General features: G+C 43.5%; 2 protein-coding genes and 1 long non-coding RNA gene across 8 annotated transcripts; 2 read left to right on the top strand and 1 right to left on the bottom strand.

The window, feature by feature from the left end:
- Nucleotides 1-48,760: 48,760 nt before the first annotated feature.
- Nucleotides 48,761-105,523, top strand: LOC142826599 (uncharacterized). Its single transcript, XR_012900829.1, has 3 exons — nucleotides 48,761-48,895; nucleotides 100,049-100,137; nucleotides 105,359-105,523. It is a non-coding gene; the product is annotated as an uncharacterized LOC142826599 (long non-coding RNA).
- Nucleotides 105,524-137,452: 31,929 nt separating this feature from the next.
- Nucleotides 137,453-252,321, top strand: TRIM24 (tripartite motif containing 24). Of its 6 annotated transcripts, none has more exons than XM_075939505.1 (19): nucleotides 137,454-138,062; nucleotides 191,168-191,286; nucleotides 194,574-194,721; nucleotides 198,689-198,821; nucleotides 200,157-200,273; nucleotides 201,065-201,179; nucleotides 201,809-201,955; nucleotides 204,768-204,885; nucleotides 211,960-212,225; nucleotides 221,737-221,904; nucleotides 225,084-225,263; nucleotides 227,062-227,197; nucleotides 228,684-228,756; nucleotides 236,558-236,726; nucleotides 237,576-237,889; nucleotides 239,847-239,979; nucleotides 241,853-241,927; nucleotides 244,544-244,693; nucleotides 251,556-252,321. In XM_075939505.1, the coding sequence occupies exons 1-19, from the start codon at nucleotides 137,699-137,701 to the stop codon at nucleotides 251,763-251,765; spliced, it is 3,135 nt and encodes a 1,044-aa protein (XP_075795620.1). In that variant the 5' UTR covers nucleotides 137,454-137,698; the 3' UTR covers nucleotides 251,766-252,321. The 6 variants fall into 6 exon arrangements, with proteins under 6 accessions (XP_075795636.1, XP_075795620.1, XP_075795628.1 ...); XM_025178951.2 differs by lacking the exon at nucleotides 137,454-138,062 and adding an exon at nucleotides 138,572-138,599; XM_025178950.2 differs by lacking the exon at nucleotides 137,454-138,062 and adding an exon at nucleotides 138,718-138,751.
- A 3,946-nt stretch (nucleotides 252,322-256,267) lies between these two features.
- SVOPL (SVOP like) lies at nucleotides 256,268-287,350 on the bottom strand. The gene is made up of 16 exons (XM_075939555.1): nucleotides 287,093-287,350; nucleotides 282,043-282,180; nucleotides 280,058-280,149; nucleotides 279,398-279,496; nucleotides 278,677-278,748; nucleotides 277,390-277,514; nucleotides 273,919-273,982; nucleotides 271,445-271,570; nucleotides 269,714-269,842; nucleotides 267,240-267,313; nucleotides 264,825-265,027; nucleotides 262,007-262,118; nucleotides 260,404-260,485; nucleotides 259,175-259,264; nucleotides 257,595-257,708; nucleotides 256,268-256,402 (listed from the first exon to the last, which is right to left on the bottom strand). Exons 2-16 carry the CDS (start codon nucleotides 282,116-282,118, stop codon nucleotides 256,391-256,393), a joined length of 1,470 nt encoding a protein of 489 aa, XP_075795670.1. The 5' UTR covers nucleotides 282,119-282,180; nucleotides 287,093-287,350; the 3' UTR covers nucleotides 256,268-256,390.
- Between the last annotated feature and the right edge of the window lie 1,008 nt (nucleotides 287,351-288,358).

Genomic DNA, 288,358 nt, shown 5'->3' with positions numbered 1-288,358 from the left:
TCACATCTCTAAAGTAAGGAAGGAATATGAAGGAATCACTTCTCTCACAACTGTCAATGTAGTGACCCAGAGTTGGAATATTACAGCTGTTTTAAAAAGACACAATGATGTTATGCAACATTTTAAAACAGAAAGGAAGAGATAAAAAGGAATACTATACAAAGTAGAAATAACAGGACATATTCAGAGAGGTAGAATATCATTACCTGAATGGAATTTGGCCAGACTTTGGGTTAACATCCCTTCTCATGTCTCAGGAGAAGTTCTATGGAGTTCTTAGTGGCACATGTAGTCAGGTGTGGACCTAGCTGGACATGTATATTTAGATTCTCGTAGAGAGATTTGATTGCCAAAGTTCAAGTCTTTTGGGATTCAGCTAGATTTTGCTTTGTTAAGTACAGCTTCTTCATTGATAAAAGGAAATATTGAACCTGTCACAAGATAGAGGGGATGGGGCTTCCATGTAAGTAATGTTCTAAAAGAGTTTTCCAACATTAGGTATAGGTTCCTGATGTTGCATTTCCTGCTTGCCAAATTGAGGCCTTGTTTTCACTTACCAGGAGATCTACGCAGTAGAGATTGATCTCCTGGGGGGCCAATTTAGGGGGTCTAGTAAGGAGGCACTAAATCAATCACTGATCATACTCCATAGCAGCTCTAGTCTCCACTAGGCTGCGAGGAATACAGGAAGTTAATGGGAGAGTTAACAGTGGGGATGGTGTGATAAGTCAAACTAAGGTACATTGACTCCAGCTACACTTTACATGTAGTTGGAGTTGCGTTCCTTAGTTCGACTTTGCCCCCTAGTGTGGACCTGTCCTGAGGGCACTGGATTGGATCCTTTCCTTATTCATTCTCTCTAGTTCCTATAATGAGAAACCCAACCAGCAACTGAATATTTCAGATGTGAGAGTAGGAAGGGATGGAAAAATGTTAGCAGCCTTTGCAATCTCTTAAAATAAATAGTAAATCATACAATCTATGACACTACCATTCCCAGTGGAGTGGCAGCCCTATTTATATTCCTGTAGGCTATGCTAAGCATGTTAATGCCGAGAGTCCATAGCTGTGAGATAAACAGAGAATAAATGATAGTACACTGTGAACTGAAAAGTGGTGTACATATACCATATTACCACGTTTTCTGAGTATGAGGGCCAATTTCATTAATGTGGCTGCATAAGTGAACTTCCACGTTATCTAGTGAATTTTCACGACATATAATCGAAGAACTCCGTAGTAATCCTATGAAATGCAATCATTCTGACCTACACAAAGTGCAATAAACATCCCTGTAGCTACTAGAAAAGCTCAGACTCAAATGTTTTCTTAAGTCAAGTTGGTTCCAGGGTATTAGAGAAACAAAAGTGAGGTAATATCTTTTCGTGGACTGACTTCTATTGGTGAGAGAGACAAGCTTTCAACCTATACTGAGCTCTCCTGGGAAAGACACCCAGGGCAAGTCTATATTGCAAAATTAACTCAACTATATAATGTCAATGTATAGCCGCTGCAGTAATTAAATTGTTTTTGCATGGCCACACTATGTTCCTGATGTCACTTGTGTGTGTCCTTACTAGGAGGATTTGCATTGATTTAACTAGCAGTGAAGAGCATTGTGGGATGGTTTCTGAAAGGCAGCAATAAGCAATGTAAGCAATGCAGGGTCTACAATGACACTGCATCCATCCCACTACCTTGAGAGAAGGATGGAGGTGGATTTATGAGGTTGGTGTAATAGGCAAGTTACATCATAGGAGCAACATTTTAGTATAGACATTTACAGCATTTGGTCAATGTAAGCTTAAAACCTAACTCTAGTGTAGACCACAGCTCAGAGTGTGAATATAAGGTGGGACAGATTGTTCAGCATAAACAATTAACACACACAAGGTGAAGTGGTCCATTAACAGCCCTGTAGGGGTGGGCAATCATTTTTGAGCACGAATTTCAGAAGGGGCAGGGTCTTGGTGGAAGTGGGGGCGCAAGACACTTCTCATGTTGGCTTGGGGCTAGGGGAGTGTGTGAAATCTTTGCCCCCTGACTACACCCTGCCAGGGCATATGGCACTTAAAGAAACCATTAGCTGTTTTGAACAGCTGATGGTTCCCTCTGGTGCAGCACGCTCCCTGGATGGGGGAGGAGACTTCGTGCACTCCCCCCCCCCCCCAGGTCTCAAGTGGCCGGGGAGTGGCAGGGCAGCTGTGGGCTGGATCAACTGGTTTGGTGGGCCAGATCTGACCTGTGGATGTTGTCTTGCCCACTCCTGTTATAAGCCATTGTTATAAACATTGTTACAAATCCAATGTTGACAATCAGTCCATGATGTATAGTGTCTTGCAAAGTTACAAATTTTAGCTCCCAGGCTCATCTTTTGAAAGTGTTCTGGAGGGTTTCCTTTCAGGATGCGGCCTGTTAAGTCAAATACAGATTGCTCGTTTTGTGAAAAGTGTTCACCCACAGATCAAATGGTATTTTTATTTTTTATCATTTTGCTATGTGAGTTCATTCAAGATCATAGTGATTGTCTGGTTTCACCCACAGAGTTGTTACTGGAGCATTTAATGCAGCAGATGAGGTGCATTGCATGTTGATAGGCATGTGTTGACTCCATAGATGTTACAGGATGTGTTGTGGGGATGTTGATTATTGTAGAAGTTAAGATATGTCTGCAGGTTTTGTATCTGTGGTTTTGGAAGGGTTTGGTGCCACTTTGAATTGGTGTGTCCTGGTCTGTGGGGAAGCTTGCTTCTTATGATGAGCTTGGAGAGGTTGAGGGGTTGTTTTAAGGTCAGAATTGGGGATTCAGGAAAGATTTGTTTCAGGATAGGGTCCCCATCAATAATGAATTGTAGCTATTTGATAACAAACCACATAGGTTCAATGGAAGGTTCCAACTAGGGATGTGTAGTCAGATGCAGATTTATTTCTTTATTGAAGCAGGTTCTGCCAGGGTATTTGGATGGCCTATTCCATGATGTGATCTATTTCTCTGGTGGAGTATCCTTGATTGGTGATGGTGATTTTAGGTGTATGAAGGTGCATATCCTGGATGTTCTCCTCAAAGTATATGTGAGTACCTTGTTTCTGGTAACAGATTTCTTAGAGTCTTTGGAGTGGGTACTGGAAGGTATAATGATCCATAGGTTTCTTGTCAGTAGCTGTCTGTGGGATTCCATTGTTGTAGCTAATTCATGTGTCCAGGAGGTCGTGCTAGTGTGGGAGTGTTCCAGAGAAAGTTTAATGCCCCAATAACATCTATGTGGGTGAAACTAAGGCAATTGCTACACTCTCCAACGAACATACATGGGAAAATGCTACACGACAAAAACACCATACGCTTGTAGATGATCATGTCACAAAGTGATCACTCTGTATCTGACCTATCAGACTTCATCCCAAAAGGAAACCTACACAATACTTTCAAAAGATGAGCTTGGGAACATACATTAATAATTTTGCTGGATATTAAAAATCATGGTCTTATTTAAGACTGTATTTCAAGCTTAATGCAACAATATGTAACCCACTAACCTCACTTTTTGGCCTATGACTGCAGAGCTACTTCACTTGATAGGTTCCTTAGAATATGTGCTAGCTACTCAGGCTAGACTATCTGTTCCACCTTGGCTGTGTCTACACTGGCGCGTTCTTGCCTGAAAATGGCCGCTCTTGCGCATAAATATGCCACCTGTCTACACTGGCCGCGTGTTCTTGTGCAATTAAACTGACATTGTACTGTAGAAAATCAGGGCTTCTTGCGTGAGAACTCTGACACTCCCTCTCAGGAAGAAGCCTTCTTGCACAAGAGTTTTTCCAGAAGAGGCCAGTAAAGACAGGCAAAATGAATTTCTTGCGCAAGAAGCCCCTATGGTTAAAATGGCCATCAGAGCTTTCTTGCTGAAGAGAGCGTCTACACTACCATGGATGCTCTTGCGCAAAAGCACATGCCGGTGTAGATGCTCTCTTGTGGAAGAGTTTTCGCACAAGAACGCTTCCGCAAAAGAGTTCTTGTGCAAGAAGCTGACAGTGTAGATGTAGCTAGGCTTGTGTTTAGCTTTGACGTGCTGAGTACATTTCTCAGAACTGAGGAAGAGCTCGGTGTAGCTAGAGAACTGAAATTAATCCAATTGAAGACATTATCTCATTCTTTCCATTGTTCTAATCTAGGCAGTGGGTTTGTGACTCTGTTGGACCTAGGATATAAAAGAGACAGGGTAGGTGAGATTATACCTTTTATTGGATCTTCAGGTCTAAAGAAGAGCTCTTGTTAGCTCAAAAGCACCTTTTTTCACCAAGAAAAATTGGTCCAACAAAAGGTATTGCTTCATCCTCCAGATCTTTCCATTGACTCTAATAGATGCAGGGATGAGGCCATGATTGTTTTCCCCTATTTAATGGGCAGGAGCTATCTGTTCCCCTTATTATAAGGAATCTTTTTATCAGTCAATATTTAAATAGGTCTCTTTGGAGATTTACACTAAACACAATACTTCATCGTTTTGGGTTTTGTTTTGTTTTTAGTATTCAAAATACTTCTGTCCTGCTTGAATGCAGCTTGCAATTTCCATCATTTTTTAATGTCTGTACTTAATTCTGCTTTCAGAAACATTCTCTGGTTGGGATACTGTAACCTGGCTTCCTGGCTTTATTTGGCTCTCTCTCAGTACAGGAATGCTGACAGGTGCTAATGGTTGCATTGAAGTGGGTCTTTGATCTCAAGACAGTTGGAGATCAAATGAAAGCCCATGTGTGTGCTCCCTGCTCTTGTTCCAACTTTATAGAAGGGGCAATCGAGCTGCTTTCTATAGAAAACAAGTGCTCTAAAAAAGGAGGGAGATGGCAGGTCAGAGACAGACCCTGTGAGATGCGGGTTTTCTTTTCTGGGGCTAGAATCCTGGCTTTGCAGTCTGTGTACGCTAGCAGCAGAAGCCAGCAGAAATCCTGGGAATTAAGCAGCAGTTACAAGTGAGACCTTGGGGCTTTGTTTACACTGGAAAGTCTTATCAGCATAGCAAGGTCAGTCAGGGGTATGAAAAAACTGCATCCCTGACCCCTGTAGCTATGCAGATATAATCCCAAGTGTAGACACAACAAGGATGAGGGAAGAATACTTTCGTGGAGCTAGGCCAGGTCTACACTGAAAATTGAGATTGACCCAGCTTCCTCCACACCCCTGATCGAGATAGTTAAGATGCCCTAACCTAGTGGAGATAGCACTAGGTCAACACAACAGTTCCTCTGTCAGCCTAGCTCTTGCATCTCAGGGAGGAGGATTACTACATCGATGGGGGAGTACCCCTCCCACTGGCATTAGGATTGCCAATTTCCTAACTGCAGACTCCTGCCTTATCTTGTGCCTCAGTTTCTCCATCCGAAAAAAGGGATAATAATAATACTTGCCTGCCTCACAGGAGTTTGTGTAAATTCATTGGTTTTAGCTAGGTGTTTGGGTGTCATCAGATGGAGTGCTAAGAAGTGTAATTTGGCAATGTGTTTTTTACAGTTTCCAAATCTTTCTAGGTATGTCTACACTACCACCCTAGTTCGAACTAGGGTGGCTAATGTAGGCATTCGAAGTTGCAAATGAAGCCCGGGATTTAAATATCCTGGGCTTCATTTGCATCTTGCCGGGCGCCGCCATTTTTAAATCCCCATTAGTGCAGACTCCGTGCCCGCGGCTACACGCGGCACGGAGTAGGTAGTTCGAATTAGGCTCTCTAATTCGAACTACCGGTACATCTCGTTCCATGAGAAGTAACAGTAGTTAGAATTAGAGAGCCTAATTTGAACTACCTACTCCGTGCCGTGTGTAGCCGCGGGCTCTGGTTCATTTAGGCAATAGACACTGCTCCTGGATTACAGGAGAATTTCAATTTGGGACTTTATGGGATGACTCTTCTACCCATTATGTGATGCTGGAACAATTTGTCAGAAGCAGGTAGAGGTAGTGAGAGCAGGGCCCCACCACGCATCCCCCATCATCACTTTCCAAAGGGCTAGTCAAAGACACAGGTGGGCCAGTCAGCCCTATGCTGTGTGTGTTTGCTGCAAGAAGGACTGGATCATTTGTGGCAGCAGGCACCCTATGCTGGCCTGTCCTCAGGGCCAGAGCCAACTAATTGGGACTTGGCAGAACAATAAATGTCAGGAGGATGGATCCCCCTCCACCTGGGCCAGAGCCCTTCAGAGCTTTCCCACAGTAAGCAGTGGCCTGAGCTGGGACAACTTTTTTTTGGTTAACTTGTTCAAATTCTGTGATTGTCAGGGCAGGGGGAGAGCTTGATTGGGGAGGACAGTGAGCTTGAGTGGTGTGAGCCTGGGGAGAGAGGGCTGTGGAGGGAAGAAGCTGGGGGAGGGACGTGGTGGCAAGAAAGGGAGAAGTTATTGGTAGGATGGGTCTCAATGCTTGTCAGTCACAGCTCTTTTCAGTGGTTGGGAGAGTACATTTGCCTGGTGAGAAAAGGGCTGGGGATTTGGTTCCTTCACCCCTGGGGATACTGGGTCTGCCAATCTGGTACATGAAGCTGGCACCATCATGCTGCCTCAGTAGGACATTTTACCTTCTTGGTTCTGTGAGCTGAATGGGTGCTGTTGTTGTTAAAGCAGCAGCCAGCCTGTATTTTACTAGCAGGTCCCTTGGCAATTCTTATTCATTGTCTGAAGTGCTTATTGCTGTTGAAACAATCAACACAGGAAGCCCTCGACTTGTTTGTGTGAAAAAGTGAAAATGAGGTGGCAACTTTTACAGTCTGGTTCCAGTGGTTTTCTTCCTGTCAGGGGGCAAATGCCAGCTGAGGGCGAGGCCTGACACCCTGTTTGATTGTGTGAAGAAAGGACAGAAATTTCCCAATTGGCTTTAACTCTGGTGCTTGCCATTCTGTGTTCCCCAGGATCAAAGAGAGGGGTTTGGTGCATTTGCAGACTTCCTATATGTCAGCTATGAGGGTATCTAATAAACCCATGACATTTCTTATTCCCAAATTTAGTGCTGTTAATTAGCTACCATCTGCGTGTCTGGCACATGGTACAAAACATGCTCCATTTTGTTGAGAAAGAAATTACAGAAAGGTGGAGGGTTCTTCCAAAAATAATTTGCTTAGGTTCAGGGATTTGACTGGAAGGGGACAAGCACACAGTGATCAGGGACACAGGGAAGAGAGGAAGGAGACAGTAGGAAGGGGGTGGGGTGGGCTGGAAAGGGTGCGGGGCCTAGGCTGAGAAGCTACTGCCTTTCCAAGTGGAAACCTTACACGGGAAGTCTTACACAGGAAGCCAAGACAGCAGTAGTTCTTCAGTTTTAAAAATGTACTAAAGAAAAAGGTGGTTATTTTGAGTTAATATTTTTTATTACATAAGTCAATTTCATCCAAGTTTCTAAAAGGATGTATTAAAGCTGATCATTTAAAAATAATCACAAAAATGCAGAAATTGTTTCCTTTTTGTGGGATTCAAAATTTGCACTGTTTTTCCTTAAAAATTTCACACTTTTTATTTTCCAGAGATTGGTGATGTGTTCATAGTCATTTGGATAAATGTTGGTATAAATAAAATATTCATTAATAAGTCAAGATTTTTTAAAAAAATACCAACTTTTGTGTTGTTTTTTCACTTTAAAAAGACCTTTTTCCATTAAAACTTTCATCAATTCTAACCTTTGAACATTAATTGATTTAGCCTCACAGCATCTCTGTGAGTTAAATTAGTATAAGTAATCTCCATATTACAGATAATAAGATTATGTGATGTACTTAAATCATTGAGGGGAATTCTATGACACAAAAAAACAGATCTTCATTGAAAGAATTATTTTTGAATCAACATTTCTAAGAGAAAGGTTAGTATGGGTGTGGAGGTTTGGAGGAAGTACAAATGGAAACCTACTGTATAATCTGGATGAGTCAAATTAAATCCATCTCCATAGACTTCTGAAAAGCTAATAAAATCTAAGCATATGTGAATCATCTGATAATTTGTGCTCCAATTATTTCCTATTGTAATAAAGTTTGACCTGGGTCAAAAGTTGCTTTATAACCATTTTTCCACAACACCCATTAGGTAATACCTAAGGTATCACCAAATAGCTACCTTTATTTGTTGTGGCATGTAGGTTGGAATTGTGAAATAAAACAAATAAGTACTCCAAAAATAGGCAAGGCCTATGAACTAGGACAAAAAAGTTTTTGGTTTCTCCCTGCTAAAATAGAATTTTGCAAAGTAACTCAAAAAGAGAAATTTTTTTTTGTTTTTAGTACAAAAATGACTTTGGACTTTTCAGACTTTTTTCCTCATGCCATTTGTATTTATCACTTGTTTTGTAAATGTACCATACTTGATGAAACCAGCTGAAGTCAGGGTACCTCCTTATACGGGGTGGCCTGTCCATATAGACAAACTAGGCAGTCGCCTAGGGCACCAAGTTAAATGGGGCGCCAAATGGTGGCGCAATATCGTTGAGGGATTTGGAGGCGGGGCACCGATTGCATGGTTCGCCTAGGGCACCAGTTCCTGGCAGCTAGTCTAGGGCCGCCCCTGTCCTTATAACTAAGTGGTGGGCTGGCAAAAGAAGAATGATGTTTAGCCATTAGAAAACCCACAGCTAGATCCTTAACCCCCTTTTGCACTTAGGGCCTTAGGGTGGTTGGCATAGTTGCATGCCCAGGTTCTATTCTTGTAGGCATTGTAATGGGGCCCATTCTCTTCTCTTTGAGGATATTAACAATAACAGGTATAGAAATCCCTCCATTGTTGTGGAGCTGGATGGATTATTATCATGTTGGTCTTCCACCTCTGGCATGTTGGTGTCAATGGCTGCTGTTAGGTGAGGAGGAAAATGAGTTTAGTCTCATCCTAGCCCCATTTATTCGCAGTTTGCCCCATGTATGAATGGAGTGTCTAGTAGAAACTCACCTGCTGGGAATTTTTTTAGAACTGTGTTGATGTAAAATGGTACAAATCTAACATTTATAAAAATAGGTTCATTAGAAAATATAATGTATTGTTATGCTGGAAGTCGCTCATTGTCGTGTAGTCGTACCCTATGAGAACTTAAAATACACATCTTCCTTGCACATCTTCTCTGCACTGGGCTAAATATCACTCCTAAGATATACTCTTATTAATTCACTTTCTGCATTCTACTCATGACATGAAACCAGGAGCTTCCCAAGTCAGATGTTCTGAAAGGAAAACGTCCACCTTGTAAAGACAGAATAAACTGTCAGGTATTTTAGTTCCAAACCTGTTCATTAAAATAATGACCAGCCACCATCTAAATTCCATGTAAGCTGGAAAACATACACCAGAGGCGGCCTGTCCCTATAGGTGAACTAGGCGGTCACCTAGGGCGCCAAGTTAAATGGGGCACCAAATGGTGGCGCAATATCATTGGGGGGGTTTGGAGGTGGGGGCGCCAATTGCATGGTTCGTCTAGGGCGCCAGCTGCTGGCAGCTAGTCTAGGGCCACCCCTGCATACAGCTGCCTATTAAGCCTTGTGCAGGGACTAAGGGACTCAGGGTTGTAGCAGGGAGAGATGCCTCTACCCAAGCCCTGAAGCTTCTGCAACTGGGGGAAAGGCACCTCTCCCGCCAGCTCCGAGTCAGAGCTGCTGCAGCCAGATAGGACACGCCTCTCCCAACAGGTCACAAGCTGGAGCCTCTGCAGCTGGGGGACAGGTGCCCCTTCCCTGTGCCCCCCCAATCTACTCCAGACCTGCCACAGCTCAGAGACAGGGTCTCCTTCCCTGGCTGTGCCCACTGGAACTGCTGCAATCATGGAGAGGCACTTCTCACCTGGTCACGAGCTGCTATCATGAGAGAGGGCTGGGGGAGTCCTGTCTCCCCACCCCAAAGCCCTCATCCTGCACCTTGACCCTCTGCTCCAGCCCTGAGCCCTCTCCACATCCCTTGCCCCACCCAGAACCATACCTTCATCCGGAGCCCTCAACTTCATGTACCCCAACCCTGTGTCTCATCCCTGAGTCTCTCCCTGCATCCCAACCATTCAGCCCGATTCCACCCCACACTGTCCCCATGTAGAATGGTTTTTGTTACGTATCACCTCCATATTGGTGCACATAACTAAAGTCATTCCACACATGGATATAAAAATTAGAGGGAATGTTGATGACTGAATTATTGCTTGTTAGTGATGTTTTTGTTTTCTTAACTATACGATTTAATGTCAGAACATGTATTATTCAAAATATATCCTGGAGGCCTCTTACGAATAAGATTGCCCACAATATCTGGCCAAATAAATGCCGCCCTGGATTTTTCACCTTGAGGAAACACATTTTCAATTAATTTGCACATTTGAAATGCTGGAAAGTATTAACATGGCTTCTCAGTCATTCCCAGAGTAAAACAGTTTCCAGGAGGCTTCAAATGTCTATGTTAGAATCTTTCCTTTTCTCAGACGCGAGCTGGTTTTCGCATGCCAATTCTTGATAATGTCACTGGACATGCCACTAACAACAAGACACTTGTCAGTACAATCTGTGAATCTCACAGAACAATGGTCCTTTTTCCTTTGAAAGCTGCTTTTATCATGTTCTTGTGCCTCCCCAATTCAGATTTGTACCACCCAAGTCAATAATATATTCATTTGTCCCATTCCATGCTACAGCCTCTTGTCCCCCTCTCTCTACCTCTCCCCCTGGTTTCCACATTAAATGCTCTCCAGTCAGTCATCCATGAGAAATATTAATTTAGGAGGTATCCTTACAGGATTTGCATTTGTCTTTTTTTCCTATTCTCATCATATTTTTCACAAAGCTTTTCAAACAGCTCTCCCCCCGCTCCTGCACACACACACACATTTGTCACTGTACCTCCTCACCATTCACCATCTTCTGTGGCCCATCTTCTTTTTCATGCTCTTCCCTGTGCCAGAGGTACTATCTCCTCTTTGGAATTGTGTCTGTCTATTCATCCCTGGCTTCTTTCCTTTCACGCTCAGCTTCTTAATTTTCATGATAGCAGAAACCAAGGTCAACTGAGATTTAACTTCCCATTGCTCGTGCATTATTTTTTAAAAGAAATTCTTGTCATTTCACTACTTTACACAGATAAAATAAATCATTTTATCAGCTTTCTTATGTCTTTCATTTCAAGTATCCAGCCCTTCTTTAACATTCCGGACAGGAATAAAATACGGCATGTGTTGTTCAACCAAAGTGTTTCCCATGAGAACAGTCCCTCATGGGCTCATAAAGAATATATATAGTTAATAACTTGTACCTCATTCATCATGTCTTATATGATGGCTCAGGGAGGAGATGCGTACCTGATCTCTCCCTCAGTCTCTCTGTGGGCAGTCTTTTCCAATGATAGGCCTCGACTTACATTCTTCCAAGAGTGGGACTACAGGGTTCACCCCATGGATCACCAACACCTGAGCTCATCATTCTGACATAGATACAGATTTGAGCTCTGTATGATAGACTCTTGCAGTCCACCATAAGGGCACCTCTCAGGTTCTGAAGATAGACTCTGCTACCTTCACCAATTTCCAGGTAGAATCCTTTAGCTCTGTCAGTCTTAGACTGGAGCCCTGGAATGGGAGTCCTCCTATTTTCAACTATTAACAAGATAGGTCCAACTGCAACTGCAGTCTTCAAGCCACTCCTCTCTTGGTGCCTGTGGCCAATGGATAGTTAAAAATACTCAAATCAGCATCTCAGCTCAGACATATCTGTTTGCCCAAAGCCGAATAAAGGGTTAAAAGCCACCCAAAGTCTGTACCTCTCAGTTTTGCCTACCACTAATCATCATCTTTCTCAAAGCTTAAGAGCGTTGTAATAACTGGGCCTGTGAATTCACCTAAAAAACGAATGTGACAGCTCATAAGATGTCACAAAAACCCATAATGACAAATGCCAGTGGGAAGATCAAAGGCAAACAAAAAGAAAGGCCCACTTTCTTTTGATATAGCAAAAAATGGGTTGAGATTGTGTTTGGTAAGAAGAGTGTGGGATCAGAAATTAGTGAACCAGAATTGGTATGTCAGAAATTAGGCCTAATTGGTGGACAAAATAATAAGGGTCTAAGGTGTTCTGCCCACCATTCCCTTTGTGGGTCCTTAAAGAAAGAAACTTTGAGGAGAAAAAAATGATTACTGGAGTGAGCTTCACCATCACAGTTGTCACCCCTGTAGTGTTCTGTAACTCTGGGCCTTGGTCATCCTTATCCTGAGAGAAGCCCTGACCAGACTGGGCCAGAGAGAGGGTCCCCAATAACACCAGCATCTTGGTAAACCGCATTTGAATCTCAAATACCACCTGGGATAAAATGACTGTAACAACAGCAGCAAGAACAGCTCCAGCCCATCTCAACTAGCTTCTCCTTTCCCCCAAAGGACAGCCATTGATGTTTTTGATATTTATCTAAGAGACTGTCAAACAAGGAGATTTTCACTTCAAAACTCTCCCCTGGGAAAGGGAACAAGAGATGTTGTAACAACAAAAGCTTTATTTAGGTCTTCACATTTCAAAAAGTGTAAATGGTTTTCCTTTTTATTCTTCAAGAAAAGGTTAAGAAGGATGTTTAATGGTTGGGTTTGCCATGGTACTGCTAAGCAGGCTGAAGTCTCCACATACCAAACCCCAAACTTTGTGTATCATTGTTTACTGTTGGCCAGCAATTGGATTCTGTCAACATCTTTGACTCATTTATCCATCTAAATTAATAAAACCAATGAGCATACCTGACTCAAGCACAGACCCTCTGCCTTCATTCTGTAGCTTGCTGCAGCTCTGTCTCTATCTGGGCACACAAGGATCAGAGGAGTAGCCGTGTTACTCTGTATCTGCAAAAACAAGAAGTCCTGTGGCATCTTAAAGAAAATACTTACTGGCAACAACACACCACATAGCAGAAATGCTAACCCAGGAATCGATCACTCCAACAAACTCTGTTGCCAAATTGGCCCCGATATCTACTCAAGCGACACCATTACAGGATCTAATCACATCAGTCACACTATCAGGGCTCATTGACCTGCACATCTATTCATGTGATATATGCAACCATGTACCAGCAAGGCCCCTCTGCCATATACATTGGCCAAACTGAACAGTCTCTATGCAAAAGAATAAATGGACACAAATCAAACATTAAGAATGGTAACATATGAAAACCAGTAGAACACTTCAGTCTCCCTGGATGCTCACTAACAAAGTGGCCATGGGCAGTGGGCGAAGGTAGGCCTGGGGAGGCAAGCCCCCAGCCTGGATCCAAGCCCCACACCTCTATGGGTGCCAGCCCCCCCATACCATAGGAAGGTGGGGTGGCCTGCAGCCCCAGCCTCCCTGACTCCAAGCACATGGAGGGCAGGCACTTGGAGGCACAACACTTTGCCCCCAGTACACCTACAGTAGACATTCTGGGGGCGGAGTATGGGTGGGAACAGGCTGGCGGTTTGGGAAGGCAATGCCTTCCCCTGCCTATTATACCTGCCGCCCTTGCAAGTGGCCATCCTTCAAGAAAAGAAAAGCCAACCTTCCAAAACAGACTTCAAAGAGAAAACACAGAGCTGCAATTCATTTGCAAACTTCGACACTATTAATCTGGGTTTGAATAGTGACCGGGAATGGCTGGCTCACAACAAAAGCAGATTTCCCTTTCTTGGTATTCATACCTTCTCATCAACTTTTGGGAGTGGGCCACATCCACCCTGACTGAATTGGCTTTGTTAGCACTAGTCTTCCAGGGTATGTCTACACTACCCCGCTAGTTCGAACTAGGAGGGTAATGTATGCATACCGCACTTGCTAATGAAGCCCGGGATTTGAATTTCCCGGGCTTCATTAGCATAAGCGGGGAGCCGCCATTTTTAAATCCCCGCTGCTTCGAACCCCGTGTAGCGCGGCTACACGGGGCTCGAACTAGGTAGTTCGGACTAGGGTGCCTATTCCGAACTACCGGTACACCTCGTTTCACGAGGAGTACCGGTAGTTCGGAATAGGACCCTAGTCCGAACTACCTAGTTCGAGCCCCGTGTAGCCGCGCTACACGGGGTTCGAAGCAGCGGGGATTTAAAAATGGCGGCTCCCCGCTTATGCTAATGAAGCCCGGGAAATTCAAATCCCGGGCTTCATTAGCAAGTGCGGTATGCATACATTACCCCGCTAGTTCGAACTAGCGGGGTAGTGTAGACATACCCCCCCTTAATAAGGTAACACCCTTCTTTTCATGTGCTAGTATATTTATGCTTGCCTCTGTAATTTTCACTCCATACATCTGACGAAGTGGGTTTTTGCCCACAAAAGCTTATGCCCAAACAAATCTGTTTGTCTTTAAGGTGTCACGGGACTCCTCATTGCTTTTTATCTGGACAGAAAGAGACAGACTCTCCTCTTGGAGCTCTCTCCCTCTCTTTCTCTCTCTCTCTCTCTCTCTCTTTCTCATAGCGTTAGTCCCCACACTACGGCGGCTCTCACTCCTCATCCCTTTTCTTTTCTAGGCTGTTTTTTTTTAATAGATTAGTGTTCTCGTGACCTTAGACTTTGTCTTTGCCAAAATAGACCTGTTAACCTGATTGGTGATAGGCAAGTAGGTATTTCCCAATGATTAGCTCACCCATTCTTCACTTAAGGACGCTTGGTATGTTTCCTGAAGATAATTATCTCTGTCATTGCTTTGTTTCCTGCTTATTGCCCTATCCCCACCAGCCACTACTTACATCTTTGATAGAACTCCATGTAGTGAGCCAGAATATTAAGCAGATAAACTGAGGTACAGGTAATTTTCATACAACATAAAACAGAAATCTGCTTTGCTTTCCATATGTTATGCTCACATTTGCACAATAGCACCCCCCTAATATACCTTTGCTTGCAACTGCAAGGGAGAAATTCTACATAAGACTTCATGAAGTTCCAGTCAACCAGCATAAGAATAGTTCAAAACCATGCTCCTTTCTGATCCCATCCCATTCCCTGTTTCAGTGAACATGAGCATCTATTTAACAGATTTTGCCTCTTTTTCTCTGTTACTGAATTCTCTGTGAGAAAATAATATTTTAAAATTAATTGTTCTTCTTCAGCTATAGATTTTTTTCACAAGCACTTTGTACTGAGCATTCAAAATCTGACTTTGGGTTGTACAAACAACTCACAGGATATGCTTTTGTTCTCTGACTGTGACTCTGAGCAAAAGACATAATAATTCCCGGAGCAGATTTTGGATGCAAATAATTGCATTTACATATTAAAAATTCACATTCCACAAATATTTCTCAATATTTGCTAACATTCTCTGCTTCCAAACTGTTGTTGCCAGCAAACTAATTTACTGGAATATTCCAATGAGTATAGGTAAAGAATCATACTATGCAGTCTAGTTAATGTGCTACAAGCCAGATTTTGCTGGAGGAATTGGTAATACTCGTTGAAGCCTGAAATGGAATTAAATTATTCAATCACTTTTTGTCTGCTTCATTTGTTTATTGCTAGTCTGTTGAGACTGTTATATGACAGGTTTGTTTTTTTTAATAATGCTTCTTTTTTATTAACAAAATTAGTTTGGCAGGGCATGAAATGAATGAGAGAGAAATTAAGGCCAAGAGCTTAGAATGAGTGTTTTAAGTCCATATTTAGGCACCTAAATAAGTGATTTGATTTTTAAAAATACTTAGCCACTCATGATAAAAATGGTAGAGTGGTACCTTTTGCTCTGTTACATGATTATAACACCACATTGAAAACAAGGGTACTGTACTGGTATAACTGAGATGATTTTAGCTCAAAGAGAGCAGAAATTAAAATTAAACCCCAATCCATCAAAGAGTTACATTCGTGTGTAACTTGATTCATCTGAGTGATCCACTTCACTAGGACCACTCAAGTGTGTCAATTTACACACCTGTTTATCTGTTGAATGGATTTGGGCCTTTGCTGATAATTAGTGGGTCCTGCAATATTTTAATATCTCTAATGTAGAATGTGTCAATTTTACAAAACTCAGCATTCCTCCATTTTATCACTGAGAAAATGCAGGAGAGATGTGTTTCTTTAATATCTTCATTCCTACTCTAAAGCTTCCATAACTTTTTGAAATGGAGGAATCATTTGAATTTTTTTAAATTTTTTCTGCTAGAGAGATAGTAGCAATCATTAAAAATTAGAATGGAAATATTCATTGGAAAGAATGACTTCTCAGAAGAACTAGATAGGGAATGTAATGATATAATTTCTCCTTAATTACTGGGTTCATTTAACCAAATCATTATTATTGGTGATGTTTTGCTGTAAAATGAGAACTATTTACTAATTCTTTTATCTAGGGATACGTCTACACTACCCCACTAGTTCCAACTAGGGAGGCTAATGAGGGCGACCGAAATTGCAAATGAAGCTCGGGATTTAAATATCCTGTGCTTCATTAGCATGTTCCTGGGCGGTTGCCATTTTGGAAACTGACTAGCTCTGAATAACTGCCTGTGTCTACACGTGGCAGAGAAGCGCGATTCCGAGATAAACCCCTTAGTTCGAATTAACAGTTAAACCTCGTTCCATGTTCATTCCATGAGGTTTAACTGTTAATTCGAACTAAGGGGTTTATCTCAGAATTGCACTTCTCTACTGCATGTAGACACAGGCAGTTATTCCGGGCTAGTCAGTTTCCAAAATGGCGACCGCCCGGGAACATGCTAATGAAGCACGGGATATTTAAATCCCACGCTTCATTTGCAATTTCGGTTGCCCTCATTAGCATCCCTAGTTCAAACTAGGAGGCTAGTGTAGACGTATCCTAGAAGCTCAAGAAAGAGTCTTACTTGTGTCCACATTATTAAGCTCCATTATTAAACTCAGATTGATATGAAAATGCTTCTTTAACGAGCTAAATAAGACTTTTAATGGGATTTAGACCCTAAACTGACTGAAAATCTCTCTCTGGAAATTTAAATGATAAGGACTAAGTTAGAGTTTCCCATAGAGGTCAGTGTCTGATAAAGTTTATCAGATAAACTGAGGTAAATGTTGCATAAATGATGGGAATCAAGACAGAAGACTTGACTGTGGCATCTATGGTAGTAGTGGGCAACCTCATATGTGATTCATCCAGGACAGGTTGTTCACCTTATGTCTACAGCTCTCATTGGCCATGATTCACTGTTCCTGGTCAATGGAAGTTGTGGGAAGTAGTACAGGACCCAGGGACTTGCTAGCTGCTGCTTCCCACAACTCCCATTGGCCAGGAATGGCAAATTGCAGCCAATGGGAGCTGCAGGTGGCCATACCTGTGGACACAAGGTTAACAACCTCTTTGGTGACCTGACAGAGAGTTACCCCAATGTCATTTGATAGTGCGGCATGTCGCTATACATTGTATAACACATAACCCATTTTAATAAGTTCTAGTTATCAAAAATTTACACCCACAATCTATAGTTTGTTTTCCAGAGACTGTAGCAGAAACAGGGAGGACAAGCAGATATACTTGATGTGTGTGTTACCTATTTATTTTGTCATTAGAATTACCAGATGAAGTAAGAAGAAGTCGGAATGACTTTGTGCATCAAAGTACAGTCACAAAACTTTTTCTGTGTAGATTTTCACACCAGTTTCCCCAGTGTCTTATCTTGTTTTGAATATAACATCCCAGAAGTCAGAAAACATAGAGGCATGTTCTCTAGAGGTACTTGTCATAGAGTTGAGTACCAGAGGAGTAGTCATGTTAGTCTGGATTCTGCAAAAGTGACAAGGAGTCCTGTAGCACCTTATAGACTAACAGATGTATTGGAGCATAAGCTTTCATGGGCGAAGACCCACTTCGTGCATGCATCTGACGAAGTGGGTCTTTGCCCACAAAAGCTTATGCTCCAATACATCTGTTAGTCTATAAGGTGCTACAGGACTCCTTGTCACTTGTCATAGAGTGCATGTCAGCTAAGAATCAGCAAGAACAAGTATCTTACCTGGTCTTTTTGGTAACACAGTGAAATCTGGGTTATCCGACCTTCACTCATCCGACCTTCTGGTTTATCTGACATAGCCATTCGACGTGCTCTTTACGCGTCCATGCGTCGCATACCGCCATAGCCGTAGCTTTGTTTCCTACTTTGCACCAGTGATTTATGTTTCTGCTGTGATTGTGTTTCATTTTTCCAATTCCATTTTCCCCTTAGTGCAATACTGTATAATATAATTTTATTGTTTGAGGAACATGGCATGTAGAAAGAGAAAAAAAGTGGTTCTTTCCATTGAACAAAAACTTGCAGCGTTAATGAGAATAGACAAAGGCGAGTCCATGTAAAAAATTGCATCTGAACTAGGAGTGGGGCAAGTTGCAGTTAGTGGCTGGAAGAGGAAAAGAAGTGAGTTAGAAAAGTGGTACTCTGATTGACCCTCAATTGCAGGACTGAAGGACAGAAAAACAATGAAAAAATGTGAATATGAAAAAGTGGGTGAAGCTTTGTTCTTATGGTTCACACGGCAAAGGGATAAGGGCATCCCTATCACAGGCCCAATACTGCAGGAGAAAGCTCTGAGTTTCCAAAAGGAATTTAATGAAGGGGAACCTGATTTCATGGCTAGTGTTGGCTGGCTTGATCACTGGAAAAAATGATACGGGTTAAGGCAGCTCAGTATATGTGGTGAAAAATTATCGGCAAATCAGGAAGGGTTTCTGAAATTTAAAACAAATTTTCACTGTCTCATTGAAAATGAAGGATTATCATGTGAACAGATTTATAACTGCAATGAGACAGGCTTAAACTATAAAATGCTGCCTTCAAAAACTCTAGTTTCCCGGGCTGAAGCTTCACCTCCTGGGTATAAACAGAATAAGAAAAGAGTGATGATTCTAGCCTGTAGTAACGCTACTGGTAACCACAAACTAAGACTCACATTTATTGGTGTTGCATATCTACACCAGCAACGCCATCACAGGACCTACCCAGATCAGCCATACTGTCACTGGTACATTCTCCTGCACATCTACTAACATAATATATGCCATCATGTGCCAACAATGCCCCACTGCTATATACATCGGCCAAACTGGACAGTCCCTACGTAAAAGAATCAATGGACACAAATCTGATATTAGGAATGGCAACATACAAAAACCTGTAGGGGAACACTTCAGTCTTCCTGGACACACAATTGCAGATCTAAAAGTAGCCATCCTGCAGCAAAAAAACTTCAGGACCAGACTTCAAAGAGAAACTGCTGAGCTACAGTTCATCTTCAAGTTTGACACAATCAGCTCTGGATTAAACAAAGACTGTGAATGGCTAGCTAACTACAAAAACAGCTTCTGCTCTCTTGGAATTCACACCTCCAGATCAGCTACTAGAAGTGGGCCTCATCCTCCTTGATTGGATCCACCTCGTCATCGCCAGCCTGATCCTGGCCTGCATATTTATACCTGCCTCTGGAAATTTCCACTACATGCATCTGACGAAGTGGGTCTTTGCCCACGAAAGCTTATGCTCCTACACTTCAGTTAGTCTATAAGGTGCCACAGGACTCCTCACCGCTTTTGCAGATTCAGACTAACACGGCTACCCCTCTGATACTTAACATTTATTGGGAAGTCAAAAAAACCATGAGCTTTCAAAAACATATCGCCTAGTGCTCTACCAGTTTCGTACAAGAATCAGAGGAATGCATGGATGGATTCAGCAATTTTCCAACGCTGGTTTTTCAATGAATTTCTTCCTGAAGTTGAACAATTTTTGAATTCCATAAACCTACCAAGGAAAGCAATCTTTGTCATTGATAATACGCCATCTCATCCTCTTGAGGATGAACTGCTCAGTGGGGACATTAGAGTGATTTTTCTTCCTCCTAATACCACCTCGTTGTGTCAGCCTATGGACCAGGCTGTGCTTGAAGCATTAAAGAGAAAATATCATCATAAGCTTTTAACTACACTTATTGAGGCGACAGACAATGGAAATGGTATGCTAGATAAGCTAAGGACAGTGAACATAAAAGATGTTATTTATTGGATTGCACAATCATGGGAAGAGATTGAACCGATAACTCTGGCAAGATCATGGAGAAAGTTAATTCCGAATGACGAAAACACACAAGAAATGATGCAAGAAAATTGTGATAACCTGCTACCTTTGCTACAACAAATTCCAGGCTGTGAGAAGGTGAATGATGATGATATACAAGAATCGATGGAGAACGACGAGCAACAGGAACTGACTGACCGTGACATAATAGCTCTGGTGAATCGGGATGACAATGACAATGAAGATGATGAAGATGAAGATACAAATGACAATGACAAAACGGAGAGAATTAGTCATAGTGAAGGGGTCAAGGCTCTTGAGGCGGCACTGGCTTACGTTGAACAACAAGGGGAGGCAACTGCTAGTGATGTTATGCTATTGAGACGCTGGCGCGACCTCGCCGCAAGGAAGAGAAACAAAGCTGGGAAACAAACTTAAATCACTAATTTTTTTAAACAATAACCTTAGCGTTTTGCTCTACAGTATTCTATTAGTTGTTCTGTAGAATAATAGTTATTCTGTTATTATGTTCGTTGTTCTATAGAATAATATTCTGTTACAGTATTACAGTATGTTAGTTGTTAGTTACATATTACAGTATGTTAGTTGTTAGTTACAGTAGTTACATATTACAGCATGTTAGCTGTTCTGTACAATGATGAGTAATAAACCAGTTTCTGTTTTATCCCACATTCTCATTAATCCGACCACCCCTTGGTCCCGTTTACGTCGGATAACCGGGACTCTACTGTACTGAGATTAAACACTTCACTTTTCCTCATATTTAAACAGCATAACATAAGCAAAAGGAGTCCTAAGAAATCTACATGAACACAATTTATGGTTATAAAAATACATATATAATATTAATATTGTATGTGATATAAACAAACACAAATCTTGCAGACTTTCTCCTCTTCCTCCATATATGTTTTGCAAGACACAGAGGCATTTTGTACCAAGTTCAGTCACAAATAATTATTTTGTGCCTGATGAACTACTTTTGCAAACCTTAACAAGGAATCCATCATACCCCAGGGCACATTCTCTGCATACACAGAACAGAGGTTACATAAAGACTACAATAGTTTTACTACAGTAAAACTTGGCCATGCCATAGAGCATTATGGGACTTTGATTCAGTTCGGTCAACACTGCAAAGTACAATATATTTTAAAGCAGTGCACAAGACTGCCAGTATCCCATTAGTGCAAAGGAACAACTACTAGGGCAGGGTGGGAAACAATTTTTGGGGGGGACCTCCTACATCACACACACACACCCCAACTATGTCATGTCCAACTGAATGTGACTATAAGATTAATGATTTTTCACTCTGGGTCCCCCACCCCCATCTCTAACTCCACAACCTTTTTTAGAAGATTGCTCCCCTGCATTCGTTAACATTTATCTATACAGTAGAGTAACTTACTGCAGCTCTTATGGTCTATTGTGAGTCACAGTCACAAATCTGTTTTAGGAAGGAAGGACTGTAGGGGGTAGAGGGACTCCTGACATGTGCAAATATGTGTTGTCAGCGCCTCACTTCACATTTCTTCATTTATGCTTTAAAACAAAAAACAAACAAACCTCCAGACCTCCAAGATGTTTCATTTAAATGTCCCCAAGGAAGAGCCGAGAATTTGCCAGCAAAGGAAGAAATGAAAAACAGACTCCAAGACAGAAAATAATTTATTTCCACAAGGCTATGAGCTCCCCTCTGAGCATACAGCAGTCAATAATGACTGCTGCTGCTGACTTGACCTCAGCAAGCTCTCCAGGGACTCAAACGTTGTTTGTAGTGATCCATGTGAGCACGCTACAGATCAGGCGGGAGCTGCAGCAGTTTGTTAAAATGTAAGGCTCTAAATTAGAAACCTGTACTGCCAAATGACAGAGACTGAGGAGCATTTCAAAGGATCTAAAAAAGATTAAAATAAGCTGATAAGAACATTGAAAATCTTATAATGTTTGGACTTAAAAATAATAGATGCTGCAGAGGAACATGAGGATAAAGAGCACTGGCTATTTAAGCCAAAAGGAACCAATCTTGCTTCCTACATAACACAGCCTGTATAATTTTACCCAGTGGTTCCTGCAACAAGACTGACTGAGCCAGGGCACTTCAACTAAAGACTGCAAGTAATGGAAAATCTACCATAACACTAGGTAAATTGCCCAACACTGGTAAACCAGCTCTTCAAATTATCCTCCGAGTTAAAAATGTGTGCCTTATTTCTAATAGGAATTTGTCCATCTGCCTCTTTCAGCCATCAGATCTCACTAAGCCTTCTACTACCAGAGATCCTCTCCTCATGGAGGTACTTTAGAAACCTATATCAAACACTTATCTTAACTTTCTCCTATGAAGTCAAACTCAGGTTATACTTAGAGGCTATGTCTAGACTGGCATGAATTTCTGAAAATGCTTTTAACAGAAAAGTTTTCCGTTAAAAGCATTTTCGGAAAAGCGCGTCTAGATTGGCAGGATGCTTTTCCGCAAAAGCACTTTGTGCGGAAAAGTGTCCGTGGCCAGTCTAGATGTGGTTTTCCGCAAAAAAGCCCCGATCGCTATTTTCGCGATCGGGGCTCTTTTGTGGAAAACAATACTATGCTGTCTACACTGGCCCTTTCGCGCGATAGTCTTTCAGAAAAAGACTTTTGCCCAAACGGGAGCAGCATAGTATTTCCGGGAAAGCACTGATGATTTTACAGTAGGAAGTCAGTGCTTTTGCAGAAATTCACGTGGCCAGTGTAGACAGCTGGCAAGTTTTTCCGGAAAAGCGGCTGATTTTCTGGAAAAACTGACCAGTCTAGACACAGCCAGACTGTTTTAAAAAGACCCACCACACTGAGTCTCAGAGGCTGGGTCAAATCATTCAAACTTGAGGGCTAAAAAAAAGCAGTGTGGAGATGTGGGCTTGGGCTGAAGTCCTGGCTCAGAGACTCTGCCCCCTCTAAAGGTTACAGAGCCTGTGCATCAGCCCAAACCTGAATATCTATGCTGCTATTCTTAGCCCTGTATTGTGAGCATGTAAGCCAGACCATGAGTCAATTGCTCTGGGTTCTGAGACTTGTTGCCATAGGTCTTTTTGGGGGAGAGAGAGGGGTAGACATACCCTGAACTTCTTCAATATCTCACTGTGAAACAGGGTTTCCAAAGGGTGATTGAATTTGTAACCAAACTAATTACTAGGGTAATGGAAGAAAATGCCTTTACATGCTTACAGAAGGTGGCGAGAGCACATAACCAGCTTATCTGAAAACAGGAAGTCAGACCGCATACTATCATAATGGAAATAAATGCCATCAAATGCCAGCAATGCCCCACTGCAATGTATATTGGACACACTGGACAGTCCCTATGGGAAAGAATTAATGGACACAAATCAGATATCCGTAAAGGAAACATATAAAAGCCTGTGGAGGCACACTTCAATCTCCCCGGGCATGCATTAACAGATCTTCAAGTGGCTGTTTTGTTACAAACCAATTACTTGAACCAAATACACAGGGAAGGACTGGAGCTTCAGCTCATTGGCAAGTTCAATTCTCACACCTCTGAATTAAACAAAGATACTGGATGGTTAGGTCATTACCTACCAATGAGGGCAACAATGGTTCTTTGTCTTTGAAGAATCTCATGATGCCATCTAGATGTTTCATCAGTCTTTGTTTTCTAACTCTTTATTGTTTGCTAAGTAATGGTTCTTATCTGCCCCCTTTGGCTATCTAGTCTTTAGGTGCTTATAGACGCGGCTTTCCCTTGATATATTTTTTACCCACTGCCTTTTCTTGTTCCCCCCCATAGACATTTTGTTCATCACCATGTGACTTTATTTGCGCCCAGCGCCCCCACAATCCTGTGTTCTACCACGCGCCCCTAACTTCACAGTCCGAGTCTCCTTCCAAAGTTCCACTCAGTGGGTCAGTGTGTCCCCCGCAGGGACCCAATTGTCACAGCAGTCTACAGCAGTGGGGAGAAGGGGGTCCAGGCCCACCCTCATTCACGGACTCCAGCCCAGGGCCCTAAGGATGCAGACCTGTCCCGGACTGGTTCAGCTGGCGGGGATTCCTGCCGAAATGCACCAGCGCGCAGGCTCTACATATGCCCTGCCCTAAGCTGCTTCTTCTCCCCACCCTTTACGTACATTCAGGGCCTCTCGGACCGCACCTTTCTACCGATCCGTCCCAATTTGCCTGTCTCCTTATTTAAAACTCCTGTGCTCAGGTTGGGTGACTTTTCCTCCTCTACCTCCTCTCCCCCTCCCTTTTAGCTACCACCTGCCCTCTTCCCTCATTGGGTGGAGCCTATGTCACCCTAGATGTCTTTCCCCTCCACTGATTGGCAGCTGAGGGGCACACTGCACCTGCACTCACTCACTCGCCGCCTCCCCTCCAGAGCCAGCATGGCGCTTTACCTCCCTCCCTCCCAGCTGTTTGGCAGCATCTGAGCACACTGCACATGTGCACACCCCTGCTCACTGCCCCCCATACAGGGCCGGCGTGGAGGCTTTTAAAGTGTGGGACTGTGGCATACCGTCACACACACCCCTCCCAATTTTCCCTTCTTCCACTCCCCCCCCCCCCATTGTCTCCCCTATTTATTTTGGTCCTAGACATCCAACACTCTGGTCATATGAAGAAGTGGGCTGTGCCCAGGAAAGCTCATGATACCATCTCCATGTTTAGTTAGTCTATAAAGTGCTACCAGACTACTTGTTGTTTTTTCAGTTTATAATGGAAATAGGGAGTTATCAGAAACGAAGATAACATTTAGCACACGGTAGGAATCAGAAAAAATTCACCCAAGGGGGGAAAAAATTCCTTTCACATCTTCCCAGCAATGAGTTTTGAGATCAGTAAGAGAAGGAGGTGATTCAGAGCAGTGGTAAATATCCTGAAAGAGAAAGAGATTCAAGCTCCTCTTTTATTTCCAATTAAGCTCAGATGTCATCATAATTTCAAAATGATGAAAGATGCTGAACAACCAAAAATATCACTGGTTGCTAGACATGGACATTCTCTGTAATAAAAACAATAACTTTTTGGCTGTAGGGATTCTGCTGTAAGTTGATGTTCAGCTGCAGTTTACTTGAGAGATTTAATTTAGTTTATTGAAGGGGTTTTATAGGTTATTTTAGAAACTGCAGAAAACAAAGGCCAAAAAGTGTTGTTTGTATTAGGAGTAAATATGGCTGAAAATTTTTGAATTAGGTTATATCAAAGTTGAAATTTTCTATGGGAAAAGACACATTTCAGGGGAATTTTCTTTTGAGAAAATTGCAATAAATTGTTGTTATTGTTCTTGTTTTGAGTTGACATTAGTCTCTGCAAGAGGACACCTAAAACCACCACCTTGTGTAGAAAACAGCGTCAATATCGAATGCCATTTCCCTATATTCATATCCATATATGATGGGTTGTTCATGCCACACTGGCAAAGAAGGGGTTACCAGGGCTCTAGGCTGGCTATGTGGGGGCTAGCCAGTAGGAGATAGGCTGCAAAAGCAACCAATCAGGGCTCAGCAGGCCCATATAAAAAGAGTTGCCAGGCCAGATGTGGTCCGTTGCTGCAGGAACCCCAAGGGAAAGTATTGAGTTCCCAGAGGGATGAAGGAAGGTAGCAGCTCAGACAGAGCAGCTGCTAGCAGGAACCAGGGGAAGCTAGAGTGACTTGACTGCTGGAATTGCAGGCATGAGGCCCTGAGAAGAGGTAAAGAAGGCAGTGGGAAAGTGACCTAGGGTATGTCTACACTACAGATTTAATTCGAGTTAACTTAATTCAAAACAGTTAATTCGAATTAAGCTAATTCAAAATAATGCATCTACACACAAAACCTATTATGAAAAGCGTTTTGCTATTTCGAAATAGTGCATCCACACTGAGTGGAACCTGAACCAAAGTTAAGGCTGGCCGGAACCAGTGCTGGCAGGGCATCAGGTTAGGACTTAGTGTGTGGGGCTGCTGCCTGAGGCTAACTGAGCTCCGTGCTTAAAGGGACCCTACCCCCAACTAGGACAGACAGTTCTCAGGGTTTTCCACTTGCTTGTCTACCTCGATGAGGGACAGCAAAGCAGTCCTGTCTTGGAGTGCTCTGAGTGCCCGCACTTGGGACACCACAGCACTCGGCCACATGGAGCCAGAGCTGCCCCTGGGCATGCCGGTGCATCTTGTGGGATCGTTGCCATCAGGTTGGCTGCACTTCCTGCAGGCTGCCATCCAGGGGGTCCATCGGGGGGTTGTCAGGATCCAGGAGGTCCTGCAGGAGAGCGTCCACCCTGAGGAGCCCTCAGAGCCACTCCGGTCCTCCTCACTGGGGGCTCGTGCCCCATTCCTCCCTCACGTCCTTCCATTTACCCCTCCCTAGCCCCACTTCCTGATGTCAAACAAAAGACACGTATGTTCAAAAATAGAAACTGGGTTTGTTGAACAAAACTGGGGGGAGGGGAGGATGAACCTCTGGGGAGCCTGGGAAAAGGAGGTGGGAGAGGGGAAGAGAGAGGGTGGGAGAGGGGAGGAGGAAACCTGGGAGGAGGGAGCTGGAAGGGGGAAGCAAGGGGAAGAAGGGGAGGGGAAGCTCAGGGCTCAGGTTTAGGGGTCTCGCTGGACCAACTTGATTTTCATGCAAACCTGCTCCTGGGTTCACATGTGGCCTTTGGTGGCAAGGCTGGCAGCTATCCTGTGATAGATGGCCGTATTCCTCTGTCTAGTGCGGAGATCATGGACGTTGGGGGAATCCCCCCACCCTAAACCTGAATAAGGTCCATGATCTCCACCCTGGACCAGGAAGGCGCCCGCCTTCTCCTGCCCTTATCAGACTCCTGGGAGCTGGAAGACTGTTCCTGGGGAGCGGTGGAGGGCTGGCTGCCAGTGGCTTGATGGCTCATGATTTGGGGCCACTGGGTCAGGGGCCCCGGTGGCCACTGCTGGCTCTGCGCTGGCAGGCTTGGAGCTGGCACAGGCACTATGACCAGGGTCTACCCCTTTAATGGCTCCAGGGCTGCGGGAGAGAGGAGTAAGTTTTCCTGGTTGTGCCCAGAGTGGACACCAGGGCTCCCTGGGAAGGGCTGGAGGCCCCCTATTTCAAATTAAGTGTCTACACAGCACTTAATTCGAAATAGCTATTTCAAATTTGGCGTTACTCCTCGTAGAATGAGATTTACCAAATTCGAATTAAGCGCTCCACTATTTTGAATTAGTTTAGAAATAGCGGTTGGCATGTATAGACGCTATTAAAGTTAATTCGAAATAACGGCTGTTATTTCGAATTAACTTTGCAGTGTAGACATACCCTTAGAGAATTGAAGCTGCACTGGTGAAAAGTTAGAGAGAGGCAGCAGAAGGCTTCTAGCTACAGGATCCCTGTGCTGTCCCAAGACCTTGGAGTAATGGGTGTGCCCAGGTCTCCCCCCACCCCCACTCACCACTAGGGAAGTAGCTAGCCTCTAGAATGGAGATTATCCCCCCTATGCCGGAGGAAATGAGAAAACACAAACAGTGACACAGCTGTAGGGTCGAGTCATAAAGAGTAGGCTACAGGACATGGACTAAGACAGATCTGCAAATGGTGATCATGATGGAGAAGGCAACATCAGGCAAGGATGCATAGGCTAGCAGAGCCAGTCACAATGATGGCCAGAAGGAGGCGTCACAGTGATGACTCAGCTCTATGACACCATGGAATAGGGACTGAAGATTTATTGCTTCATGCAACAGAAAAACTCCCTCCCCCAACACATAGGCTTCTTGCTAAAGGGTGCTCTATTCTCTGCAAACAACACTCCTCTCAAGTCATACCTAAAAAATTCACTAGACAAAAAACTGCTTACAGGATATTTGTCCATAATAGTCAAGGATCTCTACTGAAAGTTTGCAACTTATTCTTGTTCATAACCATGGCATGCTATGTGTATGGGTAATAGTTAAGAAATAATGTAACTATACTGAAGTTTATGCCTTTATGATCTTAAGATCAAAAAGAGTCAGCAGCAGATTATATAGCTCAGTCATGGCTTACTCATGCCAGAAGGAGTTGCCACCCCACCCTGACTAACTGATAAAGTAATGCAAGGCTCAATTGTCTACCATTGTCCCATCACAGAACAGTCAACAGGAAACCATGAGAGAGAACTGCAAACAATCAAACACTTGGAAGTAAAAAAAGGAACATTAGGGATTGCCCTGTCTATGAATAAAGACAAAAGGTTCTTTCAATATAATGCAAAGAGGAAAGAAACACACTGGATCCATTCCCTGAGGCGACATCTTGTTGGGCAGAGGTGTTTTTCATGAACATTTGGATCTTGGTTCCTATGAAGTCAGCCAACTCTACAGCAGACTGAACGTGGGGACAGATCTACTTTGGTAGTGAGGAAAAGCAACTATTGATATGTGTAGGTCCTAGTTCTTGATCAATATTTTGCTTTTATTGTGTAACCAGCTGTTTCCACCACACTTTATTGGTTTTAATGGAATTGCTAGTCTTTCTTAAATAAACCTTCTTTGGTTTTGCAGTGTTGTACCAGAGCAGTGGTTTAAAACAAAACTGGTCAAGCTTGTGTTTTCGAAATTATCTTTTCCACTTGAATCATATTTTATTTTGAGTGCTTGTTCTTGCAATACTTCTGGCAATGAATTGACATCAATGTTGAATGGATGTCATACTAATTTATGAATGGGGTTGCCAGAAAAGTTGTCTGGAAAATAGCAGATGAATTCTTCAGCAAAGCAGTCCAGATGAAATACAATTTTGTTCTTCACATCCTCTTTACAAACTTCTTGGAAATCTTCATTTTCAAAGAGTGATGAAAATGTTGGAAAAGATGAAAAGCCAGGCATCTGAGCTTGTGTTCGACATTTCCAAAGCTGGATTATTTCCGTAAATGCTTTGATGGCATCATGGTGCGCTATAATGTTTACAATGTTGTTTCCTTGCAGCTTCAAATTGAGGTTGTTCAAAAAATCAAAAAATGTCCACCAGGTATGCCAGTGAACGTTGAAATGTTTGGTCCGTAAATGCATGATATAACTCTTCTTTCTTCTGTTGCTTGAGGAAAATTTCCACTTCGTTTTTCAGTTTGAATAATCTAGAAAGCATGTTATCTTTGGAAAGCCTTTGTACCTCCGTGTGAAACAAAAGAGTTTTATGATCTGCTCCTAAATCCATACAAAGAGCATCAAAAAGTCTCATATTTAAAGCACTGTTATTCACAACATTGACGATTTTGATGGCCAAATTCAATGAGTCATGTAGGTCATCTGGAAGGGTTTTAGCAGCCATTGCTTGTCTGTGTATGACGCAGTGAGTTGTGGTTATGGCTGGATTTTTTTCTTTCACCAGCGTCACAAATCCAGAGCAAGAGCTATGCTTTGCTGGAGCACTATCTGTGCATACACCAACTTCAGCTACGCCAGGAGTGGCCAACCTGTTAGAGACAAAGAGCCAAAATAGTGGTGGATGGAGTGAGAAGAGCCATGTACCGGGGGAGGGAGGGGAGAGGTGAGTTATTGAGCAAAACAAACAAAAAAACCCCTACCCACACTGAGGGAAAATAGGTGCCAGGGTATATCATCACAAAAAAAGCACTGGGAAGGGAAGAGAGGTGCAAGCTCTGGCAGGGAATTTGGGTGCAGGAGGAAGTAGAGAAGATGCTGTGTGCAACTCGGCCTGCACGTGCAGGATATGATACAGTGCACTGGGGACTGTAAACGGAACGGCGCAGGCCATGAGCGGTTCCAGGTTCTGTCCTGGTTCGCAGTTTTTTTCTTTGCGAGTCACATGTGGCTCATGAGCCACAGGTTGGCCACCGCTGAGCTACGCAGTTGACATAGCTGAAGTCTCATATCTTAATTTGACTTTTGCCCTGTTGTGGAGATGTGCCCTTGGTATTTTCCTGAACTTATGAGTTCTGTGGCGCTTCCTGTATTTTCAGAAGTTGTTTGTGCCCTAAGCCATGTGATGCATTCTGTGTTATAAACATCTAAAGATAATAAAAAGTCTATTTTTTAAAATAAAATTGAGCTGCACCAACAGTGAAGAAAACCGCTATGCAAAGAACAACAGGCAAAGTAACACAAACTTTTAACAAAGATTAATGAAATCGAACTTTAAAATTTGAAAGGCAGCAAATATTTTTGTCTGTTTCAGCACACAAATGTAGTCCGTTTTAGCTACACCAGTGTTTCCCAATTTTTTTTGACCATGGAACCCTTTTAAACTCAGAAAAATTCCAAGGAACCCCTACAGCCAGGGAATAAGTTTGTCGCTAAGTTCAGTGGTAAAAGCAGAGTGGCAGCGGGGGACAGAGGAGAGAAATCTTGGGTTGATGGGGAGAAGCGGGACAAGCAGCTGTTACTGCTGCTAAGTCCTGTGGTAAAAGCAGAGCAGCAGCAGGGGACCGGAGGTGTCTGAAAGGGCAGTGGGGAACCAGAGAAGAATCCAGTGTCTGTGCACCGGGCTCCTCTCTGTCTCCTTAAGGGTGGGGGGGGAGTGTTCGGGTTCTCGCAGAACCCTTACTTTCACTTCGCAGAACCCCAGGGTTCCACGGAGCACCATCATTTCGAAAACACAAGCTTGGAGGAATTTTAGATCAAAATATTTCCCAATGTACTCGAAAGTTGGAGAAAAAGTGCTACGTATTAGTCTTCCATTTTCGTCAATGTACCTCTGTGAAAAAAGCTTTTAAGTTTAGTCACATACAAAACAAAACAAAGAAATTGACTGGATGTCAAAAACAATTTGCATTGCACACTTTCATCTTTCAAACCTAGGATTTCACAACTTGTGAAGAAAATGCAGCATCATTCTTCACATTAAATTCAGTTTGGTTCTGCTATTTCTTACATTGTTACATTTTTATTAAATTTGTGCCAAGAAAAACTATTTATGCCTATTTTTAATTTTAAATATTTTTATACCACGTTTTTGTGTTTATTTTTAATTTTAAATTACAAATTGAATTTTTTGTTAAAAGGGGGGTTGGATGATGGTAAAAAAGAGGTAGGGGTGTGAGGGTTTCTCAAAAACTAAAAGGGGGGCATGATGCCGAAAAGTTTGGGAATCACTGATCTAGATCTTCAAGCTTCCCAGTTTGAGTCCATTGGAGTCCCCTTCCCGAGTCAGCATATGCTGTTTTTGTGACCCAGTCTAGGACAATCAGGAAGAGTAATGGAGAAAGAAGGCAGCCTTGGAATACACCAGTTGTGACCTGGAATTTTTCCAACAATTTTCCATCATGGATGACCTGGCAAGGGTATTCTTCATACAGTTTCTTGATGATGGTAATCAGTTTGCCTGGAACTCCGTAATGCTGCATGATGGACTGCCTGTCCACACTATCGAAGGCTTTCATAAAGTCTATGAAGTTGATATAGAGTGATGCTTGCCATTTAATGCATTACTTTACATTGATCAACATTAAATTTAATTTGCCATTTTGTTGCTCAATCACTTAGTTTTGTGAGATCTTTTTGAATCTCTTCACAGTCTGCTTTGGTCTTAACTATCTTGAGCAGTTTGGTATCATCTGCAAATTTTGCCACCTCACTGTTGACCCCTTTCTCCAGATCATTTATAAATAGGTTGAATTGGATTGTTCCCAGCCCAGACCTTTGCGGGACCCCACTAGTTACCTCTCTCCATTCTGAAAACTTACCATTCATTACTACACTTAGTTTCCTGTCTTTTAAGTTTAACCAGTTATCAATCCATGGCTCACATATCTCCTCTATCATCTATTCTAGGATGCATTTGATCAGGCCCTGGTGACTTGAAGATATCTAACTTTTCTAAATATTTTTTCACTTGTTCTTTTCCTATTTTACATTTTGAGCCTATCTCATTTTCACCTGCATTCACTATGTGAGGTGTCCAATTGTCACCAACCTTCTTGGTGAAAATGGAAACAACAAAGTCATTAAGCACCTCTGCCATTTCCACATTTTCAGTGATTGTTTCCCTCCCCCCTTCATTAACTAATGGTCTTACCTTGTCCTTGATCTTCCTCTTGGTCTAATCTAGTTATAGAATGTTTTCTTGTTACCCTTTATGTGTTTATCTAATTTGAGCTTGTTCTGTGCCATGGCCTTTCTAATTTTGCCCTGTCACGGGTTGGGCTCCCCCTCAGGCTTACAGCCCGGTCATCATCAGGGTTGTCTACCCGTGCACCTTCCCCCCACCCATGTTTCCCTTAGGTTAGTCCTGTTATAACACAGAGTTCGTGGCTCGATGGGGAGTCCACAGAGTCTAGTCCTCCCTGAATGCGCGCAATCCTGTGCGAGGAAGGAGGGGGACTTGGGTCCACCCCCCGCTCCGGGTCCTGACCCAGGACCCTAAAGGCAGCAATGTTAGCACTGCCTGATTGGTGGGGATACCCCCGTAACTCACCAACCCTCCGGGACACAAGGTGGAGGCGGTGCCGCCATCTCTAGTCTCCATTCTGGGCCGCTTCTTCCTCCTCGCCAGGCTAGTTCCTCCCTTGGTGCGCAGCATCGTTCCCCACGCCAACGGCGGTCGTACCAGCTGTGCTGGGTTGGTCTGTTGCTGGTTGGAACAACTGCCCCTGCCCCACGCCTGCCCTGCTATCCTCCCCTTTGCTGGCCCTCTCTGGGCGCCTTTTGAAGGGCTGCCTGCCAAGGCCCCGCCCCTCACCCCGGGGCGTGGGCTGATGACATCAGCAGTGGGGAGCCCCTTGCCGGTGACATCTGCGCCCCCAGCTACCCTCGTACAGGCGGGGCACGTGAGTCAGCGGGCCGTCCACACACAGCCGCGTCTCTGGCTCCTGGCACCTTCTGCTGCCGTGGCTGGTCCCGCGGCATCCCCGCCAGCGCCTCCCTTGCCCTCTGCATGCCTGAGAGTGCGGGGTGCCATGTACTCCGCGGCAGTGGAGACCAGCACCCCATCACACGCCCCTACAGACTTTTGTTATTTGTTCGTATTCCTCCTTTGTAATTTAACATAGCTTCCGCTTTTTGTAGGACTCCTTTTGATTTTTAGATCATTCAAGATCCCCTGGTTAAGCCCAGATGGTCTGTTGCCATACTTCCTATCTTTCCCTATGCAGTGAAATAGTTTGCTCTTGCGCCCGTAATAATGTCTCTTTGAATAACAGCCAACTGCCTTCAATTGTTTTTCCTCTTAATCTTGCTTCCTCATGGGACCTTACCTACCTGCTCTCTGAGGCTATTTGTACACAACATAGTCCACGTCTACACACAAGCATTCAACATAATGTCAAAATAATGTTGAGCTGGAGGACTGCTTATTCCAACTCCTGTAACCCTCATTGTACGAGGAGTAAGAGAAGTCAGAGGAAGAGTGCTCTTTCTCAAAATAGACAGCACCAAAAGTCAAAATAAGCTATTTCGACTTAAATTACAAAATTAGCGTAACTCAAGTTTTGTAACTTAAGTTGCGTTTAGCCCTGCTGTGTAGATGTGTTCTGAATTTACTAACGCCTGCCTTCTTGAAATCCATTGTCTTTATTTTCCTCTTTTCTCTCCTACCATTCCTTAGAATCAGGAACTCATCATTTCATGATTCCTTCCACCCAAGCTGCCTTCCACTTTCAAATTCTCAACCAGTTCCTCCCTATTTGTTAAAATCAAATTTGGAACAGCTCCCCCCCCAATAGCTTTCTCCACCTTCTGAAATAAAAACATGGTCCAAATGCATTCCAAGAACTTGTGCCCTGTTGTGTTATTTTCCTAGCAGATGTCTGGATAGTTGAAGCTCCCCAGCACCACCAAGTCCTGTGCTTTGGATAATTTTGTTAGTTGTTAAAAATAAAGCCTCATCATCTCTTCCTCCTGGTTAGGTGGTCTGTGGTAGAGACCCCTACCATGAAATCACCCTTGTTTTTTACCCCTTTTACCCCTCTGTGTCTTATTTCCATCTTAACTTCAGTTCAATGTATACATGTATAATATATACGCAATACCTCCTCCCTTTGTTGCCTGTCTGTCCTTCCTGAGCAAGCTGTACTGTTCTATCCCAGTCATGTGTATTATCCCACCAAGTCTCTGTGATGCTTACTATGTCATAGTTGTGTTTATGTTTATTTATTAGCATTTCAAGTTTTTCCTGCTTACTCCCCCTATTTCTCACATTAGCATACAGGCAGTTAAAATATTGATTTGATTTTGCCCCTAGTTGTGCCTTGTTTCTTCTTTATCCCTGGTATTACAGCCCCGCTGTATAAGATTTTACTGTATAACATAACTGTGACACATTCCAGAGTTAGGAAAAGCAGAAACCTGGACCCCTTAAACTCCATTCATATGAAGAAGTGGGTTGTGCACACAAAAGCTCATGATACCATCTACATTTTTGCTCAGTCTTTAAGGTACAGCAGGATTATTCATTGTTTTTGAAGTTTTTTCCAATTACAGACTAACACGGCTAGGCTACCCATCTGAAACTTTAGGCCCAAATCAGTTTTTCAGACAAATGACACATTGATGCCCTGGTCAGGTATCAGCATGATCAAATGGACTATTAGGGGGTTAAGTGGGCATTCTTTGGCAGGCGCAAAGCTGTGAGTGAGCACTTTACATACTGACAATGGAACAGCTGGGAGTTTTGGGGAAAGCACTGACAGGACCTCAATCCCAGCTGGAGGTAATTCTCAAAGAGGTGAGAAGAGTGTAAGAGTGAGAAACAGAAGATCCCAAATCACCTCTCTCCCCTCAACCCTACTTAGAATATCAAAGACAAAGGAAACATTGAACTGGGGGGCAATAACAGGTGTCCTGGCTGAAGCAAACCAGCCAAACTAAAACTTTTTGTTTTAGGTTTACATATTTTGTTGAAAAATTTAAAAACCAACAAATAGTCTGGTAGCACTTTAAAGACTAACAAAACATGTAGATGGTATCATGAGCTTTTGTGCGCACAGCCCACTCCTGCAGATGACAAGAGTGTTAGAAGACCAGATCCAAGAATAAATAAGGTAGGGGAAGGGAGAAGGAAAAAAAGAGAAAAAAAGGAGAGACAAAAAAGGAGGGGAGGAAGAAAAAAGAGAAAGAGTGACTAAATAAGCTTCAGAGGGGTAACTGAGTTAGTCTGACTAAAAGCCTTTAAGGTGCTACTAAACTATTTGTTGTTTTTTACATTTTTCCTGTTACAGACTAATTCGGCTACCCCTCTGAAACTTTTGTATCTTGTTGAGTTAGGTGTTAGTCTACATCTTCTCTTTTGTTTTCTTTGTAATCCACTCTTATGCCTCATTGCTTGTAACTACTTATAAACTACTTTTATGTAGTGAATAAACACGATTTATTGTTTTATCTAAACCAGCGTGTGTTTTGGATTGAAGTGTTAGGGAACTTCCACTTGAGATAATATTTCCATTATGAAATGACACACTTTCTATGAGCTTGTATTGGCCAGAAGGAGACTGCTGGGCAGTACAAGACACACACTTGTCAGGACACATTTGAGACTGGGAGTCTCCTCCCCTTACCCTGCCTGTAATTCAAGAATGACTGGCCTGAGCATTCCTATAATTTAGCTAGGAGTGATTTTGCATGCTGGAGGCTGTGTGAGAACTGGCTGGGAGTGGTTGTTCTCACAGCAAAGTAGTGTAAAAAGTCCCTCATTTTGGGGAATTGTGGACTCAGAGTTTTTCAGCAATCAAGATCGTAGCCTAGAGAATGTCACACACAGAGCCCTGTGTCTCCTTTTTTTTTTTTTTTTTTTAAGAGAGAGAGAGAGAGAGCTGGTGGACACTGAAAAGTGACATGAAGGTTTGGTGAGATTTTTTTTTAAAGCAAAAATTATAGAAAATGGATGGGATGGAGAAAGTTGCATGAGGGGAACTTGACCTCCTAGTTCCCCAAGCTCTCTGTGTGAATCATTTTTGTCCCATACCTCTTTTGTAAAAATTTCACAGCTGGCATTGTGCCAGATAGCCACACATGGCACACTGAGATATCTATCACTGGTGCACTGTGCTTTGCATCAATACTGCCAAATCTGAGGACTATGCGCCATGCCAATACAAGCAGCCAAGACAAGAAATACAGAATACAAACTCTAGCGGGCATATGCCAATGTAGCTTGTTTCAGCCAAGTTTGTAGTGGAGACGTGGTCTCAGAATAGCTGCTTCTTGGGACAGGGCAAGGGTTCCTTACATGATGTTCCTTTAAAAGGATGCATGCAGTTTGTGCTGATCCCTCTTGAGGGGAAGAGGACTGGGGTACATTTTTTAAATAAATAGCACTAGATGTCAAGAGAGACGAGATGGGCAAAATAATCCCTTCTATTGAACCAACTTCTGTTGGTGAAACAGAAAATCCTCCAAGCTTTCACAGAGCTCTTCTTTGGGGCTTATAAGTATTCTATATTGCCAATTTTGGTTCTTAAATGGAAACCCCTCATCAGTCGAATGCGCAACAATATTGCCATCGCACAGATGTTAATGAAGTGCACAATATGAGCAACTGATACATGTAGTCAACAACAAACTTTCCATAGAAAGGATTAAGCATAGAGGGAGTCAGCAGACTCTATGAAAGGGTCACTGTGACCTTCAGATGATCATTAAGGAGACTGATATGAATGGTGTCTAGCAGAGGATCTGGATCCAGTGGATGTTGGAGGTTCCTTTGTGTTGCAAAGCATTAATGACCAGATGCCTTTGAAACAGTGCGTGCTTACTACTAAGAAAACAAGCTCCTTGTGGTTAAGGGCAAGTGAGTATAAACTAAGGAGTTTTCCAAGAAAGACCAGGGCCCAAGATGAAAGAGTAGCCACAGAGCGGGAAGCTAATAGCCTCACTCAGCCCCTGGGAAGGTGGGGGTGGGCACTGGCTCTCCACTCCCAAAAAAGACAGGGCCTATGGTGCAAGGGGCAGGGCTGCGGAAGCCAGCCCTCAGTGCTGCCTGTACCACTGCACCCCCCTCTCATTCCGCCTAGCCTTCAGAGCTGCCTGGGAGTACCATGGGGTTCTTCAACAGTGATTTAAATGCAGTCAGAGCCATGGCCAATTGTGAAGACCAGGACTTTAACTGAGTTGAGACAGGAACTAGATAAATTCATGGAGGTTAGGTCCATCGATGCCTGTTAGCCAGCATGGTAGGAATGGTGTCCCTAGCCTCTATTTGTCAGGAGCTGGGAATAGGCTTGATGATTTAGCTGATATGTCGATGCCCTCTAGGGCACCTGGTATTGGCCATTGTCAGAAGAAAGGTTAGTGGGCTAGATGGACCTTTGGTCTGACCTAGTTTGGCCGTTCTTATGCTCTCTGTTCAAGGTATGCATATAGTGTGAATAAATTGTGTAGTCTGTGTCATCAATTTATCTTCCCATGGAACCAAAACTGACCCACAACAAAGCCACAAAATCTGCAGCTGCTCAATAAAACAGCAACAATGGAGGGCCTGATTTTCAGAGGAGCAGAGCACCTGCAGCACCTATTCAGTTCAGCTGGAGCTGTGAGTACTGGGTACTTCTGAAAGTGAGGACCACATTGTTTACACATCCATGTCTGTTTGGAATGAGAGATAATGAGACATAATGGTATTCTTTAGCTCCACGTGACAAGTCAAGTAGAGCAATACAGGAAGTAAGGCAAGCAGTGTGGTTACACAGATGGTTATTTCAACCCTGTGAAACTGACCAGATCTTGCTTGGTTAGATTTTCAACAATTTTCAACACTAATAATTGAAAAATATCAGCCTTGCTTAAAGAGTGTGACACGGTGCAGTCACAAAAGTTCCTTTGGGATTGTTCCTTAGTCTGTTGATCATTATATTGATGTCCACCTTCTTGCTCTCTTGGACTCCCCACCACCCTGTCCTGCTGGGTCAGATCCTCTGGTCTTGCCCAGACAAGGCACAGAGTTGGGCTAAACACCCCCTGCAGAGAAGTACAGACACCGAACCACTTCAGCTCTGGAAGGCCACAGTTTTAAGGTCTCAGCACCCAGGAAACCAACCCACAAAAGGGATCCAAACCCCAAATAAATCCATCTTTCTTTGTGTAGAAGTTTTACACAGGGAATGCTTATAAGTTAAGCACCCTTTATCAATGAAAGAGAGATATGCACAGTGGTTGCTTCTCCCCAGATAGCAATTATTTACACTGGACCTGATAGTAAATAAAAGTGTTTTATTAAGTACAAATAGTAGGATTTAAGTGAAAACAGACAGATCAAAGTAAGTTACTAAATTAAGAGGAATAGAAAATGCATAGCTAGTTCTCATTCACTAAGAAACTTCATCCATGCAAATTCTTACCCTAAATTGCTGTTCTTATTTCAGGCATAATCTTCAAGTCAGAGATGTTCTATTACCCTGACTTGGGTTTCAGGTTCTCTTTAAAGTTTTTTTTTTCCTCTAAGGGTGTACCAGGCAGTTTCCAAACTCAGTCAAAGTCAAAGAGCTGATAGTTTCCCATTGTTTAAATAGACTTTCTCATAGGGGGAGAATTTTTTTTTACAGCCCCTCCTTCCCATGGAAAAACACCAGGTTCAAAATGGATTCCAGTACCATGTGACATGGTCACATGCAGGGCCAGCCTGAACCATTCGTGCACCCCGGGCTCCAGGAGTGCGGTGCCACCTCTGAAGGCCCGGCGCATGTGTGGCCTTGCCCCTGCCTCCACCCGGCCCAGCAGCCCTGCCAGCACCCCCTACAACGGGGCACCCTGGGTGGTAGCCCAGTCAGCCCGTAGCTTGGGCCAGCTCTGGTCACATGACTTTCTAGACCAACCACCTTTGTATTTATAGGACAAACAAGGCTATTTACAAGTTGTTGAGTTGATCACCAAGCCATTAGGCTTCTGGGGCACTATTAATGGCTCTCATTAGCACATTTAAAACAATAACAGATTCACACTTCATATTTCTAACTTCACATACAAAGATGATACATGCAACAAAATGAGATATATGGAACCAGCAGATTGTAACATTAAAATAGATAGGTTACATGAAGTATTTTGTTTAAAGTATCTTTGAGTTATGCATAATCATATTCACAAGCCAGTTTTCATAAAGCATGGGAGAGAGAGGCACCACAAAGCATTTTTAAAGTGTCTAACTCGCCAAAAGTCTCCTTTTACTTATTCCTTTCCAGTAATTTCTTTTCTGTTTCTATTCAGTAAAATCTGCTTTTATTTAGGGTAGCTTGAATTGTGTCAGATGTAAGTGAGGTGTTGATTGTAATAGTGCTTGGTCAAACTATTTGAGGACAGATGCGCTGTAATACCTCCCATTAATAATTCCCTCAGTCACTCAATCTCCCTGGCAACTTTTAAATTATGCAAGTGGAAAAAAAGGAATTATAACCTTGTAATCTTCCAAAACAAGGGCTGATTTCAGAAACTTATATTGATAAGGAATGAGGCCTATAATAAATTTTGATACCTTGAAAAGAAATTCAGACACAGTAGCTTCTCCTCCAGTATAACAGAAAACATTCTCTCTAGAGACCATTGTGGTTATGTTGCTTTTTTCCCTCTTTCTCTTCCTTCTTCTGTTAATTGTGAGACATTTGCATGAAAACAAGGACTCTATTAGTTCCTGCTGCTTATATGCCACATGAAGTCAATCATAATCTTCTGTTTGCAGAATCCTTATAATCTCCATAGAAACCAATTATAATGGCATTAATTGTAATGATACAAGTAACAATTATAATAAAGAGACAAGAGAAATACTGGATATGTGACACATTGATACAATTGTTTCTAAATAGAATGTCTTTCATAGTTTTTCTAGAAAGCAGCAGCGGCTCTTCAAAGCAGCTAAGATATTCACCCTCAAAAAGCTATTGCTGCCATTTCAGTCCACTGAATGCTTTATAAAAAGTGGCTAAGCATATATTTGTAAATGCTGTAACTTGTTCAGGGCCTGATTCAAAGCCTGTTCTGGTCAATAGACTCTGGTTGATTTTAGGGGACTTTGGATCAGGCCCTTATTTAGGTGAAATTTAAAGCCCCTCGAAAGCTGCCTGACAAATAGTAATTCACATTTTATAACCTTTCCTAAAATGAGAAATTCAGTTAAAAATAAACAAACCAATTATGTTCAAATAGGGCTGCTATTGTGATGAGGAACAGGAAATTGGAAGTTAAGGATTACATCTGGCCACTAGCTCTATAAACTCAGTGCAGAGCATATTACTTTTACTCTGAATAAACAGGATCTCCTTGTTGGTTTGTTTGGTTTTCATATTGTTTCAATAGAATTCTATGACTTCACTGGTAAGGCTCTCACTGGTAAGGCTCTCAGGCTCCGTCGACGGAGCCATGTAGATTTTTTTGTTTGGCAAAGGGAAATGAAGCCGCGATTTAAATAATCGCGGCTTCATTTAAATTTACATGGCTGCCACGCTGAGCCGACAAACAGCTGATCAGTCTGGACGCTGATCAACAGCTAGTCTGGACGCTTCCCTGTCAACATGAAAGCCTTTTATCGACCTCCCCGGTAAACCTCATCCTACGAGGCATAACGGGGAGGTCAATAAAGGGCTTTCAGGTCGGCACGGGAGTGTCCATACTAGCGCGCTAAGCCGACAAACAGCTGATCAGCTGTTTGTCAGCTCAGCGCGGCAGCCATGTAAATTTAAATGAAGCCGCGATTATTTAAATCGCAGCTTCATTTCCCTTTGCCGATCAGCCTAATCTACATGGCTCCATCGATGGAGCCATGTAGTTTAGACACACCCTCAGAGAAGAATGTATGTTTTGGTTCCATCTTTATCTTAGAAAAGGAACAATTTAACCACTATTCAACATTTGCATAGTGGAAGACCTCTAATACAGTATACTGCAGTTTACTATAGTCCTGTACTACTCTACATTGTACAGAAGTCCAGTCTTCTGTAGTCAGTAGAAGTCTAGTGTAGTGGACTTCCTAATCCACTTTTTGATATTCTTTTCAACTTCTGTCCTCATTGTAAGGTTTCCGTTTATCATCCTTCAAATGCCTAACACAGGACTTGAGGAATACTTATTCCATTAAACACACTTTTGCAATTCCACTCACTGGAGTATCTAGCTATCCAGAGCACCTGGCCATATTGATAGAGAATGGAACAAGAAAGGTCTTACACTCATGTTTTATATTTTCAAGATCAAATATATCTGACAGAAGCCTCCCTGAAAACTCTTGGGCTGTGTCTAGACAGGCAAGTTTTTCCACAAAATCAAATGATTTTGCGGAAAAACTTGCCAGCTGTCTACACTGGCCGCTTGAATTTCCGGAAAAGCACTGACGATCTCCTGTAAAATCATCAGTGCTTTTCCGGAAATACTATGCTGCTCCCATTCAGGCAAAAGTCTTTTTCTGAAAGACTTTTACGCAAAAGGGCCTTTGTAGACAGCATAGTGCTGTTTTCCGCAAAAAAATGCTTTTGCAGAAAAGCACCCTGCCAATCTAGATGTGCTTTTCCGAAAATGCTTTTAACGGAAAACTTTTCCATTAAAAGCATTTCTGGAAAATCATGCCAGCGTAGACGTAGCTTTGGAATGCTATTGTAAGGAAAAGGCCTGGATTCTAACCCCTTTACTTATGTTGACTACTGTTCTCCATATTCAGGAGAAAGGAAGGTTGTGCCTGGAACATCTGGCTTGCTGTTAGAAGGAAAGGGATGTCAGTTACATGAAGAAATGGACCACGTGTGAGGTACAGAGATAGAGGCAGAGCAGTAAAACTAGTATGAGAAGATGGCTCTGTGTAAAGAAAGGGGTTGCGTATTTGCAAATTATCAGCGAGTTGATTAAAACTGTGCACATTTGTTATTCAAAATTATTCTATCGATGTTTATTCAAATATATTCCAGCCCAGGGATCCCTTGCAAATTATTCATCACATCCATTGCACTGGGTATTTACTGTTCAGAACTTGCTATTCACAGTATATGATTGGTCACATATGCTGCATGTTATTGTTACTGTGTTATTGTTATTGTGAGCGGAGGACTCCCATTCTCATTGTACAAACACATCAGGGGAGCATAGTCAGGAAAATATGTATTTGAATGACTATTTGCAAAATTTTACCTCTGTGCAAATATTCTTGTCAACAAGTTTGGCCTGTAAGAATGTTTATGAGAAAATAAATGTAAGTTAAAGAGCTGCAAATACGTTGGAGATAATCTGTAATACATGAATACCTGTGTAACACTGTTTGCATTCATCTAGCTATGATTGCAACAATTTTACTTCCAGGGAGGACACCAGATGTAACTCAAAGTCCTTCTCTCTATTAACTAGAGGAGTCCTAGAGAACAGTGTGAGGAACTCCCTTCAGCCCATGAGAAGGTAAGCAGTTGCCTTTACAGTGTTTCTAGCCCTTGCTTGCCAGAAAATTGAGGTGTTTTAGATTTAGAGGCCAAACAGAACCTTTTGTGATCTTCTAGTTCTTCCTGTATCACATAGGCAAGAGAACCCAATATACAATATATTCTGTAGATAATATATTCAGTGTGTCTGATAGAAGATTTTTTGTGTTGATAAATAAACATAATCTACAGATAAACTATGTGCGTGTTAACAAACGGTTCCATTTTACAGTGGAGGCTGAACATTTTTTGATGGCGCAACCTTTTAGGTGTACTGTTTAGGCTCTCAAACAATTTCCAAGGTGTTAGTTGAGTAAAATTATACAGTGCAGGGCAATTGCCCTCAGGGAGATAATGCAGTCCTGGAGTGGAGAAGATAAAGTACTGTCAAGAGGAAACATTTTAAAAATGCAGCATAACAAAAATTGAGTAGGATTCTTTTGTTTTTTGGGGGGAGAGGATTAAATATACATAGGCTACAACTTTCCTAAATGGATAAACAGAGGCAATTTACATCGTGTAGCAGGAAGTGTCGAGGCCCAGCCAGTCCCACACCTGTTTCCCCTTCTCTGGACCCTGTGGAGGCTGATATGTAGGTGAAGAACCAGTACTTGTGAGGACTTCTAGACTGGGGACCAAGTAGAAACAGTTTGGTGGGGATGGATAAGGAGGATGTGGCAGGGAGAAACATTCTTCCTCTTCCAGCTGCATGGAATTTAGTCAGAAAAAATAATAAAACCTGGGACTATGTCATGCTGTCTGGAGTAGCTCATAACTATCGGTGCATTTACACTGCACCATAGGTAGAAATAAGATATGCAATCTGAGCTATGTGAATTGCATAGTTTACAGGCAGTCCCCGACTTATGCGGATCCGACTTATGTCGGATCCGCACTTACAAACGGGGCTTTTCTTGCCCCGGAGCTCACGGGCGGCGAGTCGCCGCCCGTGTTCTCCGGGGTGAGAAAAGTTTCTTCCGGTCTCCCTGGTCTGCTGGGGGGGGTCCAGCAAAGCCGCTGGACCCCCCCAGCAGACCAGGCACACCCGAGCAAAGCCGCTGCCTGGGCGGCTTTGCTCGTTTGCCCGGGAGCAAAGCCGCCCAGTCAGCGGGACCCCCGCCACCTAGGCGGCTTTGCTCCTGTCCCCCTGGTCTGCTGGGCGGGTCCAGCGGCTTTGCTGGATCCCCCCAGCAGACCAGGGAGACAGGAGCAAAGCCACACGGGCGACGGGTCTCCCTGGTCTGCTGGAGGGGGAGGGGGCGCAGCTAGTGCGCCCCCCCCCCAGCAGACCAGGCTTTTGTTGCGGGACGGCTCGGGTAGAGCAGCTGGGGTGCTGCCGGGCTGGTCCTGTGGGAACCTACCGGGCAGCGCCCCAGCTGTTCTGTCCCAGGCTCCAGATTCAGCAGCTGTTGAAACTGATCAGGCTGATTCCAGGAAGCTGGGGGCAGAGCAACTCTGCCTCCGGCTTCCTGTAGTCAGCCCCTGGTCAGTTTCAGTGGCAGCAGCTGAATCTGGAGCCAGTTCCGACTTACATACAAATTCAACTTAAGAAGAAATCTATAGTCCCTATCTTGTACGTAACCCGGGGACTGCCTGTATTTCAATGTTATTTCGAAATAGCTTATTTTGAAATTTGGTGCTTTCTACACAGAACTTATTTTTGAAATAAAGCACTATTCTGAAACATCCTTTACTCCTTGTGGAATGAGGTTTACAGGGATGTTGGAATAGCGAGCCCATTATATTTCAAAATAAAGGGCGCTCTCAAAAGAGATGGAATAGCTATTTCGGGATACCCCCAGTATCCCGAAATTGCACTGCAGTGTAGATGTCACCTGTGAGGGCCATTCTCAAGGCAGACAATTGGCAAACAAAGGCAGACACCCAAATGAGTGGCGTGTTCTATAATTAGATTTCACCAAGCCAGTACCATATGTGAATGCCTCAATCACTATACCAATCTTACCATAGAGTCACAGACAGTTCCTTTAGACTCTCCAATCTAACTTGCCACCAAGACAAACAGAACTCTGTGATAAAAGGTTGCTTAAACCTGAAATTGCATCACATCAGGTATCTCCCAGTCCCAAGAGACCAATCAGATACCCCAGATCAATGATAGTCTAGATCTCGCAACAAAGACAACTTTGGCAGCTAGTTCTGTAGTAAATTAACTTTAAGCTTATTAGCTAAGAAAAAAGAATGAGTGATTGAGATGTTAAACTGAGTAAAATATATGCACAGATAAATCGTTGTTTATACCTCCAAATGATAACAGTGATGTAATAAACTGTCAGTCTTCCAGAAGAGCCACTACTGAGTATAATTCTGGGGCTCTCCATCTTCCCATTCAATTATTCTGCACTGTTACATGGATTAGAGAGATCAGAGTATAGGGCCTCTGGGATCTGTTTGGTTTTGGAGTGGATCCTGTGCACTATTCCATCAGAAAGGCAACCAGAAAAGAATTCCACAAGGACTATGGAATTGAGCTTTGGGAGCCAAACTCTGATTCTATGCACAGCAGCATATAATCCATCTGTCTTAAAGGCAGAAGTATTTTATTATTTATCTGAACATGGCAAATAGCGTGTTCTCCTCATACTATATGTAAGCTGCTCTTTCAGCCTCCCTCCTATCCACACATTATATTCCATGTAGTGATGTTAAATTCTCGAGAATAAACTTTCTTGTAAAACACTGGTTGTAAAACACTGGTTGGGGTGTTGATATAATAAAATGTATAACAGATTTATTTCTTCAGTTGCTCCAAGCATCACACTGAAGTGCAAGAGAAGAGGGTTCAGCAATTTTTGTTCTTATAAGAGCATCAACACGTTGATATTCAGCTTCCAAAAGTTTGTTAGAAAGTGTGTACCTGGATGGCATCTTGTAAGATGGTCTTAATTTTTGCATGAAAGTAATCCAATCTTCGTTTTCAACCAGTGAAAGAGATGATCCCGATGAGCATATAGCTCGTGCAAAAAATTCATCCAAAACATTGTTTTCAGTTTCATTCATAGAATCAAAGTAGCGACTTATAGAGTGAGACACCTTGCCTGAACTAGATGTGGAAGGTGGTGATGTAAATTCACTAGCACTATCATAGTGTTCTATAGATGTTGTTGTAGTTGATTGTTAAGATGATCTGCTTCTGGACTCTGAGAATTTTGTTGTCTTTTCCTTGATATAAGCAGGAGTCTTCAAACAATTGGAAATATGCTTTCTCATCATTGTCGCATTTCTGATGTATTCAGCCTTGCAGTACTTACATTCATATAACACTTTGTCTTTAACTGTTTTATGAAGGAAATAATCCCACACGTCACTTTTAGGCTTAGTTCTTTTTTTCATACTGATGAAAACACAATTACACCTTTCACAAAAGAGAATAAATGTGTCATTGCCTCTTTATATACTTCTTGGGATGCTTCCAGAAAGTTCCATACCAGTCAGATTTCCTGACTTATGAATGTTCTAGAAAGTTCCATAACATTCTGGAACGTTCTATAATGTTCTCAAACTATCTTGAATGATCAAGAAAGCTCTTTAGCATTCAGGGTGGTCTAAAAGTTGAATACAATATATTATTTCAATCGGAAATGAAAAATTAGAAAATTCGCAAAAATTCTCAGGAAATAATCGTTTGGAGAATAGTCTCAGAATATTCTCGTTCTCGAAGAATATTCTCCAGAGAATATTCTCACCTCACATCACTAATTCCATGGCTTACCCTGTCAAATCTACCCATCTGACAAAAATATTTAATATCAGTAGAGCCCTGCACAGATAGAAACGTCTATTCACAGATGCGGATATCTGCAGATGAACATCATGATCAGCAGGGCTCTACTCCCAAGAGTCACTGCAGCCAATAGAGAGGAGAGTTTTCCCATTGCACCTGGGAGCCAGCGCTCAGTGCCGGCAGCTTCTCCCAGAAGTGCAGCTTCACTACCCTCAGTTCTGCACCAGCCGGGCTGTACAACCCTGACCAAGAAATGCCTCAGCTGGGGGTGGGATGGGGTGTGGTGCAGCCCTATGATGGGAAGAGTTGCTGGCATGAGATGCTGGCTCCTGGGCATGATGAGGTAACACTCCTCTCCACTGGCCACAGTGGCTTTTGGGAGAAGATAGTCACATCCATGGATAGATAGTTCAATCCATGCAGGGCTCTATCAGCCTGGCTTTTTTCTTTTCCTGATTTATCTGGTATGCCATGCTACTACTAGCTACGTCAGAGCATACTGTAAGCTGCAGCTATAGCTCTGTCCATGGCAATAAAATATCCCTCTAACAACGTACAGCATCATACCCTCCATGAAACAGCATGCTGGACAGTGGATGAGAGGCGTTTTAATAAGCCAATGAATTTTCAGTGTTTTTCTAAGTAGAATTTATCCAGCTTCTCTCCTGCTGTGCAAAATGATAATGAGGCAATCAGCTGTGAACAGGTGCAGTGAAATACTTGGAATATAGTGAACCTCCTCAATCAATTGCCACAATTCAGCATCGGAATCTTAATATCATTCTAGGAGTGTCTAAATGTTAAATTCTATTGTGTGATAAGGTAGAAACCTGGTAAATGCAGAACTTTCTAGGACTAAAAGTATTCTTTTACTAGTTCTATTGTACTAGCCAGCATTACCTCAGGGAGTTCTGCTATTCTTAGGAACTGTACGCTTAGGGCATGTCTGCACTACGGAGAAGATCGACCCTCTGGAGGTCAATCTTCTAACATTCGGTTTAGTGGGTCTAGTGTAGACCCTCCAAACTGAATGCCGAGGGCAGTCCCCACCAGCATCCATCCTCTTTTTATGAGGAGTAATGGAAGCCAAGTATTTCACTGCACCTGTTCACAGCTGATTGCCTCATTATCATTTTGCACAGCAGAAGAGAAGCTGGATAAATTCTACTTAGAAAAACACTGAAAATTCATTGGCTTATTAAAACGCCTCTCATCCAATGTGATGCACATGTGTGCACATGCTCCTCCCGAAGTGTAGACACTGCAGCATCTCGGATTAAGGTAAGCCGAATCCAGTTATGCATTTTGCATAGTTGGATGGCGTACCTTATGCTGACTTGCCTGATCTAGTGTAGGCCAGGCCTTAAGTAACAGAGTTATTCTTTATTTACACTGTATTTTTAAAATATTTTGATGCCTTGGAAACATATTCCTTTTTCTATCTATTTAAATTTTTTATGTAATTGGTCTTTTTTAAAATCCACAAACAAACTGTTGAGATATCATGTAAAAGAATCAATCAATCAATACAAATAAAAAAATCTCAGAGTGAATTGGGTCCCCTCTTATAAAGCACACATATGCTTAGGTATGTCACTTTGAAAAGAAAGTTTTAAGATTTAAAATTTTCTGGTAATGTCATTCAAATTCCTCAAGAAAAATATTTCCCCTTCTCTTTTGAAACATTTTATATAACTTTTTGTACATAATTTGAACTGAGACACTTCTAGGGCAATCAAGGTCCCATTGTTCTAAGAAGTGTATGTGCAAGATACATAGTAATAGACAGTGCTTGCCTGGAAGAGGCTACCATCACAGGCCCTAGTCCTGCAAAGATAGACACTCAGGCCTTGTCTACACTAAACAGAAGATCACCACTGCCATGCTTGATATTCTGGAGTTTGATTTAGCAAGTCTAGTTAAGATTTGCTAAATTGAACTCAAGAGTACACCCTTGCCAGTATCCAGCACTCCTGCTTTTGCAAGGAGTCAGGGAAGCAGATGGGAGCACTTGTTCTCATCAGCCTCCTTCTTTGAGGATGCTGCCAAGCTTGGCTTAAGGTAATCCAACTCCAGCTACATATTCTACATAGCTGGAGTTGCATACCTTAAGACGAGCTGCCAGGTCTAGTGTAGACCTGGCCTCAGGTTTAACTTTATGCATTGTGAGCGTTACCGTTCCCTTCAGATTATAAAAATTGTTTTTTATGCACTGAGTAATTCAGATCAATTATATAGTTTAAAGTGAGTGGTACTACTCACAATACCTAAAGTCAAGCATAAACATGCATCTTTGCAGGACTGAGGCCTAAATAGGCAAGAAAATGGATGGATAACAGGTATTATATCCATTGCACAGACTGGGGCTCACCAAAGGTGATAGAGCTAGGAATTAAACCTGGACCTTCTGAGTGCTGGTTCAGTACCTTAACTACAAAATCATCCTTCCCCTGTTTCACCTGCAAGACTTGGTAAAGAGAGCTAATAGGTGATTTGTTCTTGTAGGATTAGGTGAGTATACAAACGGTTAAATTAGGTTAGATAAAGAATATATATGTTTTGCAAACTGTGTAAAAAGGAATAAGGGATTGTGATGGGGCAAACAAGCCCCACACTAAAGGGCTGAGAGTAGCCCAGGCCCAGCTGGCTGAAAGGGCCCCACCCTTACAGCCCTGCTGGGCATGCTCCCAGCCGGGCCAGTATATAAGGCAGGCAGTGGCCCAGCAGAGGAGAGGGCACCTAGAGGTCAGGAGGAGCCAGGCTGCAAATCTAGTATCCCTGCGGCATCTCAGACTCAACTGAAGGCTGGCGTGGGACCCCGGGAGTGAAGCTCACCCCAACCCCATGGAGTAACGGGCACACCTACCCTGCCAACTCCAGCCCCGGTAAGGACCGCCACACAGATGGACAGGCTAGGAAAGGGGGGTGCTAGGGTGGTAGGAAGCGGCCCAGGGCAGAGGTTTCCTGATCCAGCTTAGTGCGTAGGGGCTGGATTCCCCACCAAGCTGGCAGGACCTAGAGTCCCTGCCCACAGGGCCCTGGGCCTGGACCCGGTGGACAGGGAGGGCCCGGGTTCCCCTACCACCTCTTGCTGCACCTGGGGAGTCACCCGGGCCTGGAGAGGCTTTTCCCCAGAACTAGGCCTGGCTACTGTATATGCCCTGAGAGCAGGGCTGAGACTTTTGGGGATTTGGGGTACCGTATATACCCTGAGGGAAGGGCCTGGACCGAGGGAAGGGCCTGGACCAAGACATGGGCCAGTAGAAGGGGGCAGCAACCCCCGTCAGGGACGTCCCCCCTGACAAGGATCTTTCGGAAAAGGCTTTATTTTCCAAAAGATCCCTGTCTTGCCTAGCGCTTTTTGACGGCAAAGCTCCGAGCTGGAAAAAAGTGGCAGCCATGTTTATGCAAATGAAGCGGGGGGGATTTAAATCCCCGCTTCATTTGCAATTGCGATGTGTCTAATTTGCATCCCTTTTACGGAAAAGGGATGCAGTCTAGACACAGCCATAGAGTATAAAAGAGTGAACTCTTAAAGGGTTTGTTGCTTGTACTTGCCTGTCCAGTTGGAGCCAATGCCAGCATGGCTTTGAGCATCACGGGTGTAGATCTGTGGTAAGATCTGATCAGAGCTTATTACTCCATTTTTACTGTATGGCTACATCTACATTGGCAAGATATTGCGCAAATACTTTTAATGCAAGAGTTTTTGCATTAAAGTATTTGCGCAAGAGAGCGTCTACACTGGCATGTGCTTTTGCGCAAGATATGTGCTTTGCGCGAAAGCATCCATGTCAGTGTAGATGCTCTCTTGCACAAGAAAGGTCCGATGGCCATTTTAGCCATCGGGCTTTCTTGCGCAAGAAATTTATGTTGCCTGTCTACACTGGCCTCTTGAGCAAGAACAGTTGTGCAAGAGGGCTTATTCCTGAGCAGGAGCATCATAGTTCTTGCGCAAGAAGCACTGATTTCATACAGTAGAACATCAGTGTTCTTGTGCAAGAACTCCCCGCCAGTGTAGACAGGCAGCATGTTTTTGCGCAAAAGTAGGTGCTTTTGCGCAAAATCATGCCAATGTAGACACAGCCTATGAGTCTGATGATTGATTTAAGACACATTTGGAGTGGCTGTTTAAATACCATTTGGATTTAATAAAGGAATGTACAGCTAATTTGGTGGAGTGGTGGTATCATATCCGTGTTAGTCTGTTTTGACAAATAGCTTATGTCCAGATACATTTGTTAGTTTCTAAGGTGTCTCAGGACAACTCATTGTATTAATAACAATTCCAACAGTTGCAAAGGGTTTAGTAGCCTTTTGGAAGTTACATATTTACTGAGCATACATGGTGCTGTACAGAGAGGAACACCCTACTCCATGCCCAAGGAATTTTAAATGCAAGCCCTCACTCCTGAAAACAGAGCCTCACATGCTTAACTTTTCGTACATGGATAGTTCCTTGTAAATTGAAAGTTTTTTGGCCAAGGTGTAGGCTCTTCCTCTCTCTGGACAGCACTGGGTTCATGGTCTGTGTTCAGTAAATGGTAACTTTCTGGTTTCAAATGATGGATAAGTGCAACAGATCTTAACTGTGGCTCTCCTTGTCTTTGGGGAGCCAGAGGTGAAAGTAAGTGGATGCCTCTGGCAAGAGCTGGCTGAGCTGCGGTAAAAGCCAGCAGGGAGCTATTTAAAGAGCTGGCAGGGAGGCAGGTTGCAATAGGACAGAACCTGTAAGAGATTTTAAGTTACTTCACCGCTGCTGGGAGCACTGGTGCGGCTGCGCTCATTGCCAGGCTCATTGCAAATGGCTGAAGCCCAAGGATGACTAACACATATTTTGATTAGCAGGGCTCGACAAATAACGCAATCTACTTGCCTGTGGCGAGTAGATTACAACCCAGAAGAGCCAGGTTCGGGCGATCTGCACATGCACAGAACGATCTGTGCACGCGCAGATCGCCAGACAGCGCAGCTGGCGAGCGGGGCTTGCCGCGATTTGGCGAGCCCTGTTGATTAATATTTACTTTGTGTAACTGAAAAATGTAAAAAAGTCTCAGAGGGGAAGCCGTGCTAGTCTGTAACTTTAAAAACAATGAGTAGTCTTGTGGCACCTTAGAGACTAACATAGACAGCTAGAGAGGTAGATATATCGCTTTTGTGGGAAAACCCACATCCTCAGATAAGCTAGCTACCGTTTGAAAAATAAAGTCTCACCTCTGCTTCCCAATAGGAATGATTTTATGCTAATATCTGTTTTTACAGTGTACCATCCCATTCTGTCAATGAATCATAGCATGACAATGACTTTGGAAGGTATACATACAATCCAGCTCCCCAGAAATCATCTTTGTTCTCAGAATCTAAATTTAGGAACCAGATATCCTTCTGCTAGACTTGTTCTGTTCTCCACTTTTACCTCTTTCTGGTCGAGAGCTCTGTATTAATTTAGATTTAATCAAGCCATAAAGCCATCAATCAAGCCATCTGTTCCAAAACACTTCACCCTTTTCTTGGTAATCTTGAGCAAGTTTTAATTGCACTGCCTTGTGGTTCGGGTGTGGCATCTTACAGGATAATCTTCCATTCAAAACCTCACTACTGACAGCTTGTGCTGATATTAAAATTATGTTCCATAAACTCTTTTATATCTCAAACTCTACATACCGATTTAATTAATCAGTTCCATTATCACTCTTCATTTTTATTACAGATGTACAAGTATATCTCTTAAATATTTTACTTTTAATAACATACTATCTAATTTTATTGCAATTTCCATGAACCACTTAGCCAACAGGTTTGAATGGCTTCCTTTTCTCAAAGATCCATTGTCTTTTGAAAACAGTTAAGGACAAGGCACTTTTCTTTGCCCCCTGTACAATCTGGCAGTAGTACCAATAAACATTCCCCTCAATCTGCCAAGGCTCAAATGTGGAAATCAATGTGTGACAAAGACCCAAAATGAGGGACAGAAAGCTTATTCATGCAAGTAGCTTAAATGCTGTTACACTACAGGAAGGATTCTAAGTCAGTCTTTCTATAACCTACCTTTCATGATACCTTATTTCTGGTATGCATGGATTTTCAACATTAAAACTAAAGGGACACCTAATTTGTGAGGCATATGGCTAACTTTAGAACTAAAATTGGGGGTGTCCCTCAAAATGGGATATGGCAACAAATAACCCTGAAAAAAAAACCCCAATATAACAGCTGGCATTAAAAATAGAGCAACCATTTTTTATTTCTATACACTGTTTCTAAACGTTTGAAAGCAACTTTTGGTTGTTTGTCATTGGTATGTGTGGCCAGAGGCCTATGAAAATAGCATTCGACAGAGGGAGTGAAGATCCCGTGATCTTTGTATCCTGGGCACATATACCCACTTTCAAAAGTTCAGAATGAGGTTATTTTAATATTTCTTTCTACCAGTATGAAGCAGTTCATAGCTATTTTGGATTAATCTGATGCTTGGGGTAAGTTTGCTGTGATAACTATTATCATGCCTTGACATTGTTTCCTTCAGCGATTCTCTACTGATGCTGCATTCTTTGAATTTTCTTTCCATCATTCAGACTCGCCTCTCTTTTTCCTTCCCATAATCACTCTTTGATCTCTCCTCCAACCTTCTCTTCTTTTGCTCCAGCCTTTCTGGTGGAGTCTTTACAAGTCTAGCTCCCCGGTAACCATGAAGAATGTTTTGTGTTTGGTGTGTGGTAAAGGTCAGACTCTCCACAAGCTCTGGATGAGAATGTCTCTGGCTCTCTGCCACGTCAGCTGCTTCTTCACCACTAGGGCTGCCGGCTAGTGACAGACATGGCTGTGCTGGTGTGGGTTTCTATGGCATATGCGTGGAAGAGGCTGGACAGTGGGTGTGGTTTGTGTGTTCTGCAGTGAGGGAGTCTGTTGGGAGGGTCCTAGGTGGAGGGGGAGGTTTGTGTTTGGGGTGCTGGGCAGTAAGAATTCTGTGTGAGGTGCTGTGTCATTGTGGTGGTGTGGCTGTGAGGAAGAGCAAGGGGCAGGTGGCAGTGGGAAAATCTGTATGTTGGGGAACTAGGGTGTGGGGGTTCTGTGTGGGGTGCTGGGTAGTTATGATGGGAGTGTAGAGGGGTGCTAGATAGTTGTATGAGGGGTGCTGGGCAGGAGTGGTGGTGTGCAGGGTGCTATGCATTTGTTATGGGGAAGGTCTGTAAGGGGCGCCTGGGCATAGGGAGCTGGGGCATGTTGGATGAGAAGGGCTGTGTGGCACACTAGACCCACTCCCGAGGCAATCCAGATAGTGCATCAGTGTTAGCATATTTCACCTAAGGCTGCTACTGGATGTCATGTTGATATAAAGTTGCCCAAATCAAGTCAAAGCCCCATGGTGCTTTGCAGCCAGGCCAAAGGCAAAATGGAGAAAAATGGTCTGTGCACAGTTTTAGTTACATATGCTGAGAAATGCTGCAGGGCAGTTGCCAGATAAGCATGGAAATTTATCAAGGTTTGTGAAGCTGATTCTTGTAAACAGTTACACTGGGAAACCAGCTCTCACAAACAGAACTATTAACCACAAATGAAGGTAGCAATTAAGTGATTTATCAGAAAACAGATGCATTCAGCTCTCAAGAAAAATGTATTGATCAAAACATGGGAATTGGTTGTTGCTATAGCTGTAAGTGTGATTGGAAAAGGTGTTATGCATCCATAATAAGAAAGCAGCTAATAATAAAGTAATATAATATTTATATTCATGCTGAATTGTCTAGCTCTGAAATAGTTCTGCAGTTACATACTGTAACCTTTGCATAATTCTTGTTCTTTATATTTCTGGCGAGTACAATAAAGCTTGCAAAATACACTCAAGACTTCAGGCATTTGCGCTATGTCTGGCTACTATACACAAAGCTGTTTTCTAAATATGTATGGAGCCAGATGAGAGTCTGTAAGCTTTATAGTGTTAGCCAGTATCTATGCGATAGTGCATTAGTGTGCTATGTAATATCACATAAGGATTTTGTTCAATTATGAATTTAATTCATGTTAAGTTCACCTCAGAATGCTTTTTATTTGTGTTTAACTATGTACTCAGGGATGAAATGTGAAGAATAGTAAACTTCAGTGCTAGGAATGTAGACAGTCCAGAAGGACAGGACAAGATGAACAATTTTGTTGGTACGTAACTAACATGCCTTTTGTACCAGTCTGTTGCTGGTGCAGGATGTATCTAAAGTTTGGCTCATTTCTGGTTGCAAACTCCATCCTGTTTATGTGTGCAAGTCTAGAAAAAAGTCTTCAGAAACATGTTGAAGAAAATAAGAACAATGGGCTATATTTGAAATAATGCAAAGAAATGGTGAAATCTTCCTGTGATGTAAGCAACCCTAATTTCTAATATCTATCAGCATAGAGAGAAGCTGAGGTTTTGAGGCAGTTAACTAGATGCACTGCTGAATCCCAGACGGGGTGGTAACATGTTGGTCTTCCTTTCTGTATTAAGCAGTATTAATGTTTGCCCGATGCACTTTAATATAAAAAGTTGACTCAGCTTAGCTATGATATCTCCTGTTGAATTAAATCAAACCTGTGGCGATATGCAACTAAGATTAAAATATACGTCTGAATCCTTACAGCTGCCAGAGAGAGAATCTTGGCCTCTCTAGTCCCCTGGGCCACCTTGTTGAGAGGAAGGGCAGAGCAGGGGCAGGGAGGAGGCAGGGCCTGAGGTGGAAGGGAGTTGATCCTTCCCTTTCCTGGGCTGGGGGAGGGGGTCATGGGGCCAATGGCTGGTCCAGCCCTCCTTCACCAGTCACTTCTGCGCCTGAACATAAGGTCTTATAATGGGAATTGTTGGACAACCTTAATTAAAGCCATTACTACTAATAACCATTAGGACTTGCTGTAGCCAATATACAATTTTTGTAACATATCCACTGCACATGTATTGCTTACTTTTAGGGAACTTAGTGCTTCTGAAAAGTACCCTTGTCACACTACGAGGCTATGTTTACATTGCCTCTCTCTTGCGCAACAACATATGCAAATGAGGCGAAGAACGGCTCTTGCACAAGAGGGGGTTTATGCACAAAAAGGAGATGTGTAGACGGCTCCTTTTTGCGCAAAAGCCTCTTGTGCAAAAATAGAGCCGCATAAATTATGCAAAGGAGTCACAACAATATTCCATGCTTTGCCTCATTTGCATGTTTTTGCAGAAAAAGCTATAGTGTAGACATAGCCCTACAGTCAGGTACCTTTCAGAGGTGGAGTGCTGAGATCTGACTTATTCACCTCTGTGTACAGGCCTGACTGCCAATGATACTTTTTAAAGTCAATAATAGTCCTACTTACAGAAGCTTCATAAATAAATTAGGATGCAGATCTTACCTTTTAGTGCAGGGTTCAGCAGCCTTTCAGGAGTGGCGTACTGGTATTTAACTTATTCACGGATCTCTGTGCCAGGGGAATGTAGGGGGAGGGGATGCCAGAGCAGGCTGGGTACTGTGACCTTATTTTCTGAACCAGTGGCAGCTAGGGAGAATGGTTTATTTTAAATGATGAAACAGATTAAGCATTTTAACTTCCTCATGTTAGTTTATCAAACTTCATTTTAAATAAAGTAAAATATTATGTCCAACACAAAGGTTTCAATGTTTTCTTTCTTTATGGCAGGGGTGGGGAACCTTTTTTAGGTCGGGGGTCACTGACTCACAGAAATCAGTTGGGGACCACACAAGTGAGAAGCAAAAACTCCTCCAAAAACTCCCAATGCTCACCGATGTGGCCCCCAACTGAGACACCTCATTCCTCTGGTGCCCCAGCCTCACAGGGTGAGGGGAAGGAAAGTGAGGGACTGAGGCTCAGGGCTTCCCATAGACCAGATTTATTTTACTGGTGTTTCAGAGTTAGTGGATTTTATGGACCTCCTTAGGCTCTGAGGTAGGGACAAAAATGAGGGGTTCAGTGTATGACAGGGCTGCCAGCAAGTAGGATAGGGATGGGATGCAGGATCTGGCAGGGAGCTGGGGTGCAGAAGCAGGCTGGAGTAGGGTGTCTGGACAGGTGGAGGGAGCAGGAGCAAGTGAGGGTGCAATGTGTGTGGTCAGAAGAGAAAGTGCAGGAGCAATGTGGATGACGGAGCAGGGTGGGGTGTCTGGCCAGGAGAGACGGTACAGGAACAAGGGAGGGTGTCGGAGCAAGTTGGGGGTGCTGGGTCTTGGGAGGGAGGGAAGTGAGGGGATTGTGGTGGGGAGAGGGTTTCTGGGCATGAGGGGGAACTTACTTGGCTTTGTGCCCCCTACAGCAATGGCTGCAGCCACGCTGTCCTGGCCACCCAGAAGGAGGCCCCTCTGTTGGGGCTCATGTGTCTGGGACAGCCCCGGAGGCCCCACTGCTGTGGCCCACATAGTCTAGGGCTGGTCCTTGAAGCTAGAGGTGCCGCTGCTGCTGCTCCCGGTCAGCCCCAGACTGTGTGGCCACGACAGTGGCACCTCTGGTTCTGGCTGAGGTGCTCCTGAGGGCCCTCAGCCCCAGCATTGCCTCCTCCCACTGCAGCCTAACCTGCTGCAGGGAGGAGGGAGCGCTGTACAGCAGCTGCGCGGGGTGGGGCTTAGCTCCCTCCTGCATGCTGCTGAAAATCGGCTTGTGTGCCATAAATTGCCGACCCCTGATCTAAAATCTTTCATGTATCCATAGATCAAAAAGTGGAACATTTTTTCCCACAGTGCTCCATCCATACACTTCATACCTCCAGAAAAGAGAGAAGTTCAGATTCTATGCTAGTTTAATCCATGGCCTCTTGTCTTGGCTGACACACAAGGACTGAGGGAAATATCTTTAACAAAGTTAAAGGTTTCGAGCTATCCTGTCTCTCTCAGCATTTATATGAAGATTATACCCATGTGGCTGTTAGGTTGAAACCTAGTGGAATGATTCAGTGGCTATAACAGTCAAAGGAAAAAAAATCATATTCCTCCTCAAAGTGTTTTTAAATGGCCTGCCGGTCTTATAATGCCAAGTTACAAGAGAAACAAAGCACGCTGGCCATGCATTGCAAGAAAACAAAGCTGGAACTCCCCAATTATGTTACCTTCCTCTGGCCTGTAGGTGGACATGATGAGATTCTGGGTGTGGAGTTATTCCTAAGCATCCTCATTACTCCAAAACAGGCACTTCTCATTGAGTTTCCTACCAGGGAACCCCCACTAGCCTGCAAACTCATCCTGCCTCTCTCTATAATCTTGTTTACTTATGCAAACAGTAGAGGAATATGAACTATGGTTAACCTAATTAGCTAGGGGCAAAACAGTGTCCATGCCTTCTCTCACATATGCATGGTTATTTTAACAGTCCTATTACACAAACAACCATAGAAATGTGTCTACTTTATTTGATAGGCCTTAACAAAGATGTCTATAATCTTTATAAATAAATCTCTATGGGTATGTCTACACTACCCCGCTAGTTCGAACTAGCGGGGTAATGTATGCATACCGCACTTGCTAATGAAGCCCGGGATTTGAATTTCCTGGGCTTCATTAGCATAAGCGGGGAGCCACCATTTTTAAATCCCCGCTGCTTCGAACCCCGTGCAGCGCGGCTACACGGAGCTCGAACTAGGTAGTTCGGACTAGGTTCCTATTCCGAACTACCGTTACTCCTCGTGAAACGAGGTGTACCGGTAGTTCGGAATAGGCACCCTAGTCCGAACTACCTAATTCGAGCCCCGTGTAGCCGCGCTGCATGGGGTTCGAAGCAGCGGGGATTTAAAAATGGCGGCTCCCCGCTTATGCTAATGAAGCCCGGGAAATTCAAATCCCGGGCTTCATTAGCAAGTGCGGTATGCATACATTACCCTCCTAGTTCGAACTAGGAGGGTAGTGTAGACATATCCTATGTGCTTGATTGTTAATGGCTCTGCAAACAGTAATAATCATAATGCATTGTTTTAAATATTTTCAGGCATCAGTGTCTCCTAATAATCATTTCTTACAGTCTAATAAAATGTTTTACAGATTATTTGATTGAATTACTAGAGAGGGTTAAATAAGGGATATGGATTATAGTGGTAAATGAGGCTGTAATTCCATTGCATAGCAGAGCTGTAATTCTTGTGACAACATCATTATATACTTAGCACTCCAAGTATTTTTAATCTTCAAAGCACTTCACAAACATGAATTATGCAGTTCATGCAAGGTCCTTTTCAGGTAAGGAACCAGAAAAAAAAATTCATATGATTTAATTACTGTGTCACTAAAAATCTGAGACTGAATTACAGCCTTCTACACTAGTTTTGGTAAATCTTGGTGTAGCCAAACAGCCCCTCCCCCCATCTTATCCATCTTATTTTGCCTCTCTGAGGTTCCTGAAGCATACAGGGCAGAGAGAGCAATAAAATCAGCATAGTCTATGCTGGCTCATCTGATCCTGGGAAGCTGAAAACATAGATATGAGGAGAGAACGATTAAGGCAATAAGCTGGCCTCGAGGCTGCGAGAAGTACCCGGCTGGCACCCATGTTGATACGAACACACAGTCCCTGGAAGAGGAATTTCCCACTGAGAAAAGAATGCCCAGTACTTCCAATTTAGTTATCTCTCTTACAAGTGTAAATTAAGTTCACAACTCCCTTGTAAGAACTGGTCTCACAAAAGACAGACCAGCACCATATGGCACCACAGATAAGAGAAATACGTGACCCCATGGGTATAAAGGTGGGTACAGCAGCGCACTCACTTTTGAGTGTCATTCTACCCTCTACCTGCTGGTCGGGTTAGGTGTTTGACCTCCCGAGGTTCTATGGGGACGCCCACCTCGTATTTTCGTCTTTCCTAGGAATTGAGGGACCAGCCCTGGCCTGACACGCTGGAGTCGAGAGGCACAGAAGGGGGTAAAAATTGTACCTGGATGTGGTCCTCTGTCTTAAGTGTACACAGACTTAGAGCTCTTTAAAGATTAAGCTGTTACTTGGTACTATTATTTCTGTTTTCCTATCTTTATCTTCTTTGTAACCATTTTTAAGATCTATATTTTGCTAGCAGTTAAGAAATAGAACAATAGCCATTGCAACCATGATTTATAAGCTTCCTCAATAAACCTGTAACTGTTTAAGCTTTAACCTGACTCCTTCAGTTGCTGTAACAGAACCAGGCACAATTAAAAAACTTCAGCCGGTCTTAAGGGACAGATATAGGGAGAGCTTGGGCGTTTGGATTTGTCACTCCCAGGTGGCAGATCCGTTGGGGCACTTCTCAGCCTCCCCCAGGCTGCCCGCTGCAAAGGAATCACAGATTCTAGCAGCTAAAATCTGAAGTGTAATAAGCTCTCCCTGCAAACTTATTGGGGCGCTCCAGGTTGCCCGCTGCAAGGGACTCCGGTCTCAGCAGTTGAAGTCTCGGGTGTATAGCACACACACACCACTCACTGCCCTGACCGTCGGCTGATACTTGGGGGGAGGGTTTGTATATAAATAACATAAATTGAAGTACTTTTTCTTGTATATAATATTCCTCTTACCTTCCCTATAATACTTCACTTTGCATTAGATTTCATCATTTCTTCAGTCACAGTTATAGTGACCAGTTTACAGTCTGACCCTGATGGGATGGAGTAGGCCCTGAAGCCCCCTGCTGGAGTCTTGAAGCCTTGCCACACCCCATACCAGGAAGAGAGCAGTACATAAGTCATCCAAGCTCCCTGGAGCAGCAATGTGAGAGGCAGCCAATCAGGCCCCAACAGGCCAGTGTATAGAAAGCTGTTGGGCCAGAGACAGCCAGTTACTCTTTGGCTCCCAAGGTGTGCAGGCTGGGTCCGAAGGTGTGCAGGCTGACTGAAGGAGTGGCAGTACCATGGACAGCTCACTGCAAAAAATTGGTCTTTTGAGACATTTAAAAGGCAGGTACGTACACTTGTCCAAGGGGTGTTGGACAACCCGTTACAGACAAAGAGCCAAAATAGTGGTGGATACAGCACAAAGAGCTAAGGGAAAGAAGTTGTTGAGCAAAAACAACAACAACAAAAAGTGCTGCCCCCCCTTTCAGAACAGTGTGTGGCCCAAGCAGGCTTCCATCGGCCACAGCGTCACATCTCACTGCACAAAGTGGTGCCCTGCCCAGATAACAAAAAAAGGTCAGAGCAGGGGACCATGAGAAGATCTGCAGGTGCGGGAGATCTGCAATTTTTCCTTTGAAGAGCTGCATGTGGCTTGTGAACCATGGGTTGGCCACCTTGCCATAGTATTTTGTTCGTCAGGTAGTATAGAAGTCCTAATTTGTTTGAATGCTTTGTAAACTGTGCCGCAGTACCTGGCCAATGGGAGCATCAAGGGAAAAGCCTGTAGGTGAGCACAAGGACAGAGAGCTTCCCTGAACTCACAGAGACACAGTTCTTACCTGGGGGGAATGGGGAACAGCAATGTGCAGAGCTGCCGCCACACACACACACACACACACACACACACACACCGCCAGACAGAGCTGAAATGCAGCACGCAGGTGCTTTCATAGCTGCATTCCAGGGCTCCAGGCTAAGGGGGCCTTCCTTATTCTGGGACATTGTGTTGCAGCCCCGAAAGCCCCTTTCATAATCTGGCCATGGCGGGGAGCCTGGAAGCCCTGCAAACTCTAGCTCAAGATGGAGCTCTCAGGAATTCTAAGCTCCCCACTCTGCAGTGGGGAAACACCTAACTCCCCATATGGGGGAGTGGATAGGGGGTGGATTGGTGCCCATAAATCAGGGGTAAAGAACTGTTTTATTAGTGGGTGGGTGGGAGGGAGGGAGAGTGGAAATCTAATTGAAACATTTTTTTCCTAAAACACACAAAAATCGGAATTTCCTTTTCTGTGGGAGTTTTGAACTTTCTAACTCTTGTTCCATATAGACGTGGAGGAAAAACTTTTTTGAAATGTCCAAAGTCCCATACAATGAAAATTCCAAGTTACAGCCAACTCTGTTTTAGTGCAACTGAGAATCATGGCCTAAGTCATTTCATCATGGTGGTACAAACTTGATGGTAGTGGTGCTCAGATTGTGTTCTCTACTCTGCAAATCCCTTCCTAATGCCTCTTACAATGAGATTTTTAAAATCAAGTGTGTAGACCATTGGAGAAATGGGTCCATGAGACAGTCCCAGTCTTATAAAGTGGCATATAACACAGAATGAAAGTCAGAGAAACGCTAGTCAAAGGGCTTGGCTTTACTGGGTTTGCTTCAATTAAACTATATCTGATACTACTAATAATACATTAAAAACTTATTTATCATTATAACTGCACTCACACTGTGAGTTCTATCAGTTTATATTAGCTTCTGATTTGATACAGTTAAATCAATCACACACAATCCCTCCCCACCCTCCACCCCATAAACTAGGTGTGTAATCCAGCCATAAAGATAAAAATTCTTTTTTGCTACTGTCCCTACTCAGGCTAAAGTCACGGTGACTTCAAAGGGGAGTTTGGCCTGAGAGAGGATTATAGGATCAGGTTTCACATCTTTCCAGTTGCTAAACTTGGCAGCTAAATGTGTCAGGATTGACTCCCTCTCTGCTTTCAAGAGCAGGTCAGACACAGAGGCTCCCCTTTCTTGGTGCTTGCAGTTTCCGGGTCACCAACCCGGAGCGGCTGCCCACTGACCCAGAGTGGGAGGAGCCTCTTCTAGAGCCCTGATGGGCAGAGCCCAGCCCCATCCCATCACCTGTCCAGAAGATGGGGTGTGGGGGACTAGAGTTATAAAAGGCCAACTGAGGAGCCCAGTCAGGCCCCGCTGCCAGAGGACCTAGATGACTACCCCACATTCCTGGCTGGGAGGCAGATGTGGACTTAAAAGAGGCCAAGGACTAGCCAGGACCACTGGTCTCACAGACAGACTTTGATCTAGAGCAGTGTTTCTCAACCTTTTTTTATAAAGTACCCCTTTTTTCCAAAAAAAAATAGTTTATAAGTACCCCCAGTACTTACAGTTTTCAGACACACAATTCTTTTCTACCATTGCGAAACATTTTTTAGACAACTTAATCATAGTCGGGCAGGCAATGAAATTTTTGGGTCTAAAAAGTACAAAACTAATAAAGCGCTATAAAACTTAAAACAAAAATTCAGTTTTCTCCAAATTTCAATTGTGTTGACGTTACCCTCTAAACTTCTCTTGAGTACCCCTAAGGGTACTTTTACCACTGGTTGAGAAATACTGATCTAGAGTAACTGCTGATCTTGTTGGAGGTTCCAGCCCCCAGAGGACCTGCCGTGGAGCCAGGTATGCCTGGAGCGGGAGTCTGGAAGTAGCCCAGGGAGAGCCAATCGTAGTCTGGCTGAACCAGAACCCATGACTGAGTCAAATTGTTGTGGGTAGGATTCCCACTGACCCAATGGCAGATGGATCTGCCACTGTTAGGGCCCTGGACTGGGACACAGTGGAGCGGGTGGGCCTGAATCCATGGGTTGCAATCTCTCCTTACCTCCACAAGTATAGGCCAACTGCCTGTGTTTATTGGCTCTCTGCAAGAGCTAGGAATCCTGGCTCTTTGTTTGCTGCCCCACCTGGAACCAGGGCCAGGATGTATAGCTGTTGGCTCGGCCTGATCATAGGCCTCAACCTTGGGGGAGGGCTTGGTGCATTAACTATTGGCTTGGCCTGAACATAGGCCTGAGCCCATGGACTAAAAAACACAGATGTTTGTTACAGGGACTGAGAGATTCACTTTATCAAGCTTTGTTTCCTATTTCTGTTGTTGATTCAGCCACACCAGAATCTTTTCTGGACACTGCTGAAGTGTCTTGGGACTGCCTATTTTACCATTCCAGATTGCAGAGGTGGATGCTTTTAGGTCCAGAATGCCAGTCTGGTCTGCACAGAAATGTAAGGTGGTTATAGCGGGCTATGATGCATCTACCCTACATCAGCATCTTACTGATTTTTGCCACAAATTTTCCCTCATTCCTGATGTCATAGAATATCCCTTTACTTCCCTCCAGAGAACTGCTGCCTGGCATGTTCTTGTGGTCTTCTAGCCACAAATGCACAGAAGCAATTTCCTTTCACCATGTGTGCTTTAATCTTCAGTTTCTAAGCATAACAGAAGAAACTACAGGTATACAGCAACAGACTTCCACACCACTTTTTCTCTGCTGCCCCTACTTTTCTTCTGGTTGCTCCCAAATCTATCCTTCCAATTACTCAGCAGTTTCCTCATTAGTCTGGCAAATCTCACCCAGGAATCACCAACAGAAACTAATTAATGAATTTCAATTAAAACTGCAATCTTCCCAGCGCTGCAGCAGCCTCAGTGACCAGTGTGCTAGATATTGCTGTCTCATACCTGGCTAATGATGCATGCTGACTTCACATGGAGTATGAACTCTAGACACTCAGTTAAATTCTGGGGCAGCTGGCAAAATTATTATGACTGCCTCTGTAGGCATGAGTATCCCTCCATTTGTAGGTGTTCTGGTCAGCCATCATCCATGGAAAAATCTCTTTAGCGTAGATGGATGGCTTTCCCTCAGCTAGCCTGGAAATGAAGTTCTTGCTTACAGTCAAGTACTCTTAGGAGGTTAGTGTCTTTAGCTATGGCTACACCACCATGTTATTTCAAATTAAGTTATTTTGAAATAAAAACTCCGCAAATAACTATTTCAAAATAATATTATTCCTCTTCACAAGCAGGAGTTATTTCGAAATAATGGGCTTGTTATTTCAGAATAATAACAGGCTTGGTAGTGTGGACGCTCACCTTGTTATTTTGAAATAACTCCCCAGTATCGACATGCCCTTTGAGAGCTTGTCCTCCCTGAAATGAAGGCAAAACCCAAGTAACAGGTTCCTTCATAGGAAACTCACCCTCTACTGTGGGGGGAAATGATTGAGATTTACAAATAATTAATTAATTTGATTATGTTAATCTTATCATAAAGTCTCTTGATTTGGGCTGTGGCTTGCTAGAGTTCCAAACAGGCCAGTGAATTAATAAAATAAAACCAAATGATAAAAAGTGTCATTCTGTGACCTTGCTGTGATATAGCCCTTTGGAAAGGATAAAAGTCTCTTCTGCATGGTCAAACAATATGCTCTTTCATTTTCCTAGGCACGTTTCTAGTTTAACTATTTCGGGGGAGACTGCCGTTGAGAAGGAGTGAAAAAGCATACACATCCTTTGCACAACCTACCACTTTTATGCTCCTTTATACTTGATCTTGTAAAGCACACAAGAATGTAGATAATAACCAGAGGACATTGCAATCTCCCTTGTTTTCTAGCTCATTCTTTGCTTGTAAGTCCTTGGGAAATCATGTGGATGCAGGAATGCAGGCAAACAGGGTGTCATTAGAGAAGGTTTCAGAACAAATTGATAAACAGTAATAGGTCACCAGCACCAGATGGCATTCACCCAAGAATTCTGAGGGAACTCAAATGTGAAATTGCAGAACTAATAACTGTGGGATGTAACCTATAATTTAAATCAGCTTCTGCACCAGATAATTGAAGGATAGCTAATGTGCAATTAAAAAAAAAAGGCTCCAGAAAAGATCCTGGCAATTAAAGGCCGATAACCCTAAGTTCAACACCATGCAAATTGGTTGAAACTAAAGTAAAGAACAGAATTATCCAACATTTAGATGAAATAAATTAATTGGGGAAGAGTTAATATGGATTTTTTTAAAATCAAACCTCATCAATCTATTAGAATTCTTTGAGGGGATCAACATGCATGTGGATCAGAGTGATACAGTGGATATAGTGTACTTAGATTTTCAGAAAGCCTTTGACAAAATCCCTCACCAAAGTCTCTTAAGGGGACAATATGATGGGGACTAATTTGGCTACAACTACTCAAGAGAGAGATCTTGGAGCCATTGTGGATAGTTCTCTGAAAACATCCACTCAGTGTGCAGCGGCAGTCAAAAAAGGAAACAAAATGTTAGGAATCATTTAAAAAGGGATAGAGAATAAGATGGAGATGCCCACATCTTGAATACTGCATAGACATGTGGTTGCCTCATCTCAAAAAAGGTATATTGGCATTGGAAAAGATTCAGAAAAGGTCAATAGAAATGATTAGGGGTTTGGAACGGGTCCCATATGAACAGAGAAATTAAAAAGACTTGGACTTTTCAGCTTAGAAAAGAGGAGACTAAGGGGGGATATAATAGAGGTCTATAAAATCATGACTGGTGTGGAAAAAGTGAATAAGGAAAAGTTAGTTACTTATTCCTACAGTATAAGAACTAAAGGTAGTGTAGATGCAGGTATAGTTTTGTCGACAAAACCCTGTAGTCTAGACACACCCTAACTGGTTAAAAGATAGAAAACAAAGGGTAGGAATAAATTATCAGTTTTCAGAATGGAGAGATGTAGCTAATGTTGTCCCCCAGGGCCTGTACTGGGACCAATCCTATTCAACATATTCACAAATGATCTGGAAAAAGGGATAAACAATGAGGTGGAAAAATTACAACTACTTGGAGGAAGAGCTGTGAAAGCCAATCTGAAAAGCATGGGGGAACAGCTGGGAAGACATTGAAAGACTTGTCAGAACTCAGACAAAAGTGAAGGACCTTTGTCACTTCCCTACATGCTAGAGGCATAATGGGAATATCATGATGATAATGACAAAACTAGCTAAGGATATGTCTACACTACAAAGTTAATTCAAACTAACAGACGTTAGTTCGAATTAACTTTGATAGGCGCTACACTAGCAAACTGCTAGTTCGAACTTAATTCGAACGAGCGGAGCGCTTAATTCGAACTAGGTAAACCTCATTCCATGAGGACTAACGCCTCGTTCGAATTAAGTAGTTCGAATTAAGGGCTGTGTAGCCACTTAATTCGAACTAGTGGGAGGCTAGCCCTCCCCAGCTTTCTCTGGTGGCCACTCTGGGCACCACCAGGGAAACTCTTCTGCCCCCCTCCCGGCCCAGGAGCTCTTAAAGGGGCACGGGCTGGCTACGGTGCCCATGCCAGGTGCAAGCCTGCCAGCACCCAGCCAGCAGACCCTGCACCTGGCACGGCTCGAGCCAGCCACCCGCTGCCACCCAGCCCTCCGCCTCTTCCCGGGACCAGGCTAGCAGCTCCCGGGAGCCTGCCCGGGGCCTCAAGAAGCGGACGCCCACCTGGTCTAGTGCGGACATCGTGGACCTCATCCAAGACCTCCGCACTAGACACAGGAAAGTGGCCGTCAAGGGCGGGATAGCTGCCAGCCTGGCCACCCATGAGCAGGTTTGCATGAAAATCAAGGTGGTCCACTGAGATCCTTGGCCCTGAGTCAGAACAAAGGTCCCATACTGGCTCAGAACAAAGGTCCATCTAGCCCAGTAGCCTGTCTGCCGACAGTGGCCAACAGTAGATACCCTGGAGGGGATGGACCGAAGACAATGACCAAGCCATTTGTCTCGTGCCATCCATCTCCAGCCTTCCACAAACAGAGGCCAGGGACACCATTTCTACCCCCTAGATAATAGCACTCCATGGACCCAACCTCCATGACTTTATGTAACTTCTCTTTAAACTCTGTTATAGTTCTAGCCTTCACAGCCTCCTGCAGCAAGGAGTTCCACAGGTTGACTATTTGTTTAGTGAAGAAGAACTTTCTGTTATTAGTTTGAAGCCTGCTACCCATTCATTTCATTTGGTGTCTTCTAGTCCTTCTATTATGGGAACTATTGAAGAACTTTTCTTTATGCACCCTCTCCACCCACTCATGCTTTGATAGACCTCTATCATATCCCCTCTCAGTCTCCTCTTTTCTAAGCTGAAAAGTCCCAGCCTCTTTAGCCTTTCTTCATATGGGACCTGTTCCAAACCCCTCATCATTGTAGTTGCCCTCCCCTCTCCCACCCCCTCTCTTCCCCTCTTCCACCTCCTTTTCCCAGTCTCCCCGAGTTCTGTTCAATAAAGAGAGTTTCTATTTTTGAACACACGTGTCCTTTATTTTGTACATCAGGAAGGGGGGCTAGGGAAGGGTAAGTGGAAGGAGGTGAGGGAGGAATGGGGTACGAGCCCCCGATGGGGAGGACTGGGGTGGCTCTGCGGGCTCCTCGAGGTGGAAGCTCTCCTGCAGCCTCCCGATTTACCCCGCCCCCCCCCCCCCCCGGATGGCAGCCTGCGGCAAGTGCAGCCAGGCTGATGGCCGAGTGCTGTGATGTGCCGAGTGTGGGCACTCAGGGCACTCCAAGCCAGGACTGCTTTGCAAGCGGGGAACCCCTGAGAACTATCTGTCCGGGGCAGGAGTTGGGTCCCTTTAAGCACAGCCCTCGGCTAGCCTGAGACAGCAGCTCCATGCTCTAAGTCCTAATCTGATGCCCTGCCGGCACTGCTTCCGGCCATCCTTAACCTCGGTTCAGGGTCCACTCAGTGTGGATATGCTAGTTCGAATTAGTGCTGTAGTGTAGACATACCCAGAGATAGTTAAAGCCAAAGCAGACCTTGAAGAGTTACAAAGAAATCTCACAAAACTGGGTGATTGGAAAATAAAATGGTAGTGTCAATGAATGCAAAGTAATGCACATTGGAAAAGATAATCTGAGCCATACATATAAAATTATGATGTCTAAATTAGCTGATCCCACTCAAGAGAGAGATCTTGGATCATTGTGGATAGTTTCTTGGAAAGCATCCACTTCATGTGCAGTGGCAGTAAAAAAAGCAAACAGAATGTTGGAATCATTAGGAAAGGGATAGAGAACAACACAGAAAATATCATATTGCCTTTATATAAATCCATCTGTATCTTGAAATACTATATGCAGATGTCATCGCCCCAGCTCAAAAAGATATATTGAAATTGGAAAAAGCACAGGAAAGAGCAATAAAAATGATTAGATGTATGGAAAAGCTTTAATATAAGAAGAGATTAGTAAGACTGGGACTTTTCATCTTGGAAAAGAGCTGAATAAGGGGGGATATGATAGAGATCTATAAAATCATGACAGGTGTGGAGAAAGTAAATAAGGAAAACTTTTTTAGTCCTCAAAACACAAGAATTAGGGGTCATGAAATGAAATTAATAGACAGCAGGGTTAAAATGAACAAAAGGAAGTTTTTCTTTAGACAATGCACAGTCAATCTGTGAAACTCTGCCAGGGGATGTAGTGAAGGCTAAGATTATAACAGGGTGCAAAAAAGCCCCCCAAAAACGAGGTAAGATCATAGAGAACAAATCCATATATGGCTAGTAGCCAGGATAAGCAGGGATGCAAAACAATACTCTAAAGCAGTGGTCCCCAATCTTTTTGTAGACTGGGGCTCTCAATTGTAAGGGGCACTGCGCGGGGGCTGACAGACTGGGCGGGGGCAGGGCCACGCATGCACCAGGTGCTCGGGAAGCAAGAATGCACTGCTCACCCGGGGGTGGAGCTGTGCATGCGTCACGCTCCTGGGGCCTGGGGCGCAAGAATAGCTCGGGCCGGCCCTGGTCACTAGGCGGGCGCACAGAAATGCCCAGGCGGGCACCATGATGCCCACAGGCACCGTGTTGGGGACCACTGCTCTAAAGTGTCCCTAACCTCTGTCAGAAGCTGAGAAGGGGTGGCAGGGGATGGATCACTTGATGATTTCCTGTTTTGTTTATTCTTTCTGAAGCACTTGGCATGGCCACTGTCGGCAGACAGGATACTGGACTAGATGGAGCGTTGGTGTGACCCAGTAAGGACATTCTCATGTTCTTACATCTGCAGATCATTCAGGCTTAATGTCTCTCTTCACTCTCTCCCTTAAGGAGCTTCTTACACAGCTTTTGTGACTTTGCTGTTTCCTGTCCCACACTTCCTCTTCTTGTCTTGTTCTTCCTGGTTCTGTGTGTTTCTTTATTGTAATCGCTTCTGGTCTCTTTTGTCCTGCTCCTGGGAAGTGTCCATTGTTCATACCTTACTGCTTACCTCTGGGGGGCAAGTTATACTGGATTTCCAAGGCTTGAGCTATAACCCTTATAAGGGCTAAGCACAACTATTAACCCTCAATATTTTCTATCAACTCTATCTGCTGTGTCCCTGCCACAGGACCTGTCAGCAATGGTGGATACATGCAATGTAGCTAAAGCTTCGTGGGTCCCAGGATATCAGCGAGAAGGTGGCTGAAGAATAATTTTTATTGGCCCAACTCCTATTAGCAGGGCAGTCCCCAAAAGTTTTCATGCCCTACACAGGGGTACTCTGTGGAGAGGGTGGCCCCTCGGGGTGGGGGGGTCTGCACTAAGGATTGCAGGGACAGGAGCCAAGGTGGACAGGCCCAGAGCTGTGGGAGGCAGGAGCCAGGCAGGGAAGGAGCAGTAGTTGGGGGCCCCTGCTTTCACTGGCAGTAGTGGGTAGCAGCATGACCCAGCCCACTCCATTCCCTGGGCTCTCAGCCATGTCGTTCGGTGGAGGGGGTTGAGGGAAGAGGTGGAACCACCCTCCTGCAATCACCAGTAATGGGAAGTGGAGAGACCTGTCTGAAAACCAGCATCGCAGAGTGGGCTGGGTCACTCCACTTCCCTCCATTGCTGGTGAGTGCAGAGGTGGCCTGACCAATGTTCCATCCCATTTTTTTCCATCTACGTGAGGATTAAAAAATGTTACGCGCACCAAAGCATGTGTGGATGTGCACCACCAGGAGAAACCAAAAGCCTAACTGTGGGCACTGTGCTAATCAGCTGGATGGCATATGAGTCTCTCCTGAGTGGCCGCACAAGTGCATAGCTTACAGGGAACACTGGGCCTGACCCCTGCTGCCGGCATCAGGCCCCTGCGAGTCCCCTGGGCCACATTGTTCAGGAATGGATGTTTTGGAGGAGCAGGGGTGGCGGAGGGGAGAGGCAGAACAGGGGCAGGAACTTAGGCGACAGGGTGGAGATAAGAAGGGTCAGAACAAGGGGTGTTCTGGGCCCCACATCCCATTAGAGATGGCTCTGCTGGACACAGCCCAGAGCAGCTGGATGTCCACCAAAACGGGTGCTACCCCATATGCAGCACGCAACTGTGTAGGGCACCACAAAATGTGGGGCACCAAATCTCTCCAAATTTTGTGGTGCCCTACGCGGGTGTGTATTTTTCTTGTTGATGAGACAGCTTTCCCTAATGGCGAGAGAGGCAAACTTCTGAGTTTAATAAGACTGTTCTTCTGTGTGTTCATCCCTTTCTAAGTGCCCAACTAGAGACACCTCAGATCATGGGCGGTCGGTACAGCTGAGGCTGAGGGAGGCAGGCTCCCAGACCCACCTACAGCCCCACCCCCTCTGCTGAGGCCCTGCCCTACATCACAGGAAGAGCAGCATGCCGATCACTCATGCACACCCCCCACCATGGGGAGGGAAAAAGACAGGAGGGGTCTACATGCACCCCATCCTGCCCAGCCTCCGGAGCACCGGGGACGGAGGAGGATGCGCAGCTCCAGCCTCCTCAGCCCCCGGAACACTGGGGAGGGAGGAGGCCATGTGGGTCCTGCCTCCCTGGCCCCGGAGCAACCTGGGAGGGAGGAGGGTGTGTGGTTCCATCCACCCCAGCCCCTGGAGCGCAGGAAGGGCAGGCACTGGGGGTGGCAACATTCTGCTCCCAGAATGCCAAAAGTAGGTGCTCTGGGGGCGGAGTGTGCGTGGGGCCATGCCTGGCAGTTTAGGAAGGCAAAGCCTTTCTCCCCCCGCCCTCTCCCCCAGTCTACCGGATGCCCGTGCCTGGGATCTGATTTATAGAAGTGCTAAGTCCTGACACCTGCATCTGCAGTGAATGAGAGCTGTGCTCTGAACAAATAGCATGCTATAATGCTGAAGACTTGGAAAAACCACATCTAGGGCCTCTCCCATTAGGCACCGCAATGTATGTATGCTTTTGATATTAATGTCTCCGTGCCTCAGTTTCCCAACTGTACCATGGAAATAATACCACCTTGTCTTACAGGGCTTTGTGAAAAAGGAATTCATTATTGTTTGCGAAGCACTGAGATGATACATTGATGAGCTCCATAGAATATCCTCTGTAGAAATTAATAACTTTGTATTCAAAGCAGGGGTTCAATAATGTTCAGGAAATGATGCATGGAGCCACACACTACTTACAATAAAGCATAATATTGAATGGCTGCTCATTAAATGAGTGCCGTAAAACCTATGCACTGAATGAGATGGGGTCATGTGGGGGGGAGGGCATGTGATCACGTCATTACAAACTATTATAATACCTATACACAAAGCGGACAAATTTCAGGCTACCCAGGCAAGTTTACTACAGGTATTTCCTACCTTTTCAATACTCGACTTTGCAACCTTAGCAATCTTTTAATGCAGATTTCTGTATGTAATTCAATAGCAATCATTAAAATATTCTTTCTCCTGCCTGTTTCTCCACTGCTGGCAGATGAATTCTTCTCTCATGCTGCCCTCACCATCTGGAACTGCTTCTCTGTGCCTAATTGATTTCCTGACTCTCTTCAAATCCTATTGCCAGGTCCATCTTCACTCCCTGACCTATAATTCATATCCCTTTTAATAATAAAAGAACTAAATATCATTTCTTGAGCAGCCTAGTTTTCTTGAGACTTAAGAGTTCTCCCTTAATTCTTGGCCTCTGCTCCCTTCCTCCCCAGGTCTTCTCACACCATGTACAGATAAGATCTTTAAAAATGTATAATAACCACTACAAAATCACTTACATTTGTAAACATAAGATGAAACCATCTGTAATTTAATATTCCATAGATTTTGTCATACTCCAGCATGAAAGACCACATAAGAGCAATTAGTCAACTGAGAGAAGGACAAGTTCAGTCTAAATGGAGCTTTAATGTAATACCAGCAGACTGATGTACTATATATGGAAACTCAAGCTGCTTGCTCTCTTTCCAAAGAAATCTGGGTTGCTGAGTTTAATAGGCTCCTGGAAATATTAAAAGGGGGGGGAACCAAGAGAAAATCAAAATTGCAATCAATTTACAATTCAAGATGGAAAAAACACCTCTTATTTTATTTTGCAGTGACAAGAGTGCAACAGGATCAGTACACGGTAATTTAAAATATAGCAAAACTGTATTAGGGTTAAATTTAGTGCTGACATTGCAGACACAACTCCACTGACTTCAGTGGACTTCTCTTTTTTTACTGTCTGCCAAATGAATTTGGCCTCTTGCGTTGTGACTGAGAAATGCAAAGGTTTGAATAAAGCTACAATACAAGGGTTTGTTCAGCACACCCTTCACTGTGACCATCTATATATATAGATAGATAGAGAGAGAGAGAGAGAGAGAGAGTGCATCTGTCTAGGAGTCTGTTTGTTCAAGAACTCCTCTTAACCTATAAGAGCTGGGGCCAACAAATTTGGTATACAGCTTCCTCTTCTCCTAACTTAAAGCAAAGTCAGGGTTTGGTTGTGCCAGGACAACCAGAAGCCCCAGGAAAAGGACTGTGTTCCATAACATGCAAAGGGAGGGGCTGCTGTTCAAAGGGACGTGATATGAGAGTGGCCACAGGGGGCAATAAGCCCGCCGGGGAGAGCTATCCTACAGAGTGTCCACTGGGGGGCAGTTGCATCACCAAGTGTCCAGCAGGGCTGGGGCTCTGCCATTCTGCCTGCCAGCGCAGCTGGTAACTAGCCCTCTTGCCCCAAACCCTTTCCTTCCTTCTCCCAGCTCTTGGCTACAACGCGAGAGTCAGGGAGGGAGAAAAAAGATCCTGGGGACTGGAGGCGGGGGGAGAAAAGGTGGCCAGAGGAAAGAAAATTGTCCCAGCGGCCTAGGGACAGAAAAACACCCCCAGTGGTCAGGGGGATGGGGGAGAGAAAAGGTCTATGCCCCGTGGGATCTCCCTACCCTGAGCCTCTCCTCACCCTCCAACCCACCCCTCTCCCCAGCCTCCTATACCTCCTCCACATCCCCAGGGCCATGCCTTGAGTCCTGCATCTCCCACACCACCAGCCCACAGGATCTGGGCAAAGCTGGGTAAGTCTGCTAGTTAAATGATATTTTAAAGATTCATTGTTCAGTGCATAGGAGAAATGTTAAATGTATTTTAATTGTGCAATAGGAGTGTTGGTGTTGACTTTAAAGAGAGCAGAACTGAGCTTTTGACCTTGTATTGGTTATCATGTCTAGATGTTAGTTACAAATGTTCTCTTATTTGCCCTTTTTGCCTAGTGCTCCTTTTACTAATTTGTTATTTTATCCTGCTTGTTTGGGTTGTTTATATTTCCCTTGAGTACATTTTCTGTCTCTGCTTCTGGTGATCGTTGTTGGTTTTTTGTTTTCTTGTTCATTTGCACAGTTTAATAGCCCCAAAATGTTATTACTTTTGTGTGTGTACGATGTGTGTGTGTGTGGTGGGGGAGATTTTGTTGGTTTAGGCACCTTTTACTAGACGGGCCTCTGAACTTAACCGGGGATGTTCCAGGTGAGAGGATCCTGTGTGCTGCAATCAGGCCTTTGAGGCTGTAACCTGTGGCTTATTTTGAGTTAACCCCTGCAGTTTAGACGCACCCTTTGGCTACGTCTACACTGGCAGCTTCTTGCACAAGAACAATCGTTCTTCCAAAAACTTGCCGGCTGTCTACACTGCACGGGCGTTCTTCCAGAAGTAAATTTACAGTATAGCATTGGAAAACAGGGCTTCTTCTGGAAGAGTTATTCCTCTCCCCATGAGAAATAAGCCCTCTTGTGCAAGAGCTCTTCCAGAAGAGGCCAGTGAAGACAGGCAACATAAATTTCTTGCACAAGAAGCCCCTGTGGTTAAAATGGCCATCAGAGCTTTCTTGCGTAAGAGAGCATCTACACTGGCATGGATGCTCTTGTGCAAAAGCACGTCTCTTGCGCAAAAGCACATGGCAGTGTAGACGCTCTCTTGTGGAAGAGTTTTTGCACAAGAACTCTTCCACAAAAGAGTTCTTGGACAAGAAGCTTCCAGTGTAGGCATAACCCTGGTGACTAGCTGGTGAGTTTAACCTGAGTGTTAACCACCAATTTTGGACAGCTCAACTTGCCCTTTTGCAGCCCTCACTGAAAATGCCAAGGTCAAGGCAGGCTAAAAAAGGGCAAATTGAGCTGTCCAAAATTGGTGGTTAACACTCAGGTTAAACTCACCAGCTAGTCACAAAGGGAGCATCTAAACTGCAGGGGTTAACTCAAAATAAGCCACACAAATTGGGCTAAGTCAATTGTGTAACTTAATTCAAAATAGGGACCGTCTACACCGCACTTATTTCGAAATAGAGCACTCTTCCTCCAAACTTCCCTTACTGCTCGTACAATGAGGGTTACAGGAGTCGGAGTAAGAAGTCCTCCAGCTTGACAGTATTTTGATACTATTTCAAAATAAGTGCCTGCTGTGTAGACGCGGACTAAGTTATTTTGGTGTTGCAGTGAGATGTACCCAAACTGTACTGCTGATCCTCCACACTGGTTACTGAGAAGCTGAAAAATCACCCAGCCCCCCTTTTTGCTTTCAAATTCTCTGGTTCACCATCAGCACATAGATCTAGTAGAGTGAGAAGTTATTTAAAAACTCTGCTCACTATAATGGGACAGCTATATTACTGGGTCAATATTTGTTTGGCTCTTACCCAAAATATCACTCTGCCAGCCAATCCTTAAGCATCTAAAACTCATGATTTATTTAGCATAGGCAGTGCGGCTCAGCCTCCCCAAACAACCACCTGCAGCCCTGTCCACACTCTACCCCAGTTCTCCTCCTACTTCTTGCTCTGCGGGCGGCTGGCTGTCTCTTTCCCTGTTCCATCATAGCTCCAACTGCCACTTGCACCGCACTGACTACCCTCCTGGTGCTCTGGGGATAGAGAAGCTGGGGCCAAGTCTCCTAGGGTACGTCTAAACTACATGGCTCCGTCGACAGAGCCATGTAGATTTGTTGTTTTGGTAAAGGCAAATGAAGCCACAATTTAAATGATCGCGGCTTCATTTACATTTACATGGCTGCCGCGCTGAGCTGACAAACAGCTGATCAGCTGTTTGTCCGTTCAGCGCGCTAGTCTGGACGCTCCCCTGCAGACATCAAAGCCCTTTGTCGGCAGCCCCGGTAAACCTCATCCCACGAGGAATAATGGGGCTGCCGACAAAGGGCTTTGATGTCGGCAGGGGAGCGTCCAGACTAGCGCGCTGAGTGGACAAACAGCTGATCGGCTGTTTGTTGGCTCAGCGCGGCAGCCATGTAAATTTAAATGAAGCCGCGATCATTTAAATCGCGGCTTCATTTGCCTTTGCCAAAAAAACAAATCTACATGCCTCTGTCAACAGAGGCATGTAGTCTAGACACAGCCCTAGTGCTCCAGGGTTGCACTAGCCTGGCTTCCCAGCACTACGGGGCTGGGAGAGGACTGAGGGCACTGGCCTGGTGCAAGTGCTAGTGGCCACACTGGGGGACCAATGACCACTGTGGGAGAGACTGGGTGTGCGGGGCTGGGGTAGAAGCCAGTGGCCACCCAGGCACAGGAGGAACAGCTCCTTGGATGGAAGGGACAGGACTGGGGGCGAGCCTCCTCTAGCCAGCAGGTCACTCAACTCCCGAATTAGTATAAAGAAAAAAGAAAGCAGAAGAAGACAGCTGTTAAACAGTAATGCAATCAAATAAATAAAAAGTCTACATATCAGGTTCTTAGCAGTATTGGGGAGCTTGCTGTCTAAAGTCCCTCTGGAACACATGCAGAGCTTAGAAGGCTCATTCAGTCCTTTGTTCAGAGCTTTGTTTGCAGAACAGTTGGTCCAGATGTCAGAAACAGGAATGAAAACAAAATGGAGACTATGCGGCTGCCTTTTTACACCCCTTGCCATGTGTCTGTACTTCGTTTGTCCCAAACACAAGCTTCACAGCACGTTACATGGAAGGGCCATAGAGTTCTCTCCATAGGCATGCCCCTATATGCCTTATTGACTCATAAGGTATAGTCCCTGCCTTCTTTCAGTGAGTTAATTGTAAAGCTAATTTCCCTTGGAAGGCCATCAAGCAGGCTTAGTGCAGATGCCATTCTGTCTGGAGGTGTCATCCAGAAACACAGCACAAGTTTGGAAGCCCAGATACATCCTGTAAGTCACAATACAAAGGTAATAACAAACATAAAAACAAGATGATGATATCCAGGGCACTGGTGGTGATTGAAGGGCCCAGGGTCAAGCTGCTGCCATTGCTATGGTAGCGGTGGCAGTGACCAGGAGCCCAAGGCCCTTTTAAATTGACAGGACCTGGGGCAGCTGCATCCTTTTTCCTCCACCCCTCCTGCCCCCCACAGACCCAAACCCAGAGGCTGTGTCTACACTGCGAGCTGTCTACACTGGCCCTTGAATTTCCGGAAAAGCAACGACGCTCTACTGTACAAAATCAGCCGCTATTCTGGAAAAACTATTCTGCTCCCGCTCGGGCATAAGTCCTTATTCCAGAACACTGTTCCGGAAAAGGGCCAGTGTAGACAGCCCAGTAGTCTTTTCCGGAAAAAAAGCCCCGATCGCGAAAATGGCGATCAGGGCTCTTTTCTGGAAAAGCGCGTCTACATTGGCCACAGACGCTTTTCCGGAAAAGGGCTTTTCCGGAAAAGCAGCCTGCCAATGTAGACGCTCCTTTTCCAGAAAAACTGAAAACGGAATAGTATTCCGTTTTAAGCAGTTCCGGAAATTCATGCCAGTGTAGACACAGCCATCGAGTAAAGGGAGGAGGGGTTTACATTATTGCAAGTTACATGGTTCTTGACTAACTTTTAGTAAAAACGTTGCAGGAATGCAAACATATCCCATGCCCTGCACCTTTACAAAGATCCTTGGTCCCATTTTTACATTCTTCTGTTTTCCTTGTAATTCATAGAGCAACTAGTTATCTCTGCTGAAATTTTAAATGAACTGCCAACTCTTCTAATATTAGTTTGAACACTTTAGTGCAGAAGCTGGACAATCATTCACACAATACCACGTGAACGAAATTGTATGGCATATGCTCCCTTATGGCAAAGCTTTTAAAATGAAACAAAAATGTGAGAATATGCACATTAAGCTTCAAAGAAAAAACAGCCATCCCCTGCTGACATTTTCATTGCTCCAGGAATGAGAGAATACAATTATTCTTTTTATTGCATTCTTTCATTTTAATGCCACAATGCTAATCATGCTCCTGGTATTTTAAAATCTGTAATATTGTCTCCTGCCACTGAGTTCTAATTTCTTTATTAACCTTCACTTTTAAAATGTAATCCTCCCTCTGCAGGGATGGCGTGTGAGCACTGGCTGGTCCCACTGTCAGGGGAAGCCCTGAGCTAATTGGGAGCCTGGTTGGTGAGTTGGGTGGCTGGTTTTGTTTGTTTGAGGAGGAGGTTGCTTATTGGGAAACAGGGGTCAGTGAGATTTTTGTTTCTTGGTGGGGGTACGTGTTTGGTTTTGGTTTTATTCCTTCTCACTTGTGTGTAAGTCCCGACTGATTTTTTTGTGGGCCAGTGGCTCCGAACCAAAAAAAGGTTCCCCCTTGCTCTAAGCCCATGTGAAATCATACAGTTGCTCATGCTGGAAGAATTCCCAAGGCAAAAGAAGGCTGAGAATTACTGATCCCTTTGCTCTACCTGAGCTGTGTAAAGGGAGCAGAGCATGGAGCAGGATTTAGCCCTAAAGACCTGCATTAAATTCCAAAGTAAGATCAAAATGCCATTATTGATTAATAAGTCCTGATGTCTAAACAAAGTCTTCAAACAGTTGATATCTTGGGACCCGTTGCTGCTTCTACAAGCCTAGCAGCATTTAATGGAATGAATCTAAATTGTATTTCTAAAAGATTTACCTCTAAGGCCACCTCTTCACTTGCCTCGTCAGAGATTGACATTCTGGCATTGATTTAGTGGGTCTAACGTGTCTATACTCCTTGCAACTCCAGCCGGTGTCTATACTCCTTGCAGTCATGAGGAGTAAAGGAAGCCAATGGGAGCAGTTGCTCCTATTGGCCTTCCACAGTGGGGATGACACCAAGTTCAGCTTAAGGCAAGCTGACTCCAGCTACATATTCTATGAAGCTGAAGTTGCGTACCATAAGGTGACCTTCCAGGTCTAATGTAGACCTGTCTTAACAGTCTTAGCTGAAGCCAGTTTCAGTCTTACTCTGAATTTCTTCCTTACTTATGGGCCAAATATTGCACTCAGTTAAATGAGTGGAAGTGCAGCTCCCACTAGGGTCAGTGGACACTATACCCAAGTAACTGTCATTGGAATTTGCTTTTGTTGGTTTAATTCAGACCCACTTAACATTTCTTAATGCTGTTTTAATGGGCCAGTAATCAGTAAAGCTATCGTTAATTTTGCAGAAAATAAGTTTATAGTAGAAGATCTATCTTTAACAAAAGAATACATTTTTTTATCTATAAAATGCAAAACTAATGGTACTGGCTATAGCGAGGCATAGGCTAAGCAGGTGTTGTGTAAACTTCCCCTTACTAGCTTTATTGCTGTCATTTCTGTCCCAGCATGATACCCTGCTGTTCAAATATTCAACCCCTTTCTCCCTCCATGGAGACTGTGATGTAATTATTGTAGTGGTTTTGTGATACAAAAATGTGTAAGGTCTGGGTTTAGACCACCAAAGTATTTTGGTGTTTTGTTTTGTTTGTTTTTTCAGTAAACTCATCCTGTGTCTTACTTTCTCTATAACCAATAATACTTCTAAAAGGGGTTTTATAATACCAAACTAAAAACAAAAAACCCTTTCTCTGAACCACTGTTTCTGCCACATTGTTCTGCAAATCATATGATTTTCATAAAAACAAGAAAGTTTTAAAGCCATAATCTAATCTAATATTAATTCAAAGAAAGCAGCACAAAACCCAATTCTTGCGTCTTTGCTCACATATTGGTTTTTAGTTCTCTTACTCCTACTGAAAAGCACTGATCAGTGTAGCTGCTTTAATGAGCAACCATTGGTTACACATATATTCAATTTATTTAAAGGACATGTGAAATCAAACACGCATTCAAATAATGGGGCCTAGTCTCTTCTTGCTGCATAATAACTTTGAGGAAGATCCACCTCCCTGTAAGGGAGAAAGAATGGATAGCTGAGAATGTTCATCAAAGGAATAAAAGGGTTTAAAACACACCACAGAAAAGGCTGGGTAGAGGATACTTTGGATATGAATGCAGGCTTCAACAAAAGATGAGAAAGAAAAGGCTAGTGAGAGAGCAGTAGGCCTTTGTGCAGAGATGGGCAGTGCATACAGAAGAGGTTGCTGAGGCAATATCATGATCTAAGAGGATGTATGCTGTAGGTACAGGGCTATGAGCAGACACAAAAGCATTTTGATGAGGGGGACAGACAATGCAAAGGCAGACTATGGCTAGAAGAGGAATGAAGAGATCAGAAGAAGGAGCAGGACTTGAAAATAACACCAATCAACTCAAGATAAAATTTGTATATTGCCACTGATGTAAAACAAGTGCTCTTCCAAATCCCAAAATGGACAAAAACACGTGCAGAAGAAAAAAAGGGAGACAAATTGTGATGTATTAACTTCATGTATTAACACATTTTAATAAATGTTTTCCATTTTTACATATTAAAATCAGAAATATGGTTTTTGACCTGAATGAAATTAGAAAGCACCCAATTTCTCATCAATATATATTGAAACAAAAGTCATAACACTTCTTCACACTTACACATCTTCTGCCTAGAATGTTATATTTCTAGCAGAATCCAACTACAAGATTCTGATATAATTGGATTACTGGTACAGTGATTTAAATTATATGTTTACATCTATTTCTCCAGAGACAGAAGAAAACAAATGCAAAGGAGATGGCATTCAGGAAGATCAATGTTTTTACCCTTCCTATTTAACATAATCTGAGAAGGGTTTAAAGGGCAAATAGAGCATTAATTTAATGTGTAGACCATATCTCAACTTGTTATTAATAAGCCATTAATAGCCATAGTAGATAATATATTCAATAACAAAGTGGAATTCCAATGAAATAATAGATTTGAGTTGCTGTATCTGAAAGGATAATCTGACCTACTAATGTTAAACAAAATACTTAAGAACTGAAATATTTAAAATTCTTATACCATGGCTAAGTGTGAGGAACTGGGGAGTTTGGAGGGCTCAAAGGGGGGTTGCATGCAGAGGGGGCACTCAGTGCCCGGATGTTACTGGTTTAATGTGAAATGGGAGGAGGAGTTTGTTGTTTCAGAGAACAGCCCAGAACTGGAGCCCTGGCAGCTAGTGCCCTGGTGACCACAGCCCTGCTTTGAGGATACAGCTGGTTCCGGCCAGATGACTGACAATGGGCTGCAGAGGGGAGACCCCTGCGATGGACCCAGCTGATCCAGTGAGGGGAGAACATTGGACAGAAGAGAGGAGAGGCAGCGAAGAGAGGGGCCCAGGCGAACCTGATACCTGGAAAGAAGACAATGGACTGGGGAGGGGCTGTTGCTGGGATTATTAGAGGCTCTGCTGGAGACTGGGGGCTGTTCGTGACAGACAGCAAAGCAGGCAGGACTTAGCTAGCTACAGGGGAGACTGCCATGCAGGGCTGAGGGCTCAGGCCTACAAGCCTGAGAAATCCTTTACTGTGTTCAAAGCTCAATAAACCCTCTTGTTTTGTGCTGGCTGAGAGTTGCTCTGGTCTAGAGAACAGGGTTGCACTATTCTCTCTGGGAGTGGAGGCCCCAGGGGTCCAGAGGGCGTGGACCCCCTTGAAGGGGCTCATAGTGGAGGCAGTCATGCTGAAGGCCCTGAGAGGCGCCGTCCTGGAGGCGGAGGGGCGGACCCCCCCAGGTGAAAGTGGTCACCCCAGAGAAGGTTGCTGCACTGGAGTGGGCTCCCTGAGAAGGGGCTGCCACACTGGATAGGGTCCTGCCTGGGAACGGATGGGCCGAGCGAGGATACAACCTGTGAGCTGTGACACTAAGAACTTTAAAATGTAATCAATGTCTGACTACAGTGAGGTTCTTACATCTTTCCTGGAGGCATCTGAAACTGACTATTAATGAAGACAGGATACCAGAGTGGGTGGACACGGTCTGATCAAATAAGACAATTCCCATGTTGTAAATGCCATTTCTGCAAGAAAATTAACAAAGAAGTGAGTTCCAGCACTATAATATGATTACCAGATCTGCACCTGCTTAACCTAGGCCTAGATAAAGACACGGCTGACATTTCAAGATGCATTGTTACGATTCAACCTTCTAGTTCTTGTCTGACTGTAGAATTCTAATAAAAAAATTAGATTTGGTTAAATTCTTAGAACTGGTCTAAGAAAATGTAGATATGCTAAAACCAAACCCAAATTTTAAATTCTCTTGTGAACTTTCCAGGATATGAGATATGTCACGGTCCAAAAGTGTAGGGACCTGAAACCAGAATGACACTGTAACTCAGGCCAGTGGCCAGGAAAGTTTTCAGACATTTTATCTCTCATCTGAGTGGCATTTTTAAAGATTTATAGCTGGAAAAAAAATAGCTTAAATGACATTGAGAATTATCAAAACTCTTGGTTTTGGTTTGAAAAAAATTGCAAAATGAAGCAGCCAACCAACAACTTACCTGGTGCCTTCTTCTGATGAGTCTGAGCCAATCAGAGAGACTGGACATCTCCTCCAATTAGGAACTATGTGGACAATGCCTGAGGTGATCTAGGCTCTACCATCCCACACTCCCTATCAGCACTAGTGAGCTACTGAGGTGTGCTTACAATTTGAGCTTTGCCTGCAGACCTGAAGGTGAGACTTGCAAGGCCTCATGCTTCCACTCAGGTCACCTTTACCGCTTACTATATCCCAATTCTCTGCCCAGCCTTTATATGAGTACTTTCTTGGTTGCTGGCTAGTCAAAACTCTGGGATGCATCCAGACTCTTTAAATGCTACTCAGTGCTTGTATTGACCTGCAGCCAAAATCTGGATGTGGAAACTCCTACTCCACGTGTAGGGACGAGTTTCTTTTCAGAGGGATGCCTGCTCATTTAGGTTGAGCTGACAGCTGTGTTTACATGGATGCATATATCTAGATCCATGGTTTACTTGAATCTGTTGATAAAGAAGTCTTCTCCTTCTGCTTCAGTGCAATATAGACTCCCTCTGGGCACATATACACTGCAGGGTAAAACTCAAATTAAGCTACACAACTTCAGCTACGTTAATTGTGTTGCTGAAGTCGAAATACCTTAATTCAACTTTTGGTGCTGTCTACACAGCAGGAAGTTGAAGGAAGAACACTTTTCCTTCGACTTCCCTTACTCCTCGTGAAACGAGGGTTACTCTGAGTCAGAGTAAGAAGTCCTCCATCTCGACATTATTTTGAAATAATGGCTTGCTGTATAGATGCTCACTATGTTATTTTGGAATAACGACAATTATTCAAAAATAACGTTGCTGTACAGACGTATCTTGTGACAGAGAAAACAATATTCTAACACTCTCAGACTAGTCCAAAATCAGTTCCTGGTCAGTATCAGAAAAACAGCCCCACTAATATATCTTTAACCTTATTACTCCTAGCCATGTTTTCTCTGCCATATCCTGGAATTATCTGTAAATTATTATTTTTAAATACCAGATTTGCCCCTGTAACTCTGACCTCATTTTTCCTTTCTAGAAACAGATCTCTCTCATAGAAGGTAAGAACTTGGGCAGGGCCACACTAGGAATAAATTGCCATTTGTTACCTTTTGTGACCCTTGTGTTGATGCCCCCCATTTATATTACATTGTTAAAAAATAAGGGTGCAATAAAAACCTAAGGCTGTGTCTACAATATGGACCTTACAGCTGCACAGCTGTATTGCTGCAGCTGCTTTGTAACAAAATCTTCTGTAGCCAGCCACTCTATGCCAGCCAGAGAGAGATCTTCTGCCAGCATAATGACACCATTCCCATCCAGCAACAGTAGCTATATTGGCAGGAGAGCATCTTCAGCCAACATAGCGCTATTCACACCAGTGCTTTTGTCAGTAAGGGTACGTCTAAACTACATGGCTCCGTCGATGGAGCCATGTAGATTTGTTGTTTTGGCAAAGGCAAATGAAGCCGCGATTTAAATGATCGCGGCTTCATTCAAATTTACATGGCTGCCGCGCTGAGCCGACAAACAGCTGATCAGCTGTTTGTCTGCTCAGCGCTCTAGTCTGGACGCTCCCCTGCCGACATGAAAGCCCTTTGTCGGCAGCCCCGGTAAACCTCATCCCACGAGGAATAACGGGGCTGCCGACAAAGGGCTTTGATGTTGGCAGGGGAGCGTCCAGACTAGCGCGCTGAGCGGACAAACAGCTGATCAGCTGTTTGTCGGCTCAGCGCGGCAGCCATGTAAATTTAAATGAAGCCGCGATCATTTAAATCGCGGCTTCATTTGCCTTTGCCTATCTGTCTAATCTACATGACTCCATCAACGGAGCCATGTAGTTTAGACACACCCTAAAATTTGTGTCGGTCAGCAGTGGGGGTTTTTCATGCCCCTGCCAACAAAAGTTTTGCCAGCAGAAGTGCTAAGGTAGATAATCCCTTAGTTTGCAGGTTTGAGCCTGTTGGTTGATTACCGAAAAATGATTTCGTGGAAGACTGCTAGGTGACATTTTGATAAAAACAAACTTTATTTCAAAGGAACATGATTAGTTAAGCAAACTGGCATGCAATGACCACTGCAATTATACTCACACTCAGAGATGAAATAATGGATCAATGGGTGATAATTCCATTGACAATTCCATCGATAATTCCATTCAGTACAATCCTGGAACCTAAAGGTACCCTGCTTATATTAATTAAAGCTCTCCCCAAATTGACAAAACTACTCCATTTATAATACATTATACTATATAACATTAAATTACCCCTTACCTTCTGACTCCTTTTTGCCTCTTTATATTACACATTATTTAAATTTATATCTACACCAATGTCCTTCCCATACTGTCAATACAGATAGTCTTTAATAAAACATTCACAATTCTCAAAAACACTCATTACAAACCTTGCTTAAATCAGTTATAACCATAACATAATGGCAACATAACCTTGGGCCATGTCCTTGCTAACTTCAATTTTCCCATCTTGCTGTCTCCCACTTATCTGTGACTTTTCCACTCTAGCAATCTCAGTTCCCCACACTCCTCTATGCTTAGGCTAATTTTAGGCCAAAGCCTAATTTCTATTTAATATATTTTATAGACTCCACAATATAGTTTTACTAGTATATTATTCTAGCGAAGTCCTCCTGGTGTGACTACCATTTACTCTGGCAAAATTTAGGGATTCTAACCTTCCGAGTCTGGTTTAATGTGTCTACACTATGCATAGCTAGGTCAATTAAAGATCACACTTATTCACACTCCTAACCAATGCATCTATGCTGACAAATGTTTGTAAAGACCTGGTCCTAGTTTAATTGTAATATTATGTCCTGAGAATCCCAGGATGTAGAAACTTGAGCTAGCTTACAGCTGCCTGTTGGTATTTACAATTATTACTGCATTATTTTGTTCACAGATATTTTAGACATGTAAAAGATCTATTAGCTCATCTAATTCATCCTTCTTACCATTCAGAGTTATTCCCTATTTTCTAGTGCTTTGCTAGTCTAGTTTAAATGATTGAAGCAATGGGGCTTCCAATATTTCCATAATAAGATAATTCTAAGAAGTCTCACAGTTAAGAAATACTTCCTGTTGTGTTATTTCATTACATTCTAATGTGTGGGGTGAATTTATAGCTCATGAAACCAACTGGGCATAGTGCAGAAAAGCAATGGGTACACCCTCCTCACTCAACTTGCCTATGCACCTCCATTTTAAATTGTAATACCCTTTACTGTGCTGTTTCTGAACCTCTCACTAAAGCTCCTAATTGGTCACAATTGTATGTAGTGTTTGTGATACAGACTCTTATCCAGCAGGGACCAGGAAGTGACCAAACACATTTGCATCATATCTTATTTTGTAATGACTAAAAAAAAATAGATCTTCAATATAGCGAAAAGTCTAGCACTCTATCCTCGCTGCTGCCTGTGCCAGCTGGAAAAAGAGAGAGAACTCTGCCCTGGAAAAGTATCTGTATCATAAATGAAAAGAGCTCTGTGGTTGAAGTCTATAGACTCAGTAAATGGACTCTGCATATGGGAACTGAAGCATGCAACATGATAGGGAACAGTGCCCTTTGTAATGTATTGAAGGCACAGCCAGTGCCATCTCTAGAGGGGTGCACAGCCCAGGATACCACACTCTACTCCAGTCCCGACCCCACTCTACCTCCTCCTGCCTCTGCTCTGCCTCCATCCCCGATTACGATGTCAAAAATACATGAGGAACGTTGCGACTGTTCAAGTGCAGCATTCTGGTTGTAGTCCATATCTAAAAGCTGCCTTCTGAATTTGACCATGGCTTTCATGTTCTTTAAAAATACCCATGACTTTTAAATATCAATTAAGAGGTGAATTGATAATATTTTTTTAAACTAAATGGATTTCTGGCTCAGTGTTTCATGCCAGTGGATGAGCACAATGGTGATGATTTGGGGAACTTACATACAACTTAAAAAACAACAATGGTCTTGTAGCACTTTAGAGACTAACCAATAGATGAGATAGATATAGATATAGACTTTTTCTTCTTTCCCTCCCTCTCTCCCTTCTTTTTCTGCTTTATATTTGAACCTCTGTGCCTCTTGCTCCATATTTATCATCTGAAGAAGTGAATTGTGCCCATGAAAGTTTATGATACTATCTATATATTTTTTGGCTGCTGTCTAAGGGCGTGTCTACACTGGGGAGTAATTTCAAAATAAGTTATTTTGAAATACTGACTCCTGAAATAATTATTTCAAAATAAGCTTATTTCAAAATAGTTATTTGGGGAGTTATTATTTCAGAATAACTTGTTTTGAAATAACTCCCATGTAAACATAGCCTAAAGTGCTACAGGACCATTGATGTTTTTAAAGTTTTTTTAGTTACAGACTAAAACAGCAACCCCTCTGAAACTTTTACATACAATTAATGAATTCTCACTGATGTTATGAAGTTATAGCTATGCAAATTGCTGTATCAAGAATGTGATTCTATCTGTGTGAGACAAAGTGGATGAAGTAATAACTTTTATTGGACTGATTTCTGTTGGTGAGGGTTCGCTTACACTGCACACTTATTTCAAAATAAGCTATTCTGGAACAGTTATTATGAAATAGCTTATTTTGAAATTGCACGTCTGCACTGCAGCAAAGTCTCAACATTAATCTGAGGCAGGCTTCCCTAATGTAGACATGCTATCTTGATTTAGAGCCCCAGGAGGCACTGAGAAGGAATAACTTAGAAGGCCCTGGTGAGGGGCTATTTCAAAATATTAACAGTGGAGCACCTTCACATAACTTATTTCAAAATAGCTATTTTGGAATAAGCATTATTCCTCGTAGAATGAGGTTTACAGATTTCGGAATAAGTCATCCATTATTTCAAAATTATTTTGAAATAACTGAATGGCTGTGTAGACGCTCACATTGTTATTTTGAAATAACGCTCACATTGTTATCTTGAAATAATGGTGCAGTGTAGACACACCCTGAGAGAGAGAACTTTCAAGTTACACAGAGCTCTTCTTCCTGGAATCCACCTCTATCTATATGTCTACCATTGCAGACAAGCATTAAGTATGTATCTCCTACAGGTACAAAGGAGGGTCATTAGAACTCAAAGACTACCTGTTCCAGGTGAAGCACTTTGAGACAGTAAGTTTGCTGGGGCACAGAAGAATATACTTCCTCCTGTGGTCTGAAAGGAGAAGGAAGCAGAGAGAGTGGAAATCGCCCAAACAGCACAATGAGAGAGAGGTGACCGAACAGATGTTAGAAAAGGATTCACAAGGGGAAGATTCAGATACACAGGAAATTTGGGCAGAAGAAGGCAGGGGACAGACAAGCCAAGGTCAGAGGAGGCAAGCTCAGGGAGAAGGGTGGAGAAGGCACCATATTTCAGAACTCAAGGTATTCCCTGAAGCAGAGAACATTGTGTGGTCCCAGACAACCCAAAGAATGTTCTGGAATGGTGAGGAAACAAAGGCAGAGAAATACATGAAGATCTTTGTAAATTTGGTGTGATTTAAGACAGAACAGAAGTGCTATAGAATCTCGTGTGAGTGTCTCTATGCTATATGCTACTCTTATCACATGTTCCCTTCAAGAGGTAAACTGGAAAGCTCACATCTTGAGGCAGGGGTCTGAGAGAGAATGTGTTTAAGCTGTGGGGAGAGGGAAAGATTAGCACTGGTCCAGGTACAATGGGCATGAATGCAGCTCCTGGGTGGGGGTGCCAGAGAGTGTTCCTAGAGACCCAAAGACAGAAACAATGCTTGAACTTCATTCAGATTCTAGGGTCTTAAAGCAGTGGTGGATTCAATGGATGGAGCTCCACACAGCAATCCAGTGTGTGACCAGAATCAGGGTGATCATCCAGAGCTGTGACAGACAGGAATAACTATTGTCAACTCACAGGGGCATAGCCAAACAGGATTATGGATTCACTTCACCACAGAGTCGATTAGGGATAGTTGCTTGTATTAATCTCACTACGTCACTACTGCTACAGAGTGAATACTGCCAAATGATTACACAGCTACTGCAAAGTGATACATCAATAAGCACAGGCAGAGCAATGCACAAGAGAGCAACAGGCACTTAGAAATGCTTACACCCCTTCAGTCTGTGGGGAGTTCCATTCCTGTCACCTCACACCAAGCTATAGTGGATGTGGCTTCTGTGGGGGGAATCCAGGGCACCCTCCATGGTCTAGGTCCCTGGTAAGACTCACCGGGCATGGGACTCCCTACACTAGTTATACTACAGTTGTTTACTGAGAGTCTGCGAGCTGGCTGAATGCCAATCTTAATGTTCCCATGGGGCTGGAAACTGAGGTCAAACTTGTTTACTGCTCAGCAGTTTCCCAGCTCAAGGCATGGATTAAAGCTGATAAAGCCCAGCAGCTGTTTGCGCTTGTAAGGTACAAGGTTACCAGGATATGTACAGCTAGGATGGAAACATCCATCCCGGGCCTACTAAGTTGCAGGACCCACATATGACTTTTTATGTGACAGCTATGAATTCAGGTTCACTGAAGGCTACAAAGTTATACCCTGGCATTCATGGGCAACCGAAGCCCTGTGAAAACTCAGTTGCAAAGGGCCAAACCTGTCTGGTTTCCAAGGACAGCTTTAATTCCACAGAGTGAAAAGAGAAGTTGAAAAACAAACAAACAAAACTTAGCCCCGTTGAGTTTACAAAGGTCAGATCCAATTTCTCTGTTCAAACCTATTAACTCAGTGGTGGACTGGCTGGTTCACAGGGTTCACAGGCTAGGATGTTATGCTACAACCCCAAACCACATGCCAATAGTCTAAAGCGTCTTAAGCTGCTTAAACAGCTTTAATGGTATTAAGCAACTTTGAAGACTTGGGCAACTAAAGCTTATAAAAGAGTTTAAGCTACTTATGCCGCTCTAGGGCTTAAAGATAGCCCAAAAGTGTTGCTTATTTTCTGGATGAATGAAGAGGATTGATTGGTGCTGCTACTCCCTACAAGCTGAATGAAGGAGTGCTGCTGGCACTTTCTTACCAGAGAAGGAGTGAAGGGGAACCCTCTTTGGTGCTACTCCCCAGCTGGGCCACTGAAGGCAAAATACCACATCTCAACCGTGTCTGTAGCTTCTGTCATGGTGAGCCAGATCCTCCACTGGTATAAATCAGTGTAGCTCCATTGAGACCAGGGATCCAGTTGTGTGTATAAATAATAATTGAGCGTTGTCATGTTTTGACAAAAATGTTCTTTTAAATAATAATTAACAATTCTCTTTCTTCTCCCCTCCCCCTTTCTTTTTCTTCCAAGGCTACTTGCCTTCTTCTAGTCCCTTTTCTTATGTTTGGGTATCTCCTTTACTCAGTCTCGTTCAGTGTTTGTTTCCTCTTCAATGAGCTCTTCTCTAAGAGGTCACTAGGGTGATTCAACTGCAGTGATATTCCCCTGGGAAGAAATCAGGCTTTGAGCCAGTCTGCCCCTTGCATCAAAGAGCAATTCCCCATACCTGCCACCCGTCACAGATTTGTATAATTTTAGAACCACCAAGTTATGAGTGCTCATGCTCAACTTAGCAGATCCCAGTCAGCTGGAAAGGACAACCAGTCAGAACACTCCATTTGTGGATTACTGGATATTGGTATACTGGAGGAGGAATTGGAGCTACATGTTGGAGGAAGGAATGTGGTATCCACAAACTGCATCAAAAGGTTTGTCTACATGGCATCAGCAGTGCACACCAGGGTTGTATGATACATGGAGTACTCAAATGTACTCTGCTCCAACTGCCCCATGTAGACTTTGCTGGTGTACTAGTCCATGGTAACGCAATCCTGCAAACTAAATACCTCTTACATCATGACAGAACCTACATAAGGCAGTTAGAGAACAGTACATTTGAGCATTTTATAAAGCACGTGTCCTTGCTACACACTGCTGGTGCTATGTAGACAAGCACAAATTTCCTCTGGTTCCAAACAAGTCCTTTGATGCAGGTTGTGGGGTCAGGAAACAAGGTGTTATTGTGAGAAGGTAGAAAGCTGGACTGTTACCGCTTGGTGAAGGAACCATCTTTTTGTCCTTTGTGTTTGGGTCCTGATCTATGACAAGGGCCTCTAAGTGACATAGTAATGCAGATAAGAAGCAGTCATAATCATCCAGGGAAACACCTAGTTAGGTAATGTGTGTTGCTTTGTTGGAAAACTATGTTAGTTTCTGGTAGTGCCCCAGACTTACCAAGTGGTGTGTGAACTTGAAGGTCCAGTCTAGGCCCAAAAGAGTTTACGTAATTTAGAAACAAGACAGTTTGGCTTTGTCTACACTGCCAGTTTTTTCAGAAGAAAAAATGCTAATGAGTGACTCATTAGCATAAGTCACAATCTCATTAGCATATTTTCTGTTGTTTCTTTGTGCGCAAGGGGTTTTTGCGCAAAAAGAAGCAGCGTGGATGGGGGATTTTTTGTGCAAGAACCCCATTTTGTGCAAAATCCTTGTGCCTCTCTGGGATAGGCATAAGGATTTTGCACAAAATGGGGGTTTTATGCTAATGAGATGGCGACTTTTAAGTACAATTGAGTGACTCATTATTGCATCGATAGGCATTGCCATCCTGCCATCCAATTGCTATGTTTGTTTCTGACTCATAGAACCAGCCTGGGGATTACTTGGTCCTGAGGTGGCAATGTACTTAAGTGTGCGTGTTGAGTATACTTCCCTCAGTTGTGTGCTGCTATAGATCCCACTACAAAGTTGCCTAACTTTTGGCTTTTTGACACTGGCCACAGCCCTCCAGCCTCCCTCAAAAACTAAGGGGACTTTAAGTTTTGGCTGACAGTGCTGACTACCAAGAAGGATAAGGGCAGTGACTCAGACTCTCTTCCCCTCTCACCTCTTGTCTCATGAATGCTATTAGCTGAGCTTCTTGACCCTCTCCTCCAAGGAGAGAATCACAGAGGAAGTCTGGGGAGGGAAAGACAAGCATCAGGGTGGTTAAGGTAGGAGGTGGAGTTGCAATAGCAGCAGTGACCTCAGAACAAAAAGAGAAGCCTGTGTATGACATAGTAGATGGGGAAGAAGAAGAGAGAATGAATGGAGGAACAATAGTGGCTATTTGGTGGGAAAGAAGAAGAAGAAGAAAAGATACTTGATAGAAAGGATGTGTAGCTGATACATAATGTGAGAAAACCGAAGAACTAATGCTGGCGGTAGAGATTGGTTTGGGGAGTGTTGTGCTGTGAGGTGCCTACTTTGAGAGTACATGTGAATTTGCATATGTATTTGCATATACCCTTATATGGAATTTTTGCTTAGGCTTTTTGCCTAGCCATGTAGGCAGATCTGCTCCCTAGTACACTTATCCGTATCTGCTAGGGTGGAAACAATCTGCTAGCTGCTAGGCAAATCTCTGTGGCTTCTGAGTTTGGGGCCCACCTGAAAATTATGGCCCAGGAAAACACTTTCTGCTCATTTACCTAAACTATGTGAGGCTTGCTGGAAAACATCAGAGCACTGATAAAGCAGATACTGGTCTATGCTTCATGCCTGAGGAGCCAATTAAGGCTAATTGAGGGGCAATTCTGGGGAATTTGGGCTTCTCACAAAAAGCAAGTTAAACCCACAATTGGTACAACTCCAGTAACATCAGTGTAGCTACACTACACTTGTTTACCCTAGGCCTTAATTCTTATCTAATCTTGCAGAAATATGAGAGGATCCCATTCCAGTCAAATATTTCAGACACTATTGAATTTGAGGAAAGTGTTGGGGATCTTTTTTAAGCATGTGACTTTCAAAATATTATATGAATGCAATATGAAGATCTCAAATAAACTTAAATAAACAAGCCAGGAAATGGAGAACTCATACATAACTCAACCACATTGCAGATACATAACATAAAAAAAACAGAATAGTTAACCATGGAAAATATTTTACATATGCTGTTCTTACTGTGAGGTATGTTATATTTTGTAATTCTTATCTTTTTTTCTTTAAATGCATAGCTTCAATCTTGTATAAATGTAGAGTTTTCCCTTTTAATTTTGTGGGGAAAGATGTTATTTTTGGTCTTCAAAGAAAAGCTGTAGGAGAAGGGGAGAGAAAATACTAATTCTTAATCATTTTAAATGATCCATTCTGTACTTAAGTTATATCCTCTCTGATGTGAATGGAGTATTGGAGGATGAGTTGAAGCCTTTGCTACTGCTATTTGCCTGCAGTTTTTTGCAAGGTTGGATTAAACAGGGCAGCAGGATATACAGCTACATTAGGACATCACTCTTTTCACACCATCACAGAGAGCACCGATAAAGCTCCCTCTGTTGGATGGACATTCACCTGACTCCATATTTGGATCCCAGGATGCTAGACCCAAGGGCTACATCTACACTGGCACCCTTTTCCGGAAATGCTTAAAACGGAACAGTTTTCCGTTATAAGTATTTCCGGAAAAAGCATGTCTACATTGGCAGGATGCTTTTTCGGAAAAGCACTTTTTCCGGAAAAGCGTCCGTGGCCATTGTAGACGCGCTTTTCTGCAAAAAAGCCCCGATCGTCATTTTCGCGATCGGGGCTTTTTTGCGGAAAAGACTACTGTGCTGTCTACACTGGCCCTTTTCCGGAACAGTTTTTCCGGAAAAGGACTTTTGCCCAAACGGGAGCAGCATAGTTTTTCCAGAAAAACACTGACAATTTTACAGTAGATCGTCATTGCTTTTCCGGAAAAGCAAGCGGCCAGTGTAGACAGCTGGCAAGTTATTCCGGAAAAGCGGCTGCTTTTCCAGAATAAGTGGCCCAGTGTAGACACAGCCAAGGGCTCTTAGCTTTCCTGGGTCTCATTGGGCTGCACCACTGCTTCTCTCTTTGGCCTCTCTGGATTTGTCTGTTAAGCACACTAACTCCTGGTCTGTGGGATGTAGCTCGTGGACTTGTTGTTTCCAAACTAGAGCATCCATACTGCCTATGTTTATGCTTGCTGGACCAAGGTCCCACAGTCATACTAACACACCCATACTGCATGACACAGGCATTCTGACTTAGGTGCATGGCTGCATCTGCATTGACACTGCAAAAAGAGAGCTTGGGCCTGAGTTGCAGTGGAATTCGGATTCTGACACACCTCCCTAGCATGGAGACTAGAGTCCTGAGTACTTGCTGACCTGAGCAAGTAAAAGAGAAAACAGAGAAGTTTTTATTCAATCTTAACTATAGTGCTTGTTATCACAGATAGCAGATGTATGCACCACTATTCAGCAACGCACTTAAACATGCACTTAGCTTCAAACAGGAGCTTAATTCCCATTGGCTTCTGTCAAATGGAAACTAATGGTTAAGTGCTTTGCTGAATGAGGTCCATAGTTATGTTCCAGGTTGAAACTTCACTGTGTGTCTTGACTGATAACACTTTTTAATTTGTTTATTTTACATTCAGCACTGATGTGATAGGTCAAATCACAGATATGCATTGCTCAGCTGATGGACATGAAGCTTTCAAGCCTGTTGCTGGGCAGATCACCAGGTGCTAGCAAATTGCCAGTCCTGTTGCCAGGCAGATCACCTGCTTTTGTTGAGCTGCCAGGCATTTGTTGGTCCAATCCCTAGCTGCTCATACTTCAAAAATGCTGACCTTTTCGCCTCCTTTGAGCTCACCCATTTCTATCAGGGAACCAGGATACAAATGTGTTAGGATGAGCAAAGTTGCCTCTTTTTGCTGTGCCCTACTTTCATTCCTTCCTCATCTCATCCCAAAACTTCTCCCCTCTCCCCACCTCTAACTTTTAACATGTTTTTAACCCTATATAGAACTTGCTAACATTTTAAAACAACCTACCTTCCCCCCCCCCCTTTCCCATGCACACTCTATTGGTACTTTTTCAGACCACACTCCAATTTCCACAGGTGGCTTTACCTGGTTGCTGAATATAGGGTGGATTTTCTGTGCCCTTCAAAGCCCACATTTATGATTGTTGAGATATTTATGCAAATTTCAACACCAGACCAATTTTTGGCCCTGGTCTACACTTATTTCAAAATAACAAACAGAGCATCCACACTATTAAATAACGGGTTGATTATTTCAAAATAATAACTCCTGCTTTCCATGAGGTATAACGTTTATTTCCAAATAGCTATTTCAGGAGCTATTATTTTGAAATAAGTTATTTTGAAATAATTTCATAGTGTAGACATGCCCTTCAAGTCTGCTCAAAGTCAGCCCCAGAGCAGAGTTGTCCTTCAGATTTTAGGACAGGAGCCAGAATCCACAATATTAATCCTGCATCACTGACCTTCCCATTCACATTCTTCAGTTTACAATTTGCAATACAGCTGCCAACCACCATTGTGTTCATTTTGCACACATACACCCCTCACTACCATAACTGTGGAGAACATTTGGGTGAACAAAACAGATAGTCATCAACTAAACAGAGTCAAGGAATTGCAGAGGTTCAATGCAGAAGACACCACAGGAACAACCATCAAAAAGGAGGGAGAATGTGAATGCACAGCAAGTGCTCTGGTCACCTGTAGGGCACGTGAAAGAATGCAAAGAGTAAGGCCCTATCTACACTGCCACATTATCATGCAGCAACTTTTTGGTGTAGGGGTGTGGGAAAAGTGCCATTGCCAGTGCAGCAAATTACAGCGCTTTAAAGCGCCAGTGTAAACAAGCTCCCAGCGCTGGGAGCTATACTCCTCATTTAGGTGGTTACATAGAGCACCAGGAGAGCTCTCTCCCAGCACTGGTGCCATAGCCATACTTTCACTTTAATGTTTTATGTGTAGACTTAGCGTAAGAAACTACAAGATGTGTGCATATTGGCTCAGTCTGAGTATGCTTCATCAACAGATAGGCCACCTCTTCTTACTTAATATTACCAGTGCTAGTACAGCATCACGCACCACGCTGTATGGGCTGTGATTGTTTGCTCCTCTCCTGAAAGAATTGATCATGATTGGCTTTGAACTGAAACAGTGTTCTAGTTGGCCTATGAAATAAATGGACTTTTGTTTGATTTGTAACCACCCTGATGCTATAACACATTCCCACTGTGAAAAATCAATACCATAAAACACACACACCTTCTTTGCAAAGAAGGCAGAATTTTACTCACTGTACGTTAAGTTTGAACAGTGTAGCTAATAGAAAATATTTAGTACATACAATGTGGATGGGAATCAATGTTTCTTTGCTTATAGTTACTAGAAAATTAATCTTTATATGCTTTGATTATTTCTCTGCTTTCCTTAGTAAAGAAATTTGCTTTATTTAAGATCAGAAGATTTACTCAGTGTTGCTCGAGCCCTTAATTCAATTAATAATTGTTTTTTAGAAAATAAAATGAAAATGTACATGCTTTATTTAAATCAGTGCTCAGGGCAGTGGGGCTGGGAATGAGGGGCTCAGTATACAGGCTGCCCCGGGGAAAAAAGACTACCCGAGGCCTCTCTCACCACAGCTTACAGCCAGGTGAGAAATGCCTCTCCCTGGCCTGCAGTGAGCACAGCCGGGGCAGGGATAAATGTCCCCCAGCTGGGGGACAGACACACGGCAAACAGACACATAAACAGACAAACTCTCTGAAATATAGATGTCCCTTTCTTGATAAAGGATGCGTAGATGCTTTTTTCTTTTCATTATGCGTCTTTGCAAGGCATGGATTTTACAGCACAGACCACCTAGAATGGTAATATGATTCCCGTTGCAACTCTATGAACAATAACCCATCCTGTTAGATTGGGTGTCTCCCAAGGGACACTTGTTTCTAATTCATTCACTCTAATAACTGGGTGACTGTCTGTCAGGCCTTGTCCATATCATTAGTGATTTGGATGAGGTGAGTGTCTTTACAGGCCAACATTTGTTTAAATTGTAATCCCGAAGGAGGAATATAGACCAAAAATGTTGAGGGAATTCTGGACCGCTAAATCCTGGCATGAGGGTTCCAATAAAACTACAGTTGTGTTCTCAAAGGCAGGAATTGGGGAAATCCCTTGATTACTGATTGAGGAAAATTACGATAAATTGGAGTAAAACAAATATTTCGATCTGTGACCAGACACGCCAAGGAGCTACACTGGAATACCTTTCTGTTAATGACTGTGCAAAATAGGCCATTCCCTGGATAGGTCACCCCGTTGGTCAGAGTCTTCCATTTAGTTAACTGGGCTGCACATAATGATCAGTTATGAAGCTGTCCCTGGAGTCCACCCAGAACTGTATTTGCCTCAAACACATTACACCTGCAGATGTACTGGGGCCCTTTTTTAGAGCAACATGGAGCAACATGGAAGGTCATCTGTGGTATCTTCCATGTTCGGGTTGGTGTGTGATAGACATCCAAGGGAGGCACTCCCACATGTTCCTTACAGATGTCTTCAGGGTGACCTATGGATTGGACAGTACCCAATTGCTCAGACACATCCTTATCTGGATCAAACAGAGGCAAGGACACTGTGAATGAAACATACAAGGACTGCTCCTCAGCACAAATTTTAGAGACTGAATAGCAGTGTTGGTTGGGGTGTGGTGTCACAGATCCTATTTGCCATATGATACTGAAGGATGTACGTGGGCATGCATCCAAACAAGTAGATTGCTCCTTTTCATGCCTCTGGAAACATTTGGGACAATACCAATTAAGCAATTGTTCATCCTTAATCAAGTTAGGGACTCTTCCCAATTTAAGGGAATGTAATCTTTCTGTAATGGTATCTACAACATATTCTACATAAGTAGAACAAATAATTTCCTTTCCTAAAGCCAGATCCTTTTCCTGATCATTATTTTGGACAATAAATTGGTTAATTTTCCTTTGAGCCTCATTAAAGAGCTCACCTACGTCCGATTCCATGTACAAGGGATGCTGAATCAATTATGTACGAGATGTAATTGTTGCATCCTCCTCACTTTGGGTTCTCCCTTAAGGGTTTAACCTATAATAGGTCGAATTGGTTGATAGACAAAGCCAAGGTAGGGGCTTATATTGACAATTTCTGGGGTTTGGTCTTTGATAGATGACTGAACAATTCCCCTGACATAATCTGATCAAACACAATTATCTGGGTGCTGAAAAGCTACACAAATTCCTACCTGATGTCTACCAGCCATAAATGCTGGCATATGGTGTATTGACATGGATATTTTATTAGTCTAGGCAGAAAATTTTCCCTCATTTAAAGACGGTTATTAGCTTTCTCTGTTTCAGAGTATATTCCTAAATCATAATCCCTTTTGGATCCCAACCTTTGTCTCCTCAATTCAGTTCCAAATAAAAATTAATGTTACCTCAAGACTCAAGTTATGCTCAATCTTGGGTACAGGACTCAAAAGATTGTCTTGTGGCATATTGGCCTACATTTGTAAAACAAGTTCATCACCCTGGTTGACAGTGAGAAAACATTCCACTTTCTTAGATGTAATATGATGCTTCAGGTTGGACACTTGAGTGCTGATTCGCTGGCATACGTTGGGGTTCTGGGTTTTTACCAAAGATTCTTTCTGCCAAGTTTGAGTCCCGGGTTTGAACATAGTCTTGCTTTCAGGATAAAGATGAAGGAATAGCAAATCAGGAATCTCACTGTCCATTTCCTAACTGTGATCAACTAACTGCAATCAGCTGGACTGACGTTCCAGAGGAGACTTCTCAGAGGCTGGTTCACCTAGCGACTGGGGAACAACCTGCTCCAGGGACCTGGGTGATCAATACAGCTTTAACTGTATAGTGTGATAGATTTTATCCCTATTATGCTTATTTTCTCCTGTTACCCTGATTCTGTGCACTGCTGAAATGAGTTTGTCGATGATTCGGAAGGGTCCGATCCATCGATCACACAATTGTGCTCTGGGGCTTTATAGGATAGTGACATTACCAGGTCTTCAACTTCCCAAGTGTTCTCTCTCTAGTTCATATCAAGATAGGCTTTGGTCTTACGTCAAGGTTTACACAGTTTGGCAGCTACCTGCAAGTGGACCTAATTTAAATGTTCTTGCAGATTTTGCAGGTAGGTATCCATTTTGATTCCCTCTAGTTGAGTGCCACAGATGTGCCAAATTAAATGTTCGAGAAGCAAAAGCATAAGGGTATCCCAATTGCTCCTATTGGCATCAACCAGTTTCCTCAAATCATTATCATTTGATTAGTTCATACCACCATCCCAGACGACTGACGGTCAGCATGGGATGTTTAGTCTCTGCGAAACTCCCATTAATTTAAGATAGTCTTTGCAAAACTGCCCTGGGAAATGTGACCCAATTCCACTTTCACAGGGGTCCCCCAGTGAGAGAAGGCTTGTTCTCTTTAACTCGGTTGACAGGGGAGTATGGGGGGGGGGGGGGTGCAATGAGTGCAATATGATTGGGCTGAAGCCAATTAAGAAAGCAAAATGATGGTGGCCCAGCTGGTGGCCAATAAATACTTCTCACAGTTGTTATGTCTGAGCTCTACTGCAGATAGTGAACATGAGGCATAGACCATAGGTCAGACTTTCTCAGGTCTCTCTTTTGTGAAGCAATGGCCACCAATGCATTTACACTCACTACCACCTTCAGGAGGAAAAATAGCTCAGGATTTGGACTGATCAACATCAGAGGCTTGGCAATGGCCTGATTCAGATGAGACACTGCGTCCATATGTTGTTCAGTCCATTCCCACTATACATCTTCTGGAGTAACTAGTACAACGGACCTGCAATAGAAGCAAACTCTCTGTGGAAGCCAGTTAGGCCCAAGAATGATCTAAGGGCTGTAGGGTTCTCTAGTATTGGTAGTTGTCAAACTGCCTCCACCTTCTTCCTTGTCAGAGTGTGACCTAAGAAGGAAACATTGGATTTCATTAGCTGTGTTTGACAGGGTTGCACTTCAATCCCACTTTTTCTAGGATTTGTAACAGCTTGTCCAATCTTGCCAAGTGCTCCTCTGAGGTGCGAGTAGCTAGACTCAGATCATCTATAAAATGAAACAAAATAGAAAGTTTAGAAAATTATTCAAGTACTCTTTGCATTTAAGCCTGAAATAGTGCATGGCCATATTTATAGCTTTATGATAACCTAGTCCAAGAATACTGAATGTCCTGGAAACTAAATGCAAACTTATATGAGGATTTTTGAGCCACTGGTAAACTCCTGAAGCTGTTTCTGATGTCTAGGACAGTAAACCATGTGGACTCTGGGTCTAAAGATTTGATAAGATCTGGGATTTTGGCTACTGCAGGGGCACAAGTAGGTGCAACCTGATTTAAACATCTGTAATCAATAGTCAGGTGCCAAGAACCATCTAGTTTCTTGACAGGACGAATTTGATGTGGAAGTACACGTATGCAATACCCTCTGGCCAATAAGGACTTAATTGTTTTAGCACAGCTTGATCTGGATAGGGGTACTGTTTTTTAGCAGATGCATCCCCTCCATCCATTATGATGGTGACTGACAAGTGATGGCATAAACGGATAGGGCACTGTTTGTGTCCTCAGGCTCTACTGCCTCAAGAGTATTTTCTTCAGGAAGTGGGTACAACCACTCAGAGGGTGGAGCTGAGTCCATGGAGGCCACTGGCTGGTTTGGATGAGGATGAGTGCCTCCTGGTTCCAGCTTGACCAAATATGTTCAAAGCTCCTTGAGTTCCTCAAGATTTAGTTGCATTAAATGATGCATAGCCCAAAGATTATCACACTGGTGCAGCGCTGGTGACTTGGGCTGTACCTGTAGAGAAAGGAACATGATCCCAAGGAGGCCCTCCCCTAGATCTAGATATACATCTCTGTCAGTTGTTGTGCTAGTTATTATTATTATGTCAATGCTGAGATCTAGAAAATTGTGAGTTAGTTCAGGTTTGTACTTGAGGAATTCCATTTGGACCCTCAATCCCTACTGTGGAAGCCTGAAGATCTTGCAAAGCTGCCACCGGAATTTTCTTTCACCCCTTAGGGTACGTCTAGACTACATGCCTCTGCCGACAGAGGCATGTAAAATAGGCTACCCGACATAGTCTATGAAGCAGGGATTTAAATATCCCCGACTTCATTAAAATAAAAATGGCCACTGCGTTGGGTAGGCTCAACTGATCATCGGCACAGCGCTCAAGTCAAGATGTGGATCGGTCGACAAGGGAAGCCTTTGTCGACCACTCTTGTAAACTTCATTTCACAAGGCATAAAGGAGCGGTCAACAAAGGCTTCCGCTGTCGACCGATCTGTGTTTTGACTCGCACGCTGTGCCGACAATCAGCTGAGCCGGCACAGCGCAGCGGCCATTTTTATTTTAATGAAGCTGGGGATATTTAAATCCCCGCTTCATTGACTGTGTTGGGTAGCCTATTTTACATGCCTCCGTTGGCAGAGGCATATAGTCTAGACATACCCTCTGGCACCTGTGAATGGGCCTTGGCTAACAAAGCCAGGGCCTCGCCTAAGGCAGTCTTCTTTTTAATGAGCATGTTGACCTTTTCCTGAAAATGAGGAAGTGAATTATTGACTACTAAGCTCACATATGGTGGTCCCTCTAGCTCTGATTCCCTGTGGCTGTTCCCGGCAGCGCGCAGCTGCAAATGGAACTGGTGGTATGGGGGGCATGTCTCATGTTGCTTTTGTTTCAGACTTAGCTGCTCACCACTCCAGACTGTCCGGGATATTGTTTTTGCTGCAGCAGGGCCACCGTGTGTGCAAAAGATTCCTCACCTCAAAGGTAAGGTGCTCTGTAATGCCTGATCCATAATGAACTGTAGGATCTTGACCCAGTCGTCCTTCTGTCACAGACCAAAGATTTGGGCCATTTTCTGGACTCTCTGAGCATCCATAGTGATAGAAACATTGCCCATCATTCCCACCTGTTTAGCAACTGAATCTAAAGTTTTAATGTCTAAAGTTTACCCTTCCACAGGGTATCCAAAGCTAGAGCATGGAATGTCCATGTAAACATCCGGGTCAACAGGAGGCCACACTGGCTCACTACACTGGCCAGCTAAACAGAGATTTCCAGCTCCCTGGCCCTAGCCCTGCGTGAAGTCCCAAACAGTTTGGGACTTGGCAGCAAACTTCCAGTCTCGGGGGTTAGTGGCCCAGGCCCTGGTTCAGGATGGGGCAGCAAATAAACAGTTATTGAGAGTTCAGGCGCCCAGGCCTGGGATGAGTGCAGGGCAGCAAACAGTTCTCCTTTCTCTGGCAGAAAGCTGACAAGAGCTGGGGTTTTCTCCCTACAGCGGGAACCTGCCACCCAAGGTGGAGGAGTAGCAGGGGGGATGCAGGCCCACCCACTCCACTGCATCCCATCCCAGGACCCTAACAGTGGCAGAACAGGCTGCCACTGGGTCAGCAGGGATCCAGGCCGCAACACGCTGCCCAACCAACCTCCATCTCATCAGCTGGCCTGGGGTTGACTTTCCTTGGGCTGCTTCCCAGTTCCTCCTGTGGGCCTACCTGGCACGACAGCTGATTCTCAGAGTCCTCTGAGGGCGAAAGTGCTGGCAGGATGTCAAGGTCAGGATTGCTCACTGGTCCCAGCAGCGCAGCCCCTTCTCTGGGGACTGGTATGGGCTCTGACCATCTCAGCCCATTCTCGGAGCTTGGCGGTGTTCGGGTGGCCTTGGCCCATCTCCCAGGCAGTAATCCTGGGGACCCAACCCAGTCATCCCTTGTATGACGGGGCAGCCATACCTCCCCCTGGGGAGGCTGGGGAGAGCGTCTGGCCTGCTCACCCACAAGGCTCTAACTGAGCTCTCAGTCCCTGCTCTTGTAGTCCCACACCTGCCCACCTGCTTCTTGTGGGAGGGACTAGGCAGCTCTATCCCCACCCACCAAGGGGTCTTATGGAGTGCTTCCCCTTCCGGGTCAGCCAGAGGCCATGCTGACTCACTACAGTCCAATGGTGGAATTACCTTCCTGACTTATTCCCAAATCAATCTCCTCCTCAGAGCTAACTTTTACAGAAAACTCCAGGGAGCAGTTCATAAAGAGCTTGGGGGAGTTCTCTTGCCCAGTAAGGACATTAGTGATGTGCCATCCATCAGTACATCAGTCACACCTAAGCCTGGGTGGTGTATTATCACCCAGGAACCCAACTCTTGGTGTCCTTAGGGGGTGTTCCCTTGGGAATAAAAATGTCAGGCTCTCTGCCTTGAAGGTTATCGCCCTAATAGATGGTGAGGGAGTTGACAGTTTTGGTATTGCATCTCTAGGCTGTAAACTTACACACTCTCACCTGCATCTAGGTGATAGTAAAATAATACAAATCAGCAGTTTGCATAGCTTTGGCTACTGCTCTAATTCTCATTCTAGTATTTGCTGTAATTCTCTCTCAAATTGAGCCTTCGAAGGTGTTGCAATTAATGCTGCCATCTGGGGAGGCGATGCTATAGGTGGAGTGAGAGACCGCAAGAGCTCGCATAATATGGAGTATTTCTCTTCCGGGTCTCCACTTAACCTTTCCTCTTCAGAGCCTGAGTCTAGCAAAACAGTGTCTGCTTCTGACTTCATATCTGTGGAGTCATCTTCTTCCTCTGTCAGATTCCTTGCTGCCAAAAAGCTTTCTCAGCTGCTGCCAACTCTCTCAATTCTCTTACCCTTCTCCGAGTCACTTGCTCTATCTCTATCATTTCCACCTTCCCTATGGGAAGGCCAGACATGTGGGTAGGAACCGTTGGTAAATAATCAGATACTCGTTCAGTCTGTGGAGATTCTTCTCTCTCTGTCTTCTGATCACTTTCGCTTGCTGTGTCAGAGTCCTGAACTGTCTCTGGTAAGCCCTTCTTTCTTTCCAATTCTCTGCACCACTTCTTCAACTCCTTAATCTGTTCCCCCTTCTCAATCACTGAATCTGTTTAATCACCTCAGTTTGATTGCTCACCTTTCTCCTCAAAACACGACAACCGGTTATTAGACACTGTGTAGCAAACCTCATTGCAGGAGGAATACCAGCTAATTTAATTTAGGGCTTTATTTCGAAATCCCGTTTCACGGCCGTGTGTAGACCCGGGCAGTTACTTCAGGATAGTCAATTTCTAAAATGATGACCGGCTGGGAACATGCAACTCAAGCGTGGGATAGTTAAATCCCGTGCTTCATTTGCAATTTCGGTCACCCTCATTAGCCTCCCTAGATCGATCGAGGGGGCTAGTGTAGACATAACTTAATCTTTCTACCCTTCATTCTTCCAACTCAAAGATCTGGCTCACCAAGCCCCATGGATCCTTGTGGTTCTGCAGATTCTCTGCATCCTATATTCTCTTTATACCACCACCATGTAATAGAACATAACAGTAGGCATATGATTCCAAATGCATCCTACGGGATGCTTGTGCCCACTCTTTCTCCTCTATTTCCACTCATAGATGACACTTTGTAGATAACTCACTTCCACAATTTACAAAAATATTGAGGATTGAAACTATTAAACACTAACATAATCTAACTCAGTGGTCAGAAAGTGACCCCTTCTTATGACCAGACAAACACAGAATGCCCCTGACTGGTCTCACAATTAAGAAAAGTCCCAACATAGGAGTATAAGGGGTACAAAAATCTTCCTCTTCCCTCAAAAGCCTAGAAGGCAAATGAAGCAGTAAAAGCTCTCATTGGGGGAATCTGGGAGTAATGGGGTCTACCCCAGCCATCTTGAGGCTGTGGCCCAGGGAAGCTGCAGGGACTAAAAACAGGGAAAACGTATGGGTTCCTGATTGCCTGCAACTCAGCAGGATGAAAAAATAAGTAATTCCCCTGCTGCTCTGAAGGTGGATTGTCAGATCCAGACACAACCACTTATCAAAAACCAAACAATTCAAACCCCTTAAATGCACGCACACACAAATAACCAACTCCCGGCAAGATTCCAATACTACAATACAGGTGGCCACGAAACAGTTAAGTCACAACAAAAAAAGGAAAACTCTTTCTTTACGCTACCCTTTGTCTGGGCGTATTGCCAAACAAAACCACAGGGACCAGAAGAGGAAGTGACACTAGTAAGTGTCACTAGGCAAGCAAGAACTGTATAACTGTATACTGTAAAATTCCACTTTTAAAATTATCACACAGTGCCTAAATGATACCAATTGGTACCAGACAGGGAAAAATCTCTTTTCCACAGAAACTGTGGCTGTGGATTCCCAGAAAACACCTGGATGGCTCGCCACTGTTGGCCGGGCATTTAGGAATATATATAATTTGGATAAAGGCTCACCACATCTGACTAGAAAATTCCTGGTTTGTCCCTCGTCCCCTGTCATAAGGTTAGATGTTACTGATGATCTCTGTGTCTGAGAGGGAGTTTTCGGGAATCCGCAGAATCCACACTCAATAGGTCTGGTACAAACTAATAACTGCCTTTATTGCAATAGGCAATACAAGTAAACACATTCATATATTTCTGGCAACAATTAGATACAGAGTTTTAATAACCTTATGTGGTAACATGGATATAATCTAAGTATACAGTAGCAATTACCTAATAGAACACCATTCTCACACCTCACACCCTCTTGCTGACTTTGAGGAGTTATAGGACCTACTCCGTTGATATAGGAGGTATTTCAGTGAGAGATGAGAGCTAGCATAAGAAACTAAAGATGTGAATAGTACTTATAAGGGAAGTTTAGAAAGTAAGTAAAGAGAAGGTAGAGAAAATGAGAATGATGATCACACCTTGCACTCTCGAATTGCACAGATTTATAGGCCTAATCGTTTTCTAGACCAACCCTGAAAGGTAAAAACAGACTTCTGCATCCTAAGATGTTTGTGGGTGCTCATGTTTGATTGTGGGATTAAATGAGACCACCTCTCTGAATATGCATGAGCTGTCAAGCAGTGTTCTTGTGAGGAGGGGGTGCTTTGAATAACATACACAGAAATACCGCAAGTCTTGTGCTGTTCCTGCTTTCTGAGAAAAGCAGGATGTTTGTCCCCTCAAGTTAGGGTATATTTTGGGGCGTACTGTTCTTAAACTCAGACAATTATGTTATAACACCCGCACCTGTGAGACTGGCATCAGATGCCAGGTCTGACAAGTCTATTTTCAGGACGTAGGATGTCTGTATGTTATTGTTTATGTCAGTATATGGCTCTGTGGTAGCACCTGTCTCATCTCAAGGAGCCAGATCCAGCACATTCTACTACCCACTAAATATATCTATTGATGTTTTAAGATTATACATATTTCAACAAAGAAAAAACTTATATCTAATCTTGTATCTTGTCTTATATCATTCTTGTACCCTTATTCTTCTGCTGAAGCTAAAATCATACAGGATAAAAACTCATGGGCCTTGCATTACTGCTCAGATAGAATAGTGAAAATTGATAAGTTTTTGCAAGTATGGTTTGCAAGCAAGGTTAGCAGGTTAGTGATGTTGGACTGCAAGGCTACAGCTCAGGGGCAGAGCCAGGCAAGCTGGGGGCCGCATCCAGCCCCCGTATCTGAGGTGCCTCACCCCTGCATTAAGAGATGGATTTTTCTCTTTTGAAAAACCTCATGAGATCTTCAACTTACTCCTGAACAGCTCCCAGATATTGGTCTGGGTGACTCATGAAATGGCCTTATTATTCTTATATTTTATAAATACCTTCAAAAATGTTATACATGCTGTACAGATATTCAGGAAGACATTGGGCATCCCGAATAGTTTACAATCTGGAAAAGAAAAGAGATTAAGTGTGGAAGGAAAAGGAATACAATGTGCAAGAAGAGTAATCATGATGATGGCTGGCATGTGACTTGTTAGTACCTATTCATTTTTACATTACACACAAAAAATTACATTACAAACATTATTTATATTGCAAAGTGAAGCATTCATAAATTAGGAAATGCCAGCATTAAGGATGCCTGTACAACCTTAATTCAGTCCTCTGGTGTGTGTACATTATAAGACGCTCTTAATCACAATTTTTTCCCCCATTTTTCCTGTCTCCTTCAGTCATAGAATGGATCCGCTCTTGGGATGACTTGGGGTTGTATAATGAAGGACGCGCCAAAAAGGATGCCAAAAAGGATGACTCTGGCATTTCCCTTTTTTGAGAGCCTGATTGCAATCTTCATAATGTTCCTTTAACAGATTGTGTGTATGTAACTTTACACATTAAAAAAAACCAAACAAACTGAAAAAAATCCCAGAAGTTCCTTCATTTAGTATCATATTGACACCCACATGGTAATTAACAGGGTTGGAACTCTTACAGCCCGCTGCATAGACCTCTCTGCCAATTCAGTTTATAGAATAACTGATACAGTTATAGCTTTGCATCCTCTATGTGGCCCAGCATTAGAGGGGGATTGAGACACATTTTCTTCCAGAGGGGTTCCACAAATATTTGCAGAGTGCAGGGAAATAGTGAGACTCAGAAATCTGGGATGTTATTTCAGGCTGTGAAGGGGAATATGCTGTAATGGGCATTCTTTTGCCCATTCCCCATCCTTCAAGTCTTACCCATTCTGTCCTGCCTCCTACAAACAATCCTTGACTTTGTTGTATCCCTTCCCTATCCTAATGAACGACTTTATCCTGGGAGGCAGTGACTCTAAAAACACTAGTGGTTTGTGGTGGATAATCAGATGATTGAGTTCCTAGGCAACAGCGTGGACAAATGTACTAATGTGATCATTGGTGTATAACTAGAGGAATCTTGCATAGGTGTAGAGCAGTTCTATTCTCTTTGGATTGGAAAACATGCCTTCTAGTGATAGACTCAAAGAGGCTAACAAAGAGAAGGGTAAGAGGTGACTTGATGACAGTCTTATATGGGGAACAAATGTTTAAATAACAGACCCTTTCATGGAACAGAGAAAGATGTAACAAGATCCAGTGACAGGAAGTTGAAGCTAGACACATTCAGACAGGAAATAAGATGCAAATTTTTAACAGTGAGAGTAATTAACCACTGGAACAATTTACCAAGCAGTAGGATGATAGTTTATCCATCACTATCAATTTTTAAATCAACAATGAATTTTTGTAAAAGATATATTCTCTAGTTCAAATAGGAATTTATTCAGGGAAATTCTTTGGCCAGGAAATCACAATGATCAGAGTAGTCCCATTTGTGTTTACAAAAACCTCTGGTTCCCTTATCCCAGTCCTAACCTAGATCGTCTCACTCTCGGTTCATCTAACTTCTCATTGGAACCTATGTCTACACTACCACTGACATTCAACCTAAGGTAAACAACTCCAGCTATGTAAATAATATAGCTGGAGTTGAAGTACCTAAGGTTGAGTTAACCACGGATCTATGCCACAGGCAGGAGTGGCCCTAGATGAGCTGCTGGCAACTGGCGCCTTAGGTGAAACGCGCGATCGGCGCCCCCGCCTCCAAAGCCCTCAACAGCCATTTATCTTGGTGACCGCCTAGTTAGCTGTATTGATGGGCCACCACTGGCCATGGATGGTTGACGGTAGAAACTTTTCTATTAACTTACATTATTCTTCTCATCCAGGGTAAAGTACAGGGGTCAACCACAAAGCAATCTGCAATCGATTTGGCTGGTCTTCACTAAGCCCACTAAATCAAGTGCTAGTGGATGCAGCCTTAGTCTCAGTCTCCTTTTTCAGTCAGTTCCTGTTCAACCCCCTCCTGGCTCCTCATCTAATCTCTCCCCTACCCAGGTTCCCTATCCCCTCTAGTTTCCAGCCCCAATCTCCCACCCTGAGATCCTTGTCCAATCTTAATGTCTCTCCTCTACTTCATTTCCCCAGCTCCTTTGCCCAGACAGTCTTATTTTTCCCTTTACTCCCTGGCTATTTGTCAGCTCTGACACCCCTTCCTCTTCACCTGCATCCTGCAGCCCCACTGGTTGTCGGTCCCAGTCTTTTCGCACATTCAGTTCCAGTTTCTCCCTGGTTCCTTCATCCAATTTTAGGCCTCCCCTCACCTACTGCCTCTCAGTCCCCACCCCTATATGACTCACTCCTAATCTTATTTTCTTAGCCCAGCTGCTTCCAGTCTCTCCCTTCCCCCCCACTCCTGGTCCCAGTTTCCCTCCCTCTACCTCAATATCTAGTTACCTGTAACCCAGCTCCTTGTCTCAGTCTGTTCCCTATATGCCCCACCATGCCGAGCTCTTGTACCCTCTGTACTTGAATCAGGCTGCTCCCTCCTCCATGCCACCTGCGTCCAGCAGTGGGATTACTGGGTGCATAGGAAAGACAAACTTTCTGCTTTTATTATGGGTGCCTGACATTGGCATGGGCCACAGCACCCCAGATCAGCAACTGCAGGAAAAATCACCCTGAGCTCCAGGCTGGAGCCTGCACTATGTAGACAGACTTCTGAGAATTAAGCTGGTAAAATTTAAGTCCCTAATAGGCACATGCACACTGTGATTTTTTTCAAAGGCTTATCCCTTAGTAAAATTAAGACAGATTTTCACAGGGACAGCAAAAGGTCCTGACTCCCCCGCCAAATGTTAAGTTCGTTCTCCAAACCATTGGGTTCTTTAGAGATTTTCAAACAAAGGTGCTCAATTTATTCACATCTCCTCCTTCTTGCAGATGACTAAACCGTTTTGAATGAAATTCCACCACCACCATCCAAAAAAAAATATTAACTTGAGGCTGACATGGCTTGGAAAATTTCAGCCTAAATAGTTAAAGTTTGGCAAAGTTATAAGCAACTGAAAACAAGGTCTAATATTGGGAAACATCAGGCAAACTTTAAAAAGGGCGTGCTACCATCATGGCTTATAATATAAAAACCCTACATTAAAAAGTATTTTTAAGATTCCGAGCAGAGCCCTTAAAAGTTAGGAATCCTCTAAATCACAGCTACCTGTACAATTCTTAACCTTTCACACATTCTGCCACTTATGAACATGTGTCATGTAATTCTTTAATTTAATTAACACAAGTTTAGGTAGTAAGAATATAGAGTATAATCAGGACATTATGATTAACATGTTTAATCTTGTAAAAGTGTCATAGCATCATTAATAACTACCCTACCAGCCTTATTTCATGTACATGCATAAAGCATGCTTTTCCAAAAAAGAAAGGTTACGATCTCAGTCACCTTTGTGCCATGCTGAAAGATAACTCACTTCATGACACGATACTGGTTTATTTTATTTTTTGTATAAGTAACGCCCATTATCCTCTGTTCTAGTCTAGGCCTGTCTCATATTACTAGCTAGCATGGGCACAGTTACATTGGAGAGAAGTTACTATGGCTTTATAGAAATGTATTTTATTCCTAAGGAATGCTCAGTACTAACTACTATACAAACTAAAATATGTTTTCCCTAGCTTAGTAATTTTTTGGTAAGGACCTCATGGCTCTGTATCATAGTAGGAAGTGGTACTTTCATGTATGAGATGTTGTGGACTTTCTTTCAACTGCTTCTAACCTATGTTTAAGAGATTAGTATAGTGAGGAAGCTGGAATTTAAATATCCTATAGAGACTTATTAGAAAATACAAGGTCATCTTTTCATTTGATGTGACCCCTATTATAGTAGTTGGGCCTATAAACTTACCCACTGTAAGTTCAACAGTAAAAAGTACGTAAAAATTCATAAAATGTCACACTAACCTGTAACAGGCATAACCAAACTGTGGCTCATAAACCTCATGAAACTTTTACCATTTAAGTTTGGCTCCTCCACACCCTCCATTTTCTATCTACAACACCAGGGGTACGGGAAGCTCAGGACCTCTGCCTTGCAGTGGGGAGAGGGTCTTGGGGCTCCTGACCAGTGGGGAGGGGAGTCTTCCGGTTTCAGACATGTGGGGTGTACCTGCCAGGGTTTGGGGAAACCTCAGCCCCCAGCTCCTAGTAGGTGCGCCCTGGCTCTTGAACTTTTAAAGAGTGTTGAACGTCGCTTGGAGGTCCAATAAGTTTGGCCAACCCTGATCTATAGTAACAAATTTTAATGGGAGAGGAAAAAAATTTATTAGCTTAAACAAAAAGGCCTACTGATACAACTCAAAAGCTATATTCCAAATCATGGTAGGTAAAAACAGAATATGTGGAACCAGAAATTAATGAACCAAAATTGGCATGTGAGATATTAGGCCTAATGAGTGAACAAAATAATGAGGGAATGGATGGTTATACCACTCACCATTCCCTTTGTGGACCCCTAAAAAAGAATTGGGAGAGGGGGGAGAATAGAGAACAGATATACGCAACTGGAGTGAGCTTTACCATCATGGCTACCACCTGGCTTCCTGAACCCCAGATCCCCCTCACCCTCATCCTGAGAGAAGACCTGACCAAAACAAACTAAAGACAGAGGTATCAGAGGGGTAGCCATGTTAGTCTGAATCTGCAAAAGCAACGAGGAGTCCTGTGGCACCTTATAGACCAGGGGTGTCCAAACTTTTTTCAAAGAGGGCCAGATTTGATGAAGTGAACATGCGTGAGGGCCGACCATTTTGCCTGACATTCTTTGAACCATTAAAATTAAATGCAAATTAACTATTTTATGCAAAGTTTATTGCAAACAGCATACTTTTCATTTCGTCACATGGATGACAAATCTAAACAGGTGTTAAATCACTCTGCCTTTCATATCTGAAGGCCAGATGAAAAAAAAATCTAAGAAGCTGAAATATATGTCAGGAACATTGTAAAGTACATTACATATTATTGGTAATAAAGGTTGTCTGTCAACTTTTAAGTTCAAAAAATATGAACAGGAACATAACACCAAGTATACATGTTGTGTCCAAATATATTTATAACTGATTTATACCAACTGACATTAACTGAGATTTTACAATGTATTCATCTCAATACATATGGATTCGTTGGGGGCCATAAAAGATAGATATTGCCAAATTACCTGTGGGGCCATATTAAACCGGAACACGGGCCGCAATTGGCCCGCGGGCCGGACTTTGGACATGCCTGTTATAGACTAACAGCTTTATTGGAGCATAAGCTTTCGTGAGCAAAGACCCACTTGGTCTTTGCCCACAAAAGCTTATGCTCCAATAAAGCTGTTAGTCTATAAGGTGCCACAGGACTCCTCATCACTTTTGAAGAGAGAGGGACTCAAATAACATTGCCACCACAATCAACTCCAGCTAAATCCCAAACACTACCAGAAACGAAATGGGAATGAACTTTAACAGCTATAGCAAAAACAACTCAAGCTCATCTCAACTAGTTTCTTCTCTTTTCCCCAAAAGGACAACTATTGCCATCTTTGTTACTATCTAAGACTGTCAAATAAGATGGGAGGAGGGGTTCCTTCTAAATCTTTCTCCAAATAAAGGAAAAGGGGACAAGGAATGTTGTGAAAATGGATGCCTTCTTTAGAGTTTTACATTTTAAATACTTACGTTGTTTTTGTTTCTTGTCTGTATCTTTAAGAAAAAAACGAAAAGGAGCTTTAATGGTCTGTTTGCCCTGGTACTAAGCAGGCTGAGTTCTCTATACCAACCCCTGAACCTTGTTTATACTGTTTAATGCTGGAACAGTGAGTGGGTTAGGTTTACACATTTGGTCCATTTGGTCCTTCCCCCGACACATGAACACAGATATCTTATGCTACAATATAATTTATTATTTATTCCCTATCATGTGAAGATAATACTTGTGTGATACCTTGTGTCAGGGCCAAAATATTTTTAATATAAAAATGTCAAATAAGGAAAAAGACCATTCAGGCCCACAAGGATATGGTATCTACAAAAGCAGCCGCAATAGAAAAGAGTTAGTTTACAAGGACAGGTTATAAAAAAGGAAATCTTTGTACTAACTGACCTCACTTCTCTCCTTGAGTTCAAAAACTGACATGTTAGAACAAGGGCTGGTCAGAAGAGGATTTTGTTATTGTATTATTTTTTAAGTGGGAACCTTACCTAAACATGTTTTTAATTAAAAATATCAAAACTGAACATTTTGAGGATTTTTAGAAATAGAAATGAGACATGCTTTCTTTGGAATTATTTGAAAATTTGTTTCATTTCCTTTTGTTAAAACAAAAAAAAGTAAAATGTTTCTCCCCTCCCTCCCCAAAAAAATTCACAAAGCCATGTTTTGTCAAATAGTAAGCGAGAATTGGCTTTTCCCCCAAGGCCTCTGAGAGAGAGGGGTCATTTTCCAGGATACATTGTAGATTGTTGATAATGAGACAAACACCTACAGGATCTATATAGAGCATTCTTAAAACTGAAGTACCCACCTGGAGAAGTGAAAAAACAGATTGACAGAGCCAAAAAGTACCTAGACATGAACCATAGAGGGATAAGGGATCTTTCGGAAAAGGCTTTATTTTCCACAAGATCAGTGTCTAGACTGGCGCTTTTTTCCGGCAAAGCTCCGTGCTGAAAAAAAGCGGCAGCCATTTTTATGCTAATGAAGCAGGGGAGATTTAAATCCCTGCTTCATTAGCCATTGCGATATGTCTAATTTACATCCCTTTTACAAAAAAGGGATGTAGTCTAGACGTAGCATGGAGGTGCTAATGGTTCTTAACAGCCTCTTGTAACTATTTGAACTATCTACCTTCCCTTTTGCCTTCTTCCCCTCTCCCCTTATTTATTCTTGGAACTGGAGATGACTCTGGTCATCTGAAGAAGTGGATTTTGCCCAATGATACCATCTACATAAGGGTAAGCCGTATGCGGCTCTTTACCCCTGAAAGTACGGCTCACAAAGCCTAGCTCCCGAAGCTGCTCCATGCACCTCTACAAACTGCCCCCATTTCCCTGTGCTCACCTCCAGGTGCAGGGGAGCTGTCCGGCATGGCAAAATGGCACTGGCAAGATAGCCAAAAAGCCTAACCAGCGGTTTTTAAAGAAGCAGCATCCTTTTTTGTTTGTTTGTTTGTTTGCTCAACAACTCTGGCTGGTGGGGAGTTGTTGTTGTTTTTTTTCTCCTTAACAATTCTGAGTGCAGCTCTTTTCATTTTTTCCACTGCTGTTTTGGCTCTCTTTGTTTAATGGGTTGGCCACCCCTGATCTACATATTTTGTTAGTTTTTAAGGTGCTACTAGACAATTTGTTATTTTTCAGTTTTTCCTGTTACAGCAGGGGTGAGCAATAATTTTTGGCAGGGGCCACTTCAAAATGGCCACCCCAGGGGGGGGAGCCTACATCAGAAGAGGCAGGGCCTACACCGGAAGGGGCGGGGTCAAGATGCTTCTGGGCTTCCCCATCCCCAGACCATGATTGGTCTGAGGATGAGAGAGCGCCTTGCTCCCCCCTTCCCACTAGGCACCCATGCCCCTGGCAGGGCAGGAAGAGGCTTTGCATATTCCCCCACCCCCAGGCCAATCAGGGTTTGGGGGCGGGAGAGCACACGAAACCTCCCACCATACTCCCTCCCCTGCCAGGAGCACATGGCACTTGCTCACTCCTTGCAGGGCAGGCCCCCCAGGCCAATCAGGGCCTGGGGGTGGGGGAGCTGCGTAAGGCGTCCTTCACTCTGCCCTCACCCCGCGTGACTGTGCTCCTCGCAGGGTGGGGGAAGGGTGGAGGAACCTTCGTGCCGCTCCCCCACCCCCAGGTCAATCAGGGCTTGGGGGCTGTGGAGCACCTGATGTCTTCTCCCATCCCATGGGCAGCACATGGTACTTCAAAGTGCCACATGCTCCTGGCAGGGCAGGAGGAAGCTTCATGCACCTCCCCTCCCCCAGGACCTAAATTGTCTGGGGGCAGGAAGCAGCAGGGCCTCTATGGGCCAGATCAACCTGCTTAGCGGGCTGGATCTGGTCTGCGGAGGCCCTTTTGCCCACCTCCGTGTTACAGACTACCTCGGCTACCCCTCTGAAGCTTCTGAAAAAATTAGGATGGGCAGCAACCTAATTCCATTGTCTCTGATAAAAAGAATATTATGCATTCCCCTATCACCATTATACTTGTGTTTTTTGTAAAACTGGTGTATTTCTAAGTGTTTTTATTTTTTTAGTACTCAGGAACTTTATAAAAAATAAGGCTGCTTGATGCACTACTATTTATTTTCTTGATGCAGCTGGAATGCTGCTTGATAACATCATTTCTTTTATGTGCAATATACCAGTACATGACTGTCACAGGACTGAGGTTTGACTAGGGAATTACTGTAATATGACTGACATCTAGCTTGAGATATTTGTGGTGGCTGTATAGACTTTTGAAAACCAATATTCAAGTAGATTGTGATGTCGCAAAGGAATTCTCTCTCAGGGACATTTTCCCTTCATTTTCAGGATTGAGTCTGGCTTTGTCTACATATGCAGCTTTGTGTTGCTAAAAGTGAGACAGTATAAATGCAGTTTGACAAAGCATTGTTTACTCTAGCACTTGCCAAGGCAAAGCTTTTGTCTTTCAGGGTTCTTTTTTAAGCACCTGTGAATGGCAAAAGCTTTGTCACTCAATTGCTCCAAAGTCCTCAAAATTTTTCCTGAAACTATGGTGAAATTGTCCCTTCCCTTGAGATACTTAACATGGCTATATAGACAAATTACTAGAAAATGTATTTTATAAAATAATTCTGCTCTGGCTGAGGTCTTTTCCGCACTACCAAGTTTTGTCACCAAAAACTGTCTTTTGATGACAAAACAGTTGGTGAGTACACATTGCAATGCAACTTTTGCTGGGAAAAAAAGTCCAGTTTGTTTTGTGACAAAAAACTTCTACCCTACAAGAGATTTTCCTCCCTCCCCCTATATTGTCCACAAAGAATCAGTGGAGATTCTTCTAAAACAAAAGGAAAAACTATGTAGCACTTTAAAGACTAACAAGATGGTTTAATAGGTGGTGAGCTTTTGTGGGCCAGACTCACTTCCTCAGATCATATTCTGGAAAAGAATTGGTATGACCATGTATACTATATTCTTCTGTTTGTTTTGTGGACAGAACTGGCTTCTGCCAGTATTCCACAAAACCTGCCCTGATCAGTCTGCTCAGTGTTTTGATCTCTGTTGCCCTGCAGACATGTGCCCTTCCCCTTTCAAACTTCCAGGAAGTATGACAGCTGAGGGTGCTGCTCCCTTTGGGAAAGAGAAAATCATTGGAATGCTCCTTCATTTAGAACACAGCAGCAGGCAGACAGCTGCTGCAGGAGGAGGGGGCAGACTGCTGTACTTCTTTGACTTTCCTCAGCACGGAGAGCTCACAGAGCTACTCAGAATGCCACTCCAGCAGCTGAGGGAGAACTCAGAAAGAATCCCAAGATGCTCAGGAATCAGCTCCACCTTCCCACAATACTCCACTGGAGGAGATATACCCACAGTGCATTGTTCACACTGTCGATGATGGTGCCTCCCAAGTGGACATGATCTGTTGACAGAGGGAACAATTATGAACACCCTGTGGCAATTTTTGTTTTATTGACTTTTGGATGTCAACAAAACCTAGTAATGTAGACAAGGCCTGTGAGTCTACAGGATGATGTAACAGTTCCAGAATGTCTTATAGGTAACTGTCTATATATTTATTTATGCAATTTTATTATAGCTGGCTTATTCTAGCTGAAAATGTTTTTTTTTCTATAAGATAATTTAAGAGTGCTTTTACTACACTTCTGTTTTGTTTGTACAATTCCCTTAGTGCAAAAGATAGTCTCCCTAACACATCTCTATCAGGCTACGTCTAGACTACAGGCTTCTTTCAGAAGAAGCTTTTCTAGAAGAGATCTTCTGGAAAAACTTCTTTTGAAAGAGAGTATCCACACAGCAAAAGCGCATCGAAAAAGTGATCGGCTTTTTCAAAAGATAGAGTCCACATTGATTGGATGCTATCTCGCATTTAAGTTGTGATCACTATGGATGGAGCGGCCATTTGGGCACCTGTGCTTTTTCCTGAAGGCCTCTTCTATCACACACACACACACACACACACACACACACACACACACACACACACACACACAAAAAGATAGGCCTCTTCCCTATCTACACACACCTTCTTCCAAAAGAGCTCTTTTGGAAAAAGGCTCTTCCTCATAGAAAGAGGTTTACTGCTGTCAGAAAACCCCCTGCGTTCTTTCGACTTTTTGTCGAAAGAACACAATTGCAGTGTGCATGTAAGTGTAGTTTTTCCAGAAAAACTCTTCAGCATAGACATGCCCTCAGTTGTAAGAAAGTAGCATGTTATCATGGGTTCATTTTTATATTAATCCATCTTGGGTTATCAGTCTTGACTGTGAATAATCAGAGAGAGATTAAGAAATGAAATAATATATTTCATACCATTTCAAATATTCTTCACTTCAAACTAAGGAAACAAAACAATAGGTATATAAACCTACAATTAGGAATAGTTAGCCAGATCCTTCAGAGGAGTAAATTGGTGTGGTTCTAGTCACTTCAATGGAGCTATGTCAATTTACACAGCCTGGGCATCTGGTCCATCATTTACCTTTATTACAAAAGGAAACAATTTTTATTTACAGGTTGAACCTCTCTGGTCCAGCACCTTCAGGACCTGACCAGTGCCAAACCAGAGAATTTGCCAAACCACGGGAGGTCAACATTGTCTACAAGCATTACCAACACGTCTACTGCTTACTGGGCTCTTAGAAGACATTTAGGGGGTAAATTAGAGCTAAATAACAGCACAGAACACTGACAGCCAGGACTGGTGGCTGTAAACCAACTTTATGGGACCATGGGAAACTTGGCCACACCCATGAGAAGTGGACATTTGGCTAATTAACTTCGTGCCAGACCACAAATATTAGACCTGAGAGTACTGGACTAGAGAGGTTCAACCTGTATAGGAAAACTGATGAAAAAACTATTTGTCCTCACCTAAAACTTTAATTATTTCCTTTCAAGCCTTGCAAATTCCAATCAGCCCAGTTACTTCTGGGTTCAGAGAGACACACTGCTCACTGCAGTTTCTGAGAGTAGGTCTATATTACCAATATATGTTACTATATCTATGTCACTCATAGTTCACCAACACTGACAGGGAAAGCTCTCCTGTTGGAATAGGTAGTGAGTGTCTTGAAGGAGTGTTATAGCAGTGCAGCTGCACTGCCACAACACTGTAAGCATAGACAAGTCCTCTCCATTTTGGATAAATGCTAAGAATCCATTCAACTCTTCTTCTCAAGGCCGGCATCTTAAGGTAGGTCCATGCAGAAAATGGCAGCCTATGGCAACGAGTTGCAGGGTTTGTCTCCAACAATTAGACACGTGGCTGCCCAACTGACATGTGCTTGTGGTAGGGCTCAGGCAGTAGAGCAGTTTAACTGTAGCGTAAACATCCAATCTCAGGCAGCAACCTGGACTCCAGGACCTTATGAGAAGGAGTGGAAAGGGAAAGGCTTCAGCAGTTAAACAGCCCTGCAGAATGAGCCCTGTGAGCCTGAGGCAGCTAGCAGAGGCCAGCCATGGATTTATAACTGATTTGTAGACATACCCTCAGACTCCAAGTTAACAGACTTTGGTTTACACTACATGGTTAAAAATAATCATCTACTGCTAGGAGCTGAGTGTGGGCTTAGAAGTCCACCCCAACCCTAAGCATAGTCTATGGCTACATGGCAACATGGACACCATTACTTTTAGTGCCATAGTGGGAGCCCCACAAACCCGAGTCTGTAGATCTGGGCTCTGAGACTTTTGTGCCATGGGCTTCCATTTGCAATGTAGGCATATTTGTCACCATGATTTTTTATTTTAATATTCTTTTGTGGAGAATTATGAAATGTTGGGAGTCTGTTCCTAATCAGAGTGAAAACACATTTCAAAGTCTTGATGTCCTCTGTGAAATGGAGTTGCCATTCTCTGCACAGCTCAAGGTGACACAAAAGAATTGAAGGCTACAATCTCAGACAGAAGCCTTGCTGCTAAATTGTGATACTTCAAATAAAATTAAAGTATGATTGGGCAAAAATAAGATGATACTCTCCCAAAGCTCATCCTAGGGATGCACACACTGTACAGTCACATGTGGCATCCTTTTTGGTATGGCACCCTCTTGCTGGCCTAAGCACTGAGGCTGGCAATGACACTGTTACCAGATTTGCCCAATACTCTGGGGTATGCTCATTTATTAGGGTTACTCTTATGGGACTGGGGGAAGGTTAACAATTCTATCCGGGTATGTCTACACTACCCTCCTAGTTCGAACTAGGAGGGTAATGTAGGCATACCGCACTTGCTAATGAAGCCCGGGATTTGAATTTCCCGGGCTTCATTAGCATAAGCGGGGAGCCGCCATTTTTAAATCCCCGCTGCTTCGAACCCCGTGCAGCGCGGCTACACGGGGCTCGAACTAGGTAGTTCGGACTAGGGTGCCTATTCCGAACTACCGGTACACCTCGTGGAATGAGGAGTAATGGTAGTTCGAACTAGGAAGCCTAGTTCGAACTACCTAGTTCGTGCCATGTGTAGCCGCGCGGCACAGGGTTCGAACGAGCGGGGATTTAAAAATGGCGGAGCCCCACTTATGCAAATGAAGCCCGGGAAATTCAAATCCCGGGCTTCATTTGCAAGTGCGGTATGCCTACATTACCCTCCTAGTTCGAACTAGGAGGGCAGTGTAGACATACCCATATAGAGCTGAATTCTCCCTTCTGCCAATTCCCCCTCCCACTGGAGCTCTCCTGCAGGAACTAGGTTCCTCAGGATGGGGTTCTTATCACCTTGGCATCACACACAGACACGCACACCCACTAATCAGAGCACGTCTGAGAGGACTGGGTAATCAGCACTCACAAGCTGACCACCTAATATATCCCTGGACTCAGCTGGCTGGGTTTCACAGCAATGCCACACTGCACCCTCATGTGCCTTTGGACTCCATGGGCTGGATTAAACAGCACTTTAAGCTGCCATCCTCATAAGCCCCCAGGTTCAGCACCCCCTATCCCCACTTTCATACCACAGTCATTCACTGGTAAACCACACAATGAGCAAACTCCACAGGATTTTGGGCACTACAGGGATGTTTTGCTTGGGTACAAGAAGAGTTGTTGCAGAGCGAATGGGGAAGCCAAAACAACACCCCTTAAGGAAGAGTGAGCAAAAGAGAAAGAAAGAGAGAGAAGCAACCAGCTTAACAATGAAAGTTATTTATTTCTGAGTAGTGAATAGATATAAAAAAGTTACAATATTAAATCTAACAATTACAATATTAAATCTAAATTGAAACTGATTACAAATGTTAGGTAACCATATAACAGTTTACATAGGTCAGGGTCAGGAGGCTATGCTTAGAGAGATAGTTGATGGGAGGAAGAGAGAGAGAGAGAGAGACCTCACCACTCCACGGAGCTTGCACTGATCGGGGCTCCCAGATGATGATGGTAGCTGGGGGTCAAGAGGGCAGGAGAAAAGCAGAACAGAGCCCCCATCACGATCAGACAGGAGATGAAGAAGTCTCAATGGAACTGATGCAGTTTAAGTCCAGGTATCAGAACAGTTTTTCTTGGGGCAAGGATAGGGCTACATCTACACTGGCACCCTTTTCCGGAAATGCTTAAAATGGAACAGTTTTTATAGGGATAGCTCAAAGAGAAAGAGGTGAGACAATAGAGACTGATCACACCTGGTTATGGGTGATGTTCCTTGAACGAGCTCACAATGAAAGTAGGCAGTTTCACTATTTGTCAATAGTGATGTCAATAGGATGTCAATAGGATCGTTACTAGAATTGGTCTGATAATGACTAATTTGGGTGTGAGCAGGCCTAGGTTCATTAGCATCTGAAGCAGGGATTTCCCATCAGGCAGTGCTTCTCTGCTTTCGGTGTCCCATAGTTCACTGCGGTTCTTGCCTTGGAAGAGCTGCTCTCCATTCTGTATGCTAATGAGATGTCCCTCTGTTCCATCTTTAATGCAAATGAGGCTGGGGTGTTTCCTTAATTGTATCACCCTTGTCTGAAGCAGTTTAGGTGTGCCTTCCCCGGCCTTTTCATTGCTTTGCCTTTGATTCTAGCAAAGGCCTGAGGGAAGAGAATGGTTTTCCATGAATGTCACGCCCTGGCTCCCCAAGAGCACAAGGCTGACAGGTGACCATGGTCTGGTTTCCCAAGAATCACAGAGCTGGTGGGTAGCAACACCGTTAAAGTGAGCTTTCCTTTTCTTTCCTTTCTACCCCTGAATAGGAAGTGAATAAGACTATGGTCTGGCCTATAATACAACTATGTTGATTTAGCTCTTTGAGGGTATGTCTACACTACAAAGTTAATTTGAACTAATAGGCGTTAGTTCGAATTAACTTTCATAGGCGCTACACATACAAACCGCTAGTTCGAGTTTAATTCGAACTAGCGGAGCACTTAATTCGAACTAGGTAAACCTCATTCTACAAGGACTAATGCCTAGTTCGAATTAAGTGGTTCGAATTAAGGGCTGTGTAGCCACTTAATTCAAACTAGTTGGAGGCTAGCCCTTCCCAGCTTGCCCTGGTGGCCACTCTGGGCCAAGCCAGGGAAACTCTTCTGCCCCCCTCCCGGCCCCAGAGCCCTTAAAGGGCCACGGTCTGGCTACGGTGCCCGTGCCAGGTGCAAGCCTGCCAGCACCCAGCCAGCAGACCCTGCACCTGGCACGGCATGAGCCAGCCACCCGCTGCCACCCAGCCCTCCGCCTCTTCCCAGGACCAGGCTGGCAGCTCCCAGGAGCCTGCCCGGGGCTGCAAGAGGTTGGCGCCCGCCTGGTCTAGTGCAGAGATCGTGGACCTCATCCAGGTTTGGGGGGAGGCCTCCAACGTCCGCAATCTCCGCACTAGGCACAGGAAAGTGGCCGTGTAGGGCAGGATAGCTGCCAGCCTGGCCACCAAAGGCCACATGTGAACCCAGGAGCAGGTTTGCATGAAAATCAAGTTGGTCCAGTGAGACCCCCGACCCTGAGCCCTGAGCTTAGAACATAAGAACGGCCGTACTGGTTCAGACCAAAGGTCCATCTAGCCCAGTAGCCTGTCTGCTGACAGCGGCCAACACCAGCTACCCCGGAGGGGATGGACCAAAGACAATGACCAAGCCATTTGTCTTGTGCCATCCATCTCCAGCCTTCCACAAACAGAGGCCAGGGACACCATTCCTACCCCCTCACAAATAGCACTCCATGGACCCAACCTCTATGACTTTATCTAACTTCTCTTTAAACTCTGTTATAGTTCTAACCTTCACAGCCTCCTGCGGCAAGGAGTTCCACAGGTTGACTATTTGCTTTGTGAAGAAGAACTTTCTTTTATTAGTTTGAAACCTGCTAACCATTCATTTCATCTGGTGTCCTCTAGTCCTTATATTATGGGAACTAATGAAGAACTTTTCTTTATGCACCCTCTCCGTACCACTCATGATTTTATAGACCTCTATCATATCCCCCTTCAGTTTCCTCTTTTCTAAGCTGAAAAGTCCCAGTCTCTTTAGCCTCTCCTCATATGGGACCTGTTCCAAACCCCCTAATCATTTTAGTTGTCCTTTTCTGAACCCTTTCCAAAGCCAAATCATCTTTTTTGAGGTGAGGAGACCACATCTGTACACAGTACTGAAGATATGGCGTACCATAGTTTTATACTTCCCCTCCTCCTTCTTCTCCTGGCTTCCCCCTTCCAGCTCCCTCCTCCCAGGTTTCCCTCTCCCCTCTCCCATCCTCTCTCTTCCCCTCTCCCACCTCCTTTCCCAAGTCTCCCCAGAGGTTAACCCCTCCCACCCGCAGTTTTGTTAAATAAAGAGAGTTTCTATTTTTGAACACACGTGTCCTTTATTTTTTACATCAGGAAAGGGGGCTAGGGAGCGGTAAGTGGAAGGAGGTGAGGGAGGAATGGGGCATGAGCCCCCGATGGGGAGGACTGGGGTGGCTCTGCGGGATCCTCGGGGTGGAAGCTCTCCTGCAGGGCCTCCTGGATCCTGACAGCCCCCCGATTGACCCTCCCGGGTGGCAGCCTGTGGCAAGTGCAGCCGGGCTGATGGCTGAGTGCTGTAATGTGCCGAGTGTGGGCACTCAGGGCACTCCAAGTCAGGACTGCTTTGCTGTCCCTCATCGAGGTAGACAAGCAAGCGGCGAACCCTGAGAACTGTCTGTCTGCGGTGGGGGTTGGGTCTCTTTAAGCACAGCCCTCGGATAGCCTGAGGCAGCAGCTCCACACTCTAAGTCCTAACCTGATGCCCTGCCAGCACTGCTTCCGGCCAGCCTGAACTTCGGTTCAGGGTCCACTGAATGTGGACATGCTAGTTCAAATTAGCAAAACGCTAATTCGAATTAGTTTTTATGTCTAGATGCACTAGTTCGAATTAGCTTAGTTCGAATTAACTAATTTGAATTAAGTTAGTTCGAATTAGTGCTGTAGTGTAGACATATCCTAAGTATCTACACACTAAAATGCATCTCCCACTGATATGGCTCCCCTGTGTGGGTGAGTTGACAGCCTCCACCGGTTCCTGGACTAAGTGTGGGGAGAGGGGCTGGCTCCTTGCTCCTGGAAGGGGCAGGGCTTTGGGCAGAAGGGATGGAGATGGGCAGCCAACCCTGAGCACACCCCTCAGAGCCACCCAGAGTGCATGGTGCTCTGGTAGCAATTTAAAGGATCCATGGTTCCAGTTGCTGCCACAGTAGCAGTAACGGCGGATGGGAGCTCCAGGCCCCTTTGAATCGCTGGGCCCTGGGGCAAATGTTCCCTTTGCCCTTTCCCTCATCAGTGGGCTTGCACCCACTACACTGACTTAATAACTCCACCTCTTTGAAAGCTTTAGTACTTAAGTCAATGTAGTTAGGTCAAGCCAGTGTCAGTGTAGACCAGTGTTTCCCAATTTGATTTGGCCACAGAACCCTTTTAAACTCAGAAAAATTTTGATGAACCCTACAGCCGGGAGCAGGGGGGAAATGCCACACTCAATACAACAGACCACCAGGAAAATTTGTTGAGCAAAAATGCGGTCGCGCATGTCCCGAGTGTGCTTTGGAAACACAGAGTGGCAGCAGAGGAGGGGAGGTATCTGAAACCAGCAGGAAACCAGAGAAGAAGCCAGTGTCTTTGCATGCCGGCTCCTCTCTGTCTTTTTAAGGGGGGAAGGAGGAAGTGATCAAGTTCTCGCAGAACCCTTACTCTCACTTTGCAGAACCCCAGGGTTCCGCGGAGCACCATTTGGGAAACACTGGTGTACATACTGCATTGCTAATTGAGTGTTGCTCTCTTTCAGAAACCTTTTCCGCAGTGCTCCAAACTGGCAATTAAATAGATGCAAGAGCACCGGTGAGGATACATGCTGCTGACACAAGGAACATAGGGTATGTCTACACTACCACCCTAGTTTGAACTAGGGTGGTAATGTAGGCAACCGGAGTTGCAAATGAAGTCCGGGATTTGAATTTCCCGGGCTTCATTTGCATCTTGCCGGGCGCCGCCATTTTTAAATGTCCGCTAGTGCGGACTCCATGTCGCGCGACTACACGCGGCACTGACTAGGTAGTTCGGACTAGGCTTCCTATTCTGAACTACCGTTACTCCTCGTGAAATAGGAAGCCTAGTCCGAACTACCTAGTTCATGCCGCGTGTAGCTGCGCGGCATGGAGTCCGCACTAGCGGACATTTAAAAATGGCGGCGCCCGGCAAGATGCAAATGAAGCCCGGGAAATTCAAATCCCGGACTTCATTTGCAACTCCGGTTGCCTACATTACCACCCTAGTTCAAACTAGGGTGGTAGTGTAGACATACCCAAAGGCTACGTCTAGACTGGCCCCTTCTCCGGAAGAGGCATGCTAATTTCTAACTTTGGAATAGGGAAATCCACGGGGGATTTAAATATCCCCCGCGGGATTTAAATAAACATGGCCGCCGCTTTTTTTCCGGCTTCGGGAAAAGCCGGAAAAGAGCGTCCAGACTGGCGCAATCCTCCGGAATAAAGCCCTTTTCCGGAGGATCTCTTATTCGTACTTTCAGGTAGGAATAAGAGATCCTCCGGAAAAGGGCTTTATTCCGGAGGATCGCGCCAGTCTGGACGCTCTTTTCCGGCTTTTCCCCAAGCCGGAAAAAAAGCGGCGGCCATGTTTATTTAAATCCCGCGGGGGATATTTAAATCCCCCACGGATTTCCCTATTCCAAAGTTAGAAATTAGCATGCCTCTTCCGGAGAAGGGGCCAGTCTAGACGTAGCCAAAGTGTGTACACATAAAGTTCATTCAGTTACTTGGTAGCTGTACGGTGACGTAACTTAGGTTGATTCAATTTTGTAGCAAAGGCTCGCCTTAAGAGTTGATAGTTTCAGTGGATTGAGTGGGAAACTTGTGATGGAATGAAGAAAATGGTATCCTCTCTAAAGAAGTTAAGAGGTGGGTAACTAGCTAATCGTGTAGCGTAGTCGATAGAATGTTTATTGACTACAAGATTAGTTGATAAGGGAAGGCACTCAGTCCCTGCTTGCACTGGGCCCAGGAGCTACGCCCCCCTGCGACTTTGCAGTTTAAATGGAGTAGGAGCTGAGCATGTAGGCAGCCCAGCTCCTACTCCATTTAAACTGCAGAGCCACCGCAGGGGTAGGAGCTGGACTCAGTGCGAGCTGGGACTGAGCAAACCTTACTGAGTCCCAGCTCACACTGGGTCCAGGACCTACCCCCACTGCAGCTCTGCTGTTTAAATGTACTAAGAGCTGGGCTGTCTGCCCGCCCAGCTCTTAGTACATTTAAATTGCAGAGCTGCAGCGGGGGTAGGTCCCAGACCCAGTGTGAGCCGGGCTGCCTGGGAAGCATAACTTGGATTTCCAAAAAGAAAGTTGGGGGGGGGGGGGAGGACTGGAGGATGGAGGAGAAGCTGGGCCTGGGGCAGTACAGTTGAGGCTACTGGGGAGGGTATATTTGGGGTGGTACAGGAGGGTAGTGGCTGTGATGCTCCCTGTCATTATGGCAAGGTTGCTGGCACAAGCCCAGGACACAGCGACAACAGTCACTCAGCCCCTCCCTGTGAGGTCTCTTCCCAAGGGCTGGGGAGAGGATGGGTGGGTGGCCTGAGTGGGCAGAATCCAGCAGCTGTGGCTTGCAATCATGCAGAGAAAGGCCCAATCATGGAGACCAAATGGGGGCTCTTTCTGAACTACCGCTTGTCTGCTCTGCAAAACAATCCTCTGTCACCCTGGCCATGTCGCAGTATTTGAAACCCCTACCCATAGAGAGAAAGCATGCTCAAAAACAGGCTCTGTCTGGAAACCTCGGACATATAGTAACCCCTATGAGATGACTGATATATAAAACACCAGAACCTGTGTTCCCCCCTCCACACCCCAGATAATTCCTGAGATTTTTAATGTGAATCTGGTAACCAACAATGTTCCTTGCCCTGCTGGGAAAAGCTATTTCTGGTCTTTTATGTGTCAGAAGAGAAATTGGAATGATGGATGTGGAGCTGCCCTGTGATCATTTATGAATATGTTATATTGGTCTGCGTATTGGGATGCTTTTTGATTTATGAATGTATCTGGGTTTAATTAACTAAGGATTTCTGGGGGATAGGCAGGAAGAGGGTGATCAGGCCAGTGTCCTCAGAACCATTGGCTTGAAATTGTCCCTTAATGACTCTAAAGTTGCTATTGATGGATAGCTATCTGGAGCCATCTCCCTCTTCCTGACCAAGCCCCTAGTGAGTTAAATGCAGATACTCAAACAGAAAACATCCTCATAACCAGGCCGGTATACTGCATTCATAAATTATCACAGGGGAGCTCCAAATTCATCGCGCTGGAATTGCACACTTCCATTGCAGCTGCACAGCCAGGTATCTAAGGGTTCTCTGAGGGCACAGATCCAGTGCTGAGCTGCACAGATAGTCCGAGCCTCTTGCAGACTACCCATGTGGAAAAACTTTTTATTTTTTTTATTATCATTATTTATTTCCTCTGTATGTTTTTATCATTCTGCTGCTTAAAAGAGTTGGGAGGTAACTTGTAACTGGTGCCATACATTCTTCATTGCCCTTGGAAAGAAAGTACAGTCAGATCTGCTTCTTGGAGAGAATCACAATGAACTTCAGTCAACTCTTTAACAAAAGGGAAAGGATGTCTTCATTACCATCTGTAAGCACCTCGCTGGGGAACAGATATTTGATATTCTAGCAGACAAAGGTATAACATGATCTAATAGCTGGAAGTTGAAGCTAGACAAATTCAAGCTGGAAAAGAGACACACATTTAACAGTGAAGGTAATTAAGCATTGAAACAACTTACAAAAATTCATGGTAAATTCTCCATAACTAAGCATTTTAAAATCAAGACTGGATGTTTTTCTAAAATATATGCTCTAGGAGTTATCTAGGGAAATTTCCATGGCCTGTGTTATACAGGTCAGGCAAGATGATCACAGCAAACCCTTCTGAGCTTGGAATCTATGAAACTATAAGATCCATTGAGGTTTAGGGATGGGACCGGCAACTGCTCTATAGGTCAAAGCAAACCTGCATTTTGTGGAACAATTGGGTAAAGTAAAGCAAGAGAAGGTTCACTGAGATTTCCTCTTAATTAGCTCTCACCCCTGGAGTTTTCCATGAAAGAGAATAATGAGGTCCAAAATAAAGGTTAGACTTAAAGACATTTTTTGTCACTCTTAAATGGGAGCCCTAACTAAGGTTATGTCTCCACTAGCATTTTTGTGGGTAAAATTTGCCAAGGGTGTGAAAAAACCAACATAAGTTACACCTGTGGACCATGCTATGGAGATGGAGGATGCTCTCCTGCCAGCACAGCTATCACTGCTCATTGGAGGTTAATTAATTATGCTGATGAAAGAACTCTGTCCTGTTGGCAGAGCGTGGCTATATGGGAAATCTAACAGCAGTGCAGCTGGAGTTTTAATTCCATCTCTGACCTTGGTCAAGCCGTTATCTCCTCATGTATAAAATAGGGACCATAATACTTCATCAGGTAGAAGGAGAATTAATTTGTTGATGTTTGGCAACTTCTTTGAACATAAAATAGGTCATTGGTAAGCATTACTATTATTCCTTACTTAAATGGAGGAAATATTGGAAACAGTATCTTACTGGGTTTTTGAGAATGGTTTTCAGAAAGATTGGAAGCAAGCCTAGACCATATTGTGCATAAATTCCTAAAACAGCCACTATAGCCAGTTAGGCACATATATTCATTCACTGCTCATTCTGGCATATAAAGTCCTTTCTTGTTCACTGTAGCTGGAAAGGATAATATATAAAATCTGTCTATCCATGAATTTCTAATGCAGTCTAGTCTACACTGCACTTTTAAAAAATATTTGTGTGCTATTCATTTGACAACATAAATAATATATTAATGAATAAATGTATTAAGAAAAACTGGAATAAGAAATAATGAATATTTTGGACCACATAATCCAGGGATGCTTTATGCGGCACAGCTGGTAGATTCTCCTTCCCTCCCCTCTCCTGAGGCCCCTGCTGCTCACTGAGTCACTCCTATCCTCCATCCCCATCCTACAAGTCTCCCACCCAGGCCACCAACAGGGCGGGGAAAGGAAGCAATTGGCCCAGGCCCCAGCAATTCAAAAGGGCCCAATGCTACTGGTTGCTGCTGTTGCTACTGTAGCAGCAGCCAGAGCCCTGAGCTCTTTAAATTACCACCAGAGCAACTGTGACCAAGCAGCTCTGAGGGCTGGCAGCAGAGGACACCATGCAGCATGATCTGGGCAACACTGAAAGCTGGCTGCCCCCAGCACTGTTCCTTCTGCCCAAAGCTCCCTCCCTTCCAGAAGCATCCCCAGAGTGAGCAGCAACCACAAGCAGTGGGCACAGAGGGACCAAGCAGGGAGGAGGTATCATTGACAGCTTTCTATTTGCAGAGAACCAAACATAAATGCCCTGCCCTGCCCTGAAGGCCATGCACCTGCTCCACTCCTTCTCCAGGCCACCTGCCACTCACTCCATCCTCCTCCCTCTGTCACTCATTTGCCCCTCCCTTGATCCCTTGCCCATTTTCACTGGACTAGGGGGTGCAAAAGGGGGTGAGGGCTTTGAGGTGGGGCTGATGATGAGGGGTTTGTGTTGCAGAAGGGAATTCCAGTTTGGGGTTAGGACCAAAAGTTTTGGAGTGGGAGGGGGCTCCAAGCTAGGGCAGGGGATTGGCGTGTGGTAGGGGGGGAGGGGCTATGGCTGGGGGTGCAAGCTCCAGGGTGGAACTAGACATGAAGCATTCAGGGTTTAGGAGGGGGCTCCAGGCTGGGACAGGGGGTGAGAGCTCCACCTTGAGCTTGAGACATAATGCCTGATATAAAAGGCCTAGGCTATGTCTGCACTGCAGGCTTTTTGTGCAAGAACTGTTTTGTGCAAGAGTTCTTGCGCAAAAGGTCTTGCGCAAGAGCGTGTCCACACTGCCACGTGCTTTTGCGCAAGAGCATCCATGGCAGTGTGGACATTCTCTTACACAAAAAAGCTCTGATGGCCATTTTAGCCATACGGGTTTCTTGGGCAAGAAACCCCTGTTGCCCGTCCACACTGCCTTCTTGTGCAAGATCTCTTGCAAGAGGGCTTATTCCTTGCTCTTGTGCAAGAGGGCTTATTCTTTATGGGGAGAGGAATAACTTTTTCACAAGAAGCCCTCTTTTCTGATGCTTTACTGTAAATTTACTTGCACAAGAATGTGCATGCAGTGTACACACTCCACAAATTTTTGTGAAAGAACAGCCGTTCTTGCGCAAAAAGCCTGCAGCATAGAAGTAGCCCTAGGCTGTGTCTAGACGGGCCAGTTTTTCCGGAAAATCAGCCGCATTTCCAGAAAAACTTGCCAGCTGTCTACACTGGCCGCTTGAATTTCCGCAAAAGCACTGACTTCCGTAAGAAATCAGTGCTTTCTGCGGAAATACTATGCTGCTCCCGTTCGGGCAAAAGTCCCTTTTGCACAAAACTTTTGCACAAAAGGGCCAGTGTAGACAGCTGAGATTTGTTTTGCGGAAAAGCGCGTCTAGATTGGCCACAGACGCTTTTCCGCAAAAAGTGCTTTTGTGGAAAAGCATCCGTTAAAAGCATTTCTGGAAAATCATTCCAGTCTAGAAGTAGCCCTAGTGTAAGGCCTAAAACAGAAACAGAATCAAGCCCTGCTAATACAAACAAGATTTAGCAAAAGTCAGGTCAAGTCAGGTCCTGCCCTGTTCTGTGACAAAGTAGATGCACAAACAGACATCACCTTCAGGTTAATTGTCCAATACATAAACTTGGCAAGAACAGGGCTGGTATTGCAAAAACATAAACACTCCTAAGAATTGCAATGCACAGATCATTCACATAAACACATTCAAGAAGGGTGCTACCAGAACCAACACCTGCCAAGTAAACACACTCCCCAAAGATAATAGGGACATATTGAAAGATAAGGTCAAGATGACAGTGTGATGGATAGAGATGTCTTAATCAAACCAATGTGTACAAAGTAAAGGGTAATTAACCACACCAGAGTGACAATACATAACTTGTTTATCTCTGTGTATAAAAGAGGGACCACACACAGGGTGTGTCTTTGCCCAGCCTAAGGGGGAATAGAATGTCCTGCCATGCACTTAGCCAAATCCATTGGAATTAGCATGTTAGGAAAAAAAAAACCTGCCCCTCCCCCCCAGTAAAAAAGTTTGGCCAGGCCGCTCTTCCTATAATAGGCTGCAGTACTCCTTGGGAGAAATCGGCCGCACCCTTCCTGCATACCATTGCCTTTAGAAAAAGGGAAGGTGTGAAAAGGGGAAAATAGCCTCAGACTCTTCCACCCATCACCCTGGTGTGAGAACTGAGGGGCTTACCTGGTCGCATGAAACCTGCACAGTTTCGGCCCAACCCCTGGGACACAGACCCCCCACTTGGTGACCATTGGGCCATATATGGTAATATGCAAGCGCGGGAAAGCGATGTGCAGATTTGGGGATTGCTCGAGGAGATCTTCGCAACACACGTACCACCGTGCGTGTGCCTTCCCATATACTCCAAAGAGCTGCTGGCCTGATCAACCGACCAGCCACCTCCCCTGACTCTCGGGCGTAATCAAGGCCTTTGCAACTGGACCAATATCTTTGAAATGTTCCGTGTGTTGTGTAAGTTGGTATGTATGATTTGATTGTCTTTGTTGTATAAGCTTAGTGTTGCAGTTGTTTTTGGTAGTACATAGAGTTTGTAGTTATTATTGTTATTAATTAGTGTAGCTGGATATTTTTTAGAATAGAGAATATTCCACTTGCCATTCCCATCCTTATATTTCTGACACGTTTAACTAGAAATCATAGAATAAATATAATAAATACTGTAAATTCATTATTAACATCATCTATTAAAAATCTTAGAATAAATACTATAAATTCATCACTGTTATAAATAAATATCTTTAATTTACTAAAACGGTCCACCTGGTTCTGTCCTTCTCCCCTTGGGTATGTATCTTCGGACCTGTGGTTCTCGCGACAAATGATAATACATTACTTGTTTATATTCGTGTATAAAAGAGGGACCACACATAGGGTGTGTCTTTGCCCAGCCTAAGGGGGAATAGAATGTCCTGCCATGCACTCAGCCAAATCCATTGGAATTAGCATATTTAAGTTAATGCACGTGTAACCTTTGAACCAGTGATTTAGGATCATGCTTCGTTACCAATAAACCTGGCTAAATGCCTTCACTGTGGAACTTAGTCTGTGGTCTTATTGAGCATTTCAGTCTAGGTTTGCTGTATTAACTGTCTGCACACACAGAGGTGGGATAGCACTTGGTGTATACGAGGGAGTTATTTTGAAATAACCCCTTTTATTTCGAAATAATAAGTGGAGTGCACACACTACCAAGACCATTATTTCAAAATAATGGGCTGGTTATTTTGAAATCTGTTCTCCTGCTTTCCTTGGGAAATAAGCTTATTTCAAAATAGTTATTTCAGGAGCTATTATTTCAAATTTAGTTATTTTGAAATAATTTCCTAGTGTAGTCATGCCCAGAGAGAACACACACATGCTACCAACACTACATGGATTACTGTGACAAGGTCTGCATCCAAAATACCAGGCTCACTTTGAAATGGAAAAATTCCACTTTTGGAAAGTGCTGTTATCTGGGTACTTAGAAGGAGATGAGAATTAAATAAAACTGATGGTGAACAATAGTAAAACATGTCAGGAAAGCCCCTGAACTGAGGGATTGGATATCACTATTTCTTGTTCTCTATAGCCAGTAAGCATAACCTCCATAGTGATAGAGATGCAGCCGTGTTAGTCTGGTCTAACTGAAACAAAAGACAGGACTATGCAGCACTTTAAAGACTAACAAGATGGTTTATTAGGTGATGAGCTTTCGTGGGCCAGACCCACTTCCTCAGATCAATTTGTGGAAGAAAATTGGCATGACCATATATACCAAAGTGATACAATAAAAAAAAATGAACACATATAAAATTGACAAATCAGATTTTAGAACAGAGGGCAGGTGAGGGGGGAAGGTTAGTGTCTGTGAGGTAATGATATTAGGGGTGATAATTGGGGAAGCTATCTTTGTAATGGGTGAGATAATTATCATCTTTGTTAAGGCCCATACGTAAAATCTCAAATTTAAGCATGAATGACAGTTCGGAGGCTTCTCTTTGAAGTCTGGAGTTAAAAATCTCTTTGAAGCAATATGCATGTTTTAAGGTCATTGAGAGAATGGTCAGTCTGGTTAAAATGGCAAGCAACAGTTTTCTCTCTGTGAAAGAGCCTGATGTCTACTTTATGTGCATTGATTCTTTGGTGAAGTGTCTGAGAAGTTTGTCCAATATACATAGCAGACAGACACTTTAGGCACATGATGGCATAAATTATATTTCTGGATGAACAGGAATATGTGTTCTTGATCTTGTAACTGGCATGGTTAGGTACAAAGCTGGCACCAGGGTTTGTTACAATGGAAAGTTCCAGGGTTGGTATTAGTGTGGTATGTTCTGTGGTTGTTGGTAAGAATCATCCTGAGGTTAGGTGGTTCTGCTATAGGTGGTTGTCCTATAGGGATAGCTTCCCCAATTATCACCCCTAATATCATTACCTCACAGACATTAACCTTTCCCCCCTCACCCGCCCTCTGTTCTAAAATCTGATTTGTCAATTTTATATGTGTTCACTTTTTTTTTGATTATATCACTTTGGTATATATGGTCGTGGCAATTTTCTTCCACAAATTGATCTGAGGAAGTGGAAAAGCTCATCACCTATAGGACAACCACCTATAGCAGAACCACCTAACCTCAGGATGATTCTTAGCAACAACCACAGGACATACCACACTAATACCAACCCTGGGACTTTCCCTTGCAACAAACCCCGGTGCCAGCTTTGTCCACATATCAGCCGTTTTAGAAATGATAGGACAGAGATCTGAAAGAATTAAAAAATCAATGTCTAATAGTAAGCTTCTTCACACGTTCCAAACAATCTGAAGGAACTTAGAATTTCTGCAGCCTTCCACAAGCGTGCATCATTGGTGCAGCTGAAAAGATTTCTTGTTGTTTTTATCTTCAATCAATCAATCAATCAATCAATCAATCAATCAATCAATCAATCAATGATTAAGAAATAAAGCATTTGCAATCACATATTAAGATGCTATATTAAGTTGCCAGATAAAGTAAAAGGGAAAATAGAGAACCAGACTGAATAAATTATTATGATTAAATACAGTTATATGTGTAAGGTGAAGCCTGACTATAAGTAATACATCTTTCGACAAAATTCTGTAAACTTTAAAGACAGGGTTTACTTGCTTACCAATCCTGTTAGGTAAAGAAAGGGCATGCATTTATATTGATTTCTTTTAGTTTAGTAATAAAATAAAGCAGTAAGGCTAACATTTGCAATCAAACATCCTTATGCTATCAAGGGAGTGAAATGCACCTGTGCTGAAATAGGCAGTAAATAAAAGGGACCGAATCCAAATATACAAAGAGTGAAATAATCAGAACTTTAACTGTTTGATCAATAATGAACTGACACTGCTTAGCCATATATCCCAAGGTCCCACCATAGTTGTTAGAATAAAGACAACAGAAGTAGAAGATTTATACTGCTGTTTTGGAGAGCAACAATTCTGGAAGTGACTTTGTATAAGGGACTGTGAAAACAAATTTAAAGAACATAAAAGAATGTGTCAGGACTTTGTATAAACTGTAGGAACATTAATCTGGACATGTTAGCAGCTTGCAGAGTTGCAAAGGAGAAACTGCAGCTTGAGCAAGCATGGCATGTTAAGTTGCCCAACAGAGAGGCCCATGAAAAGTGACTCATGGAGGTAAATTGCTGACCAGAGCAAATCAGTGTGTGTCTCAAGATGGTTGTACCAATAGCCATGACCTATCTTGTCTTACACAAGCTGACGTAATAACACTGGATAATTCCAGCCTCACTTTGAAGAATCCAAATGTGATGTCTCATTCCCTGCTTAGATGACGAGAGAGGATAATTCCCATTTTGATTGGACATTTCAAAACTTTGAAAAAGTATGGATCATCATGGGTATGTCTACACTACCCCCCTAGTTCGAACTAGGGGGGTAATGTATGCATACCGAACTTGCTAATGAAGCCCGGGATTTGAATTTCCCAGGCTTCATTAGCATAAAGCCGGCGCCGCCATTTTTAAAAGCCGGCTAGTGCGAACCCCGTGCCGCGTGGCTACACGCGGCACGGACTAGATAGTTCGGATTAGGAAGCCTAATCCGAACTATCTGTACACCCAATTCTTTCAGTCTTCTCTCATAGCTCACATTTTCCTGACCTTTAATCACTTTTGTTGCTCTTCTTTGGACCTTCTCCAATTTCTCCACATCTTTCTTGAAATGCAGTGCCCAGAACTAATCAGCACAGAGTAGAGCAGAAGAATGACTTCTCATGTCTTGCTTACAACGCTCCTGTTAATGAATTCCAGAATCATGTTTGCTTTTTTTGCAACTGCATCACACTGTTGACTCATGTTTAACTTGTGGTCCTCTATGCCCCCTAAACCCTTTTCAACAGTACTCCTTTCTAGACAGTCATTTCCCATTCTGTATGTGTGAAACTAATTGTTCCTTCTTAAATGGAGTACTTTCCATTTGTCCTTATTAAACTTTATCCTATCTACCTCAGACCATTTCTCTAGTTTGTCAGGACCACTTGGAATTTTGACCCTATCCTCGAAAGCACTTGCAACCCCTTCCAGTTTGGTATCATCTGCAAACTTAATAATCGTACTCTCTATGCCATCATCTAAATTATTGACGAAGCTATTGGACAGAACCAGTCCCAAAATAGACCCCTAAAGAAACCCACTGGTTATGCCCTTCCATTCCAACTTTCCTGACTGGATAGACTCGATGTCATTCATGGCAATGGTGTCATTCTGTCTGATCAGGAAAGGTGGCAAACCTACTCAGTGTGGTTAGGTGCAGTACAGCTGAAGCCATGTTGGTTACCTGAAGAAGAGCTCTTTGTGGCTCAAAAACTTGTCTCTCTCACCAATGGAAGTTGGTCCAATAAAAGAGATTACCTCACCACCTTGCTTCTCTGACTGAGTTAAGTGCAGACACATGGAAATAACAACTCTAATTGGGAGAACTCTCTATACAGTTCAGTGGGGTTTCAACTCCAAACCCATTGCTGCGGGGGCACTATCAACACCACCCCATTGGAGAACACTGGGAGGCAGAAGGAGAAGAGTGCAACGGGGCTGTCTGGCCTACCCAAACTGATGATATGCCCTGATTACTGGGAAAGTATTGAGGGGACTCCCACTGATGATCTCTAACATTAGATGCCCCTTGCTGTTCCTGAGAGGAAGAAGGACTCTGATCAATACCTGGGAGAGCAAAAAGCTTCGAATGACTATCCTTGCCTTTCTTGGAAGGCACCTACAACCTTCCTACCATTGTCCCCAGAAAGAAGAGAAGGGGCTTGTTGCTATTTCTGACTGTTTGTCCAAAATGGCATAGTGGAAGAACCCTCATCCAGCAGTCATCTTTTGTGTGAGGTATGAGGCTACCCCATGGACCTGTGTTGTGGTATGCACAGAGCTCTGGATTGCCTTAATCTGGCCCTGATATTTCTTTATGGCCAATGAGGAAACAAATACTTTAAAATTGCATTGATCAAGGTGACAGAAGACCCGAAGAAGAGCTCTGCATGAGCTTGAAAGTTTGTCTCTTTCACCAAGAGAAAAAAGCTTCAGGGAGTAACCAAGTTAGTCTGTAACGGGAAAAAATTAAAAAAACCACAAATAGTCTAGTAACACCTTAAAGACTAACAAGATATGTAGATGGTATGGGCTTTCGTGGGCACAACCCACTTCTTCAGATGAATAGAGTATTTAAGAGCATTAAAGAATATTAAAGGTCCAGTTCCTTGGAACTGGACTTTAATACTCCATTCATCTGAAGAAGTGGGTTATGCCCACGAAAGCTCATGATACCATCTTCATGTCTTATTAGTCTTTAAGGTGTTGCTAGACTATTCATGGTTTTTTATTTTTTTTCCAGTTACAGACTAACTTGGTTAGTCTTTAAGGTGCTGCTAGACTATTTGTTGCTTTTTAATTTTTTTCACCAAGATGTTGGTCCAATGAATATTATGTTACATACCTTGTCTCTCTAGACCAATCCAAACATTTAATAATAAAAAGAAGACAAATACTTGACAAGAGAATAGTAACCTTTGTGCTTTCAGTAAAAAGAGCCATTTTATTGCAATTTTTAGTGTACAATCTAAATTATCTGAACTGCATGCCACTGCAATTGCACCAATCTGCAGATCTAAATATAATATATATTTTTTTAAAATAGCAATTGCTTCTAATATCAACTTGTAAAGCAGTGCATGTTCTATTTTATTGTATTGTCAAATATTTGCCTGTCATATTGTCATGCTTTTGAGGTAAAGATTTTTGTATGAATTTCAGTAAAGTATACTTTAAAAATGTATATATTTGAGGGCATAGTAACAGACCTGCTGTTTCCTACCTCTTCTATACCATGTACATTAAATGTGCATTGCAAAAGAAACTGGCAGGGTTTTTTTACAGAGGAAAAAATGAACTGTATTCATTCATTTTTTTTCAGTACTCGACTATTGCAATTTCACCTGAAAGGGCTTTATATCCCACTCTATTGCATCTGCATACTCAAATAGCTAGTTACCTTACAATGACTATTGAGTTCCCTCTCAATTTTTTTTGTCTTGTTCTGGGTATCACAACAATTCCACCTTAAATGGGAAGGGAAGCAGGAGGCAGGAGAGAAAGAAGAATGTGAGTGAAAGCTGGCATATATTAATATTTATGACTAAACTTGAAGACCCTGCCCTTCTGCTGATTGTTCTAGGCAAGGGAGAGAGATGCAGCACTGGAGAAATGAAGGCATACACGGGCTGGCTGGCATCATTCTTATTAACGTTAATAAGATGGAAGAGTTAAGAGTAGCCTGTCCCTTGTGGTGTTATTCCCAGGCAGAGTGTGAGATGTACCTCTTAACTGTCCCTCTTTTTAAAACAAAATTTTCTTCTGTCCAGAAACAACTTGCTGAAATCATGAGTTTACTGTAAATTCTTGGATCGTGAGATCGTGAAAATGAGCGTGCTGACTAAGCATTGTTCTGTGTGGTAAAAAAATTAGTCTTACATCATTAAAAGCTTTTTACACTAATGCTCTTCTTATGCCCATTCACCTGATTAATTGATGTGGAGGCAGTATCTTTTGTGGATGGAGAGGGAGTAGGGAGGAGAGAGATAATTAGGTTAGCAGCTTACTGTATTACAGTAGTTTTTTTCCTTCCACTTTGAGTTAATTGATTTATAATTAACTTCAAGTAGTTGGCACATCTGTAAAGGCTAGTCTGGAAACACCCCAAATGCTTGTTCCAGAGTATAAAATGTTTGTGGTTTGGCCTAGATTGAGCCGTAGGGTAAAAGTCATAAAGACATGAGCCATAAGACTTTTTAATTGGCATGACAAGGTCTACAAAATGCAAAGTATTGAAAGAGAGAGAATCCCTGTGGCTAGATGTTGGAGTTAGGTGGGAATCTCCTAAACTTTTGGGGGTTTGATCCCCTGTATCTATTCGGGAACAGTTCTCTGTTTGGCAGGTTCCTATACAGCACAATGCTGAAGCAAGGTGTCCACATGGCTGGATAACCTTGATGTTGAGGGCTTTGTCTTATATAGTCACCTATTATGCACCATCCTGTCCTGATTTTTCACACTTGCTCTTTGGTCACCCAAATACCCCAAACCCTGCATCTTACTTATTCTAGCCAAAGTCTAGGGAATGGGAGAGACAGAAAGTGTCCCTAGGAAAGGTGGAGGAAACAGCTGGTTGAAAACAGGAGGGGATTGGGTTACCACCTTGTCCATAATTGACCAGTATGTCTGGTTTATGTATGGATTTGTCAACTGCCAGAAAAATAATCTGCTGTTTTTTAAGGTGCATCTAAAGATGTACAATATTATCACAACACAGTGGGACATCTAATGTTAAAAAATTCTGTCCAGTTAAACATGCTGCAGTGATCCCACTTCCACAGTTTAAGCAATAACACATCAAAACAACGGAATCTTCCTGCATAAGAAGTGCATCCTGCCTGTGAGAGAGAATCTGAGTCTGGGGAGAGCGAGGAGAGGGGCGATGTTATTATTCTTATCTAGATGTGCTCTCTCTAGATACTATAAGTGACAGTTGAAGGGGCACAGTTGTCTTATGGTTGGGTTGGTCTTGTCTCGTGGGGAGGCGAGGGATGCCACGTTTTTTAGCTTTTCAGAGGTAGCAAGCCTAGAAGGAGCAAGGAGGAAGTAAGGGGCAGGATACCCCCCCCCCCCAACACACTCTTCCCTCCTCTCCCACCCAGCCAAGTATATTGACCGGAGAGGGAGGTCACTTCGGGAAGGAGTGAGGTCATGGGGAAGCCAGGCCAGGATTCAGTCACAGACCAGCCAGCAGGTCTCCAAGGGGCGGGACACCCACCAGAAGGGTGAGGGGCGGGGCTTTGGGAGGAGAGGGGGCGGGGCTTGGGACGCTTGCGGGGCTGGAAGGCGGGTGTCCGTACGCAGCTGGAGCGGTACTGGGACTGATGGGGGTGGAGTTGTACAGGGGTGGGCGGAGTCTCTTGTGTGCGGCGGGGCGGGGGGAAGGGGATGAGCCAGTGGGAGGAGCGGGGCGGAACCGACGTACAATAAGGGGGCGGGGCTACGGGGGGGAGCCCCTCTCTCGCAGGAGGGGGCGGGGCCCGGGTAGCCGTTGGCCGTGTCGCGCGGGTGCAGTCTCCCAGGATTAACAAACACGGCGGCTGGCGGAGGGGGGCAGGGTCCGATCGTTGGCGACGCGGCCCGGGGGCGGTTGGGCGCGCGCGCGCGAAGCCGGGGCTGCCGGGTGCGGAGCGGCCGGTGGAGGAGTCGTATTCCCCCCCCCCCCACCTCCTCCCGGCGGAAGGCGCCAGGCGGCGCAAGGACAATGGAGGCGACGGTGTCGGTGGCGGCGGGGGCCTGGCCGGCGGATCGGGCGGGGGCCGCGGCGCTGAGCGGGGAGAACGAGGCCGAGAGCCGGCAGGGCCCGGCGGAGCGCGGCGGGGAGGCGGCCCAGCTCAACCTGTTGGACACCTGCGGCGTGTGCGGGCAGCACATCCAGAGCCGGCGGCCCAAGCTGCTGCCCTGCCTGCACTCCTTCTGCCAGCGCTGCCTGCCGCAGCCCGACCGCTACCTCATGCTGCCCCCCGCCGCGCCCTCCCCCTGCCCCACCACCCCCAAGGAGCTGCAGCCGCCGGCGTCGCCCTCCTCGCCCGTCCCCTCGCCGACCTCACCCCTGCACTGCACACCGGGTAAGTCCCCCCTCCCTCAGCGCACGTCCCGGGCTGGCTCAGGGCGCTGCTGTGTCGCGACAGCACGGGAGAGCGTCGGGACTGAGACCCGAGAGCTCTGGCGCTGACAGGGACCGCGGCGGCCCCCTTTGGAGATGGGAAGGTGCTGGCCGGGCCCCCCCACCATTGGCGGTCCAGGGGGAGGCCCCTGGGTCTTTGGCCGCTCCCGCCGCGGCTGTGGTGTTGCTGTCGTGTGGGGATGAATTGGTCACCGTGAGCTCCTGGGTCGTGTCGCGATGCGGCGGGTAGGTGAGAGGGGAGTAATCCTGAAAGGGAGCCCGGCCCCTCTGTTGTGTGTGCTGGGCAGCCAACTTCCAGGAGCAAATGCGGGCGGGGGGAAACGGCCACTCTTCTGTCGGGGACATCACAATGGCAACTTCCTGCTGTTTGTACGGCCTGGTTGTTAGACACGAGAGGAGGGAAACACCTCTGGTATCCTCTACAATCACCTTCCGTCCTCCTCACGCTGCTGGGCTGTTCTCTGCATGGTGCTCTCTGGTACTTGGCTTTATCGATTTAGCTCTAGTTCTTGGAAAGAGCAACTGCTGTTCCTTCTGGAGCCACACACACATAATCTGTAACAAGTGGCACGTACTAAACAGAAGGCAAGAAAGCTGACCGGTGCCGTGAAATGTACTTAACGTGGATGTGTAAGTGGTATTGCTGCTTCTCACTGTTCACTTTTGCACGCTGAAGAGATTTGACTTGCTCTGTACTGCAAAGGGAGCTGAGATGAGCTTCTGGTAGGGAGAAGAGAGAAGTATGGCATCGTAAATGATCTGTCGTTTGGTGGTGAGAGAAGTTGTTTCTGTGTTCCGTGGTTAAACTATTTTAATCATTTTGAGGGTAAGCTTTTAAGCAGCCCTTCATGGGATTTTTACACCTTTTATACGTGTGAACTAGTTTGTACCATATCTAGCACACTGAGGCCTTAACTTTTATATGCTCAAGTAATACAAATAAGTGATAACATTTATAAGCTAAACATTTTCCATATGAATCTTCATAGTTAAATTATTATTTTAAACTGATGTACTGACCTAATCTCAGTTGAATAGCATGCCAAGATTAAGTTGTCTACAGCAAAATGTGCTTTTCATTGTAAAGATCTACCTGATCTCTGGTATATCTCTAGGAAATTGCTACATAGTAGCAGAAATCTAGTTCTTTATCCGTAATTTATCCAAAAAATGAGTAAGGCGGATTTAAAATGTCCTTTTTTAGGCAAAGAAATGTAGCCCTGTTAGTCTGGTGTAAGTGAAACAAAAAACAAACCCAAGTTTGGCCCACAGAAAGCTCATCACCTAATAAACCATCTTGTTAGTCTTTAAAGTGCTACATAGTCCTCTTTTTTTAGGCACAAATTCATCCTGAAGAAAAGCTCAAACAAGTATCTTGGGATGGAAATAAGAGAGAGTAACAAAATTAGCTGCTCTGTAACACTGCTCTACAGCCAAAATGCTTCTGAAATAAATGTAGTCAAACTTTACTAATTCTGGGTCACTGAGAACGAAAATGGTGCTTAAAATTGTTGATTGGCTCTAGTTTTCAAGATATGCTATTGGGTCAGTATATATGACCCTTGACTTGCGAATGGCGGAGGATAAGTGAATTATAAAGGGAAGGGATCTCAATTTAAACCAGAAATGAGTAAATACATCTTTGACTGGATCTATGAATAAATCTATGACTGGGTTTGGACAGTACTTGCTTTTTAGGCAAAACCATGAATGATGCAATAGCTGGTATTGCATCATACATGATATGAATTGCATCATGTTATTCCTAGAAGTCATGGATGATGCAATCATAACAAAGCTTACATCACTCTGCTGAACAAATTGCCCTATATCAGCTCTAGAAATCATACAGTGTCGTGCTCTCTTATTTGTCAGTGTTTGATTTTGCAAAGGGACACATTTCTGTTTAGCCAAAGTGAGCAGAGATGCCTTGTACTTGTGTGAACAGTGCAGATAACTTCTGCTATGTTTGTGGTGAAGTGACTTTTGCATCACAAAAGCGCAGTATAACCACTATGGTTAAGAGAGCCTATCACCTTTATTTTGGTTGCAAAATTGGAGATCAGGACAAGAGGTGGGCCCCACACACATGTTGCAAAACTTGTGCAACAAATCTTCGCCAGTGGTTGAACAGGAAAAGGAAATCTATGCCTTTTGCAGTGCCAATGATTTGGAGAGAGCCAACAGATCATACCAGCAATTGTTACTTCTGCATGGTGCCTCCAGTTGGGAAAGGTGTGTCAAAGAAGAAAAAGTGGACTGTGCATTATCTAAACATTCCATCAGCTATACGCCCAGTACCCCAAGGAGAAGGACTGCCAGTTCCTGATGCACCAGAATCATTCTCATTTGAGTCAGAAGAGGAAGAGGATGAAACTTCTGTTCCTGAACCATCAGTGTCACAGGACCCACATTTTCTCCCATCCTCCTCCTCTGAACCACACCTCATAACACAAGGAGAACTGAACGACCATGTCCGGGATTTGGAACTACCCAAGAGTAAGGCAGAGCTGTTGGGCTCCAGACTACAGCAGTGGAATCTCCTGGCAGGTGATGTTAGGGTTTCCATGTTCCGTGACCATCAAAAGGATCTTGTCCCATTCTTCTTCATGGAAGGTGATCTTGTAGCCTGCAACAACATCGATGGTGTGATGGCAGCCCTCAACATCGTTCACGATCCAGATGAGTGGAGACTGTTCTTTGATTCTTCGAAGACGAGTCTTAAAGCTGTTTTGCTGCATAATGGCAATGTTTTGCCATCAATTCCAGTTGGTCATGCAGTCCATATGAAGGAAACCTATGACAACATGAAACAACTTTTGAGGTGCATAAACTATGACCAACATCAGTGGCAGCTTTGTGGAGATTTGAAGGTTGTTGCTCTCTTGCTTGGTTTGCAGACTGGATACACAAAGTACTGCTGTTTTCTCTGCGAAAGTGATAGTCATGCAAGAGATTCCCACTACATCAAGATAGATTGGCCACTCCGACAGTCATTGGAGCCAAGTGTTCAGCATCCACCACTTGTTGAATCAACGAAGATTTTGTTACCACCCTTACACATCAAGCTGGGTCTGATGAAGAACTTTGTCAAGGCCATGGACAAAACACAAGCAGCTTTCAAGTACCTCCGTGGAAAATTTCCAAGGTTAAGTGAAGCTAAGATAAAGGAAGGTGTCTTTGTTCGTCCTCAGATTCGTGAACTTCTTTGAGATGATGCATTTGACCATGCACTGCATGGCAAGGAAAAGACGGCACGGAAAGCCTTCCAGTTAGTGGCAATACATTTTCTCGGAAACAACAAGGCAGACAACTACAGGTTGTTGGTGGAAAACCTCCTCAAGGCATACAAAAGCCTTGGTTGCAATATGTCACTAAAGATACATTTTTTGCGCTCTCATCTAGATTTTTTTCCACCGAACTGTGGAGCAGTGAGCGACGAGCACGGCGAGCGATTTCACCAGGACATTGCAACAATGGAGAAACGCTATCAGGGCAAATGGAGCCCATCAATGCTTGCAGACTATTGCTGGACAGTGACAAGAGATGCTCCATTTAATGAATACAAGAGACAAGCCAAGAAGCGCCAAGTAGACACTGAATAGGATTAAACTATGTACATAATAGTTTTTTGCCTTTTTGTTTCATAATAAATTTTATTTATATAACCCTTTTGCTGATTTTTAAAGTGTTACATAAACAAGACAGGTGAAATATTATCATGTAAAGCAACCATAAACACCTAAAAAGACCTAGGTTTACAATTTATGATTAAAACTCTACTATCTACACAATATACATAGACGTAAAATGTAAAAACTTAAATATCTTGGAAATAGTAACCAATCAGTTGTTTTAATTGTCATATTTGAATTCAGCACATCAAAATACATAATAGCACATTTATCTCTGAAGCAGACGACTTCTAAAAAATTGTAGACCAGTGTTATTTTAAACTGATATACTGACCTAATCTCAGTTGAATAGCATGCCAAGATTAAGTTGTCTACAGCAAAATGTGCTTTTCATTGTAAAGATCTAGCTGATCTCTGGAATATCTCTAGGAAATTGCTACATAGTAGCAGAAATCTAGTTCTTTATCCAGTAATTTATCCAAAAAATGAGTAAGACGGATTTAAAATGTCCTTTTTTAGGCACAAATTCATCCCGAAGAAAAGCTCTAACAAGTATCTTGGGATGGAAATAAGAGAGAGTAACAATTAGCTGCTCTGTAATTATATAGATAGATCTTTATTGGAATGCTTATTCTATGAATATGTTGAGTTCAATAGAAGACAGAGTACTGGAAGTGGGGGAAGCAGGAAATCCTCCCTCAGCAAGTGAGGACTGTTAGATGACAGTGTTAAGAACTATTCTCTCTGAATATTTTACCTCCTGATAGTCAACCTGCAAAATCAGAATGAACCACAAGACTGAAGAACAGATACCTTAAAGTTAACATACAGACTATATCCAAATAGCTCATTATCGGGAATTAGGGTTATAATAGTACAGTCAATTAACTGATTAACCAGTAAGCAAAACCTTATAGCTTAATGCTATAAACTTCATGCATTCTCTCTCCCTGCCCCTGCCAAGCTGGCCAGCAGCCCAGCTCAGTCCCAGTTTGCACCAGGTCTGGGACCTATCCCTGCTGTAGCTCTGCATTTAAAGTGTTTTAGGAGTCAGGTAGGCAGGCAGCTCATGCTGGGTCCAGGAGCTCAGACACCCCCATCACCGCAGACAGGGGCTGCTGTATCAAAGTCTGCAGTGTGGGGCGACATGCTGCTGGTCCTTAAGGGGAGCTGATATTTAAACTGACTCACTTTGCGGACCAGCTCCCACCTGGCACCTCACCCTGCTGCCTCTGATACAGAGGCAGCAGCACAGAGTGGCAGGGGGGCTCCACATGAGCAGAGCAAGAAAGGACCTTATAGATGTTTTCTGTCACTGACTTGGTTACATATGCCTTAGCTTATTAATTAGATAAACCAGATAACAAAAAGCTCTTTGGGTCAATGTTTTTTGTTTTTGTTTTTTTCTGTAAACACACATGGCATATTAAAGGGAGAGTTTTTATGGGTGTGTGAGATCAAACTGTGAAGTCACTTCTCTGATCTGGTTTTTTATGCATAATCTTTCTATTTGTACTTTACTATATTGATCATTATTCATTAAGGATGTTAAAGGCTAGTCAATATTTTCCCCCCGCCCCTTGCTGCCTTTATAAAATAGAGGCAGCAATGGGCGGGGGAGAAGGGGTACTTCCAAGTGACAGGTGTGCAGCGCTGGCCCTTGGAAACCCCAAGGTGGCATTTCAAAGGGGCAGCTGTGGACTCCCCAGCTGACCCTGGGCTCCACTGCCCCTTTGAAACACATACAGGCAGCGATTCAGAGGCAGCCTCCTCACAGCTGATCTGCGGATTAGCTGAGTGTCAGCTGTGTCTTTAAAATGCTGCCTCTGCGCCTTTCAAAGGGGCAGCTGTTGTGGAGCCTGGGGTCAGCTGGGGAGTCTCCAGCTGACCCCGGGCTACTAGTGACATGCAGCATCGCATGGAGCCTGGGGTCAGCAGGGGACTGTAACTCCCCCACTGACTCTGGGCTCCATGGCTTTGAAATGTACGAGAGCCCACCCTGGGGACTTGTGCATTTCAAAGCAGACATGCAGCGGGACTTCCCACTGGCCTGGGCTGTATGTGGAGTTCAGCATTCCTCCTTTGAAATGTACAAGAACCCCAGCAGGTGCTCTTAAGCACTTCCACATTCCTCCTCTGAAATGTACATCGATTAGTCGACAAGTCAATTAACCACATTTTAACATCCTTATTATTAATCAGTGATTACCTGACATCTTGTATTAAAATTTGAACCAATGAGAGGATAGTGAGCATTTAGGTAGTGAGCATTTAGGTAAGACAGATTTGTGTGTAGAGTTGTTCTAAGATGTGGTTTCTTTCCTCCCCACCCCTCCTGGGTGCTTTGTGTTTACTGTGAAATAAACACTTTGGTTTAAAGAAAGTGGTTTGCTCACTGTATTTTCTAAAGGCATTAGATTTCAACATGGTCTGAGCCCAATCATATTTATTGTGTAAACATTGTTGATACATGGGGTGTTCTAGTCCAGGACCTGGTGTAGGAGTGGAAGAATTGCAGAGTTCCTCCCAGGAGAGGTGAAGGCATGTAGCCTGACACATGAAGTGCTGTACTCAGACTAAAAAAGGGTCAGGGTTGCAGCCAGTCCTGTAACCATGACAGTGGTACTAGGCCACGTAATCATCTTCTGTTGGTGAATTCTCTTGAGTTGTGAGGTCATGAGTGAGCAAACAGCCCAAGTGAAATGTGAATCCAAACTGACAAATTAAATATAGCAGAAGTAGAAGAGGTCCATACTCAGGAAAAAGATAAGATGTAGGAAAAGAGTGTAAAGATTACTTGAATAAGAGGGAACGTGTGGTGAAGTACATAAAATAATAAATAAAATGGAAAGTGTAGTTTGTACACTTCAGTCTTCATGCTTTTTTATGATCGTGGAAGTGATGGCTGCAACTTTAGTTTAAAAGTTTTTTATTAAGGTTGCTTTGATTCCCTTCACTGTAAGGCTAACAAAGTTGCCAGCACAGACTAGGTATATATGCTGTGAGGCAGTCTATCAGAACTACCAGGCAGCAGGGAATACTGGCACTGTGTATGTCAAAGCATCACCTTGGAACCCCCATATTCACTCCTATCATATGATATATTTCCTATAATATATAATTGATATATTTCATACAAAGTGTGCTATGTAAGATCTTATGATCTGCTGAAACCCATTGTCCTGTCAACCAAACCACTCTTAGAAGGGTGTTCAGTGGCCATTAATCAGCAAGGGAGCTGCAATTAAGGATTTCTAATTCAGAGACAGTTGCACAAGCATCATACGATGGGAACTGCTTAGCTCTAATTCAGTTGCAGGATACCATAGAATCATAGAGCTGGAATAGGAGGTCATCAAGTCCAGCCCCCACTAAATCAACCCAGCCAGGGCTTTGTCAAGCTGAGACTTAAAAACCTCTAGGGATGGAGATTCCACTACCTCCCTAGGTAACCCATTCCAGTGCTTCACCACCCTCCTAGTGAAATAGTTTTTCCTAATATCAAACCTAGGCCTCTCCCACTGTAACTTGAGACCATTGCTCCTTGTTCTGCCATCCGTCACTACTGTGAACAGACTTTCTCCATCCTCTTTGGAACCTCCCTTCAATAACTGGGGGATTGTTCAACCCCAGCAGTTCCCAGCCTTTTCCAGATGGGGACCCATTTTGACAATTCAGGAAGACTTTGTGACCCAAGGCAATTAAAAAACAGAGGGGAGGCAGGGGGACAGTGCTGTAACTAGCTAATTTTTCACCTGAGGCAAGAATATAAAATTGTGTCCCCTCCTGTTTATATATTCATAGTAGTTATTTTCAGTTTTTCTATGAAATACAGTAATAATAAAATAACACTACATTTATTTTGAGTTGTGGGGGAAAGACACTCATCCCCAAACTGCTCCCCCCTCAGCTTAAACCCCACACTCAGAAGCTGGAGGGGCTGGGGAGCTGGAGGGCCTGAGAGTCACACTCAGCGCCTGAGAGTCTTACAGGTGTTACAAAAATATTAGAAACATAATACACATTATTCAAAAAAACAAGTGAAATTTAGTATTTTACCAAACAGTTTCACCTGAACTTAAATTAATGGGCTGGTTGAGCTTGCATTTGCTTTGCTAACTGTTGTGTCCTTGGAATTGTGGTGAGTGTGCATTGAAGATCATCTTCCACTTTTAATTTATTTCGATATTTGTTTTTAATTGTAAGCAAATTTGAGAGGAAAGTTGTTGAAAATGGAAGTAAAATTCTCAAAACAACTTCTGACTAAAGTGGGTAGTCTACTCTGCGTCTGATCCAGAACTGATTATTTGGCATGGTTAAGAACTCTGCTTTTATATCATTGCTGTTGATCATATTGATAAATTATTCCTGGGTGCCTTCAGGTACATCGCAAACATCCACACTGAAAGGATTTGTTGCAAGAACAAACAACTTTCCATCTGTATCTGGAAAATATTGGAGAGTAGCTCATTGTTTAAATGTCTCAAATTCTCCTGTATCAATAATTGCAAATCGTTATTAATATTAATGTCATTTGTGCTTTCTTCGAGAAAGGTTGCGAGGGTTGGAAATATATATATATACACACACACACACACACACACACACACACACACACACACACACACACACACATCAATTTTCGAAATCCATAATTGGAGTTTCATTCTGAAGGATTTTATTTTTTCCAATAATCCGATAATTGTAGAATTTGGTCCTTGAAGTGACACATTTAAACCATTAAGTAGGCCAAAAATGTCTGCTAGGTATACTATTTTATACAGACATTCAAACTCAGTTTTGTTCTGTGACATAAGCAATGTTTTAAGTTCATTTCATAACTCAAACACTTGATATAGAATTTTGCCTTTTGATAGCCACCTTACTTCAGTGTGAAACAATAATACTCCATGTAAAGAACCTAGTTCCGAACAAAGGTTTTTAAATATGTGAGTTCTGAGTGCGCTGGACTTAATGACAGTATTAAAGCTGTAAATTTTATTAAATACCTGGTTCAAAGAAATAAGGTAAAGTTTTAGTTGCTAGTATTTGCCGATGGATGAAACAGTGAGTTCCAATTACTTTTGGAGAAAAGTTTTTTAACTAGGGTTTGGAATCCAGGCTTGCAACCAAGCATAGCAGTAACCCCAACTGTGCAAATGCCGCACAAGTTTTTCCATTCAATGGAATGTTCTTCAAAGAAAATATTCAAGATATTGAACACATCTTGTACAGTGGTCATAGTTTCCAACAGTTTGCAGAACAAAAATTATTTTTACATATTCATTTTTAATATACCGAACATACACCATCAGTTGTGCAAGATTACACGCGTCCGTTGTCTTATCGAGCTGAATACTGAATAATCCTTTGGGAGAATTTTTAATTTATTTGATTACTTCAGATTTGATGTCATTAGATGTCAGTAATCCTACGCTTAATTGTATTATTGGACATGGACAAAGGTTGCAGCTTTTTCAAAGCATCTGCACCTACCAAAAGGCGGACTATCTCCTTGTTACAGGGAACTATTAGATCCTCGGCTATGGTATGTGCTTTCTTAGCTTTCAATGCTACAATGTATTAGGCTTCTATGGCAGCTAACTTTTGTTGCTGATAAGGCCCACCAACATCAAGTCGGCATTTCTTGACATCAAGTCGGCATTTCTTGAAAGCTTCTGCTTTTTGTTTAAAAAAAATCCACATCTCTGCTCTTAAATTGAGGGTGTTTAGTATTTAAATGATGTTGCAATTTATTTGATTTCAGAGATTCATTGGAAAGAACTTCCATGCATATGACGCATTGCGGCCTTTTCACTTCTGCTGTAATTATCCAAATAAATCCATACCTGATGTATTTGTCAACATACTTTCTTTTTGCTGAAGACATTTTTTCAAACCAAGGGCAAAATGAAATTTACAATCCCCTGCCGTATTAATAACAAAAACACATGCACACAGTAAGATTGCGCCAAGCAAACACCAGATTGCTGCTTTACTAACGAAAGCACTTACACGCATTATGATTATGCGATGCGATGTGATAAGTCTGAGACGACGTATATTACTGGCTGTTATTTACACCAGGGCTACTCAACTTTGGAAGCTCTGGGGGCCACAATGATACCCGTAGCACATGACGAGGGCTGCAACTTAGTGCGGCCGCAGATATGCAAATATATGCAGATCACAAAATTTACTAAAATAGTCCCTCTCCTACCCCAGAGCCAGGTACCCTCCAGCTCCTCCCCACACCACAACCTAATCCCCTTCCCCTCCACTAGAAACAGGTATTCCCCAGTCCCCTGATCCAACCCAGTGCCCCTCCCCCAGAACCAGGCGCCCTCCCGCTGCAACCCAATTCCCCGGGCCCGCCACCTTCCCCTCCCCCCAGCATAGTCCCAGCCTTTCCCCCCAGGCTCCCGAACACAATCCCAGCCCTTACCCTCAGGCTCCAAACACAGTCCCAATGCCTACCCTGGCATCCCCCAGCACAGTCCCAGTGTTTATCTCCGGACCTGCAGAGCACAGTCCCGGCCCCTTCCCCAGGCTCCTCAATAAAGCCTGAGCTGCCTCCCTGCCCAGGCCTGGCATACAGAGCTCACCGGCGCGGAGGCAGTCCAAGGGCAGCTGCAGACAAGTTGAGTACCACTTCAGGTGAATGGCTCCTTAAGACTAAGCCATCTGCGGAGGTGCCCAGTCGGGTACCTTTTCAAATGTGTGAATGGCTCCTTAACAGCTCCCTGGGGAGACACTTGGTGACCCTTTTGAAATGTACTGGCAACCCATATTTGGGTCGCAATCCATAGGTTGGGAAACCCTGCTCAACCCTGTGAGTTGGCAAAGCCCACCAGGACATGTCTGCACTAGTATTTTTCAGGCACGTGGATTAAGGCTAATAAAATAAGGGACAAGTGTCATTGTGGCTTGTCCTTTCTGCTCCTCCACCTATGCTGGAAGCAACAAGAATGCTGGAAAGATGGACTTCAGCTGAGGAGATTGGCCCCAAACTATAGAGAGAAGCCTGTTTAAGAACTAACATCTGATGGGGTGAGAGAACTGCTTCATCTAAATTCTGCCCAGTGTAATAAGGTTTAAGACTTAGACTGTGCGCGTATCTTTAATTTTCATTGGTAACTATCTCTCACCTTTACCACTTATTCTCACTTAAAATCTATTTTTCTGTAGTTAATACATGTTTTATATTTTGTCTAAAACTAGTATTCTTGGGAAATCTCAGCTCAGTTTACAAAGGCTTGTGCATGCTCTCTCCACATTGAGTGTGGGATGGAGCTGGTCATAAACTTATATTGGTTAGGCTTTGGACCAGGGCAAGATGGTACAGCTCTTGGGTGCAAAGCTAGAAATCTGTGGGAAATTTGCTGGTGTGATTTGAGAGTGGCTTTAGGAGCACTCTTGCAATTCAGCTGGGTATAGAGCTACTATGTTAAATGATAACAATGTCTGGGAGGGGGTTGTTGCTTGTTACTAGGAAAACATTATGGGGGGGGGGCCCATGATGGAGAGTTAAGGGGGCACTGTAATATCCCAGTTCCAGGTTGTACTCCAGAGGTTGTGTAGGATGAGGTAGCAACATGCACGCTGTAGTGGCTTCTTTCCTAAGGAGCCTATATGCCTTGTTTTGGGGTGTCTCAAGGATTTATTGGACTCAGGCCCAAGCTAAATGAACCAATCAGAGAACTTAGAGGTAATTATCTCATAACACTCACCAGCTCAGGGATGACTCATCATGTCCACTTTACAACAAAGTTGAATCCTTGTTTTATTTATGGGGAATACAATGTCTCTCCTTTCAATACTTACAAGCATTATACTTCAAGTCCATTGTGACATCAGAGAACTATTGACCAAACTGAACCAGAGTCCCATAATGCTTTAAACTTACACCATGGATGAAATTGAGAACTACTGCTTATGAAACTAGTTAAACAGTTTCATTTCTACTCCAGCTCATCATCTGATGAAGTGGATTTTGCCCACAAAAGCTCATGATACTATATACTTTTGTTAGTTTCTAAGGTGCCAGAGGAATACTTGTTGCTTATGAAACTAGTGCTGTTTAATGCTGATGCTCCATTGGTGGTTCTACCATAAAGAATGGAATTTTTCTAATGTTGGGTATAGAGATGTTGTTTAATCGAAATTTAACTAATTGAGAAGTCAATGCAATTTCCATAGACTACTTGATTAATCGATAAGGGAGTTGCTCGCTATCCTGCTGTGCCTCTCCCATTGAAATGTACAGGAGCTGTGGCGGACTTTTGTACATTTCAAAGAGAGCTGCAGCAGTAGGGATGCCTCTGCTGCTCCTGCCCCCCCATGGAGATGATACTGAGGGGAACTCCCCTCAGCACTGGCTCCTGCTCTCTCTCTCCCCCCTCCCCATCCCTTGCTGCCTCTCTCTGATAGAGGCAGCGGGTGAGGGAGAGGGGAAAGCAACTACTCGACTATCTGATAAACTTATACTTATTGGGTAGTCAACTAGTTGCTTACATCTCCAGCTAGACCATCTCTAGTTGTGTATTACTTCATGCTTTGGGCCAAGGTACTACAGTTTACTAATTGAGATTTTTTGTTTGAACCAAAAGCATTGCAGTTCATTTGCTATAAAAGCAATTAATGACAGCTACACAGAAAAATAAATTGATCGATTACCTTCTTATGGTGCATATGTGGGTCATAATTAATTTCCCTTTGCATGCTAACTTATACTCTAGAATAATATAGATGATCATCCAGTCAACATTTAGTACTGTCTTACATAGCCAATACAATACCAGGTGCCAGCTTCAGTTTACATGCATTTTTCTGTCTATGCTATTTTTGTTACGCTTATTTTGCTATTGCCACTAATCATGTGACTGACCAGGCCGTTTGTCTCTTAGCAGTAGAAACGACTTGGCAGTACATTTTATGTGTTCATTGTACTGATAACTTCCTCTAATCTATGTAATGTCCTTCAGTTCAGTACATATGTAAACAAAACATCACCTTTGTCCTGTACCACAGCTAAAAACATTATTAAGCAAGTGCACATAAGGACATTTTGGCAACCAAAGACTATGGATGTCAACGTGTAGTCGACTACGATTATCCAATAAGCCTAGGTTTATCAGTTAATCTTATTGACTATATGCACTCCCCACCCCCTTGCTGCCTCTGTTTCAGGGGGTGGCGGGCTTCTTTGGTAGTGGGACCGAGAGCACACTGGCTGTTGGCCCTTCCCACAGAGATTATCAATTAGTCATGTAACCATGAAGTTTTGTTGTGGTTACACAATTATTCAATTAATTGATATCTAACATCTCTACCAAAGTCTGGGAAACTCGGCAATTACTTTAGATTAATTGTTACTTTAGCCCTGTGGTCACAAACATGTCGATCACGATCGACTGGTCGATCGCAAGGCCTTGACCAGTTGATCGGCAGGCGTCCTGTCTGTCCCGCCCCCATTTCTCTCCCACCCCCGAGAAGCCCCACTACTTACCCCAGGGATGGACAGAAGTCCCGCAGCTTAGCGCCACTTCCAGCGATTCCAGAAGTGCGCTAGCTGCTCTGTTGGGTGTACTGCAGGAGGGAGCATCAGCTCCCTCCACCGCACAGGAGGGGTGAGTCAGACCTGGGGGAGGCGCGCCGGGGGGTCGGCCCCAGGGCAGGCACGCATGGGGTTTCCCTGTGCCGGGGGAGTCTGCCTCCGCGCAGGTGCGCATGCAGGGCTTCCCTGCACGGGTTGGCGCCGGAGCAAGCGCGTGCGGGGCTTCCCTGCGCCGGGGGAGGAGGCTTGCAATCTACCAAGTATGGAATGACGGTCAATTATTTGTTGAGTCTGTTTGGTACAGATGCGTCTGTGTCTTGTAGACTTTGGTAACACAAAGACCTTTTTACCTAGCTTCAAACAAGTGGAGTATTTTGTCAATCATAAACAAATATGGATAGATTTCAATGCATGTCTTTGAAGCAGACTTAAAGTGCAAGACTGTTTTTGGTTGAGTAATTGAAGGACAGCTTTCATGGCAGAGGGCATGCATGAGCATTTATCTGCTTTTGTGGGTTTTTAAAATCGAGGCATCTGCTAACCACGTGAGTTTAGAAATTTTGAACATATTGTTTTAACAACTATTTCAAAATAGAGGTGTTAATGTGTTTAAACATGGAATCGTGTAACCACTAAAAAATTATAGGTTCCACAGTTACACACGGGAAGGAGGATCAGTCAGTGCATGTTGGGGACCAGCTTGAGCCAACAACATTTTGGGGGGGGGGAGAACATGTGACTACACAGGAGCCAATACATGTGGGGAGCCCCCTCCTGCGCTGCTGGCTCTGGGGGCCTGCATGTAGCTGTGCATGTTAACCAATGAGCCCAGGCACATTGGTTAGCCGTGAAAACAGTTATATTTTCGTATCCCTAGTTTCAACACATAACAAGAAATAAACGATTTTGAAATATGGATGTTAAAATACATTTATTTATAAACGTGTAACTGCTGAAATTTTGATAGTGTTGCCAGGACTGGGGTTAAACTGACTGAGGCCCAGGGGAGAAGTTGGAGCCTGAACCCTCCCACTTTGGGCTGAAGCCGAAGCCTGAGGGGTTCAGCACAGGGTGGCTGTGCCAGGCTCTTGCTGCAGTTCAAAAGTGGAGTCCTGCACTGACCCTGCACTCCCACTGGGGCTCTTATACATTTCAAAAGCTGAATCTCAGAAGAAGTGGCAGGTGCAAGAGACTGCTGCAGTCCCTGCTTGTGTCGTTTCCCACTGTGCCTCTACCTCCCCTGGCCCTGGTGGAGACAGTGCCGGGGAGAACCAGCTTTTAAGCCAGCTCTCACCAGCTCCTGCTTCTCCCACTTGCTGCCTTCTCTGATAGTGGCAATGGGGAAGGGGGGAAGCAACTAGTTGCATAACTAGTCATCTATTCGATAAGCTTTTGCTTTTGCTTATCGGATAGTTGACTAGTTGTTTACATCCCTACGTATGCCCTGTTCATTGTGGTGCTGAGTCTTTAGCCATAGTTGGCTGAGTAATCAAGAACAAAATTAGAAACACTTTTTATAACTGAATTTGACATTCCACGTTTTGGAGTGCGGGAGAAATGGAATGTTTTAGTCCATAAATGTGTTAGATGAGTGGTACCCAACCTTTTTGTACCAGGGATCGGCAAACCCATTCACAAACTTTTGGCAGACTGTTAACATTTTATTTGCATGTTTATTATGCAAATAATGAATATGCAAATGAAATATTACTAGTTCGCCAAAAGCTCCAGTCCTCAGAGCCCCGCAGTGCCAGCCGTAACCCCAGGAGCCTCCCACCTCTCCATTACCCTCCATTACCCCCCACCGCCAACCACTGACCATTACCCCCCAGCACCAACCACTCTCCTGCACCCAATCCTCTGTTCCAGCCTCCTGCCCTGAGAGGCCCCTAGTGACAAATACCCCATCTCAAATACAGGCAGTCCCCAGGTTACGTACAAGATAGGGACTGTAGGTTTGTTTTTAAGTTGAATCTGTATGTAAGTCGGAACTGGCGTCAGCCGCTGCTGAAACTGATCAGTTTCAACCGTGGCTGAATCTGGATGCCAGTTCTGACTTACATACAAGATTCAACTTAAGAAACCCAGGCGTCCCCAAGTCAGCTGCTGCTGAAACTGATCAGCGGCTGATTCCAGGAAGCCTGGGGCAGAGCAACTCTGCCTCGGGCTTCCTGTAGTCAGCCGCTGGTCAGTTTCAGCAGCAGCTGACTTGGGGACACCTGGGGCAGAGCAGCTGGGGTGCTGCCAGGTTGGTCCGGAGCAGCGCTGCGGGACCAACCCGGCAGCCCCCAGCTGCTCTACCCCAAGGGTAGGCAAGAAAAGCCTGGTCTGCTGGGGGAGGAGGGGACTAGCTGCACCCCACCCCCAGCAGACCAGGGAGACGGGGGTGGCGGACCGCCCAAGTCCTCCACGGCTTTGCTCCGTCTCCCTGGTCTGCTGACCTGGGAGACGCGGAGCAAAGCCGCAGAGCACGCGGGCAGTGGGACAGTCCAGGCGCGCCCGGGCTGTCCCGCTGCAGGCGTGCTCCAAGGCTTTGCTCCCTGTCTCCCTGCAGACCAGGGAACATACGGTGTCAAAATTAATAATGCACCTATTAATCAATATACAATGTTCTAGAAATACAGGAATGTCATAGCTTTGAGGCTCAGGATAATTGACATGTCTATTTTAGAAAAAATAGCATACATCATAACTTTTCAAGTAAAAGATGCATATTGATCAGAGGGATGTGATCATGAGTTTCAGATTTGTTTTATCACTTTTGTTAGTGATGCTGCTTTACTGTCAGACCTGGGTAATGTCTTTCCTCATGAGCCTTGTATTCACTGGGAATGAGAGAGGAAAAGGTGAGTTAATTAACTTGTGATTACTTCAGATTACTTCAATCTTCACTAGGAAGTTTTTACACAATTTAGTGAAGATTACAAATTTCCTAATCCTCTTGAAGATTTTACCTCAAATGAGCTAACTTCAGTTAAACACAGCTTTCCCCTCCGTCTGCCCACTGGGGGAAAAAAAGGCCAGGGTGTTTAAAGCAGCGGGGTTTTTTTTTTATAATGCAGTGTGCTAAAACACTAGAAAAATTCTTTCATAGCCAAGGGGGCACAATTACTTCTGCCTGTTGTGGATGGAGTTTCCCAGTAACGTAGATGGAGTTTCCCAGTTATGGTGCATCTATAGTTTTGCATACTAGAACTGAGCTACTAATGGGTTAGGGAAAATCCAGAAGTAAGTCAGAATTGAATTTTGTCTTGATTGTATGACCAACCTTTAATGCATAACTAAGCATTCAGATCTCATGATGGTAAATTCTATGAAAGCACAATTATAAAAGCATACTTGACTGTAAAATTTGTGATTTTTTTTTTTTTTGGGCAGGGGGAAGGGCGGAGCCCCAAGGGCTGAAGGCTCCTCCTTCTGGGCCAGGCCCATCATGTCATGGGCGGGGGGCTGCTTGGTTGGTTGGTTAACTGGTTGAATGTTATGTTTAACTGGTTAACCAATTTGGTGGTGCTTTTTCGTAATCAGGAAGTTATGCTATGGTTGTCAAGTGATTTATTTTTTTATTTTGATTAATTGCACTATTAATCGAATACAGTTTTATTTAAATATTTTAGATGTTTTCTAGTTTTTCAAATATTGATTTTAATTAGAACCCAGAATACAAGGTGTACAATGTTCACTTTATATATTATTATACATATTTGCCATTTGTAAAACAAGTGATAGTATTTTTCAATTCACCTAATACAAGTACAATAGTGCAATCTGTCAATCATGAAAGTTGAACTCACAAATGTAAAATTATGTAAAAAAAAAAAAAAAAAATCCCTGCACTCAAAAACAAAACAATGTAAAACTGCAGAGCGTACAAGTCCACTCAGTCCTACTTGTTCAGCTAGTCACTCAAACAAGTTTGGTTACAGTTTGCAAGCAATAATGCTGCCTGCTTTTTGTTTACAATGGTACCTGTAAACAAGGGTGAGAGCAGGCATTTGCATGGAATTTTTGTAGCCAGCGTTGCCAGATACTTTTGTGCCAGATGCATTAAAATTTCATGCTTCAACCACCATTCCAGAGAACACGTGTTCATGGTGATGATTCAAAGCAGAATGTACTGACACACATTCTTTTTCATCATCTGAGTCAGATGCTACCAGCTGAAGATCAATTTTTTTTTGGTAGTTTAGTTTCTGTAGTTTCCATGTTGGAGTGTTGCTCTTTTAAAACTTCTGAAAACATCTCAGATTTTTGGATGCACTCCAGATTCTTTAGCCTTGGGTCAAGTACTGTAGTTATTTTTCGAAATCATAAATTGATACCTTTGCATTTTTGTCAAATCTGTAATGAAAGTGTTCTTAAAAGAACATGTATGCTCATCATCTGAGACTGCTATAACATAAAATATATGTGTGAAACAGAACATGAAACCTACAACTCTCCCCCAAGGAGTTGAGTCACAAATGTAATTAATGTCCTCTGGAATGGTGGCTGAATAATGAAGAGGTATATAAATGGCTAGCATATCTGGCATATAAATTCCTTGCAATGCCAGCTATAAAATGACATATGAACACCTGTTTTCACTTTCAGGTGATGTTGTAAATAAGATGGAGACAGTATTATCTTCTACAAATTATAAACAAAAGTCTACATTTGTAAGTTACACTTTCACCATAGAAATTGCATTACAATACTTGTATGAGTTGAATTGAAAAATACTATTTTATATTTACAGTGTAAATATTTATAATACAAATAATAAAGTGAGCACTGTACACTTTGTATTGTATAATAATAAATCAATATATTTGAACACGTAGAAAAGCATTTAATTTTTTAAAGATTTCAATTGCTATTGTTTAACAGTGCAAGTAATCACGATTATTTTTTTAAGTAATCGCATGTGTTAACTGCGATTAATCAACAGCCTTAATCTGTACACAAGTATGTGAGCAATTATGTAGATTTATTTTTATTTTTGTTATAAAATGATTGATGGTGCATTTCTTATTTATTAGATTGATTTTTAGTTTTTTGTTAAGTTCCATTTGAATGAAAATCCAAATATAATTAAATGTACAAATATTGCATAAATTGTTTTTAGTGAATAAAGCTAGCTTAAATGTGCCGGATGCACATTTATCAAAATAATGTTTTTCGTTTTATAAACTGACTTTTTTTTTTAAACAAAGGAAGTGTATATTAGTTGAACTGATTTGTGTTTGTTACTGTATTTCAAGACTGTATAACTAGCAGAGCTCATCCTCTTGCACTCAGCTTTTATTCATAAATTGGAAGAGGGAAAACAAATTTTCCTGCTTTCTCTACCCCCAATTGGTTTGTTAATTTAAACTAAAACAGTCAAATGGCTTTGGGCAGACACCACCTAAAACTTTGAATGTCAAAAGAAGCTACATTTTTAGGACAGCAAACTGTGTGACCCCATTGTGCCACCAATTATCATCAGCATAATTTTTCTTTTAAATAGGATACGTTGATTAATTGGAAATACTTACCATTGCTAATATTTTGCTATTTGCTATGTCCATTTAACAATGAAAAGCCAACTTGAAATAAAAGTGTCATCAAATACTACTTTACTGGTAATGCCTTGTCATTACAGGTTTTCTGTAGAGTTAGATTTATGCATGCTAACTTGTCGAATAACTGTCCTGCTGGCTTTTACTTATTGGCCTCTAAATCAGTGCATATACATGGAAATATCTTTTTTCTATATAAACGTTCAGTGAGGCAGGTGCTTTATCTTGCTTCTGAATTCTGTGCATTCTGGGACTTTTTGCATAGCATATTGTGGGATATCTCCCAGAAGCTTTTGGAATTTTGGGACTTGAGGTCACAGCGACCAATTCCCATGACTCCTCTTTCTTCTATTCCATGATATCTGTTTTGAGTTGGGACCACTTTTAAACTTCAAACTGGTATAGAGGGCACATTGCTGTGTGCCTTAGTCAATGTACTCATTAATATGCAGAAGCTAGTACACATGTATTTGTAGTCATACAACTGAGCAACTTTGGCTTTAGTAGGCAGCTGTTGTATTGCTCTGTTGATTTCAGAGAAGGAAGAAATCAAGCAGCTAACTGTGGGGGAAAACTTTTCCTTGAGTAGCTTTACCAGTTGGTGGTAGGAAGTGATACTGTTTTCCTGGGGTGATCAGAAGTGGTGGCATAATTTCTGCATTACTTTGCTAGAGATCTGAGTGGCACACACCCTGGAGCTGCAGTGACATGACATCAGGATGAGAGTTCCCCTGGGTGTGGAATAGTGTGTGACCATCTCCGTCTGGAAGTTCACCACTATTGATTGCTGCTGATTAGCAGTTAATCAGTTTGGATATTGGTAGATCAGTTTTCAGGGAAGCTGACATACAGGTTTTTTCTGCTTTAAGGAAGATGTTGATAATCCAAGGCATAATGACTGGTAATGATGAAGAGGCTATTAATGGATTTTGCATAGCTGGAAGTTCCTAATAGTATTGGGGTACATGATGGAGCCCCAATCCGTATTGCTTTGCCCCCCACTAAAGTCTTCAAAGTCCATCAAAAAGAATACCCTTATCTAAGGTTGACTATTATGAGTATTAATTTTGGAAAGGTTAATGATGCTAGGACAGGGGTAGGTAATAAGTGGCTCATGGGGCGAATGCAATTTACCCGGGTTAGCACCTGGTGGGTCCCCTGCTGGCCCCACACTCCCTGCGGGGAGACTTGTACATTTCAAAAGCATAATCGCAGCAGAAGTGGCGCAAGCGTAAACTGCTTCAGTCTCCGCTCACGCCTTTTCCGCCATGTCTCTACTTCCTCTGCCCCCCCACAGAGATGTTGCTGGGGGGTATCTGCTTTTAAGCCAGCTCTCCCCCCCTCCCCCAGCACCAGTTCCTGCTCCCCTGACTAGTCGACTAGTCTTTTACATCCCTAGGCTGCAGATGACCATTCCCAGCCAATGGGAGTTTACACAATCTGCATGTGATTGGTTCTTGCATGCAAGTAGTATAGATGTTAGTAGCTAGGAAAGATGTGTTTCAAATGTATTGGAATTGCGATATCACTGTGTACCTAAATCCTCAGTATCAGGGCTGGTCAATATTGGCAAAAAGCTGCTACATACCTAATATAATAATATGTGTAGTAGTAAGCTGGAATCAAACTGAGGGGTTTTTGGATCCCAAATAATTGGATGAAGTGTTCTCCCAGAACTGGATGAGGGGTTCTGGTTAAATTGAATGGAAAGATCTTGGAGGAAATCCCATCAGTGCGAAGCAAGTGAGCGTAGCTGAATGGTGTGGTTTCTCAAAGTTTGTTTTGTGCATTCAGAAGAACAGACATAACGTTTTACAGTAATACAGGAACAGCATAAACATAAGATCAAGGAGGCAGCTTTTGGTGATGCCCTGTGGCTCTGGTTTCAGCATAAGCTTGTGTAAGATACTTGACTCTTGAGTCAATGCTGAAATAGAAAGTGAGGCAACTGGCGGTAGAGCAGGGAAAGAATTGTAACACTTCAAATTACTCGTTTATTCACTGGAAAGTCCAGTGAAACATGGGGTCAGCATCGGGATCTTGCTTCTCATCATGCTTCTTACCTTATGACAGGTACTGAATGATCTTACCCACCATTCTAGAGCAGTACTAGACATATGGCGTCTTCAGGGCTGATGAGACTAGGGATGTAAATGGTTACCCATTTAAGGCTAGAGCAGCTCCCAGCCCACACCCTCTCTGCTGCAGGTTACACAGTGGCTCCCTAGGAGCAGGGCTGGCAGGGGCTGCCAGCCTCCCGGGAGCTGGCTTGGCTGTGTCAGCAAAGCCTCCCCAAGAGTGAAGTCAGCAAGGGCTGCCAGCCCTACTCACGGGGAGGCTTCATTGTAGCCTTTGTCGGCTCTGCTCCCATGGAGCTGGTTTCACTGTGGCCACTGCAGTATAAAGCTTATATGTAAAGCTTTGTGCTGCAGAGCCTGCAGCACATGTAACTGCTAGGATTTTTAGTGGTTATATGGTTACATTTTTCAATGGTCTAGGGATGTAAGAAGTCAGACTGGATCTGTCCTATTGGGGTATTCTTGACTGAGTTCTTGGCATGCTGAAAGAAGGTGTTTGCAGGAATGGAAAAAAAACAGCCCCTAAAAAAAACAAAAAAACTGGGTCTCATCACATTGCTGTGTTGGTTAATGTGGATGGGATGGAGAAGTGGCTTCTCCTGGTGATCAGAAAGTACTCACTTTATTTCCCTAACGTCCACTCAAAGATGCCTATGTTGCACTGTAACTCTGCCATGCACGAATGACAAGTTTGCTGTTGGCGTAAGAACCTAGAACATGGAACTGCAGCTACAAGACCAATACGTGCCTTTTATTTGACAGTTGCCCAGCTAATGTAGAGCTATCATAACATTTGCCTCCAAACATAACCTCTGTCAAATAGCCAATTGAAATGTGTGTCATTAAAAATCAGAGGTCGCTACTGTGCTTAAAAATTGAGCTTACAAATAATTATGTATAAAAATCCCTGTATTCAAAAATAAGTGTAAACTTTAGAGCCTTCAAGTCCACTCAGTCCTACTTCTTGTTCAGTCAAGCACTCAAACCAGTTTGGTTACAATTTTCAGGTGACAATGCTGCCTGCTTCTTGTTTACAAAGTTATCTGAAAGTGAGAACAGGTGTTCACATGCCAGTATTGTAATGATATTTACATGCCCAATGTGCTAAAGATTCATGCCCCTTTGCGCTTCAGCTACCATTCCAGCAATCCAAAGCAGTGCATATTGATGCATGTTCATTTTCATCATCATGAGTCAGAGACCACTGGTAGACAGTTGAGAGATATTTTTTTTGGTGGTTTTGGGTTCTGTAGTTTCCTCATCGGTGTGTTCCCCATTCAATACTTCTGGAAGTATGCTCAACAGCTCGTCTCTCTTAGATTTTTGGATGGCATTTCAGATTCTTAAACCTTGGTCGAGTGCTGTAGCTATCTTTAGAAATCTCACATTGGCACCTCCTTTGTATTTTGTCAAATCTGCTGGGAAAGTGGTTTTTAAAATGAAAATGTACTGGGTCATCATCAGAAACTGCTATAACATGAAATGGCACCAGAGCGCAGTGCGGGTAAAACAGAACAGGAGACCTACAATTCTTCTCAAGGAGTTGACTCACAAATTCAATTAATGTATTATTTTTAAAATAAAAAAGCATCATCAGCATGGAAACATGTCCTCTGGAATGGTGGCTGAATCATGAAGGGGCATACAAATGTTCAGCATCTCTGGCTGTAAATACCTTACAGTCCAGACTACAAAAGTGCAACATGAGTATTTGTTCTCATTTTCAGGTGACAGTGCAAATAAGAAGCAGGCAGCAGTATCTCCTGTGAATGTAAACAAATTTGTCTTAGCAATTGGCAGAACAAGAAGTAGGACTGTGTAGACTTGTAGGCTCTAAAGTTTTACATTGTTTTTGTTTTGATTGCATAATTGCACTCAACAACCTACGTTTCTAAGTTTCTTTCTCGGTAAAGAGATTGCACTTCAGTACTTGTATGAAGTGAATTGAAAGATATAATTTCTTATCATTTTTACGGTGCATATATTTGAGGATGTAAGAGTTCAACCTGGTAACTGGTTAACCAATAAGCAACAGCTTATTAGTTACCGACACCAGTTAAACTCTTCATAGGGCTGCCAGGAGCCCTGTGGGGCCAGCCTGTGTTTAACCATGTAACAGAAAATCTATTGGTTACATGATTAATAATTTTTCCAATTTTTACATCTTTAATTTGTAAAATAAAATGAGCACTGTACACTTCTTCTGTGTTGCAATTGAAATCAATATTGAAAATGTAGGGAAACATCCGAAATATTTAATTTCAGTTGGTGTTCTCTGTTTAATGGTGCAATTAAACAAGAATTTTAAAAAATCACGATTAATCTTCTTGCCTGATTAAAAAAACTGTGATTAATCGATAGCCCTAACCTACAGATGTAGGTGGCAAAATGTAAAAAGGAGATAACATTGGACAAATTCAGTTAAGATTTTTTTTTTTTAATTTTTAAAATTTTGTACTGCATGTATGGATCCCTAAGTACAGGAGACCCTCACGATTTGTGGAATTGCTATTTGCAATTTCACTTATTCTCAGGTGTCCCCCGTCCTCTCCTTTGCACCCCAACCCCCGGCCTTGAGGAACAGCTTCTGGCCCCTGCACTGAGTGCAAGGAGCCACTGGGGCTGGGAGCTGCTGCCTCCAGTATTCAGATTTCACCATTTGATTTGGTGCTAGGAATTAATCCATCATGAATGATGAGGCTTTATTGTATAAATATAGTTTGATTTAGCATACAGAGACAGCATACGGTAAGTGTTTTATACGTTTTCTTTGTAGTGTTTTTAAAAGTTTTCTTTATAAGGTATCGGAGAATTATGTCCCCCTTTACAGTAGCACTTGTAGCACATAAGCTAGAATTTCTTATTTGCTCTAAGCACTGTAATACATCATATGGATATGTTTTATAGTGTATCATTTTTCATATAAAAATGAGCATTCCATAGATATAGTGCATCATGAGCTTTCATGGGTAAAACACTCATATGAGCTCAATTGAAGAAGTGGGTTTTGCCCACTAAAGCTCATGATACTATATGTATTTTTGTTTATTCTCTAAGGTGCCCCTGGACTACTCATTGCTTTTAAAGTCACAGACGAACATGGCTGCCTCTCTGGGACATGTTTCTTATGCATACCTTCCCTTTCCTCACCTCCCAAACACGGTGCTTGCTGCTTATTGGCAACTTATGGATAATAACTTTTGCCTAGGAACAAAGAAGTTTTTAAGTAGAATCTCAGATTATGGTGCTTTATGAAATTCTTAAGTTTTGTCCAACTAACCTTTGAGCATCTGTGGAAATAGTCCTTTATTAAATCAATCAGCTTCCCTTAGAGCCCAGGTGGGCTTGGCGGCTGGGGAGCCCCAGTTGGCTGGTGGAAGCATGCTGAGCCCATGCCCTATAGCAGCAGGGCTGGAGCCCAGTGCCAGTGGGGCTGGAGCAGAACCACCTAGAGGGAGGGGCAGTATCCTGAGAAGCTGGTGGCAGGGGACCTCCCCTGATCCGGCAAATTCCCTCGTTCGGGACTGGTGAGGTCCTGGTGAGGGTGCCAAACCAGAGAGGTCCAACCTGTATTGCTACAAAGCTGCATGAAAGCCCCACAGCTTAGAGGGAACGCTGGTTACCAGGGGTTACTAGGGCTGGCATTAGACTTGCAGGCGCTCGGGACCGGGGGTGAAGCCAAAGCCAAGCCCCACTGCCTGGGGCTGACACCGAAGCCCAAGGAAGGGGCTCAGTTTACAGGTCTCCTGCTTGGGACTGAACCTCTTGGGCTTCTGTTTTGGCACTCCCGTGCCTGGGAGAGGTGGGGCTTAGGCTGCTGTGGTTATGTACCAATTTTTGTCATCATAATAGGGACAGAGCAATGAAGTTTAAGAACCCCAATTTTAGTACACATGTGTATTTCTCAAATAACAAGAGGCAAATCTTTGACTTCAACAGCATATTAAACATAGCATTAAAATATTTTACTGGCTATATATGGTGGTAACAATTACTTGTATTGCAACTATTACATGCATTTAAACAGATTTCAATATTACTTTTATGGCACAGTGGTTATGTGTAAGATTGATATATAACTTGGAGTTCTGTGATACTAAAATACACAGTGATATGACTAACTATATTAAAGCTTTAACACATAAAACAGATGACTCTAATAAAAAAATCTTTGATTACTGTTTGAATGGGACCTTAAGGTCACAGCGATTTTACTCTGTTATAATACAAGCATAAATTACTTGGTGGTTCAGTTGTGCTTGTTCATCAGAAGCTAAATGCTTCGTAAACAACTATGTTTCAACATGTCTGTGTTTACTCCTGATTAATAGATGAGTTAAGTTACTTGCCCAAGGTCTTAAAATAGGTTCATTTGCATTAGATGTTCTGTAAAATTCTGCATTGTTTACACCCAGTGTACATAGTTGCTACCTGAAAAGATGAAGGTGTATAAATTTAAGTTGGGGAGGCTTGTAGCAACATGCCGAGAGCAGGTAAGGAGGCTTCTTTGAGTGATGGTACCTCACTGTTGGTGATGAGTCATCTGGAGCTGCAAATTGGAACATTGTAAAGTAGTTTTCCCCTGTTGGGCCACGCATGTGCAGGAGGCTTCTCGTGCCGCTGACACACATGGACTGGCCCCTTCCCTTCAGATCCTCTTCAACTGCCCTCAGCTGCGGATGAAGCTTCAACACGCTGTCTCACTCTTTAGTGTTTGGACAGTTCCTTTTATAGAGTTTGCATTAGAAATTCATGTACAGTAAAACGTGTGTTATCCGGCATGCTCGGGGATTAGGGCGTTCCAGTTATCTGAGGGTCCCATCAACCTAGGAAAAAACAATGGACAATAATAGTAAAACTCAAGTTTTTAATATTGATAGTTTTGTAGTGTGAGGCAGTTGGTCTCACATTTCTATTTTGAGTTAAAGATGATTAGTACTTAAATAAAAAATCATTACGCCAATCATGGTAAACCAAGCCAGGCCTGTGTGCCTGAAGATGTGACGGTATTGTGGCTGGGGGCAATGCTGGTTAACACAGTTTGCTGGTTAACAGAGTGCCAGATAACAAATCTTTCACTATAAGTAGTTTCCCTCCTTCATCTTTACCTCAAGGAAGGTGTGGGGGAGAGATCAACAAATATTAACAGAATAATATTAATATTAACTAACATGTCTGCCTCCTTAGGCTTTAAGGAATGTACTATCTGCCGAGAGACCATGCCAGAATCTGATGGCCATTCCCTCTATATAGGTCCACTGGGGGAAGCCTGCAAGCACTGTTCAAGCTTGACAGTGAGAGTGAGAAAAGATAGATAGCTCCGCTGGCGAATACTGTTTGATAAGGCTATACAGCTTGCTGAGGCACAAGATGCCTCCTCTTACCAAAATGGCTTTCCAAAGAAAAGGGCTGCCTCTCCCTTCCCCCCTGGAAAGCCACGAGAAAGAGAGCTTCTCCAGCTCACTCTCTCCCTCCACCTTCTTCCTTAAGAATTAGCAGGGGAGAGAGACCAGGAACATCTGGGGCCACTGCCACAAAATCAGTGGACAGAGGCCATGCTGCAGCATCTACACTGGTGCACACCTCCTCAGTGCTGAGAGAAGCACCAGAGCACTCTACTCTCCTGGTGCTGCTTAAGAGCTTGGCACCACAAAAAGCTGTGGCGCCACAGGCAAAAGTGGCTCACACTAACAAGCCGGCACCTCCTTCAATGACACCACCTTCAGCACCAGCTGTGCCCGCACTTCATACAGACCCACAAGTAACACGGGCAATATCTGGCAGATCTTACTCATTACCTGACAGTCAGTCAGGGCAAGCACCCTCTGTCACACCCTGCTTCTACAGGTCTGTCACCTGCAGTATCTCTAACACACAGCTCCTCATGTGGGATTAGGTCTCCAGTACTCTCTCAGCATAGTCCCTTGCACTGATTTGGTCATCCTCAGGCATTCTCATCTCAGCATTCATCACCAATGGGCTCATGCTCACACTGTTACAGAGAAAGACCTCATCAGCTCACCTGGTACACACAGTGGGCTTACCCCCATCACCTAATAAACCACATCTTTTTAGTCTTTAAAGTCTTTTGTTTCAGCTAGACTGGACTAATACAGCTACATTTCTATCAGCGTCCCCTCCATTTTATCTGCTACCTTGGGATCATTGGAATCCATATAGGCAGCGCTGATTAACCCACAACTCAGCCGGTTCCACTTCAAGAAGTGCAGGAAAAGCAGCACCATTTGCTGAAGAATCTGCACCGCACATTGCAGGGGAAAATTGCCTTGCTTATAGATGAGGCAATTATGGAGACATTTGACGAGCTGTGGCAAACACCTTAATCTATCCAACCTACCTGTAAAAGGACAGACAGAAAATACTTTTCTCCCCAAAGACCAAACTCTTTGGCTAAGTCTACACTGCAGGCTTCTTGCGCAAGAGCGCATCCACACTGCCACGTGCTTTTGCGCAAGAGCATCCATGGCTGTTTAGATGCTCTCTTGGCCAGAAAGCTCTGATGGCCATTTTAGCCATAGGGGTTTCTTGCGCAAGAAACTCCTGTTGCCCCTCCACACTGCCTTCTTGTGCAAGAGCTCTTGCACAAGAGGACTTATTCTTTGTGGGGAGAGGAATAACTCCTGTGCAAGAAGCCCTCTTTTCTGATGGTTTACTGTAAATTTACTTGTGGAAGAATATGTGTGCAGTTCTTGTGCAAAAAGCCTGCAGTGTAGATGTAGCCTTTGGTTGTAGGGTCAGCTCAGCACAGATCTAAACTGCCCCAGTATAAAACAGCTAACCAAGACAAGGACCACAAGAAATTAGATTTTTTTTTTCAGTAGAAGGGTCTACTCTTCCTTCACATGACAATTTAGAATAGCAAATTACACTGCCTTCTTGGCAAATCATGATTTTGATAATTACTCAAAACTGGGAGAGCTCATGGAACACCTCTCCGAAGCAAAGAGGCCTATCTTGAAAGCAATAGTTCATGAGGGGCACACTGTTGCACATACTGCCCTACAAACAGTTCTAGATGAGGCTACTTTGAAAGAAACGTAATTAAGTAAAAGTCAAAGTAACCTTCTGGAAAACTGCTTGAGTAAAAGTACAAAAGTATCGCATCTTAATAATCAGGGCTTGACAAACGGCGGCGAAAGCCACTCGCCAGCCCCGCAGTGCGCAGTAGAGTAGATTCTATAGTTTGTCAAGCCCTGTTAATAGTACTTCAGTATCCAGAAGTTCTTCTTTGAGGGGCCTCATAGGTGCTCCACTTAGGTGTGTCAGCACCGCTGTTCACATGGCCCAGTGACACATGGCTAACCGTCTCCTGGCCGCCAGCACTTGCTGTGCACAATCACCCCGATTGACAGTTAGGCACGTGCTAACTGAAGGCACTTAGTTACTTCTCAACCACTGCCAGCATTGGTTGCACTTCAAGAAACAAAACAAAACAAAAACCAGGATAACTAATAAAAGAAAAGTATAGAGGAAGAAGAAAAGGTGTATTAGAGGCATAGATGGAAATGGTACTGAAGAGCAAATGGGAGGCAGCAAGAGTCATTCTCGTAGCCAGTGTTTTCCCTAGGAATTGAAATGGGGTGGGGAGGGGTGTTGAATTTACAGGGGGGTTGTCAGGGCCGATGAGAGGTGAGACTGTGAGGGTGAAGGTGAGCTGTATGGCACCATAGTAAAAACTGAAAAATGTTTTGTGACCATTTTATTAGATTTAACTCATGTTTTAAAATCACACAAATTAAAGTTGGCTACTCAAGCCTTCTATGAAGCTCTACGTCTACATCCTTCTTGGTTTCTTGTTATAATTTTGCACAACTCTGTTAATGAAATTCTTGAATGCAATGCGTTCATCTTTGGTGGCTTCTCGTGTGTCTGGTACTTCCATTCCTTCAATTGATATGCTCATTAGTTCATTCACATGATCAGGCAGAAGGCGACTTCTTTCAGAACACAAAATTCTATTTGATGATGAAAAAGAACACTCAACTGTAGCTGTTGTGACTGGGAGTAGCAAGGGATGAATTCCTACTTCTTTCATCCCAGGAAAAATAGCACAAAGATCCGGTTGAGCCACTAGTGATGACAAAAAAGAAGTTGGAAGTCAAATCTTCATTCATTCGTTGTATGATATTCCACTCTGTGTTCAAATTCTCTATTCTGTCCTGAGCATGTGGCAGCCCCGTTGCTGGTAGTGCCTCACTCCACTCAACTGTCGGTGTTTTATAGGAAAGGCATCTATGAAAGATAAGTAGAGGTTGAGTAGAATCTAGAAGACGCTGTTGTAGATTTTTAAGAATCAAGACTCTGTACTTTTTCAGTTGTCTTAACAAACACTTCTTGTCCCCTTCACTTAAGGATTCAACATAAATGCCTTCGTTAGTCAACTTCTGGACTGAAATCTTTGCTTTTTCCAGTACTTTTTCAATGGCTAGCTCTCTGATTGATCCAAATGTAGCTTCTGTTGCTGGACTAAGATCTACTACTGTTGTAGCAGATGCCTGGATGGCATTGTTTAATGACCCAAGTGGTTTCAACAGTAGATTTACGAGAGAAAGAATGTTAATAGTCTTCTCTGAACATAGTAGCAAAAGTAATCCACCAGCATCACTACTTAGATCCATCCCATCTTGGTAGATACTTTCCAAAGCCAGTAATAATGGCTAGAGTAATTTTAAGACAACAGCCAAGGATTGCTCATGAGAAAGCCAGCAGGTTTTCCCAGGTTGGACTAATTTGAACTTCAGTCCCAGTGTATCTTCTATATTTTCCAAGATATTCAGTCTTTTTGGACTCTTGCTGAAAAAAGAATATAGTGAAGACATTAAATGTATAGCTTTTTTTATGTCTTCTGAAGATGCTGCAGCTCATACTAGTGCTAGTTGGAATAGATGGCCTCTGCAGTGTGTATAGGAGAGATTAGGGTTACACTTTTCTCTGAGCAAAGCTTGTACTCCACCATGTCTTCCAGAGAAGTTTGCAGCTCCATCAAATGCACAAGCAACCATCTGTTTGGGGTCCAATTGACAAGCATTTAACTCTTCTAAGATGCGTTGTCACAGATGCAGCCGATGTGTTTTCTATAACTCGAACATCTAGAAATGCATCTACTTGTCTACCACTAACATCAAGATAACATATACAATGACTTAATACTTGATACCCATTTGCATTGGTGCATTTATCAGGCATGTATTATAAGTTTTTGAATGTGGTGAGAGAGTTCTTCACTTTTTCAACTGTTGACTCTTTCACTGTTGCACCGCATGCTTCTAGCCAGTCAGTTGAGTTTCTTGTAGAAAGATAGTGAGCATTTGCTGGTCTTCTTCAGAACCAGTGTTCAACTTCAGTTGGCCTCCAGTTTGTAGAGTGTGGAATCTCTTGCTTAAATAGAAAGTATGATGCCACAGCCATGTTTGTTTGCATGAACTGTGTTGTGTCTCCAGCATTCTTAACAGCCTCATTAAGTACAGGCAGTCCCCGGGTTACATGGATCCGACTTACATCGGATCCCTACTTACAAACGGGCTGAAGCAACCCCGCACTAGCTGCTTCCCCCCCAGCAGACCAGGGAGACGCGAAGCTAGCTCCCCACCCCCAGCAGACCAGGGAGACGAGGAGCGGCTTTTCTCAGCAGACACCTCAGCTTGAGAATAAAGGACTGAGGGAAGTGAGGTGTGGGAGAATAAAACTGAGCTCTGGAGAAATGTTTGGCTAGAGTTTCCCCTACAATATGTACCAGTTCCGACTTGCATACAAATTCAACTTAAGAACAAACCTACAAGTACCTATCTTGTACGTAACCTGGGGACTGCCTGTACTTCTAAAATTGGCTTTGAAAGTGGACTTATAAGGCTTTCTGCATGTTGATGCAGTCCAAAGGCCTGGTGTTTTGCTGCCTTTTCACGTAGTTTGTCAGCATTGGCTTTGCTGATCGGTCTGACAAACCAAGCTCCTCCACTTTTACCGGTTATAGCATTGGAAAGCTTTCCTTCTTCATAAGCTTTTTTGTAAGAGGTGCGCCGGTAGCCATCTTTTGTAACTTCAATAAATGGGAACACTTTGATCGACAAACATTGGGAACTGCCTTTAGGTTTTGGAAACACAGTTTCTTCAGTAGGTATCTGTATTTGTGCTTTGGGCTGGTCGGATGTAGATACACCACTTGACCCTTCAGATGACATGTTGATGTGTTCTTCACCTTGGATAGTTTTTGAGGCCTCTTCAGTGGAAAAATTGTATTTTTTTTTGTCTTTTCATTTTTACTTTGACCTGCAACGTATAAAAGAGATCCGAATACATTAAATGTTTTGTTAGGATAATGCAAATTTAACATAAGGATAATGCAAAATACACCAAAACACATAATAGGAAATATCATAATGCCTCTATATAAATCCATGGTATATGCACACCTGGAATACTGTGTGCATATCTGGTCACTCCATCCCAAAAAATATATTTTGGAATTGAAAAAGGTTCAGAGATGGGCAACTAAAATGATTAGGGGTATGAAACTGGAGGAGAGATTAAAATGACTGGGAATTTTCAGCTTAGAAAAGACACGCCTAAGGGGAGGATTATGATAAGGGGGTCTATAAAATCTTGACTGGTATAAAGAAAGTGAGTAAGGAAATGTTATTTAATCCTTCACATAACACAAGAACTAGCAGTCACCCAATGAAATTAATAGGCAGCAGGTTTTAAAAAAAAAACAAAGGGAAGTACTTCTTCACACAACATAAAGTCAACCTGTGGAACTCTTTGCCAAGGGATGCTCTGAAGACGAAAACTATAACAGGATTAAAAAAAAAAAACTAGATAAATTCCTGGAGAATAGGTCGGTCCATCAGTGGCTATTAGCCAGGATGGGGAGGGATGCAATACTATGCTCTGAGTGTCCATAGTCTGTTGCCAGAAGCTGGGAATGGGCAACAGGGGATGGATCACTTGCTTACTTGTTCTGTTCATTCCCTCTGAAGCACTTGATCTTGACCACTGTCGGAAGACAGGATACCGGGCTATATGGACCATTGGTCTGACCCAGTAAGACCATTCTTATGTAAAAATAAATTATAATATAAATGTTTAGTACAGAAACTCCCCAACATAATGACCTCTCAAGATAGCAATGATGTGAGATATCAACTTTGGCAAATAATGCATTTAAAAATCTTGGCCTACTAAGAAACACATTTATGTAATTTTCCATCCTCAGTCACAAATCTAGCATTCTGGAGCAAAGTCACTAAAATATAGTCCAACAAACAAATGTTTATTTAACGTGCCCCTCATTTTCCCCTCCATTTCACCCCACTCACTGGTGTTGTCCTTGGTCAGTGGAGACTCAGAGTTCAGAGGTGCTTTCACGTGAGTACACCTCCCAGGTGGGGGGCAAGAAGGCACCTTGCTTGTTCATCCAGCTGCTCGCTGTTCGCTCTGGCCACTGTTGTTCGTTGTGCCACCGTTCACTCCATTGTTCTGTTGCCAGTGGCCCTGCACCGTCACCTTTTGCTGCTACCTGCAACTGTGACCTCTGCGAGTTGGTCTCTTGAGGTTCCACCCAGCTCTCAGTGATTTCAGCTGAGCTCTCAGTGGGGGAACCTGGCTGCTAGTGCAGTCTGGACTGTCTCTTACACAAAAACACTATACCCAGAGGAACACTGTCCCCACAGCAGGATTAAGTTCTTAGACCTGATTATCAGTGATTTCAGCTGTAGTGGTCACTTAACAAAACAGAAGACTATATATGGAGCCTAATCAGCTCTGTCTTTAAACAGTGGAGCAGGCAGGTCAAATAGTACTTGTGACTCACAGACCATCAAGCAAAACACCTGTCCCCACCCTATCTCTTGATGCCCTCAGTCAGTATAGGTTAAGTACAGTTCTACTGCCCTTTACTCAAACAATAAGAACAACATTTCATTCCCCCCCCCTCCCCTGCATTCAAGTGATTTGTAACCCAACCCCAGCCAAAATCTATCACTTGGCAACACAGCTCTGTTTGCTCAATACCTAGGTAGATTAGGTGTAAATGTAAATAGAATCTGGTCCTGAAACCTTTTCCCCCCAGCTCATCACTAGCTGTCAGGGAGAACTCATTTTGACTTTGCTTACAAATTATAGTTTGAAATTATTAGGTTGGCCAACATCACCAAAATGAATGCACTGACACTGTCATAAAAAACAACAGCTGTATAAGGAAGCTAATCTATGTTGATACTTTTCAAATCTATTATACTTTTTCAGATACACATCTTATCATACACTGTTTATGCTTTTAAAGAGTGTATTAATGTTTCAATTTCAATTCAAATTTCCAAACAATCACTAAATTAGCATGTAACTAGTTCACAAAACTGGGGGGGGGGGGGGGAATACACCCTCATAGGGGCTGTAGGGAAATCCCTGCTCATAGCCCCCATCTGGCAGAGACAAATCTGGTAAACCTCCATATTACAATGCAGCACATATCAGCTGTACAAGTTTCCCCTGGTCCGAGCTCTGTTAACTCAGGACAAGGGGCTCATACCACATGCCGGGGTTCATACACTGACCCTACAAGCCTGGATGCTTGTTGGCTCTCACACAATGAGCTAACCCTGTCTCAACAGGTCAGACACATCCTAATTAATTCCAGGAGGCCCACTACGAGACAAACTTATCTACAGAAGTGGGCCAGATTTGCGGCCTGGAATTTGGCTTGAGCACGGGATCCATACAAGGCGGGGATTTTAGATGGAACATATCCTTCAACCTACAGGACTATCAATTAGTACTATCAACATGCCATTTAGCAGCTATATCAGGTATTGACCCACCATACAAGGGTACATCCCTGCACATTAATCTGTTAGAACTCACGGCAATGAGAAAAGCCTGTGCATTCTTTGCACCCCAAATTGCCAGTCTTACAGTTCAAGTCCTCACGGACAATATCTCCACAATGTGTTACATAAACAGGCAAAGTGGCCCGCTCCTATAGCATCATACCCACCTGGGGTCACCAACACCACTGTGGACTCTGAGCTGCAATTTTTCTAGAGACTATGAATGGGAGCTGCATCCTAAGGTCATGAACTTGATCCCCTCTTGATAGGGTTGGCCAGTAATAGACCTTTTGCCTCTCCCTACTACACCAAACGCCCCGATTCTGCTCCACAGTGGGACTCGGCAAGGGCTCACTCAGGGGATGCGTTCCTGATCCAATGGAGGGCTTCCTAACTTATGCCTTCCCTCCCATAGCACTCATTCCCAGAGGACTCCACAAGATCTGTGCAAAAGGGGCTCAAGTCATTTTGATATCTCCATTCTGGTCACGCTAAATATGGTTTCCATTCCTGCACATGCTGTCAACTCAACCTCCATACCCATTACCAGGGCTCAACAAACAATGTAATCTACTTGCCTGTGGCGAGTAGATTACATCCCGGAAGAGCTGGCGCAGAATGATCTGTGCATACGCAGAACCGCGCAGCTGGCGAGCAGGGCTTGCTGCTGCTCAGCGAGTCCTGCCCATTACCACGTCGACGCAACTGTCTCTCCCAGAATCGTGGGACGATGCTGCATCCTCAGTTGCACACCCTTAACCTTCTTGCATGGCTCTTATCTGGTTTGGAGAACTAGAAGCCTGATACTCTCAACAGGTGAAGGATGTTCTCCTCTACAGTAGGAGACCTTCCGCTCAAAAAACTAGCCTGCAAAAATGGATTTGTTTCTCTCCCGGGTGTCAGAGAGTGATGATAGATCCTCGTTCATCCCCACTGCATGTTATCCTCAACTACATACTAGAAATTAAGGCATCTGGATTTTCACTTTCTTCCCTAAGGGTGCTTTTACACTGCAGGGCTTAACTTGAAATAAGCTACACAAATTGAACTACGTCAGCTGCATATCTTATTTTGAAATAGGGAGCATCTACACAGCACTTATTTTGAAATAGAGCACTCTTCCTCCTACTTCCCTTATTCCTGGTACAATGAGGGTTACAGGAGTCGGAGTAAGAAGTCCTCCAGCTTGACAGTATTTTGACACTTTCGAAATAATCGCCTGCTGTGTAGATGTGGACTAAGTTATTTTGGAATAGAGCTAGTTATTTCAAAATAGTGTTACAGTGTAGATGTACCCTAAGAGTCCATCTTTTGGCTATAACATCTTTCTGCATCTGAGTGGACGGCCTCTCCATTTTTGCTCGTCCAGTCACAAAAAGGTTCCTTAAGGTCTCCAGAATATATACCCACCCCGCAGACCTCCACCCCCAACATTGGATTTGAACCTTGTTTTGGACAGTTTGACTAGGCCTTCTTTCGAGCCTTTGGCCACAGTTGTGCTTCCCTTCCTATACATGAAGGTCTACTTTCTATTGGCCATACGTAGGTGAGGGGTTGGGGAGCTTCGGTCCATTATGGTAAAGCCCCCCCTATACTTTTTTTGCAAAAGACGGGGTTACATTGAGGCCTCATCCAGCGCCTCAACGTATGTTTAGTGTTTCACGTTAATGAACCCATAGTATTACTTACCTTCTTTCGAAAGCCACACGCTTCACCAAGGAATGCCATGATGCACACCCTCAGTATTTGACGTGCATAGGCCTTTTAAAATAGAACTAGTCCTTTTCGTAAATCTCAGACTCTTTATTTCCATTGCCAAGCACTCGAGAGGCACACCTATTTAATGTCAGTGAATCTTGAAGTGGATATTAACATTAATACTCAGATGCCATTCTTTGGCTAACAGGCCCTTACAACATCCAACACGGGCACATTCCACTTGAGCTATTGCTGCCTCCACAGCCTTCCTGAACAATGACCCCCTAAGAGAAGTTTATAGAGCTGCAGCATGGTCTTCAGACCACACTTTCACGAAACAGTATGCAGTATTACCATAACTAGCATCTGGTCAGTGGTGGCCACTGCAGTCTTGTCCACCACTGCTGAATAATGAATCAGACTCCTTCCATCCAAGTCGAATACTGCTGTATAGTCACCAACAGTGGAGCACTCATGAAGGGAACACATCTCAAACAGTCGTTACTACACGAAGTGAGTAACTCCCTTATTCGAGTTGGAGCTGTCATTTTGTTGTTATTATTTAACAGGGATATTTTTCCAGCCCTTCTCCTCGCCACCGCTCCCCAAAAAAGCTATAATGTATCCCTCTCTTCTAATATCCAGATTTGAAATGCCAAATCCATTGATTATCAAACTTGCATTTATCTGTTCTTTATACGTATTCTCCTTTTTTGGGGGGCGGGGGGGGGGGGGATTTTTCCTTTCAGCGCCAATGTAATTTCTTGATAACTGTAATGAGGATTATCAGTTTTATGTCAGTTTTAATCTGTTGCAATTTAAGAAACATAGGAAGTGAAGATACTGACTACTAACTGCCCTGCACAGTGGCCTTCAGAAGATTTAAAAATTTGATATCAATGTAATAAAATACAGGTTTTTTGTTTGCTGCTTTTTGATTTATAAAGACCTGAATATGTGTGTCGTTCCCTCCCTCCTCCCCCGGTGTGGATTTTCATCTGAGAAGTATCAGGAACATCAAATCTTGTCTTTGCTGGAGGACTCCTCAGAAGTCTTGTGGGGAAATATTGCAGCCTCCATAGAGGGGTTGGGGATGTCAGAATTATTAAACAAAACAGCCCATACTTTCTTCAGTGAGTGTTAAACAGTGATAAAATTGCAATGAATAGTTTAACAAATACAAATTAATGCATTCAGTTGTCCAGGTTCCTCTAATGAGCTCATCCCACTAATTCTCTTGTCCTACAAGTTTTCTTTTGTTTTTACTGAAACTCTTAATGTAAAGACAGGCATAACAAGCACATTTCAGGCCTTCTTTATATAAAATAGCAAAACACCATTTCTTGAAGTTTTTCGTTAAATGTTAATCTATGGCACACCTTTATAGACTTGTAGATTTTTTTTTTAAATTTCTCCTCCTGCAGAAATAGAAATACGCTAATTATTCAGTTACCCCACTTATCAAGTCCATAAAGTACATCATGCCTGTGTGTGTGTATTTAAAAAAAAAAAAAAAAAGTTCCCTGCAGGACAGTGTGACATCATCACGTCACTCTGTGTCCCGCCTGCCCTCTCCCCACTCATCCAGCTCAAGTCCGACCTTGCTGCTTCCCTTTGTCACTTGGAATTGCTATTTTAATCCAAGCCCCTATTCCTCTTTCTCCACGCTCACCTCACAGGGCTTTCAATGCCAAGAAACATGGCACAGCAGCCGGCAGACCCCACATCGCAGCTGTGACAGCCTGGGGAATAGAGAAGGTATGGTGCTCAGAACAGCAGCCTGGGGAGAGGCACTAGGAGCGGGGATCCCAGGTGGGCTTATGTGCCAGCAGTGGGCTCTTGGGGAGCTGGAGTGTGGTGTGTCTGCAGAGACTCTCACCATCCCAGCGGCTGCACTTACCACAGTGGCCAGAGCACCCCAAGGCACTCAGTGGAATCACCGCACTGATCTGTTGGCTCTTTCCCTTTTGCTCCGGGCAAGTAGACAGGTGGCCCTGGCTCTGTGGGTAGGGCTGGGACAATGAGCAGTGCAGACAGGACCGCGCTGCTGCTTTTCCCACCTCAGTGATGTGTAAAAGGGAAGTCAAATCCCCCGGAGCCATTGATTCCCCTATGAGGGGCACGTACAATATACATACATTGCTAATGCTTAGATATATTTGCTATTTGTATAGGAGTAAGACATGACAAAGGTCAAGGCCTGTCACAGGTAATAACTTATAATAAGGAGACGAGGGGAAGTGAAACCAGTCTTCTGTTAAGTAGAGATATGGATAGATTCCACATCCTTTAAACTTGTGACCGGCTCAAGCAGGAAAGGAAAAAGGGAAGTATGGCTTGCCCATTGTTCAGCAAGTAGGCACTGTATTTAACCTCATTTGGAAAATTAACCTGACCTATAGGAATGCTAAATGTCAAAGATGAAGTAACCTATCATGTTAAGGCACCTAAACCAGGAAAGATGTGAACCCTATAAAAACCCCTGCCTATGAGATGTTGGGGGTCGGCTCTGATTTGAACATTGAGTTCCTTAGCCGTACCTTGGTTGCAACCAATAAACTTGAGTTGGACCCAGCCTGAAAGTGTGACTCTCTTCTTGGGGTAAATCAGACTAGCCTCCAAGGGGACGAAACCAGCAATTTATGCAACATCAGCAAGCTGGAGTGCCCCAGAATGCTGCATGCACACGGCACTGCCTACATCTCACTGTGTCCCATGCGGGGCGGGCAGGCACTCCTGCGCCTCCCTGGCCACTCAGGTTAGAACTGGGCCTGCCGCGCACTGTGTCCGGGAGAGGTGAGTTTGGGCGGGGAGGAGAAGGTCTCTGGCTCCTGCAGGAAGGGGAAGGAAAACGGACCCTGATGGGGCAGGGGAAGGAAGAAGGTGGGCTTGAGCTGGTGTGGTGGTGCGAGAAGGAGCCCATGCTGGTGCCGTGGCAGCCCGGTCCTCCCCAGTGGCTGCGGGGAGAGCTGGGGTTGCCAACTCCCCGTGAGAGTGGGGTTGGCGAGCTCAGCACGCAGGGAGCATATGCCGTCAGGGCAGCAGAAATCAAAACATTGAGCAGAGGCATTGTAGGACACTTGCAGAAGCCAGTTCTGTCATCAAAACAAACAGCAGGGTCTATGCTGACTCTTTGTCAAGAATAAAGGGAGTGAAGAAGAAAAAAAGTCTCTTGTAGGGGGTGAAGGTTTTTTGTTGCCAGAGCTGGGTGTTTTTCCCAATGAAAGTCACGTTGCTATTTGAACACTCACTGTTTTGTCACCAAAAGGCGATTTTTGGCAACAAAACTTGATAGTAGTATCTACATGTCCCACCTGTTCTGTGATGTTGCATTCAACTGTCAGCACACGAGTTCATAGCAGTTATTTTCAAAATACAACCGAGAGGCAGGATAAAGCAAAACCAGATCCATGCAGTACACTTTGCTAGTAAATACTAGCTAACACTTGTCTGCACAGGATGTTAACCTGGGCTTATCGGTTAATCCTACTACATGCACCCCCTTTTGCTTCTTCTGTATCAGAGGCAGTGAGGAGGTGGGAGTTGGGGCCCCCCTCTTTCCCATGCACCACTGCCTCTGTATCAGGCAGCAGGGGAGGGGGGGAATCATGAGCTGGTGCTCGCAGCGAGCTGGCTTTTCAGCTGGCTTCCCATGAACACCAGTTGCCCCTGCGTGTAAACGTGTAACCTCTGAAAAATTCATTGGTTACACATTTACACAAATAAACGTTGGCTAACATCCCTAGTCTGCACGGCATATATACACACTCTTGTACTAATAAAGTGTGAATGAAAATGGATTTTATTTACTTTGGTTCAAGACTGCAAGTTTGGTGTATACAAACACTTCAGATCAGTAAAGGGTTATTGGCAACAGAGCAGTATGGATTAATGCACGAAGGTGAGAGAGAAGGTGATGTGGGGCTGTTGAGAAATTCAGTGGAGAAGAGTAGGTGGGGGGAGTGTTATAAAAATTCAGAGGTGATTTGTTTACTTATTCCCACAATATAAGAACTAGGGGGTCACCAAATGAAATTAATAGGCAGCAGGTTTAAAACAAACAAAAGGAAGTTTTTCTTCACTCAGCGCATAGTCAACCTGTGGAACTCCTTGCCAGAGGATGTTGTGAAGACTAGGACTTCAACGGGGTTCAAAAAAGAGCTTGATAGGTCCATCAATGGCTATTAGCCGGGGTGGGTAGGAATGGTGTCCTTATCCTCTTTGTCTGGAATTGGGTGACAGGAGAGGATTACCTGTTGTGAGGATTACCTGTTGTGTTCCCTCCCTCTGGGGCATCTGGCATTGGCCACTGTTGGCAGATAGGATACTGGGCTAGTATGGTAGTCAGGAGACTGGAGCACCCAACTGATGAAGCTCGGGAGGTGCGGGGGAGGAGGGAAGAGGGCACAGATGACTTAGTGCAGCTCTGTGCACTATAGGAATGTACCCCCGCTGCTTCCATTGTCTGGGGTCCATGGAAGTGTCTGAAGAGAGCACTTCCCTGCATGCGCACATAATCTCCTCCTCTCCCCTGCCAGGTAGAGCCACTGGCCAAATCCATCCCATAGCTTGCCTTGATTGGGCCTGTGAGACTTTTGGTTCCCCCTCATAGTGGGGTGCCAGTGCTAACACTCTAGCCATGGCACCCCTAGTGTGGCTGGAGTGCCGGTGCCGGCTCGACCTGAATCAATCCAGGGCATAGGTTGCCCACCTGACATAGGTAATCCACCTTCCCAAGATGCAATAGCTAGGTCAACAGAAAAATTCTTCTATTGATTTAATACTATACTGTCTGTGCTGTGGGGTTGTGTCAACTTTAAGATGGTCAGAAGAGTGGATTCCTCACAGCCCTCAGTGATGTAAATTGGCTTAATTTTCAAATAGATTTTGCTTAAACAACGTCCATTGTTATCCTGGGTGTTGCAAGGGGTTGAGGAAAAAAGGTACCACTTTTCTGTTGCCCATTTGCTTGGTGGTGAGACAGATCAGAGTCCTCAGGCAAAGAGGGATGAGCGAACTGGGTGGAGTGGAAAGAAGCATGAATTTCATGGGAAAAGGGAGAAAATTACATGAGGAAATGTGGGAGGTGGATTAAGGGTTGCATAGGGTTAAGGATTTTTTTTAAGGTGTTTCATAACTTACAGACCTTAAAGGAATGGATTAAAATTTAGCAATAGATGTTAATTTTGCTAGGACAATCCTTAGTACTACCTCACAATTACATGAATATTTGCAACACATTAATTACAAAACCTTAATCTTAATGCAGTTTCAAGGTTTCCAAATGCTGTGAGGTGGCATGAATATGGTACAGTACTTGAAACTACTGTACTCCTGGAGGTCTTCTAGTGGTGATTTTGTATCTGGAATATTTCCTGGTTGGAACCAAATGATATCCATTGAAAGTAAGGCCAAGTGTACAGGTTCAGATTATCATTGGGCTCCAGTTTCTTCATGTCAGCCCATTTGTGTAGTTTTGCTAATTACGCACGTTGTTGAGCAAGGCATTCTAAATCTGAATTCAGCTTGATGAATTTTTCCACTCAGATATCCAACTCCTTGAAATCTGCTATTTCCATTTCCGAATTGTTAATTGAGGGTACGATTACACTGCACCCTTAGCTTGTAATAAGATAACCAAGTTGCACATCTTATTTTGATTCTTTTTTTAAATAGGCTATTTTGAAATTTGGTGCATCTACACAGAACCAAATTTCAAAATAAAACACGATTTCAAGACATCCCTTATCCTTCATGCAACGAGGTTTACAGGGATGCCGAAATAGCACGTCTGCTATATTTCGCAATAGCAGACACGTTCAAGAGACGCAGGGTAGCTATTTTGGGATACCTCTGGCATTCTGACTTAGTATTGCAGTGTAGACATACCCTGAGATGCCTGGAATGATTGTCAAATCCAGTTCTTCAACAGACACTTTATATAAACAAGTCATAAACTTAAACAGAGCACTATGTTTGTAAAAGTCAACCAAATAAGACTTGAATGCCATCAGGAACTCAGAAACAAACCTGGCAAGCTGTACAAATCAAGGCTGTTATTTGGATTCTCTCTTAGATATGAATCATGAAACATTTGTAATCTTTTGAAATGTGTGAGTCTGCCTGCCTCGATATCTTTGAAGACGGTCAATTTTGACTCAAATCCAAACACTGCCTGCTGCAGAATCAGGACTATATTTCCTTGGCCTTGTAGCTTAATGTTCAACTCATTCAAATGACTAGTAATGTTGATGAGATACTAAAACTTGAGCAACGAGTCAGTCTGAAAGCTCTGCATGCTTGATGCCCTTCATATCCAAAAATGATTTAATCTCGTTAATGCAGGCAGGAAAATGAGACATAACTTTGCCACGAGACAACCCACGAAAATCCAATTGACAACGTGAATTACCTGTCCCATTACATCTGAGTTTGGTTCCACAGGGTTGTTCACAAAGTGACTCCTGATGCACAATACAATGAAAGTTCAAAAGCAGGCAGTTCAGCTGTTCTGATGAGAGTAAGGAATCCCTTGAATTTGTCGATCATGGTAGGTGCATCATCTGCACAGACACAAGATCATCCAACTGTACTTCTCTCTTTTACAAAGTTCATCACAGTTTTAAGGATGTCTTTGCCCCTTGTTTGATTCTTTTTCATTGGTAATATCTCAATCATTTGTTTATGCACAGCATTTCCACAATTATATCATCCTACAACACACAACTGATTATCGTCACATGTCGGTTGTCTCGTCCAAAGCAAACGAAAAGTAAGTAGCTGTACTAAGTTTTGCATTTGTTCCTTGTTGATTTGATGGGCCGTTTTCACAACGCTGTCATGAACTGTTTTTGCCCATAATGGCATGTGTTGAATTTTCTGTTGGATTTTATCCTCGTTGTGAAACTCGTCAAATAGTTCATGACCAATTTTTAGCATGCATCTCTTCACATAATCCCCATGTGTGAAAGGCTTCCCCTCTTAAATAATGCTGTGTGAGCCCTTAAAACTTGCAGAGCTTAAGTTCCCAACTTTTTTTTGGCCATGTCCGAAGGCTATTTTGCTCAGTGTTCATTTTTCACTGTAGCTCCTTGCAGGCTTTTTTTTTTTTCCCCCCCACACGTTACTCTTGGGGTATTCTGTAATGAGTTCTGCGTGTTTTGTCATGAAATGTTATTCTGAATTTGATATTTTGTGTGTTTGAGGACAGTCTCTCACTACAAATGAGACCATGTCAAGATCCAGACCTCTCCTTGAATACATAGAATTCTGTCCACTCCTTTTGAAAACTTCAGTACTCATCTCTCTTTCTACCATTTTAACTATCACATATTATGATGGAAAAATTTCTTGAACAATCGAATATACAAGACCTCCCTCCCCCCATGAAAGGTTGAATGGTTGTTAAAATGAACAGTTAAAGGTGAAATAGACAGACCACTTTTACATGAGTAATTACACATTTTTAAAATTTTGAATTAATTTTTCATTTTAATTTAAACTTTTGAATGTATTTTGGGAATGACCAAAGTGCCATATATTTTTCCATACTGAGTCATAGTTGGCTGTAGAGCAGGGCTACTCAACATGCAGCCCGTGGCCTGTTTGCAGCCTGTGGTATGGTTTGGGTTCACAGGGGGCTCAACTTGCGGCCCACTGGTGGGATCCTTTGAACATGGCCTCCACTGGGAACACTCTCCACAATGGCGAGGTGTCTTCTGGGCGGGGTGAGCACTGAAAGATGCAACCAGCTGGGCTGTCTGGAACAGACACCGGGTACAGAGTGTCAGTGTTTCTAGCTCACAGAGTGAAGGTACCAGGAGCCTGGGGTATTGTGGGAAGTGCTTTGTATTCATGTCTGTCAGTGTGAAAGAAGCTGTTTGCATATACAGTAGAGTCCCGATTATCTGACCTAAAAGGGACCAACAGGTGGTTGGATTAACGAAAATGTCGGATAATAGGGATTACCTGTAGTTGATTTGTGTGGCCTGGCCCCTTCCCTCCCTGCAGCTCCATGGCGCAGGCTGGGAGAATGGCCCCACTTGCTGCCCTGTCACTCTGGGCACTGCAGGGAGGGAAGGGGCCAGGCAGAAATGGGGACTGAGCAGTGCCGGCAGGAGCAGCAGTGCCCGGGGCAATGGGTCAGTGAGCGGGGCCATTCTCCAGGCCCGCACGCGGGGGCTGCAGGGAGGGAAGGAGCCAGGTTGGAATGGGGACCGAGCGGTACTTGCAGAAGCAGCAGCAGCACAGACTTCAGCAGCTGGGGAAGGAGAAACGGGCCAGGTCACGAGGCAGGCGGCCGGAGGCAGCGTGGGATTTTAGTTTTGCTTTCAGCAGCCGGCTATGTCGGATAAAGCGGAATGTTGGATTAGCGAAGGTCGGATAATCCGGACTCTACTGTATATGCAACTACACTTAAGTTGCGGCCCTTGGCATGTACTGTGAGTATCATTGTGGCCCCCCGGGGCTTCCAAAGTTGAGTAGCCCTGCTCTAGAGCCTTAGGTTGTAAACCGCTCTTCTAGAATGTCCTGAATCTTTGTTTAGCCCTGCCTGGGATTAGCTCTAGCTCTCTAAAAGACAGCATCTCTCTACTTCTCCATAACCACAACTTCCACTACAGCACTAAAGTATTCAATTAGTGGTTGGAGATTTACCAAAAACATGGCATAAGGTTAGTAATTTTTTTTCCAGAGTTTTTACACCAGTGCTCTCCCACTTAAATATATTTATCAGTAATAACTATAAAGTTGCTTTCTTCTGGCAAACAGAGACAAAAGGGGAATTTTCGCTTTCCTTACTTTTAGTGAGGTACTGAAGCACTATATCTTTGATCTCCGATATAAGATCTTGGACTGTAGATGCATAACAATTTAGATTTGCAAAACATTATTTCTGTACTGTTTTGGCATTGTGGCATGCCTCCTCCTTGCTTGCAGCCATACGTTTTGCATTCCTTATGTGATACGTTTTAGTGGAATACAACAGTTGCAAAATCTATAGGTTAAACTGAAACAGTTTAAAGATTGTATATGTGGCAAAAAAACAATAAGCCCCTTTTTCAGAGCAGCTGAAATATTTTAATTCCTCTCTGCTCTGCTTTCTATTCCAAGAAAGTCAGTGCACTGCAGCCTCAAAACTGGCTTGTAACACTTTTTCAAAGGGGGGAACTGCAGTCAGGTAGTCGCTTATCTTTAGTATCTTAATCCATTTTAAATGGTGTTTAAATACACCATTCACATTTTAATAAACCAATGTTATGAAAAGATTTTACGTTTACCAAAAGTGTGATCTATACAAGGACTACAACCAATTTTCCCTCACCTCAAGTATATTTGTGTAATATTAATGGGAGTTGTGTGCACAATTTGAAGAGAGAAATTTTGTTACAAGCGCAACTTCCTTGTTTTTTGAGTCAAACAGTTATGGGTTTGCGTGGCACTATTTTAAGTCTTAAAATATCTGGATCTTTTTTTCCAGTTACAACTGTCCTTTCCATCTGTAAATCTTGGTAGCTGTACTTATATTGAGAAAGAGTTATATGTGTAATATATGCTCCGCACAAGCTGAGCACATTAGCGGTCACCCAGGAGAGAGTCACATGCCGCCTCACTGACTAGCAGAGTGCTTACAGCACTCTCACCCAGCAGCATGTGTTTCGTCTGGTGCTGCATATCCACACGTACCTCAGTGCACACAACAAAATTTATTCTGCATATTGATGAAAAAACATAGAGGGAACATTGTATGTAATACTAACTTTTTAAAAATTAATCAGTTATAAAATCTTGCATCAACTAAATTTATATGCTTTGAATTTCTGTGAAGTTGGAAAGTTCTGTCACTTGGCCTTTTAGAATGCTAACTAATATGCTTGGCCATATATATATAATTAGCAAAACCAGAAGTTCCCGGTTGAAAACAGGGTATATATCCATTTGAAGAGAAAACATTTAAGCTTTGGCTTGGATTATTTTGGCACTATTTAACCATTAAACCTCTAGAGCTTCAGGGGGTAGCAGAGTTAGTCTGTTACAGGAAAAAACCAAAGTGCTACTAGACCATTTGTTGGTTTTTTTCATTAAACCTCTAGAATGTTTGTTTGTAGGATGTTTCTTCTGCACAAGCATAGCCATCTCAAATCTACAAATGGCTCACGACTAGTTTATTTACTATTTAGAACAGACTAATTTTCAGCAAGTTTAACCAATTTAGTGCAGTGCCAATTCACACTAGATTTAACTATTGAGCTGATCTTCTCACTACTGTCACAGAATGCCTCAGTAGCCTTGCAAAATCTTTCCATATTGCTTCTGGGAACTGAATTGGAAAGCGAGATAGGTATCCAAAGGTAATTGAAATTGAATGGTTTAGAATAATGCTAGTGTAGATGCTAGGGATGTGAAGGACTAGTTGACTATCCGATAAGTATTTGCTAGTCGATGTGCTAGTTGACTAGTTGCTTTCTCTCCTCCCTCCGCCCTTTTCTTACTCTGAATCCTGTAACTATCAGAAAGAGGGAGTAAGGGGGGGAAGCGGAGGGGGTACTTCAAAGCAGCAGTGCCATTTGAGGCCTGGAGCCACACCCATGTGGTGCTGCCGCTTTGAAAAGCTGCGGTGAGCCTGGCGTCGGGCTCCTTGCGGCATTTCAGAGTGGCAGTGCCGGGTGGAGCCTGGGATCAGCTGGAGTTCCCAGCTGATCCTGGACTCCATGCAGCACTTTCACCTTTGAAGTGTGAAGCTGTTGCTGCACTTTAAAGGCAGAATCGCCCTATTGACTAATTGAGTAGTCGATGCAAAATGCATTGACTATTCGATTAGTCAATTAGTCGCTATTAAACATCCTTAGTGGATGCTAGATAAAATTTTTAAGAGCCTTCTTAAGCTAAGTCTACACAGCAGAGTTATTTTGGAAAAATGGACGTTATTCTGAAATAACAAAGAACATGTCTACGCAGCAAGCCATGATTTTGAAATAGTCAAGATGGAGGACGACTTACTCTGACTCCTGTAACTTTCACTTCAGGAGGAGTGAGGGAAGTTGAAGGAAGAGTTCTTGCTTTGACTTCCTGCTGTGTAGACAGTGCCAAAAGCCGAATTAAACTTTTTTTACTTCAACTATGCAATTGATGTAGCTGAAGTTGCGTAGCTTAATTTGATTTTTTGCCCGCTGGGTAGACATGCCCTTAGTTACTAACAAACTCATTCATAGCAAAGACAAGAACAGATTAAGTCAGCTTGATTAAAGAGGACACACAGAGCTAGTTATACTTATATCAATTCAATTGTTTGGTGTAGCTAAGGCCTCTTCACTTAACACTTCTGAGATTGATGAGGGAAATCGGTAAGTTATTAATTAGAAGACTAGCTGTACTTTCCGGTGGTACTCCAGGCGCATATTTCTACATTAAATTTTTTAATTTGAATTAACTGATTAATTTACTAGTCTTGCCAACCAGGGAGAATACAAAATTGTCTTATCTAATCTGATTTGGATATTGCTGTTACATTTTTTTAAAATGGTGGTGCTCACTCTTGAGAACATCCTACCCCTGCATGCTCTTAAGATCAAAAGCCTCCCTTAAGTAAACTGGTATATATGCTCTAGAAGCTAAGAAGTTATTTTAGTAAGTAATGGTCTAAGTCTTCAATTCTGCGTCTTCAATATGTCAGCTTGTAAACAAATTACTCTTGTCAAAAATCAGCCAGAGCTAGAACCAATCCTGGCTATGTGGGGTTTTTTTCTACTTCCTTTTCTCTAGCTTCCTTCTGAAATGTATTCTAGTTCTTGTCCTTTGCTTCACACAGAATAGTCAGACCAGAAACAGATTTCAACCTTCTCATTCTGATAGATCCATTCTATGCAGTACATATGGTCTGTAAACAAATGTTTGTTTAAAAGGGAGCTAAAATTGGTTAGTAGTGCCTTATGCCTTCCTAGAACATAGAAGTTGACAGCTGAAAACTTGAACCTCTGGGAAGCTAGAAATACTTCAAAACAAAACAAAATCAATATTATAAAATGAGGAACTGCAGAGTTAAGGTAATATCTGTCATACCTTACTCCCATGCAGCCTTAACTCTGCCCTTGTGGTGATTTCAATAAGCACTGTGACTCTATTAGAACTATGGGACTATGAGAGATTTACCTATCCCTGCCAGTAGCTGCTGTTTTTGTATGCCTTCCACAACTGTAAATCCTCACTCCTCTTATATTTATATTGACCCTTTCTGTGCAGTCAAGTCTAAAATAGACTCACTGTGGCCTATAACAGCTGTCTATACAGATATAACAGTTGAAAAAATTTCCTTCTAACATTGCAAGAGCACTGTGGATTGCAATATCAGCAACAAGTTTGAGCCTCGTACTAACATGCCGAGTTGAATGCATAACCTTCTGGCCCAGAGGCATGTCACCTAATGATCTTCACTGATAACTAGTATTTCATAATGTGACTGTAGATAGCTGGCTTTCTCACGTTTTTCACTGTTGGCAGTGCAACTAGAGGCACTAGAGAAGAGAATGACTTGTTCAAAATGCCAGACAGCAACTTAGCTTACCTCTTATAGGGTCAGTATCTTATAGTACAGTGGTGCTTACCCTGAGGAAAGTTTCAAATGTTTTTGCCCAGGAAAGCTTCCTTCAATGTACAATTGAACCATACACCAACATCTCAAAGCTCTTAATAAAAGTTCTAGTGTTATGAGTTTATGTACTCAGATCTTACTTATGGAATGTAAGGACTGTTTTGACTACAGAGTAAAGTTTAAAAAACAACAGATAGTCTGGTAGCACTTGATACCAAAACATGTAGATGGTATCATGAGCTTTCATGGGCACAGCCCAGTTCTTCAGATGGTTGGGGTTTTGAGTTTTGGATGTGAAGACCCAAAATAAATAGGTGAGAAGGAGGGGGGGAGAGGGGAAAAAATGGAAGGGAGTGGGAAACAAAAAGCAGAGGTTATGTAAATATCAATGGGAAAACCAAACAGGCAAAACTGGTACTCTATAAGCGCCTAAAAATTAGATAGTTAAAAGAAGCAGATATGGATCATAGGATAGCAATTAGAGAAGAAGAGTACTAACATGGCTACCCCCTGAAGTTTTTGACTACAGAGATTAACAAACATTTATTTTTGTAAACATGTGACCAATGAAATTTTCACTGGTTACACGTTTAGACATGGGGGGGGGGGGCAGGTGGGAGCCAGTGCTTGCAGGGAGCCGACTTAATCTCTGAGCACCGGCTCCTGCCTGTCTGCCCTCCTCCCTTCCCCCAGCTGCCTCTGATACAGAGGCAGCCTGGGGGTTGTGAATGCTATTGTGAAAGTTAACTGATGAGCCCAGGCTTATCAGTTAACCGTGTAAATATCCCTAGTTTTGACATCAGTTTCACACACACACCCTTCATATTTATTATGGCTGAAATTTGGATAGTGTACTGTAACTTTCCTTCAGTTCTGGTCATGGTAGTTTCCTATGAAAGTCAGTGTTTTGAGTGATTGAAATGCAGAGTTAGAGCCCTGGACATTGAAGTTGTAAGTTTTGCTGCCCCCAAAACATACCTCTCCCATAGTTTTATTTATTTAGGGGAGACTGTTAGTAAAAACAACAAGGGAACAATTAAATAACTTGAACACTGAGTACTATGCTATCAATACTTGAGTTCTCCAATACATCAGCATAAGGTTCCATTGCGTTAGGCATTGCACAAACACAAATTGGTATGTCCCCACACTGAAAAGATTATAGTAATTTCAGGCAAAACACTGGCAGAGGTGGTGGCCAAACATGGAAGGATGAGGATGATGCAAACTACATAATACAGTTATATAGATATTGCACAACTTGATGTTTCCAAATCTTAGATTTTAAAAAAACCAGCTTGCCCTCACCATTGCACAACGAAACAGTCATTGCCTGGCAGACTTGTAATAGGTATCATAGAAGTGCCTCTTGAAGAGGGATTTGTGGGAAGAGAGCTCAGTTGCCCCCTGGATTTGTTCAGGGATGTTATTACATGCTTAAGGAACAAGTTAGAAGGAAGTGCAGAGATGTTTGCACAATTTTCCCACAATGAGCAATAAAGACTGGCATCATATGAGAACAACAGATTAAATACTTTGTCTTTTTCTAGAACATTCTTATTTTGTTTCTTCAGACACTTTATTGGTATGGATTTTCACTGTCCCTCATCTAAAATGGGGTTGTATATAGTTTCTCTTCTTCAAAGCGCTTCATTGGTACACAGAGACAAATACTGTTTGCTTCCGCCTCCGGTATTTAGACCATTATTTCTATTTACTCTGCCTGTAAAATATGATAAAAATTCACATTAGCAATTTTAAGCTCAGATGCTAATTCACTGTTTCCAAGTATACTGTGAACTAAAAAAAATAACTGTTTTTCCCAGTCAAATTTCTATTTTTGGAAAATAAAAATGTGCAAAAAAAGAGGTAAGGCAATACAAACTTTAAATATGCATTAGCAGATTGGGACTTGGAAATTGTAAGAGCAGCAAATGCCTTTTTCAGTTCACAAATGTAGTCTTTTGGGGCACCATGAACACCATCCAAGAAAAATCACAGTTGGTGTACATGAAGCTGTGGTTTTCCTAACTGTTCTCTGGCAAGCCGAGGTAAGAGTATAAGGATGCGGCCAGAGATTCCTGTCCATAGAGAAGTACAGGGTGGCTGTTCCAGCAGCGGCTGCCTCAGCTGTGGGATGGGGTGGCTTCTCACCTTAGCTGAGGGCTTGGGATAGGCTTGGGAATTACTGGGGGGAGGGATCCTGGTGTGGGGCAGCGGGAGGGATCCTGGTGTGGGGCAGCAGCAGGGGTGTGACCCTCCCTGCACTCACCATGGCAACAAGAGCCAGAGTGATTGGGCAGCCTGCTCTGCTCCACTACCCTCCCAGCCCACTGCTTTCCGCTTCATTGCAACAGCAGGTAGTGCCATCCCTAGCCTCAGCCACAACCTGCTCTCCTGAGTGCTGCATCGCTTTGGAGAGCATGCTGGGGATGGGGCACTCCACTTTTTGCTACCATAGTGAAACAGAGTATAGCAGGTTGGGAAGTTGCTCTGGCTTCCACTCTGCTCTGATAGAGGTGCAGTGGTGTGAGGGGAGGGGCGGGGGGTGGGGTGGCAAGAGGTGATACACACAGGGAGCTGGTTTTTAAACTGCCTTTGCTTGTGGACCGGCTCCCACCTTCCACCCTGCGCTTCTGATACCCCATACTGCTGCTTCTGTATCAGGAGGCTCCCCAAGAGCGCACTGGCTGTAGGCCCCTCCTCCAGGGACTATTGAATAGTTATGTAACCGCTAAAATTTGATGTGGTTACACAACTATTCAGTTACATGCAATGTAGGCAGGAGGGTCGGGCCTGTGACCTGGTAACCTAGTGGTGATGGTGGTAACTACCTCAGTCCTGGGGCACTAGGGGTTGATCCAGGTCCTGCTAGGGACAGTCCATAATGCCACTAGTTATGTTGAGGGACCAGGGAGCTAGTATTTTGTAGTTTTTTTTGTGTTGTCTGCCATGTTGGCCCTCCAGGCTCTTTGTTCCCAGTCTTACATATAGGGTTGCCAGGTGTCTGGTTTTGAACCAGACAGTCCAGTATTTGAGTTTCTGTTTGGGAAACAAATTGAGAAAACAGAAATGTCTGGTATTTTCTAAATAAGAGGTAATGAAGATTGCGATGTAATGTCAAGTGTGTCCGTTATTTTTGTTGAAACCATCTGGCAACCCTACTTACACAGCATTGGCTTGGGAGATCTCCCTGAACATGTCATCCCTAGTCCTCTTTTTTTCCCTCCTCATCATGTTAAGGCATTCTGTGGCTGTGGAGGGAGCATCCTCAAGGCTGTAGCAACAGCAGTGGTTGATTTAAAGACAGTTGTATAATTGGATTTACAGTCACAGCAGAAAAGGAAAAGATAAGGCAAAACTCCCTTGACTTACTTAAAAAGTTTTTACAGGAGTAAGACATACTTATCAACACTTTGGAGCACCTCTTCTCTCCATCCCGGTCATGGTGATTTATGGTTCACCAGGGTGGATTAGTTGAGAGGGGTAGGTATTTTGGTTGCTTGATGCACAAAAATTTCAGTCTCTATTCCACAAGGCAGTGGCACTCAATATTGGCACTATATTTCACAGGCATTAGTGGCTTTAGCTGATCTCTCACTACTGAGGGTAAAAAAAGGCAGAGAAATCCCAACTGATTCTAGTGTTGTGAAACCACTCTGTCCATATGCTACTAGCCTGTTCACTGCAGTGGTTCCATCTGATTTTATCACATAGTGGCATGGGAAAATGCCCTACTGCAGAGGAAGAAATAAGGCAGCTATCCCTAAACACTTAAAGGAGAGAATTTGAGTACTGCAATGAAAGTTTCCCAGAGATTTGTCAGGAGGATACAAGGAACATTCCTATGTATACAACCTGTCACTCTCCTTCACTCCTCCCAAGAAGGGAGCAAAAAGCAACATAATGCCAACTCTGCCTCTGTCTGTTGTGTTTCTTTTCATATGAGTAAAATCATGGTAAACCAGTACTTGTGTCTTAGGGTTGCACCAGTCACCATCTTTAAATTTAAACATTGCACAGTGCACATAAGTAAGAGTTTCTAGACATGCTCACCAAGGTGAGCAATTGCAAAAAGGCATTTCAGAAATAGTACAGGACAATGGAGTTCATTATTTTGACCTAAGCAGGGAATGGAGCATTGAAACAGTTGCTGGATGACTTTTAAGGCTGGCTGTTAAGGCTGATGCAGGTGACAGTGTCTGCAACCTCAGTAGGTCAGCCATGGTGCCACATTGCTTGTGGAGGCAGCTTTACTATGTTGTAACAGACCACCTACATTGGCCAGAGACACATTTGAGTGTAGATATGTATACAAAGATTGAGTCCTCATCTGAACTTTTTATGGTACACCAGGCCTGGGTTTTCAGCACTGTTGTCATTAAGTTTTACCAGCTATCAGACTTCATGAAAACAAAGTTCCAGAGTTATACCTAGAATAATGGCATAGATTGCTACTGTGATTTTGACAAGGATGTTGAAAGTGTGTGCAATCCATTGGTGAATGTGTATTGAACATAATTCACTGTGTAGAACAATTAGCTAACACTTCATAGGTGCAGGCTATCTGAAGATAACTTCAGCCGCCTCCGCTAGTTAATCATAAGCAGTAAGCATCATCTTGTAATGGTGATGCTTACTAGTTAACCATTCACATTCCTAGTTCATAAAATGATTACATCTCTGTAGTCTTAGATTATTACGCAAGAGTTCCATGTCTTTCTCACCACTATTGTAATTATGTACCTCTAGCTCTGCTGAATGTATCTGGTACCTTATAAATTGACTTGTTAGTAGTCATTTTGCAGCATACTGGTCACGGGAAGACAAGTAGTTTTGAATAGCAATGGGGCTGAAATCAGTACAGTATTCACAACAAAACTGATTATTTAAAATAAAGTATCTGGACGCTACTAGGAACTGAGATATTTAGTGACACACACAAAGGCTGTGGGTTGACAGTGGCTACAAATTGGCATCTTATCACTTGGATTCTACAAAAACTTTTCAGAAGCGTATTCTTCTATATTTCTGAAGTTATTTGATAAGCCTACAAATCTTAAAGATTTCTTGCCAGTTGAACTTGCTTTTATTTTTCTCTCCAGTTGGTGTTATCCGCTGTCCAATTTGCAGCCAGGAATGTGCAGAGAGACACATCATTGATAACTTTTTTGTGAAGGACACCACAGAGGTTCCCAGCAGTACAGTGGAAAAATCAAACCAGGTGAATAAGTTTAAAATATAACTCCATATTTTTGGTGCTTAGGTATTTCCTCAGCTTCTGTGTGACCTTTGATTATTTTGTATTGCAGTCAGGGAGAGAGGAAGGTAGAAAGAGCATAAAATAGCCATGTATCTTATTTATGACTGCCATCGAAAATGGGGTAGCGTATTAAGGGTGGTGGTGGTGGTATCTTATTTAAAAAAAATGGTTTTAAATTTCTGATATTTCAATGATCACAGGGAGGTACCCAAAATTAAAGAAAGAAAATACATATTATCTTACTAGAGTGAAATTTCCTGAACCCATCACAGAACACCTACAGTAGACGCCCCTAAATAGGAGAACTCCTAGCACAAGAGAACAGAGTGACTTGGAACAATAGAAAAATAGAAATGTAGGGCTGGAATGGACCCTTAGAGATTGTTGAGCCTAGCCACCTCTGCTGAGGTAGGACCCACTATACCAGTGGCGAGCAAATACCAGTCTGCGGGGCCAGACCACCTTCACCAGAGTTGTCCCTGGTGGGCTCCCACCACTATGTTTACCTGCAACTCTACAGGTATCGGGCGATCACAGATCTTCTTGGCCGCAGATGGCCGTTCATGGCCAGTGAGAGCAGTGGCAAGAGCTGTGATCGTCTGATACCTGCAGAGGCGCAGGTAAACATGGTATTGGCAGCCTGCCAGGGACTAATGTTGATGGGCCACCACTGTTTTTACTACCCGCCCCTGCACTTTACCATCCCTGACAGATGTTGGTTCATAAATACCACCAGTGATGAGGATTTCAGAACCTTGCAAGTCTGTTAGAAGAAAAATCAGTGTTTGGGGTTTTTTGACATGTTGAGTTTGTGATAAAGGCAGCTAGTGAAGGAGGGAAGTGGTGAATTTAAGTATGAGAGTTTGAAATAGCACATAGCTGATAGTTGAAGCCTTGTGTGCTTAAAGGTGCATGGAGAAGACGAGTTCAAATAAGCTGACATTCTTGGTGATTTTTTTCATTTATTGACATTAAATCAAAACACAATACAGATACCATTTTTTTTACCTCATCTTGTGGTGTGGGCAGTTACATGCAACCAGTTAGGACTCGCACGTTTTGGAACACTTGGTGACTGCATAGTCCTTCAGATTTACCTGCTTGACATTCTTTCTAAACAGGCCATTTTATTGCTTGTGGTAACCTTTGCCACGTTCTAAGAGGACGTCTGTCCCCTTACCTGGATTTAAGTGTTTCTATTAATAAAAAAAAAACCACATACAAAGATATATTTAGGGACTTTTCTGTGATGTGTTGAATATAGTCAGCTTTTATTGATGTTCCTGTGAGAGTTGAATGAGTGTCTGGTGCCATTACAAATATAACTACTAAGGAGAAAGTAGACATAGATATAAGCTTTTCCTGTGAGCATAATTGTTAATACTGAGCAACCTTCTAATCTTGATTAATAGGAAATAAATGAGCATTTAAAAGAGGTCATATAGCAAAGTGTTTTTTCCCAATTACTAGAAAATAAAGGATGTTTTGAGTAACATTAAGAATGTGTGGGTTTTTAGGGAAGTTGTAAAGGAATTCCTGTGAATGTTAAAACTGTACAGTAAAATCTGATTTTTGTCTTTTTTTTTTTCCAAATGCAAAAGGGATTGAAACAAACTGGTTGCCACTTAATCAGATGTAGTTATTCATGTCTCAACTTGTCCCATTGAGGAGAGGTCAACCTTTAGTTCATTTGGCAGCACCTGCTTGGAATTATTGAACAGCATCTGAAGAGTCATGTAGGTGTTTCCATCCCTAACAGCTTGTACCAGCCCCCGTCCCCCCCCCAAAAAACTAAAGTATGTCAGATAAAGAGTAGACAAAGATCTTGGAATCCTAGAAAAGATGTTTTATTTCTGAAATCTTTTGAACTCCTCTAAATGTTCTGGCTTTTAAAAAGTTTACTTGCTATGACTGCTAAAGGTGACCTGGAAAGGCCTTTAAAAAAAATAAAAATAAAAAGGCTTCTGTCCTTTTTGCTGCTTTGATATATCTGAAAGACTTTGTTTTAAATGATTTTTCCCTTATGTCTGCTTGTATTGCACTTTAGAAATAAAAGGAATGTCTTCTCTTCCCTACCCTTTAACTAAACTGTTAAAAAAGGATATTTACTTGCCTGTTCTAACACTTAGTTAAAGGTGTTGAATTTAACAATGCTTCCTTTATGTAAAATGCCATTGAACTTATGCAGGACTCAAGCAGAACAAATAGATGTTTAAAACTCATCTTCTCTCTGTTCATCCTTTTGTTTTCTAGGCTCTTCTTGCATTATCACAGTTTTAGTTCTCCATAGTCTTGCAGCCTAGAAAAGGACCTGAATTCTTAGCCTTTCTGGTCTTTCCTTTAAAGAATCAAAGCATGAGCCTGATTTTTTTCTTTTGTAGGTCAAATCTCTAAGTGAAAGTAAGAGGTATCCATAATCCCTGTCTTGATTTCCTTCTCAAAAGATATGAATAGTCCTGTGGCGCCTTTTTATATATATTTTTGATTCTGTTTTTTCACTCCAACTCATCTGATGAAGTGGGTTTTACCCACAAAAGCTCATGATCCTTTATATTTGTTAGTCTCTAAGGTGCCACAGGACTACTCATTTTTTAAAAGCGGCGAGGAGTCCTGTGGCTCCTTATAGACTAACTGAAGTGTAGGAGCATAAGCTTTCGTGGGCAAAGACCCACTTCGTCAGATGCATGTAGTGGAAATTTCCAGAGGCAGGTATAAATATGCAGGCCAGGATCAGGCTGGAGATGAGGAGGTGGATCCAATCAAGGAGGATGAGGTGTGAATTCCAAGAGAGCAGAAGCTGCTTTTGTAGTTAGCAAGCCATTCACAGTCTTTGTTTAATCCAGAGCTGATTGTGTCAAACTTGAAGATGAACTGTAGCTCAGCAGTTTCATTTTTTAAAGTTACAGACTCCAACTGATTCTGGGCTCCTGCAGCCCTGCCTGTGGGGCAGCAATTCAAAGGGACAGCTGCACTTGAGCCTGGGGTCAGCTCAGAACTCCAGCTGATCCCGGGCTCCCACAGCGCTGCCCCTTTGAAACGCTGCCGCAGTATTTCAAAGGGACAGCGCATGCGATTAATCACGATTAATTTTTTCAATCGCTTCACAGCCCTAATTAGAATGTGTCCTATACTTCAGATAGGAAGAAAAATACTTTGACTCACCAGTAATAATGCATAAGATGTATTTACACCTTGTAGTTATTGGTTAGTTTGATCCTAATAGCTGTTTTTATTCCTCCTCTTGTCAGGTCTGCACAAGCTGTGAAGACAATGCAGAAGCCAATGGGTTTTGTGTGGAGTGTGTAGAATGGTTATGCAAGACCTGCATCAGAGCTCACCAGAGGGTTAAATTCACAAAGGACCATACAGTCAGACAGAAAGAAGAAGTATCACCAGGTAACGCATTTTGTTCTGGTGGCAGCAGAGAGGTTGCCATTGACCAAACGGGATGACGATGAACCCTGGGAGCGCACTGAGTCCCACAGTGGTCGAGCTGCATTCCCAGCCTCCACTGCAGACTCCAGGGCTGTGCTCCGCAGCTGCTCTGCCTCTGCCTCCCGTGTTCCGCATATGAGGGTGCATGGGAGAGGAAAGGGGGAACAGGAATTGCTGAGCTTGCGGCCCAGCTCTTTCCAGTGAATGCTCCAATTCGGGAGCATCCATGGGGATGCCAGATCACAGATGCTGCTGGACTATGGACGTCCTGACCATAGAGGTTGAACCCCACATTAAACTATTTTCTAGCATTTCCCAAATTACTTGGCTTCCACATTGTAGAGCTCTACCAACTATTAACATTAAATTAACTACAATAAGCCACCATAGGGAATGCAACAGTAGGTTGTTGGTGCTTTCCTCTGGCATTCAGCAGCTAAAGAATTGCACATCTGACTGCTAATACATATCCCAGCATGTCTTATTGCATTTAAAGTGTGTAGCTTTAGTTTATAATTTTACGTTATTTTTTTTTAAAGTTTTAAAAACTAGTTTTGAGGCATATGTTAAGCGCTATGAAAAGTACTCAGAAAGCCGAGGAAACTTTAGGGAGAAAGTTATAAATACTTTTTTTCTACTTTAAATATGTTTTGCAGTTATTTTTGTAAAATTGTAATAGGTGTGTTGGACACATTGGCTTGTTCAGATTTTGTCTCACCTAGCCTCACATGTCTTGCACACACACATGTGAGCTTGGCTATTATTCTTGTAATTCATAGCCAAAGGATAGCTTTCAAACCAGCTACTAACCTTAAAAATCAAGTTGAAAGCTACCGTATTTAATGTTCTTGATATGTTGTTAGGCTACAAGGTGAGTCAAAAGTAGTCAGCAGCTGAATTCACAGTAAATTGCATTTTCTTATTTGATTCCTTACTAGCTGCCTCCTGTACTGCGTAGCTCTCAACTTTCTTTGCAATGTTTTAGTTAAGTAACTAGAATTCCAATTTTAACGTTCAGCCATCAGGTTTAGGTGCTTAACAAATTATTTGAGTGTTCAAAGGTACTGAGCATATGTAGTTTTCACTGTATGTTGTGGTGTTACTCTTTTGCTGTTAACACTTGTCCACTGAAGCTAGTCCAAGACTGTCAATTCATTTAGAATTGGCTACTGATCAGCTGTTAGATCAGGGATCTGCAATCTATAGCTCTAAGAGCCCAATATGGCTCAGTACAGAACCAAATATGGCTCCTTTGTCATTCCCAAAATATGCACGACTTTTTAAATTAAAATGAAAAAATAATTTAAAATGTTAAATACGCGTAATTACTCATGTCAAGATGATTTATTTTTGTCTATTTCACCTTTAATTATTCACTTTAACAACCATCCTCTCCACTCATTAGAGGTTGTGCATATTCTCTTTTTATTTGATTGGTCAAGAAATCTTTCCATCATCCAATGTGATAGTAAACTCTGTAACCACCAGCAGTAAAAATGGTGGGAGATGATGAGTACTGAAATTTTCAAAAGGAGTGGACTTTGTGGATAGGTCTGGATCTCCACATGGTCTCATTTGTAGTGACAGACTGTCCTCAAACAAAACAAAAAAATCAAATATAGAACAGCATTTCATGACATGGCACGCAGCATTCACTACAAAATACTCAGAGTAATGTGTGGGGGGAAAAGCCTGCAAGGAGCTGCAGTGAAAAGGGAACACTGAGCAAAATAGCTTGTTGGCATAGCTAAAAACTGTTGGGAACTTAAACTCTGAAAGTTTTGCGGGCTCACACAGCATTATTCAAGACTGGAAACCTTTTACTCACCGGGATTATGTGAAGAGATGGTTAGAGACTGTTCTCAAACAAACAAACAAAAAAGACTTTCATGACAAAACATGCAGCGTTTGCTACAAAATACCCCGAGGGTGACTCTTGAAGAAAAGCATATGAGGATCTACAGTGAAAAATGAACATTGGACAATATAGCCTACTGGCATGGTTAAAAAAAGGTGGGTGCTCAAACTCCACGAGTGTTGTGGCCTGACACTGCATTATTTGAGAGGGGAAGCCTTTCACACAAGGGAATTATGTGAAGAGATGCATTGGTCGTGAACTATTTGACGAGTTCCACAAGAAGGAAAAAATCTTACAGAAAATTCAAGACATGCCATTATCGGAAAAAACCGTACACAACAGAGTTGTGAAAATGGTCCATGAAATCGACAAGGAACAAATACAAAATTTGAGTACAGCTGCTTACTTTTTGTGTTTGTTTTTGGACTAGACAACCAACATATGTGACATTAATCAGTTGTGTGTTGTAGGATGATATAATTGTGGAAATGCTGTGCACAAAGAAATGACTGAGAATATTACCGATGAAAAATCAAACAAGAGGCAAATAAAGACATCCTTAAAACTGTGATGAACTTTGTAAATGAGAGAGAAGTACAGTTGGATAATCTTGTGTCTGTGTACAGATGGTGTACCTACCATGGTTGGCAAATGCAGGGGATTTCTTACTCTTTTGTCAGAACAGCTAAACCACTTGCTTTTGAACTTTCATTGCATTGTGCATTAGGAGTCACTTTGTGCACAATCTTGTGGAATCGAACTCGGAAGTGTAATGGGATTGGTTGTTCAGATTGTCAGTTGGATTCTTGCTCGAGCTCTTAATCACTGTCAATTTCAGTCACTGCTTGAGGAAGTAGATTCTGAATAACCTGATCTTTTGCTGGTTATCTCATGGTAAAGTTTTGTCTCGTTTTGCCGCCTGCATTAATGAGATTGACACCCTTTGAATCCAAAAATGACAAACACACTGAGCTTTCAGACTGTGACTGGTTGCTCAAGTTTTATTAACTTGTCAACATTACCTGTCATTTGAATGAGTTGAACCTTAAGCTACAAGGGCAAGGAAATGCAGTCCTAATTCTGCAGCAGGCAGTGTTTCATTTATGCTATTATTAATCATCATGTCAATTATTAGTAATATTAAGTTGTATATTTTCAGTCATACAAATGGACATTCTTATACTGGCTCTTTTGTTGATCACTTGTTCTGAGTTTTGATGTAGTTTGGCTCTTTGATTTGAAAAAGTTGCCGACCCCCGTGTTAGATGTTAATTTCTTATTACTGCTGGCACATGGTTTTAACAAGTGAATAAGAAGTCAAAAATTCTGTATCCCCGATCAATCCCCGATCTGTCTGATGGCTTGGGCTCAATAAAATGTGAATGATTGTTCTTTCGTTATCAAGGTATTGTAAAGAAATTCCAGTTTATAATTGCTGCTCTGTCATCAGAGCCGGTCCGAGCCATTCTTGTGCCCCGGGTGCGCGGAACATGTGCTGGCCCGCCCCCAGGCGCGCGGCTCGTTCTTGTGCTCCAGGCACACGGCACACGTGCGGCCCCACGCCAGGCGCACGGCACCTGCCCAGCCCGGCCCGGCAGCACTGCATGGCGCCCCTTACAATCGGATGCCCTGGGCTGTCGCCCAGTCAGCCCGTAGTTTGGGCCGGCTCTGTCTGTCGTGAGAATTCACAGCCTTGTTTGACTTATAACTATTGGGTTTTTCTGAGTTTTCTGGGTTCTAGAATCAGACAAGTGTTTGTTTTGTTTCCAGTGCAAATCTACTTTCTTTACGGTAGTGGTCACCAACCAACTGGTCAATTGCTTTTCTATGTCATCACTTTAGCACCTTATATGTTTGTACTCCAACTGTTGGAGGGGAGTGTTACTGCACTGGGGTGGGAGAAGACCTCCTTGCCTGCCTTCAAGACTTGAAGAAATTAGAAAAATCCAACAATTCCAAGATGGACAAAATTGGAGAGCTGGAAACTAACGAACTTCTCAGTCTATCCCAAGCCAATAAGATTAAGTTTCAACTAGCTAATAGAAATGTGATTCCTCCTTTATTCTACAGAGGCAGTTGGTGTAAACAGTCAGCGCCCTGTTTTCTGCCCTTTCCACAAAAAGGAACAGTTGAAGCTCTATTGTGAGACCTGTGACAAACTTACATGCCGGGATTGTCAGTTACTGGAACACAAAGAGCACAGGTACCAAAGTAAATTGCACATTTTATATAATTAGTAGCAAATGCCTTATGAAAGATGTTGAGCTTATTCTGAATACGTTACAGTACCAGCCTAAGCTATGTTGTTGAGCAGGATTCCTGGTAAAATTATTTTTTTTATAAAATAACCCATGAATAAACTAAAGTTAACTGATAGACATCCTTTATGAAGATTTTCAATCTGCTGGAATCTTGATCTTCCAGCATCTAACACTATGATTTTTTTTTTTAACCACAAGACTTTCCTTTATTGGCAATTTAATTACAGCAGAATCTCAGAGTCCTGACGCTTCCAGAATGGATGTTATTCATAACGCTGAACAAAATAGTATGATGGTTCTTTCAAAGGTTTACAGGTGAACTTTGGCTTAATACAGACTTGAAAGTTTACAAAAGAAAATTCTGCTTTCCTTTCATTTTTTTTTAAGTACTTTAATGTAGCGCTGCACTGTATTTCCTTTTTTGGTGGGGTGTGTCTACTGTTGCCTGATTGTGTTATTCTAGTTCCAAATGAGGGCCTTGTCTACACTTACCACTGTGGCATTTGATCTCTTGGGGATTGATTTTAGTGGGTCTAGTGAAGACCTGCTAAATCAACCACTGATCGTGCTCCTGTAGACTCTGGTACGCCACCGGAGCAAGAAGAATAAAGGGAGTCGACAGGAGCATTTCTCCTATCGACACTGCAGCATCCCCACTGCAGGGGAAGTTGAACTAAGGTTTGTCGATTCCAGCTGCGCTATTCATGTAGTTGGAGTTGTGTATCTTAGCTTGCCACTGCCCCCAAGTGTAGACCTGGCTGGGGTGTGTGCCTGACTGATCAGCTCATAACTCTGAGGTTATACTGTAAATGTAAATCTTTGCTGTGCAGTTTTTCAAACAAAGAACCCTTAAAAACACTGGGACTGTAATATGTGTGACCATATAGTTCACAACTTTCTCAGTTTGCCCTTAAACAGGATGGTTGTTTAAGAGGACCTTACCAAAACATTTTAGAAAGGGAAAATGTTCATTTCTCTTTGGAGAGCATTTATCAGGGGAAGTCTAAAATGTCACTTTAATGGCTTTCACACAAACTGCCTTTTCTTCATAGAAATGAAGAGTATTCAGTTTGTGTGAAAGCCATTAATTATACTAGAAAAATACTTTAAAAATCAGGTGTATTTTGCCTTTTATGGGCTTCCTTGGTGTTAAACACTGCTTAAGACAGAGTTTATAACTGAAGTAATGATTCTAAAATGCAGTCTATTTTTTAGAAAGTGTGGTTCAAACTTCTTGTTCATGTTTAAATAGTTCATTAAGTCACTGATTGTTGCAGGTACCAGTTTATAGAAGAAGCTTTTCAGAACCAGAAAGTGATCATTGATACACTAATCACCAAGCTAATGGAGAAGACTAAATACATAAAATACACAGGGAAGCAGATCCAAAACAGGTATCATATTGCTAAATCATAAGAATATAAGAGTGTTAACTCGCCCAAGGCTTTCAAATTAAAGTATTCCTAAATGGATTTCATACATAATCTATTGTTTGGAAATTACCAGGTACTCAGCACAGCCTGATACACATGCATAAGACAAATTGGGAAATATTTTTTACCATTTCATTTGTAGAGCAGGTAGAATGAGCAGATTATTGATTGAGACAGCAGAATAATAGCAATTTTCATATCACTGGATAGGGTTGCATGTGTTCAATCAGTAATATAATTAATTATTAACACATATTGTTTCAACTGTGCATTAAAAATATTAAACACAAATACAGAGGCTGGTACACTTCTGGCTACCTTATTTCTGGAGAAACTTTCTATATTGGAAGAAAAAAAAAAAGATGAAGACTTTTGTATTTTCTGTCCAAAAGGCTTAAAGAATATTAAAATCAAGATTTTTCTTCCAACCATTTTAAGTAAGGGAGTTTCATTCATAGCGTCCCACTTTTCTAGCTCATATAATGAGAATTTCTCAAACTTTCATCAAAGTCAGGTCAGATGCATTCCTAAATTTTGTTTTGTTTAAATTAAATGAACCTGATAATTTTCCTGGCTAATGGCAACATCTGATCCCATATATACTACTGGATGCGTGTGAGTAGGAGCCCACTTCATTCTGTGCAGCAAAGAAGTCATTGCATTTGTTGAGTCAATATGAGCTTCTGTGGCAGTTATTTGAGAACATGGTGCTGAACAATTCAGTTCTCTAAATATTTATTCTTTACTTACAGAATCCTTGAAGCAAGTCAGAATCAAAAGCAGGTGGAACAGGATATTAAAGTTGCCATATTTACACTGATGGTAGAAATAAACAAAAAGGGAAAAGCTTTGCTGCATCAGTTAGAGGTAAATTCACTTCTGATATTAAAAAGTTGTCATCTTAGTGCTTTTAAAGGGGCTAAAATTATAATCCATCAACATTCAAATCAGAAAAAATTGTCTTTCAGCATGAAATACATTCTAGTACTCCTTAATGTGGAAATATCAAATCAGGCCTATCAGAGAAATATTTCACACAATAGCAATTTACTTTTCCAGTAACTTTGAATTCCTGTTTGTACTGAGTTTTCACAAATCAAGGCTGCTCTCCCTCATAACCAAGCAAAAGAAGTTAGGCTGTGCAGTGAAGTCACAGATCTTTGAATGATGCAGGAAAACTGAGGTTAGATGCCACAGTCTGGCCTCTCCTATCTAAACACTACTACAAAATAAAAACGTGAAGAACCTTCTCTTTCTGTCGCTAACGAGGGAATATGAGAATCTGAATACACACAGTTGGATGGTCTTTTGAGTAATAATGTATCAGTTTACATTCACTTTTCAGAGTATATAATCATTTTTATAATCTGTACTGAAAAATGAGGTGAAACTACTTGGTATTTTTGAAGATTAGCATGTCTGTGGATTAACAAGTGAGAGCTAATATGTTTCTGCCATAAATTGAAATTTTCACTAAAAGTTATTTCCTCTTGCAGAGTCTATCAAAAGACCATCGGATTAAACTTCTGCAGCAGCAACAGGAAGTGGCAGGTCTTTCTAAACAGCTGGAACATGTCATGAATTTTTCCAAATGGGCAGTTTCCTGTGGTAGCAGTACAGCATTATTGTATAGCAAACGACTGGTAAGGCTAGGAAGGACCGTATTCCTTAGTTGCTGAGGAGCCATAGTTAAATCAAATAAGTGAATTTTCTGTGTCTTAAGTAAAACCAAAGAATGAATCTTAGGGGTGTGTCTAGACTACTGAGTTTTGTCGACAAAAGTGGACTTTTGTCGACAAAACTATACCAGCGTCTACACTACTGCTGAGTTCTGTCGACATAACGTCGACAGAACTCAGCAGTTTTGTCGACGCTGGTATACCTCATTTTACGAGGCATAACACCTTCTGTCGACAGAGTTCTGTCGACAGAAGGTGTTATTGCCTGTAGGGTTGCGTCTAGACTACAGGGTTCTGTCGACAAAGCAGCTTGCTTTGTCGACAGAACTCAATGTGTCTGGACGCTCTTTGTCGACGGAAGTTTTGTCGACAGATACTGTCGACAAAACTTCTGTCGACAAAACCCGGTAGTCTAGACGTACCCTTATTGATTATTTCTGCATATTGCAGCACAAGTGTGTAATGTGGTTTTGTTTGTTTGTTTTACTACAATGGCACAGTTGAGGACGATGATAAAACTTAGACTTTTTATTCCGTCCCCTCCCCCTTCTACAGAGATAGAGATTCTGTAGAAGTGTGTGAAATTCTACTGTTAACCTGTTTAGGATGAAATATGTCTTTGTGTATACATGCTCCTATTATTAGCACAAGTTTTTCAGCTCAAGCATGAGGTGATCCAAACATATAGATGCAGCTTTTTAATGTAAGATGAATATGTTAGCTCCCCTACAGCCAATATCACTTGCCATTGAAAGGTTCTAAGACCTTGGCTTCAGACTTGAAAGTATGCACTTAAGTACCTGATGGTTTGAAGTAGTCATACCAAAGGTTGATCTATACTAAAGCCAAACTATTTAATATTAAAACCAAAGTCTAAAGATAATCAGGTCCTCCTTACAAATACAATTATTGTTTTTTAAAAAATAGAGCCATGGGCATTTACTAGGGATGTGAAAGTGTAAACAGTTGACCGATGAGAACAGAGGTATCAGAGGCAGCAGCGCAGAGGGGGCATGTGGGAACTGGTGCTTGCAGGGAACTGGGTTTTAAGTGGGGGAAAGCGGCTCCATGGGAGCTGGTACATGGGGAGCCACCACCACCCCTCGCATATAAACGTGTAACCACTGAAATGTTCCTAACCATGATTGTATCAGTGCATTCTGAGCAACTATCCCTTATAACTCAGCAAGACGTTAGAAGGAGATGTCCAAAGTACAAAGGAAGTTAAGTGCCCAGCTTCTGCCAAATACAAAGAAATTTGGAAGTTGGATTTCTGACTATTCTGTGCCCTCTCAAATCTCCTCCAGAGGAAGTACATGTATACATGTAAGAGGTTGTGTACTATGGGATATAGGATACAGAGGTGGAAAGAAGCAGAACCTAGCCAACTTAATTTATACAGATTACTACTAGGAAACCCTGTCCACAGTGCAGAAAAAGAAATGGGCTGAATAAGTTGCATGATGACATCCACATACCCAGGGCTCGACAAATCATGTAATCTACTCATCCGTGGCGAGCAGATTACAAACTAGCACAGCCGACGTCACGCGATCTGCGCATGCGCAGCTCGCAGAACCGCACAGCTGGCGAGCGGGGCTCACCGCCGCTTGGTGAGCCCTGCACATACCGACCTAGATTTCTGGCATGAGAAAAACACTGTTAGCCTATTGTGAACAGTTGCAAAAACCAACAGTTTTAGTCATCTAATGAATAGAAAAAGTCATGAGCAGAGCCAGGTATGCCAGAGGCAGTTTAAAAATTCTCAAATGAACATGAACTAAAAATGAAGCAATCCTGTGATATAATACCCCAGTTACTGTCAGCATCTGTAGGAATCCTCCATTGTCTGCATTTAAAGTGTAGTAATTACAGCTTTAAACATTCCATTTTAAAATACATATTTTCATGCATTTTCACACTAGTTAGGAATTTTTTAACTGACCTACCTAAAGATTAGAAAACTAAGAGTACATATATTTATTCAGTGTGTAGTCCATGTCAGTGGTAATGGGGAACCAAATAGTATGAGCTTAAGAAGCATCTTCAAAAGAATTTTTTTTTTTAGATAGACTCCAAAAAGAATAGTATGTGGGTTGAGTTGACTATCTTTTGCCTCTCTGAAGTTATGTCTGTATTATGGTATAATTAGTACTTGAATTAACATGTCAGCCATTGCTTATGTTTTCTTTCACTTCCCCCCCCACCCCCCACACTTCCTTCTTAATAAAGCTTGAAATTTTAATAGTCTGACCTGTAGTATTCTTCTCTTAGTTTCATCCAGTTGGAAAGGAAACATAAGAGCTTAAACAAGCTCTTAGATATTGGAGCATTTCAGAGAATTCCTTTATATTCTTTTGTCTATTGCGGAGGAGAGCAAAATAGAATTTTATTTTGAAAACATCCTTTCTAATGAGACTAGCATGATCTGACACAGAAGTGAGAATAGAGGACTTTCAGACAAGAATGATCGCATAAAGAACAAAAAGTTTATTAGCAAATATGTTGGGTCGCTCATCTGGGGGTGACTACTTAGCTCTACAGCTAGAAAAAATTGATTTATTTTACATTGTAGTTTGAGTATTGAAAAATATTTTGGGAGGGAATAGTGGGGAAGTGAAATCCCTTGCTTTTAGTTGTTTGTGTAAGCTTCTATGCAAGACAATTTGCTCAGATGCTAAAACTTTAAACCCATGTCTTGTGAGAAAGTAGTACAATTAATCAGTGTTTTTTCCTAGAAGACAATGTTTTGTACAAGATGTTTTTCCTGTTCTAGATTACATATCGTCTGCGGTATCTCCTTCGTGCAAGATGTGATGCTTCACCAGTGACTAGCACCACTGTCCAGTTTCATTGTGATCCTAGCTTCTGGGCTCAAAATATTTTCAATCTAGGTATGATGTAGCTCCTGTTTGTTTTATCAACGTCTTTAGAAACTATTGGTATCACTAAAAATATTTTGTCAGCTGAATGGCTTCCTAGATATATCATTCAGTATATTTCTCATGTGTGCTTTAATACATTTTCTGTTGCTGGACAGAAATTACTCTAAAATGTGTATCTGATCTGACTCCATATTAGATGCTGTTACAGGCAGGCAGTGCCAAACTAGATTTAGCTGACTGCACAGAGGCGTAAGCACTGAAGTGGGAAGATGAGATAAAAAAACAAGGGGGGGGGCAAGAAAACTACAATGAAAATGTATCAAGTACAGAAAACAGTAATATTTTGAGTAATAGTTTTCTGTTGGAGTTGAGTACTTCTTCCTAGCTCTGTAGCTTTTGCTTACTGTTCTTTCTGGCATAGTGTTAATAGATTTGAGCTCATAGAGCAAGCAAAGATTGAGAACCTCCAGTATACCACACTCTCTAGGCAGGCTTGATTCCTACTTTCAAACTGGTGATATGCCTACGGGCTATGTCTCTGCTTGTACATCCTATGATAAGGAGCTTTGTGAATAGCCTATTGAGTATGATTGTGGTACTTAGCAGGGCAATTCCTATGCTGCCATTAGACTAAGAGCAGGAATTAGAGACTATAGAGTCTGTATCTTGAGGAATTTGATAATTGTCATGCCACCCATGTTTTTTCAATGTCTGCATTTTTTGTCGATGTCTCTATTCTTTTGGAGAGTGGCTTTGGACGTACATGTCAGGAATTTTGGCTGGCATTATAACTAGGGCCCTACCAATTTCATGGGCACAAAAAACACATCTTGGACTATGAAATCAGCCCCTCCCTGTGAAATCTGATCTCTCCTGCTGCTGAGAGCCCGGGGCTGCTAGTGGACATGCTGGGGTGGGACAGAAGTTGTCCTTCCCATGAATGGCTGCTTTTGGTGGGGAGATCAGACCCACCTCCAGAGGCAACACAAAAATGAGAGAGTTTCTCTGTTACAGCAGCCTGTGACCTGGGTTCCAGGCTTTTGGTCCCCACTCTCCCATCCGTGGCTCTGGGAAACCAAGCTCAGAAATTCCTCCCCCAGCAGCTCCTGCTGAGCTACAGACTTCTGTTCCCTGCAGCTGGGGTAGTCTAGGTTCTGAGCTTTTATCTTGCTCCTTGTGATTCTTGCTGCACCTCCAGACACCAAGCTTGGAGCTTCCTCCTCAACAGCTCTTGGGGCTGGCATCTTCTGTTTCTGCTAGCTGCAGCTCATGATTTGGGAAACCCCTGCCATTCCTGCTACTGTGGTTGATGCATGCACCTTCTGCTGTCTCAAGCTGCTGTGCTATGATGTAAAGGGCAAAGCTGTCCCTGACCACCCTCAGTTCATTCTTAGTGTCTGCAGTGTTTGTCAGAACCCTTTACCTTGTTGTTTCAAGTGTTCCCCTTTCTTAGTCTTGTATATAGTGGGAACTTTAATAGCTTGTCTTAGCAGGACTTTGTTCCATTAAGTTTCCTTGTGCTGGGATACTTAGTTTGCTCTTGGTTTCCACCACTGGGATATTAATGCCTGATGCTGAGACATACCTGAGTCCCTGGGATTCAGGTCTTGTAATGCTTGCAAGTAATCAGTTCCAGGCAGTGACTCTCACTCCAGATGCCTCACATCAGACAGGTACCAAATCTGCAGGAACTTTAAGGCCAGAATTAAAAAGGACAGGGACATCTGACTAAAGCACCTTATGCAGGCAGCCCTTCAACCACTCTGCTAGCATCCCCTTTCAGAATATGCACTAAGCAAGTCTCCTTCAGTTAGGAGTGATTGCCTGTCTTTGCAGAGTTTGATGCAGATCTCCTTCTCTGATACCGAAGAGGAGGCATTGTAAGCTGGCATCAATGGACTCTGTGCCCAGGAGATTGAGGTCTATGGCACTGAAGTCTAGCAAACGTGCTGGGAAGGAGAGTAAACACGTGCTTGATACAAATGCACTACTTGTAGCAAATAGTACTTCAGGCAGAGTCACTGACTCGTGTTCAGATTCCAGCCTTGTGATTGACCTGTGAGGAGACCCCATCTTTGACTCAGCAGTACCAAGAAATGGTTCCAGTGCCATCACTACATCAGGTGTATGCTGTGCTGCATGATTTGCTGAGCCTGCACAGGTATACTGACAATTGAGGAAACATCTCAACATAACCTTCTCAAATGTGTCGTCTTTATTAGACATACAAGTGAAAGTAGTTCAAGAGAGCTCACCCGGTTGGTTGATACCATGAGGTCTGTAGGGCCTTCATAAGTGGCAGTTCCCATAAATGTGGCTATTTCAGAGCTCACTAAAGTGTTGTAGGAAACTCCATCTTTCATACCTCCTACAGCTAAAAGGACTGAACAGTGGGATTATTTGTACACTTTTATGCCTCTCCATCCCCCAGTGGGCTCCTAGATACTTTTAGTGCACAGCTGCAGAGGGAGTATCTGCCAGGATTCGGCACAAGTTGGGATTTAGCCAGCCTGCCTGCCCACCGACCCCTGAGGTACATTTAATGCAGAGCCACAGCCTGGGTAGTTGCCAGGATCTAGCATGAGCTAGGACCGAGGCAGCCTGCCTACCTGCTGTCTCCTTAGGTATTCTTAGTGCAGAACTGCTCATTGGGTAACACTCTAACCAACAAAATGTTTGTCGGCTACATAGTTACATGCAATTTAATATTCCTATCCTACTCCTTCTTAGGACTTAAATCTAGTTTTAGTAAAACTAATGGGTGCTCCATTTGAACCTTTGACTACCTATTTGTTGCTCCATCTCTCATTGAAGGTAGATTTTTTTTAATTTTTGTTTTGGTGGTGATCTCTTTATTGAGGGAACTGTCGAGTAGGGGAACTGAGAGTTCTACTTGGTCCACTGTATATAATCCTCTACAAGGACAAGATAGACCTGTGCCCTCATCCAAAGTGTTTTCTCATGTTTGCACCAGTCATTCAGCAGCTTACTGCTTTCTTTCCTAAGCCCTATGCTGATACAGATAAGAGACTCTACATATTGGATGCTTAGGAGAGTGTTAGCATTCTACTTGGACAGTACTAAATTGTTTTAAGTCATCTTCACAAGTATTCGTCGCAGTCATACACAGGATGAGGGGGTCTTCTAGTCTCACCTCAGAACCTCCTCATGGATTTCCTCCTGTATACATTTTTATGATGTCCTTGCCCAGTGATGGGCAATCTTAGGTTAGTGGATGGGCTGCATGAGTGGCCCTCCTTCATCTCAGTGGGCCATAAGATTGTTGCAACCAAGATGGTCACCTGGGATAGGGTAGTTTTGCTAAGTGCACTTGTACACCTAGAATGTGTAGGGCATCTTGACTGAACCATAGTAGCGCTTTTGAATGCAGAGGAAGTGCATGGCTTTCACAGTAAATGTATGCAGTTAGCACATATCTCACTTCACGTGTGTGTCACTTTAGTAATACTGGTAGGGAAAGAAACCTAAGTGGACGAAAACCAGCAGAACCTGGCAGCCTTGCACATTGGCCTGTTCAGGGTTCTATGTGGGGCAACAGTAAAGAGCCTCAGGTTACCCATCACTGTCCTAGCCAATGTAACTCTGCCTGACAAGGTGTTGGCATGTTCAGTGAGAGCTCACATGGCTACTGCAGCATTTTTAGCTCACGTGCCTATATTGGACATTTGTCATGCCTCAACTTGCTCATAAATATGTACTTCTGCTTCTTAGTACACCACCCCCAACAGTCTAGAGATGATGCCAGATTTGGACGTGTCCTACAATAATTCAGACACAGTACTCCTCCAGATTGAATTGCTTGTCACCTGAAGCGGAATGGATATGTATAATCACTCAAAGAACAAATTTTTGCTAATCTATTTTGTCACTATTTGAGATTTGTTGGACATGTCCATTCCATCATTTGGTGGACAACAGGACAATGGCTCCACCCTTTATAGCAGGGGTGGGTAACCTTTTTTGGGTTGGGGGCTGCTGACCCACAGAAAATCAATCAGGCCGGGGGCAGTGGGTGCTGCAGTGCCAGCACGGGTTCCCCAATGCTGTGGGGGAGGAGCCCTGAGCCCTAGGGGCCAGATCCAGGCAAGCTGGGGACCACATCTGGCCCTTGGGCTTTAGTCTCCTCACCTCTGCTTTATAGCATCATATGGCCAATACACTGAATACCCACCCACCTGAAGTGGAATGGATATGTGCAACACATTTTGAAGAACAGTTATTACAGAACAAGTTAATAACTGTTTGTTTTTTCCTTCCCTGCCTCTACCTATTTTTGGAAAAGTGATTTCAAAAGAGTTGTCTGTATTTTTCTTCAGGGGTGATCCCTCCAGCCATGTGAGTAATGAGTCTGTGAAGGTATAAAAGAAGCTGTTTTTCTTTTATTTCCAGTAAACCTTTTCTTCCTTATGATGAATTGTGGGTCCGAGAAGATAATTTTCAAAGAAACCATAATAGAGGCCCAACTTAAACGTAAGAGAACCAAAGAAGTGCCACTGTGGCTTAATAACCAAGTAAAAGAAGCAGTGAGAGGTTAAAAACAGACATCTTTTTAAAAGTGGATGTCAAATCCTAGTGAGAAAAATAGAAAGGAGCATAAATGTGGTCAAACTAAGTGTAAAAATATAATAAGAAAAGCCAAAAACTAGTTTGAAGAACAGCTAGCCAAAAACTCAAAAAGTAATAGTAAAATGTTTAAGTACATCAGAAGCGGGAAGCCTGTTAAACAACCAGTGGGGCCCTTGGATGATCGAGATGTTAAAGGAGCCCTCAAAGATAATGTCGTAGCGGAGAAGCTAAATGAATTCTTTGCTTCAGTCTTCACGGCTGAGAATATTAGGGAGATCCCCAAACCTGAGCCATTCTTTAGGTGACAAATCCGAGGATTTGTCCCAGACTGAGGTGTCATTAGAGGAAGTTTTGAAACAAATTGATAAACTTAACAGTAACAAGTCACCAGGTGCAGATGGCCATCACCTAAGAGTTCTTTCAGAACTCAAATGGGAAATTGCAGAACTCTTAAAGGATATTACAAACCACAGTTAAATCAGCTTCTGTACCTAATGACTGGAAGATAGATAACGTGACACCAATATTTTAAAAAGGGCTCTAAAGGTGAACCTGGCAATTACAGACCAGTAAGGCTAATGTCCATACCGGGCAAATTAGTTGAAACTATAGTAAAGAATAAAATTGTCAGACACATAAACGAACGTAATTTGTTGAGGGAAAGTCAGCATGATTTCTGTAAAGGGAAGTCATGCCTTACTAATCTACTAGAGTTCTTTGAGGGGGTCAACAAACATGTGTACAAGGGGGGAAACAGTGGATATAGTATACTTAGATTTCCAGAAAGCCTTTGATAAGGTCCCTCACCAAAGATTTAAGTAAAGTAAGTTATCCTGGGATAAGAGGGAAGGTCCTTTCATGGATTGATATCTGATTAAAAGACAGGAAACAAAAGGTAGGAATAAATGGTAAGTTTTCAGAGTGGAGAGAGGTAACGAGTGGGGTCCTCCAAAGGTCTGTCCTGGGACCAATCCTATTCAATTTATTTGTAAATGATCTAGAGAAAGGGGTAAACAGTGAGGTGGCAACATTTGCAAATGATACCAAACTGCTCAAGATAGTTAAGACCGAAGCAGACTGTGAAGAGCTTAAAAAAGATCTCACCAAACTAAATGATTGGGCAACAAAATGGCAAATGAAATGTAATGTTAATAAATGTAAAGTAATGCACATTGGAAAAAATAATCTCAACTATACATACAATATGATGGGGACTAATTTTCCGATAACTACTCAGAGATAGATCTTGAAGTCATTGTGGATATTTCTGAAAACATCCACTCTGTGTGCAGTGGCAGTCAAAAAAGCAAATAGAATGTTAGGAATCATTAAAAAAGGGATAGAGAATAAGACAGCGAATATATTATTGTTTCTGTATTAAAACCATGATACGCCCACATCTTGACTACTACATGCAGATGTGGTCGCCTCATCTCAAAAAAGATATATTGGCATTGGAAAAAGTTCAGAAAAGGGCAACAAAAATGATATGGGGTTTGGAACGGGTCCCATAGGAAGAGAGATTAAAAGTGAATCAAAAAGTTATTTACTTATTCCCAGAATATAAAAACTAGGTGTCACCAAATGCAATTAATAGGCAGCAGGATTTAAACAAAAAAAAAAAAAAGGAAGTTTTTCTTCAATCAGTGTACAGTCAAACTGTGGAACTCCTTGCCAGAGGATGTTATGAAGACGAGGACTTTAACAGGGTTCAAAAAAGAGCTAGATAGATTCATGGAGGTTAGGTCCATCAATGGCTATTAGCCAGGATGGGTAGGAATGGTATCCCTAGCCTCTTGTTTGTCTGGAAATGGATGACAGGAGAGGGAACATGTGAGGATTACCTGTTGTGTTCCCTCCCTCTAGGGCATCTGGTATTGGCCACCATCAGCAGACAGGGTACTGGGCTAGATAGACCTTTGGTCTGACCCAGTATGGCCATTCTCATGTTCTTAATGAAATGGAAATAGGAATTCCATGTGGAAGCCTGCGTGTTTCAGTCTGTTTGCATGGCTTCACGAATCATAATGTAGCACAGGCTCCTTTTGGTGGGTCTCCAGTATTTTACACACTTTCAGAAGTTGAAGTCTTCAAGAGTCAAATCTTCAGTATGAAGGTTCACCAGGGTACACTTTGCCCCATATGTCATGTTGTGTAGAAGTTCTTGTAAATGAAGAAACTCAGGCCTGCAGTTGTGTGTTGGCTAGAATACTAGCTAAATTGACAATGTGGTAATAGGCTAATGGGATGTTACTAAATAACTTAACTCTATTTAGAATATATCTTTTTAAAAAAAGCATTTTAAAGTTCTCAGTTCAACGAGTTAAATAACATGTAACTTCAGTGTAATGGAAGGGCCCTCGTTGTTTATCCATTCTTTAAAATGCAATCAGGAATGGTGAACCTAATGGCATAAAGAGAGGGAAATTATGAGAACTTGCAGATCTCCTGAGCAATAAGTTGAATGTTTTAAAACATATTTTTATTTTTAACCAGGTTCTTTGGTAATTGAAGATAAAGAAACCCCACCACACATTCCCAAGAGCCCTGTGATGGAACCAAATTTACAGCCACAAAGTGGCTTACCTTCAAACCAACTTTCTAAGTTCCCAACACAGATAAGTTTAGCTCAACTACGACTCCAGCACATGCAGCAGCAGGTCATGGCTCAGAGGCAGCAGGCTCAACGCAGGGCAGGCCCAATGGGGATGCCAAATCCAAGAATTCCAGGGCCCGTGCAGCCCACTCCTGCTTCTCACCAGGTAAACTAACATTGCTCCAGAGAGAAGACATGTCTTGATGAATTTGTTCTTGTAGAATTACAACAAGGTAACTTCTAGAGACATTATTTCATTGGCGCAGCTGTCTTTAGTACATATTATAAGCATAGGGAAGTCCAAATTGTATGACTTGACAGCACTTTTTCAAGAGCTCGCTGCCTGCAACTCTACAAATATCTGAGCATTATAAAAAAAACTTTTCTTTGAGATATGGTCCCTGTTATTGTCCACTGTGGATTACAGATGCACTTGGAGCCAGAGAATTTGAAAGCAGCCTCTGTTGATTTGTACATGTGCACTGGCTCAACTTACCCCTTCAAAAGGTAATGGATTGTGTGGGCCAACTGTCTCTTCAGTTCCTTCTCACCATCGCGTGGTCCAGATCAGAACTTTAAGTTCTTCTTCGAGTACTTGATCATGTCCATTCCACATCGGCAGCAACAAACTGATCTTTAGGAACAGGCCTGGAGTTCATGGATCTCAATATGAAAGATACGTACTTTCACATAGATACTCATCCTGCCCACAGCTGCTTTCCCAAATTCATCGTGGGTTCTATCCATTTTCAGTACAGAGTACTCGTCTTCAGAATAGCAATTGCCCACAGAGTGTTCATCAAAATATTCACAATATTAGCAGCCCATATCACACATTATTGTCTGTCTCTCCCCCCCTCCCCCCCCCCCGACCTTGACTGGCACCTTGCAGCGAAGTCCTGCCAAGCAGCCTGTGCATCAGCTTCCCCAATGCTACCCATCCTCTCCTCACTGAGAATCTACATAAAGGCTGAAAAATCTGTTTTCACTGCCATAGAATCTCTTAACTTCACAGGGCAACCTTAAATTCTATTACTACAAGAGCATACCTGCTCAAGGACAGGTTCCAGACTGTGAACAGTAACAGAACTTACATCACGAGTAATCTATAAGTACCAGTCAAGACTTTTCTGTCTCTCCTAGGTAATATGGCCACCTTCTTTGAGGGTCCCCGTGGATGCTCCACTTAGGTGTGTCAGTGCTGCTGTGCACACGGCCTGGAGATCTTTGGTAGCAGTCCCCCAGCCGCCAGTATTGTGTAATTGCTCAGAATGACAGTTACATATGCCCCGGTGGCCATTTCCTCAGTTCCTTCTCAACTGCTGCTGGTATCGGTCGCACTTAGTCAGTCTCCCTAACAGCATTGAATGGAATGGGATGGGGGGGGGGGAGGAGGATACCAGCAGATAGAAAAGCAGGCGAAGTGGCGCATGAGCGCTTCTGCCATATCCCGCTCACCCAAAAGACAGTATAAACAGAGGAAAACCTGTCATGCCCATACCACTGGTCTTTAAAAGGTGCACTGGGTGCGGAATAACAATCGCAGCAGCAGATGGACACGAGCAGTGTCTGCGCTGCCTAGGGCAAGACCATACTGTCAGTCACTGCCCGCACTGTCAAAAACTTGCCCCACACTCTAAGAAGGCGAGAGACCTACAAAGAAGACTACTATTCTTGGACCACAACATGGCTCACAGACAGACACAGAGGCAGGAAGAGCTCTCCTTCGCAGAGACATGCTAGAGAGCAGGACCCAGAGCAAAGCGTGAAACGCGCCTGGTCCCCCTCTGAGCCTCAGCCTCTAGCAAACAAAAAGACAAAGGAAGCTGATAAGAATGCCACTAGGCAGGGCTCCCAAAAACGGGACAGGGGATCTGACTTAAAGAAAAGCTGTGACCCTAATATGAAGCATAGAGCAGAGGAATAACGCGCTTGAACAAACGCTTGGTACAGCCGGTACTGGCGCACTTCAAAGCGCCAATAGTACTGACACGGGCAGCTATATGGAACTATACATCAATGCCTCTTCATATTCCTGTACAGAGGTTCATGACAGAGGCGGACCTCGCAGTAGGTTTGGTACCATGCTCACCACTATTTGGTACCAATGGCACACCATGGGCTAGGGGTTCCCTGTTCTCCTCGACACCAGCATCACAAACATCCTGCCAGATTTAGTGACGAGGAGGAACAGTCAAAGGACCAGCACAGAGTCCCTCTATATGCGGAACCACTACAACAGCAAAGGCAGAAATGGCAAGTGGCACAGTGAATGCCCCCACTGATGCCCCTGCAATGAGCTTATTGGGACCCATGGGCGCCTTACCGAACCCAGCAGTTTCAATGCACTATGCAGGTCCCTGGGGCACAGTCAGCTGACACCCGAAAACGAGCAGACTGGGACCAAACCGACCATGACAGTGAGTCATATGGAGGAGGTAACACAGGCTTTCTCTGTCTCCCCCCTCCCCCCCCCTTCCCCCAATACTTCCTATTCCATGATGGAGGAACACAGTCTCCCGGCGTCACCAGTCAGAGGGGATGTCTTCAAAAGGTTCCAAGGCCTGTTTAGGAGGGTAGCAGACACACTTGCCATAAAACCCTCAGACATAACACAGAACAAACATGAACTCACAAGCATACTCAGCTTACCTCAACATACCAGACTGGTTTTACCGGTGAACAAAGCCTTGATTGATCCAGCTAAGTCCATCTGGAAAACCCCAGCATCGGTGCCTCCAATATCGAAAAAACTAAATAAGAAGTATTACGTCATCCCTACAGGAGTTGAATTCCTCTTCTCTCACCCTTCCCCTAATTCACTAGTGGTCAAAGCAGCCAACCAGAGGGGGAAGCAACAACAGTACCCCAGAACACCAAGTTGTCATAGAGACAAAAAGGCTAGATGCTATGGGGAAGAAAGCCTACTCCTCAGCCTCCCTCCAGCTGAAAATTGCGAATTTTGTGGCTCTACTAACAAAATACTCGCACAACACGGTTGAATCATTCAATTCCTTTTGTACCAGAAGATGTGAGGGAGCAGTTCGAATCGAATATCAGAGAAGGCTCACTGATTTCTCGAACAGCTCTACAGGCAGCACTAGATGAAGCGGACACAGTGGCCAGATCAACAGCATCTGCAGTAGTGCTGAGATGGATGTCATGGCTGCAGCTGTCAGGGTTCCCCAGGGAGATTCAATCAAACATTGAGGATCTCCCATTCGAGGGTGAGAAGCTCTTTGCAGAGGCAACAAACTCAGCTCTCCACACATTGAAGGAGTCCAGGGCAACGCTATGCACACATGGGATACAGCTGCCCGGAACCAAGAGGAAACAATACAAACATTATAACCAGAAGTTCAGAACATTAGGGTATACACAACAACAAAGATCCTATGAGAGCAAAAGGCGTATAAGATAAACTCAACGAAGACAGTCAAATGAGCAATTCTTGACCCAGGTGCCCACCTCGCGTCAGCAAATTTGAGGTTTGGGTTGAGGGTTCAAAAGCCCCCGGTTCTCCAGGGCAGGTACAACCAAGCAAACAACTATTTGGAAATAGATTCTCTGCATTCTACTTGGCATGGAAAACCATCACCTCAGACCAATGGGTCCTAGAAATAATATGAACCGGATACTGCATACCATTCACAGCAGTTCTACCAACCCACCCCCTTTTCCATCACTCTTCAGGGACCCCCTCATGAATTGGTCCTCCTGGAAGAAGCGCAGCAGCATCTAAAACTAGGCACCATAGAGGAGGTACCCAACCGCTTCAGAGGAAGGGGATTTTATTCCCGATACTTTCTAACAGTCAAGAAATCGAGGGTTGGGGGAGGTAGAGGCCCATATTGGGTCTACATGGACTCAACCAGTTTGGCAAGTATCAATGACTCAGTATGGTCATGCTGGCAAAGATCATACTTGCCTTGGAGAAAGGAGCATGGCTAGCTACCCTCAACCTCAAGGATGTATATTTTCATCCACCCAGCTCACAGATGATTCCTCAGGTTCACCATCAAGGACTTACACTATTAGTATAGGGTGCTCCCCTTTGGGCTGTTTACGGCACCCAGAATATTTTCCAAAGTTCTGTCCGTGGTAGCCACACACCTGCAAAGAAAACAAACGTTTTTCCCTACCTCGACAATTGCTTGATTATGGCATCCACCTGTGACGAACGGAACAATTACTGGAGTCAACAGGAGCATTATTCGACATGCTCAGGCTCTTACTAAATTTGGAAAAGTGCACCCTCGCTTCTACCCAGACACTGGAGTTTATAGGAGTACAGTTGGACTGCACTCAGGGTATAGCCTCACTGCCAACCCACAGATGGTTGGATAAGCACATCTTGATCGTATCCGTACAGAGTTGCACACACACCATGGCACATACATGCCTGCAAACACTAGGACACATGGAAGCGTCTATGTTTGTGGTCCCGAATGCTCGTCTACATATGAGGCCTTTCCGGGCATGGCTACACTCTGTGTACTGCTCCAGGCACAATCCACTCCACAAGATGCTCCATGTGCCTGGCCAGGTCAAAACCACTCTAAATTGGTGGACAGACATAAACAATGTCTGCATAGGACTTCCATTTCAGATGCCATCTGTCATTATCATGACAGACGTGTCCCTGCTGGGATGAAGAACCCACATGGGGAGTGTGATATTACAGCAGGGTAGGCAGTTTTTGATGGGGGCCTCTCCAAGATTTTGGAAAGTGGTTGAGGGCCGCACTCTTTCATTATATTAATGGAGGAGATGTGGGGTCTGGAATGGAGGACGGGTGCAGAAGGCAGCTTGGGGTAAGGGACTGGAGTCTGAGAGGGAGTTGAGATGAAGCAGGCAGTTGTGACCTAGTGCAGGGGTTTGGAATGTGATCTTCGGTAGGAGGGGATTGTGATCTGGGGCAGGAGATTGGTGTAAGAGGGGGACAGAGGTTTTGGGTTTGTTGAGGGGGAGAGGAGGCAGAGAGTTGGGGCAAGAAAGGTTGGGGTTCCAGAAGCAGGCTGTGGCCAAGAGACTTGCTTATCAGCTGCCAAATTAATCTGCCTGCTCGCAGAGCTTAAAATGTTTCCCAGCCAGCCTGTCTGGCCATGTGCTTCATGAATAACTGAGCCCAGGACAAGTGGCATGATTCTTCTTAGCTGCTTGTTATTCTAACAGGCAGCTCCCATTGGCTGGTTTCTGACAGAAACCAGCCAGTGGGAATGTGCTAGGGGCAGGGCAGCTCCTAAAACTTCCCCCCTCTCCTCCAGTTTTAAAACAAAAATGGAGCCCTGCAGCCATGTTTCTGCGCGGGGCTGCGGGGAAGCCTGCCTGGGGCTCCCTGCTGCCTCCGCGGGCCAGATCTGGTGGCTTGGAGGGCTGGATCTGGCCCATAGGCCATATATTGCCCAGGCCTGTATTATAGGGACAATGGATACATGAAGAGTCCTTTCTTTACATCAGTGTGTTGGAATTCAGAGCAGTGAGGGCATGTGCTCAACTACTTCCACACATACGAGACACACATGAGGATAATGTCGGACAATGTCACAACAACGTATTACATAAACCGGCCAGAGGGGAAGGGAGGTCTCGTAGCCTATGTGCAGAAGCAACGAAACTATGGCGATGTTGTATTATACAAAAAGTCACACCTACCACAATGCATTTGCCGGGCAAGGACAATGTACTAGCAGATGCCCTCATCGGACAATTACAGAAACACAAATGGGGGGTCAACAAATTCATCATAAACAACCTTTTCAGGAAATGGGAATACCTGATTGTAGACTTGTTTGCAATGCACATCAATTCCAAGTGCCCCCGGTATTGTTCCAGGGCAGGCATTGGACTGCGATGTATTTGCAATACACTGGGACTTCCCACTGGCATACGCATTTCCACTTATCTCTCTCATACTTCAAATGGCAATAAAGATTAAAAAAAAAGAAGGGAGCAAGAGTCATACTTGTAGCTCCCAATTGGCTAGACAAATTTGGTACTCTGCCATACTCCAACTCCGCACACATCAGCTGTACAAGTTTCTCCTGGTACAAGCTCTTTTGACTCAGGACAAGTGATGTATACCACACCTCAGGATACATAAACTAAACCTGTGAGCCTGGATGCTTGTTGGCTCTCACACAGGAGCTAACCTTGTCTCAAAAGGTCAGACATATCCTAATTAACTCCAGGAGACCCACTCCGAGAGAAACTTACCTGCAGAAGTGGGCCAGATTTGCGGCCCGGAATTTGACTTGAGCATGGGATCCACACAAGGTGGGGATGTCAGACATATTGAAATATATCCTTCACCTGCAGGACAGAGGACTATCAATTAGTTCCATCAACTTACACTTAGCAGTTACATCAGCAATTCACCCACCCATACAAGGGTATTCCATTTTTTCCCTCCCGTGCATTAAGAGATTTCGCAAAGGGATATAAAACCTGTACCCACCACATAGAGATCCAGTGCCATCATTGGACTTGAACCTCATGCTGGATTCAATCCTGAGACGGCCTTTCTAGTCACTTGGAACATGCTTGTTTCTATACCTATTAATGAAGGTAGCCTTTCTCGTTGCAATAACATCAGCCAGGAGAGTGGGAGAGATAGCAGCACTTATGGCAGACCCACCATACACCATATTCCACAAGGGCATGGTTGTCCTTAGAACCCACCTGAAAATCCTCCACAAGATACCTACCTCATTCCATTGTAATGAACCGATATACCTACCTATGTTCTTCCTGAAACCACATGAGGACAGCTACCAGGCAACGCTGCACACGCTGGATGTACGCAGGTCATTAGCCTTTTACCTGGAACATACAAAAGACTTTCAAAGAGCACCCAGACTATTCGTGTCCTGCGTGAACAGGTCCAGAGGTCAACCTGTCTCCAAGCAGAGAATATCCAAATGGATTTCTACATGTGTACAGTTGGCTTATTCCCAGAAAAACAGACGGCCACCGACATTTACACAGGTGCACTCCACGAGAGCAATATCTACCACAACTGCTTTCCTCAGGTGTCTTCCCATAAATGTCATTTGCAGAGCAGCAACATGGGCTTCGGCCAATACTTTTGCACAACATTATGCAATTCAGACCTTTCAGGACTCAGGCACTAGATGTGGACGTACGGTCCTGTCCAACATCCAGTCCTGCATCACAGATCACCCACCACCAAGCAGGAACACTATTGCATAGCCACCTAAGTAGAGCACCCACGGCAACCCTCGAAGAAGAAAGGAAGATGACTCACTTGGTGCAGTAACTGGAGCTCTTTGAGGTGTTTCCTTGTAGGTGCTCCATACCCACCCTCTGCTCCGGGCTAACACAGTCCAGTGTAGAGACGGAACGGAGGGAATGGCCACCAACGTGTGTGTAACTGTCATTCTGAGTGATTACACAATAGCGCAGCATGCTCCAGTGGCTGGGGGACTGCTACCAAAGATCTCCAGGCCATATGTACAGCGGCGCTGACACACCTAAGTGGAGCACCCACAGGGATACATCTTGAAGAACTCCAGTTACTGCACAAGGTGAGTAACCTTCCTTTATGCACTTACGTCCCCTTCATTAGTTTCAAATATGACTGCAGTTGGTATACTTCCCAAGCTGCCATTCCACAAATTTCATGATGCAGTGGCAGCCCACGGTAGCACCTTATCTGCTATGGTGGACAAATCATCAGATGTTTTTTCCTCCCTTTCTCTGAAGACAGGACCATTATTACTGATGCCTCCTTATTAGATTGGGAGGACAATATGAACAGACACACAGTACAACTGCTTGCATATCTCCAGAGTCCAGAATGCATGTCAAGATCCTGGAGTTGTGAGCAATCTCTTCATTCTCTTTATAGTCACCATGTCCATGCGTCAAACAACATTACAGCTGTCTTCTACATCAACAGGCAAAGAGGAGCAAAATCAGTCTCCCTCTGAAGAGAAGTGGTCAGCCTTTGGAACTGGAGTATCAGCGATCAAATCACCATATCCGTAGCCTACCTTTTGTGGAAGCAATATGTGCTTACAGATTCCTTCGGCAGACATTTCATCATTGATCAGAAGCAGGAGCTTCACCAGTTGGTACTACACAATATTTCTTCTCTCTAATTCCAGTCAGGGAACTGTTTGCTTCTGAAACAACCAGGAAATGCACTACTTATTTATTGCACCAGAGGAGCATTAGGTCATCCTAGGGTGACAATCTGCTTCTTCCCTATTTGGACCAGTTCATTTATTCCTTCCCTCCAATACTGTTCCTGCTGTAAATTTTCTATACAGAATCCCAGGAGGATGGTACATAGTCATCCTGATTGTCCCTTCTGGCCCAGGCAGTTCTGATTATCCCAATCTTGTACATGTCATCCCAACTTCTAGTCATTCTCCCATTGTTCTTCAAGTTCCTGTCCCAGTGGAGTAACAAGTTCAGGCATCCTGATCCATGTCCACCTCCATCAGGCCTCTGTATTTGGATGGGTATCATCCTGAGAATGTTCATACTCCACAACCATAGAGTAGAAACGAGTCTATTAAAAAATTCTACCTAGCTAAATGGAAGCACTTCTCTTCTTGAGCACATGAAAGAGGCATCCTTCCAGAGGCTATTCTCCCAATCTTCTTGCACTGTATTCTGTCTTTGAAGGCACCAGGTTTGTCTGCCAACTCTCTTGTAATTCAATTGGCAATGATCAACATGTGCCATCCACTTTCACACATTCACTGACCGGTAGATTCTGGAAATGCCTAATAAGAACCTTCCCACCACTTCAGAAACCTTTTTCTCTAGTGAGATCTAAGCTTTGTTCTCTCTCTACTCATGAGGCCCCACTTTGAGCCTTTAGCTACTTGATCCATGTCCCTTTTTTCCATAAATGTTCTTACCATGACATATCTTCAACAGGGATACCTCCTAGACATCTGTAAAGCAACCACATGGGGCTCCATTCACACATTTGCAAGACAACATGCATTGAGGAAGGATATTTCTGCTTTGAGAGGGTGGAGCTCTGCTCAGCCCTGCCATCTACATCCTTGAACCCTCTTCCTACTTAGGTACTGAGTGTCTGTCAGTCACTCACAGTGAAATGCAATAGGGACCATTACCTCCTCCTCTTCTTCTTAGGGTTACTTATGTGTAGCTGGAAGTTTTTTGAGATGCATGGTCCTTATCTATATTCCACTCTGTCCTCCTTCCTCTCTGCTTTGAATCTTAACTGATTTGTGGTAGAGAAGGAATTGGAGAGGGGGTTGGTCTACTCCACTCTTTATCCCCCTCAGTCAGAAGCGCAAAATGAGCTAGGATGCATATGCAGACCAATTGACAGTGCTTTCAAATTCTTTGGTTCCAAGCACTTGGTGCTCTTGCATAACCCACAGTGGAATACAGAAGAGCTTCTAGTTAGAGATAAGTAACCTCCTCTTACCACATAATTACATAATTTGCCTCAGTGATTAGTTCAGATAGAATAATATTTTACTTGTCAAGATGCATCAATGCTGAGAACTGATTTCATCTTACATTTGAGTGAATGATTTAGTACTATGTCATGTATTTTAGAAGTTTGAAATTGGACGTTGAGGAAAGGGGTGTGGGGTTTTTTTTTTTTGTTTGTTTGGTGTCAGTCCTCAGACAGCTTACTGAGGATTTTTGTCTGTCTCTTCCAGCAACCACCTCCACGCTTGATTAACTTTCAGAATCACAATCCAAACTCTAATGGGCCAGTTCTTCCTGCGCAACAAATGAGATTTCCCCCAAACCAGAATATACCAAGACTAACAATAAAGCCCAACCCATTACAGATGGCATTCTTGGCACAGCAAGCTATTAAACAGGTAAATATTCTCCACTCACCAACCCAAAAATAAAAACGGAATCCTATGACTATTCATTTTATAACTTACATTCATTACTTTTCCAGGTTGGCTTTACAGTAAATATATTACTATACTACCATGTAATCCAGTAGTTTCAACCTATTTACCAGTGTGGGCTGAATGCATACAATATATAATTCCATATATGGCCCAAAGGATATCTTATGTATAGGTATGTCGTGATTTGGTCGCAAGCAGCCCACAGGTTGAATACCAGTCATCTGTCAATGACAAGATACCTGATATTTTTTTAAACAAGTTAATTGTCAAGTCCATTCCAACTGCTTTGACTAGAGGAAGTGTTAGACTTTGTCTACACAACATGTAACTTCAGTATAACATTGTTTTCAGGGTGTGAATAAATCCTACCTGTGAGCAATGTTAGTTTTACTGATCTAAGCACTGATGTAGACAGCACTATCTTTGCTGCCTCTCGCGGAGGCAGTAGTTACTAAGTCAGTGGGAGAGCTCTCTCCCCTTCACTTAGAGCAAGGTGAATGACTGGTCAGTCCTAGGGAGGCTACCACTCTATTAGGATTAGCAGGCTTCCTGCTTGTCTCACCCACACACTGCTGGCCCATTCCCAGAAGCAGCCAGCGTGGTTCATGTGTTTGGACAGGAACTGAGGGGCAGGAGTTTCTGCATGAGGCAGGGCAGGCAAGGAGCCTGCCTTAGCTTCGCTGCATTACTAAGCAGGAGCCATGCATGGTAAGTGCCACCTGGAGGGAGGCTGTGAACCAGCCCCCCCCTCTTTCCATAGCCAGCACCCTATATCCCCTCCTACAACCCAAGCCCCAGCCCTTACCCGCACCTAAAGTCAGCACCCCATTCCCCTGCCCCAACCCTGACCCTCCTCTGAGACAGCACCCTAAGCTCCTTCCCCAGCCCTGACACCTCCTGCACCATGAACCCCCTTCTGTACACTAAGCACCTGTCCCAGCCCTGACCACCACAAGGCCAGCATCCATACCCCCTTCAGCTCCTCAATCCTCTGCCCTAAACCTGAGTGCCACCCTCCCCAACCAGCACTCCACATCCCCTTCTGTATCCCAATCCCCCTTCCAAACTCCGACCCCTTGGCCCAGTCCAGTAAAAGTGAGTGGGGAAGAATGAGATGCGGAGGATGAGGGAATTGAGTGAGCAGGGTGGGGCTTTGGGGAAGGAGTGAGACTTCAAGGAAAGGGACAGGTGTATCTTCATTTTCCCTTTAATTTCAGAAAGTGATCTTGGTCATAAAAAGGTTGAGGACCAGTGGCGTAGAGCATCTTCACTACAAGCACTGCTGCAGTGCAGCTCTTTTAAGTTGTGTAGTGTTGATGTGTAGCCTAAGTGTATTATGGTTTAAATTGGGGTGGGGAATGCCTGGATCTGGCCCCCAAGGCTTGGGGCTCCCCAGCATTGGGGTGCTTGCAGTGACACCCCAGCTCCTGCACTGTCCTATCATGGGGCTGGAGCACACAAAATCATCTAGCCTGGGGGTCAGCAGCCCCCGACCCAATAAACGTTCCCCACTCCTCATTTAAATGATTGCTTTATTTTATATCTTTCATAGCATCAGTAAACAGGGAAGTGCCTGGTGATAAAACTGTAGCTGTCATTAGGTTTTAGAGCAGTGGTTCCCAAACTTTTGGGCATCACGCTCCCTTTTTGATTCTTGAGAAGGGCCTCACCCCACATAATAGCAGAAAACTTCTTGAGCAAAAAAAAAAAAAAAGAAAAAAAAAAAAAGCACTGACTCGGGCTGCAAAACAAAAATAGCAGCAAAATGGGGGGAGTGGGGGAGTAGGGTCGCCAGCAGACCAGGGAGACGGGAAGCAAAGCCGGGGAGCACATGGGCAGCGGACAGCCCAGACGCGCCGCGGCTGTCCCGCTGCCGGCGTCCTCAGAGGCTTTGCTCCCAGTCTCCCTGGTCTGCTGGTCTCCAGCAGACCAGGGAGACGCGGAGCAAAGCCGCGGAGGACCCGGGCAGCGGGACCGCGGTGCGTCTTGGTCCGCCGCCTGCGTCTCCCTGGTCTGCTGGGGGGAGAGGGGCGCAGCTAGTAAGCCCCCCCCCCCCCCCCCCCCCCCCATCCCCAGCAGACCAGGCTTTTCTCCAGACACCTGTGGTAGAGCAGCTGGGGCGCTGCCGGTTGGTCCCGCAGCGCCACTCTGGGCGCTACTGGACCAACCCGGCAGCACCCCAGCTGCTCTGCCCCAGACGTCCCCAAGTCAGCCGCTGCTGAAACTGACCAGCGCTGACTACAGGAAGCCCGAGGCAGAGTTGCTCTGCCCCAGGCTTCCTGGAATCAGCCGCTGATCAGTTTCAGCAGCAGCTGACTTGGGGACGCCTGGGGTTCTTAAGTTGAATCTGTATGTAAGTCGGAACTGGCGTCCAGAGTCAGCCTGTTGAAATTGATCAGAGGCTGATTCCAGGAAGCCCGGGGCAGAGCAACTCTGCCTCGGGCTTCCTGTAGTCAGCCGCTGGTCAGTTTCAGCAGCGGCTGAATCTGGACGCCAGTTCCAACTTACATACAGATTCAACTTAAGAACAAACCTACAGTCCCTATCTTGTACGTAACCCGGGGACTGCCTGTACATGATTTAAGGCTTTAGAAAGAGCATTTTGCCACCATAGAAATGAATGAAACACTGCTCTGTGACCTAAGAAATGGAATAATAGTGCCATGTCTACCTCGCTCACGTGAGTTGTATGAAAGAGAAGATCAAGGTGGTTTTACAAGTCCCATTAAATCATTTTAAAAATTCCAACATCATTCTGCTGTCCACTTAAATAAAAGTACCTAATTTACAGTACCGAATATATAGGAGCAGCTTTTCCCATTCAGCCCACTGTTGGTAGTGCATTTATTTCACTATCCCTCTGCAATATTGTATATGTTCGCACATGTAAATACTAATACAGGTTATCAGAAAGAAAAAATAATTTTAAAACTCATACATTTATCTTATTTCTCTTTCCATTTTAAGTGAATCATGATTTGAAGCTAAAGAGCAAATGTGAATTTCAGTTCTAATTTCAACTCATTCTGCTTTTGTGTTGCTGCTTGCTCAGTTCAAACATGATGTCAATTTATGTAATATGTGTCTCCTGCTATTCAAAAGAACAATGATGAATTCTAATTGGTTTTTTTTTTTAGTGGCAGATAAGCAGTGGACAAGCTTCAGTTGCCCTGTCAACTGCAAGCAGCACTACATCTACCCCTTCTAGTCCTACAGTTACTAGTGCTGCAGGGCATGATGGGAAGACATTTGGTCCACCTATGATTGATCTGAGTTCTCCAGTGGGTAGTTCCTATACCCTACCTTCTCTTCCTGATGTAAGAGTAACACACAAGCAATTGTTTAGTTTTTATTGTAAAGTGATGTTACTGTTTGCAAATGGTCATCAATAGAAAGGTCTTTTGAGACTGAAATTCTACTCTTTATGTAGACACGTACTAGCTTTCATCTGTCATTTTCTTCAGTTGCTCCCAAAAATATGTGTGTCCTCAGCTTCGGTCATCAATACCCATAATATGAAGTATGCACTAGGGATATGAAAGGCTAACCAGTGAACTAGCAAGCCTTACGTTGACTGGTTCCAGTTAACCAGTAACCGTGGGGGCTGGAGCAACTCCCTGCAGGGGGCCTGCCACAGACAGGGACTGCTCTTATCTGGAGTAGCCTATCTCTGTGGCAGGCCCAGGTGCCCCACAAGCAGGGAATGTTATGGTGGGGGCTGGGAGCCCAGAGCCAGTGGTAGCCCCATCCCCATTGAACCAGTGGTAGCCCCATCCCCATTGCGGGGTTGGAGGCAGGATTCCCACAGGCTGTGGACTGCTCCAGCCTAACATTTAACCATTAACTGATTAACTAGGATTTGCCATTCCTAGTAAGTGTTATAAATCTAGGGTTTCAGTCCTGAATTTTCTGTATAATTGAAAGTCTGTCCTATGTAGATGTTAACATACAGTTGTTTTTCTTTCAGTTCATTCAGTGTTTTTTCCCTATGGCAGAGAATAGGAGTTAGGAGCTCATCTCCCATAATTTGTATATGGTAGGAGGGAAAGGCGTGTCGTCCTGTTTCTTATCTGGTAAATTTTGAACAGGAATACGTCAAGAGTATTGCTACTACGTTATCCGAGAGCCAAATTAGAGATTTTGCGCTTTAAGCAATCTACTTCACTGTCAAAAATAAGAAAAGTGCACTTAAACAGCTCTTAAAAGTTTATGAATAACTGAAATTTCATGCCTTTAAAATGGATGAATAGCAAATAACCCTGTTACTTTCTCCTGTCTCCAGGTCCCTTCTGAGTTGCTCTAAGATCTTGAATAGCCTTTCCATCTTGTATTTTTTTTTACTAAAAAACATTGACAGGCATTGTGATAACAGTATAATAGAAACAGGATAAATCATCGTTTTAAATTTTGAATATACTTAGTTAACGTATACAAAATATATCCCATTGTACAATCATAAACACGTAATTTGAATTTGTGACAAGAAATACTTTAATAGTGTCAGTGGCTCTGTTCCACAAATGTATCATTGAGTAGATGCTATTGAGTAGCCCTGCACTAATGCATAGTAGGCATCAAAGGTCAGTGTAGCTGCTAGTGCAAGGTGCAGCTTGCCACATGAATGCTCTAGAAAAGTATGGCTAGAAAATCCAAATCAGTTTAGGGTGAAGCACTCTTATTTAGTGTAGTAATGCTTCAAAGGCCATTTATCTAATTCTGCAGCATGTGTGTCAATTTCAGTGGCCTAGGTTGATAGATTGGAATTAGTTTTGCTCTAAAACAGGTTTCCGATCAGATTTCATGTATCATGGCTGGCCTTTTCACTAAATACGCATGTCTTCTGGCCAGGATGTACTTCACATATGTGGAATGTGTAGAGTTGCTTATTGGGTAATTCCTGAATTAATTCTTTGAATTATATATATTATATATAATAAATATACAAGTATATATTATATTATTTGAATATATTTGCATATTCTTTTTCAATTAAATGAAATAAAGGAGCATGTTGAAAGAGGGTGTGAAACCGCAACCCTAAGATGGTCTACAATATGATTATATTGATCAAATTATTTTTGTTTTAGGAATAATTGGTTTTCTTTTATCTTTTAGATTGAGTGTTCAGGAAGCATTACATTGGATAACATTGTCAGGAAAGATGGTATTGTGGAGCAGAATCAGCCAAAACTCCCTTTAAACAGGACTGTCCAGTCACCCAATTCATCTGTGCCATCTCCAGGCCTCTTGGGTATGGCGATTAACCTAATTTAAAAGATGTAGTGGGGAATCTAGTATTTAGGCATTTTAATCCCTGATCTGAGGTTCCATTTATCAATGTAATGTATTATATACATTTCAACTTAGAAAAGAGGAGTCTAAGGGGAGGATATGATAGAGGTCTATAAAATCATGACTGGTGTGGAAAAAGCGAACAAGGGGAAGTTATTTACTTGTTCCCATAACATAAGAACTAGAAGTCACCAAATGAAATGAATAGATAGCAAATTTAAAACAAACAAAAAGAAGTATTCTTCACGCAGCACACAATCAACCTGTGGAACTCTTTGCCAGAGGATGTTGTGAAGACCAGGACTTTAACAGGGCTCAAAAAGAACTAGATAAATTCATGGAGGCTAGGTCCATCAATGGTTATTAGCCAGGGTGGGTAAAAATGGTGTCCATAGCCTTTGTCAGCAGCTGGAAATGAATGACAGGAGAGGGATCACTTGATTACCAATTCTGCTCACTCCCTGTGATTGACCACTGTTGGAAGACAGGATACTGGACTTAGATGGACCTTTGATCTGACCCAGTATGGTCGTTTTTATGTTCTTAATAATGCCTTTTAGCTTATTACAAACACTGACAAATTCAAGGCAAGGGGGGAAGATTCCATGATCAAATGGCAGATGAGGGCTGACTAAGAGTTTTAGCATTGTGTGCAGAGATGATTAGATTTTAGAGATGCTATGGAACAAAAGTGCGCAAATCTGCCTTCCTGGGGGGGTTGCAGCACTTTGATCCAGGCCAGCCGGTATTTTCTTTTCCTGGCTCGGCGCCCAACGCACATGCAGCAGGGGTGGGAGGGAATGGCAGGGGCGCAGACCGGTGCTTTAAATTAAGGGGGCCACAACAAAATGTCCCCAGGGTTCCCTCCTCCCCCGGACATCACAAATGAAAAAAGGTTGAGCATTACTGCTATGGAGGAAAAAGACACAAGTTTTTGATAGATGTGATGTGAAGCTCTAGACAAAGAATGGAGTTAGTGTTGACCAAAGTTATGAGCCTATATGATATAGGGATGTGAAGGTTAACCAGAAAATATCACCCGGTACAGTTAACCAGTGGCGGCTGGAGCAGTCTGCTGTAGGCAGAAGGCTGCTTCAGCTCCGCGGTGCCTGCCAGCGGCAGAGGTGCTCTAGCATGGCCTGAGCAACTCCCATCCACAAGGCCCGGCCCAGCACACCACTAACAGGGGTGCTCCAGCCCTGCCAGAGCAGTCCTTGTCCGCAGCAGAGGGATCCACTCTGGCTGGGCTGGAACGCCCCCACCACCTCTTCCCCCTGTTTAATCAATTAATCCATTAAACTTGTTTAACGGGTTAATTAATTAAACAGGATTTTACATCCATAGTATGATAAATATAATGGTGATAATGTCTATTGTGACAGAGTTAAGGAGCACAGAGCGCTTATAAGGGAAGATCAAATGTTCCTAATTTCATCTGTTTTTAGGACCAGTAACTGTGACCAGTGTACACCCTCCAATTCGCTCACCCAGTGCCTCCAGTGTTGGAAGCAGAGGCAGGTAAGCAGACCAGTTGAAAACATAGTGTCCGTCTTGAACACTATGCTTTGACAAGTATTTTCACCAGTTGTGTTGATTTGCCATGTCACTTCCTCTGAAACTATTTCTGATGACTTTATTGTAGTACTTTTCAAGGTCTAAAAGTGCTAATTTCATGTCTGATTCATTAATGGCATATTAAAGACTTGTAGTGTGTTAAACGTGATAGCTACGAGACTACTTTATCAGATATTTTGGTAACCATGTACTATAAATAATGGAGTTAAGTTCATGATATTTATACAGCTGGTTTTTTTTTTAAACCTGAATCAGAAAATCCTCACTGAACCATAAGTAACTTCAGATTTGAGAAATTCGCTTTTAAACGTAACACAATTAAGTGAGTACTAGATATTTAGAGACTACAAAAATAAATGATGGAATATTCAAGAAGGAATTGATAGACGATGTTGTCTGCAGAACAGGTTTGTTAATGTGTTCCAAAATCAGGGCATACAATTAATACAAAGTTAATTTTTTATATTGAGAACAGTAGAGAAAGTATTCATGTTGCTGGAAGTGGAAATTGAGATACCTTTAACAGAATATTTCTTGTTCTGTTGTATTTATATAGTAAAAATAATAAGACCCTATATCTTCTTATGGTGTCCAAGTTAGGTTATATTTATAAATAAATTTTGAAAAACCTTAGATGTCAGAGTAAGATTTTGCAGACAAAATAAATAAGTTCTTCTAGTGCTTGCTCATGTCCATTCCAAGTAGGTGTGCGTGCATGGAGGTTGGAGCTTCCCCCCCCCCAGTGGTACTCGTTGGGCCAGCCAGGGAGTATATATACTCTTGACGGCCAATCCTCTCAGTTCCTTCTTACCGCCTATGACTGTAGTTGGAGCATCTTTGACTTCTCTGCAAGTCTATCCTCGGCTTCTATATGAATCATTTGTAGTGTTGTTTTTAGTGTTCCAGTAGTTGGTAGTTACTAAATAGTTGCAAAGTCAGCAGGAGTTCCTGCATTCTCTCCCCTTCTGGGGCAAGGATGTTGGGGCTGCACTGGTTCAAGTATTGTTCCAAATGCTTGAAGCCTATGCCCTGTGGCGATCCCCACAATGCTTGTCTGAAGTGTCTGGGAGAAGGTCCCCTTGCAGATAGCTGCAAGATTTGTTGGGGCTTTAAGCCCAGAACCAACAGGGAGAGATTCCAGACTCAAGCTCCTTCTGATGGAATCTTCTCTAATCCCCGGCACCAGAGTCGGCACCAGTAAGTGTGCGAGGGCAACGGGGCCCTCGGCAGCACTAACCAAGGGCCCCTCATCTCAGCACCACTCTCAATTGCTGATTCTAAAGAAGAGGAGGATATCGAGGGGAAGGTCCCCCTCGAGGCATGGATGTAGCATGCTGCACCTGGAGGGACACTCTGAGCCCCAGTCCCTTGATGCTCCTGCACTGTTGAAGTGCCAGTAGAGCTTGGCACGGGGAGCGAGTCAGGCAGAGGACATACCCATGCAGGATGTCCAACAGCCTTTAACACAGCTCAGGATGTTATCGAGCTAATGTCGTCCCTGAGTTTGGCAACAGCTATGAAGGCCGTGGACACTGGAAACATCCCAGCACTGGATGTGGTGGCCAGATGGGCACAGAGAGCACCAGTGGCACCATCTGTTGCCCCACCCAGCCACACACTAGAACAGTCACTAACGGTGCAGTCTACAGTGCTGGGGCTGTCTATGGAGTAAATGCTGCAGTCTGCACCGATTCCACAGCGGAGAAAGCCTGCAGCGATGGCAGAGCGCATACCTCGGCATCGATCCCTGGCACCGTCATCAGTGGAACCTCCCTGGTCAGTGTCCGACTACTCCTCCAAGTGAGAGGCCAAATTGTTGCACTCAAGAACCTCTTCAACTTGGTCCCACTCTTGGCACCAGTCTTATTCTTGGCACCAATCATGGTACCGTAGCCCAGCGATGTAGTAAATCTGGCCCTCCTCTCTAATGGCAGCCGCAAGTGCAATGGCCCTTTTGGACACTGACAGCTCCAAGGCACAGCTCCATGCACACATACTTCAGGGGCACTCCTTCAGCCATACTGCTCCCAAAGGCCCCAGCCTCACAGTGGTCATAGCCTGCAGAAGCAGGTAAAAAAGATGACCTGTAGAGGGCAAAGAGTCCACAATGCAGGGGCCAGCCCCAGACCCACCCCAATGGGCTGATGCACAGTAGGAGTAGTTCCTGCTTCGGGATCCTCATCATGATTGCTAGATGGCACCCTTACTCATCCTGCACCATCTATGTTTGCCATGGACATGAGAGCGCACCAGGAGCTTCTCTGCAGTATAGCAAGCAACCTGGGGGTCTAGGCCAAGGAGGTGGCAAAGGATACCAATCTGGTGGTGGTTCTCCTCACAGTGGATACACCAGCCAGGCTGGTGCTGCCACTCAACAAAACTGTGGCAAAGTTCTCAAAGAACGTGTGGCATACCCATGGCTCCATACCACCAATCCAGAAGGGGATAGAGAGGCATTACTTTGTCCTTCAATCCGGGCACAAACACTTATACGGACAGCTGCCCCCAGGGTCTTTGGTTTCCATAGGGAAAGGCAAGGCCAACCGGGACCCACACCACAAAGCAAAGAGCCCCAGAAATTGGATTTCCTGTGCAGAAAGGCATACTGTATGGGGGGCTGCGGGGAGGCTACAGTTACACATCACCAACCAACAGGCAATGCTGAGCAGGCATGCGTACAGTACCTGGACAGCTGTAGAAATATTCAAAGAACTCCTCCCACAGGATTCCCGTCAGGAGTTCAGAGCGTTGTTGAAGGAGGGCACAGTCATCTCTCATGTGTCTCTGGATGCCGAAGACTCTGCTGCCCAGACAATTGCCATGGGCATAGTTATAAGGTGCAGCTTGTGGTTGTAAGCGTCCATTGTCCCTCCAGACAGAGGTGCAAGACACAGTTCAGGACCTCCCATTTGAGGGGGCTAGACTTTTTCCAGTCCCCAGACAGACACAAAGCTTCATAGTCTCAAGGATTCAAGGGCTACCCTAAAGTCCTTGGGCTTCCACATGCCCAGCCCCAAAGAGATGCCCTGTAGAGACACCCCTAAATACTATGCCCTCGTCACAATTCTACCAGCAGGCGCATAGGCCAGACTCCAACAGGAGGAGAGGTCACAATAACAACAGGAGAAGGGACAGAAGGAGATGGAGATCTGACTCCGAGCGTGGTTCAAGCTCTCCTCCCAACCAGCCCAAGTCAGGGTTTTGAAGATGCATCTGAGGGCAGAGTTCCAGTCCCTATACTAGTCTCCCCATTTGGAAATCATCTCTCCCCCTTCTACCATGCTTGGTCCCAGATCACTTCAGACTGTTAGATACTGGACATGGTAGGAGTGGGATATTCTATCCCATTCCTTTCCCTCCCGCCTTCCTACCCCTTGTTTCCATCCCTCTTCAGGGATCCTTGAACACCTCTCTTGAGCACCTTTTAAAACAAGAGGTGTTGTTGCTAGGAGCAGTAGAATTGGTTCCTGAGGAGTTCAGGGGAAAGGTTTCTATTCCTGGTACTTCCTATTCCAAAATCCAAGGGAGGTCTCTCGATATGAGAACTGGGCGCCTTTATAAGAAAGACGAGATTCAGAATGGTCATATTGGCATCCATTATTCCCTCCTTAGAGAGAGGAGACTGGTACACTGTCCTTGACTTAAAAGTTGCTTATATTCATGTCTCTGTGATCCACTCACAAAGGAGTTTCCTGAGGTTCACCACTGGGGCAGGCCATTTCCAGTTTTCAGTCCTCCTCTTTGGCTTCTCCATGGCCCAACTAGATTCCACCACAGCTGTGGCTTTCCTCCCCTGGGCCAGGTTTGTGGCAATAAGAGACATCATCACAGGGCTCAGTCTCACCTCTTACAATGGCCAGAAATTGTATGAGGCTGCTGGGCCATATGGCAGCATGCATGTATATGGTGCAACACACCAGGTTACACCTCCTCCCCCTGCAAGCATGGTTGGCATGTACTCACAACCCAGCCTGAGCTCCAATGGACATAGTGCTCTCCATGCCTGGGGACATCCTGCATTCCATGGACTGGTGGCTGCAGGAGGAGTTGGTTTGTGTGGGCATCTCCTTCACCAGACAGAACCCGTCGGTGCAGCTGGTCACAGATGCCTTGGACATAGGTTGGGGAGCGCACCTTTCGGATCTGCAGACACAAGGTATGTAGTCCTAAGTGGAGTGTATAAATGTCAGGGAGCTCAAGGCAGTCCAACTAGCCTGCCAGGCCTCACCTGAGAAACAAGGATGTGTTGGTGCAGCAATGTCCTGTATCAACAAACAGCTTGTTGTTCTCCCCTGTGTCAAGAAGCCCTGCTCCTATGGGAATTTTGCATTGCCTCCAGATGAATATTGTGGGTGGTGTACCTCCTGGGTGGGGACCTGGAACATCCTGGCAGACTGGCTCAGCAGGTTATTCAAGGTGCATGAGTCGTTCCTCAGGTGCTATATAGTTCTGGATATTTTCCTGCACTCACTAGACTTCAGGAGAGCTCTTGCGTTTTACGTAGAAAGAACAAGACCATTTTGTAAATCAGCTCAACTTTTTATTTATAGAAGAAAGGATGAGAGGTCTCCTGGTATCAGCCCAGTGTTTATCCTCCTGGATCACGTTCTGTATCAAATTATGCTATGATCTCACCAACAGGCCAGCACCTCCTCTTACTACCCATTCCACTAGGGCATATGCCTCATCTATGGCCTTCCTAGTGCAGGTGCCCATTCTCGTTATTTGTAGGGAAGCCACTTGGTCTTTGGTGTTCACGTTAACTATGCTATTGCACAGCAGGCCAGCGATGATGAACCCTTTGGTAGAGCTGTGTTGCAGTCCATAGCCACATAATCTCCTACTCCACCTCCAGTGGCTGATCTAGGGCGTCACCTACTTAGAATGGACCTGAGCAAGCACTCGAAGAAGAAAAAACGGTTACTTACCGCTCATAACTGTTGTTCTTCGAGATGTGTTGCTCATGTCCACTCGAAATACCACCCTGTCTCCCTTTCGTCGGAGATTGCCAGCAAGAAGGAATTGAGGGGGTGGAGGATCAGCAGGGGTATATCTGCATCGATATCGAGTTTGCCACTCCAGGGGGCTCCATCGCTGGCTCAGCAGGTACCATTGCGGCGAGGGTGTGAGAGAGCTTTGACATCTGTGCATGTGGCGTGCAAATGCCTCCATGGAATGGACATGAGCAACACATCTCAAAGAACAACAGTTACAAGAAGTGTAAAGAACTTTTTTTTAAGTTCAAGTGATTATCCGTGTTTGAGCATCATTTGATTTGCATGTGCCTGTACACCTGTTTTCCCCTCTAACATTTTCCATTCTTGGGCATGTTGAATTTTATTTTGGGCAGATTGAAACTTATGTGCAACACCAATTTTGAGGTTGTGTGTGGATGTGCACTACTAGTATAAACAAAAAACCTAGATATAAATATATATTTCAAACAGTTGATAGATATGGAAGAAGAAAAAATATTAAAACAAGGGATAATTAACAGAGTAATGCTTCAGATGTTTATTTAAAAATCAAATTTAAAAAATTGGAGTACATGCATTATCGTCCTTTTTAACAGCTCATGCTAGTAAACACACCAAAATGGGGCATAATGAAAACATATATATAAATAAATCAAAGACATGACCACGAAGTAAAAGCATAAAAAAATGCATCAGATATTTACAACACTCCAAAAAAGATCTGTTAATCCTTTCTTACTTTAAGCCATTCACAGCTATGTAACAAAATCTGTAGTTTTGTTAGTCTACAGTACCACTCGCTTTTTAATTGTTTGAAGTTACAGACTAACATGGCTATCCTTCTGAGACTGAAATGTCATCATGCAAATGTCATGAGCCTAGGCCTTTTCCTCCACTGTTCATTCACTAAAGCCTGAATTCTTATCTACAAAAGCAGTGTAAATGCTTTACAATAGAAAAACACCAAAACAAATTAAGTCAGATCCTGCATTAAGATCTGCTAATGTAGATTTTCTCATCCCTTCTTACTTCCACGTAGGGAGACAGATCCAGAGCAAACAAACCACATTTTAGTCCAGGCTTTCTATCATCTCCGGGCAGATGTCCACCTGTTAAACTAATCATGGCCAAAATCAAGCTCTTGATATCAAAATCCCTCTTGATACTAGGTGAAAAATATTTTATAGGGCTGTCAATCGATTAACAGCATGATTAAATTTTTTAAACAATAAGATTCCATCTGCCGCCTCCCCCATGCTCCGTGTTGTGCTGCCCCCTTTGAAACGCCCCTGCAGCATTTCAAAGGGGCAGCGCTGCGGGAGCCCGGGATCAGCTGTTTTCTCCAGTGCAGCATCCTGTTCTACTATGGGACCTCAATTTGGAATTAAATGCATTAAGAGAGCCCACTTTAAAACCTACTGAAGTTGGGTTGCTCCTGCATCTGTCCGTCAAGATTTTGTTTCTTGCAGCAAAAACGTTGACCAGAATGGCTGGGGAATTGGGAGCCCCTGTGGTTGATCTATTTATAGCAGGGCTGGGCAAGAGGCTGTCAGTGGGCCAGATCCAGCCCACCTAGCACTTTCATCTAGCCCACAGCAGCTCCCAGTTCAACCCCAATCGTTGCCTAGGAATGAGGCGCGAGCCCTTTCAACTCCTGCTATTTAAAGGGCTCACGTTTTCCAGGCAACATGCTAGGGGTGGGGCTGGGAGCTGCAAGCCCTTTCAATTGCTTCTATTTAAAGGGCTCGCGCCTTCTGGGCAACTGAAACTGATTAATTCTGTACTGCTGCTCCTCAGCATCTTCTTCCATAGTGAGGTACTGCTTGGGAGTCTCCTCATGTGGTGCACCCGTAGGGACATGAACTCAAAGGAGGAAGGGTTACTTGGTTTGGGCAGGTGTAATGTCACTATGCAGGCTCTGCCTTTCCACTTTCCTATCCTCTCTGCCCTGCAGTCTTACCAAGCTCAAAAATGGAGAAGGAAGTTTAATAAGATGGTCCACTCCTCCCTCTATGCCTCCTCATGCCCCAGTACGACAGCCCACAGTGCAGGTGCAGACCCAGGCTCACTGAAAGTTCTCCAGTTGAGAGTGCAAATTAAATTGAAAATCCATTATAACTTAAGGTTATGAGATCCTTTTTCTTTTTATGATTCTGCACAAAAGCAATGACATGGAACTTGATTCTGAGGGAAGAACAGTCCCAAATTTACCTTCTGCTGTGCTAAGAAAGTCTTAAATAAATGTGCTTCCCAGACTGTATATAGTCCATTGTGTGGTGCCTAATTTCATTAAGTGGACCTTGCTGGAATTACACTTACTTCCCCCCAAAAGTAACTGTTCTCTCAAAAAATATTGCTCTTTTTATGTTTTGCTAAAATTTGTATTAGGTGGAATTTAATGAGAAGTGCATTTTTAGGACCTAAAAAAAATGCTGTATTCCAAACCTCTGACCTAGAGAAAATGAAACTCTGAGCAATTCTGTAGTCTTGGGATTAAACTACCAATTTTTCCTCTTTTATCATCCTATTTAAAAACAAAAGTAGATATAAATTCTAAACCTCAGATTTTGTTTTATGCTGAATAGTAGTCTAGCATTAAAATGTAGAGAATGGAAAATACTGTAGAATTTCAGGGCCATGATTCTTAAATCTCTAGAAAAAGTGTGATTCCTCCTCCAAAAGCACTGTGCTATCTTGAAAGGTTCAGATGATGTCCCAAATATTCATTGTTAATTTCTCTTCTTTCTGCATCTTCTCCTCCTACATAGTTCTGGCTCCTCCAGCAGGCCACCAGGAGCTGATTCTACACACAGAGTCCCTGTAGTCATGTTGGAGCCAATCAGAATTAAACAGGAGTCGGGTACATCACATGAAAACTATGATTTCCCAATTGTTATAGTGAAGCAAGAAACTGATGAAGACTCCCGGCCTCGGAATGTAATATTAACAATAATAAAGAATCTCTTCTGAGTTTGGGGTTGAGGGAGAGTGTTTTGCATTTGTTGGGAATAGAATAAATTACAAATATTCTGTTAGTTACTCTTAAGCCTTAACTTTGAGAGAGACCTAATGTATTAGTAGGGCAGTTGGAGGGTATTTTAAGAGATCCCAGATTCCAAACAAAGTTATAAACTGGGATGACTGAACAACTAACATAATCCGACTACCATAGTCTGTGTAGACCTGGGAGGCAACAGAAAGTTTATAAATATTATAAGCGCCTTCATATGGTGGTTAGAGATTTTGCTACTACTAATGCAGTATGCTCAGTTTTAGGAGTGCTACACTTATTGATCACCAGAAATGTATTATTATTATTATTTATTGGAAGAAGTTTCTTAAATGTCAGAGCTAGCCTACTTTGGTCCTGTTATACTAATTTGCTGTGTTAAGTTTGCTGAAGCCATAAGAGTTACAGTTCTTGTACAGAGATTGTCACAAGAATGGCCGTACTGGGTTAGACCAAAGGTCCATCTAGCAAAGGATCCTGTCTTCTGACAGTGGTCAATGCCAGATGCCCCAGAGGGAGTGAACAGAACACATAATCATCGAGTGATCCCTCTCCTGTCATCCATTTCCCAGACAATGGTTAGGGACACCATTCCTACCAATCCTGGATAATAAATATTGAGGAACCTAACCTCTATTAATTTATCTAGTTCTTTGGGGGCATAACTAACAATGCATGTTGAATTGTGTTTCTATCTTTAGTGTGTTTATGCACTGATATTATACCTGTCAGTCTGGTATCTAGATGTATCTTAGCTATCTTTGTGTTACCTACAGACCAACTTTTCAAGAAGTATACTTACCTCACTGCTATTGGATGGCAATCATAATACCACCTCTGATAAAACACTCATAAGAACAGATGCTCCAGATAGCACAGGTGATCGCCCAGGGCTACTTCAGGAAAATACATCCAATGGGAAGACTGCATGGATGGGTGTCCCTCACATTGGAGACGGCAGAAAAGAGGATGACCCCAATGAGGACTGGTGTGCAGTATGTCAGAATGGAGGAGAGCTCCTGTGTTGTGAAAAATGTCCTAAAGTATTCCACCTTTCTTGTCATGTTCCTTCACTGATGAACTTTCCAAGGTAAAAATGACCAATGAATTTTATCCAAACCTTGCTGACAACCAATCACCTTGGGTTGTGAAGCCAAGTACAGGATGTTTCTACCCCAGAAGACGATTCTTAACATTATATATGTGCTCTACATTTTATGTTGACATCATTCATGTTGCTCATGGATGTGAATACCTCCCCGTCCCTCTGTAGTGTACAGCGCTATGTTGGCCAGAGAGCTTCTCCCACCAATATAGCTACCTCCTCTCACAAAGGTCATTTTATTACGCTAACGAGAGACCTCTTTCATCAGCATAGAACATCTTTACAAGACACATGCAGTGGTGCTTCTGCATCAGTGCAGCTGTACTCTTCCAGCACTGTATACATAGAGAATCCCTAAAATATTTTGAATCAGTGAAAAGTAGCATTTAACTAAATTTGAGTTGTATAACCTGAACGATCTCTGCTACTAAAACTATTATAAAATGCTGCTGGTTCTTGGCAAGATCATTTGTATCTGGACCATCGATTATTCTGTGTCCAAATAATTGGGCTATTAAAGCACCATTATAATAGAATCCTTCAAAGAAAATGGAAACTGATTTGATATTTTTAATTTTTAAAGAAAAAATACTTCCTGTACAATTTTAAACCTGAGCCACATCAGCCATAGGCCACAGTGCTTGCTGTCCTCTGGTACTATTTTAAAAACTACCCCAGTACTGAAAAAGAAACAAGACTAATCTTAATAGGCCTTGATTGGCTTGTTGGATTGCAGCTACTCAATTTGCTGAGTCCAGTTTGAACAATCAGAAGGTTAGAAATAGTTTTTTTTATTAAGTATAAATGGTATCTAGAAATATATGAAATAGTCTAGCAGCACCTTAAAGACTAACAAAACATGTAGATGGTATCATGAACTTTCGTGGGTACAACCCATTTCTTCAGATGACTGGAGTACAGTATTAAAAGTCCACATCCAATAATAAATAAGGGAGTGAGTGTGTGTGTAGAGGGGGAAGAGGAAGAGGAGAGGGGAAAAAGGAAAAAAGAGAGAGAAATAGTGAATTGGATTGTTCAAGTTACAAGAAACTAGTAAGAACAATTTGCACCTCTATAAATACAGCCGGTCTCTGACTTACGACCACCTCCACTTACGACCATCCGCACCTACAACCAAAGTGGTCATAAATGCGGTCCCCAAGTTACAAATGTGATCCGCGCTTACGAACAGCGTGGTCGCCATGTAACTCAATGGGATCCGAGTTATGAACACTTCGAGTTATGGCCAAGTGTTTGGTCCGTTACTCATTCGTAACTCAGGGACCGGTTGTACCCATTGTTTGGTTCCTTGGTTAAGTCATTAGGATGTGGAAGGTAGTTGTAGATTGTTGATAATGGAAAATGACCTCTCACTCTCATCATTCCCCTGCCATTTAGAATTTCCCCCCCCCCCCAGGAATAAGTGAGTTGCGGGGGGGGGGAGCTGAAATTGTTAATGGAAAAACTCCAATCCTTCAAAAGCTTATAGGGTAATTTCTAATAAGAAAATGTACTTCCCTCAGGTATTTCTGAATTTATTTTGCACTATGCCTGTACTATTTTCATCCCTGAAAGTTTTAATTTTTTTCTCTATCCTTCTTACACTCCTTCAGATGGCCTCCTAACAACTGGATCTGCTATTAACATTTCAGTTTAATTTTTGTAAACCCATCTGAGTGGTTTCAGAACTAGTGGAAATGGATACTATTTTTGTGTTAAACTATTTTAAAAAATAACTCCAGGAACATGTGAGCTTTTCTTCCAAAGAGATGTCCCTTTACCAGCCTTATCATCTTTTTTTGTTTGTTTGTGGTTTTGCAACCACCAAAGAAAAGGGGAGGGAGAAATAAATTTGTCCAAAGGTATCTAGAATCCCTCTATTCAAGACTATGTACCTTTATTAGATGCCCAGAGTAATACATGTGTTTTCCCCTTTGTTTAGAGGAGAGTGGATTTGCACATTCTGTCGGGACTTGTCCAAGCCAGAAGTAGAATATGATTGTGATAGTCCCAATCAGGGCTCTGAAAAAAGAAAACTAGAAGGTTATATGGGATTGGCACCAATAGATCGTCGGGTGAGAATACAGTTTTCATTCAACCAGTCTGCTTGTCTGGTCATTTTGTGAATGCTGTTTTTGATATGTTTGATGGTAGAAATAAGAATTTACTAGAGGATTTCTAAGTAAGCTCTGATAATTTAGCAGTATGTTTAAAATATGCCTGCATGTTTTATAAACTCTTGGAAGAGATTAGGCATGGTCTACTGTTCTGAACCAAGACTGAAAGCCAAGAATCACTGAGTGCTCTTCTATTGTGTTGAGTAAGATGTTAAATATCTTTCTTTCCCTTTCCTGTTGCAAAGGCTGTCTTTTCATTTATAAAGCACTACGAAGTCTTAAATATTCTTTCTCTGTTGAGCTGCTGCATATCCCCAGTATTGACAGATGCTCTGGTGTCACAGTTGAAACAGTAGAAATCTGCTTGTTGTGCTCTCCCTTTGTGGCTTTGAATATTAGAGGTGAAGCTGAATAAAAGAGGGTATGGTATGTCAGTAAACCTCTGTTCCTTCCAGCATTATGTAGAACAGAAACCTGGCTTGATCTCTTTGAACATTCATTTTACAGTAAACTTCTGATAATCCGGCACCTTTAGGACCCAGGGGGTGCCGGATTATCAGATATGCCGGACTATCAGAAGGGGGGGCTATGAGGGGTCTGGAGTGGGGTGGGAGGGGATGCCACCCCAGACCCCTCATAGGCCCTGCCTTACGATAGTCCGGCTCTGCCCCAGGCGTCCCTGATTCAGCCACTGCTGGTCAGTTTCAGCAGCAGCTGAATCCGGCATGCCTGCAATAGAGCAGCTGGGGTACTGCCCGGTTGGTCCCGTAGCGCTGCCCCTCGGGGCTGCAGGACCAACCCGGCAGCACCCCAGCTGCTCTTCGGGACGCCTGGGGCAGAGCAGCTGGAGTGCTGCCGGGTTGATCCCGCAGCGCCGAGGGGCGGTGCTACAAGGCCAACCCCGCAGCACCCCAGCTGCTCTGCCCCAGACTTCCGGATTCAGCATGGTCAGTTTCAGCAGCTGCTGAATCCCGACACCTGGGGCAGAGAACCTGGGGTCCGTCCTTTGGCGCTGCGGGACCAACCCGGCAGCAATCCAGCTGCTCTGCCCAAGGTGTCCCCAAGAGCAGCTGGGGTGCTGCAGGGTTGGTCCCGCAGCCCCGAGGGGCAGCGCTAGGAGACCAACCCGGCAGCACCCCAGCTGCTCTGCTCCCGGCTTGAGCCAGAGCCGAGCTGCCGTGGCCCTTTAAAATCAGCGGGGCCATGTCATGCCAGCGTCCTGGCATCTGCCGCAATCCCACCCTCTGGCTTGAGCCCCACCTCCTCGCGCCGGAGCTACACACAGGCAGCCTGGCACTGAGAATCACTGTGCTTCCTCCGTCCCGGCAGCGCTCCACTGCTCCACCCGGCCGGTGGATCGGATAGCGCCACGCTGCCTGTAGTGCGGGCTTTGGCCAGCCTGTCACAACTGCCCACCGGGCCAGTGCGCCCCTGCACTCGCCAGCTGGTAAAATGTAGTCGCCATGGGCGAGTGCATTTGTCGAGCCCTGCCAGTTAGTAACTCCTTTATATGAATTTAAAGTAATTACTGAGGACATAATTTGGCCAGAGCATAATGAGGGGTGGTGGTAGCTCCTGGCAGAACTGTGGCCCAAGCAGGGTACACTCTTTGATGGCACTGGGGGGGAGGGAGGGAGACAATTAGGCTTCTTGGTAATGTTGATTGACTTGCTTTCTCTAAAAGTCTGACATTTTCAAGTGTGCTTGATTTTTCTTTTTCGGGCCAGGGAAGTATTAAACATTTGCTTGAATTTTTAGCATAGTAAATTATCAAAGGTAAAATCATAGCATTCTCTAATACACAGGCATTCTTCTCTTTTCTTATATACAGAAGTGTGAAAGACTACTGCTGTACCTCTACTGCCATGAAATGAGCCTGGCTTTTCAAGATCCGGTTCCTCCTACGGTATGTACATTGTTATTTTTGCCTTATAAAGGAGTCAGAACACTTGACATCAGCATTTACTGTTCCCAGTAACAAATCCATCATCAGGAGAGTAATATACTCCAGATATTTAATGTACCAAATAATGTAGGGTAGAGATAAAAGATTGAAACTAGATGCATAGAATTTCCATGCTTATTGAATCCAAGCAGAGATTAAGGTGAGACTTAGTTACCAGTAGCAATAAATTTACAAACTTTATAGTAAATCATACAGTACATCTTTAAATTCGTATATCATGAAACATGACTTAACCCTTAACGTCTGCTTTACCCACTTTGAGTGTTGCTTCATTCTTTTGAAAAGGTTGGTAGTTGGCACATCATTGAATTGCATAATTAATGGTGCTGTTAAGCATCTATTTTCATTTAATAGCAATGAAGTATTTGCTCTTGTAAACTCAAAATGAACAAGAGGCTTAGTCTACCCTAGAGGTTCCCAACCTTTTTTATACCGCAGACTGGCAAACCCATTCACAAACTTTTGGCGGACCGGTAACATTTTCTTTGCATATTTTGCATATTCGTTATGCAAATAATGAATGCACAAATATGAAAATAAAATGTTACCCGTCTGCCAAAATATGTACCTCAGCCCTAGCCCCCAGAGCTGCAGTGAACAGCCGGTTTCAGCTGCAGTAGTTGCCTGCTGCGTGGTGGCTCAGGAGGCCAGGGTGTACTCTGGCCCCGAGAGCCACTGTGAACAATTGGCTTCAGCTCTGGCAGCCACCAGCCATGCAGATTAGCTGGTATGGGCAAGGGCTGGCAGTGTGTCGTAGCCTGGCATCCAGTGGTTCACGGCACCGGTCCATGAACCAGTGGTTGGGAACTACTGGTCTATAGTGCCAATGTATGTCAGTATTACTAAGTTATAGTGAGTGATATAGTTATACTGTCTTACTGTTGTTTACTCTGAGAATTCTCCCATTGACATAACCACCACTTACTGGGAAGATAGCATTCTTATAGCAATAGAAGAAGCTCTCCTTTCAGCATAGGTACAGTGGCATGGCACAGTTGCACCACTGTACCGCTTAGTTAGGTTTATTTGAGCCTTCAGGGTAGTCTTTCTGTAATATCAGTAGTACAAGTGCATGCTTAATTACACAGTGTGGACTACATCTTGAAATTCTTCACCGATCTGCTTAAATTGGGGATGGGAGGGAAAAGAATGGTTTCTGGTTTGTAAATCTAATTGTTGCATCTAATTACAAAGAAAGAAAAAATTGCATACCTTGGAAGCTGCTTTTTGAATAAATCCTGATTTCAGTTTGCTTACTTGTCTTTTGCCTCTTTGCCTAAGAGTAGTGTGCAGAATATGTAATTGCATAATGTGCTGTGCTGGGCAGTATACTAGTCCCAGTCACTAGATTGAAGATTTGTATTGGGAGTTATCAGAGATGCTGGTAAATTGAGCTTTTTGATTAAGTGCTGGATAAGAGCTTTTACATAGCTTTTATACTTCAAATGCATCTTTAACTGGTTATACTAGGACATGTCTGTACTACAAAATTAATTTGACTTGCTAGGTTGTCCTACAGCAATTAAATCAGTTATTTGTGTCGAAAGTATGTTCCTGGTGAGGACGTGCACCTCTAACTCAAGTGGGGCATTGTAGGGTACCAACGGGCCGTGAAAGGCAGCAACTAGCAGTGTAAGCAATGGTGTGTGTACACACACTGGGTTCACCAAATTACATCAACCTAAGTGCTACAGCTCTCACAGAGGTGGAGCTATTAAGTTATCATAGTGGGTGAGTTAAATTGATGGGAGGAAACTTTTAGTAAAGACACTTAGGATCTGTCTACACTAGCTCATTAGTTCGAGCTAGGTAGGGTAATTAGGGCAAGCGGAGTTGCAAATGAAGCCCGGGATTTAAATATCCCGGGCTTCATTTGCATGTTCCCGGGCGCTGACATTTTTAAATCCCCCTTAGTCCGAACTCCGTGCCCGCGGCTACACGCGGCACGGAGTAGGTCGTTTGAACTAAAGATCCTGATTCGAACTACTGTTACTCCTCGTGGAATGAGGAACTAGCAGTGTAAGCAATGGTATGTGTACACACACTGGGTTTACCAAATTACATCAACCTAAGTGCTACAGCTCTTCCACGAGGAGTAACGGTAGTTCGAATCAGGATCTTTAATTCAAACGACCTACTCTGTGCCACGTGTAGCCGCGGGCATGGAGTTCGGACTAAGGGGGATTTAAAAATGGCGGCACCCGGGAACATGCAAATGAAGCCCGGGATATTTAAATCCCAGGCTTCATTTGTAACTCCGCTTGTCCTAATTACACTACCTGGAACTAACGAGCTAGAGTAGACTTACCCTTTCAGAGTTAAGTCTTCTGTAGTATAGACCAGGCATTAGTGGTGAAGAAATAAATACTAATGCATTCTTATCATAAAGGTAGACAGAGGTGTCTCTCACTATTCACAAGGATCCAGTCTCAAGAAAGCATTATGTTTACATCTTAGAACTATACTATTAAGAGTTAAACTGAATAGTATTTTACTGGAAATTATTATTAAAAGTGTGTGTTTGTACAACTTATTGTATTGATGCTTTTTTTTTAGGTGCCTGATTACTACAAAATAATAAAGAAGCCCATGGACTTGTCAACAATCAAAAAAAGACTGCAAGTGAACCACCCACTGTACATGACACCGGAAGATTTTGTGGCTGATTTCAGACTGATTTTCCAAAATTGTGCTGAGTTTAATGAGGTCAGAAAAGTAAAACCATATAGTTTTACAAGCTTATGTATTTTCAAGAAAGCAGAATTTGTGGCAAGGGTTAGAATTTCTTGATGTAAAAGACATAACTTTGTGAATTAATCTTGCTTTGGTTATGAGACTATTCAGTGAGATTAGATTTCACTTGAAATTGCTTTTGTATTCAATTAATACCTAGTTGGAGACTGTTCCATACAAGGAAAAAAGAGAGAGACAGCAGTAGCAAACAATTTCGTTTGTTACTGCACTGGGATTGAGTATGCTTTAGTTAGATACATATGTGTGTTCAGTGGGGAGAGGAGGGCATGGGCTTGTCCCATGTGCTAGAACATGGTGGTGGCATTCATGCTTTGTGCTGCCGTAGCTACTCTCCTGGGTATATGAAACAGCACTGCCCCAACACCCTCTCAGTTCCTTCTTACTACACCTTGGCTGGAGATGAAGCTCTGTGTAGTTATTACTACTATTTATTTCTCTAGTTAGTTGTATATATCTATTCTCCATGCTTTGTCTCAGAGTGACTGGTTTAATGCTCTGAATCTTCCAAATCACAAGAAGCATTTTTGCTTCCTAGTAAGAGATTGCCACTCTGTACATGATTCTCCCCTTCGGCCTCTCTTCTGTCCCCCAAGTCTTCATCAAATGCAAGGTTATCACATGGCATTCCTCAAGGTCATGCCATACCTCAGGAGAGAGGAAATCTGTATCTTCCCTTACCTCAGTGATTAGTTGCAAGCTTCAAAGAGGAGATTTTTACCCATGTTGACACTACACTACACTTTCTTGACTGGGACTCATTTGAAACATCAAGTCAGCAAATAGTTTAGTGGGGCCCCATTAGATTCCATGAAGTCATGGGCATTCCTGCCAGCTAACCACTCTTAGGTGATTCTTAAACTGTGCCTCAGTTTGCAGTCACAGCTATCCACAACAGTCCACATGTGCCTGAGGCTTCTGGGCCACATGTCCACTTATATAGCTGGCCAATCTTGCCCGATTATGCCTTTATACTCTTCAAATGGGATTCAGTACTGTTTACAGCCCTGCACTATATTCTCTAGACAGGTGGGTTCACCTTCCATAATCTGGAGTTCTCCTTTGAGTGATGTCCCCATGAGTGCTCAACTGTAGGTGCTGCGCTTGCCCCGGTGCCGCAGAACGGAGACTTTTTTGCAGTAGCAGTACCTGGCCAGATCGCACATGCGCGGTGGCGTCTTGTGGTGTTTGTGCCATTTTGAGAGAGTGCACGGTCTATCCGCCGCCAGTTCCTCTCAAGCGCCTCAGGCTGCAGACGGAGTGAACTGTGTCTCTCCAACCTTTTTCTCCTTCGCGTGAGATCCCTGCTTAAAGTTGCATATAAGTTCATTTTCCTCTAGTTCTTCCTCTTCCCGTCACTATCCTCTTAGTTAACTTTAAAAAAAAATTGTTTTTAATACCTCAGAGTTATTCTCTTCTCCTTCCCGTACCTGTTGCATTATTACAGTCTCTCCTTTAGTGTACATAGTTCTAATGGTATAGTTTAGTTATACTTACCCAGTTAAAAAAACCAAAAAAAACCATTGACATTGATATTGCAAATCCATCGTCGCCCAGATTTAAGAAATGCGACACTTGCCGCGAGGCAATGATAGCCTCCGATGGCCTTGTGTATCCGGTGTTTGGGAGAAGCCCATGTTCCACAAAAATGCCCACATTGCTCAAAGTTGACTGCAAGGGCCAGGAGAGACAGGGAAATGAGTCTACGAATGATACTATTTGATAAAGCCCTCCAGCTGCCACGCCTGGAGGCAACTTCAGGAGATCAGCCTCAGAAACGTAGGGCTTCCTCTCCTACTGTCATTCCACCCAAAAGACCGCGGGTGTCTTCGACTACATCTTTACCTAATATCCCGCACTCCAGAGTCAGCAGGGAGACAAGCCAAAGAAACCGGCACAAGCGGAACCACTGGCGACACTGAGAGTTGCTTCGGCTCCGCCCCCTACCAAACCTCCAGCACCGATGGACATCTCGATTCTGAGAGCATTGTCGGCACTGGCAGATACTTCTGCCCCAGACTGTCATGCAGCACCGGAACTGCCAGCACCAACTTCACGCACCAGCACTCCGCCGCCGCCCCCCCCCCCCCCCCCCCCAACCCGTTTCCCATCAATAATCTCACCGGCACCGCAATCACCAGCACCGGTCGCCATATAAGGTCTACCATCTCCCTTTCTGGCATCCTACAGGGACCATCAACATCATCAATACTGGCAATTTTCGACTTCTCCAGCTTCCTCCAGACTCTCATACACCCCTTCCCGATCTCCATGTTCTCCCCATATTCATCACTGGGAACACACCCACAGGTGCTCACCACTGAACAGCCTTTATCATCGCGATGACCGGTACTGTGATTCATATAGTAGGTACTCATAGCACTACAGATTGAATCACATGGTAGATCATTTTGTGACTGCATGTCTTCTAGGCACTCACCAACTCCAGCCCCTCCTACTCCAACAGGACAACCCACATCCCCACCTCAACTGCCATCAGAGCCAGAGGATACACACCCTGCCACTGAGGATCACCCACCAGAGATGTCTCTTACAGACCAATCTTCTTCACCAGATAAAGCTGTGATTCCTGGGGATGTCTCCTCACCCAATGACCTCCGCCAGTTCCAGGAAGTTTTCAAACAAGTGGCAGTTAGTCAAGAAATACAGATGGATGAAATCAAAGATAAACAACATCAACTTTTTAAAAATCTACAGCCGCAAAATAGGGCAAGATTAGCTATCCCCTTGGACGAGGCCATCCTAGAGGTTGCTGAAAAAATCTGGCAAGCCCCAGCTTCTGCACCACCGACAAGCAAAAAGACCAAAATAAAGTAAAAATAAGAACTACTTTGTACCCCCCAAGGGCATGGAATTCCTCTTTACTCACCCTCAGCCCAACTCTTTAGTAGTCGATGCAGCCCACCAAAGGTTAAAAAGTTCACAATACTAGCACACCTTTTCAGACAGGGACACAAACAGGCTTGACTTACTATGCAGAAAGCTCTATACCTCTGCGACACTCATGCTGAGAATTGCCAACTACTCAGCGCATCTTTCAAACCATGTATTTGATACATTCTCAAGACTCATGCCGGAATCTAAAAGGCCCATACTAAAATCTGTGGTGCAGGAAGGCTACGTGTCGGCAAGAACGGCCCTTCAAATAGCAATCAATGTGGCAGATACAGCAGCCCGTTCTACAACTATGGCTGTAGTCATGCTCCGGGCGTCTTACCTACAGGCAGCGGCAGTCCCAAAGGACCTCCAAAACAAAGTCAAGAACCTACCATTTGACAGGGACAAGTTATTTTCTTAAAAGACTAAGACTCAGAAGTCATACTGTACAAGGCAAATGGTTCTTCAGCGAGCAAATGCTCCATATCATTCTCCTAGAACTCAGGGCTGTGCATTGGGTATGCCTCCACTTTCTACCCTATATTGCACACAAGACCATCAGTATTATGACAGACAATACAACCTGCATGTATATCAACCAACAGGGTGGGGCCCAGTCACCCTCCCTCTGTATGGAAGCCCCCAATTATGGAACTGGTGCCTTGCACACTGAATTACCCCCATTGACACACCTCTCCAGGGGGTACTTAACACTATGGTGGACACTTATCTTTTACAACCATCATGAATAGAACAAGTCCATGTGATCCTTGTTGCACCAGCTTGATCAAGACAAATATGGTTCCCTTATCTGCACAGATTGGCGATAGTAGATCCATATATCTTTCCCCTACAGTGCAATCTTCTCACTCAACATCATGGCAGAGTTCTCCATTCTGAACCACACAAACTACATCTCCATGCATGGCTCCTTTGTGGCTCCAGAATGCTGAAAACACCTGTTCAGAACATGTGAAACAGATGTTAATCAACAGCAGAAGAGAGTCCACCAGAAAAGCTTACCGTTATAAATCGACCAGATTCTCCAAGTTGCTCAAACACAGTCATTCTATTCCTCTTGATACCACCCCATCCCCATCTGGAACCAAGAGAGTTGGGCCTATCTTTTAATACGGTAAAAGTACACGCAACAGCAATAGCGGTCTTTCACCGGACCACCAGTCATTTCAGACCCAATCATCAGACAGTTCCTTCCCGGTCTCCAAAATACTTTCCCATCCATTCGGCCTCCAGTCCCCATTTGGGATCGTAATCACGTCCTTAGGAGTTTGACTGAACCACTTTTTGAGCCTCTAGCAACATGCTTATAGTTATGCCTATCCATGAAAGTCACCTTTTTGGTGGCCATTACTTGCAGCAGGAGAGAGGGGTGCATGGGCATTAATGGCAGGCCTCGTTATACAATATTCACTAAAGACAGAGTAACCCTTCATCATCACTCCAAATTTCTCCCTTCTCTCTTCCATATTAACGAGCCCATATACTTACCTGCGTTCTTCCCCAAGCCACATGCTGATCCATCCGAGGCTGCATGGCATATCCTCATGGAGAAAATCACCCAGCTTCTTCCTATCTATCCTTCACTGAAAATTCCAAGGGCCAAGCGGTCTCCTCCCAGAGGATTTCCAACTGGATCTCATCATGTATCCTCATATGTTATACCATACACAACAAACAATCACCTGACAATATCACCCCTCACTCAACCCAGGCCGTGGCCTCCATGACTGCTTTCCTCCAAAATGTACCCCTAGAGGATATTTGCAAAACAGCCACCTGGTCATCCAACCACACATTTGCAAAACACTGCACGCTTATCTCTGCCATTGCGTCCTCTGTCTGTTGGACAAGCGGTGTTATATTCAGTGACGGGGCAGGGCTTCAAATCCACCTCCACAATTCGACTACTGCTTTGTAGTCACCCAGAGTGGAGCACCCATGGGGACATCACTCAAAGAAGAAAAGAGAGTTACTCACCCTGTGCGGTAACGGGAGTTCTTCGAAATGTGTGTCCCTGTGAGTGCTCTACTACCCTCTCTCCTTCCCCTTCTTTGGAGCCTTCTTGGTCCAGTGGTAAGGGTAGAGAAGGAATGGAGGGGGCCACACCGCACATATGCCTAACAGAAACCAATGGCACAAAGAGGCGCCAGTGCGCGTGCACAGTGTGGCGGTGCACTGCTAGAAAAATCTCTGATTGCCGGCGCAAGGACGCACCAGCATCCATAGTGGAGCACCCGTGATGCACATCTCGACAAACTCCCATTACTGCACAGAGTAAGTAACTCCCTTTTCCCTTCTGTTGTGTGAAAGGTACAATCCATACCAGTTATTACACTTGCTTACAACTAGTCATCAATAAGTTTAAGAAAATTTTAGGGCACTATATTACCACTTTAACTAAATAAAAAGCATTAAGTAAAGCGGATTAAAGCAGGATCAGTTATCCAGTCCTGCGGCATAGGTCATCTGTATCTGTTCTCATCAAAGCCATGCTGGTCCAATCTGGTAGAGGTCTTGTCTCATAATATCATACAGGCATAGATTATTATAAATGCCTTACCTGTAAGCATTCTTTTCTAAACATTTTCATATACACAGCATAATAATTCTGATACATCTTTTACTTGTCCTTTAAAAACTCTAGTTGGTATCTTTTGTCTTTTTAAGCATTGCTACCCTCCTTCATATAGTCAATCTAGCTGTTTTTGTTGCTTTTATTTGCCTTATTCTTATCTGTATATTGCAATCTTAGATTTCACTAGTTCTATCCAGTTAGTATCAATCCTCCGAAGTCCTAGATCTTTACCTGGCCAGTAAATCACACACTTGTCTGGTTTGTTTTGCCATTACCTACAAAAACTTAGAATCCACTGTAGATGATACACAAACCAGCTTCTGATTTTTTCAACCTTTGAAGTTTTTAGCAGTTTTCAGAGCTGTTATCTGGACACATCCAGAAAACAGAAAAATACCTTTTACGTTTTCTTAATATTATTTGGCACATTTATTTAAGTTGCATATTTCCTTACATCCCTCCTCCTATTTGACTCACCCACTTTTGCTTCCCATATGCAGAATATTTCCCACTGTCCTGTCTCCTTTCCTTAACCCCTCACTTAATAGTGAGCTTTTTATTCTCTACACACCTTGTCCTTCCTTTTAGTCAACTCTTTAGTGTACAAGGGCTTCTGATTGCCAAGGCAAGAAGTCCTTGGCCACTGCTGACTTAGTCATCTGCTGATTCCTCATGTGAAGGGATCGGTAGAACTTTGGAGAAGGGACAAATGTTCCATTTAGGGCATGAAAGAAGGGAGACTTGGTTTTAACTGTTGTCCTCTACTTAGAGGAAACTGAAGGTTTTTTACATCACCAACCTTAGCCAGACTGGCTAGTATTCCAAGGTATAATCATCCATGGTAGTGATATCTTATGTTCTGGTGTATATGCGTGAGTGAGAGAGGTTAAAAAAATTCCACTTTCCAGAAAAATGGCATAGCATTCAAAGCATCTGGTATAAAATACTGTCGTCTTAGAGGCACAGTTGAGCCAACCTCTCCTTTTCTGACATGGCTAAACTTTGTACCAAATATCATCTAAACAGGTCTTTCTGTTGAGGCCTCAAACCAATGGTGCTGTCGGTTCTTGAACATTAAATTTGATGTCAGTTTTGTAAGAAAAGGAATTTGCTGTGCTGTCCTTGGCCAAAATTTCCCCTCTACCACTGACTTCTGCAGAGTTCCGTGTGCTGATTTTGTCACCCATGACCCAAAAATGTCTTCTTTTATTGCTAGTTGATTTTTTTTTAATTTTGCAAATTACTTTACTTCTGAGATTTTGGGGTATTGTGAGTTGTAAAACTATTTTAAGATGCACTGATTATTGTAAACTCACCCAACAGCCTGATTCAGAAGTAGCTGATGCTGGCATGAAACTTGAAGCCTACTTTGAAGAACTCCTAAAGACCCTTTATCCAGAGAGAGAATTCCCTATACAACCTTTCTGCCGGAGTGAGAGAGAGAATCCAGAATTTAGTGATGACTCTGATGATGATTTTGTACAGCCCCGGAAAAAACGTCTCAAAGGAGAGGAGCGACTGTTGCTTAAATGAATGAATTGCATGTACTGGAATGATTTTTTTAAAACTTAAAAAAAAAAAGAAAAGTATTTATCAACTGTCAGTTGTCAAGAGGAAAAGTCATGACCACTTTGACCTTTATGCCTGTGGATGTTTACTAGACTTTTTACCCTTCCCCTCAAACAGAGCTCTACCGGGGATCAAGGAATTTGGAGAGATTGTTCTGTGAAGTTCAGTCCTTGTCTCCTACTTGTGGAACATCATTAATCTGGAATAACCACTGCTCAAATCCATTTAAAGAAAAAAGTTTGTACAGAATTAAACTTAAAATGTTACATGACTTCAATGTGTGACTTTCTCAGTTTCAAGAAAATGTAATATTACCAGACATTAATTTTACCAAAGGCAGGTGGCTGGCCATAATTTGAGTTTTGTACTGTATTTAACCACAAGCCATGAAAGCACATGGTGAAATTTTGTTGTCCTAGGATACAGACTCGTACAGTGGAAGTATAGTTGCCCCCCAAAGAAGCTACTGGTGATTTAAAATGTAAAGGCGGGGATGTATTAAAATATATTTTAAAAATCAGGGATTTGTTTGGGGTGTTTTATAATAGGTGAGGAACGTTGTTCCTCTCATCCCAGCAGCTGGACATTGCTAGGCCAGCATGCATTACTGCTATGAGTTGCACCAAAATGTCTCTGAAATGTCCTGTACATTGATTCTGTCTTATCTTGTTTACATGTGCTAATGGAAATTAATGACATATTTGCAAAGAATGAATGGTTATTTGTACCTAAGACTGTTCTGGCAGTTTATTGAACTTCTAACAATGTCATCTTCAGAACACAATTTTGCCTTTCCCAAAGAGATGGTCCTGGTGATAGCTCTATGACTGAGTCATCACTGAAGTGAAACCTCTTCAAGTTGGAAAGCTTTCCTCCTACTCCACGCCTTTGATCTTCCTTGTCCTTTTGTTGTACTGTTTACGAAATACCAGCTACATGAGTTCTCATACAGCTCTTAGACCTTCTCAATGAGGATGTTAAGTACCGTGTACTTGTATAATCATGTAACTGCACCAAATATTATCAGTTACATGATTATTTGATAGTTCCCAGAGGCAGAGCCAGCAGCCAGTGCACTCCTAGCCCCACTCCCCGGGAGCCTTATGCCATCCCACACTGCTGTCTCGGAATCAGCCAGTTAAAACTGGCTCCCAGGGTAGACCATCTCCCACCTGCTGCTCCACACTGTATCAAAGGCAGCAGCAGCCCCTATCCAGGGCGAGTCCCACCATGGACAAGGACTGCTGCTGTGGCAGCCTCCTCTGCCCCCTTCCTCGCACTGCTGCCTCTGTTAGAGAGGAAGCAGCACAATGGTCAGGCAGCTTGAAAGCTGATCCCCTGTGTGTACCAGCTCCTGCCTCCCCTCCCCCCCCAAGCTGCTGCCTCTCTTTCAAAGAGATCCAGTGGGATCCAGTGCTTGTGGGGAGCTAGTGCCTGCTCCCCCACCCCCATGTCTGATAAATTTGCACAACTAGGGAAGGCACAGAGGCAGCAAGGGGTGGGGCATGCTTGTAGTCAGTAGGATTAATGGATAAGCCCAGGCTTATTGGGTAATTAAGTAGTCAACTACATGTTCGCATCCCTACTTCTCAAGTAATTCTCTTTGAAGATCCTACTACCCAAATTTCTTTCAAAGGTGCCTGTCTGTGTGTGCTCCACAGACCAGTTAGAAGCATTAATTGATCTTGTATGAAAACTAAGCTTCAAAAGGGCAGCCTTAGCTAGGCTATTCCCATTTGTGGAGTAGTGTGGTGGTTCTCTACAGCTTAAGTGCAGGTAAGCAAACAGCTGTTCTGTATAGCACTGAGAGGTTGTTGTTCCTGTGTACCAGATTGAATGCCAGAGGTAACTGAGGCTGGCCACAAACATTGATGACTATAAAGTGGCAGAGAGCTGGAGTGAAGAGAAGACAGCAGGAAGAAACTGAAGGTGGGTGTTATAGCAAAGTAAATACTACTTAACAGGCGTGTAGCTGATTAATAGTGCCCCTTTTGCTGTAATTGCCTACCATTTTTTATTATAAAAATTAAGAAGTTTGCAGAAGGATCTTGAAATGAGAAGAGGAGCAGCAGGGATGAAATAAGAGTCTGTGGTACCCTAGAGCCCAGCTAGTACAATCAGCTGTGTGTATTCTATTGCAAGAAGTTCTATTACATGATGAGGGTAGTTAAAAGTAAATATTCTGTAATGTACTTTAAAAAAAAAATCGAGGAACTACCTGCAGAGAGACTGTCAAAATGTACTTCAGGTTTTTAATTAAGTTGCCCATTTTGTTATATTTTGATTGTCTGGAGAGAAGTGCTGTGGGGCTGGTTGGTGCTGAGTTAGTGAATTAGCAATGCTTAACTTTACAGGCAGTTACGCTAGGTTAATGATTACATATTAGTCAACACAACGCTCCAAGGCCTTGATATTTTCTTTGTGCTGTAATGGACAGAGGTATAGCCAGCTTGAAAATTCAGGGAAGGCACAGAATGGACAGGGGAAGTAAATAATAATTTTCAAGATCCAAAGGGACCATTGTGTTCATCTAGTTTGAGTGAGAAACTTGCAGCAGTGTGCTGGCTATATGTGATTTATCATGGTTAGTAGCTGGGATGCCAGACAGTTGTTTACCTGAGATTCCACTGGTGTGGGTTGATTGAGGATGTAAAAGCAAATGCTTATCAGATAGTATTTTGACTATTCAACCCCCTGCCGCCTCTGAGATAGAGATAGCAACGGGGGAGGGGGCAAGGAGAAGGAGCTCACACTTTGAAACCTTCAGTCAGCTTTTCAAAGGGGCAGCTTCTGCACAGCTCATCTTTAAAATGCTGCCTGTGCACCTTTGAAAGGGGCAGCTGGGGAGACTGGGGTCAGCTGAGGACTCCCCAGCTGATCCCCGGGATCTGGGGAAGTGCTGTAGCAGAGGCTGGGGAGTCCCCAGCTGATCCCAGGCTCCATGGCTGCCCTTTGGAGGCAGCAGTTTCAAAGGGAAAGCAGCCTCACAGCTGATCAGGTGTGCAGCAGCTTCCCCTTTGTAACTGCTGCCTTCACTCATTTTAAAGGGGCAGGGGAACCTGGGACTCCCCAGCTGATCCTGGGTGCCTAGCACCTATTAGTCCCCTGCTAACCCTGGGCTCCATGGCTTTGAACTCCGCTAAAAATTCTTATGCATTTCAAAGCAGAGACTTGTGTGCAGCCAAGAGTCAGTGGAACTTCTCGCTGGCCCCAGGCTGTACATGTAGTTCCGCATTTCTCCTTTGAAATGTTCAGGAGCCCCATTCAAAGGAGGAATGCAGAAGTGCCTATTCACTAGTCATTGGAAATTCCATCAACTAGTCAATTAACTGCATTTTAACATCCTTAATTGAGACTAGTGGTTCCTTTTAACTAAACCATATCCTATCCCAGTAGACCTCAAACTGTTTATCAAGACCCTATTTTAATGTGGGTGTCAAGACTGGCTTAGGCTTGCAGTGGCCTCGGAACCAAAGCCTGAGGCCTTCATGACTCAGGTTATAGGTGCCCTGCCAGGGCTCAAGCCCTTCAGGCTTCAGCTTTCCCTCCACCCAAGGCTTGGGCTTCAGTCCCCCTTCCTGGTATCATGTAGGGTTTTTTGTTGTCTAAAGGGGGGTCATGGTGCATGAACTCTATATTTACATAGGAAAAAAATACATCTATACATAATTTTTAAAAAATCTAAATACTGAATGTGTTCATTAGCCTTGTTCTATCAGCCTGCGGCAGGAAAGGCAAGCTTTAGTTTTCACAGTAATGAAATGCAAGTTTTTTTTTAAATGATTTTAATTTTTAGAAATACTATAATTTTTAGACTTACTGAACATACTACTCCTGCTGTTGGCCTGATCTGAAAAATTGCTCCCTCAATCCAGTTATGACCCCTGTGTAGAGCCCATTTTTGTATTTGCACTTTTAATTGGTTTCTGTACATATTTCCAGTCTTACAGAAATATCCATTACTGGTGGTAGAAATTATAGCTTTAGCAGTGTCCCTGATTGCTAGGGGTGGGGGAGAGACACAAACCAGCAGCTTTCCAATAGAAAAGTTCCAGACAACTCTGGTCCTGAGATTATAGTGGTAAATCAGTTAAAGCTTCATTTTGAGGGCACAGTAAGGTAGGACTCACACACAAACATATCATACTTAATTACTATGTACTTGAAGTATGCCACAGTACCTTGGCAAAAGCCCTATTCCACTCCTGAAGGAAAAACACCCTCAGCCTTAATCCAGCTATAAACTGACAATATCCCCAAACCAGTTACAGGGTACCCCCCCAATAAGTTGCCCTAGTATACATCCATTCTGCACTAAAGTTGTTGACTTTTGTAGGAACTGATGTATAATAACCCTAACCCATTCCCCACCCTTAAGTCAGTGCCCCCTCCCCCCCCCCAAAAAATTGTGCAAATGGAGGTCAGCTGCAGAAAGCAAGTAGTTTGTATGCTCTTCAATGGTGATTGATTATGCTGCCTCTTTCCAGAAATGAAATGACATCAAGAAGCAATGAACATAAGGTAGTTCAACTGCGAAAAGAATCAAAATGTTCCTTTTTCTCTCCCAGGCAAGCCAACCTCGAGTTTCTTCATTTTGTTTGCTAAAAAAATGGGAAGATATAAAAAGGATAAAAATCAGACTCAAACTGAGCATATTTAAGAACTGAGGCTTATGGATCCAGGAGCCATGGTTTTGCTCTAAGATTAGAATCTGATGCAAAGCTAGATACATTCAGCCTATGCATCTGCCTCTTTCATACAACGCTGATCTGGATTCTAAAATTACTCTTGAAATATAACGGTCTACAATGCACCCACACGTTTCCTACAAAACAGATTTAGGAGCAACAATTTAAACTGCCACATGAAAACTGTCTCATCTTAAATGTCACTATGTTAAAGAATACAAACAGCATTTGTGTGCTATCTATATTTTTGTATGGCCTCCTAACACTAGTAGGGAAGGAATACAAATATTGGCGCATTAAAAAAAATTTCCACATAAAATGTTGAAAATAAATTGTGGCCTTAACCTAGTTTACTTTTATGCATAAGTAACTGCATTTGTGATTGATCCCATTAACTGCTACAGGACTAATCCTTTGTGAATAGTATAATTGGTAGCAGAGTCAGGAGCTAGTCTGCAAAAGATTATCTATTGAAACTGCAACTGTGATATTAGCTCTCAAGCATGCAGCCCAGTCTCAAGGAAGAGACTCTGCCTCAACAAATAGTCATTTAAATTTACATGTATCTAGTTCACTATTAGATAAGATAAGATTGAAACTATAGATGGATCAAAGTTTTTCTCTTACATGTTAAAGCATTTTTTGGAAAACTTTTGTTTGATTACTGCAATACCAACCATCTCAAGGTTTAAATAGAATTCAGGCCACCTGCACAGGGCTACCTTCCATCCACAGTGGGAGATTATTTAAACAATCCTTAGTCCTTGTCTTAAACTGGGTTTTTTGGGAAGGTGATACTATGGAGAGAGAAAAAACCCTTCTATTGGCATGAGTGATGACAATAGTGCTTTTGTTGGGCTAGCTATGCCACTGTAGCTATAATGGCAAAGCATATACAGTAATAGAGACTGTGGTTTAGCTAGATCAGTCCAGTCCAACCTAACCCATATGTACAGAGTCACTTACTTTGGTTTGAATGCTTTCTATGGATCTGGGACAAAATAATGATTGCAGGAGCCTCTAAACTATTTAATCAAATCAGTATTGTGTTCTCATGTGGACAATGCTGTAGCTGTGTTAGAAATAAGGATCAGAGATTACAAACCTGGAGTGCCCTTCCTTTGGTCTCTATGGGCAGAGTGATGGCAGAGATGGCACATACCACACACACTCCTGAGAAAAGGCAGAGGGCCCCAAGGAATGAAGCACTCATGAGAACCTACCAACAAGCAAACGAAGCACCATGTGAGTGTGGGGTTAGGAGGCATGTTAGGAATCAAGATGTTAACTGGACAAGGGAGTAAAGGATGCAGTGATAAATCGGATAGCTTCTTTTCTTGGCTAACAGCTTCCATAACGTTTGCACTGTGTATTAACCAGTTACATTTTGTACAGAGCGTTTGATACAGTTCAGAAGCAACCTACCAGCCCAGACATACAAGGCACAGTCTACCCAAGAATTCCCAAAAGGTGCAAGGTTACTTTTATGTAACTCATAACTAGCTACCTAGAGAGAGATTTGACAAATTACACAAATGTCACAACCCACTCTCCCATCACATAACACAACACTGGAAAGTTTGAGGAAGGTAGAGCTGCATATGGCTCAGCACCATGGCTGTGTCTACAGTGGCACCCGTTTCCGGAAAAGGGATGCTAATGAGACAAGTCGGAATTGCAAATGCCGTGGGGGATTTAAATATCCTCCGCGGCATTTGCATGAACATGGCTGCCGCTTTTTTCCAGCTCGGGGCTTTGCCGGAGAAAAGCGCCAGTCTAGACGGGATCTTTCGGAAAATAAAGCCTTTTCCGGAAGATCCCTTATTCCTGATTTTAAGTGGCAGCCATGTTCATGCAAATGCCGCAGGGGATATTTAAATCCCTCGCGGCATTTGCAATTCCGACTTGTCTCATTAGCATCCCTTTTCCGGAAAAGGGATGCTAATATGTACACACAGCCCATTAGTATGGCTAACAGTGCCTCAAGAAACTGCCTTGTTACCATGGCAATTTACCGTATAGGAGTCACTTTATCAGAGAGTTGCTGTGGTAACCACTACAGCAGTTGAGGTTTGCAAGAGGCAGGGTTAGGAGCTTGGAGTTGTATTTGTTTATCAAGAGCTGGTTCTCTTTCCTTAGGCCAGTTTCATATTCCACCCCTGTGGTGGCTTGGGAAACTGCAGCAGCTCCTGCTGTTCCTATTGCATTATAAAGAGGAAACTTTAAAATTATAGAGGTGGAACAGAGCTAACCATTTTTTGATTTGTCTCATCTTTCAAAAAAAATCAAGCCACCACTGCTGTGGGTTTATTTTTGGCAATGATCATATAACCCTAGTTTATGCATAAATATCAATGTCCAGGCAAAAACAAAGCAAATGTCACTATGTACGTGTATGCATGATCACAAGTTTCCAGGAGATCCATGGGTGCCTCTGAGAGCAACATTGGGCATAGAGCTTAACAAAAACCAAATGCCCAATGTTGCTCTCAGAGGCACCCATGGATCTCCTAAAAACTTGTGATCATGCATACACGTACATAGTGACATTTGCTTTGTTTTTGCCCGGACATTGATGTTTATGTATAAACTATCTTCCAAGATTGCTGAAGAACTACCAGCCTCATTCCCCATCACTGATGACCACTGCCTCATACCAGGATGCTAATAGGAAAAGCTTCTTACTTGTGCTATAAATGGTGCCACCATAGCTCCAACCCGACACAGTGACCCACTCGTCCCCATCCCCAGTGCTCGCATCGTGGTGGGGTAAACCTACAGCAAGACAAAGGGGAGTTAGTTCAATGCCAGCACGAACTACAGCATGCTACCCACACACAAAAAAGGACATCGGTAGGAAGAGATTTTCAAAGGGCTCCCATATAGGATCCGTTTAGGTTAGTCCAATCAAAACTGGAATGGACATTAATCCCTTTGCCTTAAAAGTGGTTGGTTAAGGTAAGGCTTGCAGAAAAATTGGGTGGAATAGGAGACACTTGCATAGACACTTCTAGTGGACTGAGAAAAGTATGGTGTTCAGTGCTTTCAATCCTTAGGCAAGACCTAAATTCACTCAAAATACTTGTACTGTATTAGACCCACAGTCACCTAAAAAGAACTGCCAAGACTCACTATGGCATATTCCTTTTTGCCTCTCCTAGGCCCTGTTTCAGCAAAGCTCCCGTCTCCTATTTATTTTGAGTTTTCATATCCCCTACGCATAACTCCGGTCATCTGAAGACGTGGGCTGTGCCCATAAAAGCTCATGATACCATCTACATGTTTTGTTAGCCTATAAAGTGCTACCAGACCATTTATTGTTTTTTTTCTGTAACAGACTAACTCAGCTACCCTCTAAAGCTCTTAAAGATATGTTTAAGGATAAATGGGGGGTGAGGATTTTATTTTCTAATAGCTATGTGTTTGTTTTAGAACTAAGGGTTATAATTTTCCAGGCATTATCCCTTTTGGAGCATTGCTAAATGCTCCCTCAAGTTAGTGGTTTCTGGGAGTTCATACCATTAATCATTTTCTATAGAAAGCACCAGCTTTCTTGTCAGAGAAAGTAAAGCAGATTCCTGGTTACCCTCTTACCTAATAATCAAAGGGACACTCCCATGAAACAAAGACAAAATATTTAAATCTGGTATAAAATATTTTTATGGCCCATACATTTAATCTGTGGACCTCCTTGACAAAATATTGTAGACAAAATATTTGCAGAACTAAAAATATGTTCAATGTATATGGACAAGGAGAACATTTGCCTAGTATCCTGTTTTCTGACAGTAGTCAATGCCAAATGCTTCAGAAGGCATTAACAGAATGGGTAATCAAGTGATCCATTCCATGTCACTTATTCCCAGCTTCTGGCAAGAGAAGTTTAATGAGCCACTTTCAGAAGATGGACCTACCTCTGCTGTGTAAATGTAGATGGTGTTGAAGTTTGCTGCTACCAAGGCACGCAGCATGAAGAGAAAACCAATTAGACCCGTACTAGAGAGAAAAGAGGGTAGAGAATATGGAACTAGTGTCATTGACCAGCTATTAACACAGACAAAGCAAGTGGTTACCCACTGCTCACCAAATAAGAATATAGTAAAAGACAAGTATGATTTAATAGACAAATGTAACAGTTCCCTAAATTGGCAAGGAAAGTTTGCTTCACACTGAGGGACTTTATTCTTGAGGAATTGCTTAGAAAATGGACTGACCCCGAGAGGGTCATGATATGTGTATTCGTTATAGCAAGTCAGGTTGTATCTGCTAGCTTCCAGTCTTATCCCTCTTTCTTAGTTGCTTATAAACTGTCACAAATTCTATGCTTAGACTCAGCCCAAAGGTGAAGACTGAGCGTAACTGTTTCAGGTGTTTGATTTCGCTGAACACTAGAAAAGTTCTTTACCCAGAATTTTGCACTCAGGTAACTATTAAATAGAGATGTCTAGAAACTTTGAATTTGGCTTGATTGCTAAATTTCCCTGCCATCCATACAAGAAACCAAGTTTGAAGAAAATCATACTAGTTGGGGCACTGGAACAATTTGTATGCGGGGATGTGGAGAGCTATTGACTCAAAATGGAAACCACTTTAAGCCAGTCGGTTTTGCAGCACCCCCAGAACTAGTATTCTAGCCCCTATGAGAGGAATAGTTTTAAAGTGAACGTAACATTTTCCTATGCTGTTTCTTAGACACCAGTAAAATAGACCATTGGCTACTGTGCCTCATAGCAGTACTTCACAGCTGAAAGATCAGTTCAATTGGAACTTTTACTCTGAAGGGTCATTTCAGAGTGCTACTTTCAGTGTGGGGGCTACTTCTGTGAACGGACAAGCTTTGCCAGCTTCACTGGGGGAGCCTATAAATTCCATAAGCTCAGCCTCTTGTGTTTTTACAAGCAAACCTTACTAATTCATCCCAGTTAGAAGACACATCTACCCATCCCACCCATACTCTAAGGGTAAGTCAACATAGCAAAGAAAAAACAACTTGGGCTGGAGTTTGAGCTCTGAGACCGTCCCACTTCACAGAGTCCTAGAGACTGGACTCCAGTGTAATCCTGGAAGCCTACACACAATGAAACAGCTCTACAATCCAAGCCCCGAGTCAGCTGGCATGGGCTAGCTGTAGGTTTTTCTGTTCTCTGTAGATCTACTTTAACTTGGCAGTAAACAAACTGTGCAAGAAATTATAGGTACTGTACCACAAAATGTACTTTGTTTATTTATTTTGATGCATGTTTTAAATTTAGCTGCAACTATTTATAGCACTTTATAGCACACTAGTAAATGTCTTTTAGTGTATTTTATGAAATCCACATATTCTTAGCAGACACTCTAGTAAGGTTTGTATTATTATTACTTTTTTTGGTGATAAGTGATTGGAAACTGCAGGAGATTATTTTTGAGAGATTTAACAACACTGCTGATTAGCAAATTGAGAACTTAAGGGATCCTGCCATCTGCCTGTGGTTCAACAACCCATCACTACAGACCTAGCATACTTTAATACGCTACCTTGTAGTGCAGATATTAAGGAGAAGGAAAAATAGCGCTGTGCATCCCATTGTTACAGACAGGCTCAGTCGTCTTCCTAGGAAATTGATGACTAGAATGTTTAAGGGATTTACTGGAAAACAGAGCAGAACAAAAATGTCAAACTTCAGGTTAGATTCTATAATGATGTCTGAGCCCTTATATAACGGTGATCATTTCCTGATATTATAAACCAGGAATTCCATCCCACCTTTCCCAGTAGAAAAGATTTCACTCTCCAATTACCATGATGTTCCTCTTGCTTATTTTATATGTCTGGAGTTTCTGACCCAGCCTCACTTATGACCCACCATTGTATCAAGACTACAATGGTGGGACATGAGCATTACAAACTTCAGCACTTCTTAGTAATAGCACGCTGCTGGGGTAAAGGTTGAGGTAGTGTGGTTTGTCCTGTCCTTGAATATTAGAAACCTGGGTTCCATCCTCAATTCTGCCAAAGTCTTCCTGTATGAGTTGGGCAAGTCACCAATGGCTCACTGCTCCATGATGCTCAGCAGTGTGGCCCTAGTCCAGCAAAACAACTGAAGCATGTGCTTCTCACCTTTGTTGGACTCAGGCCTGCCCACAGAGAGGGGATGTAAAGGGGGAGTTGCCCTGGGGCCCAGCAATTCAAAGTCCCCCTTTGAATCGCCACTGGACTGCCACTGGACGCTGTAGCATTGAGCACTGAGGTGTGCGCCGTGGTCTGGGCAGCGCAGGCCCTGCCCCATCCAGGGGCACAAAGCTGCCCTGCCAACATTCACCTTGCAGTGGCTGTCAGTCCCACTGCTTGAGGACTGAGGCAAGAATGTTTGGCACCTTACAGGATCAAACTTTTAAGCTGTTTTTAATCTCAGTTGCTGTAAATGAGGGTAAAGTTTACCTCACAGGGCTGCCACAAACCTAAATCCAGTAATAACAACAAGGAGTCCCGTGGTATATTAAAGACTTCACAAATTTATATGGGTATGAGCAAATACATTTATTAGTCTTTAAGGTTCCACGGGACTCCTCGATGTTTTTGCTGAAACAGACTAACAGGGCTACCCCTCTAAATCCAGTACAGGCAGTCCCCGGGTTACGTACAAGATAGGGACTGTAGGTTTGTTCTTAAGTTGAATCTGTATGTAAGTCGGAACTGGCGTCAGCCGCTGCTGAAACTGACCGCCAGTTTTGACTTACATACAGAATCAACTTAAGAACCCCAAGCTTCCCCAAGTCAGCTGCTGCTGAAACTGATCAGCGGCTGATTCCAGGAAGCCCGGGGCAGAGCAACTCTGCCTCGGGCTTCCTGTAGTCAGCGCTGATCAGTTTCAGCAGCAGCTGACTTGGGGACGCCGGGGGCAGAGCAGCTGGGGTGCTGCTGGGTTGCTCCAGTAGCGCCGATCCCGCTACTGGACCAACCCAGCAGCACCCCAGCTGCTCTGCCCCAGGCGTCCTGATTCAGCCGCTGCTGAAACTGACCAGCAGCGGCTGAATCAGGACGCCTGGGGCAGAGCAGCTGGGATGCTGCCGGGTTGGTCCAGTAGCACCCAGAGCGGCGCTGCAGGACCAACCGGCAGCGCCCCAGCTGCTCTGCCACAGGCGAGGGAGAAAAGCCTAGTCTGCTGGGGGGGGGGGGTGTACTAGCTGCGCCCGCCCCCCAGCAGACCAGGAAGACGCGGGCGGCGGACCGAGACGCACTGCGGTCCCGCCGCCCGGGTCCTCCGCAGCTTTGCTCCCAGTCTCCCTAGTCTGCTGGAGACCAGCAGACCAGGGAGACGGGGAGCAAAGCCTCTGAGGACGCCGGCAGCGGAGCAGCCCAGGCGCGCCTGGGCTGCTCCACTGCCAGAGCCACTCCGCAGCTTTGCTCCGCGTCTTCCTGGTTTGCAGACCAGGGAGACGCAGAGCAGCTTTTCTTGCCCGGGAGTACACGGGCGGCAGGACCGCGCGGTCCCGCAGTCCGTGTTCGTAACTGCGGATCCGACATAAGTCGGATCCGCGTAAGTCGGGGACTGCCTGTAATGTTTGTCAAGTACTTTGAACGCCTTACGTGGAAGATGTAATAGAAACACCTTATCATATGCCACTATTACCACCTAATACTGAAGCAAAGAAGATATAGGAAGAAGAATTTGGTTTGTGTTGTTATGCATTGTATGCTTTCTGATATATTCCATTCTAACCTATTCTGAGCAGATCTCTGCTACATCGAACGGGATACTGGTACTGAAAATAATAGCCTTTTTAAATTAAAGCACATGTTTGCCTCGTTCAGTTTCCTACAGGGGAGATGTTGCAATTCTTGCTGGCATACAGGTTTCCAGAAGTCATTGTATTAGTTGTCTGAAAGTTTTGCCTTCAAGTTGTTCCTGTTTCTCTGGTAACTTAGGATCTGGTCTTCAAAAGTAGTTAGGTACCTAACCTCCACTGGTTTCAGTGCAAGTCAGTCACAAATATATTTGAGGATCTGGATCTTACTATGTAAATAATTTCCTATGGTCATTTAAAAAAAGAAAGTCATTATGTGTCCTCTTCAGAGGGGCTATTTAGAGCTGCCAGTTAAATGTCCACAATTGTCATTAAAAATGAGTTGCTCATGTAAGGGAAAACTCTTCCCTGTGACACCAGCACAAAGCATACCCAGTAAAATCCCCCTGAAGTAGTGCATTGGCCTTATCTGGCTCTGTGTACAGGGTGAATTCCTCCCAGACCTTATCTATTGTTTGTGCACATGTGTGCAATCAAATCTGCGGAATTAAACAGCGCATAACTTATGAAGCAGCCCCAGAAAGACAACATGGAGATGTTCTGTTACATGCAATCTCTCCAATTGTGCTGATGATCATGATCCGGTAATCCGAAGGGGCAAAAAAGCGACAGTAACACGGGCTGTGGCTTTCCTCTGAGTCATCCCCGAACTCCTTCACTGCTATGGTCTGCAAACTGCAGACCATGTCCCGCTCCAGTAATTCAGCACTAGCCAAGATGACACCATAATAAGCAAAAGATATTCCAAGCCTGGGGGGAAAGAAAACCAACACGGGCAAGATGAAATAATCACAGATTCATGGAACTGTAGAGGAGTACAACTCACCAGGGATTAAACGCCCAGTGACAATCTCAAAGCAAAACAGGTAAATAACACTTAGCATTTGGAAATCTTAAGTCCAGGGAGAGCCCAGCAGTTATTTGTATAGCCACAGCAAACTGGTTGTCGGGAATGTGTTACACAATTTCAGTTGTCATATAAGTGCTCCTCTTTCTCAAAAGAGGAGGCCCAGTTCTTTACTGGAGTATTGTTATTATTTAGTTGTACTAGAATTCCCCCTAATGGCTCAGAACCCCATTGTTCTAGGTGCTGTACAAACAGGGACAAAAAAGACAGTCCCGGTTCAAAAGGACTTAAGTCCAATTAATGCTGGGGGGAAGTGGCAGTGACTTTTCCCATCTGTAAAATGGGCATAAATCTCTCACGGGGTGAAATTCAAAGCCAGAACAGGGTCAATGTTTCACTTAAGCTCTGCTTTGATGTCCTATGGAATAGAAGTTATGTGGTACATAGTCTTCTGTTCAGACTCCATGCATTAGGAGAGGAATTACCACCACTACCTTCTTCCATGTGAAGTTCGCAGAACACCTATGGCAGCACTGAACCCTTAGTGTTCTTAAAAAGTCTTTGACGTTGGGCTTGCTATACCGAAGTATAAAATATAAAGCCAAGCTCCTGGTCCCTTGTGGCCTTTAAAGTTCCCATGATACTTTTCACATGGATGGAGGCCTATAGACAGGTGGGGGCAAAGCAGCTGTAGCAGCCAACGCCCTGGTCCTTTTAAATTGCTGCCGGAGCACTGTGGTGCGTGTTCAGGACAGGGATGAGGGGGCTGTGTGCTCCGGGCTGTGTGCTCCAGACAGTGTGGAAAGCTGGCTGCCCTCAGCTCCACCCTTTCTGGGAACACAGAGCCAGCTCCCCCCCTCCCCCCCCCGCCCCCCCCACACACACACTTTGCTCAAGAGTCCTCAGAGGCTGTTGGTTCTGCCATGTGGAGGGTTAGCTTTGAACCTCAAGCCAAATGCCTGTCTGCATAATTGTCAAAGCCTTGCGGTTTCAATTAGAATTTTCCTCTCATATCATGCTGTACGCTGCTAAACAGTTGCCATGTTCTGCACCAGAGGTGAGTGCATGATGAGTGTAAGTTATCACTATATTACTCTTACCTACCTTTTAATGTTTACCAGCTGTTTGAGACCCATTGATGAAAGGAGACATGGTATTATTTACAAGTTAGTGGAGATGGCCCTAACAGTGTGTCTCAATACATGCTTGTGCAGAGACATTTTTGAAACATTCTCTCCCGGGGCAATCTACTCACTCAATATTTATAAGCAAACCCCTGCTAGCAAAACCTAGGACCATTTCATTCTCCATTCTGTTCAATGATTTTTAAAATCAATTTAGCACTGTCTGGGGGGCGTAGGGAGGGGGAACGTGACTCATATAGCATCTCTGTCTAGAGCAGAGAGAATGTGAAGTAGACAGAAGACAGAAAAGTAATCTATGGAGAACATAAGCTGATTTATACATGTGGCAATCGATAGAAAAACTGTATTTTGCCAAATTAGAAAAATCACAAAAGACTCTGAAACTAACATGCCAAGGTTCTGGGTTACCGAGCTTCCACAGACCCATTACCTGTACATTGCAGTCCTAAGTTGCAGTGTTGTAGCAGTGGTGGTCCCAAGATCCAAGCGAGACAGGTGGGAAAGGCACTATCTTTTATTGGAGCAACTCCTGTTGGTTCAAACTGCACCAAAGTCGGTCCAATAAAAGGTGTGACCTCATCCATCTTGTCTCATTATAATTCTAAACAGTGGTGCCCTTAAAATATATATTGATCTATATGAGGTCAATTATAATAGGTCATTTTCATTGTTAGTTCATTTTTAATTGTCCAAAGCCAATAGAATGAAGAAGAGCTAACAGCATTCTGTCTGAAACCTATTTCACTGGTACTTTAGCTGTACTATAGCCAGGTAGCATTGGTTCTCATGTTGGGAAACGCAATGGTGAGAGAGCAATATTAAAACCAATTCAGATGGGCCATCCTATCCCAGATACACTGCAGGTCACTCAGTCTGGGCCAACTCACTTTAGAGTCAATGGGAGACTTTTTTCATCAGGTTCCTACCCCCGAGTCAAATGAAATAATTATGCTATAAATAACACATTTACCATATGATCCATATTTGCAAAGTAGTTCGTAAGTATTTGGGATCCAATAGGTCTCTGAATCTACCTCTTCTTTCCTGCAAATTATTGAATAGAAAGCACAAGGTTAGAAAAGTATCTTCTCATGGACTAATTTTCTGCTGCTACCACATATTTACACACATGAACGTGTTTGCTGAGCTAAAAGGCAGACATACAACGTGCTGTAGAAGCACACAGATGGACTGGAAAGCAGGCCTACTGACAGGAATTCTGGGCTCCAGTGCAGAACAGTCAATAGACCCCCCCCCAGGCATCCACAAACTGCACCCACGCAGATGCAGTCCACCTGATATTTGGGCATTGCGGTGCCTGCTCTGGCTGATGTCCAGCAAGCTGCTGCCTGTGTTCCTGAGCGCACACTTCTGACATGGCCAGGGCTTCTACATGCTCACCCAGCTGCCTTCACCACTGCTGGTACCACCCCTAGGAGCCCTGAGACCCATCTGGGTAATTTAAAGAGCCAGAGGCTCTTGGCTGCTACTGCCACTAAACTGCCCAAAGCCCTGGGCAATTGCCCCCTTTGTTCCTCCCTGTCAGCCTGATCAAAGGGGAAGGGCTGGAGAGAGACTGTGTGTTTATGTTTCCACTAGGAAGTTAGCCATAATCCACTTAACTTCTGCAGGACTCTTCATGTTCTCAGGCTCTACTTGCAGGCAAGAACTTGCTGGATCATGGCCTAAACTGGGAAAGGATTTGGATACTTATTTGTCTCTGGTTTGGCTAATGCACCCTGAGCTGATAGCAGTTGCCACGTGTGTTGTTCCGTTTTATGGAATAAGACTTAAATGCAGTAGTGAGCAACCGAGTCAGAAATTAGAGGCTGTACACTTGTGTTGTATTATGCACCTAGCCAGCTGTCAGCCACTGGGCTATCCAATATGAAAGTAAAGACATATAGTAACACTACAGGATTGGCATATCTAAGGCGAGATTTTCACTGCCCTGGACGTGAAGAAAGTCAATCATCACTTGTCCGAGAGGGGTGGGGGCTCATATGAATGTTTCAAGTTGATTTTTTCCCTCTTTGTTGAACATGGCTGCGTGCATAACTTTAAACTGAACAGAACACAGAGCCAGTGGGCTTTCTTTACGGAAAATCTACAAGCCCACAGGGAGGGCTTTTCATTTTTAATCCTAATTAATGCCAATCCAATAGTACATTGCATGCGTCGCCAATGCTAAGTGCCTATGGGATTAGATAAGCAGCAAAGAGGTTTCAAATAGGGACCCCTAAGAACTGGGTGATGGTATTGAAGATTCCCTTGGTTCAGGCTCAAGGTACTTCTAACTGAGACCCAGTGAGTCAATCGCACATGATATTCCCTTTCCTTGTGATATGCAGGGCCTGAGCCATATCTAACCAATAAAGAGCTGACCCCCAAATGCTCCATTCTCCCACATCTGTCACTGCCATGGTGCTGCTGTGCTCCTGGGCGCACACTTCTGATATGGCCAGGGCTTCCACATGGCATCCTGCTGCCTTCACCGCTGCTGGTACCACCCCCACATGAGTGTAGGAGCACTGAGGCCCACCTGGGCAATCAAAAAGAATTAGGGGCGCCTGGCTACTGCCACCACTAAATTGCCCAATGCTTGTTTTGCAGTTCTGTCTGGAAGGGAAGGAGGATGAGCCCAATTTCAAGCAGTCTGTGATTTCCCCCCCCCCCCCCCCCCTTTTTCATTGTTAGTGCTCCCTGAGCTCGCTGGGTTGTTTATATGGAGTCCTCATTTGAGGAATTGGAGTGCAGATCCGGGGGAGCAAGTCATGCTTCACTCTGGCACTAGCACAGGAGGAGGAATCATTCTAGCTCTTCACTTGGAAATGTGCGATTTCCACACTTGATACTAGCATGCTCTGGAGCTGCATGAGGAATCTAACTGATACAGAGTGTCATCGTCAATCACTGAGTCAGGCCAAAAATCTGCAATTGTCTCCTCTCAGAGATGTCTTTGGCTGTGCTAGTATTAATCCGAGGCACTGTGGTCTCTGACTCCGAAACAAACAGCTCTTCTCCATGTTCATCTACGAACTATGCTCTTCCAGGAAGATAGATGTGAATTTCCTGCATCCAGAGAACTGCTGCCAGATCTCTCAGTAACTTAGAAAAGACTGCTGGGGAGGTGAGCAGAAGTGCGCTCTACTGACAGCTCTTTTTATGGCAGCAAAAGCAAACATTTCCCCAGCATTATGTTCATTTGAATGAAGAAGATGATAATAAATCCATTAAAATGAAAGGGCTGAGCTCTCTCTTTTCAATAGAAAATCAACATTCTGTGTCTTGGCATTCAATATCCATGTGAAATGGAGCCAGATACAGTAGAAAAGCTTAGACCATGAAACGCTTAAGCCCTGTCCCCTAGAATCCCAGTAATCCTGTGCCCTTTGCCCAGGAACGATCCATTAGCGTGAGGAGAGAAAATATTTTAACTCTCACATTAACAGGCTCCCCCAGGATCCCTTCTGGCATTACTGAGCGGTTCATCCTGGCAATCTTCCGCAGTGTTGCAACAGCAGCTTCCTTATTTCCAGTAGCGACATTGTGTCGGGCAGACTCTGGAATGAACTGCAAATGCAAGTTGGTTAGAAAAACAGCAAGACAGAGCGTTATATGACTGTCAGGAGTAATCGGATTTCCCTTCTTTTTGATGCTGCATGGTTCAGTTTTCCAATCCACTAAGAATGCACTTATGTAAATATAAAGCCAGACTCTCAGCTGGTGTAAATTGGTCTTGCTCCATCGGCATTCATGGAGCTACATTGATTTACCCAACCCGAAGATCTGGTCCAATATACAAACAGTGCTAAAGAAGGGGTTTAAATAACAATAATTCTTTGTACATATTCAATAGATTCTTGGAGAATTAACTGAACAATTGATCTCCACTATAAGCCAATCAATAAAAAGAAAATGTATTTTTTTAAACTGTAGAGAAAACAAAATAATAATTAAACTATACCTAACTTGAATTTTAAGTTGAGAACAACATATAAAAGCTTAATAAAAGCTTTGAAGACTTCAGGCAGCTTGAATTTTTTTTGTTATTTCCATTAATTAATCAGGCAGAACAGTTTCACTAGCAGAGGTGTTCAGACACGTCAAATTTCAAGACATAGATACTTACAGAGATCCTAGTTTATATTTGCGAGCACAGGTATTCATCTCAGGCCATGTCTACACTGCAGTCAAAGATGTGATTGCATCTTGGATAGGCATAATATAAGCCTAAAATAGCAGTGAAGATGTAGGAGTTTGGGTTTCAGCATGGGGTAGGAAAGCAAAGCTATAAGGTGACTGGTGGAAGGAGCACAAAGGGACGAGTGACACTCCCCCAGGTGGGGAGAGATAGGGACCAGGCCAGAGCCAGAAAGGAAGAGGCGGGGCCACATAGGTCTTCTGCTATTTTTAGCTGTGCTAAATAAACTAGAACAATTTTGTTTATTCCACCTGCTAATCATATTTTTGCCTTCAGTGTAGACATACCCTCAGACATGAATGGCTGATCATCCAATCAGGGAATGGATTTTAACAGCTATGTGATTTTTCTGACCAATCACTGCTAATCAACATAGCTCAAATAGCAATATGCACAGAGAATTCACATCGGTCCAGAGAGAGAAAATATGCTCTACACTGAATAAATATGATGACATTGCAACCTGTTAAAAGGCTAACTTTGATGGATATGTTGTTTGTTGTGAATTATTCTCTCAGCTTTACAAAATGTAAAGCGTTATTCAAATGGGCTTTGACTACAAGGTTGACAGCAAAACATTCCTAAATTTGCCAGTGTATAAACTGCAAACTTCTATATAATCTAATCCATTCTAATTTCATCTAAATTTGCATGCTCCTCTTTTCTCCACCACCACAATATCAGAACACAGTGTAGATCCAGAACACCTGATGCCCTTGTCTTAGGATGCTGCTATGAAGGAGCAGCAAATCTGTAGAAAGAGTCTGTCTCTTGCAGGTCCCTGCTTGCTGGTCACTAGAGTGGGCTCTTCAAAACCTGTCTCCAGGAGAAGGCTGCTGTAGGTTATGGTGAAAATAGTACTACAGGGTCAGGCCTTCAGGTCCTGATGTCTGTATCGACTGATGGCAAAATATGCCTAGGGATTCCAGATCTAGTGTGCTCTTTTGGGCGGGAGACAGTGTTCTTCTCACCTTAAATGCCAGGATGAGGATGATGCCTGGAATGGAGGCAATTCTGATCAGCCAGCGCCAGCCGATGGTTGGATTAATCACTGATGCCAGTCCAATAATTAATAAGGATCCTGCCAACCAAAATACCTTTCAAATGGAAAGTAAGAGGTTACAAGAAAGGAGCCGATGGCTGTGGTGTATATATTTTAACCCTCTTTTGTCTTATTCTTGTCTGAGCAACTTTCCCTAGCCACACCTGTTGTACGTGGTAGAGATGTGACCCAGACACAGTCAGGAGAGTTGCAGTTTGGAGAGATTTGGGCGTAAGTTATAGTGAGACTTGGCCCAGAATAGTTTTAGTTAGCTGTGAATGAGCACAGAAAGCCGCATGCATTTATCATGCCAAATGCAACTCTTGAACTTGCTGTTCATGAGCCTTTTAATTTGCTTACTCAGAAACACTCATATGAATGGGCTTTTTCTATTTTTGTAAGACTGTTTGTGACAAGCAATAGTGCTATAAATGCTAGTGCCAAGAGTAAGCCAGACTTTCCAAGGATTTTACACCAGAGGAGAATCTGTCCCAATACCTGAAAGCATGTGTGTCCTGGAAGTTCTCTTATAACCATTAGGAAAAACGCTTTTTTTATTTACACAATAACCTAAACAACAACGAACAGCGAACAAAGTCATAAAAGCTACCGTCTGTTCTAAAGTAATCTGGGGAAAGGGAAAAATATAAAAAAATAAAGAATAAAAGTTTTTTCTTTTTCATAAATCTTAAGTGAAAACAGAAGCAATGACTTAGGTGGCAATGGCTCAAACGGAGAATAATGAAAAGTGAATACTCATTGCTACAAGACCATGAAAATGGCAAAGACCAATCAATGTTTGCACAACTATTGTTTGCGAGTGGCAACCGAACCAGAGGGCCAGGGCCCTCGCATTTTTTGAAGTGGACAGACCTGGCCCATCTACTCTTCACTGGAGCGCACCTCCTTCTTTTCCTGCTCCCCCACCAAGCTCCATCCCCTGGCCCAGGGGACCTGAGCAGTTGTGGGAGCTGCATGTGTGGACTCTCCACCTGCCTGTGGGAGGGCAAGAGCAGTCCCCAACTGTGTCCCCACCTCCAGGCTTCCTGCCCAACCCAGGGCAGGTGGCGAATCCATGACCTCACACCTGCCAGGGTGGGGAGGCAAAGAGGAGCTTGGAGCTGAAGCTTGGTGTGGGCAAGAAGTTGCAGCCCTATCACCTGTCCTGGGTGGGATGTCTAAGGGTTGAAGATGCTGGGCCAGGGGCTGCTTTCAGCTCCCTTCCCCACCCAGGGTGGGTGGAGAGACCCAGGCCCCCAACAGCTGCCTAAGCAGTGTGGCTGGGCTGCTGCTCCAAGGCCTGTCCTCAGCCAGAGCTGGGTCTGGGAGAGCCACACAGACAGAAGTGGGGAACCTGGGTCTCACCACCTGCCCTGGGGATGGAGACACGTGCAGGGGGCTGCTTTCAACTCCACCCCAGGCAGAGGGGGGGACTCACCAACCCTGCTCCAGCCTCTGGCCCCACTTTTGGGAAGGCTCCGGCCCCTCTGCAGGTTGACCAGTTGGACAAATCCCTGCGTCTCATGAGCGCTTTGCAGATAATTCCAGAAACACTTTTAAAAAGTGGCAAATTCATCGAAGAAATCCTTCAAGCAGCTCCAGCTTTCAGCAGCCCTTGCTAGGCGGTACAATGTGTTCCAGCGCACCTCAGGCCTAACCCACAACCACCTCAGTTGATCCATTCCTGGCCACTCACACCATTCTGGTAGTGGCTATCAGCCCTGACCTACAGTACCTTCACTTTTCTAGTGCCAAGCCCTTCCTGAACAGAAACTGCCCATTATGCCACCCTCTGTGATGAGCTTTTGATGTGCATGAATCGGGGACAAGCACGGGACCACCTGCTGATTAATCTCTTATTATGAGTCACATCCGATTTTCAAGTCCTCTCCAAAAATATCAAGCGCCTGCGTTGATTCATTGGCCCCATTCTGAGGACTGAAAATTGCTTCCAGCTAGACAGAGTCCAGTCTGCTGCCATGAACCACGTTCCTCTTTCGATTTTTAGCTGCAGAACGGGGTACTGTCTTGAAACGTCATGGAGCTGCTGACCCAGCATCTGACTGACAGCCCATCTGAGGTGGTACTGTTAGGCCAGGCAACGCATTTATCAACATGGCACCCACAAGGCCAAATGTCAGCTGTCAATCAATGTCTCAGTGCCATGGACAGAGCCACCAATTATCAGAAAAGAAATTGCCTTTCGTCCGCACGCCGGTGCATAAAAACATGTTGAATAATGCAGGCTGTTTGCTGAGGCAAACACTGAGAATGAGAAGCACTCACTGTGTGCAAGATGTATTCAGAGATTGTGGAACACATTAAAACAGGCTCGAAATCCGCTTTCTGAACCAGACACGGGAAATCTCATGGGATTCTGGGCTGTACTGCACTTAATCTTACCTGAGATAAGGGCAACATATACCCTCGGTATTTTGTAGGCAAGAATTCAGTTTTTATGATAAGTCTGAAAAAAATGACAGAGCGAATGAGAATCGACACATAGCAGAAATGCCAGCTCAGTCAATTTTAGACTCTGCTGTCAGTCAACACAATTACAGTAGCTCTTTCACTGCTGACAACTGAAAACTGAATGCCCAGCAGCTAAATGCACATACCATTTGTGAGCATGATTCATTGGATACCATAAAGCCAGCGCCTTAGCTGAAGTAAATGAGTGTCACTCAACTGACTTTACTGGAACTGTGGCCATTTACTGCAGATGAGGGTTTGTCCCTAAGCAGTGAAGAGTCTCTGGTCCTTTAACAGTGTGTCTCCGCCCCCGGGTCAGAGATCCTTTGATGTTGCTGCTCCTGCAGCAAAGATTGCTGCCAAATATCAAGCCAGGTTAACATGCCATGCTGCACAAATATCTGCCCACAGGAACAAGGAGGCCCTATCATGCCAATTCAATCGTACACTTGAGGTCACATTCTCAGGATACAAGTATCTGAGTGCCGGCCTGTTACATCATGCACATAGCTAAGGGCAGGCTCTGTGGAGCTGTATGGATTCCACACACAGTGCATGGCCTGTGAAGATGAGGACAAGTTAAGGAAAGGCTGGTTTTGATCAGGTATCCTGAGGGGCTTGTTTCTTCACCCTCTTATTCTCAGACCCTGGAGCTGTATTGCATCCCTTTGCAATTATCAGTTCTGATTGCTACCTGGCCAACAGAGTCCCCTTGAGTAGCTTCTGCAGAGGAATGCTTTTTTCCTCAAGGACAAAGTGCCTAGTGGCATAGCACTCCCCCCAGAGAGAGACAGTGGAAAAAAGGGGGAGGGGAGAATAATAAAAAAAAAAATGTGAATTTTCTGATTTGTTTCCAAATTGCAGGATTTTCCCTAAAACCTTTGGTGAAATCTTTTTTAATTGAATTTTCACTATTTCCCCCCCCCCTTTTTCCCTTTCCCCCCTTTTTGCCACTGAGTTCAGAAAAAGAAATAATATGCGAATGGGAAAGTGTTCTTCACTTTTCTTTCCTCCTCACTATAGTTTTTCAAAACATCTCCAACTTCAAAAAATTACAGGGCAATCAAGCTAGAAGATTATTTTTTCTTTTGCCACTCTAAAACTTTTCCAAAATTGAATAGGGTTTGAAAAGTTAAAGTGGAGGAAAATGGAAGGAGGAAAAAAAATTCCAAAGAGAGACAGTGGAAAAATGGAGGGCGAGGGAGAATAATGAAAAATTGTGAATTTTCTGATTTGCTCCCAAACACAAACCAAACCAAACACAGGAAAAAGTGAGGGGGAAAACCCAACATACATCATTCAGCTATTACATTCAATGGTAAAAAGGAGAAAAGGATGGGAAAGGGGAAAACACCCTCCTCCAATCTGATAATTCACAATTTTAAAAATAGTTTAGTTTTTTTTAAAATGAAGTATTTCAATTTGAAATAAAATGTTTTACTTCATTTCAAACTTTCCTGTCAAAACAACTAAAGGGATCATTTAAAAAATTACACTATCCTACGAAAAATTTCATTTTTGACAAAATCCCATTCTTCGTGAGAAAATGGTAGGGTTGAAAAATACTATCCAGCTCCACTTCCAACCTCTGCCTGGGAACTGAGAGTGAATCCAGGCTTCCTACAGCAGAACACACCACACTAGGTCACTTGGACAGCTTTTGTGTTTAGCTTTTTTATTTGAATTAATTCCCACGTGTTTATTCCTTGTGGAATTCATGAGCCTTTAATCTCAATTTCCATGCCGAGATGTTCATGAAAGAAAGCAGAGGACAACATCTGATACCCATTTGGTAGGAAAAGACTAAATTATGTAAAGTCTCTCTCTCCTATCTCCATAGTGTCTGAGCACCTTCCACAAAAAAAAAAAAAAAAAAAAAAATTTAAAAAAATAAATAAAAAATTAAAATATATACAGCCATTGCAAATTGAGGTGGATTTCATGTAATCTCTAGTATTTCTACCTTTTCTGAATAAAAACTGTTCTTGTGGTGAAGCTTTTGTTTTAATTTTTTAGATATTTTTTCCTGCTCTTTTTTTGTTATTCTTGGTTGATTGGGGGTTAGGAGTAGAAGCGGGGACAATACTGTGAGTGTTAGTGTTACAGTGTAAAGACTCCATGTAATTCAAAAGCTTGTCCCTCTTACCACCTAAAGTTGGTTCAAGAACAGGTATCACCTCACCACCTGGTCTTTCGAGTGTCCTGGGACCCACCTACCATGGTAACTGCACAGCACCTACCATTGATAAGCCATTGTCATTTATTTAGTGTAAATTAGTTGCCCCTGTCTAATCTAGATTGTTTGGGTCTTCAGGATTGTCATGTAAAGCTCTGTTTAAAAGGATTCCATGGCATTGTGGTATTGGTTGAGGGTTTTTTTTTTTTTTTTTTAAGTGAATGGGAGAATTTTCCCTCATTTCCCCTGTATTCCCAGCCATCTTATGTCATCCCTGGTTGACTGTCTACTCCTTATAGTTTCCCCTTCCTACCTGAGGTGGAGTAAACTGCCTCCACATCACTCTATGGGCTAAATACAGAGGGAAATGACTGTCCTCTGATATATAGGTTAGACTAGAGAATCTATTGTCGTCCCCCCCCCCCCCAGATGTCATGGATTGAATTCGGACTCTGCAGAGTGGTATGATTTTATAGAATTATGTTATCACTTTTAACAGGCTGAAATCTAACAAAATTAAATCAATTCGAAGTACATTCTGGTTTGGCTACCCAGAGGTAAGTATTATAGGTCAGCAGTTCCCAACCGCCAGGCCGCAGACCACTTGCTGCCAGGCTGCCAAGGCTGTAGGGGCTAGGGTACACGACTCCCACCGTGGCTCTTGGGAGAGGCATGTCCTGCCCCGCCTTTCAGCCAACCAGTGCTGGGCAGGGGCGGGGTCTCTTCCCAGCTGTGGAAGAGCACTTTGCTGGGTGGCTGGAGAGCTGTGCGGAGCCCAGCATGGCAGCCTTAGAGCAGCCGCAACCCGGGGAGCAGTGCTCAGCTGGGAGGCAGCACAGGGCTAGGTGAGGGGGACAAGGCAGGCACTAATGAATATGCAAGCATGCCAAGAAAATGTTACTGGTCCACCAAAAGTTAGTGAATGGGTTTGCTGGTCCCTGGTATAAAAAAAGATTGGGAACCACTGCTATAGGTCTTTTCCTCATTGCCCTGGAAAAAAGGCACATGAACCAGATTGCCAGTAAGTCTTTCACTCACGTACACTAGTTGGGAAATCATCATAACAATTTTTGGGGAGCATAAAATGAGAATATATTTTTTCCAACCAGCTCTGTTACTTATTAAATCTGACACTTAGTCGCATGAGACATGGGTAGAATTCAGCTGATCTGCTCCCATGAAAAGGTGCTCTTCGTTCTATTTTCCTATTGTTTACAATACTTTACCCTTGTGCATGGCCTGACACACCGCATCCCACCATGGCCCGGAGGAAAACAAACCAGATGTACGATGGGGAAAATGACGTCAGCAAGGAGAAATAGGCCCCCCATAAGAAAGAGATCAGTAGAATCTGTAAGGGGAAGATTAGAAAGGAAAATTTTAAAATTAGGGTCCAGTTCAGGATAACATCCCTGGTCATGACAGATTTCAAGCAGAATTTAATGTTTTGCTGACTTTGGACATAAATAAAGCACAGGTCAGCTGACCCCAAATGGAAATTCAAAGCCTCAGTCTTGGAGACCTTATCTAAACTAGAGGTTACTTTGGAGGTAGGAGTTATTAAGCTGATAGAAGAGTTCTCTCTCCTGCCAGCTTAGCACATTACCACCACCAGAAATCCAACTACAAATGCTTTTGCACAGATATAGCCCGAGAGAGTTGCTAAATAAATAGAGTTGGGCCAGGTTTTCTCCCCTATTAGAAATATGGAGATATACCATCTCAGAGCTGGATGGGACCTTGAGAGGTCATTGAGTCCAGTCCCCTACCCTTGCAGAAGGACCAAGTACCATCCCTGACAGATTTTCCCCAGATCCCTAAATGGCCCCCTCAAGGATTGAATGCACAACCATGGGTTTAGTAAACCAATGCTTAAACCACTGAGCTATCCCTCCCCCCTATAACTCAGATGGCTCCAGTCTTCTACATGGACCTCTTCAAAGACCCAGATCCAAGAGGAGTCTTTCAAAGGGCTTTAGATCAAACTCAAAGGGAAGCAAAAGGGACCAAGGTTCCATAAACCTTTGAATACGTTTGCACCCTTCCAACAACCAACCACCGTGCAACTTCTCTACCCTCTGTCACAAGTGTTCATTGTCATATAGTCTGGCTGCCTATTGTGAGGCGACACAAGGGCTCAGCTTCCTGACCCAATTCTAACTCTGGGATGTGGAGTGCCTAGGAATAGGGTAATAATATCCCTTGAAATAGTTTGTGAGCGATCTAGTGGTGCCTGCCATGTTCTTTGTTTAAGTTTCAGAGGCTTACCTGGAGGAGAACATGTATGAAAATTTACTAAATTCTCATCCCAGTCCTGCCATTGATTCATTATGCAGGTATATATGTACAAGGAGACATGAACAATAGCCTCCTCATAGGGATGGTGCAAAGACTGATTGAGTGATGTGGTTAAAGTTCACCAGTGCTAACCTTGTTATTACGATGAGAGTTTTGCCAGGCTGGCTCCACTGTTAAAAGCAGCGAGAATGGAATACTCCAGAACTTTCACTTACCTTCCAGCGACCATATCTGTCAGCTAAGAATCCAAAGAATACACTGAACACCATGTAGCCAAAAAACACCATCTAAGAGGGATTAAAACATTGTTGTGGTTAATCAGCAAGGATTTTCCCACACCTCCTGTGTATTATGTGGCACTGCTCCTAAATTCGTGGTTGAACTTAATAGTCCTGAAATGGAGAGATTCATAACTGTGACTTGAGCCATGTATATGGTGTCTCATTCACAGCTTTCCCAAGGTGGCTTAATCCAGAACTGTAGTATCCTCTACTATTTCAGTCTGGGACCCGATACTTGACAAATCTTTAAGAAGGAGAGGCCCTGAACTCAGAAGAGCTGGATTCTGACCTTGACCGTGTCACATGCTTGTTGCGTGACTCTGGGCTATTCATTTATTCTTTCTTTTTTCCCTTGGTTTCCACATTTGTAAAATGATGATGATTTGTCCCTCCCTCAAAGGGCTGTTGTGAGATAAAATTAATTCACATCTATGATATGTTCAGATACTATAGAGAAGAGCCCTGTGGAAGAGCCTATAAATAAATAAAATGAGTGTATATTAGGTTAGAATTTTCTGAGTACTTGTATGTCTCCATAGCGTTTGAGCATCATTTTTTGGTCTGCTGAAATGTGTGTTTAAAACGAACCCATACTGCTCCTTCCCCATGCACTGTTAACAGAGTTCAAGCTTAACGGGTTATAAAAGCCACATACCGTTGTCACTAAAGCCACCTGCCAGTCGTGAAGTTGCCACTCACAACGGATGAGTGGAGAAACAACAGCTATTAGCATGATCTCCATGGCTTCTACCACCTTCAGGAGCAAACATGCCAACATTAGCACAGTGAACCATTCCACTGCATATTGGGGAAAAAATCCCACTTGTAGTAGGGCTGGAAATCCAGATGACCAAAAGTCAGGGCATTCATTTGGAACAGAACATGTATACCCTCCAGAGCCACCCACCAACCTGGAATGTTGTGAAGCAATCATGGAACTGGCTGATCATGTCACCCATTAGTGGCAGGCAACAGTAAAGGTAATGGCCTGCTGGTTATTCAGCTAGTGGAGTCACTTTTTTAGCTCAAATTATAAATCTTTGGGCACAGTCACTGTCCGGTCTGATCCTAGCAGACAGCTACAGTGTTTCCATGTTTTCCAGGATGGCTTATTGCACAAAGCAGAAAGGAAGGCGAACTAAGAATAACAACTGCTGACCAATGCTGACCCCATGTACTCCCAGGCAACCTGTTAAATCCATGGTGAATAAAAGATGAGGTCAGAAGTAAGACTAAAGTCTATGATTCCTATTCCCTACTGATAAGGGCACTGAAATAGGATTTTTAGGCTCAAGGTAGTAAACATGAAACCTACACCAGTACTGCCCATGATCAGGAAGAGCGCTATATGAAACCGTCCAAACCCAATGGTTTCCACAGCTTCTTCCACTGTAAACGTCTTCTGCTCTAAACAGTAAAGAGAAAGAGAGTGTTAGAACAGAGATCAATCCTACGTCCATCCGTGGCATTTTTTGTTATTGTGTAATAGACGGAAACATATAGGAAATGCCATCAGTGCCAGATATGTTCTATCAGCAAGGCAACGCTAGGGTTATATCTAGCCCCTAGAAGCTACTGTGACTGCACACTTGAGAGTCAACAAAATAAGAGAGAGAGAGAGAGAGAGAGAGAGAGAGAGGTGGCAGATAATCAGTGAGCGTACAGAATGTACATGAAAGGAAGGGGGTCTTTCATCCAGTGCTTTTTCATATATTACACTGAGGCGTGTATGTATAGTCTAGAAGACCAAGGAAGAAAGGCTTCAGGTTAGAGAACTGCACTGGGATGCTAGAGCCCTGGGTTATTTTCCCAGGTCATGTCAGATTTCCTGAGTTACCCTGGGCAAGTCATTACAGTCTCTGGTTTCTGTTCCCTAGCTGGAATAGTTGGGATAATTCTACTTTCCCTAGCACAGCAGGCATTTCAGAGTGGGAGGAAGCTACATCTCATGCAGCCCAGTCATCCTTGTTATTTTAATAGCCCCAATCACCCTACAACACCAGTGCTATAGGTCAGGTGCACTCCAAAGAGCTTAGTACCAACTTTCCTTTTCTACCTTCAGCATAAGCATGACACAGCTGAGGACTGGTCTCTAGCTTTTCTTGCATAAATTGCTTTAAAATAAGCTTAAGTGCTGCAATATACCTTTAAACTATATGAGGGTAAAATTCACTTCCTGAGTAGCTAAAACCAGGACCCTACCAAATTCATGGTCCATTTTGGTCAGTTTCAGCGTCACCGAATTTTTAAAATCCTCAATGTCATGACTTCAGCCATTTAAATATGAAATGTCACAATGTTGTTATTATAGGGGCCCCAACCCAAAAAGGAGTCGGGGGGAGGGTGGGTTGCAAGGTTATTGGAGGAGGGGTGGTGGTACTGCCACCTCACTTCTGAGCTGCTCTTGACGGTGGCACTGCCTTCAGAGCTGGGCAGCGGGACAGTGGCAGCTGCTCAGTCAGAGCCCAGCACTGAAGGCAGAGCCACCATCAACAAGGCAGAAGTAAGAGTGGCCTGATATGGTATTGCCACCTTTACTTCTGCATTGCTACTGGTGGGGTGTTGCAGTCTGTGCAGGGTACCCAGCTCTAAAGGCAGCACAGAAGTAAGGGTGGCAATACTGTGACTCCCCCCCCTAAAATAACCTTGCGACACCCTCCTCCCCCAAGCAATTCCCTTTTGGGTCAGAACCTCTGATTTGAGAAATGCTGGTCTACTGGGTGAAATCTGTATGGTATAGGATAAACGCACACAAATGATCAGATTGCATCATCTGTGGGGCATTTTTCCTGGCTATGAATTAAGTAGTTGTTGAGAGAACATAAGAACACAAGAACGGCCATACCAGGTCAGACCAAAGGTCCATCTAGCCCAGTATCCTTTCTGCCGACAGTGGCCAATGCCAAGCGCCCCAGAGGGAGTGAATAGCACAGGGAGTCTTCAAGTGATCCCTCTCCTGGCACCCATTCCCAGTCTTTGATAGAGGCTAGGGATACCATTCCTACACACCCTGGCTAATAGCCATTGATGGGCCTAGCCTCCATGAATCTATCTAGCTCTTTCCTGAACCCTGTTAAAGTCCTGGTCTTCACAACCTCCTCTGGCAAGGAGTTCATAGGCTGACCATGCGCTGTGTGTTTAGTCCAGCAGACACCTACTCACCAAGAATGCAGGCACTAGGGCTCTAAGAGGGGGAAGCGCAGGGCAGGCTGGAGAAGGCACACTCATCCCCGCCCCCGACAGTCCCTCCTCACTGAGGTGTGATGTCCACCACCCACAGTCCATCTTATGTGAACCAACCTTTCTTGGGTTGCCTCTCCGTGCCTATTTCCTCCAGGTCAATGGCACTTGATACTTCTTTTTCCTGAGTGGCCATCTTTAGCTCTCGTTGGCTTCCCAAAGGGGACGATGGAGAAGACTTTGATTTCACTTTCCAACCTACAAGACAGTTAAAATCCTGTCTTAGTAATGAGCCATCAAACACAAGCCTGTCTTAGTAATGAGCTTTCAAGGCAAGACTGGTGGTAGTGAGAGCAGTTGAAATTGTGTTAGTTTTGGAGGATGCTGATCAGAAAGGTCAACCTCTCTTCCTCCTCCCCCTTCCCTCCCCTCCGCCCGCCCCAACTCCTCTTGCTGTGTATATAGATACAAAACTTAGAAGTGCTGTCACAGGTCAATTTATTAAAATTAGTAAAGGTCAGTCACTACTTCTGAAAAGTCCAATGAATCTAATAAAACAGGTAAGATAATGAACATGCACCTTTGTGGGGGTAAGTGGAAGGTTTTGAATCAACGTTTGTAAAGCAATTTGAGATCCTCAAGTGAAAGGTATTATCAGAGCAGAAATCATGGTCTGCGGAACATCTACCATTCTGTAGGTTTGTGTTCACTCGGGAAGGTAAAAAAGGAATCCGGTAGCCTAATGAGAGGCAGTATGAATGGTGACTTGCTAACTTATTCCAAAGAGACAGAGAGTAGTTCTTTTGAAATCTAAATGTGTCACTGAATCTGGTTGATTTCCCCAGAACTTTGCTTTGGAAGAAAATTAAGTTCCAGCCACAGTGAACCCACACAGCTTTGCTCTTTTTGTAAGGGAAAGTTTACATTTTTCTTTATGAAGTTACTTTTCATTTCAATTTTTTTGTAGTTCATGTTATGATAAATTCAAAGCATTTAAGGGGGCAAATCAAAATGAAAAACAAAATGTTTCAGAATTTTCCTTCATGAAGTATTTTGAAATTTTTTGGTTTTGCTCAGTGTCAGAACAAAGCCAAAGGTAGAAACCCCTAAATCCTTTTCAAAATGAAATTTCCCTCCTCTGTGCAGTTCTGCTACTGAGTCTTAGCCGCTGGGCTCATTGGAGGAGTGGGTGAGCCAGGAAGTCACCCTTTGCACTGACTTAGAGGAGGTGCTATGCCATTGTGATGCTCAGGGATGTTAGCTTTTTTTGCCTTTTTTTAACCACTTAGAAAGGGAATGGGGGAGAGGATACGACAAAAATATGTTCTGCCCTGGCTGGCAAAAGAGCTACCTGCTGCTTAGGGGAGACTCTCGTGTGATTCTAACCGGAGCGTACCTCCAGATGAAGTCCCAATAGGGGCTGGTTCCTCATTACACTCACGCACTGTGGATGCAGGAAAAAAGATTGTGCCGTTGTGTTGCAATGCTGCCTGCTTTTCCTGTGCCTCAGAAACAGATGCAAACTGGATTTCGCTTGAGGTTCCAATAATGCAGGGGAAAGGACCAGACGGACAGTGCCATCCTCTATTTCTACACATAGTGGGGATTAGCAGGAGCAGCAGCAGTGCAAGCCACCTTATCACTGATGTCCTCGTCTCCTTGGGAAGTAGCCAGTTGTTAAAGGTGAGATTGTCACAGAAGCCTAAGGGAGTTAAGTCCTTCACTCTTCCTTGCGACTGTAAAAAAAGGGGACACCACCACCTACCTCACAGGAATGCTGTAGGGATTACTTCCCACTGGTTAAGCTCTTTTAAAGACATAATGAGCTCTCTAATTGCTAATCACTATTAATAACATGCTTTGAAATTCTACCCAGCAGGTAGGAACAGCCTGCACTCATACAAAAAGGAATTGCACATCTGTGCGCTTAAGCCCTCTTTCTTAAGCCCTTTGTTGCTGCTCGAGAACAACACCACCAGTGTGTTCTGTGCAACCTAACCCCCATTATATAACCCTTGTTGGTGTCACTCTTCAATGAAAATAATCATGAGGTTCTTTTACCCAGCTTCCACAAAAAGTATTAGCCCCCCTCTCACATTCTACTGCTTCACAGGCAGAGGAAACAGGTCCCAAAGGGCTGGTTTGTTACTGAGGAAATCACAAGGCTCTTCTGCTAGCTGGGGAGATGAAGCTTAGAGTCTTCACTAATGCTGCAGAGCTGTGGGCTCAGACACATTTGGGATGTGAAATCAGTGGAAGGCTCTTTTTGACATTACTGTGAGCTGGGTGGTGTCCCCCAGAGGGTGACAAAGAAATTCATTCAGTCACCCTTGCAAACACATTCCACGTTGCTTCCAGGCACAGGGCCAATATGCCGTTTCCCATCCTGCCAGGCTTAGAGAAGGAAGAGAGGCAATGGAGGTGAGAAAAGTTGGCAGAGGGGGTGAACGCTGAAGGTAAAAATAGATAAGAGACCAAAAGGCCAAATTAGAAAAGAAAATAGTTTGGAGAGAGTCAGCCAGAGTCTGGAAGGGGGGGGAATGAACCATGATATTTTAAAAAGATGATAAATGTCAATTATATTAGTTAGAAGGAAATATAAAGATGGAAAAAAGATTGAATTTTAGAAACATTGAAAATTAGGTCAACACTTTACTGAGGTATATTTATAAAGGATTAATAATTGATGAATAAATGTTTTAATAAACGATTAATTATTTGTTATAGAGTGTTACATAGTCCATCTGGACAATAGACTGCTCATTGTATAGCTTATTCATCTTTCCTTAAGGTGATTATAATCACCTATTACACTTGCTACTCATATCTGTAATAGGCTTATACCGTCTATTCCTAATTGTTAACCATTTATAAGTGTCCAAAATGCACTGTCTGGGAGAGACTTTAGAAAGAGAACAGAGCTTCATTCTAGGTTGGAAATGTCTGCTCAACTGTGAAGGCCAGAGTCTTAATTATCTCAAATAACTCTGTCTGTACTTCCTGACCCAGTGCTGCTTTGCACTGCTGAAAAGCTGCTGCAGAGCTGGCTTTTATGCAGTGAAGTGATGAGTCTAATTAGCATGTTATAGGGGAGGTTAGGGGCTGGAAGGCAGGTAACTAGATCAGATGACAGGAGAGAGAGATGGGAGGTATGTTAGCTTCTAGGACCTGTAAAAGTGAAAGCCAAGTCATTGACTTCAGTTGGCACCGGATGAGGCCCTAATTCAGGGGTGGGCAATAAGCGACCCATGGGCCACACGTTGTCAACCAGGGTTAGGCTCTGGCAGGCCGCCAAACACTTTATCTACCTGCACGTCCACAGGTACGGCCGCTCACAGCTCTCATTGGCCACAGTTCGCCATTCCCAGCCAGGGGAAGCTGCAAGTGGCTGTGAGACAACCTGCCAGGGGCTGACCCTGGCAAACCACGTTCAGCCCACAGGCCACTTATTGTCCTAATGCCATGCATAGACTCTGTCAGAGACAAAGTTGGTGAGGTAATATCATTTACAGGACCAGCTTCTGTTGGGGAGAGACAAAAGCTTTTGAGCTCCTCTTCAGGTCTGGGAAACGTAGACAGAACGCCATAGCTAAATTCAAGGCGGAACCAATCGTTTAGCAACCCATATTTCAAGAAAGAGACAAGGCAGGTGAGGCAATATATCGTGTATTGGACCCACTGCTGTCAGTGAAAGAGAGAAGCTTTGGAGTGTATACAAAACTCTTCCTCAGGTCCAGGAAACGCATCCCAGTGAGGCTTGGAGTGCCTTTCACAGATCAGAAGAGGAGCTCCATGTGGTCCAAAAGCGTGTCTCTCAACTACAGAAGTTGGTCCAAGAAAAGCTATTACCTCATCGACCTCATCTAACTCATATTCTGGGCTGCGACTGACATGGCAACAACCCCACGGCCTGTACTGTTTCAGACTGTTTGAAAGTGAGGTGCCCATCAGAACCCTAAATGAAGGCTATCGCAAAGAAAGTATCTGGCAAATGAATGTTAACCGATGGCTCTACCTTTTTTAATGACGCTCTAGTGCTCCCACACTGGCTGGATGGTTCACTGTTAAATACACAGATAGCTCTCTCTCAGTGCTATTGTGGAGGTAGTGAGAAAAAGACCTTTTAATAATAATATAATATATGGACATATACCTATCTCATAGAGCTGAAAGGGACCTTGAGAGGTTATTGAGTCCAGTCCCCTGCCCTCATGGGCAGGACCAAGTACCATCCCTGACAGATTTTGCCCCAGATCCCTAAACGATCCCCTCAAGGATTGAACTCACAACCCTAGATTTAGCAAGCCAGTGCTCAAACCACTGAGCTACCCTTCCTTGTTTCAGCTATGCTGGAAGAATTTGCATAGTGGAGGTTCGGAGAGCCATTGACCCACACTGTAAATTCTGCATAGAGTAGAAACCATTTCAAGCCAGGGGGTGTGGCAGCACCCTTAGGTCCAGCAGATATGACTTGTTTCACAGCTACAAAAGAGCAGCACCTCAAACACATACCCAGTAGGCTCATTTCTCTGTGCATAAGGTAGCTTCTGCCGGCTGCATCATGGAAGACACTGAAATCTGCAAACATCTATCCTACTACACACCACGCTGTAGCTTTTATAGCTGAAGGAATGAGTGAGCTGGTGTGAAATTTTTATCCATTTTTTAATCCTTCCAAGACATCCTCCTATAGCTCTTACTGAAAGTGCAGGTTTGCTCCCCCTCCTGTCTCCTACCCCCAAACATTTCTAAACTTATTTGCTCCGGTACAAGCGCTAGAATCTTCTGTATTTCCTGGGGTGTCAGAAAGGTGAACTGATTAATAATTGTAAGTCACTTTGAAAACATGAAGCGCTGTATAAGTGATACATTCCCCACAACCCCCGCCAAAATAATGCACTAGCCTGAGCGATTCATTTTGTGGGACAGTGATAATACAAAACGATTACATGACTCACAGTAAGAAACCTGGCAGAATTCCTCAGCAAAGGAGATAGGGGCCATAGGTGGGGCAGGTATAGGAGATACACAGCTGCTCACCAGGCCTTCAGATAACAGTCTGCATCACAGCAAAACCCCACAGCTCTCTGGACCTGATGCACAAACATTCAAACAATCCCACCCCACCTAGACGGGACTTGGCTTTGATTTCTGAGTGAAAGTTTCTTACCTGAGAAAGATCAGAACCTTGGGGGGGAAGGGGGAAATGTCTCTTCCCGCTTGTCTAGTGTTAAATAGTCGGCTATTTTCACTTTAAAGCACTAGCTGCATTGCTGCTTTTGGAGCCAGCTTCCATAAATAAGTGTTCTTCCTAGCCGGAGGCACACACTTCCCTCTGTAAATCTTTCAACTCTGGCTTGGCTGGGTTTTAAATGCAGGGTTTCAAAACTTCCTCCAGCTTTTCCATAGCAAGTTGCTGCACTTACTGTGTCCTAATAGATCAAGCCACCCTGTGCCTCCAGGAAATGTTTTTAAGGCATTTACACTAAAATATGCAGATTATATCCTTGAGCCACACCTCCACCATGACAACATTTCACCTGTCCCCTCTTAAAAGGGCAACACCAACCTGTAATTTCATGGCCTCTAAGACTAGAAGGAGTCATTAGATCATCTAGTCCCCTGCATATCACAGGCCATTCCATTCCGCACTCTTGCCCCGCTCTGGAGCGCAATCATTTGTGTCCGATTAAAGGAATTTTAACTCCTCAGAAAGCTAAACTGTTGTGCTCCACAGGCAAAGACCAGGCCAAGCCTATGCTCAAGGCTAGCAGGGAACTGATTCAGTGAGAGCTGCCTAGATGACTCCAGCAGGCAAACCAGGCCCTGAGACAGAGAAGAGGTTCCCACCAGTTTCCCCAGAGAGAAAATTCCTTTCTAATCCAGAAAATGGCAATCGGTTTGACCCTGCAGGTGAGCAAGGCGCACCAACCAGGTCCAGGGAAAAAGACCATGTACCACCTCAGAGCAATACTGCAGCTCTGCTGTTGTCTGGTTTCCTCCTCTGGCCAATCCTTGAGGCACCAGAGGAAGGAAAAAACCCCACTTGCCTCAACTTCACCCTCTTCTCCTGCCCTGGATTACCTCTAGCCAATTGTGCACTGGGGGAAAGAAATCCTTCCTGACCCCTTCAGGTGATCAACTAAAGCCTTGAAGCATGAATGTGATTATAGTCATCACAATGCAAAACTGTACATAATATGAGCATGTTGAGGGCAATGCAGAGCTTCCTGTTCTCTCACCAGCGAATGAATGTGTGGTGGGGGGGGGGGGGGGGGGGAGTCAGATTCACAGACTCACACAAAGAAACTGATGGGACGACATCCTTTGTTAAAAGATGGAAGCCCCTAACATAATGATTGGGAGTGTGAGATTCCAAACTGTTTCCTCTGATGCTGCCATGCCTGGCTGATGTTGATTTCTGTATATCTAGTTT

This window comes from Pelodiscus sinensis, chromosome 1 (assembly GCF_049634645.1).
Source record: "Pelodiscus sinensis isolate JC-2024 chromosome 1, ASM4963464v1, whole genome shotgun sequence".
In the NCBI taxonomy this organism is placed as follows: domain Eukaryota; kingdom Metazoa; phylum Chordata; order Testudines; family Trionychidae; genus Pelodiscus; species Pelodiscus sinensis.
This window is presented reverse-complemented; position numbering and strand designations above follow the sequence as displayed.

Bases quoted from the DNA above. Each gene is read 5' to 3' on its own strand.
- SVOPL (XM_075939555.1), bottom strand. From the start codon at position 282,118: ATGGCCACTCAGGAAAAAGAAGTATCAAGTGCCATTGACCTGGAGGAA. The intron at 277,515-278,676 runs GTAAGTGAAAGT...TTCCCCTTACAG, and splicing joins ACAGATATGGTCGCTGGAAG to ATTCTACTGATCTCTTTCTT. The intron at 273,983-277,389 runs GTAAAGTATTGT...CATTTTTTTCAG, and splicing joins GTGTCAGGCCATGCACAAGG to ACTTATCATAAAAACTGAAT.
- TRIM24 (XM_075939505.1), top strand. From the start codon at position 137,699: ATGGAGGCGACGGTGTCGGTGGCGGCGGGGGCCTGGCCGGCGGATCGG. The intron at 228,757-236,557 runs GTAAGCAGACCA...CCTCCTACATAG, and splicing joins AGTGTTGGAAGCAGAGGCAG to TTCTGGCTCCTCCAGCAGGC. The intron at 244,694-251,555 runs GTCAGAAAAGTA...CTCACCCAACAG, and splicing joins ATTGTGCTGAGTTTAATGAG to CCTGATTCAGAAGTAGCTGA.